Here is a 261,672-nt window from a genome sequence, read left to right on the forward strand (position 1 = left end):
CCCAACAGACCTCCTCATAGGATCCCTATCCTTTCCCTGCTCACCTCTTGTACTCACACAGCATTCTGGGACCCCAAACCAGGGCTGTGTCTTCCCGCTGTATAACTTTAGAAGTCGCAGCATGCCGAGTACAATAAACCAGTGATGAGCTTTCTGGCCTCAATTCTTTGACAATAGCTGTTGGCTCAGGAATATAAGACAGGAGGAAAGTCAGTCTCCTTCCCAGGGGTCTTGCATTCCAAGTTTGCCTGCATTCTTAGGTCTGTTTACAGATTGGGTATAGAGTAAAGCCACATCTGCCAAGGGGATCAGGTTATGTTCAGAATCAATGTCATGGGGTGAGGACAGTGAAGAGGCGAAGCACAAAGCTGGTAGAAACATCAGGGGTTGGGGTAATCTAGTTACTGTATCTTTGCTCTTTACTGGAGTGCCTCTGCTGGCTATGTAAAGCATGTTGGGAGCCTGGCTCTTAGTTCCCTGGTTCTCTTAGTTCTTAGCCACCTGAGAAAGCATCCTAGCTCAGAACAGCACACCAAGTAGCAGAGTGGCCAAAGAATCAGGAAGGAGTCCCTGATGGTGTGTTTGTTGGCCACTAGTTGTTACACCAAGTGTTACTGGATACTTGGAAGAACATTAGCTCTTGATACTCCCAGTGCCTTCTTTCCTTGGTCATGGCCTCAACAGGCCACCAAATATGTTTACATTCCTCTGTTTGGCTTGTAAGTTTATCTAGTTTTAGACAAACTGCCCTTTTCAGTTTGTTATCTGGCCACAGCGTAGAAACCAGGGCCAGAGATGCAGTTTTCTGTAGAATCCCTAAACTGACCTCTGATTCAACCTAGGGCCGAGGGGTAACTATGGTTGCAGTGACCTACCCTGTGCTGCTGTAGATTGGTTCTTCTGGGAGACAAGCCAATGTCTCTTGGGACCAGAAATCCAGGAAGCTAAGTTAACCAGCTCCCTCCTCCCCTTGTTTAATTTGATTTGATCTCCATTCAGAATGTCCCAGCACTGCCAGCTCAGTCCACATTCCGACCAGAGAGGAATCAAGTAGGTATCATGTTTCTCCCTACAGAGCCTGAGCTCACCAAGGTTCAGACAAATGCCTGATGGATAGATGTTAGATATTATCCTTGCCTTTCAGACTCCCTGTACAGGCTCATTTGTTTAGGGTCACTGTACAAATGAAAGTAAACTAGGAATTGCAAACTATAGGGGGCTGGAGAGGTGTCTAAACTGAAAAGAGCACTTGTAGCTCTCTCAGAGGATTGGAATTTGGTTCCCAGCACACACATAGTGGCTTACAAACATTTGTAATTTCAGTTCCAGGGGATCCAATGCTTTCTTCAGATGTCTGTGGGTACCGAACATACACTTGGTACATACATGTAGGCAAAATACTCATACACATAAATTTAATAGGGTCTCTCATCTCCCTGTAGGGCTTCTACTATTTGGGGGTACTTGAGTTTGGCACTTGGCTGCTGACCTGGTAAAACTATGGCATGAAAGAAGCAGTAGACAAGGGCTGCATTTAGCTCAGTGAGAGTCGGGAGTTCGGTGTGGGATACCAAGGTGTCTTTAGCCTAGCCTTGCTAACAGTTTGATACAGGGCTTGCCTGTAGCAGCCATTCTATGGTCTCTTGGAGATATGACATGCTGTAGTACTTGGCAATGTTCTGGAAGATTCTAATCTGTTTCATGAAGACCTGTAGGAACAAAGAAACACAATGACTCTGGGCTCTACCCAGACAGGAGGGAAAATGCCCCCACAGTGAGAGGCTCACCTCAGTGTGGATGGTGAGAACAAAGTCCCCTGCACAGCTGCAGTACACAGGCATATGGGTCTCTTTCATACCACGGCACTTGAGGCATACCTAAAACAAGCAAGTAGCACCACCAATCTTGGTTCAAACTGGATCCTATCTGCAGCTTTGCAGCCTTGCTGAGAAGGGATACCTACATGGAACCACTGGCAAATTTATTTCCCTGCTGCAGTCATATCAGGACTCAGTGCTTGATGAAATTCAAGGATTATTCAACTCTTGCCAGCTCCTTCTCCAAGATGCCCACCCTGCTGTGGATATCCTCAACCTGGACTACCAAGGTATGGGAAGGTCCTGTGTTCCCGTTGGCTCTGTCCTAATAGCTGCCTAGGGATAAACCCAAGGATGCTGCTCAGGTCCTCATAAACTGCTGCTGAAGCTTTTTCTGCTCTGCTCCTGCACTCTACCACTAACACCTTTAGTGTCTGTTGTCTCCCTCCACTGGACAGATGCATGTGCCCACAGAAGATATCATCAGACGATGACAGAATGAGTGGGCTAGGTCCATGGATGAGGACCGATTCCTAGGGCAGTCAGGATAATCTTGGCTTCCCTGAAATGTTGATACTGATTGAAAACTCCTGGGGAGCTCACCAGGTCCTGAAGTGTGAAGGCCATCAGTTTCCTTTGCAGGGCTTCCACCAAGGCTGACTCAATGGCAGAGGAGTCGTAGGGGGCCTGACAATTGGAGCAGAGCCACTGAGGCAGGATGGCTCCGTCCTGGAAGACAGGAGAAAGGCTGAGATGTCAGCGTGAGAGGTAGTCATTCCCCACCTGGGCAGCAGCACAGAGGGCTGGTGTAAAGGGAAGATGTCAGAGAGAAGTGCTGGGGCAAAGAGGCCATCACTGCTCTTGGCTGCATCCCATATAGCCTGAGCCTTCTGTTTGTGCTGATCAGACCTTTTCACAACAAATTTAGCATGCTGCAGTGGAGTGGCTTAGGGGTGGTCTATTTTTAATCTATAAATGAGTTACTGAGGCAATATGTTATATATTACAGGTTGGGCTACATGTCCTAACCACTTTGGACATTTAGAGGTTTTGATCATCAGCTGAGCTTACCTGAGAGAAAGAGGAATCTTTGCACAGGTCCAGATCTCTGCAGAAATTACAGCTGTGGCAAATTACCTCAGGGAGCACGTAGGAATGACAGGGGTCTCTGAACTGGGCCTCCTCAGAGAATTCACCAACATCTACCAGGCGAAGTAGGTCTCTGTTCAGCTTATTCACCTGGTTTGTGATGTTTGTATCCAGAGATAGTACCTATGGGAACCATAGACTATCATGAAGTAGCTCCTAGGCCCCTTTGCCACTCTGGCTGGACAAATACCTCTTCTTAGCTCATTTCCTAGCACTGTCTTATCCCTTCTTCCCATCTGGAAGCCCCAGAAGAGCTGATTCTCTACAGTGGCAACTCTGTTAGTGAGTGGAGTCTTCACTGATGAAGGAAACAATATTGATTCTCCACAACACCTTCCAGAAAAAGAAAGAGGATACCCTCATTTGTCCTAGGAGGTTAAATACTAATACTAAAACCAGACAAACACACAGGCTATTACCACCATAAGAATGAACAAAAAAACCCCATATAAGCACTAGCATCAATGTGCAAAAAATAGAATCCAAAAATAAAGCTCTAATGAGGCCAATTAAGTTTTTTTTTTTTTTTTTGAAAGACCAGAATCTTACTCAATAGCTTTTGAAGATATAGACTGTCCTTAAACTGGTCCTCCTACCTGCCTCAGCAGTCCCCAGGACTGCAGGTGTGAATTAATATGCCCAGTCCAATTGCACTTTGAAAGGGTGTACATGGGCTAGGGAGATGGCTCAGTGGTTAAGAGCACTGACAGCTCTTCCAGAGGTCCTGAGTTCAATTCCCAGCAACCACATGGTGGCTCACAATCATCTGTAATGAGATCCAATGCCCTCTTCTAGTGTGTCTGAAGACAGATACAGTGTACTTATAATAAATAAATCTTAAAAAAAAAAAGAAAGAAAAAAAAGAAAGGGTGTATATATTCAATGAAAACGAGCTCTGGAACTGGAAACCCTGGAAACTTGTGCATACACTGTAAAGATGAACTAAAAATGGACCACAGATCTATTTTGTAGTTCGTTACAGCTTGTTTTCTGGGAAAGATAGGTCAGTGACTGTCCAAAGTGCATCTGTGGAGAAGAGACACCCCAGCTTACCATGTTAAACTCTAAGGTGTAGTCACTTGATATTCAGCGTTCAGCTTCAGAGTGAAGCACTGGGATGCTCAGATGGCACCAAGAACAATGAATGCTTTGAGTAATGACCCCACACGGCACCGGTAATATCATCTCACCATGCTGGCCTGCCTTTCCCAGAAAACAAGCTGTCACCTCATTTGGTCTCAGAGGTCTGTTCTGACTGACCACTGGCGGCAGGTGATGCATGGACTCCTTCCACTTCCACCCAGCACTCTGCTCTCCTGCCTGGATCCAGGTCTGCAGAGTCCCTGAGTCTCTGATGGTTTACTGCCAGGCTTAGGATCTATCAGAGCCCGCCTCTTCTGTAATACCTAAGCTCAAATCCCTCAACAATGCTGCATTTGATAGGAACCCAGCAAATGCTGATGGACTTATACCTGGCCCTCACCTTGCACACATATTTGATGAACTCCAGAGCAGGATTATTGAGTAGCAAGTGTGAACCAGGGAGGACAGGGAACATCTCTGAGGGCTCAGTAGTGTTCCGAGAACCTGTGACTTTCTTCTGAATTTTCTGAGTAATGGTGAAGAAGCTCTGAGTGAGTTCATTTGCCACATAATCTTGAGAGAAAGTGATCATTCCTGGGAAAGAGAGAGTGCTAAGGGACAGACTCAGCTGGCACTGGACCTCTCCTACCCATTGCTGGTACCATCTGAAGCATATAGATCAGGTAAGCACATAGCAGTTTCCTGTGACCAGGGACTGCTCACCAGGAAGAGCTCCAGCTGCCCCTTCAGCCTCCTGGGAAAACTGGCTGGCCCCCTTCCTCTTCACAGGGGTACTGCCTGGGGCACTGTGTCTCAACTCATCCTTCATGCTTTGGTACACAGCCACGATGTATGCTGCAGAGAGAGGCAGACATAGGTCACAGAACATTGGAAAATACTCGAGAATTTGAAGGAGTCCTGTGGCTGCTTAGAAGGTCAGACAGATTTATCTGAAACATCACTGTTAGTGACAGCCCATCTGCTGACCTCTGATGAGTCCAAAGTCAAACAGAGAAATGGGTATAAGGGAACTTGCAGCAAGGTGGTGGTGGCCACACCTTTAATCCTAGTACTTGGGAGGCAGACAGGTTGAGTTTGAGGCCAGCCTGGTCTACATAGCAAATTCCAAGACAGGTCAACCAGGGATACACAGAGAAACATTGTCTCAAAAACAAAACAAAACAAAATACAACCAATATCTACCAGCCAACCAACCAAAACTACCAATCAAGAAAAGCCTACAAACAGGGGATGTGCTGCTGCCTAGGTTCATCCTTAGGACAGCGAACACATAGGACAACAAGCACTGACAAGGACAGTTATGAAAACAGATGTTAGTCATGAACCTATTAAAAACAGAACAGGGAAAAGAGCTTCAGGATTCCCTCAGGGGAGCTACTTTGGAAGCCTAGAGAGAAGACAGAAAGCCCTTTTATTAGCTGTCCTCTGGTCCTTATGCTGGGAAAAGGTAAAAACAGCAGCAGCTCCACTGAGCATGGCACTGTTCTTTCCACATCAAGGATCCAGGACCACTTTCCATAGCTCAGCTAGATGTTCAGCTTCAGCCTGGCTCACCTGAAACGATCATGAGGAAGTAGCTCTGGCAAGAAGCTGCCTGTGGCAAGAACTGTAGAATGTTCCAATTGTTCTCCAGTAAGTCCTCAACCTCAGATTCCCCCATGTCTTCTTCCTCCTCGTCCTTTTCCTTGTCCTCCTCATCCTCACTTTCCTCCCTTGCCTGGGAGTCTTGCTAAAATACAAAGAGAATCCCTATTTCCACCACAGCAGTAACATACAAACAAGACATGGGAGGCAGTACTCCTTCAGCTTGAGTTTCCTGGACTCTCACATTGTAAGACTAGTGCTCCATGGAGCATGTCTGGATCACTAGGGTGACTGGGAACTGTGATTCTCATTTACTCTTTCAGAGGGAATTTCAAAATTATCCAACTCTCCTTCTACTTAGGGCTAACCAACACGAACTTCCCAGTGACCAGCTTCTTCTGGTTCTTTAACAATCTCTTTGGCTGGGAGCAGTGCCTTTAACCTGTGGATGCTAAGGTAGGGAATCTCTCCCCTGAACTGACAGTCTGCTTTCTTTCCCTTGTGAGGTGCTGTCAGTCTTGGAGGGGGCAGTAAATGCCAGCATTTCCATTCAAATGCTGGATTCCATTCTGTGCAGTGGGCACTGCCAGCTCTCTGTGCTCAGCTGAAACGACTGTCCTGACATCCATGTGCCCGAGCTGTCCCAGATCCCAGGTGTCTTGCTCTTTTGACATGTATGGCTTTGCCAGTGTTTCCACAACTCTCTCCTCCCCCCTTTTCATGAGTTTTGCCAGGTCCTGCCTCATGGAAAGCTCTTTGCTCTCACTAGGGTTAACATTGTACACCTAACTTTTCCTGTAAGCCCAGGAAACAGGACTCACAGGGGTAAGCAGTACCTGCCACAGGGGAGAATGTCGTCCCATATATATATGTGTGTGTGTGTGTGTGTGTGTGTGTGTGTGTACCATACCTACCTCTCTCACCTGTCCACAGTGAATACTAGATGAAACTTTTCCTTTGATTCCACCATAGTTGGATGGATCCATCCAGAGCAGAAATTCCCAGCATCGAGAGAAAGAGATTGTCAGGGAATGAAAGATCTCTTTAGAATGGATGCTGCAAGAAGCCAGACAGAAACTATGAAAGCGACAGCAGCTTTCCTTGTTCCCCCTTCCCTTCTTTCCCTTTGTAGCTATATACCCATCCTTTAACTTACAAATGAAATTCAAGTGGATTCAGACTCCTAGCATACTGAAGGAGCTAACTGGAAACAACTGCCAGGTAATGAAGGTGACCAGAGGGCAGCCAGGGCCAGCCCAGGTCCACTGCCTCTGCCTTAGTCAAGTATGGGTCACTGGCAGCATTGCTTTCTGTTTCCAAGCACCACAAGTTTTCTTCATTGGTACCACTCCTAGTTAAGGTAGCCTTTATCACTTATCCCACCCTTGGTACCTACTAGGAGGGAAGGAAATTCTAAACAGATTCTTCTTCTTTTCTTCTTTTTAAAGATGCATTTATTTATTTACATCAATGTATATGAGTGTGTGCTGTTAAGAATGTTTATTGCTCTATCAGAACTTGAGTTTGGATGGGTGGCTGTAACTGTCTCCAAGACTGACACACTCTTTTGCTCTAGCACCCACATATACTTTCTCTTTCTCAAAAACAAAACAAAACAAAACAACCCCAAACCTAAAGAAAAACCCAAAGTCAAACTCTCAAGACTTCATCTTATTTACATTGGAGCCTTTGGGCTCAAACAGATTTGAGAATATGATTCATCCAGGTAGTAATCACTGCCTGAAGCCAAAGGTGCAACACAGGGTCCTGCAATTGAGAACCTGATGACCAACCATTTGGAATCAGACCACTCCCATGTGCCCAGCCTGTATCTGTGAAATGTTTATGCAGCAGCACTTTATAGAACCTTCTTGTAAGCAGAAGGTGGCATTCCTTTACTACCTCTGACCTGAACATGCTTTATATCTGAGTTGTCTACCACAGGTCTAGCACAGTGTAGCTCTTTTATGCTGCTGTGCTTAAGCCCTGGTGTAATCTCTTCATCAGCAACGGAGACACCCACAAGCATCTCTCCGAAGCTATAGCAGCTGCATCACCAGGATGTCCTTTCCACTAACCTATTCGTAATATATTCCACATAGGCAAGGGCATCCTCTATCCGGCGTTTCTTTGTGCAGAGGATGATGCGATTGAAGTTGGCATAGATGACTGACGACCCCAGGCGCTTGAACTCAGCAATGAGCCTGTGGAGTATGTTTATAATTAGGAGGAGGTGCCTTGGTGTAAAAGGAAGCCAAAATATATAAAAGGAAACCAGGAAGAAGACCATGGTGATACTGAAACAAGAAGTATCCTGGAGCTTGAGAGATGGTTTTGTAGTTAAGAACACTGGCTGCTCTTCCAGAGGTCCTCAGTTAAATTTGCAGCAACCACACGGTGGCTCAAAACCATCTGATGCCCTTTTCTGGCATGTCTGAAGACAGTTACAGTGCACTCATATACATAAAATAATTTTAAAAAAAGTATCACAACTATAGTTAGAATCAGTAAAAAGAGCAGAGATTCAAGACCCAAAAGCAATAAAGAAATTTCTTTTTCTTTTAGGATGTTGTTTGGGGGAAGAAGAGATGCCTAAAGGGTTAAGAGCTTTGGCTGGTTTCCCAGAAGACCCAGGTTTGATTCCTATCACCTATATGGATGTTCACAACCATGTATAATTCCAGTTTCAGGGGATCCACTACACTTTCCTGGATTCTTTGGATACCAAGCACACACATGGTGTGGATACACACAAAGACAAATACTCATAAACATTAAAAAACAAAACAATAACAGATGAAGTCTAGCTCCACTACCAGGCCTGACTCTGAACTTTAGGACTCAGGCAATTCTTATGTCTCAATCTCCTGAATAGCTATGGGTACAGGTACATCCATCACAGCAGAGCAAGATCCCTCCTCTGCATTCAGATGGGAGTACAGCATGGCAGAAAAATTGCAGAACAGAAGCATTAGAAAATAAAAAGGTTAAGAAAACATGGTAGGCCACTGCATAATATAATAATATTTATAATATATAAATGGCTCCTTTCCACACACAACTCATTTAGATTTTGGTTTTTGTTTTGAGATGGTTTGATTATTCTATTGTCCAGGCTGACTGAGAGATCCCTATATAACCCAGGCTTGTTCTGAACTTGACATCTTTTTCAGCTTCCTGAGCATGTTACTTGTCTAGGGAAGCATGATTAGGGTATATTTGACTTCATAGCCATAAGGAATGAGCTACTTCTCAGCGACCAAGTCTTCATATTCATCGTCATTAAACTTCAATAAGCCACATCTTTGATGTGTGGATCTTCTGGTGGTCATGGAACTTGAACTTGGCTCTGCAGAGCCTCAATCACATGTTGCTTACTCTATAGCTTGGTGAGGCTGGACATGATGACCTGGCCAATGAGAACCCTGGCCACCAAGTCCTGGGGCTTCCCAAAGGTACTATGAATACCTGTGTGAAGTCTAAACTGGGGACAGCACTGAGATGAGAAACTTGAATTGAATAACTGCCAGAGAAAACTGTCTCCAGGGTCCCTTAGGACAAGTCATATAGCTGTACACTAGGGAGGCTACTATTTACAACCACTGCACACCAGGCACGGGGAACTTCAGTTTTTTGTTTTGAGTTTTTTTTTTTTTTTTGGTTAAAGATTTATTTATTACATATGAGTACACTCTAGCTGTCTTCAGACACGCAAGAAGAGGGCATCAGATCTCATTACAGATGGTTGTGAGCCACCATGTGGCTGCTGGGAATTTGAACTCAGTACCTCTGTAAGAGCAGACAGTGTTCTTAACCACTGAGCCATCTCTCCAGCCCTTGTTTGGGTTTTTTGAGACAGGGCTTCTCTGTGCAGCTTTGGCTCTTCTCAAACTTGCTCTGTAGGCTAGGCTGGCCTTGACCTTAGAGATCCTCCTGCCTGTGCCACAATAGCAGTTAAGACTTTCCTGGGCTTTATACATCCCAAAGGCACTAATTCATGTCCCTCAGCCCATAGTGCAGGGTGAAACACTCACTGCAGGAAGAGCTTCTTCATCATATTGTGTAGTGTCCGGTGAAGGGCTGGGTCGTGGAGCAGAGAGCATGGAGCCTGGAGCCAGCGGTAGAAGTGCATTACCTGGTTGTCAGCATAGATGTTGTGGTACTGTGTGATTTCCTTTACCCAGCCAACAACCATGCTCTTCAAGATCCTAAAAGACAGATGGCAAAGGAGGATGAACCCTGCCATATGCTGCCACTGGCCCACTGGCCCTTCTCACAGTCCCTCACTGCCACTAAGTCTCATTTCTTGAGCCTGTAACTTGTGAGCCTCACCTCCTCACCACTTCCCTCCATGCAACTCCCTGACTTGCTCATCACACCAGGACAAAGAGACAAAGTTTTCAAAGCTTATGTGTAGCTGTGATGGTGTATACATTCTGGGAGCTAAACTCATGTCCTCTGCAGTAGCAGTACTCTATTATGTTTTGAAACATGGTCTCACTGCCAGCAGAGCAGGAATGAAGAGTCAGAGTTGATTGTGTACCTTCCATGTGAAGAACCAAGGGATTGGCCCAAGCTGCATTTTTTAGACACTAATAAGACCCAGGAGAGGTTCAATGTTTAGACAGAATGAACTGGACTTTGGTCATGAAGGAGCCAGAACATCCAGAGACATGACGCTGAAGTCACTTTTATGGCTTTCTGTATAAATGCCCACTTCCCTCAACTGCTGGTTGCTGCTATCTGGGTCATCCTCACCTGACGCTCAGGGTTGAAACACTTTCTGCTATAACTCTGCTCAGTTCCCTGCTCTCCTAACCTAGTTCTTATTTCATCAAATTCTTCCTTCATTTGGAGGCAACAGGGCTGAAATACATGTTCTACAACCATGCACATGGAATATCTACCTTGTACTTAGCCTCATAGCCTGTCTGACCCTGGCTTTGCTGTTTCTAGCATGAGTGAAGACTGTACCACTCTGCAGGGCTATGGGAATGCTGGCAATAAAGTGCCCTGTGTTTCTGGTGCAAAGGAACGACTCTGTAGTATACACTGTTCCATTACTAGGAGCCAGGAATGACCATAACTCTGACATAAAACTGGCTACTATGACTCATTAGGTTGGGTACCCTGGGAATTTCCCGCAGATGCATCTTCTATTACACTGAAAGCAATTATGTATCAAAAAGTTCTTTGTGAGAAAAGCCTCTGGCCTCAGAAAGGTCAGATGATAGAACCTATACTGCCTACTAGTAACTTGGAAGAGACATTGGGGTCCTTGATTACATTATGGAAGACTCAAGGGACAGACATCTCAGGAATGCTGGTTCTAAGTCTGGAGACGGCACAGTAGCTAAGAGCACATATTCCTCCTCCACAGGACTGGAGTTCCATTCCTAACACTCATGCCAGGTGTTTTACAACCTCCTGTAACTAGTTCCAGGGTGTCTGGCTCTTTTGGCCTCTTTGGACACCTATACTCATACACATGTATGTGCACATGTGTGCACAGACACATGCACACACACATATCCATGGGAACCATCCCCTTGTCTGAGAAGAAGAGAAAGGGTGGATGGAAGAAACTGGGGAGGAGAGGCGATGGATGGAAAGCTTCGATCAGGATGTAAATAAATGACTTAATAAAAATGTAACAACAAAATAATCTTTAAAAAAAAGTTGAATGTGTGGCACACACCTTTGAATCCCAGCACCTGGAAGGCAGAAGTATGTGCCTTCTATGAATTTGAGACCAGTCTAGTCTACATAGTGAGTTTTAGGCAATTCAGAGCTACAAGAGAGCCCCTGACAATATATATATTTTGCTGACTCTGGCTTTAGCATTCTAAAGTGGAGGTTACCTTCCCCATGTTGCCTTGGCTAGGATGGTAGCATATTATAGGAGGGTAGATACCTGAAGGTAGTAGAGCAGAGGGCTGTCTCATCATAGCTGGCTAGGGCACTGGCAGCTTGATTGCCTGTAACCATGTCCTCTAGGGAGGCCTGCTGGATCACATCGAAGCTGATGCCCATGCTGCCAGCCCCCTCCATGTCATTGACATGGTGGGACTGAAGAATGGTGTTGACTGCTAGATTTTGAATGTCCAGCTCCACGCACACTGCAGGGAAACACAGCTTGTCCACATACCCTGGCCAGTACTAGGATCATTTTCTAGGTCTAAGCCAGTCGTTGCCTAGCAAGGTCAGGCATGGCACATGACCCCTACCATCTAACACAATGGTACCCATTCCTTAAGACTTGCCTTTGGTCTCTGTCCGTATGGTTGAGGAGACCCTATCTTTCCCTTCTCTCACTCACCAGTAGAGTAACAGCCAGAATTATTGATCTCCACAGTGGCTCGGTCATCAAACTCCATGACAAGGCGGTTGTCATCAGCCTCCTTCCCACCCAGGTCAGGCCGAGAAGTAGGGGACAGCCAGAGTAGGTGGTTATGGCGCTGGAGGTGGCGTGCAAAAAAGAGGTCAGAGCCAAAGGTGGAGATGTCTTCTGGCAGGTTTCCAACGGGGATGTGGAAGTACCTATACAGGGTACAGGTTTAGTACCAAGAATACGAGTATCATTTAGGGACCATTCACAGGGCCACACAGTGGACACCTAGCTTATAGCCTCTCTGTTTACCTCTCTTGTGTGTGTGGTACTGGGAACTGCTCTTTCTAGCTAACTTCTACTACTAAGCTACATCCAGCTCCTCACCTGCTCATCTCAAAGGCCTGTGAAAGGTAAATGTCTAAATTGAGGTAGTGCCGGATCATTCGGCGAGCTCCATGGCGCTGCCAGTCCAGGACTGCATAGCTGATCTTATCAGTCACTCTGACAGGCACTAGTGGGAACTCCTCTAAGACTGGAATCTCACTGGTTAGCCTACACAGCTCCCAGTTAGACTGGACGGCGATAAGTGTGGGCCCCCGACGCTCTTCCTGCATTGAAAAGGTAGAAACGGTTCAGTGGACAAAGCCTCGGGATGGGAGACAGTTACCACTGGACCCCAACTTCTCTTACCTTGTAGGCAAGCAGGAAGCGCTGAATGGCTCTGCAGATGGTCTTCAGGTTGGTTTCAGCACGAACTTCAAAGGTGTGTTTTGGGGGAGGCAGGAGCTTGGGGCCCACCTTGTCCAGAAGCAGGCTGTATTCTGCTGAGTACAGGGCACTGAGCCCTGGCATTTGGTTACTTCGCACCTAAGCAGACACCAACTGTTAGGCCTTGCTGTGCAGTCATTGTGCCTTTCTATTTCTAACTGAATGGCAAGAGGAGTGTCTTTCTTCCCCATATTCTACCTGACCCACATATTGTCACATGCCCTGGGCCCAATGACTTACAGTATCCAACACAAACACAGATGCTCTTCTTTGTGAGGGGATAAAGACCCCAAAGAGTGCCTTGTGGCCCTGTGTGTGATGGTATAGGTAGATGTGGCGGATACTGCCTGTAAAAGAAAGTAAACCCATTGCCTGAGATGCAGGGGAAACAAGGCAGGTGACAGAGCTGTTGGTAAGGCCATACCTGGTTCCAAGTAGCTGAACTGGGCCAGAGAACGCATTTCAAGGTGCTCGAGGGCAAACGTTTCAGTTTCCCAGCCTGAAAGATGCCTTGCCAGCTGTTTGTTGACCACACACACACAGCCCAGCTGCACAAGGGCCCGGAATAACAATGGGACCTGTGAGAGTGGTTAGTATGTTGGCTCAAATGGGAGACTAGCACCACAGCTCTATCTGTGGCCACATACCCCAGCATAGCCTGTCTTCACCCAGAAGAGACCACCTTAGGTAGACATGCTGCTGAAAGCCATCACTATCTAATTCACCTACCCACCACTGCACCCTGCCCAGTTCCCTGTGGGATTCTCTCTGATCATCCAGCTTCATTTTCAACCAAGTGGTCAGTGGCCAGGGAGAAAAATCACCTGAGTCTCATACACGCCCTCAATGTCTGGTGCTGACAACTCAGTGTTGATCTCGTTGATGTGTTCTTGGTACATGTCCTCTGGTACTGAATACTCATAGAGATTGTAGACAATGTTGGAACGAGGAAGAGCCCGATTCACCTGGTGACAATGTGGTGATGAGCCTACCACAACCTACATAGTGGATCACTGACCAACTCCTAGGGTTTTCAGACCCAAGACGGTCAGCTCACCAGCTTCAAAGACTACAATTAAGAGAGAAAGGAATAATAAAATATCAACCTGGAATTGGATTATAAATGCTTTCCAACTGAGGCATCATCAAGTCTTATCTGAAGGATGGACTCCCAGTTAATGTTTCTCAGATCTCTTGGTTTTACTAATTGGAGGTTGTAGGTACCTAAAACCCACAGATAAACCATACTTTTGGCCAAAGAACTAGAAAAGAGATGGTGGGGCAACCAACTCTTATGTGTGTATTGGCTGCATGTATGGGGCATGAAGAGGAGACACACTGACTGTTCACTAATCTTCACAAAAACCACAGTCTCACTTCAAGCTGCAAATACACAGACGTGCTCAGAGAAACAAAAATTTAAAAATTGAGGTGACAATGAAACCTTTACACAAAGAAGGCAAGGCTAAACTTCAAGATCTAAATTAATAGGATTGGTAGCCTCAACAGTCTCTAAAAGATTAAACAATTAAAGGAAACATTTATGTGTTTGTTTACTTATTTATTGTGTGTGTGTGTTAAAACAAGGAACTGAAAGGATCAGTTCTCTGCTACCATGTGGGTTCAGCTCCCCTTTACTCACTGAGTCATTTCACCAGTGCAAGGATTTTTTTCCCATATAAATGCCCACAATATCAAATGTAGGATGTCCCACGGAATGTGTTTCTTGATGTAACAATCAGGGAAAATGAGTAATTCTCAAGAGAGAAGAGAGCACCATCAAATGCTAACCCTGTGCTGAGTCTCACATCACAACTAATGAAAGCTTTATGGCAGCTACAGCTGTACCTACCATAAGCCAGCTAGACTAGATGGTTACTAGACCTGTAATCCCAGCAGGGAGGCTGAGGAAAGAAGTTGAGAATAAGGTTGACCTATGTAATAAAATTGTTTCAATAACATGAGAAAATATGCACAAGAGGTGGCTCAGTTGATTAAGTGCTTTGCTGCATATGCAGGAGACCCTGAGTGTGGAGGTCTATCACCACGTAAGCAGCCTGGCACACACACAGTGGTGCATGTCGATCAGCAGTGCTAGAGAGGTGGACGGATGTACAAAATCCCTAGGGACTGCCAGTCACATGGTCCTGTAGAAACTGTGAGCTCTAGGTTCAGGTGCAAAGTGATTGAGATAGATGACTGATGCTGACTCTGAGCTACTTACAAGCACACACACAGGTGCACACATATGCATGCATACATACCAAGTGTTGGGATTCTGTAAACCCCACCCCTCAGGTTACCTGGCAGTAACTAGGTATGCTCCGCTCCAACGACCTGACACTATAAAAGGGACTGCTTGCCCCCTCCTCTCTCTCTTGCTCTTGCCTCTCTAGGCCTCTTGGCAGCTCTCCTCCAATCCCCGAGTGCTAATGGCCGGCCTCTTCTCTTCTATTTCCCCCCACCCCCACTACCCTCTTAACTCTCCCGTGACCTGAATAAACTCTATTCTGTACTATACCTTTGTGTGGCTGGTCCCTCAGGGAGACGGGATTCCCAACATGGACCCCTCAGAGGCATCTCCCTTGCCCCCAGGCCTCGCCGCACCTCCATGGGCCATATACTCCCACCCTCTTCATCCTTCCCTAACATTGGTGCCCCGGGGATGTCATCTTTTTACAACATTGGTGCCCCGTGACTTTTCCTTTCACCAAGAGCCAAAACCTACCACAGTATCTGAGCTCAGTAAAGGAATGAAGACAATAAAACACTGTCAGGAAATGTGAAGATAAAACCATAGAATTTATTAAGTTAAACAAACAACCCTAAAACCAGAGGAAAAGATTTACAACCAAGCAGCCACCATCTATTCTTTCCTACTAAATGCCTGAAGCAGAAGCGTGAGGCCTCAGAGTGAAAACAAGTAGTCAGGGACCAAGAGAGCTCACAGAGCACCAACCAGCAATAGTTTCTTGGCTCCCCCTCTCGGAAATTTTCCTCCATGAAAGTAGCCAGACTGAAATTTCAGAGCACAATGATTCCATAAAGGGCTTTCTAAAAAGGTTATGCTGTAAGGACAGAGGCCAGTGTCCAAGGATGGTGTAAAGAGAAACCACAACTGACAGAAATATTTTGTATCTTGAAAATCAAGGAGCCGTGGCTGCCATCACCCATGCAGTTTTATGATCAAAAGACTGTTTTACTGTATTTAAATAAACAAATAAAGCCTGGAAAAAAAATACCAAACTGATGACAGCTGTTTTTTTCAGTAGCTAACTTGAAAATGGAGAGGAAGAAAATGGAAAAGATGAAAGAGGGGATTTCTCAGTGCATTCTACAGATTTCAGATTTCTTGATGACAAGGACTTTCTATGTCTACATTGCAGATGTAGTTCTTATCTTAACACATCAGCACTAATGCAAACCATATCTGGACCAATACATAATACCATGAGCTCAGAAAGGTAATTATAACGCCTATGGAGTGACACAGTGACACGAGGCACTGGTGGATCAAGTGCATCTATAGTTACAGAGATATGAACCTCACACACGAGTAGTAAGAGGTGGGCAAGTATGCTCTGGGGAGGTGGTAATGTCTACCTGGATGGTAGGAAGAATGATTCAGGTAGCTATATTTTTCAAAACTGATGGAAGTCAACTGTAACCACATTTATGTTATTTATCTGTATTAGGGAAGGCAGGCTGTAACTGATTATAACTAAACAATAACATATCCCCATGTTCATAACAACATTATTTTTAATTGTTTGTTTTTGAAATAAGAGTGTTGCTATGTAAGCCAGACTGGCCTTGAACTTAAGATCCTCTTGCGTTGGCATCCTGAGTGCTAGGCAAGGATCATCCTACCCAGGTTTCTAAAACATATATTAAAAAGAAAGAAAGATAATAAAAGGAAAGGAAAAAAAAAAAAAAAAAAAAAAACTCAATCTACTTGCCACTAATTACTCTGGAAACAACATTAAGGGCAAAATAGTAAATCTTACTCCTTTTAAGGAAGAAACTAGCTTGCTTCTGAGCTGGGGGACATAGCTTAGGGATAGAATGTGTACCTAGCAATTCACTAGTCTTTGGGTTTGATTTCTAGCATTGAAAAAAACACAATTCATGCGCTTAGTATGGTAACACAGGCCTATAATCCTAGCATATGGGTGGCAGAGGCAGGAGGGTCAGGAATTGAAGGCCAGCCTCACTTTTATAGCAAACTCAAGGCCAGTCTACACGAGGAGATCCTGTCTCAAACAATAAACATCTCTATCCTGAAACAATTCAATTCTAAGTGATAGAGAAAGTTCTTACACAGAAAAGGAGAACCTCTATCCTAGAATCCCAGAGGATATACCGAATATCAATGCCAAGGTTAGTGATGTATAGAGATAATCAGAAAGGAAAAAGGTTCTGTAGTGCAGACACTCGCCTAGTCAGACAATCACCATCACACAGTTCTACCTGTATGAAAATCCATTAGTTCCATGTGTCCATTATCCTGATGACCCCTGCCTACTTTTTACGTTCATATTCCACTTAGCCAATGAGCTGGAATCAGGCCTCACACATCTCACCTACAGTTATGTGCCTCTCCGAAGTGTTCCTTGTATGTAGATAATGTCTACCTGTGAGTAGACAATATCATAAACTAGCTTTACCCCAAGTTACATACTAAGTTAAATGGGGTGCTCCAACTGAGATGTCACATAAAGAGACACTTCCTCAAAATCTTCTAAGTCAGGTTGGAGAGATGGCCCAGTGGTTAAGAGCACTAACTGCTCTTCTAGAGGTCCTGAGTTCAAATCCCAGCAACCACATGTTGGCTTATGACCATCTGTAATGGAATCTGATGCCCTCTTCTGGGTGTGTCTGAAGACAATTACTGAAGACAGTTACAGTGCAAAGAACCACCTACCTAGAGTATGACTCCCTGTCTGAGATGCTGTAACTAGGCCAGTCCTTCAGCAGGAATTGGGACAGTGGTTGGCTGCCTGGGGCTGCAGGGAAGGACAGGCTACCAGCTGACTAGTACAGACTTATTTTGGGGATGATGAAGTCTGAATGTGTGACTATATGTCATATTGCCACAAGTTCACTGAAAGTCATTGAATTATATTCTTCCAATGAACAGGGTATATGGTAGATGAATTTACACCCCAACGATGCTAGTAGCTACAACAGTACTTACACCAACTACTTGTAACCTCTATCCATTTCTTCCCTGCTCATCAGCTTGATGGAGAGCAGCAATACCAATGGCCTCCTTACCTTTCGATATGAAGGCCCGTCCTCTGCTTTAGCTACCTTCTGGTTTACATAGAATACTCGAGGGATATTCAGCTTGATGCAGTGCAAGTCATTGCCGATGATAGCCCATAGCCGGAACAGACCAGCCTGTCTGGTCTCACTGATCTAACACAGAATACACAGTACATAATCAAGAAGCATACTGAGTCACCTCTCACATAGTCTCCAGCCTTTGCCACATCTTCCTATGTGCAGGGCCTCTGTGATGGGTAGGAAACTAAAGGAATTTCTTAATTTCTTCCCTATACTGCATGAATGGCTGCATACTCCCCCCTCCAGGCCCATGAAGGACTGCTCTCAACATCTTGCCACTCTCATAGATGAAGAACCACACCTGTATTATCTGCCATGGAAGGTCCATGATACTGCGGGCAGTCCGTCGCAAAAAGCTCCCCAGTCCTGTCGCAGGTCCCTCTCGGATAGCCCCAAGCCTTGGCATATCTTCTGTTGACTCTAAGCGTAGCTTCTTCCTTCGGGCTAGGCGCTGCTGGGCCTGCAGCTGCCACTTTTTCTTGTGGAACCGGAGCCAGACCAACCACTCTTCCTGGGACAGATGGCAATGAACAACTGCTAACACATCCTGATATCAGTGCCTTCCTCCAACAGCCTCCTAAGCTTCAGCAGCTCTAAATGTTCTCTCACACTCAGGCACTTCTGCAACCAACTTGTTCCAGGGCAAGGATTTGCCTTAGGATCCCTGTACTATGTAGCATACCTCTAGGAGACAGAGTGCCACAGCAACTTTCTCAGAGGTCTTACCTGTGTGGTTCCAAGGGAGGGAGGCTGCCCTAAGATCTCTTGCCAGGGCACAGTTAGTGCAGTATCCTGAGACTCCTTTTGGCTCTCCCAGACTCGCTTCCTCTTAGTAGCAACTGGGACTGTAGAGTGGTATGGCTTTGTGAGTCCAAAGTCTTCCATGTCTGGAGTGCAGAGACTCAGACTATTTTCTGAAGCCTGGGCAATCACAATCTGGAAAGATAAAACCCAGCCTTATAATTCAGAATCTCAATCTAGTAAATTCTATTCTATTCATAGTATATCTCCTGAAAGGGCTGTTAATAGACTACTATAACTTAAAAAAGGATTTATGTTTAATCATGTGTATGCACATGAGAGCAGTTCTCTCAGAGGTCAGAAGGCACTGGACCACTTGAAGGTGGCGTTATAGACAGTTGTGAACCTCCTGATATAGGCACTAGGGACAAAATTCAGGTACTCTGCAAGAAGAGTATGTGCTGAACTGCTGAACCATTTTCCAGCCTGTTCTACCGTTTTTTAGAGACAGGATCTGACTGTGTAGCTCTCACTGGTCTGAAATTCTCTATGTAGACCAGACAGGTCAAAAACTTTCAGAGATGTACCTGTCTTTTCTAGAAGCACTGGAGTTAGATCATTTGTTTTAATTCTCCTAAGGAAGCTGCTCATCCTAAGTTTGCCACCTGTTTATCAGAGAATGTCAGTTCTTTCAAAAAGATGTTTCTATCTTTGAGCCTTTTTACAAGGGTGTAACCCTGAATATGAAGGGAGAAAGAAGGGGGCACTTAGGGAAAGAACAACACCCACCCAAATGTGAGTGATTCCCAAGACAGAATTGTCTTGGTTCCTGTTAAATTTTTTTTTTTTTGGATAGGATTTCACTGCACAGCCCAAATCATCTTTGAACTCCAGATCCTCTTGCCTCAGCCTCCCCAGTAGCTGTGATTACAGGTCTGGTACACTCGAACCAACTAAGAATATGTGTTGTTGTTATTATTTTTATTGTGAAAACACTTCTTACATTTTAAAGGACTGGAACATTTGCTGGACCTCACAGTCAAAGTTGATATACCTTGAGGTCAACTAAAATAAGACTGTTAGCCTACTGTGTGCTCAAAAATGTTTAACCTGCTTTTTAAGAGACCAATAGAACAACCTTACTTGCTTTGAAGTTCCTATATAATCTGCTTTTATAATTTAAGCTAGTGTATATCTGTAATCTTAAATTAGGTATAAGACAGGGGGCAGGCAGATCTCAGGACAGCCAGGACTACAGAGAAACCTGTCTGGAAAAAAACAAACAAACAAAAAACACAACACAACAATAACACCAAACAATCCAAAAAACCTAATTGCCACCCTAACCCTCTTCAACCCTCTAAAATCAAAACAATGATGTTTGTTATCTGGGTCAGATTTCTGTAAAGTACTCCATTCCTTCCCCCATGTGATGCTTTCTATGCTGCTCAATAAATACAGGAAGAAGCCCTTTGTTAGAGAGATACACAGACTGATACCATTCACACATGAACTCATACAGACACAGGAACAAACAAACTCATAAGATAAAATTTAGGCTGGCACTGATTCAGACTCATAGACAGACAGACATGATGGAGACACAGGGAGCATGAAGTACAGAATTTAAATATTAACTAGATCTTGGTTAAATTACTCCAAGAGGAAGTGCTTTTCTTTCTTCCTTAATTTAACGCCAGTGCATTATTGGTTCCTGGGAGTTAGTCACTAATGCATATAATCTGAACAAGTAGCCAAGGAGCAGCCAATGCTCTTACGTACTAAGCCATTTCTTTAGTCCCTAATTACTGAGCATAAGGTTTTATTTGTGCATTAAATATATCTATTTAAAAACATAGTTAGGGGTTAGGGAGGTGGCTCTTCTAACCTCTGTGGCACCAGGCATGCACACCATGCACACACATGTATTAAGACAAATACTTACACGTTTATTCTATACATTTTACTAATTTGTGATGTATTCATTTAACAATTGAGTTTCTTTTATTTAATATTTTTTTTTGAATTTTAGTAAAATTTTTGATTGAATTTAAGGCTACACTGTTAGAGTTAGGTATTACTAATGAATCAAATACTTTTAGAGACAAGATGGTTCAGTGGATTAGGTTACCTGCTTCGAAACCTGCCAATCTTAGTTTGATTTTCCTAGGACCCACATAGTGGAAGGAAAACTAATTCTTCTGAACTTCACATACACACAACACATATACATACAAGTAGTAAGTAATAATAATAAATAAAATAATTTAAAAGAGTCTTGCTAACGACAGGATGATTAAGATTTGTTGCCAGGCATTAATCCCAGCACCTGGGAGGTAGAGTCGAGTGAATCTCTGAGTTTGAGGCCAGTATGATCTATAGTGTGAGTTCCAGGACATACAGGGCTACACAGAAAACCCTGTCTCAAACACAAACACACACTCAATACCTCACTTTTACTTGTGTTTTGAGACAGAGATAAGTGTGCCATACTGTGCTCCAACTTGGCCTTGACCTCATATCCATCCTGTCTCAGTCTTCCAACAACCAGGATTATAGACACGAGACACTGTAACTGGTACACAACCATCTGTTAACTCTAGTTTCAGAAAACCTAACACCTTCTTCTTGCCTCCGTGGGCACTAGGCATGTAAGTACCTTACAGACATTTATGCAGGCTAAATACCCATAGACATAAAACATTTAAAAAGAATTTCCCCCTCCTCTAATTTTAGTTATGCTGGGTTTTTTTTAAAATTTTTTATTTTTAAAGATTACTTTTTATTTTTGTGTGTATATCTGTGTAAGTGTATGCCATATGTATGTAGGGGTCGGCAGAAGCCAGAAAAGGGTCTGGAGCTGGAGTTTCAGGCAGGTGTAAGCCACATGATATGGGTGCTAGAAACAGAACTTGTGTCCTGTGAAGATCAGGAAGGGTTCTGGAGAGATGAATACCTCCAGCTTTTCACCCACTTTTCATTATGTAGTCTTTGCTGTGTCTCTAGGAACAATCTTCATTTTGTTGAGAAACTGAGGTCTACAGGAGTGATCTAGGTGAGTTAACTACGTCCAAATAGCACACATGATCATTTATATGCAAATGAGTTCTTCATTCTCATCTGATGACTCACATATGCTTCTTGTCTCACAAAATGACACTGGAGGGCCCTAATGAATAAGGTACCACAGTGCACTTTTAGAGATAAAACATCTCTTTAGTATTGGAAATTGTGGGCCAAGCAGGGTGGTGCATACAGGGGCAGAAATCTTTGTGAGTTTCAGGCCAATCTAGTCTACATAGGGAGTTTTAGAATAGCCAAGGCTACATAGACAGACCATGATTTAGTTATGGATACCAGTTTGCAGACCTTGGTACCCTGGGTCCCGTGTGTTACCTGTCTCTTTCCTTCAAGCACAAAGAGCTCACTGATCTTCTTCTGCTTGTAGATATCATTCTTCTCTAGTAGTTTTTTGTGCAGCCAGTCTGGATGTTTGACACGTGGAACGGGGTTCTTCACCTAAGTAAGAATAATACACACCAGGAAGAAAGTCTTCTGTGGGTCTACTGGTCTTTGTAATCCAGGATGGCAACCATGGCTTTTGTCTCACCTGCTGCAGAGCTGCAGGGATAGTGATGATTTTCTGGATGGCACTCCCCAGCCGCTCTATGTAGTAGTCCCAGTCTAGAATCTGCATATAAGAAAAGTGAGGAGCACTGTCTACACTGTAACATGCTGAGATTACTAAATGCTTGTGCTTCACTTCATCTTCTAGAAATGGTGTGCTCATTTAAAGCTTAATGAGACTACAGGATGGTAGACTAAGAAATAGTAGATGGTTAAGGTAATACCCCAGCTTTATTCCATCCATCAAAGAGCAGCTTACGAGCTTCCTGAGGCCCTAGAGCAGTGGTTCTCAATCTTTCTAATGCTGTGACTCTTCATACAGCTCTTAATGTTGTGATAACCCTCAACCATGAAATTATCTTTATTTCTATTTCATAACTGTAATTTTGCTATTCTTAAGAATCATAATGTTAATATCTGTGTTTTCTGTCTTAGGTGATCCCTGTGAAAGGTCAGGTACATTATGATTACTTTTTTTCTAAACCTTTAATAGTATAAAAATAGCTAGCAGGTGGCAATAAGACTTAGTAGACACGGACACTACTCTCATGACCTGAGTTCGATTTCTGGCACCCACATGATGGAAGGGAACCAGTTCCTGTTAAGTTATCTAATCTCCACATGTGTGCCATCTCTGTCTCTGTCTCTCTCTGTCTCTCTCTCTCTCTCTCTCACACACACACACACACACACACTCACTCACAAACTCTCTATCTCAAAAATTGACACTCACTGTCCGAATATCAAAGTCCTGAAGTGATGAACTCTTTAGCCATTTCCGGAGAAAATGTTTCCTCATTGTCGGCTCTGCTTGGAAAATGGCAAGTGGAATGGCCCTAGGTTAGGAAAACAAACAGAATCAAATACAATGCAAATCTACTATAACTCATATCAAACGTACATGAGATAAAGACTGTTCACACTTACATCTTGTATATGTTTATAACACTCAATCATTGAGTGATACTTTATCACGTTAGGTTAGGGGATAGGAGTGTGCATCACTGGTAGAGAACTTGCTTATCCTATATAAGACTCTGGGTTCTGTTCTCAGAAATACAAAACAGAACAAAGAATAAGAAGGGAAAAGAGGAGGGGGAAGAGAAATACATGAATGGATAAAGATAATATGGCAGGGGCTGGAGAGATGGCTCAGAGGTTAAGACTGGTAAATTTGCAAAGCCAGTTTTTGTTTTTGTACTAAAGCTAGAGAATGACTATGTAGCCCAGTCCATACTCACTATATGGTCTCAAACTCACTATAGTCCAGATTAACAATGAATTTATGAAACCTTTGTTTTAGTTTCCCAAATACTGGACTTACAAGTGTATATCATCATACCTGTTACCCCAAAAACTCCTTCAGGATAGTCTCTTAAATTGCCGGGGTTGGCCTAAAACTCAAAATCTTCTGTCCTTGGCCTTTTGAGTACTGGGATTATAGGTACTCATGCATCTGCTCAAGTCTTTAAAGAAGCCTTTACCTCTCAGTGACAGGAGACCCCTCTGGCTTTCGGGAGATAATATAGCGGCAGCTCAGTCCAGCATCTTTGACCATTTGGTCTCCCAGGAACTCAGCCAGGCGCTTTGCTGTGCTGATGGATGTAGATTTCTGCTCCCCATAATCTTCTAGCTTCCGAGACATGGAGCGGTTCTCAGAAATCAGCTCAAACAATTCAGAATCGGGCATATTAGCAGCCTAGAGAAAGAAATGGCAATGCCAGGAAGATGAGACCATATTCACTTTGACTCTCTAGGTTTGTACCTATTTTTTCCCTGGAAAGCTTAAGGCAGGCTTTTGATTTCCAAAGGGCAGAGCAATGTCAAAATAAACAAAACAACAACCCTCCCAACCCCCCGCAAAAAAAAAAAAATTAAAAACTTAAAAAAAAAAAAAAAAAAAAAAAAAAAGCTACCCTAGTGCCTTTGGTTAGAGCCCTAGGGCCTTTGGTTAGTGTGTGTAGGATATAGCAATGGCCATATGGCCTAGTGGGTGAGGGTGCCTACTGCCAAGAATAACGACTGAATCTTTAACCGGAATTTGATCCTCCAGGACCCACATGATGTAAGAAAAGAATCATCTCCTACAAGTTGTCCTCTGACTTCCACATGTACAATGTGTTACTCCAATGTCCCCTACCCTTAAAATAAATGTCATTTAATAAAAGGCACCAAACTGTAACTTTCATCTTATTAGGTTGTGTACAAACTTATGGAGACATATGTATGAACAGTAAGTGCCAAAGCCACACTGTGTGGGGAATAACTATGCAGCTGGGTGTCATGGTGTGCATACTTATTCCCAGCGAGAGACAAGTGATCATTATGAATTTAAACTTAATCTAATCTACACACCAAATTCTAGGACAGCCAGGGCTACACAGGAAGATTCCAATCTCAAAAAACAAAAACAGAACAAAATTATGTGCGTATTAAAAAACTTTAAAAGATCAGGGCCAGCATGAGGGCTCAGCAGGAAAAGTACTTGCCAACAAGTCTGAAGACTACTTTCAGAAAAAAAAAAAAAAGACTACTTTCTTCTAACTTCCGCACGCACATGCATGTGTACATGTACACACACATACACACACACACACACATACACACACACACACACACTTTTTGAAACTTTTTAAAGGTGGAGGATGGAGAGACATAGCTCAACAGTTACAGTTAAGAGCATCTGATGCTGTCCTCTGAGGGCAGCAGACACACACAGTGTACTCATACATGTAGTCAAGATAAACAAATACACATAAAATACACATAAAATAAATAAAAACAAAAACCCCTGAAGTCTTCAGAAGTCAAGGAAATTGATTTGATAATTGTCAAGTTTTCCTTCGACAACTCCTTTTACTGTCATGCCGGCACTCCAAAAGCTAGGGCTCATCGAACTAATCCAGGTTCATCTGTTACCTGATTCTCCAGGAGCCTACCTAGTATGCAAGTCCGATTCCTTAAAAGATGCTCACTCCTGAGAACCAACTGAGGCGGCGGATGGAGCCTTACCTTGCTATAGAGCACATCTAGCCAGTAGTCAGCCACTTTGGCCACAGAGCCATACACCTCCTCCAGTGTGCTGCCCTTGAGGAAGGCCTCAAAAACTGAGGACTGGAAGATTTTAATCAGTTGCAACTCCCCTCGGCGTTTCACCTCAAAACCTTTCAGTTCAGCCAAGGAACCATCTTCATTGAATACAGCATATCTGAAAAGCAAGGGAAACACTACAGAGAAATGGACCTCAGATTGCTAGGTGCTTTCTGTCTTTCTGCCTTCTTGCTTCACTGCCTGAACCTCTTGTCATCTTTGAGGTAGTAAGTAGCAGTCCCCCAGCCCCTGTCCCTTAGTTTGGTGCTTTAGCAAACTGGAATGCATTGAGGGACCACTGCTCACAGAACCATAATAGAAGGCTGGCACATCAGCATCTAGCCCCCCCCCCCCCCAAACTGAGTAAATAAAAACAAACAAATAAAACAACCAACAAACAAATGAAACACCATCCAGTTTGTTCTCATTCTGGCTCCAGGTCTTTTTTTTTTTTTTTTCCTGAGTCCTTAGTTTGTCCATCTACTTCATTTCCTTTCCAAAACATAAGGCTCTGAGATTCCTACCTCTTTTTCAGCTTCTTGCCTTCTTCCTTGGAGGCTGGAAGGATCATAGCAAGGTATGGTCCATCGACTTCAAAAAAGATGCTGTTCTCAGAGCGGGTGACATAGGTGAGAGATGAAGGCTCTGTTAGCTCCTGGTACTGGTGGTTGGTAAAGCCTTCCTAAGAATCAATAACAGGAAAGGTAACCTCTCTTCTGTGGGCTCACACCCAGGATCCACCTCCTTTCCTCAGGGAATTGGTAGGTCAGCAAATAGACTCTACCACACAATGGACAGACTAGCAGAGGATTCTGACAGCAACACACTGAAACTCAAGTGTAATTAACAGGGTCTGAGTTTGCATGGTCTATGTTTTCATATATGTGACCTGGGAAAGAAAAAAAGAACATAAAAACACACTAAGAGTTACCAGGGTTTTTAGTGGATGAAAGAGACTCCTTGAAGAAATGTTTCCCTCCAGGGCTAAGATAATATAAGAAAATATAAGATAAAGATAAAGCTGGAGTAGCTCATAACATCAAGTAAGAAAATGCTCCAAACACAAGCTCTAAAAAAGGAACAGTGTGTGTCCTTGTGGCCAACTAGGAAGAAATTGAGCAAGAAAAGAAATGAGGATCAAAGTGGATTACTAAGTGTAAAAGATGCCCGAGAATCCACAATGCTGTACATCAGTCAACAGACATGCACATATAAATGAGAGAAGGGTAGCACTATCTCTTATAGACTCCAGTGAGCAAACAGAAGGAATGGGATAAACAGAAACCTGCCATGAAACTATTCCTGCACAGAAAACATGCGATGGTGCAGGTGACACTACTGATGCATGCAAACATCAGGACTTAAAAAAGGTCAAGGAACATTTCAAAACATGCCTTCATGATATGTGTTAATAACTGCAGTGGCTCTAACATAAGATGCTCTTTGACACTCATTCCTTCAGGGACGATAGTCATCCTTGGGTATGACTACTGAGGAAAGAACAGCACGTGAATAGGGACTTGGGGAACCTCACTGTGGAGACACCTGGCTGATGTGGACAACCTGGTGATGGAGCCAATGTCTCCAAAGATGAGGAAGTGATGATCGGGTATCAGCCCCATGATGTTCCTCCAAGGAAACTCAAATAACAGCCTTTAGAGAGAATTTGTATGGAAGCATCACCTGACAAAAAGGTGATGGCCTATTAGCTGAAACAGGATTAGAAGGTGGGACACCTGGCAGGAGGAGGGGGTTCTGGGAGAGTCAAGAGTAGATTTTGCTCTGGACTTGGAGGAGACAGACAAATGGAATTGCGGAGAGGTAATTAGCCATGTAGCAGACACAGACTAGAATAAAAGGGTTATATAAGTTATAAGTTAGTCGGGCAGTACGCCAAGGCCATGGCCTAGGCATTTATTCATAAATAACTAAGTCTCAGAGTCATCCTGGGAACAAAGAGGTTGGATATAAAAGCTTGTGGCTAAAACAGCCTTATAATGAGCTCTCCAAATTGACAGCAGAAAACAAAATTCCAGACCAGCAAAGACCAAGACAGTATCTAGGGTAAAGAGGACATAGTGTGGGCACCTGGAAACTGGGGAGCCCAAACAATATGTAATTTAGTTACAGGTTATATCAACATACATTTCTTCATGTTGATGACTGTATGCCTCAGGCAGATGCTAACATTAGAGGACCAGCCTGAAAGGTATAAAATTGTTTTCTGTTGGAGTATTTGTGTGTGGTACATGTGCACATGGAGGCCAGGTTGACACTGGATGCCTTCCTCCTCACTTTGTCTTTTAAAACAGGGTTTCCCATTGAACCTGAAGCTCATCAATGTGGCTAGAGTTGCTGGGTCCCTGATGTAGCACTGGGACAAAGTATGTGCTAGGGCATCCCAATTCAGGTTCCCATGTTTGTGTGACAGGCACTTTACTGAGCCATAGCCCCACCCTTCTTTAGTACTCTTTTAGACTTTTGGATAATTTAAAATTGCTTTGAAATAAAAGAACAAAAGCCGTATGGTTCTGTGAGAGTGAAATTTCTTTGCAACTGGAATCTAACATTCTTATATCATAACAGCTGAGAAAATTAGGTAAAAGAATGTTACAGATGGTGGTTTTTGTAGGGGGTCAAAGATACCAAGAGGTGAGACTTTTCCAAATATCCACACTGGGGACAGGCCAGAGGTTTGAATTATATGTGTTTACTTGTTGCAGGCCCACGCACCTTGACCATGATGTTCAACATGGCACCAGGATAGGAGATGGTCAGTTTGGGTTTCTTCACATTGGTTGTCTTGATGACAAAATTTTCAGGAAAGCTATTGGGTAGGACGCACCATATTCCGTCTGTGTCCAGTTCTAAAGGCCTCCTTCAAAGAAAGGAGTAAAATTCATGGATACAGGGCAATGGCCCCAAGTCCATAGAAGCCAGGTGTTAATAAATACCTCAAATATGATAATATCAAACTGATTTCTGTCTTCTCAGTCTTTATGATTTCCTATCATTGCCCCTCCCGTGCCCCTGTGGTTGCAAGCCCTGCAGCAAACCCCAGGCCATACTCACCCTATCTGCTCAATCAGCTCTCTTGCTTGGGTGATGATGTTGGCTCCTGTAAAGCAGACGATACCAGCCATTTCCATGGAATACCAGCGAGCTCTGGAAAGGACAGCCACAGTCTATGGTAAGCAGGACGGACAGGAGGCTCCATCCACAGGGAATCAAAGGGGGAAGAGATCCCCGGGAGAGATTTGAAGCAGGACAGAACTTAGGTGGGTTTTGGCTTTGTCCTAGGGTGAGTGTGGCTCACAAAGGATTAACATGGTGTTACTTTTTAGTTCAGTTTCAGAGTCATGGGTCTCTCAGTCCCACTCTACTCCATCCCATGCCTTCTTCATTCTTGTCATAGCTCTTCCCAAATTCTACCCTCACCCAGCTACTTCCAGAAACTCTGAGCCCATATCTGGACAGCTGTCCTCAGCCTCCTGCCAGCTCACCCTGCCGTCCACCGGATTCTCTGGACTTAGACCTCTTCCCTGTCCCCTCTTCATTCTTCCCCAGCAGCATTTAGCACATACACTCTCATTAAAAATCAAATAGAGCTAGTAAAATGGCTCAGTGAGTACATGCACTTGTTTATGATCTGAGTTTGACGTGATGCACTCACATAGTAGGAGAGGACACTAGTTTGTGTTTACATCCATATTCGATTTTTAAAAACCCCAACATATAAACACAATCAGATATGACCTCTTAACAATCAACTCCAGTCAGTTCTTTCCTTTCCTATGGAGCTACGGGTTGAAAGCACTCTTTTCTCCTATGTTCCTGAACATTCATTCTATTGATCTGTTTCCCTAGAGAACCCAACTAGGTAGAGCCCAATCCCCACTGGCCACACCATTCAAACCATGTCCTATTCTCTCTTCCTAGAACAATCTCCACCTTGGCTGTGAGACCTCAGCCCACCATTCAAGTTCTAGGCCATTCATTGATCATTCCTCTGCCCACACTTTAAATAAACTGATGCTATTAAACACCTAAAAGCCCTTTCTAGTGCAGTGAGGATTTAGTGATATAAAATGTCAAAGTAACCAAATCTTATCTCCAGCCCACTATGCTTCCATCAAGGTGTCTAGTAGAAAATAGTATCTTTTTCAACACCTAGACCCTATGTGAACCCTATTCTCATGGACCCAGTCCCAATTAAGCCTGTGTCACCAGCATTTTGTAAGCAAAAAGAAATTCCCATTCATAAATGAACTGCTCCTCTGCCCCTAACTTCTTTTTTGCTGTCATGTCTTGCTCATTCCCTCCCTGTTCATTTACTGCACGTGGCCCATACCCTTTGCGCATGACATAGCCGTAGAAGGAGTTCAGGATGCACTTGTGAGCCAGCTGCAGTGAATCATAAAGGATCTCCATGTTCTTGCAACGCTTCACCTCTGATGCATCGCCCACCTCTATAGCTGCTGAGAGTTTCTTCTTCCACACCTGGAAGTATACTGGGGAACCTAAGTACCTTACAGCTTCTCTAATTTCAGTTCACAAAAATCAACAAGCACAAATTCTCAATATTAAAAACTTTCAAATCTGGGGCTAGAGAGGTGATTTAGTGGGTCTTGGTGAAGACCTGAGTTTGTTTTCCAGTACACATATGACAGCTCACAACTATCTGTAACTCTTGTTCTAGGGAATCTGATGCCCTCTTCTGACCTCCGTGAGCATCAGATACACATACATACACGCATGAAGAACATCCAAACACATTTTAAAAAACCATAAAATGAAAAAAAAAGAACAACTTTCAAATCCAGAGAACTTGAAAAGGGATAATGAAGAGCATTCTCTCTCTAGACTGGCCATCTGTTAATACCTTAACACATCTTCATTCCATGTGTCATCTATCCCCATAAAACAAGTACTTCTAGTCTACCAGGCCTTCCATCAACACTGTCATCTTGATTTAAAATCAAAGCCAGTATAGGCCTTTAATCCCAACACTTTCAAGGCAGATGGATCTCTGAAGCAAGCCTGGTCTACAGAGCAAATTCTAGGATAGCCAGGGCTACCTAGAAAAACCCTGTCTCAAAAATAAAGCAAAACAATAAAGTCATGAGTTCAATTCCCAGCAACTACATGGTGGCTTACAACCATCTGTAATGAGATCTGATGCCCTCTTCTGATGTATCAAAGAATAGCGTGGTCATTTACATGCAATGAAAGTCTGAATAACACAGTGACAGTTGCATAACAGATGCCACCCAACTATATACATACAAATGTTAAACTTTATGGTATGACACCTCACCACCATAAAAGGGGAACCAGTAACAGTGAGGAGAGTGATAAGGACTGGCTATCAAACAGTGCAGAGTGCAAGGGACCACAAGCAGGGGTCTCACTAAGACTAGTCTTGAGGGACATGCTCTCGGAATTTAAACTAGTTGATAAAACACAAAACTTTTACTTTTTATTAGGAAAAAATTTAGGTGGCTGCTGGAAAAAGCATTTTCTTATAAAACAGAAGAAACCATTTAAGCCTCTATATAAAGAGATAAGTTCTATACCAGGAGATAAAATATATACATGAAAACATTTCCCATGGGGCAAGAGATGGTGGCTAACAGTATTGGCTGCTCTTCCACAGTACACAGGTTTAATTCCCAGCACCTATAGGGTGGCTCACAAATGTTTGTACATCCAGCTCCAGAGGATCTGACATCCTCTTCTGATCTCCACAGATACCAAGCACACAAGGGCACATAAACATACTTTCGGTCAAAACACCCATACAGATATAATAATGAAATCTGAAATTAAAATAAAAAAATCATTTCTGTAATTCTTTGAAATCAGAGATTAGCAAACCACAGGGTTAAATCCAGTGTGTATGGTGGCCTTAAGAGTCTGTACGGACTACTTACCTGCTTGTAGTGGGGAAGCAGTCAATTCAGGGCTGTATCTAGCTCAGTAAGACCATGTCAGCTCAGCTCAGGTAGTGTCTTTTGTAGGTGCAGCTCTACACAATTTCTTCTGAAACAATTACTTAGCACAGTGCCAAGGGCTCAGGCCACGACAATCTGCATCCTCTTTGGCCATTAATTCTTTAAGTTTATAGACCACTGTGCATTTATTATTCAAATGCATATGGCAGCTCACAGGATGCATATGGCAACCCACAAACTATAGCTATGTTTCCATAGAGCCAAACCAAGACCCTCTCACTTCAGACACCAGTTTATTTTGACCCACCTTATGCAGTCCTTTGAATTCATAGCGCCTGTCTCTGAAGGCCCGTACTGTGTCCACATAAAATGAGTTTTCCCGCTGGCAGATGGTAGTTAGACGTTCTTCTACCTTGGTCACATGGATCTTCTTATAGGCTTTCCGACAATAATCTAAGACAATTCAGAGTGTTGGGAATGGTAGCTGAGACCTTCCAGATAACAACAGAGCAAGCTGGGACACAAGGATGCTAAGAAGCTTACTTTCCTAAAGTAACATAAGCAAATATTAATTTTCAGACAATATTAATTATCACTGTAAAAGAGAACAGTCCAGAAGAACTAGGAACTTGATACCAAGACTGTGACAAAAGGCTTGAGCTTTGTAAAGGAGAAATAAAAAAAGGAACCCCCACAGAAAGAACACAATTTAAACTTAAAATCCTACTGCTTTGAACTGATGAGTGCCCATACCCTGACCTGAGAAGCCACTGTTTATCATGCTCACCTGCCAGCCTTCGCTTCTCGTATTTAGCCTGTTCTTCACGGGACAGCTCGTGAAAGGCCCGTGCTGGCCCCTCTGGGAACAAAGGGGGGAACTTCTCTGACTCCAGTTGATGCTGGATTCGATGGTATTCACTGCGACTGGCTGGCACTGGAAAGGAAGTGAAGAGACAGGTTCCAAGATCAGAATTTAGGTCTGTTCTGACGTGCTGGGCACCCTTTAGGGCGTGACACTCACTGAATTCTCCCCTCCATTGCCAGGCCATCTTCCTTTGACAATTTGCTCCAGGCTTATTGAAGTCACAGGCAGCACAGGTGGCCTCATCCACTATGGCAGAAGGCTATAAAAGGAGGGGAAGGTCAGAAATCAACTTGGGTCTGCAAAAAGAGATGGCTATGATATGAAAACAGAGATTCTCACCTGTAGGCGGTTTGTAAGGATAATGTTAGGATACATGGCCCCCACATCTAGATGGTAGATTAGAGGACATTCAATTCTGTTAGGAACATCTTTTAGGGAGGTAAGCTTGGTCTTAATCTGCTCACACACCTATAGAGAAAGGGAAAACAAAGGGACGTTGGTGGCCAACTAGGTGCACTGTGTGGTGGTGATGTACCCCTTTCATTCTAGCACTAGGAAGGCAGAGGCAGATGAATCTGAGTTCAAGCCCAGAGTCTAGGTTCAAAGTGAGTTCTAGAATAGGTAGGGCTATACAGAGAAATCCTGTCTTGAAAACAAAACAAAACAAAAAAACCCAAAAAACAAACAAACAAACCCCCCCCCCCAATCCAAAAGAATGAGGTACAATAAAGACAAATGAATGGTTGGAGAAATGGCTCAGCGATTAAAAGCACTGACTGCTCTTCCAGAGGTCCTGAGTTCAATTCCCAGCAACCACAAGGCGGCTCACAACCATCTGTAATAGGATCCAATGCCTTCTTCTGGTGTGTGTGAAGACAGTTACAGTGTACTTACACAAATAAAAATAAATTTAAAAAAAAGAAAAAAAGAGCCTGAGATACGCTTTAGCTATGTAAGAAAGAGGAGAGCCAAATACAGGCTAAACCCTGCTTCCTAGATGGCTACCTCTTGAAAGTTGGTGGCTTGTTCCACAGGCACCTTCTCTTCTTCTTCAATGGCATGGCGCATAGTCTTCTCAACTCGTTGTAACAGGAAATCAAAGGCTGCAGGATTCTAGTATAAGACACGAAAGGGTACAGGTCAGACAGAACTTTCAATCTGGTGCCAGTGTGACAAGTGTCAGGAGGTGCCAGAGAATGCTTTGCAAGTATGCGTGTCTTAGAAAGCACGGAATGAAAGCCCATCTTAGGTAAGGGGGGTGGGAGTGGTAATGAGCCTGAGAAATCACCACTAACAGACGTGGCCTATGGGAGAGATGAAGAAAAGACTGTTCAGGCCATGGCTTCTTGGGTTTTGCAACAGCACAAGTATGGGAAGAAGCAGAAGGACCTAGGAAGGAGGTATACCATCCTAAACCGGCAGGGGATATCACTTCGGAAGACACCAGACTCAAGTGCCTCCACATGGCCCCCAACGTAGGTCTCAGCATCGAGCACATGGCCGTCATCTGTCAGCTTGTTGAACTCTTGCTCTTGCTTATTGGGAAAGACAATGTTGGCATGGAAAGCTTGCACCATCAGCAAGGCTTCACACAATGTTCCAGAGCCTTTCCGCAGCACCTGCAGGAAGATGCAGCTCGTAGCTGGTGCATGCCTATCCCCAAATCCCAAATCTATGTCAAACCCCAGTCCTAGGCAAAGTCCACGGCCATCAGAAAGTCATCTAACCTTGACTGTAAGGTTGAAGGAAAGTTGTGCAGCCAGTAACAGAAGCCCCTGCTTCCTGTGGCTGTTCTTACATTGGTGCCCCAGACTCCACGAAGATACCAGTGATGCTGCAAGTAAGAGTTCACTATCTGTCCCAGAGACATCCCACCTTGGGCATCAGTGCACTAACCTCATCAGGTTCCATGGGGATAATGGTGCACAGGGCGAATATGAAGGGATGCACGTATTTCATGTACAGGTAGTAAGTAGCAACAGCATCTGACACTGAGTAAGTAGCCAGAGTCTGGGGAGAACATCAGAGAGCAAGACCATTAAAAACCAAAGGTCTAAGGAAATTCATGCAAAGTTCAGGAAGGAGGCAAGGCTGAGCAGGAGTGCACAGGAGAGGAAAAGCTGGTACCCATATCTCAGGTAACCTAGCCTCTCCAGTTAGAATGTCTGACTTCAGGGATACATAGGAGAGTGAATGGGCTTACGTACCTGGGGCTGTTCAGTGGCCATACGACACATGTCCTCAGGGTCCAGCTCTACAGGGTCATAGCCAAGTTTGGCCTTGGCAGCTGCCTTGAGATTATGGCTGCCCACAGGAAGGTAACTGTCTCTCTTCACCCACCTGGAAAAAGAACAGATCTAGAGATGATGGTAACACAAAGCCTGGCAAACCCAGACATAACACAAAAATGTAGGTTTTGGAGACATTCAAGGAACCAATGCCACTTGAACGTCCTCTTGATTCTCAGGAGCACTTACAAAGTACACATAAGTATCAGGGAACCCTCCACTTTCAGCAGAGAACTCAGCCTCTTGCTATGGAGAAAGAAAAAGAAAATGCAGCAAGAATCCCTGAGCTTCTTTGAGCCTCTCAGACCTTATTGCATAAACTACCTGTCCGTCTTTCCTCTTCTTACATTGTCCTTTCAGTATGAGCTCTCTCAATAGCACTCCCTTTAAAAGATGTTCTCTAGGGCTCGGAAGATCACTCAGTGTGTAAAGCACTTGCCATATGAACATAAGACCTTGAGTTCAGAGCCCCAACATTCATGTAAAGGCTAGGGACTGCACTGTGCAGTGGCCACACCTAGTCTATCACCCAGGACCTTCCCAGCCGCTGTCCACTTCCTCTGCAACTTCTCCATGGCCCCTTCCTCTGTACATTTTCAGGCCTTCTCTCATTACACTTCAAACCTTGCTAGTTTACCATCTATTAAAACTTTGACCAACCCTATGCCTCTAGTGACACCATCTAGTTTTGTGCTCCTCCAAGTACACAAAGAGATTCACAACAGCATGGCTGCAACATAATCCTACTTACCTTAAATTCATTCTTTCTCATTCCAAGTCAACTGAACACAGAGACTTTTAGGCACCTATCTACCCTAAGGCTTCAGCCCATACTAGCAAACCTGAGTGTTGATCTTTCTTTACCAACAAACCAGTCCCAACCTCTTGGCGTTCCTCTAACCCAAAAGCTAGAATATCAGAGTAAAACAAGCAACAGCCAGTCTCAGACAACCTCAGAGGCTGTTGGAATTCATGTCTTGGCCCAACTCAGATGCCACCCTCTTCAGCTAGCTCTTTGCATACCTGTCTTCCTACCTACATGGACCTATGCTCCAAAGACCAGGACTTCAATACCTGGGATACCTACTTGCTTTCAGTCAGCATGAAGCATACTGAGCTTCATGCTGACTGAAACCACACGACCCGTGGGATCAGCCTCATTTGACTTCATCTATGCAAGCATCTGAATCTTGCTCTATGTTTCTTTTTAGCTAAGCTTTTCCACCTTTCAGGCTACTGTTCAACATTCTTGTTGACTAAATGGAAGACTAGCAACACGCAGTCAGCAAATCACTATGACCCAAAGTTGTTTCTTGGAGGCCAATCACCTCTCACAATAGCTGTGTAATAGTCTGTACAAGAAGCCTTTCTGTATTACTGACAGGACCATAGTCACGAGCTACCTACTACGTGGTGCACACATACCTGAGGCAGTCCATGTGGATGCACTGCGGTGCCTTGTATTCCCCCTGGCTATCCTTCTGGAAGCCTATCTCCTGGTACATGCTTAGGCCATGAATTGCTGCCCTAGCCTCCACAAACGGCCTAACAACAAAAGAGACAGGCAATGGGGATAAAAGAGCTAGCAGCTCTTCCTTTGGTCCTTGTGTGTAGGCAGACTGCTCCCAGGAGACGCTGGTTCCACAAACTTCTCTGTGAAAATGAGAAAGCCACTGATACCAGCAGGCAGAGGTGCTCCTCTCCCACCTTCCCTGACACAATTACCCACAACAGGAAGCTGGACTCACCAGTCAAAAAAATCCCCATTGTAGGTGACCATAATGGTAGGTTTGGTCTCCTGGATATGCTCAAACCACCTCTGGATCAGATGGACCTGAGCTCAACAAACCACAGAAGTCAGTAGAACCCTTTCTCTGCTTTCAGCAACTTGCCAGTACTTCCCCAAACTGAAAAGTCAGCCTCATGTCAGCCCAGATGTCCAGGGCCTACTCTAGCCTTGGCCACAGAAAAGGAAGCTGAGCAACAAGCACCCAACTTTCCATCTTGCCACCTCATACCAAACACCAGGCAGTTTCTATAGGAAGTTTCTTTACCTCATCGGGTTCATTGAAGACACTAAAAGGCCCTTCATATTCTGGCTTGGGGGTGAACTCAAAATCTTCAATATCTTCTGAAACAATCTCCCTGTTAGTGATGAGGTAGCCCTGGTAAAATTCATAAGCAGACAATGCAAGTCAGTCACAGAAAAGATGAGACAGACTCCTAGCCCACATATAATTACAAAGAGCTCCACAAAAACATAAAGGTAACCTGCCTATAATTCTAACACTCAAAGGCTGAGGAGGCAGGAGAACCACCAAGAGTATGAGGCCAAGCTGAGCCAGAGTGAGACCCTGCCTCAAAAACAATAGTTACCCCCCCAAAGCATTTTAAGTTTCCCAAAAAGAGATTCCATTCACCTGGCCATCAATCATATAGGAAATCATCATAATCTGATCGGTCTCAGCATCAGGGAATTTGAGAGGCAGTTTGGTTGTCTCGATGTCAAATGCCAAAACCACAGGGTCCTGAAAGGACAAAATATACCACGAATTCAGGTCTGGATACAACCTTTGAACACCCACATTCAGCCTGGCAAGTGACAATATCTTCATCTTGGAAACAGGGAAACTGACAAAGATTTTCCTAAGGACTAAAAGTGATACCTAAATGAGATTCCTTCACTTATAAATCTACTTCTCATCAGTTGTTTGGCTATCAACTACCTAAATGAAAGCTCAAGGGTTCAAATCCAGCTTAACTCAAATACTACACAGTGCAAAAATATATTTAGGTTAGAGGCTGGTGGAAAAAAAACTACTCCCTAATTATCTTCAGAAAGTACTTAAAGAAGAAATAGATTTTTAAGACTGAAGAGATGTATAAACTTACAGGTCGTTCAACAAGATCATCTCGTCGGGTAATTTCCACAGGAAAAGCATTTCCTCGAAATCTAACATTGTACCAGTGGGCCTGAAGAATAATGAAGCACACATTAAACTAAAGAGTTCTCTGTCCAGAAAAGTCTATCTCTCTAACAACATTACATTCTGTAACTCAGTGAACAAACTGTAGAAGTTGGTTTTCTCTTTCCACCATCCAGGTCTTGGGGATCAAACTCAGGTGATTAGATTTGGAAGCCTTAATCCACCAACTCATTTTGCTGGCTCCAGCAAAATCAATTTTTGTGCAGATTTATCCATAGCTCCTCTTGGCTCTGAGGAACTTAACTCAAGCAACAGCCACCTTCCCCTTACCACATGGATTCTGAGGTCAATGGAGAGGCGAATGTGGTAGGGAACATCATACTCCCGCATGTCTACTATGTTGTCCAATTGGTCAGCTATCTTCTTAGAGTTTTCCTCCTCATCAGTAATTATGCTGCCTCCTTGCAGAATACTGGAAAATAAGCACAGTAAAGCCATTAACTCAATTATGATCTGCAAGGAACTGGGGAATGGAGACTAGAGTCCAAACTGAGTAACACAAAGGTGGCTGAGGAGACTGTAAGGACCAGGGTAGTCACTCAAGAAATGGCCTTGGATTACCACCCAACATGAACAGCAGCAGGTCACAGAGAAAAGAAAAACAAAGTATACTGGATACATGTACATTTTACATGATGTGAGTTAGACTTGGCACAATAGTCAGGAGGACCTCGGTGTGCTATTCCCAATGCGTCCTTTCTACCAGCAGGTTGATCTATGTGAGGGTGAAAGAGTAAAGCTGGAATCACAGAGACCGTGGAGAGTTGCAGTTAGCAAATGTGGCCTATCTTTGCAGAACATCCCTCTTATTAAAATAAGGATGATAGTGACTGCATTATTCTATAGGAGTGTAGTTTTAGTGAGATATCATAATGCATCCAGATTAACGTATAGTGAAGTGACTAGGTAATGTCAACTACTTCTGTAAAAGTCTCATATTCAAGTAGAAAACCTTACACCGAAGTAGCCACTCAGTATCCTAATAATTGAGAAGCACAGGCAGGAAACTGGTTTAAACATAAGGCCAGTTTACATGGTGTGTTCCAAGCTAAACTAAGCTATAGTGTAAGATCTTGACTTCAACCAATCAATGAACCACTGAACCAAGGAATGGACCAATTAAAGGAAAAAAGGGACAGAGGGAAAAAGCTCAGTGGCATGCATAAGGCTCTAGGTTCAATCCTCAGTCACACACACACACACACACACACACACACACACACACACACACAATTTAAATTAAAATAAAACAAAACAATATACTCTATCACTCTAAGTTTAAAACTAAATGGCTTCATAAAAGAAAAAACCCCAACCCCCCCCCCAAGGGCTCTGGGATATAACTAAGCAGTTGAGACCCCTGTTGCTCTTGCAGGAGACCTGGGTTTGATTCCCAGCATCCATATGGCAACTCATAATCATCTTTAACGAGTTCTAAGGCCCTAACCTCTTCTGTGGGGGCCGAGCATGCATACATATGCATGTATATACACAGGCAAAACACTTACCTATAAAAAAGACAAATTAATCTAAAGTAAGAGAGGAAGAAAATAGAAGTTATCAGATAGCTTACAGGTCCCTATGGTTCAGTCACTAACTGCATCTTAAAATATTCTGAAAAGAAGAGATGACTGGAGTCGGAAGGCAGACTGAGGAAGTGTCCTAAATCTCAAATTGATTTTGATGTACTTTTTAAATGTGTGTGTATGCCACAGTGCACATGTGGAAGGGGCCAACATTGGGTGTTGGTCCTTGCCTTGCTTCTTATTGAGATAAGGTCTCTTTGTTGTTGTTTTGTTGCTGCATACAATGAGCTAGATGGCTTGTGAAGTTCTAGGAATTTTCTTTCCTGTCTCTGATCTCATCATAGAAACACTGGGATTACATACACATTAGCCTTATGTGTGCTCTGGAGATTCAAAATCTACCCCTCCCCCACTTTCTTTTTGAAACAGGGTCTCTCTACATAGTCCTGCTAGTTTCAGATTCAGGGATCGTCTGCCTGTCTGGGATCAAAGGCATGCTACTACACCTGGTTCTAAATTTAATTCTTTATCAAAAGATTGTGATCAGTGTTTCTGAAGTCCTGTAAACTAATTAAGAACTTGTTTGTTCTTACCTTGCTTTTCTGTTATTAATTTGCCTAAATATTAAATAACAGTACTTGGTGTTCTGCACTTAAACTTCTCTGTACACCTCAGGTTCTCTGGAGAAGACATCTATAAAACAAAATACTTGATAACATTTGCAGACTGTACTAAAGTGGTAGGAGGAACACTCTAAAATATTCTCATTGTTATAGCAACTCAATTTTAGAGCCACAAGCCTCTCTCCTATGTAAGAGAAGCTCAAGCACAAAACAACACAATCTTGGGAAGCCAGCGCTAATTTAACAAAAAGACATCTAATGGCGAAACATCAGGGGAGCCTCTCTGAAGAGTCCCTGCCTCTACTAGCTTGTTATTCTGCAGTCACTGGCACTTTGCTCTAGAGAAGAAAAGTTACCTGGAGAGCATTGTTGTGTACTCATCACTAGCATGGTCCTGCTCTCGGTTCTTCTTCACAGCAGGAGAGATCTCCTTTCTCACTCTGACAAGGTCCTCCACAGTGTAGAAGGACAGCTTGATGTAACTCCGCTTCAAGCCCACCAAGTGATTTGGCTGTAAAGTAAAAGGACAAGCTGATGGGTTCATGAGAGGTTAATGATGGGTTAAGGAGGATAAAGACTGCTAGGTAAACACACACAAGTCAAAGCACCTAGCTTACTTTTACCTGCAATGCTACCAAAAATACTTAAAGATAACTTTGGGAATATCTACCATCCCTCATCCTCCAGGCTGCTCCACAACCCAATCTGTCTGTCTCATCGGCTCCTGGAAGGTCTGGGGATACTTACCAAGTCCAGATCTTCTTTTGGCACATTCTCTAACTTTGCAATTTTACCCTGAAACTTCTTGGATAGAAAAGATGAAACTTCTCGATCACAACCCTAAATCAGAATCATAATTAATGTATTTTCCATTAGTAAGATCTATCTCCTTATTTATCAGTTCTGAAACCCACCCAGTAGAACCAGGAACAGATAATTTGACCAGTGTCTACCAAGCACAGACTTACCTTTCTAGCTGCAATGTAGAAATATGGCTTATAGGACAAGGCCACCTATAGAAACCATCACAGGATATAAAAAAAAAGGGAGGGAAAGGGAAAAATATTTAGAGTGGCAACTAATGAGCAACATGGATACAAGGCATCTTGGACCTTGATAGCTTTTTTCTTTTAAGATCTATTTACTTATTTTTATTTTATGTGTATGGGTATTTTGCTTACATGTATGTCTATATACCAAGTACATGCCTGATACCCAGACAACGGAAGAGGACACTGGGTTTCCTGGAACTGGAGTTACAGACAGCCTTGTAAGTGTTGGAAATTGAACAAACACCCTCTAGAAGAGCAGCCAATACTCCAGCCCCTATGACAGTTCTTTAAAGATACATGAACCGAGTGGTGATAGTACACACAGGCCATTATACCTCAGCACTCAGGAGGCAGAGGCAGGGTTACACAGAGAAAACCTGGTCCCCCCAGCCCCCATCGCCAAAAGATATTGCATACATGAAATTTGGATCTGCACATCTTTCAGGGCCAAGAACCCCAGAAACAATACCAGTAGTTCAACCACTTGAGTTACCTTCCCTCAGGGTATCTTAAATGTGACTGATGAAGTTCACAGGGGCATGCTCTTGATGAGCTGCAAGCAACGGCACACTACAGCCTCCCATTTCCTCCCTGACAGAATGAATAAATACCCTTATTTTATACAACTTACTTGTCACAGATAGGTTTTAGTTTTTCGGAGTCAAGGGCTTACCTTAAACCTGCTTCCATCATCTTGAATGAAGTAGTAATCCACTGCACTGACTAAGCGTTTGTCTTCATCTAAAATCTCAGTCTATAAGAGAATCAAAGAACAGAAGCATATTAACCCTACAAAGCCTAAGCTTTCCAGAGTACTTTCTGAAAATTTGAATGTTCTAAAGACGAGATCCTTACATCCAGCCCTTTACTTTGCCCCTATACAAACACCTTGGTAAGAACTACACTATAATGGTTTCTCAGTGGGGATTCTTCTGAATTTTCTTTAATAATTCTTGAAAGCTTTCTGCTGAGAGCTAACAGATTCCTTAATACTTTGTGGCCTCCATGTTAAACCGGAAAGGAAAAACACCTCCAATACCCAGGTCTCTCAGAGATAAGGTTGATGTCTGCAGGAAGAGGTGCAGCCATCCTCTAGAAGTCAAGGATGAGCAGTGTTCTGGTACATACAGGGTGCATGTTGATAAGCCAGCCAGTCCTTTCTCCAGGCTCCTTCAGCCTTTCAAAACCAAACCGTAAGTCCATCTTATCTGTCCACTGGCTCCGCTCCAGACGCTTGAGTGCTGAGACTGAGGAAGAGGGACCATCATCCCTGAGTAAAAGAAGAGAACCAGGCTTCACCATCCAGACACCTAACTTTCATCTATGTTTTATTGTTGTTTTGCTTAGTTTTTTTTTTTTTTTTTTTTTTTGAGATAGCAGCTTATTGCAGACCAGGCTGGCCTCCAACTCACAGTAATCCACCTGCCTGTTTCTCAAGGAATTAAAGGCGTGTGCCACCACAATTGATGTCTATGTTTTTCTGATATGAATGGCATATACATTCCTGAAAAAAACATCAAGGCTGGTAGAAGGCTCAATGAAGAAAAGAAAGAAACAAACAGTATTTCTAGTAAAAACACAACAAAGGCAACCCCCTACCTCAACTGCTGACTTAACCACCAGAACACTAACAAAACCACCAGCCATACCAGGGTGCTGCTGCTGCTTGCTATACTAAAACCACACAAAGCCCAAAACGGCACTGCTGAGCTTTATGCCGAGAAATAAAAACGTTATTTCCCAAGTGCGTGAACAACGTCCAGCTTTACTTGTTTATTTATGACATAGTCTGAGACTGACCTTGAAATCATGATCTTCTTGCCTTTGCCTCCAAAGTGGTAGAACTACAGGTGTGCACCACTGCATCCTGCTTGAATTTACTCCAAATTAAAATCATAAACTGGTTTTGATTTTGCTAGAGAAACATAACTTTAGTCTGCACCCAGATCTTTTTCAAAACCAGGGCTGAATGAAGTGCTATATTTGAAGTATTACTATTTTTGGAAAATAGCAATTTTTCAGAAATTACTCCTCCTAATATGGGTTCCTCTAAGCTGTCTACCCACTTTTTATTCAGCCATAGTACAAAAATCTAAAAGATGAAAGTACCAAAGACAGCTGCCTACATATTACCTCAGACAGTGTCAAAGCGCTCTGAGCATACATTCTCAGTTCATTCTCATGATAGCACCTGTGAAGAAGACCATCTACGTCCTAACTCAATGTGGAGGTAGTTATAGCTAAAGCTCATTCTTTACCACTACCTACAGCTTCAAGGAAACACGTTTACCTTATAGGACTCTTTCAACAATTAAGTTAGCTAATCTACAGAAAGCACACAGGGCACATAAGCTAAAAGCTATCACTTGCTAAAAGTACTCAGGCAGCACAAATTGGGCTATTTAAAAAAAAAAAAAAGGTCTCTAAGTTAGAGAAGGGTATATCTGGGAAGAATTGAGAGGAGTAGGGTATGTGTGTGAATGTAACCAGATTCTTAAAAATGAATAAAAAGGCGTCCAAATATATATTTATTTATTGCAAAAATAGCTTTGCATTTGCTCAAGTACATGGCAAAGTTGAACGACTAAGGGCATGTCCTTAGCTGATGGTATGTCTTGGTGGGAGAGTATGTGAGGTTCTGTATTCCACTTCTAACTACATATAATACACATTCTGATACCCAGTCTTATGGCACACCCAGCTGTTTCTACCACTACAATATCTACATCACTTTCGTTTGTCACCAAACGCTAATATCTGTCGCTGATGCATAAGGCTTGCAGCTGTTGGTGGTGCAGGTGCCCACGAGTAACTGATGCTTCTTTATCTCAATAAATTGGTTTACTTCGTCAGAGACGGACCAGAGAGAAGCATTACTATTCTTGGAGCACAAAACTCCCTGGTCTTTTAATACCATTCCAGTAAGTTGGTAGACTTTCTTTGGTTTTCCTGTTCTCTCCTTGATTGATGAGAATGGACGTTCCCCCTAGTAAAAGTCACACAACAGCCACGAACATTTCTAGAGAAGCAGCCTGGGCCACGGAGTGAGTTAGCATCTCAATAAAACTACAGAAATACACAGGGTGAAGACAGGAGCCTGCCCTGTCCGCCGCGCCGCGCGCCGGGCCCGCCAATTCCCCGGACCCAGCGCCGGCCCAAGCTTGCTCCGGCCGCGGCTATCGCCAGCGCCTTCGCAGCAGGACACCGGCTCTCACCGGCTGCCTTCGCTGTCCGCGCCCGGCTCGGGATGCCTCCGTCCACTGTTCCTCAGGACCATCGCGTTGCGCCCGAGTTCCCTCTGACTCCGGGGAGAATTTGGCGCGCTCTCCCGTGCTCTCGCGAGGCTACAGCTCCGGCCAATGGGAAGGCGCGACCTCTGATGGACGTAGCCGGGGCCCGCCCCGCCCCGCCCCGCCCCGCCCCGCCCCGCCCCTCGGCTCTCCAATCCTCCGCGGAGCCTGGATGGTGGGTCGCAGGGACTGAGGGAAAATAGTGTGCAGTCTGGCTACGCGCTTGGCGGGACGGCCGGGCGCGCTGAGGGCCGAGGTAGGACAGGAAATGTCAGGCCGTCCCCGCCCTGTGCCCCGTATCCCGGGCCCGGTGCCCAACTGCCTGGCTGTTGAGTGGGCGCCCGGGGCGACTCAGATCCCGGACAGCGATGGCACCTGCCGCGTCAAGGCTGAGGGTGGAATCCGACCTCGGGTCGCTTCCCAAGCGAGCGCTCGCCCAATACTTGCTGCTCCTAAAGCTCTATCCTGTGGTCACCAAAGCAGTCAGCAGGTGGGTGCGTACTGGGAAGAGGAATGTTGAGGAGGGGAGGGTAAGAGGGTCAGGCCAAGCAGCTCCAATGCTGCCCGTGGAGCAGTGGTTCTCAGCCTGTAGGTAGGGACCTCCATGAAGGTTGAACGACCTTTCCACAAGGGTCGCATATCAGATATCCTGCATATCAGATATTTACTTTAAGTTTCCTAACAGCGGCACATTACAGTTTAGAAGTAGCAATGAAAGTAATTTTATGGTTGGGGGTCACCACACCATGAGGAACTTATTACAGGGTCCCCGCGTTAAGAAGGTTAAGAACCACTGCTCTGGAGGAATGTGGGTACCAAAGGCTAGAGTTCTGCATGAAGGTGCGCCCCGTTCTGCTTAGCCATTAAATGCTGTTTGTGTATCAGGTCCCAAGCCTTTGCAGTCTGAATATTGTGAAGACCCGCGAGTCAGGGACACATATCCAACCCTGAGCAACCAATGCACCGTTGCTGGTGAACTCTGCCCTTTGATCTACATCGTTCGATTTCTTAACGAGATATCCCTGTTTCTGTTAATTTTTATTAGTGGATTTTATAGGTTTGTTCTCTATTAACTTAGCCTTTCAGACGTGTGTACAGAGTGCTTCCCGTGTGCCAGGCATAGGCTTTTTCCCTCTGGGAGCTGAGAACTAGACCACCCTCCCAACCCCCACAGAAGGCAGATAAATGTATAACTTAGAGCAGTTAGGGAAATTTCTCATGTGTTGTTGACGTTGGGCAGAAGTACAGAGAAGAGAAGCAGTTACTCACAGGGCACAGTAAGTGCAAAAGTTCAGAGAGAAAAATGCAGGGCGTGTTGGAAGGGTAAAGAGAAGGACTATGGTGGAGAAGATGGAAAAGGAGAGTAGACAGAAGAAGCAACCAAGGGTCAAGTCAAGAGGGTCCTTAGGAGCCATACTGAAAGTTTTGGATTTTATAGTTTTTAGAAGACAGCTTATAGGTCTATGGTGGTTAATGCTAATTGTCAACTTGATAAAATTTAGGAATTAAGCTTACCTGAGGGGATTATCTTTTTTTTAATTGAACAACTTTATTTTAAAAAACAGATAAATGTACAGATTTTAAAAGCATTTTTTGCATAAAAGTATATGAATACATTTTTGTCAGTACTTGATTTTTTTTTTTAAAGGTTAAAATCTTACTAGTTACAATGAGCATAAAGTACCTGTAAAACAAGATGTAACCTTGAATAGTCAAAGTTTTCTTGGTGTGTAAAGATTAAGCATAATAATAATTATTATTTTTGGCCTTTGCTGAGGGGATTATCTTGATTACCTTAATTGAGCTGGGAAGACTGCCCACTAGGAGCAGCCGGTTCCTGGTTGGTGTCCTTGACTGTAGGTGGAAACCGTGAGCTAGCTGAGCAGCATACATTTTCTGTTTCTTGATTGTGGGTGTGAGGTGACGAGATGCTTCAACCTCCTGTTGCCTTGACTTCCCTGCGGTGATGGCCTTTAACCTTTAACTAGGAGCTGAAATAAGCCATTGCTCTCTTAAGTTGCCTTTTGTCAGTTTTTTTTTTTAATCACACCAACAAAAAACAAAATAAAACAAACAAACAAACAAACAAACAAAACCTAAGACAAGACTCATTCTTTTTAAGAAGCAATTGGTCCTGTCTTCTTATTGAGAATTTTACTCCAGGAATGTAAATTTATACACGATTACTATAGAAGTGTTTTTTGTTGTCTTTTTTGTTTTGTTTTTGTCTTTAAAGAGAGAGACAGAAGAAAAAGAAAGAAAAGAATCTCTGGTGACTTCTGTCCCATTTCAGATGTATATTAAAAAACGACAACACATAGTTATCAGCTTGAATACAGACCACAGTCAACTACAGAAGTGTCCCCCTGAGGACCCTTCCTATTGCCTTTTACACCCATGCCTTCAGTGGTGCAGCTGTGGGGATGCTGAATGCATGGAGCCCAGCTGGTACAAGCCTCACTGTGCTCATCTGTGGTTTTGGCTTTAGGTCATAGAGTTTCCATCTTCTGACTTCAACAAGGACTCATCTTGTGATCTACACAGCAGGATCTTACAGTAACCCTGCCATTGCCTTGCAGGGCAGGCACGCCCTTGGGTCTCTTGCCCATTTTCTATTGTCTTTTCCTCTACAGTGGCATTTTGTCAGCCCTTGGAAACCTTCTGGCCCAGATGATTGAGAAGAAGCAGAAAAAAGACTCTCAAAGTCTAGAAGTCAGTGGGCTTCTCAGATATTTAGTTTATGGGTAAGTACCACAGAGAGCTGCCTCACCTCTGTAGACTGAGCACGGCAGAGCTGCCTGCCAGCATGAAGCCTTTGGAATTCTTTGGTTTAAAAACCTAATTCTGAGGCAGGAGAGATGGCTCAGCTAGGAGTCCTGACTCCTCTTATAGAGGACCCAGGTTTGATTCCCAGCTCCCTTGTAGCAGTCCACAAACATCCATAACTCCAGTTTCAGGGGATCTGAAGACCTCTTCTGACCTCATAAAGCACCAGACACATACATGGTGCACAGATATACCTGTAAGCAAAATATCCACATATAAGAAATAGAAAACAAACAATAAAATTAAAAAACAATAAAAAACAATTCTTTAAGAAGCATCAGAGAGCAGGTGTAGTAGTGTAAGTCTTTAATTCCAGCATTCAGGAGGCATGTTGGGTCTCTGTGAGTTTGAGGCCAGCATATTCTACATAGTGAGACCCTGTCTCAAACAAAACAAAAAAAGAAATATCAGAGGCTGTGTATGATGACAAAGACTTTTAGCTTAGCCTGTTGGAGGCAGAGACAGGGACAGTAGCATTGCCACAAATTCCTGGGGGCTTGTGCTATGTACAGAGATCAGCCTTTAGAACAAAATCCTCCCTGAGTTCTTTGGCCACCACTAATGAAATGGCTAGATCAATTGGAAGTCTTTCCAATTGGAGTGATTAAGAAGAAGAAGAAAGGAAGAAAAGGAGAGAGCTGGATTGTGGTGGCACTCACGTTTAACCCCAGCGCTTGGGAGGCAGAAGCAGGGGAATCTCTGGATTTGAGACCAGCCTGGTCTACAGAGTGGGTTCTAGGACAGCCAGGACTACACAGATAAACCCCGTCTCCAAAACATAGAGATGGACTCTGTGTGGGTGTGTGGCATTAGGATTAAACTCATGGCTTCCTGTATGTTGTTGCCAATCTCACTCATCTTCATCATTTATTTTGGTGTGGTAGTGCATGCCTTCAATCCTAGTACTTGGGAAGCCAAATTGTTCTAAATAGCGTGTTTCATGCCAGCCAGAGCTGACCCTGAACCAAAATAAATAAGTAAGTAAATAATCAGAAAGACTGTTCTGTAAATAAAAGACTGAAACTCCCTCATCTATCTCTAGAACTCTGCTGACGCCCTTGTCTCCTGAGAGCTAAGATTATGGGTGTGTACTACCTTATCTTTTTTTTTTTTTTTTTGCAGTTCTGGGAATCAAACCCAGGCTTTTGTTTTTTTAATTTGTTTGTTTGTTTGTTTTGCATACTTGGGAAGTACTCTACTGGGATTCACTCGTAACCCCACAAAAGCTTCCAAGAATAATAATTCAGGCCATTTATTAAAAATGTTTATAAAGCCACATCCCCCATACTTTGACAAGTAACAAGATCAGCTAAGGTACCTTAACCCTCGTCACATGGTCTTGGCCTCCCAAAGACTTCAGTTGTCCGCCTTACTGTGGCCCACAGGAAGGTCCATTGAAAACCTAGTTTACAGATCTTAGTTGTTGGAATTGAAAAGCCCTGGCTCCTGCCCTTCTCTATATTACTGTGTTTTGTGACGCTCAGTTCAGCTGGACTTGGCTCTTTCCCAAGTGAGCCAAGTGTGGACTAGAAACACTGAAGTCAGAGTGTAGTACCAGGTTTTCTCTTGCCAGTTTCCCCTAAAGGTTTGATGAGAATCTCTGGGAGCTGACCTGTGCCTTTTTGTTTCTTGGAGCCTGTTAAGGCATGGGGGTACAGACGAGGGCAGACAGCATGATTGCCTAGAACACAGAGGAGTCAGATGGGCATATACCTCAGCCAGGGCCAGATGGGCATATACCTCAGCCAGGGCCGTCACTGTGGCTGTCCCAGCTCACCAAGCAGAAGAACTGTCAGAAGTAACTTCAGTCTTTTTGGGCAAAAAGACTGGCTGAAAGAAAATTTGTTTTTTCCTAGACTATCTTTATGAATTTGTGTGTTTAGTAAGTACTTTGGAGGAAAAAAAGAGGGCTTAGGACCTGAGGTGAATCTTGGTGTGAGGACCAGAGATGGAAATAGAGAAAGAACCACAGTGCAGCTCACACCCCTGTGGCGTCCAGGTTGTTTGTCACAGGTCCACTGAGTCACTACCTCTACCTCTTCATGGAGTACTGGGTCCCTCCTGAGGTTCCCTGGGCCAGCGTCAAGAGGCTCCTGCTGGATCGCCTGTTCTTTGCCCCAACTTTTCTGTTGCTGTTCTTCTTCGTCATGAACTTGCTGGAGGTGGGTGTTTGTCCTGGCGTATGCTATATCTCCAGTTAAAGGTGGATTAGTAGCCTGCTTCCTAGGGTGGGCCCCAGCGTCTGAACTCTCAGCTTTCTTTTTTCTTTTCTTTCCTCCTCCTTTCTTTTCCTTCTCCCTTTCTTCCTCCCTTTCCTCTTTTCTCCCTCCTTCCCCTTTCCTTCCTTTTTCCCTCTTTTTATAGTGTTTTTGAGACTCTCATACATTATCTAATGTCTCCATTCCCGTCCTCACTCTGCTTTTCTTCCTCACCTTTATGTGTTCTTTTTTTTAAAACCCACCGACTTCACATGATGCTGCATGTATGTGTGCGGGTATAGGTCTCCCAGGGGTTGCATCCCTGAAAAAACAAACAAAAAACTTTTTCCTTCCCAGAAGCTATTAATTTCCAGTAGCTTCTCAGCTGGGGGAGGACTTTATGAACCTCTCCCCATCCATACTGGAGTTTCTGTGGTTTTGTTTGGGTCTTATGCATGGAGTCAAAGCTTCTGTGATTGTGTCGATGTGTACAGTAATGCGGTCATGTTCAGCAGAGGGTGTTTCTCTGCTTTCTCTGTGTGTTTTGTTTCGGCATGCACGTACTGCAGGGTGTATGTAGAGACCAGAGCACAGCCTGTAGGAGTTGGCTCTTTCCTTCCACTTTGTGGGTCTCAGGGTCAGACTGGACAGCAAGTGCTGTTACGTGATGAACCATCTTGCTAGTCCTCAGCTTTCTGTTTTCACATTTTCCATGTAAACATGAGTGTTCATGGAGCCTGTTTGTCCTGTAGAGGTTATGAGCTACATACTCAGTGTGGTAGTTGCTGCCCTTGGGTCTCAGAACCACTTCTGCTGTCCAGGAGGCGTGTATGCCACTCTGTCATAGACTGGCTTTCAAATAATTTCATAACCTTTAGTATGGCTTTTTTTGACTTGTATTTTGTATATACTGATATGGTTCTAAGCCGAGCTTGTTGGCTTATGCCTGTAATTGCTGTACTCAGGAGGCTGAAAAAGGAAGAGTGCCACAAGTTCAAGGCCATCCTGGAGTACAAGGTGAGGTCCTGTCTCAAATAAATAAAGATATAAAAAGCAAACTAACACACGATTCCGAGAAAGGATGTCTATAGGCTTTACCAAAGAGATCTGTGCTATAAAAATTGTAAGGTTGCAAAATCCTTCACCAAAAGTTTGTAACTATCAGGTGAATATATCTTTGCTTGCTTGTTTATTTTTTATACCTTTATTTGTAAAGTCAGACATTTTTATATGCCAAATGCTGCATATTCCATGAACTTTGCTTCTTTTATATTAGTGGTTTTCACTTTTTCTTCTTTTGTGAAACGGTACGCTTTGAGATAGGGTTTCATGTAACCCAGGTTGGCCTTGAATATGCTGTGTACCCCAGACTGGCCTTAGACTCCCAATCCTACTGCCTCCCCAAGTATTGAGATCACAAGTGTGCACCACTATGTTTTTCCCCCTAGACTGACTTGTGTATTTGTATAGATTAAGAATAATAGTCCTTATTATAAATACAAATCAAATCAGTTTCCCATTTTTTAGGTGTTTCAAACTTTCACATAAAGTTAAATGTCTATATAAAGGTAATGTGTAAACTTGTATAAAAAAAGCTTTTGTGTGTGTGTGTGTGTGTGTGTGTGTGTGTGTGTGTGTGTATGTGTGTGTTTCTATACAGAAGTTTTAAAACTTTATACTTCTTTTCTCTTTGGATTTTATGATAGAAAGGTAATATAAATCTTCCTAATACTTTCTAGTGATTGTGTGGTAAATCTTTCTTTTTTCCCCCTAGTCTACATGTATGTCTGGTGCTCATAAACGTTAGAAGAGGCATTGGATCCTTTGGAAGTGGAGTTATAGACAGCTGTGAGCCTCTATATAGATGCTGGGAACAAAACTAGGATTCTCTGGGAGAGAGCCAGTGCTTTTAACCACTGGGCCATTTCTTCAGTGACCTGAACCAGCAGGTTACTCTTCAGCAACAGGGTCTGAAGTAGGAGGTATGGAGATGTGAAAGGAAGATAGAAAAATAGGGACCAGGAGATCCTTCATAAACTGATGGCTCATGCAAGTGGGTTTATTAACATTGCAGCATCTTATGTACAGGTTTCGGTGGTGTGTGTGTGTGGCAGTGTCATAAATAGAGCACATGGCAGCCTTGGGACTGAGAGCCGTAGCCCCTTAGGTGGGACAAGTTGGTTTCTCAGGATCTGCAACTCCCTCAAGGCCCCAGCCCCAGGCCAGTACTGGTTCTGTTTAGCTTATTCCTGATTTTAGAGAAAGAACTGTGTTCCTTCCCTGCACTCCAGGGCCACTGGGAAGACCACTTGGCCCGGCTCTCCACATCCTAGCCCCTGTTCAGTACTTGATAAGAGTCCAAGATAAGTAATTTACACTTTTCCCTTGTCTTTTGAGTTTTATATTTGTTTACAAGGGAAGTAGACTTCTGTTTCTATTTTTATACCTATATCAAATATTGTATACAGTAAATATTCCATTTACTGTAATCCCCAGTGTTTCAAAATAATCTTATCATGTTCTTACTTTTATAAATGCAAGCTATTATTTAGACTCAGTTCTTTTTCTGGATTTTCAGTTTCATTGCATGTTGATTTGTTTTTGTATTACTTTAATTTTTTACTATTGCTTACAGATTATTTTAATTATCATAATTTTACAATATTAAAAAAAAACTGGCAAGGCAGTTGCTTCTATCCATTATCAGTGTGGTTACTCTGCATGCATTCATTTTCTCAGGTAACTTTTACTGGGGGGTTGTCTCTTAAAAACTGGTAAGTTTTGACTGGAAAGTTGTCATCTTTGACAGTGAACATAGGAAACATTGATAACAGGCTAGCCACAGGGAAGTTGTCATCAGGTAGCTATAAGGACTGATGGGAACAGCCGCCTCCCAGGATGAGAGGCAGTGTGTCACTGAGCTGTTGTCACTGAAGATTCTCCACCTGCCTAGTTGGCTCCTTATAGCTGCAAAGCAGTACGTGTAGATGCATTTTCAAATGTAGCGCAGGTTTTATAATTCACTGTCAAGGTCAGGGTGCCACATTACAGTTGCTATTAGTGGAGGGACTGCTCACAGCTTCCTTACTTTCCCTGCAGGGAAAAGACACCAGTGTCTTTGTTGCCAAAATGAGGAGTGGCTTCTGGCCTGCACTACAAACGAACTGGAGGATGTGGACACCCTTGCAGTTCATTAACATCAACTATGTGCCCCTGCAGGTGAGGCTTGCTTGTCTCCACTGAAGGCCTTTGTCATTTTTTTTTTTTTTTTTTTTTAACAAATGGAAGTACTCTTGAGCCATGTGTTTACCTGTCTGATCCATCCCTGATCATTTTCTGTGAGCTCTAGATTCTGAGCTGCAAAGTTGCTCAGCGACTCCGAAGCAGCTGTTTCAGCCTAGTGTTTTCTAGTAAGTAAAACAGTCTGTTGCTTCAGCATCAGCTGAACAGGCAGACACAACAGTCAAGTGCAGTGGAGTAGGTAATAGAGAAGACCCTGGCATGGAGCAGGATCTTCAGAGGGCTGGCAGGCCAAAGAGAAGGCCTTGGAGGCAACTGGGAGAACTGCAGTGCTTGTAAACACAAAGATGCTGCTGAGGAGACTGCCTGCTGAAGGTTGAGTGATGCTGTTGGCTTTGAGGAGTGCAGAGCCCAGGAGAGTGGGCAGTGCCCATTGGTCAAGTGTTCTGCAGTGCAGAGCCCGGGAGAGTGGGCAGTGCCCATTGGTCAAGTGTTCTGCAGTGCAGAGCCCAGGAGAGTGGGCAGTGCCCATTGGTTCAGCATTCTGCAGTGCAGAGCCCAGGAGAGTGGGCAGTGCCCATTGGTCAAGTGTTCTGCAGTGCAGAGCACAGGAGAGTGGGCAGTGCCCATTGGTTCAGCATTCTGCAGTGCAGAGCCCAGGAGAGTGGGCAGTGCCCATTGGTCAAGTGTTCTGCAGTGCAGAGCCCGGGAGAGTGGGCAGTGCCCATTGGTCAAGTGTTCTGCAGTGCAGAGCCCAGGAGAGTGGGCAGTGCCCATTGGTCAAGTGTTCTGCAGTGTAGAGCCCAGGAGAGTGGGCAGTGCCCATTGGTCAAGTGTTCTGCAGTGCAGAGCCCAGGAGAGTGGGCAGTGCCCATTGGTTCAGCATTCTACAGAAGTTCTACAAGTTCTACAGCACTTGTGCACTGCTTCAGGCTGCTGTGTCCTAGATGTCCTTGTGCCAGGCCCATCCCCTATGTTTCCCTAAGACCTCCCTGCAACTGGAGGGGATCACAGTCCCAGTAAGTCTACAAAGAGGGTGGCAGGATCCTGCTGAACCCTAAGGGAGAAGGGCCATCAAAGATGCACACTTTCCCGTCTCTAAGGGCATTCTTCCTCTGGCTCTGGGTCTGATTATGCTCAGGGAACCAGCACAGTTCTTCCAAGAATTGGTACTAGGTACCTCTGCCAGGTTCTAAACCCAGGAGCTGTGTCTACACACTGAAGAAGGAAAAGGTGAGAGCTTTAACACTCAAGTTGCCAACCAGGCCCATTCTTTTAAACAGGTCTCTCTTAGGCAGCAGCCTTAGTCTACTCCAGGAACTTAACCCTCTTCTGTGCTCTGTTAAACATCTTGTCTATAGGGAGCTCACAGACTAAGAGCCCATTGAAGGAGGAACAGAGTAGAGTCAGCATAGGACTCCTATTGGGTAAAAGAAGAGGGAACTTGGCCAGTGTGCACACACATACAACTTATATACTATAAACACACATGTAGACTACACTCTATACACAGACCACATTATGCACACGTACACACAAGGAGGGTAAGAGGGAGAGAATGAACGATTTGAGTGAGCATATATACATATCACATACACATCATTCCATATACAAGCCTCACTTTATACCACACAATATAGTACCTATCCATATGCCTCACTTCATAAATATACAACTTAACAAGCACACACAAAGATCACCCACATTCACATGCATACATGCATCGCATAGACTACAAAGCAGGAAAAAAAAATCAGCAAACATTTAAGATTTAACAAAGGGCTGGTCAACCATAGCAGAAATAGTAAGAATTTATCCATAACCCCCCCCCCCAAAAAAAAACCCAACAGATGTCCAGCTTGAAGTAATTTTACCAGTGAACTTCCTAAGAGCCATATTGGGATGGATTAGGAGCTAAAGCTAGATTGCTTTGACTTGAGGAGTGTGTGGGAAGCACACAAATCACAGCTCAGGCAGAGCATGCTGGTGCCTGTAATTCATCACTCTAGAGGCAGAGGCAGGAGAACCAGGAATTCCAGGGTGATAGAGAGGGCTTGAGGTCAGGAAATAATATGTTTACAAAACTGTGTTGTGAAGTTGGGTGTGATGGCACATGCCTTTAATCCTAAGAGCTGGGAGGCAGAAGTAGGTGGATCTCTGTGATTTCAAGGCCAGTCTGGTCGACAGTGAGTTCCAGGACAGCCAGGGCTACACAGAGAAACCTTGCCTTCAACCAAACAAACAAACCCAAATCTATATTATGTATAGAGATGGCTGCTTCTGAAATGGGTGGACATTAAGGACTAAAACATGGGTCCCCTAGACTCATCTTCAAAGGGTGAGTGAATGGGGTTCCCTGGGTGAGTGCAGAATCATGCTTAGGTGGGTGTTCTTTCTCTGTGATTTCAGAGAGTTGATATGAATGGTCAGGCCTGCTTGGCCTTTCCCCTCTGGGTCTGAGCATAGAAGCAAGTTAGGTATTTGGAAGAAAATAAAGCTTCTGGGTTAAGAAGAAAAACCCTCTTAAATAAGGTTAAATAAGAAACCCTCTTAGTTAGGGCCTGGGCCTGTTTTGTTCATAGTACTGGAATCTAGAGTCCTAGGAGGACAGGATGACAGACCTTTGAGCCTAAGGCATCCTGGAAAGATAAGGGAGATTGGTGAGTGGAGGAATGAAGAGGCTAAAAGACGGCTTCAAAGCAGAGATGTGAGGTTAGGCTTAAGGTTTTAGTTTTAGACAGTTGCACAGGAATGCTTGAGGGACAGGGAAGTTATGTATCAAGTATTGTGAAGTACTACTTTGAGCTCCAGTACCAAAGACTCATAATTAGCAAGACAGGAACAGATACTATTACAGAAGTGTCTGTCTAGAAGAGATAGCACCTGACTAAAGGTGCTTTCAGGTGGTTTAAGTCTAGAGGATTGAGCAGGTACTGAGGCGGTGGTGGGCTAGGCTGAGGCTAAGTCATAGAGAACATTGTTAGAAAAGGGTAATTTATACTCCTACCTGTGCTGGACCCTAACAAACCTTGTTATATACTAAAGGCTCACGACATTCAATAGTGGGAAGGTAAGATAGATCAAACAGCAAACAATTGAAGGGATAGATTTCATCTTGGGTGATTAACGTGTGAGGGATGTGGTCAGGATTCCCACTCAGGGCTTAATGATTGTTCTCTTGGCAGTTCCGGGTGCTCTTTGCCAACATGGCAGCTCTGTTCTGGTATGCCTACCTGGCCTCTCTGGGGAAGTGATTTCAAATGCACCGTGGATGAGGTCTGGGGAGATTCAACCACCAGCAGGAGAGAGCAGAATCCATCATTAAGGACACCACCTGACTAAATTATGTGATTCAAGATGTCTTACAATTACAGAGGGAGGAGGAAATGTGTTAGTGTCAGAATCATGTGCTTCAGAGAGACAGCACCAGTCTCGTGGAGTTAATCTGAGTTGTCACTGAAAATAAGGTAAAGGTCAATAAACTGATGCAGCTGCTTCGGTGATGGTTGTGGTTTCTCAGAACAGTTGCTGTTGCTTGGGAAAGCATAGCCAGATCTCTTTAAATTCTTTTATGTTGTACCAGAATTCGTCGACACTTACCACTTAAGTGTACGGTTAAGAAAGTACAATCATGGCACTTTGCAAACATTATCAGCGTCCATTTCTAGGTGTTTTTTATTTTAAAGTAGAACTGTTCCTATTAAACACCAGCTCCCCATTCTTCCCCTTTGTTCCCTCCCAATAACCACCATTTCTGTGTTGTCTTGAGTGTGAGTTGGTACTGTCCTTTTAGGACTGGCTTATTTACCTTACATAATAACTGCATATTGGTTAATCTTGATCATTAGCTTGATGGCATTCAGAAACACCATGGAAACATACCTCTGGGTGTGCCTATGAGGATGTTTCTAAGAAGGTTTAACTGGGCCTGGAGATCAGTGATTGAGAGGAGAGGACCCAGGCGTGAGTTCCGGCACCCACATGGCAGTTCACAGCCATCTGTAATTCCAGGTTCACGGGATCTGATGCCTTCTTCTGGTCTCCACAGGCACAGATATGTATGCAGGCAAAACACTCATACACATAAAGATAAATAAAAAAAAAGTTTAACCAAGGAAGGGCATTCCACCCCAAATATGAGTAGTGCCATTCCCATGGGTTGGGGGTTCCAGACTGAATGAGAAGACGAACAACAGTAGCACCCACCTGCTTGGCGTGCTCATCTGTTCCTGCTACCCTGCTGTCAGTACTTCCTTTCTTAAGTCCCTTGTCAGGAATTTGGTCACAGGAATGAGGAAAGTAACTGCATTTCATCAGGGTTCAAATTTGTGTATTTTTTTAAAAAAATTTATTTATTTAACATGTGTACACTGTCACTGTCTTCAGACACACCAGAAGAAGGCATCAGACCCCATTACAGATGGTTGTGAGCCGCCTTGTGGTTGCTGGGAATTGAACTCAGGACCTCTGGAAGAGTAGCCAGTGCTCTTAACTCATGGTTTGAATTTGTGTTGAAACCTAATCTTCATTGTAGTATTGAGAGTTAGGGTCTTTATGGAAGTTATTAAATCAGACAAAAAACAAGATTAGTGCCCTTATAAAAGAAGTTTCAGAGAATTTCCTTCTTGCTCTTTGGCCACGTGAGTAGAACCTTCCTTTTCCAGGCACATATCAACACCATCTCGGAAACAGTGCTTGATCTTGGACTTTCAGCCTCCAAAACAGACATAAGTTTCTGTTGTGTGTGTTATGTGTCTGTGGTATTTTGTTATATTTAAGATTCATCTATATCATCACAGGTCAGAATTCCTTTCCTTTTTGAGGCTACACATTCCAAAGTGTATATATACCACACTGTGTTTATTCCTCTGTCAGAAGACCTCTGCATTGTTTTTAAGAGTTGGTCATTCTGATGCTGTTGTGAACATGGGTGTGTAGACATTGCTTCTACACTGGTCCTCCGCTTAGGACACTGATAAAAAATAACAGCTCATGATTGATACCATTTATACAACTTCCAGCATAGCCCTAGCCTGATGCGTCCCATGCACAGCTCTAGAGACCAGTGGCTGCAGTGCTGATGTTTGTGATCCTGACTGCTTGGGATATGGAGGTAAGAGGACAGCTGGAGCTATCAGATGCTCAGGGCCAGCCTGGGAAATGCAATAAAACCCCATTACTAGATTCCCCCCACTCAGTTCTAGAGACCAGCCATGATAACATTTGCTGAGGGAATTATGAGTCAGCAGTCTTCAGTGTCCTTCATGAGTTAGCATCACTTGACCCTATAACAACTGTTCTTTGCATTTCATGAATGGGGAACCTTCAGGTGTTCAGACGTAGTCTCTGAGGTCTGTTTCTGTTTTTTTACATTGGTGGGTTTGAAAACTTTGTCAGCCTATCTGGCATATCACATCATTTAGCTCATTTCATACATATTTGTTGGCACACCCACATGTAGAGAAGGTCTCAGTGTACTTTTATAGTCTCCTCCACTCAGACATTATCATTATACTTACAAGTGGTTAAATGAACTGGGAATAGTTACGGTAGGTAAGAGAATAATCTTTTCCTCATATTTAGCTCTGGATACTTTGACCAGCATTTCCTTTATTTAAAAGATTGTATTATTTTATGTGTCTGCTTGAGTTTATATCTGTGTACCATGTGTATCCTTAGAGACCAAAAGAGGGTTTTGGATCACCTGGAACTGGAGTCACATACTTGTGCTCTAATTAAACTTCAGACTTCAGCCAGTGCTCTTAACCATCTCTCCACCCCATCTCACCCCATCCCACCCCACAGTACAGTAACTTTGTTACAGATTTTGTTAATCCTTTATGTACTCATCCTGTTGATACTTCCTGTGAAAGATTAAAGCATTTAACAGGTCCTGCTCTGATGCCTGCCTAAGGCCCTGTCAGGAAAGCAGCCTCTTACGGACAACTAGCCCTTCTAGCGGCCAGTTTAGATATTGGGGCCCGCTGTGCAGACACCCCTGCAGCCATAGTGGACCACCAGAACCTCTGTTGAAGACTTGCTCCAGTGGTGATCAGTCCAGACAGCTTCCACTGACATTGGGAAGTAGTGTTCTGAGCAAGACAAGCATGGTGGTAAACTGATGACCTTGCAATAATCTCACCCAGGTCAGAGGGGGAGCACTTTCTTGGTGGCTGTGCAGAAAGCCTGTGCTTGGTGCAAACGTGCATGCAGGACTGCCAGGACTGAGTTAAGACCCTTGCCACACCCCCATTTTTTCTTTATATAACGCCGACTGAAACTTTCTAGTCAGTGGAAATGCAGCTTCTTGTGTCCCTTTTTTGGTAGTACAATTTTGCCTTAAAGGATTTTGTGAAAAAATTTAGTTTGTTTTTATTAGTAGTAGGGTATGCTGAGCTGGTAACCCAAAAAGGTGGAGGCTAGAGAGAATACAGAGCTGAGGTGAAAGAAGGCTGTGGGGATAAAACAGAGATACTGTTGCTAAGAGTTTTAGGGAGCTGGCCAGCCAAAAGGGCCGTCTTAGCCATTGTCAAAGACCAAGGGTACTGAGAATGTCTGAGGCTAGAGGTTCATTCAGGAGCAGTAATATTACCAAATGCCTGCTGCTCTTCACTACTTCTCAAAGCTGAAAATTCATAGTAGCTGCCAAATTCTGGGCCTGTTGGAAGTTAAAGCCCAAAGCAATAAGCCCAAGCTTGGAGCTGTAAGTCCCTGGGCCTGCTAGTCTAGTCCCTAGGCCTCAAATTCAACAGGGCCTAGAACTACCAGCACTAAGAACAGATGGACTCCCTTCCTACACAGAAGGACTGTTGATCTATAATGTGGAAGCATATAGAAGGTTCCAGGGGCTAGGGGTGGGGAATAGAGAATTGGTAGTTGAATGCAGAAGCTTTCAGTTTTTAAAAAAGTGAAAAGAATTCTGGAGGTGAAAGTTGAGAGTACGCATACACTTACGGATAATGAAAGAAAACACAAAAATTTTCAGATCTAGAGCAAGTGCCAAGCTTGAGATTTTTTTCAATTCATATAAATCTAGTGCCTGATTTCTTCCCCCTGGGAACTCACACCCACCAAAGGGCAGGCAGGCATCTGCGCCTGCTACCCTGAGGCCACCGGCAGGTGGCACCTTGAAAGGCGTTTCCTGCTTTGTCTCAGGAAAGGGGTGGAACTTCCACCAGCCGGAAGCGGAAGCGTGTCCCTGGCATCCTGTCGTCGGGTCGCTGGGTTTTGCGGCATGGCTTTCCGGCAGGCGCTTCAGCTGGCGGCCTGTGGTCTGGCGGGTGGCTCGGCCGCTGTTCTCTTCTCGGCCGTAGCAGTAGGAAAGCCACGAGGTGGCGGGGATGCAGACACGCGCGCAACCGAGCAGCCGGCCTGGACAGGAGCGCGCCCCGGACGAGGCATCTGGGACTCCAACTGGGACAGGTGCGGGGATGGGAGGGTGGGGCCCAGGCTTGCTTCCTCACATCCATCACGGGTGCCCTGAAGGGGACAGTGTGTCCTAGTATGCCTTGAGTTTATGTGAATCGGAGCGACCGGCCCTTGAGGGTCTCCGTGTCAGGAGGCTCATCTTCCAGGGGTCTTCGTGCCTAGACCATCCATCCCTCTGAGGGACCTATGTCCACCCAGACCCCATCCTCGAGGAGTCCTTGTTCAGAGACGGTCCACCCGAAGGTCTTTGTCCCAGAACCATTAACCTCTGTGGGCCTGACCTTCTAAAGGGTTAAATTGTACTTTTAGTTAGTGTCTTGATAGATAGCTCAGGTTTGCTTCACAAATTGTCCTGCTGCAGCTTGGGGAAAATTGGGACTACAAGCATGTTATTCCTTCAGAGGTCAGAGAACCTGTGCTTGAAGAAGAACCAAGGGTGAGCCAGCTATAGTGGCATACAGCTTTAATCCCAGCACTGGGAATCAGTGGCAGGCAGATCTCTGAATTCTGGGCTATATAGAAACACCCTGCCTTTAAAAATGATCAATGAAGTTACCCGATTTTAAATGTTTTATATTTGCTTGCATGTCTGTGTATGTGGATGGACCGGTACAGTGACTGGATCTTTGTTAGGTGAGGGAAGGCTGCATGACAGATAAATAAACAAGTGCAGGATGGGACTAAAATTGGCATATCCACTTGGTTTCTTTCTGGTGTGCCTTCCTCTCTAACAGTTGTCCCCAAATTTTGTGTGGTCCAGCCCCACACATTCCTGTATCTGCAACAAGACTTTGGCTTGGTTGTATATGGGACTAACACCCCAGGTTAGCCTGCTCAGACAGTGTTTAAGCCACCACCATACTCTTCAGACCTTCTCTTCCACCACTGTTGTAACCTGGGTAGGTTTGATTTGTCCTGTTTCTGCCTCCTACATTTAACTAAGTAGCTTCAGTTTCTTCAGCTCCTATATCCAGTCCACTAACTACAGTTTTTAAAATTGTGATGGACAACATGTAAAGTGTGTTTAGTATAACTTAGAAAAGAGCTCTATTTTTATTAGTTTTAACTTAATTATAGTAATCCTTCTGTATGCTGGGGTATTGGTTCCAGGATCTCTGAACATATCACATTCTGTGGAGCTCAAGATGACAGCGTATTTGCAGATAGTCTAGGCATCTACCTTATCCTCCTGTATACTGTAAATCATTCATAGGTTATTTATCACAATACAATAAAACTGCTACCTAAGTCATTGTTAAGTTATATAGCTTGAGGTAAAAGTCACATTTTAAAAAGTCCTGTTTAGTTTAGATGCAAGCTTTTGAGTATTTTTGATGCCTGGTTGATTGAATATTGAGTGTGGAATCTTGAACTACATAAGACCTAAGTATAATTCTATTTACTTATTCAACCTGGCCTTTTGTGATCCTCCTGTCTCAGCTTTCCATGTGTGAGGAATGCAGACAGTACTCTGAGACAGTACAGCCAGGGGCCCATATCTAGTGTTTCTAGTTTGTTGGGGACGTTGGTGCAGGTGCTGAAGTAGGATTGCTGAGAGAGCCTGTCTTATCACCACACCAAAAGTAGTGAATGAACAAAACAGCCCTGGGCTGGAGAGATGGCTCAGTGGTTAAGGGCACTAACTGCTCTTCCAGAGGTCTTGAGTTCAATTCTCAGCAACCACATGGTGGCTCACAACCATCTGTAACAGGGATCTGGTGCCCTCTGAAGACAGTGACAGTGTACTTAAAAAAAAAAAAAGAAAAAAGAAAAAAAAAAAAGAGTGCAACAGCTTCGTGACTACTGGAGTCACACAGACAGTCCAGTCCCAGGCTCTGCTTCAGTGCAGCTATCCATTCTCACGCCTGTCCTTGTCACTGCTTGAATTTCTGCGGCATTATTGACAGTGTCTCCTTTTTTTCTTCCCATGTGCATGTGTGAGTCTGTGTGAAAACCTGAGGTAGATATGGAAATTCTTTTTTGATGATATTTCAGGATTATTGTTTAAGGCATGGTCTCTCAAACCCAGAATTTGCTAATACAAGTAGTCTGACTGGACAGCTTCTTCTGGGGATCCTGTCTTCACGTTCTGAGGCTGGAATTATAGGTGGGTAACTATGCCTACCCAGTATTTATGTGGCTTCTGAACTCGAGTCTTCCTGCTTGTATTATGAGCACTTTAACCTCCAAGCCATCTCTCCAGCCCATCTTCACCAGGAACATGAGCCTGAGGCTTTGTGTTATATGCATGCGTCCATATCACCTAGAGTAAGCCTGGCCCTTTCAGGAAGAGTGAAGATATGCTCTGTGAGGCTAGGTCTCTGGGCTGAGCTTCCCTCCTGGCCTTTTCCCAAGCACTGAAAGGTGTCTTGGACAAGGGATCATAAGACAAGACATACTTTCACAATTAGGCGAGAGCCACTGTCGCTCATTAACCTGAAAAAAAGAAACGTGGAATCTGGAGAAGATGAACTGGCATCCAGGCTGGACCACTATAAGGCAAAGGCTACAAGGCACATATTCCTCATCCGGCATTCCCAGTACCATGTGGATGGCTCGCTGGAGAAGGACCGCACCCTGACCCCATTAGGTATGACTCATTTGTTGGTCTTGAAGTTACCAGCTGAACCTCCAGGTTCTCTCTTCTCTTTCCTTCTCCTCCCTACCCTCTTTGAGGTGATGATGGGGACAAAGTCTCATGTAGTCTGAATTCCTGATTTCCCTGCCTTGCTTCCTGAGTGGGTGGGAACATGAATACATGGTGGTGTGGCTTTTTATTTTAAAGTTTCTTGATAGGTGTTATTATTTCCCATTTGTATACATATTCAAAAGTTGGATGGTCACATGTCTCCAGAATTCTTCTTTAGCAGATTGTTTCTCCAACCTGAGGAGTTGTTCTGTGGCTTCTGACACCTGGGCATAAGCAGGAAGGATATCAGGTCACCACTGTGGTGATACAGGTTACTATATCCAGCAAAAGATTATTTTCAAAACAAAAGAAAAATTATTTCTTAAAATGTTTTCAGTTGTGCTAAATGTACATTTAAGGAAACAGCATTTACTATCAACTGTCTCCTTGTGACTCCAGAGAATCAGTTTGTAGTTTGTGTGTTTTATGAAGCAGGCCTTGAACTCATGGCAACCCTCCTGCTTCACCCTCCTGAATGTTGGGATTATAAGTTTGTATCACCAAGCCCAGTTCAGTTTTCATGTTTTTCTGCGTGTTATTTTGTATCATGGGGCAGCTGGCTGCCATTGATGCTGAGACTTGGTTTTGTTGTTCTCCCCTTATCTGTACTTAGAATTGAACCCAGGGCTTGGCGTGTTAGGCAATTATATCAGTGGGCTATATATATTCTTTCTGTTCCCAAGTGGAACTTGATTTTGAACATAGTTGACTAAAAATAGGAATAGCCAAAGGTCTGCATTCCACTGCTTTTGAGTTTACTCACGTTGCTCACTGAAACCAGTGTATTTTCTCTTGGGCTTGAGGACAACTGATTGTTTCTTTGCTCCCAGGGGCACTGACCCTGGTTAAGCCTATGAGGATAACATCAGCATTGGTACTTGATGGCACCTTACTATTTATACAGTAAGTGGAGGATCCTGGTGTATGACATTCACAGGTGTTTTTCCTTCAAGGTCGGGAGCAGGCTGAACTCACGGGACTTCGACTTGCAAGCCTAGGATTAAAGTTTAATAAAATTGTCCACTCCTCTATGACCCGTGCAGTAGAGACCACAGACATCATCAGTAAGCACCTGCCAGGTGAGTACTGGTTCTGCTATGCTGAGTGTGTAGATTAAGTCTTGGGAAGTATGGCTGAACAGGGGCCTGCTTTTTTCCAGGTGTCTCCCGAGTCAGCACAGACTTGCTACGGGAAGGTGCCCCCATTGAACCGGATCCACCTGTCTCTCACTGGAAGCCAGAGGCTGTGGTAAAAATGCCATCCCTTGTACCACTGGATTAGGGCAAGGCCTGTCCTTACCCTTGTCTGCTTTCACACTGACAACTCCTTACTCTGCTCCTAGCAGTATTATGAAGATGGAGCCCGGATTGAGGCTGCCTTCAGGAACTACATCCACCGAGCTGATGCCAAGCAGGAGGAGGACAGCTATGAGATCTTCATATGCCACGCCAATGTCATCCGCTATATTGTTTGTAGGTAAGTGCTGGTTTGTAGTGACGATGCCTTTGTCCAGTGCACTATCTTCCTTGGCCTTGGGCTTCCTCAGTATGATCAGAGGGGAATACTGGTGAAGCCTGACAAATAAGGAGCTGTGTTCTGGCCTCCACCACCTTATGAGTGGTAAATATCTAAGGTTTTCCTAGACAGGGTTTCTCTGTGTAGCCCTGGCTGTCCTAGAACTTACTCTGGCTTCAAACTCAGAGATCCAAATGCCTGCTAAGTGCTGGGATTAAAAGTGTGTGTGCTACCACCCCCCTGGCCTGCTTTTTACATACTTGTTTCAACTGCTTGTCGGTAGATGGTGCCGGTAACACTCAGACTTGCTCTGAGATTTTGTTTCCTTCAAATTTTGTTGGTATCAGAATTTCTATAAGCATTTTTCTCCATGTTTGTGTGTTTGTGAACAGTTTGGGCACATGATATTTCTGTTAGTCCTGTACATGTGATTGGGCCTGTTGTACATTATGACCTATGATTGTTGGTTTTGGATTTTTACTTTCTATACAGTAGAACGTTCCAGACTCATACTGTTTCCCTACATATCCTTGCTTTAGCCACTTTTCCATGGGTGCCATCATGGTAGCTTGCTACCTATTTTTGGACTGTTGCCCATGGCATCATGGTGTGTTCTATCACACCTGAACAGAAGCCCAGGGATAGCTGGGGAACTTCATGGTCAGTTATGCAGGCACCAATCCCAAGAAACTACAAGGTTGTTGAGGATCTGGGAATCCCTACTGGCCATTGGAGCTCCATTATCAGACTGAGAACTGGTAGTAGGAAGCAGAGTGATGTGGTGGACAAGTACTTAGTTTATACTCTCCAATAAAAGCAAGTGCTTTTAGAACGAAGATAGCCCAACTGCTTGTTAGGATCCACCCCATATATTCCTTCTAACATGAAAATCCAGGAATGTCCTGTTTGTTTTGTACTTCATTATCTTATATTCTCTAATAGTCTCTGATAACTGACATTAATGATGAAAATGCAGAGAATTAGCGTGGGAAGTTTTTAGTCCTGTTTAAGAGTCAGCATCCTGAGTTGTGAAGGGCAACACTAAGATTGCATAGTTGTCTTGGGCTAGAGTGTGGCTTAGTGATAAGTAGCTTGTTTGGCATGTTTAGGAGCCTAGGTTTGATCCTCAACACTAAGTGGGGGGGGGGGGGGCAGGGAAGGCTTTACAGTTTTTTTCCCAGTGAAGTGGTGGCTCACACCTTTGATCCCAGCACTTGTGAGGCAGAGACAGGCAAAACTCTTGAGTTCATGGCCAGCCTGGTCTACATAGTTCCAGGACAGCCAGCCAGGGCTACACAGAGAACTCCTTATGTGCCACAGAACTGGTTCTAGGGCTTGAATTCAAGTTGCCAGGCTTGCATAGCAAGGACCTTTATCCAAGTTGAACTCTCACGGGTCCACTTTATTGTTTAAAAATACACTTCATGTCAGGTGTGGTGGCGCACACCTTTAATCCCAGCATTTAGGAAGAAGCAGAGGTAGGTATATCTCTTGAGTTCCAGGCTAGCCAGGGTTACATAGTGAGACCCTGTCTCAAAGCAAAACAAAGTAAGATATACCTTATATAAAGTAGCACTTAGAAGGTAGATGGGTTTCTGTGTGTTCTAGGCCAGCTTGTTTACATAGCAAGTTCAAGGTGAGTTGGGCTGCAGAGGGAGTCTGTCTCAAATAAAATAAAATGAAAATTTGTTTATGTAAAACAAAGTAAGATATACCTTATATAAAGTAGCACTTAGAAGGTAGATGGGTTTCTGTGTGTTCTAGGCCAGCTTGTTTACATAGCAAGTTCAAGGTGAGTTGGGCTGCAGAGGGAGTCTGTCTCAAATAAAATAAAATGAAAATTTGTTTATGTAAATATCTATGCAGCCCCTTGAAGATATAAAAGCTTTTTAAGGGGGCTGGAGCCATGGCTCAGCGGTTAAGAGCACAGACTGCTCTTCCAGAGGTCCTGGCTTCAATTCCCAGCAACCACATGGTGGCTCACAACCATCTGTTATGGGATCTCTTCTGCTGTGTCTGAAGACAGCTACAGTGTACTCATATAAATAAAAAAAAAAAAAGCTTTTTAAAGCAGCAGATCACAACAGTACATAGTTTGGAACTGATTGGACAGGACATGTGGCTCCGCTGGCAGAGTACTTGCATAGCATATACAAAGACCAGGGTGTGTCTCCAGCAGCACAGGAGCCCATCGAAGTGGTGAATGCTCATAATCTCAGCACTTAAGATGGAGAGGCGGGAGGATCAGATATTCAAAGTCAGGTATAACTACGTGGTGAGTTTGAGTCCAGCCTGAGCCACATAAGCACCATCCCTAAAAATCATGTCCCCTTTTAATCTGGACACACATCACAGGGCTTTTACAGTATTTACATTTTAAAACTAAGCAACTAGTAGCAGGAATGTCACATGTTGGTAAATGAAGTTGAAGTTAAACAGAAATGACACCAAACTGCTCAGCTGGTATTCATGTGTATGTGCCTGCATGCCCTGGAGCAGGAGGGAAGAGACATTATGAGCTGCCCAACACAGGTGCTGGGAATTGAACTCTACTCCTGTAAGAGCAGCATGTCTTCCCTCTCTCCAGATCTTCTCCAGGATAGCCAGTGTTAGAGAAACCCTGTCTTAAAAAGCAGAGCATGAGCTGTGTGCACGGAAGTCATGCAGGGGTCATGTGTTTTACCCTTGTCCCAGGAGACCGACCGGCCATGTCTTGTCAGAAATACTTCTAGCACAAATTTGGATGCTTTGTGTTACAGTGAAAAACATTAAATGCCCTGATACCACTAGCCCTGAGCACATTTCTGACTTATTTGGGTTAAGCCTTTGTCCCCACAGGTTGAATGCCTTATTTAGAGCACTACCGAGACATTGCAGACCTCCAGTACTTACCTAGCTGAATGTATCATTCCAAAAGGCTGTTTCTTGAACCCAGCCTCTCTCCCTGAACAAAGCAGCACTGTATCAACCTGAACTTTCTGCTAGCATCATCTTTCTCTCCCCAGAGCGTTGCAGTTCCCTCCAGAAGGTTGGCTCCGCCTGTCCCTCAACAACGGCAGTATCACCCACCTGGTGATTCGACCTAATGGTCGTGTTGCACTCAGGACCCTTGGGGACACAGGGTTCATGCCCCCAGACAAGATTACTCGGTCCTGAGGCTGCCTGTAAGACTGCACCCTGTCCTCCGCTGGTGGCCTAGCTACAGCCTTCCCGCGTCTTCCACAGCTGTGCTGTGGCTTCATGTTGTCTCCAGAAGAGGATAATATCTCTGATGTCATACTTGGGTGCTTATTTCTGGCTCAGGCTGAAGAAGGCAACTTATGAGTTAGATGGCCTATTTGAAACCTTTCTACTTTACCATTACCACCAGCACAGTCCTATGTGGTGTGACAGGAGCCTTCCTAGGCAGGTCTGTCAAGGGTATTGTACTGGCCTGGCTGTACTGCATTATGTGATTACAGAAGATTGACTGAACAATCGGTAGCCTCTGGCGGAGACCTGTCAGGTAATATGGTGGTTGTTTACAGCTGATTATTTCATATACTGCAATCTAGGGACTTTGGCTGCTTATCAAAGATTTTCCTCATGTGGGTTCCTGTTTTGAAAACCAACTTCTCAGCCCAATTAAGAGGTCCTGTGTCTACTGCATCTGAATGAAAGACAAAGAGGCTGACTTCCTATAAGGTAGATAAAAGCCATGAAAGACATGGCACTGCAGAAAGACTGTGGCCTGTATAAGGCAAGTAAGTGACAGTTCTGAAAGTTCTTTGGAGGCAAAGAGCCCTCACTGACTGACCAGAGAAAGAGGAAGCAGCAGATACTTGTAATTCTAGCATTTGGGAGGCAGAAGCAGGATCATGAGTTTCCAGCCAGCCTGAGTTGAAAGATTCAGAAAAATATCCCTGACTGATAGTTCCATCTTAACTTGGTACTGGCTACTGTTAACCTTGGTTTTGTAGGTCATTTAGAAATGATGTGTTTATTCCAGATATTCTGATAACAAGAAAAACTTTTTTTTGTATGTGGTTTTGTTTTTGCAACTGTTGCCCAGGCTGGCTTCAAACTGGAGACCCTTCTCAGTCTTGTAAATGTTGGGATTGCAGGTATATACTACTACACCCCCCCCAAAAGCCCAGTACAGTTTCTGTGAAGTGGTATCTTCTGTAATTAATGCAATGAATTGGAATATTTGATGTATCTCTCTGTCCTCTTTGGAAAGTATGTAATAAAGTTTTACTTTTTTGTTGTTTGGGTGGTGTTTAGAAGTCCTTCTATCCCAGGGCTTATCTCAGGCATCCTGCTTGGAGGATACCTCCTACAGCCTAGAAGGCACACTGCTTCTTGTCCAGCAATGGGCCTGAGAGGTATCCCTTGGAGTTAACTCTGGCTACCCATATGCTGTTTTCTAGAACAGCAAGTAGTTGAAGCAAGCTGTCAACTTCTCACCTGTCCAGTTCAAGGAGCAGCACAGACCATCTACGGGCAAGAAAGATCAGTTTTTGTGACATGGAATCATTAGGTGTTACTAGCAGATATCAGACCCTTTACACTAGTGGGAAAATAATCCAAAGGTGGCTGCTTAAAATTTAAAGATGAACCAGCAAGTTAAACTCAATTCCAGTGACCTGAGTCGGATCCCTGAGACCTACATGGTGTAAGAACTGACCTCCAGACAATGTCAATGTCATTAAGGAATAAGATTTAAAGAAAATAAGGGCAGAACTAGAACTTCAGTTTTTATTTGAGTATGGAAAAACCCCACAGGAAAACAAGAACATATATATAATGTGTAGGTTGGTTTGAGAACAAAGATTTTTGGCTGTCTTGTACTTAGAGCTCATCTGCTTACAAGGGGGATGAAAACAAACTGAATCCAAAAATCTCAATTCTGGTATTCCTTACCACATTAAAATAAGCTTTAAAAAAAAAGACCTAAACATTTGAGCTCAGAATTCTTTATTATTATTATTATTATTGTTATTTTTTTTTTTTTTTTGAGAAACGGTCTCTAGTTCTGGCTGTTCTGGAACTATGTATACCAACCAGGCTGGCCTCAGATAACCCCCTGCTTCTGCCTAATGAGTGCTGGGGTTGAAGGCATGTCTGGTCAACATTTTCATGAACAAAAGAGAATCTAACACTCATTTAACACTAATCTCAAAAATCTAAATTTGGAAAAAATAAAAGACTCACAAAAGGCACAGAGGTTGGCAAAAACAGTGGTGTAGTTCTGTATTGGGTTTAATTAAGCACTGCAAGTGAATATATTCACTACTGGCTTTGTGCAAGCAACTTGTGTTGTACAGGACCCAGTTTCAGCAAGGTGGTTTTATCTTGGTGCCTTAGGGTGTGCAGTGCTATTTATTCTTTACACATCTCTTGGGAAAGCCAAAAGTAAATACCATGAGCCACTGAAATGAACTCAGCTCTCAAGTGCTAAACTCTAGTGTAATGGTCTTTAAATGGTTTCTAAAACATGGGCTACATCTGTCATGTAATCATGCTCAGTAAAATCTCAGGATAAATCCAGGGAACAACTGACAAGTACTGAGAAATGATTTTTGTTTTAGTTATTGCTGGTGAGCTTTCAATGATTACTAGCATGATTCTCAATGGCTTTAACTCCCTGACCCCATCTTCTGGCAGTGTTTCTGGAAGTCTGAGATAGTCAAGGCCCATCTGCTTCTCTACCACCTGCTTTCTCAAGGTTGGAGTAACTAGGATGAAGTGACAAAACAGTTTTGCCATTGTATATCAGAAACTTCTTCCAAAATATTGGACATTCAAATTATACTCAGAACATGGTATTTTCTAAAATTTTGGTACCCTCAAAGTAAGGATTAAGTTATTCAGAATACACTCTTTCGTGGAATTTTCACCAATAAGCATTAATCTTCTTTTAAAAACAAAGAAGTAAAGGAGTGAGCATACTGCTGGCTCTACAGAGCTGCAAGCCTGGCCACGTGTGCCACTCTGTGGAAGTGTCTCCTGTGTGCGGGACTGTAGCGTCCAGGGCTGTTCAGGCCAGAGGAAGAGGTGGTGTGGCCCGGGTTACTGGGGCTGCTACCAGGACTGCATCGTCCTGAGCAGCTATGAGAGCAGTCAAGATCCACCAGCTCAGCTGTGAATTTCCCTCTGAGTGCAGGACTTGGCCAACTATGGAAACCAAAAAGATGTGTTACCACAGAAAGGCATGCTACAGAATATAAAGATTTAAGAACAGAACAAAGACATAGGCATGACACTTGTCTTATGGAGGAGATACTTTTTGAAGTCTCAAATATGAAGACTTCACACACAACACCCATGTTCCAGCTGTACACTGCTTCCCCTGATGCAGTTTGCAGGAGCAAGCCAAGCCTACTTTTCCCCAGTGGACATCTCCTTTTCAACCACATCCATATGGACACAGGCCAGGCTTGCACTGGGGAGCAACCCAGTTTAGTTTGTTACTGTGAACAAGTCACTTATGTATGATGGCCCTGTCAGTCTCTGCACTCTAATGCTGTGATTAGTAGTACCTCTGTCTGTCTGAGGGCGAGTAGCACATGACGGTACTTTTCCATCTGTGGACTGCTGGGTACAGATCAGGGTCAATTTTCGCACACTCAAGAGCTGCTAAAACATCTCGATCTAGTTTTGATGGTTCCTCTCTAGAATACAGAACAGAAATATGAGAAAAAGCAGAAGCACTGGGCAATGGTGGGGAGGCATTTAAGGTATTGTATTTTTAACTCAACTAATCTGGAGGGGCTAAAGAAATGGTTTAGCATAGCAGCTAAGGGGTCTTACAGAGGACTTGAGTTTGGCTTATAGTATCTATTATAGGAGACTTACAAGCACAAAATAAATGAAAAACAACAAATAAACACACACCCCACCAATCTGGGATGAGTATATAAATCAACCTAAAGCAGTCTCAGGCGTGTGGGTAGGAGGAGCTAGTAGGCAAGGCCAGAGCTAGTCAAGGTAAGTGTTGTAGGTAATGGTAAGGTCTCTTTAAGATACTAGTTGGGTCTTCTATGCCCTTATTAACATTGACTTGGACAGATGATACCATTCTGTTGGCACTCCCTTGTTGACACTGGATTAGCATAGTCCAGACAGAAGAGCCCAAGAATATCAAAAAAGCTACACACATAGTGTTACAAGCATCTTTAACTTACCCAGACAGGAAGAGCCTCTTGGTGGAATCTAGTGTGGCAGGTGAGAACCCAGGTTCTAGACCAGTCTGAACCCCAAGTTGGGGGCTGTTGGGGCCCAAAGACATTTCAGCCATTGCCTCCAACACCTCACTGTTGGTCCCGACTTGCTTATTTTCGAGTCTTGTTATTGCAGGAGGAGATGCCAGCAAGTCACTTTCTACTACAACTTTTCCTGAAGCCAGTATCTTATCCTCTAGTTTCCCATTTTTATTTGGTGTCTCAGAAAGGCTATCTCCTAGACTTTGCAAATTCAGTTTATTGAACTCTTGAGTCAAAATAGAGACAGGTGGTGGAAGGACCTCCTCTCCACTGGTGGCTTCTAGACCCCTTCCATCTGCAGTACTGTTCAGAGGATGACAAAACCCATTTCTGCTATTATCTGGGTAAGATCCAACTGAGGCTTCTCCAGGGTCCTTCTGTCCCAAGGGAAGGGAACTACTTTTAGAGTTTTGGAATTTATCAATTGTGGGCTGGCTCTGACTTGGAATGGTATTTTGCCGATTTTTCATTTCTTCCAAGCTAATGTCATCATCGCCATCTAGAAATGCTCCCACAGAGATGGAATTGCTGTATTTCTTTCCACTGCCTGTAAGGGCAACAAAACTGCATATCAGTGCGCAGGATGAAACTGTAAAGGAGCCTTTGCTCAATGGAAACCCTACAACTCAAGTAAGAAATGACTACTTCAAAACTGGGTTAGGTTTTAAGACACGGGCCATATGGCCAGTTTCCTACAAGTTGATTTGATAAGGTTCTAGAAATACTATGTAGAAGCTTGTGAAAAACTACTTCATGGGGGCAGGTGGGATGGCTCAGTGGTTAAGAGCACCGACTGCTCTTCTAGAGGTCATGAGTTCAATTCCACATGGTGGCTCACAACCATCTCGGAATCCAATGCCCTCTTTTGGTGTGTCTGAAGACAACGACAATGTACTTACATAAAACAAATCTTTAAAAAATAAATGAAATATAAAAACTACTTCATGAAATCTAACAACTGGAGAGTAACACTGAAGTTAGTTGCTATAAGAGAACTCTTTAACATTAATTAAGTGCTTATAGTCTCATGAAACTATAGGTTCAGAGTATATAAAGATGCATCCTGGCACTGACTCCCAACCTGGTGCAGCTTCTTCCACAGCTCATGTACATAGCCTTTACTCTGGCATAGTCAAAGTTGCCTCTCAAGACTCATTTTTAATTAAGTATGATGTGTGTCTACGTATATAACGTGTGCTGTGTGTGTGTGTGTGTGCATACGCTCGTGCGCATGTACAGGTAGTGGCAGGAGACTAGAAATAAGTACTTTGTGGCATTCTCTCTCCTTCCCCCTTTGCGTGATTCTAGGGATAGGACCTGGTCTTCCACTTGCCATGCCATCGCAAGGAACCGATCTTTCTGTTTCCACAGTGCAGGCTGTATGTTCCCTCCTTCCCCATATTCTTCTAGGAAATGTCATTTGTAGGTCAGTGGTTCAATTTTAACATAGAAAGCTTATTACATTAACTTCTATTTTGGGGAAATCAAAGCTGTAGTTATATAAAGTTTCTACTTGAATTTAAAATTTTACTTGTTTTTTTCTTTTGTTTTTTTTTTTTGAGAAAGGATTTCACTGTGTAGCCCTGGCTGTTCCAGAACTCACTTTGTAGACCAGGCTGGCCTCAATCTCAGAGATCCTCCTACCTGTGCTGGGATTAAAGGTGTGCACCACCAGTGACTGACTGTTCCATTTTATTTTTGAGACAGGGTCTCTTTATTCCTGGATAGCCTCTTCTTATATAGCTTAGGTTGGCCATATTCTTTCTGCCTCTTTACTTCAGTTCTGGGTATTAACTGGCACATCCACGCATGAAAGGGCCCTATGCCACTTGCCAGCCTGGCCTCTAACTTTCTGTGTAGCTGCAGTTTGCATTGAGCTGATCATTTTCCTAGCCCCTCTTAGATGCTAACACTACTACACCCACTATCTGTATTTGATTCATAATACCACGGTTTTACTTCTGATTCAGTGAAAGCTCTGATGTAAGAATAAAGTGCTGCTAGGCCAACAGCAACCCTAAGCCTTTTCTTCAGGGAGGGCGGTACTCCATGTTAGAGGACCTACAATGAAGGCTCCTGACTCGCCAGCTGGTTTCCAGTTAGATTTACTAGTTTTTTTTTTTTTTTGTTTGTTTCATTTTAGTTTTAATTACAAAATGATATTATGTTAATTGTAAAACATTTGGAAAATGTTGAAATGAGATGCAACTCTAATGTTGCTATAATCATTTTAATATTTTGAAAATTAATATTATATAAATATACTTAAAGTTTTTCTCTACATTAATGACTGATTATTTTACATCACTCATTTTAATTGTCTACATCATTTACTACTTTTTAAAAATTTATTTATTTTATTTATGAATACACTGCAGCTGTCTTCAGACACACCAGAAGAGGTCATCAGATTCCATTACAGATGGTTGTGAGCCACCATGTGGTTGCTGGGATTTGAACTCAGGACCTCTGGAAGAGCAGTTGGTGCTCTTAACCGCTGAGCCATCTCTAGCCCCATTCACTACTTTAAAGAGTTTTAAAGCATAATTTTATTTAAAAGCAGGATTTTTCTAAGGATAGAGCTACTTACTTCCTCAGGCAATCCTTAACTGTAGGCGAAGAAACCTGTATTAAGGGTTCTACTAGTTTATGCTTTTATACCTGATTAAGCAATATATAAAATTCTGTGAGCATTCTACTTGTGTGTTATGCACATTTTATGTATACCCGATGCCAGCAGAGGTAGAAAGAGGGTGTGAGACCCTCTGGAACTGGAGTTATAGACAGTAGTCAACCACCACACATGTAGGTGCTGGGATCTGAATTTGGGTCTTCTCCAAAAGCAGCAAATATTTCTAACTGTAGAGAAATGTCTCCAGCCCTAGGTATTTCCTTCCTTTAAAGAATATTTTTCTTTTCCCATTTCACTTTAGGTGTATAATTGCAGACTGTCCTGAAGCTGTTCGTATTTTAATGTTAATTTCACTTCCCCAGGAAGTGCTGCCTAGTTACAGACTCAGGACTTCATCAAAACTTTCCTATTTTAATTAGTAAAATAAAGGTGAGAGCTGGTGAGGTCAGAGAATGGGGTTGGGGGGGGAGGTGGAGGGGTAGGGAATGGGGATGAGAGAGGAGCTCCAAGATGGACCTCGGGAAGGATGAATTAGATCCAGGTGGGCTTCACTGGCGTTAAGTAGCTATGAAAATTTAAGGATTTTATAGGTCTAATATCTCATATAGAAGGGCAGTTTCTATCTTTGTCTATTTGATATAATCTTGTTGTGTAGAAGGTTTGTAGATTGAGAATTGAATACATAAACCTGTATGAAAAGCTATCGGGCCTTAGAGTTGTGTTTGTGTTGGGATTTGGGGTAAAGAAACACCCTGGGATGGAGGCAGCAGGGCAGGCGGAGTAAACTGCCAGGGAAGGGAGTCGTGCGGACAGAGTAAGACCTTGGCAGGCAACAGAGTCTATGTGTGTGGCTCTGTACTAGAAATGGTGCCTGTGGAGAGAGACCTCGAGAAAAGCCATTCTATTTTTAAATATTTAGTGCAACATATAAAATTAAAAACTTTAATATCTCCTCCTACCCCCTAGTGCTAGAAACTGAACCTATGGCTTTGCTCATGGTAAGCACATGTTCTATTAGAATTACAACAGACTAATTTTACCTTCTTTAATGATGTTGGTGAATGAGAAACTATTTTATGTTTTTTGTACTCAGGTTAACCTTTTCCAAGAATCTCATTAATACTTGCTTTGTACGCAAGACATGTCATACCCAATTACTTTACAAAATATAATGCCCAGTTTTCTGAAACCTATGTTACTTATTCTTTTTCAGGCATTACCTATTAAAATATAAAGCATATCTAGGTCAGTAAAAGAAGCCAAAAGTACCAGACTCCTTGCAAGGATACCACATTTTTCATGTAGCATACACACACATTGCTTGTTGTGATTTTGAATTTTTATATATTATTCCATGCATAAATACAATTCATAGACTACATATACATACAAGTGCTCCAGACACACAGAGCTTGCTGTGATATCTTGCTTTTGTTTGGCTGTTTGTTATAACACAACTATATGCACATTTTCTGACTTCACTTTGAGGAAAAGATCTCATTTTATATTAAAAACATATTAAAAAAGAAAAAAACTTGCACCTACTTACCAAAATTTGAGGTTCTGTCCTGAAGGCAGCCTTCATTTTCTCCTATTTCTTGTTGAACCTTTTTGCTTAACTCTTTCTGGATAAGGTATTCTTCTAGTCTTTGCAAGCCTTCCTGGGAAGACAGATCAACAAAACATCCCAGAAATTCCCAGTATTCAACCCAGGGATACCCCAGCTCATGAGCTAGCTCCCTGTAAGAAATAAAACACAACAGTTGAGAAAACAGGAAAAGAAAAGCAAAACAAAAATCCAACTACACAGAAAATAGCATGTAATCCCTGAAGGGCCACTGCTGTTTCAGGGAAAAGAAAAAAAATTACACACAAATCCTCTTAATGTATGTCCTTGCTTTAGTAGGGATGTAAAACTTTAGGTCTGTAGCAGTTCAGACTGGGCACATCCTTTGAGAAGAGGTTCTAATTTCTTCTCAGAACTGTTACATTTCAGTATTCATAATTAATGGTTTTATGATTTATCCATGACCACACAGCACACTTTGCTCAGCCTGGCAGTCGTGGTCCTATGAATACCTTCCAACTCTCTCAATGCCTCGTTCTGGGTCAGACTTTCTGATGCCATGGAAGAAGCCTGCTTTCTTTCGAGGTGGAGTTTTCCAAAGCTTTCGAAAATCTTCTGCCTGGAAGAGAAAGTGTCAAATTAGGCTGTGCTTCATGCAGCTCACCCGAGACTTAGAACCACCAACACCTCAGACTTACTGGCTTTTTACCACCTTTTAGATTTTGCAGCCATTTCTAAAAATAGCCGAGAGAGAGCAGGACCTCACTGGATCTGGGAAAGGTGGGGTTGGTTGTATGACTTTTCCTAGGTAAATGTTTGTTTACAACTCCAGGAAAAGTGATACAAAGGAGATCTGCCTTTTTCTGCTGCCTAATGTTGAGGGTCAGATCTGTCCCAGGACAGCCTAAGTAGGAAGCCTCACCCTAAGTACAACAGGTATTGTCTCTCTGCCACCTCACTGGTTCATAGCCCCTTTGCCATTACATAAGGAAAGCTGAAATCTCTCTCTCATGAGTAATCCTTACTGGAATTTTTTTTGCAAATTATTTAGAAAGTTGTTTTGTGACAAGATCTTACTATGTGTATAGCCCAGTCTTAATTTCAAATTATGCCTTAACCTCCCACAAAACTGGAATTACAGCATCTGCCACTATCACAAGCTTATTTAGAAAGTTTTAAATAATATATCAATGATATATTTCACTGGAGAAAGCTGCCAACTGTAAATCTGGCATAAAAGCATGTAGACCCAGCAATTCTTTCATTTGTTAAGTAGAGCTCAACTAAATAGGTGTATGACAGGAACTCAGGAATGTGGGGGAAGGGGTAAGAGTTTCATGTATAGGAAGCACAGTCTGAAATTTGTGTTTGCAAATGTAGAGCTCCCTATGTTGCAACGGACAGGTAAGGAATAAAAGGAACTTGGCCAGGAAAACACTAACATGCTGGGAGGCCTGGGCTTCCAATACATCTTGCCTGGCCACATAACAAAACAAACACTTCAAGGCCTCATTAATACTTCATTAGAGGTGTTCTCAGAAAAGGTGACCATAGGCTTCCATGAGTTGGCCTCCATGACCAAAACAAAGCAACAGATTCAAGTACTGATCCCTAAAATGTTAGCCAGGACAGTTCCCAAAGCTGCTCTTTCTGGCTACTCACTTTGGATGGACTTAGAGGCCCCACGAAAGCTCGCAGTGTCATCACAGGGTCTCTGGGGCTGCTTCTACAGTGCTCAGCACTAGAGGCCTCGGCTTTCTGGTCTGAGGACCACAGCTCCCCAATGACAGGAGAAGTGTCTTCAGCTCTCAGGAGTGGCACATAGTAGTGACCTGAATAGGAGATAAATGTCAGCCATAAGCTTCTACTTAATTTGGTCTGAGTCAGGGTGTAGGAAAACATCAAGGAAAACAGTGACAGAAAGAACCAGGCAATAAGATAGGATTGGGGTCCAACACCAATCTGTGTCAACAACTACTAAGTGAGTCTCTTCTCCATTTTCTACTAAATGAGGGTTTTGTTTGTTTGCTTTTGTTTTCTGACCCCTGTATGCATAACGGAGACAATGATACACCTTGCAAGGCTTTGAGGACACAAATGAAGATGCTAATTATGGTATTCTTCAGTACATGAGCTGCCAAGAGTAATATTTGTAAAAAAAAAAAAAAAAAGGTTAACTATAAGCTAACAAACAGGTCACTAAGGTTCAATCCTATCCCATATGAACAAAGAAACAAACCTGCCCCATATTGCTTCTCCTTAATCTGCAGTTTCTGTTTTTCAATGGTTTATCAATGTTATTTCACCAAAACTTCAAATCTAGAAGGCATCATGCAATTATTCCCTGTCTTTAAAAATTATCTGATCTGTCACTACTTCTAGGCAATTCTACTTTATGGTAAAACTTCTGAAGCCAAACTACCTTTTCTTTTTCCTAGTCCGCATCATGCACACACACCCACCGTGTGCCCTCAACTGCATGTACACACGCATACATACACACACTTCTCAACTCTATCATCCATAAAAGACACATAAAATTCATGTCCTGAAATATGTTGAATATAAACAAAACAAAAAACATTAAAAAATTTTTTAAAAAGGAATGAGAGAAGAGGCAAGCAGACACTCAAGGAAGCTGTAAGACGAGTCATGAGTCTGATTAAGACAGAGAAGGAGCTCAGTACAAAAAGGTCACACTTCCTTCTTCCCTGACTCCACCCCTCATTTCTGCAGAAGAGATGTGCTAGAATATCAGCTTGTCATGCGGCTCATGATTTCCTGGTAATTTTTTACTTCAAGGGCTTATAATAGCTTTTATATCTTTCTTTTTCTACTTAGAAGAGTGTTAACATGAAACCTACCTAAAACCCACAGCACTAAAATCTTTAACATTTATTACCTGTCTAGAATGCACATGATGCCTCAGGCTTGATACTGAGAAAACTGGGTATGGGGGCTTATACCTGCAATCCCAGGAGGACAAGGGAAGAGAATCAGAAATCAAGATCATTCTGAGTTTAGTGAGTTTGAGGCCATCTTGGGCTACATGAGATTCTACATTAAACAAACAAACAAACAAACAAACAAAGGGGGTGATGGAGGTAGAGTTAAGCAGTTAAGAGAATTTGCTGCTTGGGTACCAGGATTTGGTTCCTCTAATTCTAACTACCTATTTGTAGTAGTCCAGGTGTACAGAATCCAGCACCCTCTTCTATGCTCTGTAGGTACCAGGTATGCACTTGATGTACATACATATATATATGCACACAAAACACTCATGCACATACAATAAAATAATCTTTAAAAATAGGAAAATGGTTGGGCATAGTGGCATATGCCTTTAATCCCAGCTCTTTGGAAGCAAAGGCAGACTAATCTCTGCGTTTAAGGCCAGCTTGTCTACAGACTGAGTTCCTGGGCAGCCACGAATATATAGTGTGACTCTGCCTCAAAACAAACAAATCAACCAGGGAAATGTGTTTAACATTTTAATAGCTGAGATTGTGACAGATATTACATACCTATGAGATTTGCATAAATGACAGATTTCTATCCCCTTCCCATTTCATGGATTTTGAAATAATAGTTGCTTTTTTAGAAAGTACACAACAAACCTTGTATATAACCTAGCTATTCATAAAATATGGCTTACCTTTCTTTTGAATATTCAAGCCCTTTAAAAATTTGGAGTGTGTGTATGTGTACACACATGCTGAGGATAGAACCTAGGGCTTTGCATATTACAATGTTCCAGAAATATACTTTACCACTGCAAGATGTTAAAGCTTGTATGTAAGGCTACAAGGCAGATTGAAGGTGGAGTCCAGCATGCATGAGGACCTGAGTGCAATCCCCAGCACTCTGGAGAAGACAATAATACTGCATCAAGAGAACTGGGGTCAGAGCCTCAGTGGTCTTGTCTAGCTTTTCTATCCTATTCACTTCCTTAAAATGTTGTGTGTTGGGGGCTGCAGTGATGTCTCAGCAGTTAAGAACACTGGTTGCTCTCCAAAGGACCTGGGTTCAATCCCCAGCACCCACATGGCAGTTTATCGAGTCTGTAACTCCAAGGTCTGACACCCTCACACAGCCATACATGCAGGCAACTCCAATGCACATAAAATAAAAAGAAATAATTGTATGTTCTCTCCCTCTATTTATGCAAGTCTGGGTGTCTTCTGGATGACTGAGCAGCCTGTAGCAATGTAGTCAGTTCTACAGCATGCTCCCTGAAGTATTAAGTCTAGGATGTGAAAACTGCCACAAGAAAAATACTGACACTCTTGCCTGGGTTTTAATGACCCTCAGCAAGAAACAGGGAAGGTATGCAAAATTTCACAAGGCTGAGTAATAAAAAGGAACATAGATGTAGAAATACCATACTAATCCCAGGAAAAGCTAGGTGACTAGATCTTAGCAGTAATTAAATTATATGTTTACAAATAAGAAAAGTCCCACTACAAACTGTAACTAATTACATTTTAAGGTAATTCTGGCAGTTTAGTTTGTGTTCTTTAACACAACTGGAATCTCCAACATATGACAGCTAGACCAAGAGACATCTCTGCCATCTCTACCATACACGGGGATTCATGGGTGCACAGGCAGAAAGGACTGAAAGAGATCAGAGTACAACTAAAAATCTGGATAATCTCAGATTGGGAGTTTGTGGTGGTTTGAGTATGCCTGACCCAGGCAGTGGCACTATTAGGAGGTGTGGCCTTGTTGGAGGAAATGTGTTACTCTAGGGATGAACTTTGAGGCCCTCCTCCTAACTGCCTGAAAACAGTTTTCTGTTTGCCTCAGAACAAGATGCAGAACTCTTGAGCTCCTCCTCCAGCACCATGCCTGCATGGACACTGCTATGCTTCCAAATGGACTGAACCTCAGAATCTGTAAGCCAGCTCTAATTAAATGTTTTCCTTTATAAAAGATGCCTTGGTCATAGTGTGCCTCTTTACATCACTGGAAACCCTAAGACAGCACCCAATTCTACAAAATGTCAGATATACAGGCTATAGGGACTCTGACTCGAGAAAATACCCAGAGATACTATGCTAAGCCACGATCATGGCTATATACCTTAAGAAAGAAAGAAGTCAAAACAAAGGCCAGAAAACTTCAATTTTTACTTGGCCAGCAGAAACAACAAACTGGGTCCATGGGTAGAAAAATACAAAGGGAAAAGTAGCAACACATCTTCTGAGATGTACTGAAAACAACATAGGACAGTCTTCAAACTAACATAGCCACAGACCAGACGCACAGAAGCCACAATTAGGAAGGAGCTCCTGAGCAGAAGAAAAGAAGAGATGTGGAACAGGTCCCCAGACCTTAGTACACCTCATGGAAGTACTTACTTATTCAGGCCATAAAACTTAGCATATAGACAGCACCACATGCCAAAAAGCAAAGAGCAATCCTTCCAAGTCCATAGTTCCTGGGAAGATCTCTAAACATACTAACCTTGTTTTTTTTTGGCTTTTATAGTTCCGTCCACTTCTGGCTAATTATACTTGCTAACTAAAATATGTTAACCAACGATATGGATTTTGTGCATAAGAAGGTCACCCTGAGAAAGATTCATGGATACACTGGGATCCTGAACACCTAATGAGGTTGCTGGTAGGCTAATACTTTCTGTTGGCTTAACCCATGTCTAAGCAGTTTTGAAAAAGAGAGGGATTGAGGAGAAAGAAGGGAAAAGAAAGTGTAGGAGAGAAAGAGAGGAGGGGGAAGAAAGAGATGGCAAGGAGAGAGAAAATGAACATGAATGAATACTATACCTCCACAATCCAGCAGGATAATGATCCGGATTGGGTCCTAGGTTTGAAAGGTTAAGCTGAGCTAGACAGCCTCATAGGGGCAGAAGAGGTAGACAGACCCAAAATACAACCTCTTTGAAAATAAAAGCCAAATAAACCTGTTTCAGAGATGGAGTGAGTCCCTGAGCGGCAAGCAAGTAAAAGAGAGCCTAAAATCAGAACAAGAACAGGTAGCATGAAATCAGGCAAGAAGGTGCAGTATCTAAGAAAGACAGTCATTTCAAAAGGCCCTGAGGGCATTCACAGCACTATTTTTTTAGACCCTGGGAAAGCAGATCAATCTCTGCTGTGCTGCCCCAGGTCCACTCACCCATTAAGTATTCTCTAATCCTTTCTTTTACTTCTACAGATTTGTTTTTGCTTCTTTCACAAATTACCTGTTTAAACAAAACAGACAAAGTGAGCATTCTTTTTTCTTAATTGTCTGACCCCACAAATTTCAGAGAATACATAGATAACCCCAATTTCCTGATATTCTCTGAGTGAAAAAAAAATCAATTTTAATTTATGATGACATAAAATCCTAGTGCCATGCTTATAGGCAATAGGAGGACAAAGTGAGCATTCTAAATATGACTATATTACATTCCCTAACAAATAAATGTTTTCTTAACTTTAAAGCTGGTAAAATAGACAGTATTTAAAACTTGTATTATTTATTATGTGTATGGGTATATGTTGTATATATGTGTGGATATGTATATATGTGCAGATGCCCCAGAGGTGAGAAGGTGTTGGTTTCCCTGGAGCTAAAGTTGCAGGCAGCTGTGAGTCATCCAACCTGGGAACACAGCTGCAGTCTTCTGCTAGAGCAGTAAGTGGGGTTTTTGTTTGGATGAGTTTTCAAGACAAGGTTTCTCTGTGTAGCCCCAGCTGTCCTCAAATTCAGAGGTACACTCACCTGCTTTTGTCTGAGTGCTGGGATTAAATGTGTATGGCACCTCAGCAAGTGCTCTTAACCACTGAGTTGTTTCTCCAGCCTCTAGCAACATGGTAAAACGTACCTTTTTCTCCACACAACTTTAGTTTCCCATTTTGTGAAAAACAAAACAAAACAAAAAACCTTAAAAGTATATCAGGGAGCTAGAAAGATTGCTCAGCAGTTAAGAACATTGGCTGTTCTTCCACAGCACTTGGGTTCAATTCCCAGCACCCATATGGCAATTTACAAGTGTCTGTAACTACATTTCCAGGGGATCTGACTTCCTGCACATAGACATGTGGGTAAATACCAATGCACATAAAATAAAAATAATTTAAAAAAGTGTATCAAGTATGAATACATGAAATGCTACAGTTTCTCATCTGAAGGAGTTTTACAGTCTGAAAGTATACCCTCTCTACACAACTTTTGCTGTTGGGTATCTGAGCTCAGAGTGCTACTATCTTATATAGAACATAGGTGTATTTTTGCAGCTGCTAGAATCAATTCTCTGAGCTCTTGTGTAATTACAACACTGGTAATATGTTAGAAACAACAGAACAGCAAATACTCTCAAATAAAGCCAAAACAACTTTATGTTACCATAAGTTACCACTTTATGAAACAAACTAAAACTGTTCACTTTTAGAAGGCTTATTTAGCATATGTGAGACACTAGGTGCTATGTCCAACATTGTATATATGACACACAACAGTTATATATACAATTTAAGGCTGGTTATCAAAATAATTTTATTAAAAATATAGATAAAACTATATCTCTTGGTAGAAAAATGTATTGTTTTCTCTTTTCTTCCTTCCTCCATTCCCAAATACCAAGGCCTTGTGTATGTTAGGGAAGTTTTCTATCAACTGTTACTAAATGTTGAAATAGCTAAAGAAGGGGCCTGACCCTAAGGAAGACACTCCTACTAGAAGAATGTCCTTTAGGTTTTATTTCTGATAGTAGATCTAGGTTAGCTAGCAGCATCTAATGCCTGGTCCTTAAATTAGCACTTTGGATCTTATTAGTTCCATGTCTGTCTTTGTCACAGATGCAGTATGCATCATATTCCGTTCTATTGCTAAGGAACACAAAAAGGCTTGCTTCCCTCCAATGAAGTGCAGCAGCTTGTCTGGGGCTGGCTCCCTATCTGCTTTACAGCCATCAGCTGCTTTACACATATCACCACCACTAGAGCCACCATGATAACCGCCACCATCACCACCATAGCCCTCATCATGACCATTGCCTGCCTGCCTTCTCTCGGAACTCGGTTGGCTCACGTGTGTACAAGGAACATGGTAAGAATGAGTTGTTCAGAACAACTGATGGCCAGTTTCAGAAAAATAAAGGCAGCAAGACTAGGTCAGCTCATTCCCTCCTGGCTCCACAAACACACTGGCTTTGGAGCACATCATACTGGGCAGTCAGCATTCTAAATGTGCCCAACAAAGCAAACACAACTCAGTTTCTTGTGATTTCATGAGTTACAGTCACGGAATGCATATTTTAATTTCTAACATAGTAACTACCATTAAAACGTTACTTACATCTTCAGGTGTTTTACCATATTTATTCTTTGGGTTTTTCACAATCAAAGGGTGCGAAGAAAGCACATTGACTACATCCACATTTCCAAACTTACAAGCAAAGTGCAATGGTGTATCAAAACCCTAGGAAAGTTGTAGAAGAAGCACAATTGCTTACTCAAATAATTAACATGAAACAGTAAAGTAGGTATTTACTTAAAACAGTAGTTCTCAACCTTCCTAAGCCTGCAACCCTTTAATTCAGTTCCTCATGTTGTGGTGACGCCCACCACAAAATTATTTCCGTTGCTACTTCATAACTATAATTTTGCTGCTGTTATAAATCATAATGTAAATACCTGTATTTTCCAATAATGTTACGCAACTCCTGTGAAAGGGTCATCACACCCCCAAAGGAGTTGCCACCCAGAGGTTGAGAACCAATGATCCTCCCCCTCCTCTCCTCCCAGTCCCTTTCCCTTTCCCTATGCCCACCTCCCTCTCTCCTCAGAGAAGGGGAGACCTCCCATGGATATCAACCTGCCTTGGCATATCAAGCTGTAGTAGGAGTGGGTGCATCTACAGAGGCTATACAAGGTCATCCAGTTAGTGGAAAGGGATCTGAAGGCAGACAACAAAGTCAGAGAAGGCCCAGATGCTGTTAGAGGTCACACATGAAGATCCAACTGTACCTATGTGTAGGGTGCCTAGGTCCATCCATGCATATTCTCTTGTTGGTGGAGAACCACTGATTTAAAACAAAACCAGCAGACTGTCTACCAAGCCTGACAACCTGAGTTCAATCCCTGGGTGGAACCCCCAGCACACATAATAAAAAGCATATTTTGAAGCGGGGTCTCACTATGTAGCCCTAGCTAGCTTGGAACTCCCTATGTAGACCATGGTGGCCTTAAACTCAGATCCTGCCTGCCTCTGCCACCTAAGTGCTGGAATTAAAGGTATGTGCAATCATATCTGGAAATTAAAACAAAACAAAACAAAACAAAACAAAACAGAAAATAAAGCCTCAGGCCTTAAGGGTCAGGAATTGAAGGTCACTCTTAGCTACATAGTAGGTTTGAGGCCAGCCTGGATTACTTAAGACCCCATTTCAAAGGCTGGAGAGATTGCTCAGTGGTTAAGGGCACAGACTGCTCTTCCAGAGGTCCCAGGTTCAATTCCTAGCACTCACATGATAATCTGCTAACCTAGGCCTAGTCCTGGAAGCTTCTAGCCCCTATTCTGGTCCAAAACACTCCTCCACATTAATTGATTTAACTCCACCCCCACCTTTCTTGAATTGCTCTGCTTTACCTCAAACTAATTCTAGCCATTTGTTCCAGTCTGCTGTCTCCTTCTCTGGCTCATTTTGTCATCACCTGTGTCTAGCTTGTTCTCTTTACAACCTGTCTTTGTAAAAGTCACCTGGATAAACTGCTTCTTCCTCTGTCTGGCCCTTCCTTTGGACTACCCCTTTCCCCTCTCTTCTCATGAGAGTTGAGCATATTCTATCAAAGCTTTCTTTATCACTTTGTCTGCCTCAACTAGACATCACTTTCAAACATGGGCATCCTACAAACTAACTTTACCTTCACTATTGGGATTGAAGGTATATACCAAGGGTGAGTCACACCAAACTAGAAACAGGTTTTTCCAGTAAACAACAATCTCAGGGTATGAGGTATGATCAAATATCCTGCAACAGATATACATGCAGGCAAAGCACTATTGTACATAAAAATAATTATAAAAAGACTGTCTCAAAATTGAACACCCCAAAAGAAAAAGACCTTAAAAACAGAAAGATACTGTTTTTATTGTTGGCAAAGTACATGCTAGCATATAGCCATTGCTTGTCAGGCCCTGAGTCTGGAACACTAGCATCTGTCACTCTTCATTTGGTGTTAAGTGCCCAGATCCAAGGAAACACTGACCATCAAAGGTATCCAGTCAACCTTAACTTTAATAATTTGGGACCCAGTATATAGTCAGAGAACCAGTGTTCTAAAAGTTGAGCAAGTCAGCTGGGCATGGTGGAGCTTGCCTACAACCCTGATCATTCAGATGTCAAAGGACAAACTGGGCATATGACTAGTATCTAAGGTGAGGCTCATCCTTTGTGGCTAAGCCTTGATTGGTTGGGAATCAGTATCACTGGAGCTGAGTTAGAGAACATCCAACTGGCATCCCACACACAGTTCTGATATTAGGAGTGTGTTTGAGGGTCTGGTGGGAGAAATGTGACTTTATTCCTATTTAAAAAGAAAAAAAATCTTCCTATAATTTTGCTTGGTTGACTAATTTCTCTTTAGCTTTACTTCTGTCTTAAATTATCTTTAATCTCTTTTCCTATCTACTGTTTCAGACAGGTGTGCTCTTGCAGCAGCTGGGATCAATTTCCTGAGTCCCTGGGTAATTTTAAAAGAAATATGTTAGAAACAACAGACAAGCAAATAAAAACAAATAAAACAACAATGAAACCTAAAAATCACCACTTTTTCAAAGAAACTAAAACTGTGGGCTCAGTGGTAGAAGGCTTGCCTAGCCTATTTGAGATTCTAGGCTAAGTTCCCAGCACTGGGTATACATGAGTTTTAGGCTAGCTACCTGAAATCACTGTAAAAATATTATCAAAGTATATTCTTCCTTTGTAAAATTTTACTCCTCTCTTACCATTTGAGACCAGGTTGGCCTTGAACTAACAGTCCTCCTGCCTTGTCCTCCCTAGCGCTTTCTCAAATTCTTTCCCAGTTTTCTAAACTGCCAGATTTCTGAGAGTTTAGTTCTTCGCTCTAACCTGTCATTGAGTTCTCCTTCATATAAAATAAATTCCTTTGTCTCAAACCCTTATTTAAGATGCAAACAACAACTAAAAGCTATACTTTTGAAAAGTTAGAAATCATTATTTAAAATTTTTATTTATTTATATAATACACATGTTGTGTGTGCATGTGCTTCAAGGTTAAAGGACAACTTGCAGAACTGAGCCTTTCCTTTGACCATATGGGTCCCAGGGATTAACCCAAGGTTGTAGGTCTGCAGGGACAAGCTCCTTTCCCTGTTGATCCACCTCACTAACGTTCTTTTCTTAGTGGTTGGAGAGATCAAATAGTCTTTCATATGCCAGTTACACACTTTTTTTTTTTTTAAGATTTATTTAGGGCTGGAGAGATGGCTCAGTGGCTAAGAGCACTGACTGTTCTTCCAGAGGTTCTGAGTTCAATTCCCAGCAACCACATGATGGCTCAGAACCATCTGTAAAGGGACCTGATTCCCTCTTCGGGTGTGTCTGAACACAGTGTACTCACATACATGAAATAAATAAATCTTTTTAAAAAAAAAAAAAAAAAAGATTTATTTATATGAGTATACTTGTCACTGTCTTCAGACACACCAGAAGAGGGCATCAGTTCCTGTTATAGATGGTTGCAAGCTACTATTTGATTGCTAGGACTTGAACTCAGGACCTCCGGGAGAGCAGTCTGTGCTCTTAACTGCTGAGCCCCCAGTTACACACTCTTAACAAAGTTGTGTGCTTTCTGTTTTTTGGCATTCTTTCTAGTCACATCCTAGCTGACCTTTCTTAGCAGAAAGCAAGCCACCATCTATAATAAACCATCTAGCTGTATGTCTCTTCACTACCTGTGAAATCTTTTCATCAGTGAGTGTTACTTTCATAACCACAAATTTATTTTTTGTTGTTGCTGTTATCTTTTTTTTTAGGACATTTTCTTTTGAACATCATATACTTGCTGGTCTCGTCTCTTAGTGCTTTGCTTACCCCCTGTCCACCATGATACATTCTGCTTTTCCTGTGCTTCTTTCACTTGCCCCAAGCCTTCCCTTATTTTGAGAGAGGGAGTTGTATAAATGTGTTTGTCTATGTCTCTTCCACACATGTTCATGCGTGTTGTCCTTACATCCTTTCATGAAGTATTCCTGGACTGTATGCTATACTTGTTTCAAGTCTAAAATTAAGATCTTCCCATCTCCCGAGCGCCCTAGAGCACACTGCTTTTTGGTCGTCCTTCCTCCTCCTTCTCCCTCCACTTATTCTCCAGTGGCCTGGCCTCCCTTTATTTAGCTATTCTTCGTGTATTTTTTTTTTTATTGAAAAACTTTATTTTAAGAAACAAAGATAAATGTACAAATTTTAAGCATTTTTGCATAAAAGTATACGAATACATTTTTTAAGGTTGTAATTAAGTATTTGTGCATACATATACATACACATATGTATATATGTAACAATAATATAGGAAAAGAGACTATTAATTTGAAGGGATAGGAGAGAAACTGGGAGGGGTTGGAGGGAGGAAAGGGAGTGTTGCTGTTATCTTAATTATCTCATTTAATGTGTATAGTTGTCTTGCCTGCAAGTACATCAGTGTGCAACATATGTTCCTGGTGCTCTGGGAAGTCAGAAGAGGGAGTCAGATCCCCTGGAAGCAGAGTGAGATGTTTGTGAGTGGCCATATATATGCTGGGACTTGAGTCCAGGCCAACTGGAAGAAGAGCCAGTGCTCTCAACTGCTGAGCCATGGGTTGGCTGGTTTGTCTTAACACAAAGTCTCACATAGCACAGATTTGCCTTAAACTTATTGGGTAAGCTTCTACTCCTCTTTCCTCTACCCCCCAGGTGCTGGAATGAAACGCATATACCACCACAGTTTTCTGTGCCGCTGGCAATCTAATTAGGACTAGTTGACATCTAGGCAGGCACTCTACCTACTTAGCTACATGCCCCTGCCCTCCCTGTTCTGTAAGTTTTCTCTGATATTGAAATTTTCCATCCTGCAGGGAAGCTCTTTAATTAGGAGGGAAATTAACCCAAAATAGCTTCAAGAAGTCCCTGGAATTGATCTTATATATTAGGTTCCTCCCTGCCAGAGTAAACAATAAAAGCAAATGGCACCTCTCATACTGAAGGAAGCTGAGCTGCAAAGACTCAGAGACAGACTGTGCGGTAGTTTGAATGGGAATGGCACTCAGATTTGAATGTCTGGTTACTAGGGAGTGGCACTATTAGGTATGGCAATGCTGGAGTAGGTGTGGCCTTCTTGGAGGAAGTCTGTCACCAGGGGCAGTTTCAGAAGCTCCAGCAAGCCCCAGTGGCTCTCTCTTCCTGCTGCCTGTGGACCCACATGTAGAACTCTTACGCTGCTTCTCCAGCACCATGTCTACCTACATGCTGTCACATTCCCTGCCACCAAGACAATGGACTAAAAACCTCTGAACTGGAAACAAGCCCCAATTAAATGCCTGTCTCTGTAAGAGTTGCCATGGTCACCATGCCTCTTCATAGCAATAGAACACTGAGTAAGACAGAAGCTGGTGCCAAAGACTCGAGTACTGCTGTGATGTGACTATAAACCTGACCTTTGTTTTTTTGAGACAGGTTTCTCTGTGTAGCCCTGGCTTTTGTGGAACTCAACTGTGTAGACCAAGCTAGCATCGAACTTAACAGAGATTCACTTGCCTCTGCTTCCCTAGTGCTAGGATTAAAGGTTTGCGCTACCAACCCCCTGATCATGCTTTGTTTGGAGAAATATGGAACACTTTGGGACTCTGGAATAGAAAACCAGTTGGATACTTTAAGTGTGACTTAATAGGCCATCCTACTAGGAGCACAGAAGACAGTGTTGCTGTGGGACCCAGCTCAAGAGGTTTCAAGGGAAGAATATTGATTGATATGTGTCCTATAAACCACTGTTTTGATATTTAGGGTGAAAAAAAAAAGAGGCTGCTTTTGCTCTTGTCCAAAAAATCTGCCTGATGGGAAAGTGAGTTTTGGACTAATGATCTTGGCAGAGGAGGTTCAGGCCCACCTACTACATGGCTCCGTCATGCTATTAGTGGTGACTTTTATGTAGAACCATGAAGAAAAGAAGCAAGCAGTGCAAGAAAAAATACAAAATGCATTTTGAGGAGAAAAGGAGCACCAGAAGTGTAACAGAGTTAAGTCCAGAGCTCAAGGAGATAAATAATTTAAAGAAAAGTCTGATCCTAAATAAAATAAAGGGAGTGGTGACCCTCAGAGTGTCACCTACCCAGCTAAACTTCCAACTTGTGAAAAGGAATTAAAAGTTTAATACCAGCACTCAGGAGGCAGACGCAGGCTGATCTCTTTGAGTTGGAGGCCATCCTGATCTATAGGACAAGTTTTAAAATAGCCAAGCCAGTGAGAGAAACCATCAAAATCAGAAAGCTGGCCAAGGCTACACAAAGAAAGCCTGTCTTAAAAAACCAAAACAACAAAAACAAAAACCCCAAATTAAAAAACAAAAACAAAACAAAACAAAATCTGGAAGCTGGTGGAAATGTATTTGAGGCCATGTTACAGCTACAGCAAGCAGAAAACCTTGGCAGCTTTGGCCACATGCTTCTGGCCTTACAATCAAGGACATACAGTGGCTGTGGAATCTCCCTCCACTGCTAAGCTGCTGTCATGTGGGGTGACCCTGCATGGAGGCCATTTTGTGAAACTGAAGGAAAACCCTCTGTTGCTTTGGAGCCCACAAGATGTTGGAGATGCCAGAGCAAAGGGATTCCTGTCAAGGAGAGCTGCAAACCAGGTATGGAGGAAACCCAAGAGACAGAGTGTGCTGCAGTCAACAAAGTTGAATGGAATTAAAACTCGGAAGAATGCTCTGATATCAGACATGGAGATATAGTTTGGTGTTTGCCCTGCTGATTTTTTGGTCCCACCAGTCCAGTATTTCCTTCTTACTGTGTTCCCATTCCTCCCTTTTGGGATGATAAAGTATATCTATGCCACTGTATGTTGGAAATATTCAATCTGCTTTTTGACTTTTAATTTATAGGAATTAGAGTTAAGAGATTGCCATGAGTCTAAACAGATTTTTAAAGTGTTGAGATTGTAGACTACGGAGACTTTTGAAGTTGGACTAAATAAATTTTGCTTTAGGGCCAAATGGAATGTGGTGGTTTGAATAGGAATGGTCCCCATAAGCTCATAAGTTTGATTGCTTGGTTGGAGCAAGTGGTGATATTAGAAGGTATGGTCTTCTTAGAGGAAGTGTGTCACTGGGATGAGCTTTGGGGGTTTAAAATAACTCAAGCCAGCCCCAGTGTCTCTCTTCTCTTCCTTCTGCCTGTGGAGCCAGATGTGAAGCTCTCAGCTACTCTCCAGCACCATGTCTGCCTGCATACCACTATGCTTCCCACCATGATGACAATGAACTAAACCTCTGAACAAAAAGCAAGAACTAGTTAAATGCTTCCCTTTATAAGAGCTGCTATGGTTGTGCCGTTTCTTCACAGCAATGGAACATTAAGATGGACCAGCTGCCTAGAAAAGGTTAGACCAACTGAGGCACCTGGAAAGAATACTCTATAATCTGTTGAACTGCCTGCAGGCTGTGTAGTATGTTCCAGGTTTCCAGTTCTTTGTGAACTGTTACCCATGCTAGCATGGTTCCTGGTGATCAACTGTCTTTGAGTCATTCCTGCTCCTGTAAGTAGCCCTCACCCATACTCCTGTGAGTAACACCAAGCTGGGCTCTGGTGGTAACTGTACTTTGGTCTGTCATGAGTTCCCCATATGGAGTTCCCAATGTGTGTTCTGTATCTCCCACAGATAAGTTTTGTTATATAACATCCTCAACACCCTCATAAACATCTAAGTCAATGAGTGTTCTTGTCTTCCTAGTATTCCATAAGCCTTGCACATTGATGTAGCACAGAAAAATAAATACATACCAAGAACCCAAACCTTTATCAAACTAGTGAGGAACACTTACCACTTTGTCAGGAGTATTAAGATACAGGTCGACAATGTAGAGGATGCGCTTCTGTAGCATGTCCATGTTATCGTCTGGGTACATCAGACGCATGAATTCAGGGTTCTCCAGAGTCTCTAATGTCAGCTGGCACACAGAAGCCTGATTCTCCTTAGCAGCAACATGCATGACATTGTACCTACATCCTTCCTGAAGAAGACCAAATGTTGAGCTTCATATTTGTTAAAATACTGTCACTGGTCAGGAACAAAGTGACAAGGAGTGATGTTAGAAGCATACTTACTTGTACAATGGTTGGGTTGTCCCCAGAACCAATTAGATATCGAGGATTACTCCAGATAAGATCAGAAAAGGTGTGTTCCTCCCCCTTTTCAACAGCTTTCCGCAGCTTGGCAGTAAGGTCCTGTGTACGGGGGTTTTTATAACTGTTTGCTCGTTCTTTGTTTACTGTTTCTGATTCAGCCAGGCACAAGCCATCTGCTATCAAGAAAGAATTGAAGAGCACTTAATCTCACATACATTTTCTTCTTCTACAGAGGCTGAGCAGCTCTTGGGAGTGACAGGCAGGAAGTGGCATGACACCACCATGTACTTTGAAGGATAAGTCAAGAAGATATAACCTTCAATCTATATCCTATAATAATCTTTATTAGCATAATATATACTAATGTAATAATAGAATCTGTATCCTATAATCTATAACCTATAATCCCAGTATTCAGAGGGTTCAGATAGGAGGATTTGCAAGTTTAAGGCCAGTGTGGATTAACATGATTGAGACCTTGTCTCAAAAACCCAACTGTACTACACCGTTAGAGAAAAAGAGTTCCACATATAGCTTCTAAAGGTTTAATCAAAACTTGAAAGCTTTGTAAAACAATTTCCTGCAAGGGCACTTTCCCAAGCTGAAAGGAGAGAAGCCTGAATAAAGAAAAAGAGTAGAAAGCAACAGACAGGCTCTCAACAGAAGGCCAGAGGTCCACCTCAAACAACTGAAGGGACTTTTCCTACAAAGGCTATGAATCAAAGTCAAGGCTCTCCAAACAGGCCCCCTGGTTTTAGTAACACAGAGAGTACAGTCAGATTTCTAGCTCCTATAGGGAGACTGGTTCTTGCACATCCTAGAAGTAGGTGTACCTTCAGGTGGGATTATAGATTGTCAGCATCAAAATACCCACAACTCAACCTATAGCTGGAGCCTCTTTGCTACTTCTGTGGTCCAAATGCTAAGACTTGGCTCACCTGCTTTAGGGTCTATGAGTACCAGGCTCCATCCACCCTTATGCCTTCAGACCTTCCCAGGGCACCCCCAGTCCCTTTCTCTTTGGTTGTTCTATTATAAGACACCTTAGCTCGATATCTCTTCCTACACCAGATTTATCTCATAGATGAAGAAATTGAGGTGCCGGCCATACACCAGGAAAGAGAACAAGAGAGGTAACTGAGAGTAAGGACAAGGTAAGAGGTACAGAACGCCTTACCTTTCAACACATCACTGCCACAGAGGGGTACTGCTTTCACAGGAGACAGTAAGGACATAGTTTTGCTGGGAGAAGGTAAATAATCACATATCCCTCTAGCAAATCTCTCAGCATCTTCTCTAGTTGAGAAAGCTTTGAACCGGGACCCTTTGATCAGTTTGACAGCCTGTAAAGCTTCCTTCTTATCCTCGTAAACATGGATCCTTTCTGCGTAAATGCCAAGGAAAAATTAAGATATGAGCAGATTTGTACCCAGAGTTCAGCAGTCAATTTACATTTGTTAACAAGTCTCTTGGTTCCTCTCTCCATGTTCTCAGTTCAGTTCAACCTTTTATAAAAATATTTTTATGATTAAAAAAAAAAGAGTATAAGTGTGTTTTTTATAACTATTTATACAATGTGTGTATGTGAGTACCCTTGGAGGCCTACAAAGAATCAGACCCCCGGAGCTGGAGTTATAGGTAGGTTATGAACCATGTAACACGTCAGCTGGGATATGCAAGAACATTATCAAGTACTCTTAATCACTGAGTCATCACTCCGCCCACTCACCATTTTTATCTTAAAGAAGTCCTTGGCTATCCAAAAATTCATATGAATACACTCGACAATGTGTGTATGTATATATATGCAAGCAATGATACGATATATACCATGTGTTAATTTCATATCCAAAGGTACAATAACTTACAAAACATGATAAATTCATGAGAAGTGTGATAAAAAAGTAAATAGCTTACTAAAAATGAGTTTTAAGTGGATTAAAGATATAAATAAAAAAATTCAAACTTAAATTTAAAATTGCTGGGCCAGATATAATGGCTTATTCCTATTATTTTAAACAAGAAAAAGTTGGAGGGTTGAGATTGAAGCCCACCCTAGGTCATACACCAACATCCAGACCTAAGCACACAGTATAATTCTGACTAAAATAAAGTTGCAAGTCTTTTCTTTCTTTTTTTTTTTCTTTCTTGAAGAGACAGAATTTCTACGTGCTGGCATCCACACAAGTATTGGGGTAATAGTTATATACCACCACATCAGGTTTGTATAGCTCTTGGGATTGAATAGAGGGCTCCATGCATGCTTAGAAAATGTTTTGTCAACTAGTTTTCTAGCCCAAAATGCACAGTTCTTTGTAAAAATTACAGTTGCACAATTGGTACACTTATTATTGGTACATATTACATTATTAACCAAAAAGCTAGTCAGGTTGTAATGAATTTAAAAGGAAAAAGAGATGATTAACCAGCAGTTACTAACAAATGGAAGGGAGCCAGTCATTTGCAAGTCACATCTATCTGATAGAATCCATTTTCCTAGTAATTAAAAAAAGTATTCCTTAGAGTTTTTTTTTTTAAAAAAAAAAAAAGGGCGCTAGAGAGATGGCTCACTGCTCTTCCAGAGTTCCTGAGTTCAATTCCCAGCAACCACATGGTGGCTCACAACCATCTGTAATGGGATCCGATGCCCTCTTCTAGTGTATTCAAATACATAAAAGAAATTAATAGTTTTTTTAAAAAAAGAGGAACCAGAGAATCAGAGGGTAGAAAGAATCAGAAAGATAACAAATATAAATAATAAAATTAATCTTGGGTGGTAAGATTATAGTTTCCCAGTTTGTGTAGAGACACTATACAGCATGTTACCAGATCTCACAAGGCCATCTTCATATACTGGACACACTCCATAGTACAGAAGTGGCTCCTTAGCAGCTGTCACTCCAGCCTTGTGGTTGTCATTCCTGGTAGAGTCACCGAAGGGTATTTGGTGGGCACTGGATGTTACAGCTTCCTCTTCTGGAGGGTTCAAGCCCACACTGTAACCAAAATCTCTGTCTTCAGAAAAACAGGCCTGCTGAGTTTGTTTGCTGTCCACAGATGCAGGAGTCCTTGAGATGCCCTGAATAAATGCCATGGTAGTCACCTCACTGTTCTTGGGAAGAGAAGTCAGCAATCCACCTTGTTCTAGTAAGGCCTGTGCTAATTTCTTCTCAAAAATAAATCTTGTTGTAGATGTAATGGGTCCACATTTCAATCCAACTTTCATAACTTCTTTCCTAAGGTCATCTGGACTCAAGAGCTTCAGTTGTGCCAATATGGCGTCCATCGTCACTTCACCTACATTCAGAAAGCAGACAGCATATGCTTAAGAGTGCTCAGGTTCCTCACAGGATCGTACCTTAGGATAATTATTGAAACCCCAAGCGCCATTTTCCTCACCTACAAAATGGAAATAATAATAGGTCCATTCTTGAGTTATGAGACTCAGATAAAATTATGAGCATAAATTCTGTAGCACTGGGTCTGACACTGCTATCATATCCATAAATGTCTGCGAGAGCTAGTGAACTGTTAAGGAACACAGGTTTATTCATCTTTAGAATGAGGGATCACACACTGGAAAGTTAATTAAAAACAAACAACAGCAAGAACAAAACCCTCTCAGACATTCAAGGGCAGCCACCTCTGACACACAAAGAGGCCACAGCTGGTCTCCAAAAAAGCCTCTACTAACAAAACAGGTGAGAGCAATAGCTAACCTGCTGCACTGGAACTCAAAGTATTAGCACAATCTTTTCAGTCTTAGAAAGATGGATTGGTAAGAGATAGGAGAAGGTGAATTAGGTCTGCAGACTAGACAACAGTGTTCTGTCACTGTTAATTTCCTTGCCATACTTGCGGTGTGATTATATAGTATAGAAAAATCTAGAGAATCTAAATCAATACTATATAGAATTCCTTTACCTTTTATTTTGAAATAATTTACAGACTCAAGAAATTATGAACTCTCTCTGTAGAATTCCAATTGGCCAATCATCAGCTTTCCCTAAAGGTTGACATTTTTTATAATGATAGCACATCATCAAAAACAGGAAACTGACTTCATTTAACAATTCAGTAAGCGGACTTGGACTTGCTAATCCATGTAGGTTGTTTTTTGTTTTGTTTGTTTGTTTTTGAGTTTTGATGTACAAGATTATAGCAGCACACCGCTAACACACCACCCACACATCTAGCTAACTAGTTATCCTGGGTGAGACAATAAATTTCCAAAGCCAGCATACTGTGTATTTTTGTAATCCTAGCCCTTAAGGCAGGAGTATCATGAAGCTAGCCTAAGGTGCATAACAAGAACATCAAACTAGTAAGAGTTTCATTTCTCTAGGACAGCGTATGGACGCGGGGCAGGCTTAACTTCCTTCAGACACTGCTAGACTAATCTCCAGAGGGACTGTACCATTAACAGACACACCAACAGTTGCAGGAGAGTCATCGTCTCATTGCACACTCTTGCAAACATCAGTATTTTTAAATCTTAGTCAATGTAGTAGGTTTATATACACTGATACCTCATTTTCGGTTGAACTCTTTTTTTTTTTTTTTCCCCTACCAACTGGTAGAGTATCTTACTGCATGAGTTGAACTGTTCTGTATTGTGTTTATAATCCTTTATACACCTAAAATGATTTCAAAATGAAAAACTAAAAACCGAAAAGAATATTTTAATGTAACAACATGCTGCAAACACTAGTGTCTGACTTTATACCCTATTAGCCACATGTACTGTTCTACTCCAGTATCTGGATGCTTTTAACTGTGAGCTTCCCTTGAGTTTTTGGTAGTGCTCACTGAGTAAACAAACACGATACTTATTAAGGATGTCCTTACTGCTTTGTGCTTTCCTGTACTTGTGTGTAGTGTGTGTGTGTTCCCAAGTCAGAGACTAGCCTCTTTAGGTGCCACTTCCTTTTTTTTTAAAAAAAAAAAAAAAAAAAACTCAAATATTTGTTTGACATCCTGATCACAGTTTGCCCTCCCTCTCCTCTCAGTTCCTGGCCACCCCCATCAACCAGCCATGGCACATCCAGTTAGTAAGACTATGTGCTATTTTCTTAGGGGGACAAGAGAATGTAAAATCCAAGAGACAGGGTGTGGCCCTGTTGTCACGACACAAACACGTCATCTCTCCACAGCCATGTAAATAATCAGCACGACCCTGACCTTCCTGTTTCTGTTTCTTCAGCAAAACAAACCAACCAAACAAACAAACAAACAAACAAAAAAAAACAAACAAACAAAGAAACAAACCCCAAGAAACCAATGACTACTAAGAAAGGGTTGATATGTACATCAATGGTAGAAGACTTGTCAAGACGTGCAAGGCCTTGAGTTTTATCCCCAGCCCTAAACAATTAAAAAATGGAATTGTGTTTAGCTTCATATTAGCAAACGGAGCCTCAGTTACCAGTAAGAACTTGTTGGAGTTGGGTTATCTCTAAAGTTCTAAGGTTTTGTCAACAGTTGTGTCATTTTCCTTCCAGAATATCTGGAGGGTAATTACTACTCATTTTCCCCTAAGAATTAGATTTAAGAGAAAGTGAGTGTTAGTGAGAAGTGGCTTATGCTGAAAAACACATACCTCGTAAGCATGGGATTATAGTCTAGGGAGGTGAAGGGCTGAGAAGAAAAGTACTAAGAACAGAGGTGTAGGTTCTTATCAGGAGTTCCCAAAACACCCGCCAAAGGACGCGACAGGGTCCTACTGCATCCAGTGGGCGGGAAGAGTGAGGCTTTCCTCCCACGACTCACGCTGCCTTACCTGGCTGAGCGGCCACCTCTTCAGACACGCCGGGTGGAGAGGAGAGCGTCCCGCAACGGTTCAGAACCCGCGGCCGCTTCTCTAGCCGCCGGACCAGCCAGCGCACGGCGACGAGCAGCACCGAGGCGCCCAGGAGCTCCCAGGCCAGGGCGGCCCACTCCACCACAGCCAGCCGCTGCCACAGCATCGCCAACGCCCGCGCCGAGGCCTTGAGCACGGCCGCCGCAGCCACAGCCCGCGCCGCGCTCGCCTCCGGCCCTCAGTAGGCCGCTCGCCTCGCTGCCGGAGCCGCGCCTGCCTCAGGCCTCCTCCGCCCAGCCGTGGGAAGACTAGGCGAGCTGCGCGCGCAGTGAGAGGTTTCCCGTTCCCCAACGACCAGGCCGGAACGCGGCCAGGCCCTTCAGGAGGCTTCGGAGGCAGCCGGGGTCCTCATTCACTCGAGCGCAGCCCGGCAGTGGAGCGGGCAGCACGTCGGGGTCCTGAGTCGGACGCGGCGCACTGCCTGGCGCGGCTCACCCGTCGGTGTCGTGGGCACCGCCCTGAGTTGTTTCTTGACTACTGGTCTAGCTGCTGGAGAGCGATAGCCGGCTCCTGGGCCACCCAGACTGTGTGCCACCCCGAGGCCAGCGGAGCTGGGGGCAGAGTCTTGACTGGTAGAGGCTGAAGGTGAATACGGCGGCCAAGTCCAGAAACCCTGTTCTGTAGCTCTGCCTCCTGTTAATGGAGATGTTTCTCTTGAATACAACGGACCCTCCAGGCAAAATGCCTGTGTCATTCTGACGGATAACGCGAAAGCCTGCCTTGTACTGGGATTAAAGATGTGTGCCACTATGCCAGGGTGCTAATTATAATTTTTGAGGTCCCTTTTAAATCATTTTTTGAGCCTTATATACACCCCTAAATGGCCTTGAACTCGCAGAACGTTTTGTCACCATGTTTCACTTTTGACTACATACAGATCACGAGGAGACCGAAGACTATGGAAGCCCATGATGGCGTAGAGGATTCTCTCGTGTACTTTGTGCATTCTTTAGCAAGAAGGGTGCAGGCTGCCTTTGGAGTCTTAGAAGTCAGCCTGGAGGGCAGAATCTGGGATGGAAGCCTGTTCTGTTCAAATGTGTACACCACCTTCCTGCCAGTGAGGACTTGATAAGACCAATTCTCACTGTCTGAAGAGGGTGCCTGAGGAATAGCCTAAAGAGGCCTGAGTGGAGGTCCCAACTCGTTATGTTTAGAATCAATTTACAGGCTACCAGCCAAAGCTACATATACCCTTCAGGTCAGATGTTACTTACTCCTCAAAGACTCAGGGAAGCCTGCCGAATTAGATCTAAAACAAAAGAACCAACCAGATGACTGAGAAATGCTAAGAGAAATCCCAATTATTTTTACAGCCCCTGGATTTAGAAGGCCAATTTAGATATATTTCAGTTTAGCTGGGCATAGTGATGCCCATCTTTAATCCTAGACAGATACAAGAGGATCTCTGGGTTTGAGGCCACCCTGGTCTACAGACAGAGCCTAAGGGCATCCAGGACTAAGTATCGAAACCTTGCCCTTACCCCCCAAACAAACAAACGAAAAAAACTTACTTGTAGACAGGCTGATGGGTAAAGTACTATTAATTCCTTCAAGAAGCAGGTACAGGAATATATCATAGAGCAGTGGAGAACAACTGTTAATGTTTTGTCTTTTGCTTCATAATGTGTTTATTTAAAAATACCATTGTTCATTAAGACTGAGGCCTGTGTGTAGTGACTTTAACTAAGCTAGTAAAAACAGCAGGCCAGGAATAATGGGCTAAGGGCTGTAGCTAGGCCAACAACAGGCTGGCAAGGAGGTCTGGACTTACTTTCAGAATGACAAGGTATGTAAGTGTTGAGAAAGCCCACTCTGATTCTCCTGCTGGAGATAGTGAAGTTATGCAAAAGTGGACAAAGGGTAGTGGCATGCATACAGAAATGCTAGTTTAATGTTCAGAAAACCTAATGTGGGGTGTGTAAGTCAAGGCTTCTCCATAGAATTGCACCACTCTAGGATATTCATACAGAAAGCATATTTTACTGTGAAGGTAATACTTGACCCTCAGTATGTATATGGAACGTGTACAAATCACTGGCAGATACTTACCTGAAGCGGGGTGGGACGGGGCACAGATGTATATTCATAGCGCTATCCAGATTGCTCTCCCACCCATCGTAGGAGCTTGAGGAAGAGTGAGCACTTCTTACCTGGGCTGCTACAGCTGCAGCCTAGTAGGTGCCATCTTCAACTCTAGCTCAATTATGGAAGAACACAAAAAACCTGTGAATGTAGGTGGTTGTAAGTGACTGTCCTCTGAATCAAGCAACCACTATTTTGGGGAGTTCAGTGCTCCTTGTAAAATGATTATCCCAGCCGGGTTTCCTGACTCTTTATATCCCCTCATGAGAACCTCACTTGAATATGTAGTTGCTCCCTACCATCTGCTGTATTTGGAGAAGCTATAGAGTCCAGAGTAAGAAAAACTAGGGAAGGGGTGTCTGTGCCATTACTGGAAGCAGGGTAGAGGGTTTCCAACTGCACCCACATTCCTGTAATTACCCTCTCAGCCATGCTCTCTAAAGAACCCAAATAATCATATTGGTACCCCAGAGTGAACTTAATATTGTTTACATCTCCCTGGGAAGGAAATTGAGCAGCAGGTCACCACCCAGTTTATTTTGGAAGCCAGGATCCAGCCACTGTAAGAGCCTTGGGGGTGGAAATAGAAATAGTACATAGTTATACTGGCGGTGTAGCCTTGTCAGAGGAAGTGTGTCGGGTGAGCTTTGAGGTGTCAGATGCTTAAGCCAGTGTTATTCTTTCTGCTGCCTGCAGATCTGGATGCAGAACTCTCGGCTACCTCTCTAGCACCACATCTGCCTTTGTGCTGCCATACTTCCCACCATGACAATAAAGGACTAAAGCTCTCAACTGTAAGCCAGCCCCAATTAAATGTTTTCCTTTATGAGAGTGGTAATTGCTAGGCAGTGGTGGTGTAGGCCTTTAATTCCAGCACCTGGGAAGATGAGGCAAGAGGATCTAGAGAGTGAGGTCCAGGACAGCCAGGGCTAACAAGAAACCATGTCCCAAAAAACAAAAAGAAAGAAAAAAAAAAAAAAAAAAGGAAAAAGTTCACAATTTTATCATGTTTGGAATTTACTTTTGTGTTTAGTGTTAAGGAAAGAGCAAGCTTATTTTTTTCTAAATAGGCTTTTGCCTAACTCCCATTTACACACAAGTACACACACACACACACACACACACACACACACACACACACACACACACACACACTACTGTGGTCATGGTATTTCTTCATAGCAACAGAAACCCAAACTAAGACACCCATCCTGGATGGCAGGGGTGTTAAATAACCTACTTCATAGTTTACTCATAACTTGCTTTTAATACTGCATGAACTATCAGATTTCTGAGTGCATTAGGGACTTACAAACTGAGCTTTACAAATTCTTCTCCTTTCCCATACTTGATTTAAACTGTGTAGCTTATTAATAACTTAGCTGAAATAGGCCTGGATAACTCATTGATCAAAAATAAAGGGTGAATGAAAGAGAAAATGTTGCTTGAGATATGAAAATTAACCCAGCAAAAATTAGTCAAGAGCACTGTACAGACAGGCTCCCAGCAGCCTCTGCCCATGTGCATGCTTCTGCAAGTGTGCCCCTTCTTCATGATGATGGTGGAGGCCAATGAAGAGAAACGGTTACCATGCTACTTCTGCTGGTCTAACACAACTTTGGTAGGACACAATTACCTTGGTGCAAAACAACATGAGCTACAAAAGCTACTCCCACATATGACAAAATGCTAGCACTAAGAAGGAAGCCCTCCCCAATGAATTATGAAAACCTTTGCCAAAAATAGTTTATTGCATAAAATGTAAGGAGTTCCCAAGCACACTTATATTAAAAAAAAGAAGGCAAAACAATAACAGTAACAACATGCCTTTTAAAGTTACAGTTTGTTACCAGTGATGATAGTTTCCCTGGAAAAGCCCCAACATGAAGACTAACTCCCTTGTGAGATAACTTTTTATAGAAATGAGAAACTCAGAAAGCACTGAAATGTTGGACCTTCCAAACTGGACATGGACCCAAAGACCCTGTCAGAGCCTACGACCACTACAGAGTAGATTAGGCTAGATTTCCAAACTGATGAGCAGTTAGGGTAAGATATCTCATGCCATAGCATTATTCTTATCACTGGGGTCCTCCAAGGCTCCAGGACTTTTTCTTTTCAAATATGATGATCCCTTTAAAATCCAGAATCTTCACCTGCCAATTTCTGTTTCAAAATATATGAAAAATAAATATCATGGTGACCTATAAGCCTATGGCTTTGACAGTATCCACATACTGGTTTGTTTTGAAATGCAGAATTTAACCAACTTTCTGATATATACACTAAGACTACCTTCTGAGACAGCAGGTCCTGCTCCCTGTAACCCAAGTCCATGTAAAGTCAGCCTTACATCTTCTCACAATCACTGCCTGCTACAATGGTGTAAAAATCTAAAATCACGGCATCAATTGGACATCTACCAAAAAAACAGTGATAGAAATTTCATGGTAATTTTTTTAAACATAAAAACTAATAGTATAAAGCACGGAAGCCAAGGTGTCCAGTATAGGACATGATACAGGACATATATATGATATATGCTCAAATGGTACACAATGGTGTAAGCCTGCCTGAGAAAGCAATCCTTCAGACCTGCCTGCAGTTTTTCATGAGCAAACCCAAAATTCCCAGTTTTGGCTGCAAAGGCAGCAATGATCAAGTTATATTCACTCAAAATAGGCTGAAGGAGATGAAGTACAATAGAATCCCTTAGAAATAGGAGGGAAATAGCCAAAACAAACAAACAAACAAACAAAACAGAAAACTTGAAAATTCAACTTCAAGGTGACTTAAAGAACCCTAAGAGAATGCCAGCTCCAATCTAAGAGTCCTCTTAATTGCAAATGTGAGAAAGAAACACATTGGTACACAAAGAGGGACAGAGAGGGAAGCCAAGACATGCCAGGCCTTTCAAAGAACCTAGCCAGGGACCTACAAGGCAGACTACAAAGTTTAGGAAAAGTGACATTTCTGAGGTTGTATGTGCACATGGGACAGCAAAGCAACTGAAGAAATGGGTTAAGACATGAAACCAACCTTCACTTGAATGAGTTCAGAATTAGTTTATCCTTTCCTGAACAACACAGTCAACACAACTCACTTGATCTCTTCACATAGGAGACACTAGCTCTGTTACAGAGTAAGTCCAAACCAAGTGCTATCTCTTGGTTTTGACATTAAAAGTACAAAATAAATAATGTAAATTACCATTGTTTTCTAATTTAGAGATTAAAGGGTATATTTATAATAAAGTTTTAAAGTTGTTTTAAGATTTACCCTGTACAAATAATATACACATTATATTGATTTGCTAAAGAATATTTTTCAAACACTAGACATCACTGTGGATAGTTCTACTTTAACCACATCAGTTAACCTTCTAGTAGGATATTATAAGAGAACACAGATTTTAAAATGCCATAGTGATTTTCCACAAAATAGACAAGAAACCCATTTAAAGACACCAACTAGGGGATTGCTGATGCAGCTTCCTCAGGTCTTTCTCTTTTTCCCTTCTAGCAATATTTCAGATCTTTTTTGTTGTTGTTCCAGCTTGTCTGTCTTAAGTCATGGTTTCATGAAACCTAGTGTTGCCTCAAACTTGCTATGCAGCTAAAAACTATTTTCTTGGACTGATTCTCTTCCTGATTTTACCTCCCAAGTGCTGAGATTACACTCACAAGTCAAAAAACCTACTTTATCTTATATTTTCTTCACAAGCATTCACAAAGATTATAGACCTCAACTCTTCTAATTAATCAGTATATAAAGTACTATTACAATTTGGGAAGCAGACAGCAATAAATCACACACTTAGTGCTGACTTTAAACAAGATTTTTGTCTCTTAACCCTGTCTCAGAAGACCAAAGTTGCCTACCTTCTTCCAGGTATTCCTCTGACTTCTCGTGCCACAAGTATTCAATAGAGGTCCATGGTAGTTCCTGATGACCACACAGACACTCACAGTGCTTCATAAACACTATCTTTGAGACACAGTCTCTGCAGCCTATAACCCACAAACACCAAGGCTGTCTCCTCTCCTACTCTTTGCTTCTAATGGTGTTCTACAAATGTCAGGTCAGTATGAGGAGACCTTGGAGGTCCTTTCGTCTCCTGCAAACTACAAGGCCTAGTTGGCTCTGCCTGTGGGTAAGTCAAAGTGATTAAAACCACATAAGGCCACAGACCTGAGAGGTCAGTGTTACTAATTCATGGAGGCGTTGGCAGAAAAGACTAAAACTAAACCAACTCATTCTGTGGCAAGAGTATTTGGTTTTAGAATGCATAGAAAATAAGTTATATTTCTTAAAATACATTTTTAAACTGGTATCCCTACAGCTACACGTATACTGTCTCCCAATAGCAAATTTTCAAAAGGAAATCAGTATGACAATTAGGTCCTTAAATAATATAGGGAGGTGTATGTTTCCAAAGACTTTCAATATGTGTGTGTGTGTGTGTGTGTGTGTGTACACACATCCTATTTAGGTAGAATAGTTTGAAAAGCAAATAAAATAAAAAGCAAAAGGTGTAAATAACAACTCATTTATGTAGAAAAGTAAAGGTCTTATGTGTGTCTATAGCCACAGGTAAGAGTCCTTCCTTCTGCAAGTGACACACTCAGATTTCATCAGCAGTCCAAACTGATGGGAAAAGCTAATTGTGGGTAGTTACGTTTTTAATCCTTGCCTCATTCCTTCCTTTATTTATTTATTCATTCATTCATTCACTCAATTTGAGACAGAGTCTCTCTTTGTAGCTCTGGCTGTTTAGGAACTATTGATCTGTAGACCAGGCTGGCCTCAAACCCAGAGATCATGCCTGCCATCTGCCTCCTGGGTGCTGGGATTAAAAGTGTGTGCCACCAACTCCCAGTTTTTTGTTATTTTAAAATCCTTAATGAAAAGTAAATGGAAATTTAAATCTCATTTCTTAAAAAAGGAAAAAAAGCCACCAGAGCATTTGATCAAATAAATAATATTGACAAGAGTATTCCTTCAATAGCCACAAATACTTGGTGATGAGGACAACAGTGGTCACTGGCCCAGCCCTTCCCTGGGAACACTGTTTTGATTATGTAGTTTTGTGTCTCCCCGGGGATGGGCATGCTCTGTTGGGGCAGCTTCCACCTGAGCCCACGAGGACAGGGACTCATGCACAGTGATGGTGTGCTCCTCCATCTGGCGCTGTAGACTATCCATTTCCTGCCTGGAGAGACAAGAGAAGGCAGAAGAAGAAACCCTAAATCATACAGGAATAAGACAGAACCACCAGCCACAGCTCTAACAAGCTACAGTGGATGCAATGGGCTAACCACCAGTCATTATGTGTTTCTCTCAAAGACCAAAGTATGTATCACAGACCAGCAAAATCAGCTGGATTCTGTTGTCTGTTATTAACAAAATCTTCATCACTCTATTTTACTAATGAAGACTCAGGAGACAGATGCTGGGGTGAAAGCCTGCTAGCTCTGAGAGGGAGAGAAAACTTCCAGCTGACTTTTCTCCTCAGAGACAACCCAAAGGAAAATAAAGTTCCTCTTCTCCACCCAGCCTCAAAACCCCTTAAACTCAATGTTCCACCCTTCTACATCGTTTGATCTACCCATCCTCCTGACTTCCTCTTATTTTCTCTGGTTTTTTTTTCCTATGTTCACTCCCTGACAACTGGTTAGTTGCTCCTCCTCTAGACTTATGGTTGACTTTATTTAATCCTGTTTATAATAAACAGAAAGCTCTTGGATTAAAGATGTGTGCTGGGCACAACTAGAAACAGGTTTTTCCAGAAAATAATACAATCATGGGGTTCTCAGTGTCATCAAATATTCTGTAACAGGAGCCAAAGAAGGCAAAAGCTTTTGACATTTTTTCCCCACTCTGGGCAGAAGTCAGCAAACCACATAGGTTTCTGTTTTCTGAGAGGTGCTTCCATCAGAAACATGAGAAAGACACAGACTTGAAGGCCTGATGCTAATCAAGTTGCTGTCTAGAAGCTGTCACCTGAGGCTACTGTCACATGTGATTTCCCCCAACAAGGTCACCTGCCTATCAGGGTCCCATGTGCTATATATAGCCCATGCTGCTGGCCTCTTCTGTCCTAAGCTAAGAGGCTCAGCACATAGGGGATAGGTATGACAACTGAACTTTCAAGGGTCCACCAACATTTACTTAGCTATTTTCACCTTACAACACAGACCCCAGAAGCTCTGTCAGTAAAAATCCTTTACTTCACAAGAGCTTCAAAGACAAAGGTACTCTACAAACAACAGAAGAGATGCCCCCAGAAAAAACATGTCATGTTTAAATGCTGAACAAAATGGGGTGTAGAAAACAGATCATACTTGAGCTGCTGCAAACAGCTGTTGAGATTCTTGAGGGGCTCCTTGCTCACAGCAGGTGGGGGCCTCAGCAGCTCCTCTAGCAATGAGGCTGGGACAGGGCAGTCTGGTATCTTGATGGGTGTTGCAGGACTGGATGAGTTGGACTCACCTTTTGGCTCTTTCTTCTGTTTGTAAAAGCACAGCATTAGCTCTCTTCATTTTCTACTGACCCTCCCTGCATCCCCATTCTGAGGAGAGGACTGAATTGTCAGGTCTATGAAGACAGACTGATAGTAGCTTAAGATATACTAGCTGATCCAGTAATTTTAATGCACTTAGTTAAGCACAAACCACTTGTGCATGACCCTCAAGAGAAATAACTGAATATGGCATTAGAGAGCTCTCTTATGGGAGTTTCCTGAGATATAAGCCTATACTTTGAGCTTCTCTAAGAAATTAGGCAATATTTACCTCAGTTGTGCAAAAATTATCTGCCAGCTATTTCAAACCTCCATCAGGGCTGATACTAGTGTGTTCATTAGTTTAAAATAGTATCACAGCAAGATGATAGGTCTTTGAGAAGAGAAATAAATATTCTCTTGAACGAGGCAACAAAATAAAGTTGCTTGGCCACTGTACAAGCAGAGTTCTTTATGATCATTGTGTACAAGATAGTTCAATGTTGGTTAAATGTTTTAATCTGCGAATGACTAGAAAACCTGCCTGTCCCCCAATACCCAGCCCAAATCTAAATGAGATAGACAGTCAACCTGTACGGGATGCAACCTAAATCCAACCTTAACTGCGCCACGGCGGAGATCCAGCTTGAGCTGCTGGTTCTGCTGCAGCAGAGTCTTCATGTTGTTCTTCAGCTCAGACACTTTGGCTTGAAGCATAAACTTATCCTTCTGGGTCTCAGACAGATCTTCCTGTACCATTTCCAACTCAGACTTGATAGTCTAAGGAAAATGATCAGATATTTTTTTTAAAAGATCCTAGTGAGTGGCTCATGCCTATAATCTCAGCACTGGTGAGCTCAGGAGGCAGGAGAATTAAGAGTTCAGAGGCAGAACCAATGACTGGCCCAACTTGAAACTCATTCCTTGGACAAGAACCAATCCCTGCTACTATTAATGATACGCTGTTATGCTTACAGAAAGGAGCCAAGGAAACTGTCCTCTGAGAGGCTCTCCCTAGTAGCTGACTGAAAAAGATGCAGAGACCCATAGCCAAAATATTAGATGAAGCCTCTGGAAGAGCAGTCAGTGCTCTTAACTGCTGAGCCATCTCTCCAGCCCTTGGGAAGTCTTATGAAAGAGTCGTGGGAAAGACTGAGGGCCCCAAAGGAAGAGAACTCCACAGAAGACCAACACAGTCAACTAACTTGGACCCTTGGGGGCTCCCAAAGAATGAACCACCAACCAAAAAGCATGTATGGGCTGGACCTAGGCCCCTCACACCTATGTAGATGTGCAGCTTGGTCTTCACGCCAGTCCCCCAACACGTGGAATGAGGAATGTCTCTGAATCTGTCCCCTGCCTATGGATCCTGTTTCCCTAACTGGGCTGCCTTGTCTGGCTTCAGTGGGAGAAGACATGCTTAGTCTTTCAGTGACGTGATGTGCCAGGTGGGTTAGTACTCAGGGGGGGATTCCCCCTTCTCAGAGGAGAAGGGGAGGAAGGATGGGAGGAGGGGGAGGGCTTCAATCAAGATGATAATTAATTAATTGATTAATTAATGGGAAAAAAAGAAAAAGTTCAAGGCCAGTTTTAGCTACATATCAAACTGAGGTCCTAAGAGGTAGATTACATAAGAGCCTATCTTAAAAAATAAATATCTAAAACACACTTTAAGATGCTAACTTGTTTGTCAGTTTGGGGAACATATTTTTTGCTAGGATAAGTTATTTTTAACCTAAGCAGTTTCCCAAGTTCACTGAAATCAAACCACTGACTTTTAAAGACATTTATCCTCTTTAATTATGCGTATCTGTTCATAAATATGTGCACATGGGCACAGGTGCCTGTAGAGGCCAGGAGAGAGAGAGTGAGAGAGAGAAAGAGAGAGAGAGAGAGAGAGAGAGAGGGAGGGAGGGAGGGAGGGAGAGACAGAGACAGAGACAAAGACAGACAGAGAGAGAGAGAAACAGACAGAGAGAGAGAAGAGAGCAATTTTTCTAGAGCTGGAGTTACATTTGGATGTGAGCTGCCTTACATGGTGCTGGAAACTGAACTTGAGTCCTCTGAAAGAATAACAAGAGCTTTGAATTGCTGAGCCATCTCTCCAACTCCAACCCTTAACATTATTTTTAGAGTGATTGGTTGGCTGGTTTATGTGTGAGTGCTTATGTGGGTTTTATGTGTAGCACGAATATGTGAGAGCCCTCAGGCCAAAAGAGGATGTTGACTCTCCTGGAGCTGCAATTATAGAGAAAGTTGTGAGCCACAATGGGAGTGCTGGGAACCAAACCCAGGTCCTTTGTAAGAGCAGCGAGTGCTCGTAACTGTTGAGCATCACTCCCAAAGCCCTGATAGTTAACATAGAGCCTTTTCCAAATAGCAAAATCTGCATTGCCACAGTTAGCCCCAAAGAATCTTTAAATTCCAAATTCAGCTATTAAAATAAGGTAAATCATTTCTAAGAAACAGTATAAACCAATCTAATGACTTCTGCCTTAAAAATCAAAAAGAAGTGAGGAATATTAGCAAGCTATGTTTCTGGTCCTTTCCCTGAGTAGTACAGACTACTCATTTGAGCCTTCATGGAGAAGTTGATCATAAACTAAGCACATATTGCATATTGATACTACTAACTAGAGCTAAAAAGAAAGCATGTTCCGGGTACATATATTTCATATAGCTTAACAGAGGGATAGTGCTTGAATTTGTCTCAGTTTCTCCTCCATCCAGTGTGTAACCTGAACCAGGTAACCATGCCGAGCCTCATTCTAAAATGGGACAGTGTCTTCAGATTACTGGGGTGGGGTCAGGGAGCACAGACAGTGATCCACTCCAATGAGAACTCCTGTTACATGTGTAACACTCAGCCTGGCTGAGAATGCACAATTTCAACACAGATCCAGTACCCTGAACAGGGATAGGACCAACCTGCAGTGTCTGCTGTGTACCCTCTAGTTCTTTCTTGCCCTGCTGCTCTGTCAAGTCAAGCTGCTGCTTCAGGGACTGAATCTCTCGTTCTTTCTGCTCCAATTCCCATTTGAGATCTTCCATCTAAAGAACAAAAGTACATGATTAAGATAATTTTAAAATGTGGTTTTATTCTATAAAACAGTTCTAAGGAATTTCTAATCAGCTTTTAGTATTACATTTTAAAAAGCATATACTTGTCTGAGCAGTAAGAAAACAGTGGGCCTAGCTGTCACCTCTTGGCTCCCTGTGGGTTGCTGGCTCATCTGTTCATCTAGCTTCTTCTGTAGGAGCTGGAGCTGGGTTCTAGCTTCTGCCAGCTCAGTCTGGAATTGTGCTATTTCTTGAGAATGCTTTCCCTCCTGAATCCTGGCATTTAAACAAACAAACAAACAACAGGTTAAAAATAAAATGACAAAATCCTCTCAATTTGTCCTCCAAGGCTGTCCACAGTGAGGCCCTTACCATTGGCTACAGACAGTATGGAACCTTTCCCATGTTCTACCCCTGCACTAACCCTGCTTGTACTCTGGATACTTTATCCACAAAGCTCAGATTAAGATGGTGTCAGACACTTTCATAACAAAATAAACAAAAGTCTCTGAAGCTTCTGTAGTGGTGTGTGTGCAGCCTAGGTTTATCTTGCCCTTTTCCTCATGTTTGAGTTGATATTCTGTTAGTGGATAATACAACAAATCTCAAAATATCCAGGATATCCCTTGACTGAGTATTCAAATGGGGGCTCTTTCTATTCCAGGAAGAAGTCAAGAAAGAACTGAGAAAGTAGTCAGGTAATTCTGTTCTTTTGACTTGCCCCTAAAGTATTTGGCATCCTAGGAAAAGACAGATGATCCCTGCTGTGAGATCCAAAATGAATTAAAAATGAGAGGAAACCCCAATTGTTCTGATGTGGCATTTGGGAAATGACTGAGCTCACCATGGCCAGCCCTGGGGTTTGCTTTTACAAGCATCAGTACTCACTGGAGCTCATCCACCTCAGCCTGCAGTGTCTGTACCAGGTGTTCTTTGGCCTGCAGTTCTTTCTTCACCTCACTCAGCTCCAAAGTAGCTGCCTTAAAGTGGCGGCGGTTGTGTCCAGCTTCTACTCTGGTGGCAGCCATCTAGAAGAAAGTGAAGAAGTTGATGCACACACAGGTTGTACCGTGATGGATCCAACAAGTTTGATGGAATATCAAGGAGCAGCACTGAAGCCCCTCTCAAACCCACACAGAACCGGTCTCTTCTTTTATCTTTTCCTCTCAAGACTAACTTACTGATAAAGATGAAGGTACTGGCTCTAGGTTAAGCATTCAGTGGACCAGTAACATATAGCTGACAGTCTACTGAATGAATAAAATTCAATAACAGTTTTCTTAGTTTTATATTTATAATAGGTTTTATATTCCTCAATTATACCTGTTTATTACTAGTTAAGTTAATTTCTAATTCTTTTCTTGTTTGCTTTTGAGACAGGGTTTTGCTATCCTGGAACTCTCTCTGTAGAGCAGACTGGCCTCAAATTCAGAGATCCACCTGCCTCTGCCTCCTGAATGCTGAAATTAAAGGTGTGCAGCACCATTCTCAGCTATTCCTAATTCTTATATTTCCATCTAGTTGTAATAAAGATTCATTTCTATTTACAATGTAACTGGCCTTCTGTGAACATTTGGTGATTTTCAAAGGCAACAAGAGATTCTCTCAAGATTTCCAAGTAAATTCTTGAATGCAGAAAAAAATTCCACTTTTTCTAATAACTTAGAACTGTAGAGAAACGACTTCAGCTGGTATCTGCCTGTGTAGCAACACTGTGCCTAGCACTTGAGAGGCTCAGGGTTCACTGCAGAAGAGAAAAGGCATCATTAGCACTCACTCATGTGCTCTACACTTTCATGGTCCTTCAAACTGTGTCAAGATGATTTTGGTCAAGTTGTTTCCATTCAAAACGTCTGCTTTTAAGATGAGAACCAACAGAGAGATTTAAAAATGGACAATGTGCAGAGAGTGAGAAATTTTGGAGTACTCAATCCTAAATCAGATACCTTCATCAAATCCTTCCCTTTAGGGCTCAGGGAGATAATTCAGAAAAGGGGTGGAGAACCAAAGGGGATGGATGATATCTTCCTAACATAGCAGGTTTGAAACACCTAAGAACTCACAGAACTGTGATAGCACACACAGGGTCCAAAAAGTGAGAAGGGTAAGTGCGCAGGGACTGACAGTGAGATCCACTTATAAAGAAACAATTAGTTTTATTCAATGGAATCTCACTGGGTGGATTAACCACACCTCAGGCCTAGACCCATGCTCAGGAGTAGCTGGTCAACACAAAATTAACTCAATGAACTTTTTTTTCTTTTCTTTTAGTTTGTTTCTCTTCTTTGCCTGTTTTTAGGCAAAGGGTACAGAGTTGGATGGAGGGGTGAGAGGATCTGGCAGGAATTGGAGAAGGGAAAAAGCATGATCAGAATAGATTGTATAAAAGATGTTTTAAGGGCTGGTGAAACGGCTCAGCAGTTAAGAGCACTGGCTGTTGTTCTAGAAGTCCTGAGTTAAATTCCCATAAACCACATGGTGGCTAACAACCATCTGTAATGAGATCTGATGCCCTCTTCTGGTGTGTTTGAAGAGAGTGATAAAGTACTCAGAAATTAATTAAATAAATAAATCTTTTTAAAAAAGTTTTAATAACAGAGAGAGAGAGAGAGAAAGACCCTATGTGCTCACTGTGGATTTTGGTGTTTTAGCCTTTAAAAGCTAACATTGAGAAATGTTCACTGCATAGCTTTCAGCTCTTGAGTCTGATATGTCTGTTGCTCTGATCGATCAGTCTTTATATATGTGTTCAATAAACCATCCCCGTCTCACTGAGATTGGTGTTCCTGTGGTTTGTGGGACAACTCCTAACCCATCATCAAAGTTGTCCCTAGATTTTGCCATGACACCCACACACCATGTACATATGTATACATGATAAATTTAAAAAGATTTTACAGGTACAATTATATTTTACTATCTGGGTGTCACTGAGGCATATACCTGTAATCTCCAGTACTTGGGAGGTAGAAGACGATCATGAATTCAAGGTTTCAGGCACAATGGTATACCCCTTTAATCCTAGTATTTGGGAAGCAGAGGCATGTGGAACTCTGTGAGACAAGAGGCCAGACCTAGCCAGTGCCCCAGGGTTAGACCATGAAACCCTATCTCAAAAATACAAGAGTAAAATAAGAGTCCAAGGTCATCCTCAGCCACACAGCAAGTTCAAGGTCATTCTGTGCTACAAGAGACCCTGCCTCAGAAAAAGAAAAAAAGAAAACTGTATAAGTAACACACACACACACACACACACACACACACACACACACACACACACACACACACACACACACACAGAGTGGCCCTGAGTATCTGCTCTATGCCAGGAGAGTCAGCAGGAAGTTCTCGTTCTAAAAGAGAAGTGGGTATAAAGAAGTGGTGGCACAACACTTAGGAGGTAGAGGCAGGTGGATGGATCTCTGTGAGTTTGAGGCCAGACTGGTCTACAGAGCAAGTTCCAAAACAGCCAGGTTACACAGAGAAACCCTGTCTCGGGAAGAAAAAAACAAAATCAAGAGTGGAGCATGGGATGGAATGCATACTAGCCACCACAGGCTTTGCTGTTATGATTTACAGGATGGATCAGCAAAACAGGGATGTGAAAAGGAGCCAGCCAAAAGACAGTTCTACAGACTAAGGCTGTATGCGGCCATCATTCTTGACTGTTTTAGACACAGTCTTGCTATAGAGCTTAGGCTGGCCTCAAACTCACTCCACACAGATCAAGCTGGCTTTGAAGTCAGAATCCTCCTACCTCAGTCTTTAAAATTGGAAGTGTGCACAAACAGGAAGTGTGGTTTTTAAACTTTACAGGGATGTCTTTCCTAGCAAAGACTACTGTGGGTTTGTATGGGTGGCTCAGTCTATCCTTCCTAGTCCTACACTATTAAAGCTGTTTAGTCTGATGTCATGTTCTACAAAGAAACAATGCCAGGTTCTCTGCATTCTGCATCATAACTACCAAGTCCTTAGAAAGAAAATTAACATGTGAAGGGATACACCTCTTGGAAGGCCCGAGAGCTTTGAAGCTGGCCACATACCTGTTCCTTCAGGCTGTTCACTTCCATCTTCTCTTTCTCTAATGACACTTGTAAGGCTTGGACAAGTTGCTTCATCTGGCGATCCTCCTCCTCTTTTCGCTGTAAAACTGCCTGCACCTGTGTCACATTATGAAAGGATGAATAAGGAGCAATATCAATTCCAAGACCCATACAACCTGCAATACAATCTCTGATCCTCTACAGTTAGCCATCACGTGGGGCCCTGGAGGACGGCATACATAATGATGGCATCACAGTAAAGGAAGGAACAAGGTCAGGAAGGTGAGAAACATCACTCTGGCCTGGAGTTGATAGAACGCTTTTACAGCAGGTATAAAGCCCTGGATTAGATTCCCAGCACTTATGCATAAAACAGGCATGGCTATAATCCCAGCACTAGAGGCAGAAGGAGAAGTTTATGGTCATCATCCTTAGCTACCTAGTGAGTTTAAGACCAGCCCAGGTACACGATCCCCACCTGGCGGGGGCGGGGGGTGAGATATCAACTGATGCAGATGTCTGACCTTACAGGAGTGTCACATGGCTATGTTCAAGAGCACAGCTTCGAACCCAAAAGAAAGATACAAATGTATGATGAGATGTTTACAAGGAAAGTAGACCAGCAGAAACAGGAGTTTTAGAAACTGGAGCAAAATGAAAACTGACTAAAAACTCTTCTAGTAACTACGTATTTCAAGACTTGGGTGTGACATGGCTGTACTGGCTGGTTTTCTGTCAATTTGGCACGAGCTAGAGTTATCAGAGAGGAAGGAACCTCAATTGAGGAAATGCTTCCATGAGATCCAGCTGCAAGGCATTTTTCTCAATTAGTGATCAACAGGGGAGGGTCCAGCCCATTGTGGGTGGTGCCATCCCTGGGCTGGTGGTCCTGTGTAGAAGTCAGATAGTAAACAGTACCTCCCCATGACCTCTGCATCAGCTACTGCTTCCAAGTTCCTACCCTGCTTGAGTTCCTGACTTCCTTCAGTGATGAACAATGCATCAACTGTCTCCTCAGTCTGGGAGCCCAATTCACTTTCAACTGTCTCTTATTTTCCTTCTTCAAAATATCTTCTCTTCTCTAGCCCTACTCAACCTTCTTTCTTCTTCTCTGGCCCTATTGCTCTCTTCAACTCCTTTCTCCCCCTCTCCCCCACCCCCTGCCTCTGCTGTCTTTTTATATCCATTCCTGTTCCCAGAAGTACAAGAGTCACTGAAGAGCACAGTCATTTAAAGGGCCAGGAATATAAAATATGTCATATTACAAATGTGAAATGTAAGCTGAATAAACCCTATCCCTTTCAACTTGCTTTCTGGTCATGGTGTTTCATAAAGCAATAGAAACCCTAAGACAGTAGTGGGGTACTGCTGTGACAAACTTGACCATGATGTGGAGAAGGCTGTGAAAGGGACTGGAAACTTTGACCTAGAAGAACTCGAGTTCATTAAGAACTCAGTAGGATGTTCTTTAGGGGCCTGGAAGGTTAAAAATGCTGAAACCAGTGAAGAGATGGAGGCCTGGCTCGTGACATTTCAGTGGCAAGTTTAGAAACTCTAACAGGACTGTTTGCTACTTTGAGTTAAGATTCTGTTATTGTGGTCAGCAGGGACTTAAGAGTCAGTTGTGATTAGGATTAACAAGAGACCATTGAAATGATAAATTTTCATTACTGGGACAACTGATGCTGGTTAGCTGGAGCTAAGAAATTAATAGTGATTGAGAAGAGACCACCATCATCAAGGTACAATCTGGGAAGTTCCTTGAGAACACAGAAAAGCTGTGTTCCAAAACTGGCCAAGGCTGTATCTTGTGCTGGCAGCTGAACCGGTAGTTTAAGAGTCACTCAGGTGGTACTGGCTTTGAAGGCATGAACGGTCATGGAGAGCAGCTGAGGCTTGGCACTGTGAGTTGCCATTAGTGAAGATGTAGCCTCACTGACCCTTACCTGTCATTCTGAAACTTTCCCTCAACTGTATAGCAGCCTCCAAAGCACTGCAAAACCTAAGGAGCTAAGAACAGAATTTACAATAGGATGCCAAGATGGGGTTCAAATCTCAGCTCTAAATCCTTTTGTACAGGTTCCTGTCTAGAACCAGAGGACAGCCTGACCTGTCCCACCAGGAGCCTACTACAAAAAAGGGACTAATGAACTTGGTACAATGAGCACATGCTCTTACAGCTTGGGATCCGGGTTTCTGCAATGGCCAGGTTCCTCTGAGCCAGGTGTGATGGTCCCCTAAAAGTGGCTATAACTCAGTATGGTGAGACCCTGATAATGACTATGGTCCACATAACTCTCATGCTGCTCCTGGTAAATATAGGTCTCAGCACCTGGAGATTCAGCTGCACCAGGTCAGCTTCCCTTTTGGCAAGTGCAGTCTCCAGAATGCTGTTGTGCTCCCGCAAAGCCGCGTTAGATTGTCCAAGGCCGGTGAGCTTCCCTCGCTCATGTTCTAGCTCCAGAGCCAATTTCTTATTTGATTCTTCAAGACGTTTTATCTTCCTTCTGAAGCCTCTGGACTCTTGAAGCTGAAACATATTGGTACAGGTAAACGTTCATGCTCTGGGCAGGTGTGGTGATCTATGGCCATAACCCCAGTACTTGAGAGAAAGAGGCAGAAGGATCAACTCAAAGCCATCCTGTGTACATTGTCCCGAAGCTGTTTGTATTTTAAAGTTAGTTCCACTTCCCCAAGAAGGGCTGCCTAGTCATATGACTCCAACTGAACATTCCCATTTTAATTAGTAAAATAAAGGAAAGCCAGTGACTAGGCAGGACGAAGGAGGTAGAGAGGGCTGAGAGGTCTGAGGAGGTCAGAGGATGGAGGGTGAAGGTCGTGGCAAGATGGAGGTTCCCAAGGACCAGCTAGACCCAGGTGATATTAATTGGTGTTAAATAGCTATGAACAGTAAGGAGTTTATGGGTCTAATATCTCATATAGAAGGGTAGTTTGTATCTTTGTCTATTTACTGTAATCTTGTTGTGTAGAGGGTTTGTGGATTGAGAGTTGAATATATAAACCAGTATGAAAAGCCATAGGGCTGTAGAGTTGTATTTATGTGGGATCTGGGGGCACAGAAACAACGCAGGACAGAGGCAGAGAACAGGTGGTAGAAAAAAATGCCAGGGAAGGGAATTGCATGGACAAATTGGGCTGTGGTGGCAGCTCAGACTGGGCGCCAGAGGTGCGCGCAGCTCTGTATCAGGGTCGGGCCCGAGGAGTGAGACCTCAGGGCCAGTAAAGAGATACACCGACTTAGTATTTTTTAATATTTACTGCAACTATCCTGGATATAGGAGACCCTGTATCAAAAGCAACACCTCTGCACATACAAAAATCATATTCTGCTAGATAGACAATTCAGCTGAAAATACTCAACTGAAAAAGGTAAGCAATTTTCACCAAGAGCTAATACTAAGGCACAAACTGTCCTTGACTTATTACTTGTGAGTCTGCTGCTCTTTTGGGTTCACAGGCTTCAAAGAAGCCAGTTTAGAAACTAGTTGCTCAGGTCCTTGGATAAGCTGCTCACAAATGAGCATCGAGTTGATCTGATCTCAGCAACACCCATTTGAGGACAGGATAGAGATTGCTGAGAAAACACACACCCTACAAGTTATGTAATGAGACAGGACTCAGTGACAGTGCTAAAACACTGCCTGAATAGGGCTAATAAACTGCGTTGTCGGTTCTTTGGCAGATTTAATTTGAATGTTATTTATAATAAAAGCATTCTAACTGGGAAAACACAGGGTTATCTAACCTTTAAACACCAAATTAATAACAAATCTGTTAGGATGGATTCACAGCTAACCTGGAACTCACGTGGCATGTAGGCTATAGTCTAGACGCACCTGCCTCCAAATGTCTCACTCTCAGTGTGGTAGCAGTAAAAGTGGTAACTATTAACATTCTTCCTAGAGTACTGGCAATAATGTGGTCGGACAACAGTTACAGGGTGATCCCAGAGCACAGCACAGCCACTTTGTGCTTAGCAATACAGGTATTACCTCATCTTCTAGCTCCAGCACCTTCTCCCGGGACTCTTCCAGCTCCTGGCTAGTCATTGTGATCACCTCCTGTAACTCCTTCTCCAATAGTATTTTGCTTTGGCCAACATTCTGCAGTTCTACCTCTAGAGCACGAATCTTCTCCTGAAAGCCAAAATGGGAGACATATTTAGTCACTGGCTTTTTCTTCCTTCAACTCTCATGGACACATACCTGATCACATTCTAGATTTTGTTGTTTAAAAAATTTTATTCCATGTTATTCATTTATTATCTGTGTGCATGCATGTGTGTAGGTGCTCTTATGTGAATGTACAGTTCAAAGGACAACTTCTGGGTGTCAGGTCTCTTCCTGACTCCTACAATGTGATTGGGGATCAAACCCAAGTCATCAGGCATGGTGGAATGGGCCTCTACCCATCGAGCCATTCAGCCATCCCAGTTGTTTTGGTTTTTGAAACATAGCCTCCTTACTTAACAGCTCAGGATGGCTCTGCAGTAGTGAACTCCTCTCAGCCTCACAAGTGTTGGGATTACATTACTAACCCCAACTCAGAAGGCTCCATTCTTTTGTTTGAGATAGGTCTCATGTAGCTCATGCTGGCTTAGAACTTGCCATACAGCCAAGATTAACCTTGACATCCTAATTGACCTACTTCAGCCTGCTGTGAGTTCAAGGCCACCCTGGTCTACAAAGCAAGTTCCAGTACAGCCAGGGCTGTTACACAGAAAAAATCCTGTTTTAAGAAACAAAAAACACAAGGGCTGGAGAGATGGCTCAGTGGTTAAGGGCACTGAATGCTCTTCTAGAGGTCCTAAGTTCAATTCCCAGCAACCACATGGTGGCTCACAACCATCTGTAATGAGATCTAATGCCTTCTTCTGGTGTGTCTGAAGACAGCGACAATGTACTCACATACATGAAATAAATAAATAAATAAATAAATAAATAAATAAATAAAATAAATAAATAAATATTTAAAAAACAAAACAAAAAACCAAAAAACACAACCAAAGAAAACCAAGAGTCCTAAGGTCTTCACCATGGAGAAATGTGTTTACCCACATGTAGGACAGGGTCACTGCTGCCACCTGTGCCCTGAGCTCTGAGCTGCTTCAGCTCTGCATCTGTGGCCTCTTTAGTAGCAAGAGCCTCCTGCAGGCGACGGCTGAGGATGCTCACAGCATTCTCATAAGCCTTGTGCTTAGTCTTCATCTCTTTCTGGGCACTGGTCAGATCTGAGCCTAGCCGCTTCATCTTCTGCTTCTGTTCGGTGATGGCCCTGAGACATGAGAAAGCAGAGTTAACCTTAAGTGCAACCAACCAGCTCCCTGGCCTGAAACACAAGGGGATATGTTGACATGTTCACTCTCTAGGCTAGATGGTAGGGTGTTTTTGTTTGTTTGTTTTGCTTTTGTGATACGAGGTTTGTCTGTGTAGTCCCCGTGTGTTCTGGAACTTGCTCTATATACCAGGCTGGCTTTAAACTCAAGAGATGTGCCTGCCACCACACCAGACGGAGGGCACCGACTCTTGAGAAGCCACTCAGCTTAACACCATTCTCTGTTTCCAAAACCTGGCTGACCCTCAGGAGAACTTGGGCAAGTGTGTTCTTGCTTTGGTTTGGTTACTAAAGGAGAGGATATGATATCTGTCAGGGATAAGCTACAAGGATAGGAGAATCAGAAAAAATACACTAAGCTGAATCCACCATCATCAAGATTTTCCCTCCTCTCTGAATGATTTAAAAGTGATTTTGTGATGGGTACAGTGGTATACACATGTAATTCCAGCATCTGAGAGGCTGAGACAGGAAGATAGCTGTAAGCCAGAGACTAAGCTGGACACAGGACAGCTGGGCTACAGAAAAAGACCTTTACTCAACAAAACAAATGATCTTGTAAGGGCAGAGAAACAGCATACTTCAACCAAAAATATCCCCAACATTTTCCCTGAAGGTTAAAAACAAACTCTCAGCAGATTTTCTGAAAATATTACCAGCTAATAAGACATATGCGGCACAGAATACACCATGAAGTAAAGAGGTCCCAAGTGGTCAAGAGTCAGAGCTCAGACTGTAATCCCAGCATTTGAGAAGGTGAAGTTTGAATCACCAGTTTGAGATCAGTCTCGGCTATAAAGAGAGAGTCTCAGAAACCCAAAAAGCAAAGATAGCTGGATCTAAGTTTTAGGCCAGGTAGGGGTACATAGTGCTACTCTTTCTCAAACATAAAATAAAAATAAATAACGGCCCAAAAGGGTATTTGCAAAAGTGTACATATGCATATATAAGTAGTAAGGGTGTACATATGCATATATAAGTAGTAAGGGTATACATATGCATATATAAGTAGTAAGGGTGTACATATGCATATATAAGTAGTAAGGGTGTACATATGCATATATAAGTAGTAAGGGTGTACATATGCATATATAAGTAGTAAGGGTGTACATATGCATATATAAGTAGTAAGGGTGTACATCATATGCATGTATAAGTAGTAAGGGTGTACATATGCATATATAAGTAGTAAGGGTCATGTGCTTCGATTTGTGACAGTTGAGTCTCAGTGCCAACCCTGGTGAGAGAGCAGGGACGCAAGTATGTGGCATAAAGCCAAATTAAATAAAAAGATTTTAGGACTAGGGCATGTAGCTTAATAGAGAGTTTCTATTTAGTATACTCAATGCTCTGGCTTTCCTTTCCAGCTTTGGGGCAGGAGGGAATGCTTCTGTAAAGGATGCTTGAGCAAAGCAACTTATACATTCAGATAAATAAATAAGAAAAAGGTAACTGCCGAATCATGAAGGAACATTAGAACCATGCTCGAGGCTACCTTTCCATGAGATCGAGTTTAATAAGGATATGTTGGGAACACAGTAAAACCAAGGACTATCCAAGTTCGTCCCTCTCCCAGCAGAGATGGTGCCCCTCATCGGTAGGTGTATGCTGCTCGGACTTACTTCTTGGCCTCTTGCTGCAGCTCTTCTATTTGTTTCTTTAGCGTCTCATTGGCCTCAGTGAGGGCTATCATCTGCTCTTTGTCAAACTTCAAAGACTTTATAAAGGACAACAACAAAAATGTGCAGTAAGTAAAAAGCTACCTACTCCAGACATCTATCACTGAAGACAATACTTCCGAGCTATCAAATGTATTTCTGGGGGTTGGAAAGAAATAGCTGTTCTCCTAGAGGACCCAGTTTCAATTCCCAAAACCCACATAACAGTTCATAATCATCTATAATTCCAGTTCTAAGCAACTCAATATCTTCTTTTAGCTTCTATAGTGGCACATTCATGGTACAGAGATAGACATGCACCCAAAACATCCATATACATAAAACAAACAAAACCACCACAACAAATTTCTGGCCACTATGTCCAGACCACTAAATGCCTTCCTAAAGCTGTCCTGGCAAGAAAGCTAAGCTCAGGTTTGCCCATGCCTTACCTGATGCCTCATGAAAGGAACAAGTAAGGGGCCACAACCTCTTAGGGACTTTCAGCATGTCATGTGTTTTTTGTTCTAGCACCCTTCATTATCACCTCTCCGCATTTCTCATCACAGGGAGTGTTCCTTATTTGGGATCATGATTTCTATCTCTACCCTTAAGTCATCTCTTGTCATCACCCCCTTGTCTGATTACCAAGCCAGTCAGTCACTGTACTCTTTAAGACAGCTAGATGTAGGGATGGTAGAGCTGTCCAGAGGAAAAGAGGAGGTAGCTATATGATCCAGTGACCGCATCCTACCTAAACTCAGGCTATCTGCAAAGCACTCTCTCCTTTCTCTCTGGGGCCAACTATGGACTTCTAAGCTCAAGAAAATAGCTCCCCAGACCATGTAACACATGGCATGTCCTCTGTGCTCACTGTTCTTTGTTTCTTTCATGTGGCATCACAGCCTGGATTTATCTGAACATTAGTTTCAGGAAGCCTTATCTCTATATTGTTTTAAAAGTCTTTCTTGGTCGAAGCTCCCTGTTCCACCCTGCACATAGTAAGCCTCCAGCACACTTGGCTGAACCTTTACAACTCAAAAGAACATATCTATTGCATTCCACCTGCAGGTGAATCTCCATTTCATCTCTTTCTTTCTGCACCAACTGAAGATGCCCCTCAAGTTCTGTCATCTGCTGATGAACTAGGGACATGTCCTTTTGCAGCCGTGAGTGCTCTACTTCCACAGTCTTCTTCTCGCCATGCAGCTTGATTAGCTCCTGCCTCAGTTCCTTCATCTCTGAGTCCAGCCGTTTTTTGGTGGCTTTCAGCTCATTGATGAGTTGGTCTTTAGAAGTAGCATCTCGCCTGTAGGCCTCTACCATCACCTTCAGGACAAGACACAAATAATAAACCAGTGACAGTCAGCATCTTACACAGTGAATAAGGCTGCCTTATAAAAATGTTTACCAACAATACAAGGCATAACCCTCTTCTCACCCACATTCTAGGCATGGAACCCAGGGCTTATAGGATTAGAGAAAAATGCTTTAACACTAAACTACATCTCTAGCTCTGGGATATAACTTTTTACACATAACAATACAGCTAATAAAATCTGATACTGCCCACTGAGAAACACCAATGATGATGGCATGTCTAGACTTCTGTCCCACAATGTGACTACAAACCATGACCCCATGAAGCATCCCATTATCTTCCTGGGATCCTTGTATCTTCTGGGTGATCTCACAAGGACTTATCTCCCTTTTGTTGGGTGCTTACATTCTAAAAGTTAATCCTTTGAGTATCTCAACAATAAACTGAAACAGTACTCATAAACAAGCTTTAGAGGATCTTCCTCTTTTAGAACAAAATATTCAACTGATGGCTGGCAATAAAGTAAGGAAGCAGAGCCATTCCTCCAACAGGAGTCAAGTGCCTCATAGACCTTTTTGGTACAAACTACTTTTCTTTTAATGTTGGATTATAATGTAAGCTTTGTACACTCTGTGCAGCAAACACAATGGGCACACACTGACCAAAAAACAAAACAAAAACAAACAAACAAACAAACAACAACAACAACAAAAAAAAAAAACAAAAACCAAAACCACACACAGCTCTTGGAAGTGACAATGACAGGGCATCCTCACAAGGTACCACAATGGTAGGTGCTACATTCAATTTTTGAGGATCATAGATCCTACCTCAGAGGAGAAAGGGCATGATGCCTCACTGTCTGCAATGTGGGAACAACTTAGAAGTCTGCCTTTAAAAAAGATAAGAAAGACCTAGATGCCTCCCTCTTTCTGATTTTGATCTATTTCAACAGACTACTCGGTAATATGCTCAACACTGTTTCCTATGTCTCCTTACCTTTTGCTGAAGAAACTGCTCCTTTACTTTTTGCATCTGTTTTCTGAATGTGGCTGTCTCTTGCTGCAAGTGCTCCACCTATAAGAGAGGTTTGCAGAAGAGTGGGTTGAAGTGGAAACCTCTAGTTTCTCTGGAAAGTTAGTTATGTTAAATGTTTTTCTGGGGTACACAAGTCAAAGGATGCTTGATGAAGGAGAGCATTGGTTTGATTTGTTCCGCCTTGCTATTCTTTACTAATGAAATGCATGTATTGGTTCATCTTACATAGTGTTGTTAAGCTCAACTTATGCAAACACTTCCATTGAGGGAAGTTTGCCCCCAAACTGCTCATGAGGTTCCTGCAGTCTCACCTCAGGCTGGCTGGCCTGAGGTTTCTTCAGGACTGAAGGATAGTTCCTGGTTTATACCTGGTGGGGGCCTGCTGAAAGGACTGGTCTGTAGCTGCCAGTTCATGTGTGCTGTTTGCTTGCCTAGAGACTGGTCTGCAGCTGCTGAGTTGTATTTGGTGTTTGCTATGGGACTGAACTACTGACAAAGAAGATCAAGCTGGCACCCAAATAACTACTGCTGAACAGGTCCACTTCCTCCATATCCTAATAACTTTTCTCTTCCACTACTTCTGCTGGGTGGTGGGCTAGAGGAAAGGTTGAACCCTTATTAAAAGTAGGTTGCAAAAAAATTTATGCCTACAGCGGGTAGCCTGACAGTTCTAGGTCTGTGCCCACTAGCATTTGTTAAAAGCCAGCACCATCCAGAGCACAGAAGGTGGTTTTCAATCAGACACATGTTAAAAGCCCAGAGACTGCTCAGGAAGACACATGACCAGCATCCTTCTTCCTTGTCACTTAAAAGTACAAAGACAAGGTGAAGGACAGTGGAGTGAAAGAAAGAATGAGGCAGGAGATGCTCTAGAGTAGACAGATATAAGCCCTTCCTGGAATAATCAGAAAGGAAATCTAAGTTTTGTGGGCAACACATCTGGCTACAGCTTCTCAGCTATCTCTTGTTATAGCATGAAAACAATTAGACACTACATACAGGAGTGGTTCTGATCCAATGAATCTCAACTTACAACACCTCACATCTTTGTGACTTAACCTATACCAGAGAGACTAGCCCAGCTATACTATCTGGTAGCTTGTAGAAATTGACAGACATCTCAGGCCCCAGACCACCTCAGCTACACACATGAAGAGCCCAGGGACTCAGGAATACATGATGATGATGTGAAAGGCTACAGAAACAAAAAAAAAAAAAAAAAAAAAGCTTGTTTCTGCTTTGTTACTGTGTATGAAAGAAAGAAAGATGGAGAGATTCTGGAGGTTGAATTCAGGTACATATGAGGCAAGTGTGTTACCACCAAGTTACACCTCATGCCCAACAAAAAAATGCTTTTGAACAACCTACACACCCCATTAGGACTCTTACAGCACTTTTATGGTACATGTTCGTGATATATGATAGAGATAGCCAGACATATTACATCATTTATCTAATTACTACTTTCTGAAGTGGCAGTGAAACCATGTTCACCTGATAACAGTTAAGAGCATCATCTGAGATGTAATTCAGTTGGAGCATCAATATGCACACAATGCCTCAGAGATGGGAAGACCTTGTTGAGTACCAAGGTTTTCTATATTAAAATTATTCCTCTTCAAAGACCAAAACATGTTCTATGCAAGTCCAGCGATAACTTGACATAGATAGACAGCCAGCAGTCATTTTTCCTACAATCTGGAGACTGTTCTCAGATCCTCCTTCAGGAATCCTGACAGGGACTAAGGCTCTGGTTCTTCCAGACATGAGTTCCATTTCCTCCTGCACACCAGGAGGTCATGTTTGTTACCCCAATACCAGGCCATATCATAATTCCACCAAAGGATGAACTAAGCAAAGGGGAAACTGAAGTCAGTAAACCCCAGAGCCTTGTCTGGATAGCACTTCCTTAGAGACCCTTGAGGACATGTACCCATCCTATGCAGCTATGTAGGACAGGGCAGAGGTTGAGAGACTACTTTTCCTGTAAGGGTGCCTATATGACATCCCTTCAAGTCAAGAAAGACAATTTCAGAGCCGCAGACAACATGCAGGAGAACCTCACTCCACCATGCTGTTACACTTTTAAGGAAATCATAATACAGCACAGCAAAATCAAAAACACTGTCCAGTGTCAGCTGAGGTCCCTCTTACCACACTAATAGAGAACTCTGACAATTTCCCCTAAATTTATGTCTCCAAGAGAAACAGGCTATAATCCCTAATCCTTACTCATCACAGGGCAGGATATTTAGGCAGAATCATTCCAAAACCAGTTCCACTTTCTGAGCATCTATCTTTACTAAGTTTTTATAGATCTGTTTGTTTCTAGCAGCATCACACCATTAGCACAATGGTGTTTCCCATATGTAGCTAGCCTGCTGGGCTGTACTTTTACATACCAGGACACTGTATGTTAACAGGAAGAACCTTCTATGAGTGATCTATCCCACAGTGAACACCACATCACATTGTGACTGGCTTGCCATATGTTGGGAAAAAAAGCAAAGCCAAGTATTCTGCAACTTTCCCTCTTGCTGAAAGCCCTAACCAGCAACAAAAGCTGGTCTTTCGGCAGATCCATTTAGAAACAGACACACACACACACACACACACACACACACACACACACACACACTGGTTTCCCAGTATATGGTTCCTCTACACCCAGAGGCTGATGGAGAAAAAGGGTGCAATAAAAACTACAAGTTTCTTGCTTAAGAATATTGCTGCAGATCACTCACATTTGCAACAGAAAACATCCCAAAAAGTACCAATGGATGGTCCTTCAGAAAACACCTAAGATAGTGTTACCTGGTTGGACTTAACAGCCAACTCTTGTCTCAATTGTTCCAAAAGTCCTGATGTCCCCTCAGTATCTTCTTCTAAACGCTGTGCTCCTTTGTCAAGTTCTTCCTTGTCACTCCTGGCCGAGTGCAGAGCCACTTCCAAGACAATCTTCTCATTCTGCAAGAAGTGAATTGCATCCTCCCTGGAGTCAGCCTCTTTCTGCAGCTCTTCCAGCCTCACTTGTAGCTCATCATAACGTGTATGCAGGTCATCAAGAGACTGCCCTTTGGCCTGCAGAGCCTCCTGTGTCGACGTAAGCTGCTTTATCACATCTAGATGCTCCTGCTGAAGTGCTGCAAGCTGCTGATCCCGCTGGAACAATGTCAACTTCACCTGGAAATGAGTAATGAACTTAACATGCTGCCTTCTGTCCTGGCACAAGAATTTACATATTTGTGATGTTTAGAATTTAAGTAACTTTGATGATTCATTGAAGGGTCTTTTTTATGTAAAATTTTAGAGTACAAGAACATGAACAGAAAGAAGCAAACCCATAATGGTGACTATCAAATATATTCAACAGAGAGCCCAAAACAAACCTTAAATACCAATACAGCCTGATGCCAGAGATCACACACAGAGCACTTATGAATGGCACTTGGACATGCATATCAGGCAAGATCCATATCCACAGAAATCTCTGTGAGCCTGAGGTCCAGAGAGCACCATTACTTGCCTGTTCCAATTGTTGCTCCAGAGATGCTGCTGCATCTGCCACTTTCTGCAACTGTTCCCGTTCACCTTCGAATTCTTCCAGCCTCCTTTGGAGGTCCTCCTCCACCATTGTCTTCGCTTCCCGAATCTGTACAAATGCTGCCTCCTGATCCAACATGTCAGCCTGAATAAGAAAATAGTGTTTCATTTAAAGATTTTATGTGTGTTTTTATTGCATGTATGTATGGGGACATACCACATGGTCACTCTTAGTGATCAGAAGAGGGCGCTGGATCTCCTGGAACTGGAGTCAAGATGGTTGTGAGCTGCATATGGGTGCTGGGAATTCAGCCTGGGTTTTTTGAAAGAAGAGCAATTGCTCCTAACCACTGATTCATCTCTCCAGCCCTATTTCTTAAAAAACAGAAAAACTTGATCATTGATAACAAACTTCAAGTCTCATCCTTTACAGAGAAGCCCACTTCTACGTAAGAAGTCCCTATTCATTATCTCCATCCGGTCCATGAACTGCAACCCGACAGGCTCAGAGTCAGTGGGTGGTACCCATGGGCTTACAAAAGGCAGAGGTATGGTCAGGCTACTCAGGACTCTTAACCCTGCTGATCTAGGCTGGCCCCAAGAGAGGACCAGCCAAACAACCCTCCTGGATACTTAAAAAGCTGAAGTAGAGGGAGGAGAACTTGAGAAAACTGAGCTGGAGATACAGTTCAGCTCTGAAAAGTACTTCTGCCTGACATGCATGAAGGCCTGGGAACTACTGCATAAAATTACATATGGTGACACATACTTGGGATAGCACTGCATGTTCACCATCACATCCAACTTTGGTACATTTCTTCCAGGAAATAATTTATATATCAAAACTGGTTTTAGTTCTTAACAGAATCTTTACTCATTATAGCTCTCAACATAATTCTCTCCCATTATCTGAGCCACATGGTTGTGTGCTCCATATGACAAAAGAACAGGTAGAAAGATGAGAAGATGAGAAATCAGAAAAGCCATAGGAAAGCTGAATTCCTATGTGACTAACTATGAATCATCGGGATCAAAACTGGCCCAGGCACACAATGCAAAATCATTACTGACTAGATTTTTTTTGTATAAAAACTATAGTTTATGTCTATGTGTATGTGTGCACGTGAACACATGTATGCAGGCACACATGCCATGTGCCAATGTTGAGGTAAGAGGCTAACTTGCAGAAGTCAGTTTTTTCTTCCACCATGTGAGTTGCAGGGATCAAACTTAAGTCAACAGACTTTGGCAGCAAAATTTATCATCTTCCCAGTCTTTGACTAGGTATTTTATATTTTGTTTTTTATTTTTTGCTTTTTGTAACAAGAAAAATAAGCAAGTAATACTATCTATTTTATTAAAAAATAATAAAGACTAGAGCATGGGCTAGGGATAGGATGCAGACAGTAGAGTGACTGCCTAACTCACAAAGCTCTGGTTTCGATCCCCATATCACATTAAAATGGATATTGTGGGGCATGTATACAATCACAACACTCGAGAGATAAGAGGCAGGAGGCAAGAGCTCAGGGTTATCCTAGGCTACGGAAAGTCTGAAGCCAGCCTGGGCCACACAGGCCTGTTCTGAAAAGTGAGATGAAAAGAAAGTCTCAGTGTGGTTAAGAAATCATCCAGGGCAGTGTTCTCAACCTGGAGTCTGCATGTCACATGTTTACACCATGATTCATAACAGCAGCAAAATAGTGATCAAGTAGCAAAAAAAACCCAAAACACCAAAAAAAAAAAAAAAAAAAAAAAAAAAACTTTATGGTGGGGGTCAGCACAACATAAGAGACTGTATTAAAGGGTTGTAGCATTAGGGAGGTTAAGAACCACTGACCTAGGTGTTAGAGAATAGGATTGAGATCTGAGCCAAATATAGTTCATTCCCCATCATCATCTAGAGAGGATCTGTAGAAACAGCAGGCGACAATAAAAGTGCCTCCAGAAGAGCACTGTGCACTGGAGGGCTGGGCCCAGAAATCCTATACAAACATACTTAGTCCCCTCTCTCCATTCACTCTGTGGTTAGCTCTGTCCCAAGAGTACAACAGTGCACTGGCAGGAGCTCCAAGGGAGGCTTTAAAGATGAACAACAAGGTCCCAAGGACACGCGGGTCAGACAAGAGATAGAATTCCAAGATGCTGACAGCTATACTTCATGTTGCTCAAAGGGATTACAGGTGTGTGATATGTTTTTGTGGTGCATGCACATACATGTATAGTAACAGACATTCACATATATTTATGTACAAGTCCAAGGAAAATATTGGGTGTCTGTCTCTGTTTGTTTCCACCATACTACCTTGAAGCAATGTTTCTCACTGAATCAGAAGCCTGCCATTTTGTCTAGGCTAGCTGGCCAGCAAGCTCTCAGCCCCCCACATGCCAGGGTTACAGCCACAGCTTCTTCCATGTCTGCCTTCCATGTCCTTGTGCTTACCCAGCAAGTGCTCTTACCCACTAAGCCATGTCTGTAGCCGCAAAAGAAATTTTCAAATATTAAATAATACAGAAAAGTATAAGTATTCAGAAGATACTTATGGGCATTTTGATTACGTCTGTGTATGTTTGACTCATGCCAGCAAGAACCAACGTGAGATAAAAGGATCACTCCTCTATCACCACAGCTCTCACCTCAATGCTCTGGAGCTGAACAGCTATGCGCTCCTTTTCCTTGATGGACCTGTGCTGAGTTTCTGTCAGCTGGTGTGATAGGGACACGTTCTCGAGCTTCAGGTGCTCCAAAAGGCCCGCTTGGGTCATCTGTCCAACCTTCAAAGAAAAACCCAGGAGGTAAGAAGAAACTTAAATTTAGGCATCAAGTGTGGCCCAGCTTACCCCTAGTTACTAAGATGTTCTCTCTTTTTTAACAATGGCTACTGACTGAACTTCTCAATATCACCTACTGCAGGGAAAGCTCCTGCCCTTCTTCCTGTCTTCCACCCCAGGACTCATCTACACAAACCCTTTGCCGACCTACCTTGAACTTGAGCCATGTGAGTTCTGTATGGGGCAGGGGGCTGCCCACCAAATCAGGCCTTCACACCTGAGAATGTGTAGTTTGGAAATGACCTACACTGGAGTTCCCACTTAAGGTACACCTATAAACGAATCCACTGGATCTCCACCAGTTCCAGAGACAACCAGGACCTAATTTAACTCACAGTATCTTCAAGAAAGGGAGCCCAGCATCACAGCCCTGAAAGGGGTGAGCGGCAGCAGAGAGATATAAAAACATTCAAGTACTACAGGTCTACGGCAGGATCTCCCCCACCTCATGTATAACACTAGCAGACCTTCTGACCTGACAAATTCAAGGTGGGTCTCAGAGCTAGAGAAGCTGCACAGAGCAAGGGAGGAGGTATAACAGCAGCTGAGGTTGTGTTTAAAGACAGCAAAAGAGGACTGTTCTGTGTTTTCTACCTCATTGAATGATCCTGGCAAGAGAAAGCAACATGAAGAACCCTAGTTACAGAATTTAAAAAAAAAAAAAAAAAAAAAAAGCATCAAGTTTCTTAAATTGCCACTTTCCTTGATTACTCTTATCTTCCAATTTCCCTCACTAACACATGAATCCAACTTCTTTGACTATTCCATATCTAAAGAACACAGATAGAAATTTATGTTTTTTGTTGTTTCTCCGTGTAGCCCTAGCTGTCTTAGATCTGGCTTTGCAGACTAGGTTGGCCTCAGAACTCAGATCCACCTGTGTCTGCATTCCAACTCCTGGGATTACTAATGTGTCTCCATGCCTGGCTAAGCGACATTATTTAAGGGATGACAGAAAGTGTTCTTTGTCATTTCTCATAAGCATAGCCAGTCAGAGTAAAGTACATGCCAGAAACTTGCCTATTCCTCTTGATGTTTCAAAGCCATACTGCCTAAGTAAAACTGCTGGATAGGCTTCATGCTAAAGTGTTACTAAAGGTTACATAAATCAACAGATATCTTCACATATGTAAATTCAAAAGCTGGCTTATTTAGCTTCTACTAACAAAATAGGGAAGAGGAAAATGTCCCTTACAGAACCTGAAAACAACAGTTCACATAGGAAATACATGCTGGCCAAGGCCAAGCAGCCACAGAAAAAACAAACTGAGACAGACTGCCTGCCAAATCCTTTGTCATATAAGAAAGAGATTCAGAGCACAGAGGAAAGGATGAAAGAGCCTCAAAGTCCATGAAGTGGGCGCCTGAGTGGTGGGGCCAAAGGAAGATTTACCCTTTGACAGAAGGGAAAATCTGAGAAGCTCTTGTAGAGGATGGGTGTTTGCTGGAAAGTAATCAGCAGATGCTAAACAAAAACATATCCATGATATCTAAAACCATAAACACTTTTTACCACCATTCTGCTAGCGTTGAGTGCATGATCTCGTTTTAGCCTCTGGAGTTTTAGATGCCATCACACCTTTGTAATGCAGGGAATCCCATATCCCTGAAGGAGGTTTTCAGCACTGTACCTGGATGTGGGCCATCTCTCCTTGCAGCCGGACCCTGGCCTCCTGGGCCAAAGCAAGCTGCTGCTGGTACCACTGCCGGGCATGCTGCAGAGATGTGATTTCGGCCTGTGATGCCTGTAGTTTGCTGGTCAGTGTTGTGCGCTCCAGCTGTACTTGCTGGAGCTGGCTCTGTAGCGCTGTCATCTGCTGCCGCAGGTCATGCACTGAAAGTAAGCAAGCACAGCCAACTCAGACTAACCAGCACCAGCAAAAAAGCCACAGCTGGGGTCATTTGACCTAAAGTTGAAGTCTACAGGGAGAAGCAGTACCGCTGATGCTGGTTTTGCATAGTGGCCGTGTTCTATAAAGTTACCACAAAAACAGCAGTGGTAGACAGAGAACCACTGCTCCCAGAGAGAAAGGGGGTTCCTATGAGACCCTAATCACAACAGTTCTATAACTGATGAAAATATCTATTCATTTACCTGTGATTTAAACACACCTTAATTAATATCGGCTTAATTATTAATCTATTAACTATGTATCCACCCATCTATTACCTTAATTATTATGAATAACTATAAATCTCATGGCCAGCAGCTCTATATAAGTCAGCTACGATGCCTTAGGAAAGTTTCTGTAAGGAACTGTTTTCTCTATAAACTTGCTTAGAGTCTTCTCAGATATAGAATATCAGCATTTGGAGCCATTTTAAACCACCCCCAAGACAGCCCCTAACTGGACTTGTGGCACTAGATAGATACAAAATGGATGCATATTAACAGCCTGAGCTGAGGGCAAAACTATGGGTACAAGAGATATAATTACTGCTTTCTTCTATAGCAGTCAAAGAACACACATCAAGTAATTAAAATATTTAGCTAATATCATGGCAATATCCACAAACAATCATAAAAGTGCTTCAGTAAAGCTAGAACTACAAACAATTATACTGGGAAGAAATTCCAGTTATGAAATCTACAATGACCAAAACCCAACCGTGTTTCCCAGAAACTGCCATGTCATGGTGGCTCTCATCTTTGAGTAGCCAGTGACATCAATTTGCCATAAAGAAACAGCACTAGCATAGTATGGTTGATTCTGCAGCAGCACCTGCTAATTGGTCATTTGGTTAACTCAACATGAGCAGGGTAGAAGGAAAGTAAGAAGGACAGACAAACATCATCAACAGTCATCAACAACACAAAATCAGACATCTTAAGTTTTAAATTATATCCTGAACTTGGGAAAGTTAAGTCTTGTCTTCTCAAGACATTTTCCTTCATTTCTTTGTTTTATGAGGTCACAGGGATTGTTAAGATGTCCAAGCCACAAGCTTTCCATACCTTTGTCTTAACCTTCAAAGTAGTCATATGCCACTAAACCTGGTTGAAATATTTTAAATGAAGAGGGAGAGAGAGAGAGAGAGAGAGAGAGAGAGAGAGAGAGAGAGAGAGAGAGAGAGAGAGAGAAAGAGAGAGAGAGAGAGAGAGAAAGACAGAAACAGAGACAGAGACAGAGAGGGATGACCAGTCTGCTTGATAGTTTTATGTCACTCTGACACAAGCTAAAGTCATCTGATAGGAGAGAACTTCAATTAAGAAAATGTTTCAGTAAGATCAGGTTATGGGTAAGCCTGTAGGGCATTTTCTTAATTAGTGACTGATGTGGGAGGGCCCACCATTCAAGGTAGTGCCATCCCTGAGCTAGTGGTCATGGGATGTACAAAAAAACAGATGCCAAATAAGCCAAATAAACCCTTTTCTTCCCAAGTTGCTTTGGTTGTGGTGTTTCATCACAGCAACAGTTGCCCTAACTAGGACACCCAGGTATCAGTGGCACAAGCTTGTTAGCTTACCACTTGGGAGATGGGAGGCAAAAGGATCCAATGCTCAAGGTCATCCTCAGCCACATAGCAAGTTCAAGGCCAGTCTAACCTACATAAGACCCTGTCTCAAAAAGAAATAAAAGTAAGATTGTTTAAGAGAGTTCATGATCCCTTCTTTGCAGTGCTTCAATTCCAAAGTAATGAGAACTTAGAAAGGAACAAAATGAATCCATTTAGAAATTTCCAGATTTTTCCCCTAATGAATTAAGTACCATAAAATGCTCAAAGACTGAAAAATAGCAATTTAAGGGACTATTTCGATGCTCTAGTGTTAGAAATGAGCTTCTGGGTCAGCAGCTTGTCGCTATTGTCCTTAAGGTCATCATAGCATCACAGCCCCAGCTGAAACACAAAGCCTGCAGACATGGCCCTCCACTGCACTAGACAAAAGCCTCACTTAACAAGCCTGCGTTTTTCTTTATCGTGAGGCTTTCAATCTCCCAACCCCACTCCCCTGTCCCCTTTCTGGCTTTTATTCAGATAAGACCCTTTTAATATCAGTTGGTATCAGGTTTGGCTCAGGTGAAGACTGAAAGCAAGTATCTTTACGAATGACCTGCAGGTGATCCCCAAGGGCTACAGACCAACATAATGAACAAAGGCTACTAAACAGTAACATAGGCATTGCTCTTAAAATGTTTTAGATAGTATTTGAAATTAGTAGGAATAAATGCTGTAGTGAGAATTTTGGTTTCTTTTAAAAACACAGAAATAGGAATGTGCTTTCATTTTAATCCCAGGAGTTCCCAGGAGAGGGATGTGACACTGCTTCAGACTGTCCACAGCAGCTGACTAGGATTTGCCTCATGCTCTAGCAGGAGCATGGTTTTGCCAGTTGCAGATAGTTTCTGCAATTGTGTAAATGCTTGAAATTCTGGGGATTTTTCAGAAGGTATTATAGGTGCTAGGGCCCCCAAGAAGTGGGGTTGGTTGGGTGGTGGTTGTTTTTTGTTGGTTGTGGCTTGTCAAGTAGTTATGTGCAAAGAAGAAACAAGAAGAAATTAGACATTCTAATGTCGAAGATCAACTTGCCCCAAGGATCTCAATGCCCCTAAAACCAGAAAGTAGTCTTAACGATAATGTGCCCCCTGTATCCTTTTCTCTCTCCTATCTAGTGTTAGGGGAGTGAAAGTGTGGAAGAAAAGAGACTGAGAAGGGTGGAAGAAAAAAAAACCCACAAAATGGCAAAAGACAAGCTACAAAATGTAGAATAAATGTACAGCTCAACCACCCTCAAAACAATGAATTTAGGAAGAAGGGAAAGCAGAAAGGATTACTTCTAGTGGTCAAAGTCCAAAGTCAATTTCTGAGATTATGCAAAACCATAGACTTTCAGGCATTCTGCCCAAATTGTAATTGCTTTTACTGTAACAACGCAGAGTCTCAGTATTAATACTTTTTATTAATACATGAACCTGAAGCTTTATCCACATACTACCATTACAGGATCCAGAAACCACATCTGGGCTGCAGACCTTACCTGTGTTGTCCTTGCTGAGGATATTTCTCTGCATATCCTCTACTTTGGCCATCAGCCTCTGATACTGCTCCTCTGCCACTTGTAGGTCATTGTTTGAGGATGCCAGGCTGGCATTTTTAGCTTCTAGCATGTTCTGCAGGTCAGTCATGGCCCGCTCTAGATCCCAGCAAGACTGCTTCAAAGTGTCCACTTCAGAACTAAGGGAGTCTTGCTTCTGCTGGCTGCTGTGGCTGTGTTCCACCTGTGCCTGTAGCCTCGTGCTCAGGGCAGCAAGCTGGGCCTGTAGCTCAGCCTTCTCTTGAAGTGCCTGAAAATATCCCAAAACAACCATAATGGCTTTCAGAAAAATAAGTCTCTCTCAACCACTGTTTTAACAAGACAGCTAAAACTTATTATGTTTACAATCAGTGGAACAGAGAAAAAAGAGTTTTACTTAAAAACAGTCTACCCAGAAATCAGTCACTTAAATGTGTCAGTTACCTGTTCCCCATATAAAACAAGTTAAGAGACCCTGAGAGATAAAAGCAGTCAGATTGAAATCAGTGAGAAAAATGTTGCCTTGAATATAGAAATTCAAGGGCTAAGCCATAACACCGATTTAAGAATGGCATTGAGTGACCACAGCAACAATGGCACAGGACAGAGCATAGACAGCAAACAGGCCCCAGGAGCTACAGACAAGCTCAGTGTCAGGGTGCTTGATTAGCTCGCAACAGGACCCAAATTCAATCTCTAGAACCACAAAAGGGAGTATAATAAATGAAAAACTTAAAAGACAAATGAAAGACAAAGACAAGCCCCAGCCACTAGCACATCCACTCACCGTATCTAAGTGTGTGTGTGGGAACACAACATTCAACAAGTCAAAGAGAAGCATGACAACAGACGTCCAACAAACAAAGGATAATCAGTAACACTTAACAAAACTACTTCTTTGTAGTGCTGGGGGCTGATACCAGGGATTTATGTTTCTAGGCAAATGCTCTAATTCTGAGCTATATCCCAGATCAAGAGGAGTTTAGAGTCAATGTAACTGACACCCACAGGAAACTGCCAGATATCCACACACATCCTGAGTTTAATAGGACCCATTTCACAAGTGCATTAGAAAGAAAGCAAGTTCCAAAGAAGTAAAGGTCCTCAGAGCCACCTCAGGAATGAGTATCCAGAGGAAGTGATGTGGACGTGATGAGAGAGTGACATTCTCAATTAGCACAGAAAACTGTACAATCAAAAAGTCTCTTAAAGTGACTGAAATCACCTTAGAAGATTGTTTTATGTATAACTAAATGAACTGGCTTGTGCCTAAAGATTTTTAAAGCATGAGATATGTAATTAGCAAGCAACTGAATCTTACACATGGCTTCAATCTCTGCTCTCCTCCTGTAGCATTTATTCACAACTTCTGTTCAGCCATCTTGTCTGTCTGGCTGTCTCCCTCTCTCTCTCTGTGTTCTCCATCACAAAGCCCAGCTGAAATCCTATGAACAGACTCACTCTAAACTATTGACAAAAAGGTAAAAATCTAGCTCTTATCATTGGAGAGAGAGAGAGAGAGAGAGAGAGAGAGAGAGAGAGAGAGAGAGAGAGAGAGAAGGAAGCCACCACAGGCATGGTGACAGAGGCCTGTAATCCAAGCTTTTGGGAGGTACAGGCAGGAGGATCAAGAGTTTAAGCTCATTCTTAGTTCCATAGCAAGTTCAAAGCCAGCTTGGGCTACATGAGAAACTGTCTCAAAATAAATAAATTAATTGAAGCGTTTCATATAATAGAGTATAAACTGAAAATGAAGGAATGAAGAATCACCTTTGTAGAACACTGTGACCCAACTTTGAAAGAGCTGCAGTGTTCTTAATTCTGCTCCATCTCTCCAGCTCCACCCTCCCCAATGAAAACAAGATAGAGTAAAATTAATATCAAACAGAGCACACCATGGACTAGCAAGATAGCTCAGCAGGTAAAGTCACTTGCTTCCAAGCATGAGGACCTTAGTTTGACTCCCCAAGCCCATTTGCTAGAAGAACCAACTCTAGAAGGAAAGAAACACTCCTGCAAGTTGTCTAACCTCCATATACATGTCGCATACATATCCACCCCCACCATATATATGAACTCAAATAAATAAGTATAATAATCTTTAAGAAATGAAAAAAGCTATTAAATTCAGAACCCACACAAAAAGTAGTAATAGAATAAAATGAAACTTTTAGACTTCCAGAGAATGTAAAGACACCAGGAGAAATTAACTGTCACAAATTCTCATGTATCTTTAGGACATACTCTTAGTAAATTCTGATGGAGAGGAAGGGAAAGAATGAACCAAAAATAAACTAGCACAACTTTGTTTGAGACCAATACAACTAGCAGACAAAAATAAGTAACAGGCATAGCCTGGCTGATGAATTACACTTACAAACCCACACATTCTTTCCAGAGATCCAGCTTATTGAGCAACAATCAAACATCCCTTACCTGACTGGCTTCTAATGACAAAGCCTCCACCTGTCCTTCAAGTCTCCTTTTATCTTTAAGAATCTGCAACAATTCATCCTGTGGTTCAGCAAAAGAGCTCTCCATGGACACACTAGGGGTCAGAAGGACAAAGTCAAGAGGTTAGAACATAATAACTGCTATTTCTCCTTATTGTTCATCATACTGTCCAATTTTGACATTTCCCTCTGCTTCTCCTGTTTCTTGTTTTGTTTTGGTTTTGCTTTTTAAAAAGAGAGTTCTTTTTGTGTAGAAAATGCATAGGTTCTCTATGACCTGAAGCTATGTAGTCCAGACTGACCCTGAACATATAATCCTCCTACCTCAGCCTCCTAAGTGCTTGGATCATGGGTATGCACCACCAACCTCTAGCTTCTTCCCTGAGTTTACAACATACAACTTAAGAAGTGAACTGAGGGCTGGAGAGGTGGCTCAGTGGTTAAGAGCACTGGTTGTTCCTCCAGAGGTCCTGAGTTCAATTCCCAGAAACCACATGGTGGCTCACCACCATCTGTAACAGGATCTGGTGCCCTCTTCTGGTGTGTCTGAGACAGAATCTGAGGTTCATGCCTCCTACAGAGAAGAACATGCTCTAGAAACAGGAACTTGTAAGCACCCAGAAAATCTTAACAGGTCTACAGTGCTTTTCATACCACATAAATGGTTTAGAGCTGTCTCTACTTATAAAGAAAGCAACAGAGTGTATATAGGTAAAAAGTTAATGTAAAGATTGAGTGCATTAACAAAGACACAAGGCACAGCAACAGACAGGAGCCCAGGTTCAAGGTTGCTGCCCTACCTGCTGCAGACACTGTCTCTGCGGCTCCGCACCTCCCCATTGGCTTCCTGGTTCTGATCTTGGTGCTGGGCTGCTGCAGCCTGTAGTACATCTTTAATTGAAGGAAACTGGCCCAGGGCCTCAGCAGAAATCTCATGGCCATCAACCATGTAAGCGGCTCCTGGCATGCCCACATTACCCAGGACACCACAGGCCCCTCGGGCAGAGAAGCTGCTGTGTGAGGAACTGTCACTCTCATTTCCATCAGCCTCTGACACACTGTCCCCAGTCAGCGAGGCACTCTCTACACGGTTATCAGTCTCAGATGATGGGCTAACCTCAGACACAACTGAAGCAGAGCCACTTCTGCTCTGGGTCAGGGAACTTCCAACAGCATCAGCAGCAGAACCAAGGCCACCAGAGTCACTTGGATCTTCACTTCTATAGTCAGCCAGAGACCGGATCTTGCTTGACTTGGAGTTCTTTTTCTCCTTAGAATGTGCCAGCAGCCCTAAGCTGCCTACCTTGGGCCCCCGAGGAACACTGGTACGCAGGAAGGAATATTCTTTTGTCACAGCTACAGTACTGGCTCTTGGCAAGTTTTCTGGATTTAACATGAGCTCAGGATCAAGTGTACTAAAAAGTTTCATCTTAGTTGCAGGTTGACTGGACTGAGAAACAAACAAGAACATAAAAATATGACTAAGATTAGAAGCAGCATTTTAAAACTGTCATCAAGAAAACATGTAGCAATGAACATTCTATCAACAACAGTCTGCCAGGCCCTTAGAACATTGAATGCAGCTGATCTTCTGAAAAATCATCTCTCATTCCTGGTCCTTTAAAGGCCAACACTTTAAAACATTTTAAAGTGAGTTACATAAGAAGTCCTCATTCAACTTTCCTGGCAAAATTTTCCTGGCTATTGCTCTGGTTAGTTTCTTAGATACAGAAAAAAAAAAAAAGTTCTGTTGAATTGGGTCTACTTTAGGTTTGTAATTATTCAAGAGGTAATGAGCATCTTTACTCTTATCTGCTTACACATAACTCAGCAAATACATATGGAATCCTTTCTTGTGGAGCGAGGAGGACACTGACATATGGGTCTCATGGTCCATGCTGAGAGAGGCCTCATCATCCCTTGCCTCCATCTTGGTCTAGGAATATAACTGTGCTACAGCACCCAACCATGTGGAACTCTTGCTCCACTGTTATTATCATTTTATAACACATAAACATTGTTTATTATCATTTTAATTCCTCCAGCTATTTTATCATTTTTATTGTTGCAAATTCTTTGCCAAGTGATTTTACACCTTATCATGGCAGGATTATTACTGATTTTTCCCATTAATGAACTGGAATAACAAACATAAAGTTTCCTTAAAAAAATATGTATACCTAGCAATGATATTCAGTTGATTTTTCATAATCTCCTAAGGCATTATCAACTTGTAAATAACACCGATTTTCCTGTTTGTCAGTGTTTCTATCTCTTATCTCATACTAGCTAGACATTCCCAAATGGTCTGAATGATATTTGAGATAAAGAAAAAAAACTTAAGCTATGTATATCAACATAATTTTCTTTAAAAACTATTTTTATTTATGTGCATATGTGTTTTGCCTGCATACAAATCTGTGCACCATGTGTGTGCCTGGTTCCCTTGGAGGCCAGAAGAGGGTGTCAGATGTCTTGGATCTGGAGCTACAGAAGGTTAAGAGCTGTCTTGTGGGTGCTGGGAATCAAGCCCAAGTCCTCTGGAAAAACAACAAGTGCCCTTAACCACCGAGCCATCTCTCTAGCTGCAGCATAACTTCTTCTTCTAGCAAAACATCAATCCTGTCATTCTACCAAATTAATGTAACCTCAGGTTAGGCACACAGGGGGAGGATAGCATACGTCCTAAATGCAGCAGTTAAACATGGGAGCAATACTTTCTAAAAAGAACACAAAGGGAAAGGAGATGGAGAATGGAAGGCCCAGATGTGGAGTGGACAAGTTCTATGTTGTACAACTCAGCTGCTTAGAATTTACACAGAGGAGACAGGACATCATCCTGACTCCAATCCAAGGGACTCACCCTTTCCCGATGGCGCTTAACTCGGTACTGCATCAGCTGCTCTTCCAGGCGCTTCCTGGCCTGCAGTCGGACCTGTTCCTCCTTTTCCAAGGGCAGTGAAGAAGCAGTGGAGCCTACAGGGGAAATGGCCATTGAAGGGTTAATAGGGAGCAGGGTACAGAAAACAAGTTGGTAATCACAGATTGGTTGTTTGAGATTTAATCACCAGTATGTTTTAGCTTATGAAAATCACACAGCCACCTATATTCCATGACAATTTCTAGATTGAGAGAAAGTTGAGGGCCACAGCCACTGAGCACAGCTAAGAACTGTACTTACAAGTGACAGTGCCAAGAAGAGCCTCTTCATTACAGAGACATATCTTCTTAGGAAGTTACACTCACAGATTATCTGAACTGCAGTAACAAGTCATAACACCATGTCAAAATCAAGAGCCTATTTAACCCTAGTTATTTCGACACTGTCCATTTAATCAATAAAATGACTCATTAGTGTTGCTGTAGCATTTAATGTACTTAGACGGCTCTGCTTTTGAGGGCCAAGGACAGCCTACGCCAGTTTCCTGACAAATGAGCTCAGATCCAGAACTTATACTCAAGAACAGTAAATACAAATGGGAACTCTTTTAAATAATAGATAGAATTATTTAAAATATTAAAACCCAACTTCTGTGTGTGTAGGGAGGTGGTTAATTTAAAGTCATTGTGCTTGCAAACCAGAGGCAGCTACTCTTACCAGGGCTGGATTTGTGGCTTAATCCTAATACTAGCAGATGTGAGGATGTGTCAGTGAAACATCAGCAGAGAGTGAAAAGGTCAAAAAAGAGGAAAATTGCAATAATTTAACAATTTCATATACATCTCCCTCTTCAGACACAGAATCTGAAGAATACATACATATATACGTACACATATACATACATAAATGAGATTTTCAAAAGATCTCTAAAATTAGGGCAGCTACCAAATTCATTAGGATCTTACCACTTTGGTTTACCATCTTTAGGTTAATTCCCTGCCTGTTTGTTGGCCACCTATGAAGAATGACATGGGAGGTGTGTCTGTCAAGGAGTCTGATACCACTGCTAGTACTTGATGGCAGAAAGTTCCAATATCCAGACATACTTGCACTCCTTAAAGGGAAGCTAACTCATTAAGATGCATCCCTCTGCCTCCCCCATTCAGTATGAAAACAAGACAGGGACAGTCAGAACTGCTCACACAGGAGCAGTCAGGTATTGATTCCAAGTAGATGATGATGATAGCAAGGGGTGGGAAGAATCCAGGGGGAATGGATGCTTACACAGTTGCGTTTCTTGCATGGGAAGACTGAGTCTGAGAGACTGCAAAGCTTCTTTTCTAACACTGCCCTCAGCACTAGTTCCCTGAGACTTCCTTAGGTTGTCATGGAAACCATCCACACCTGTAGAGGCATCAGGTCCCACTGGGCTTGTTGTGGGATCAAGAGACAACTGAAGGTCTGGGATCTGCCCATTCTGACAGATGGCCACCTGGCTGGATCTATCTGGGCTTCCTTCTTCCTTAAAAACTCTGTTGACCTCAACACTGGCATCTAGAAAGAGAGAGAAAGTGTGTTAGACACATTGTTTAAAAAAGTTTAAGTCATTTCCAGACATACAGCTATATGTAAGTCCCATGAGCATTGCAATTCTGTATTTTGAGTCTGTTTTCTCTGACTCTCAGAAAAACAGCCACCATACCTATCTTTTTTTTTTTCCAGAAGAGGCATTAGTTTATTTACATTTTTTCTAGTATAAGAGTTCAAGAGTTTAATCCAATTTTCAGATCACATCTCTTAAACTTTCTTCATTCAATTACCTCTTAAAGGAATGAATATCCTTATTTTTTAAGTAGCTGGTGCCGCACTATAAAGAAAGGAGCAGCAAATCCAAATCCAAAGTACATGGTCATCATGGCCAGTAACTGCCACTTGTTTTCCACTGAAAATAGCAAATTCTTTCCCGGACCCTCCTCATAGTGGCTGCAACGGACCACAGAGGTGGTGAACCTCTGGATACTCTGGCCCAATATGCTGGGGCTGGGAGTTCTGCGAGAGTCGCAGAGACGGAAGACGGAAGAAATGGCCCTACAACCTCACTCTCCTTTCTTCATGACATTGCTATCCAGAGCACAACACCATACCTATCTTAAGGCAAGGGGAGTTGGGGGCAAAGCCTCATGTCCTCACCTGTAAGTTAGCCTCATCTTCTATACTATGAGTGTGGTATTGAACTCACGTGTCACGTTTCCTTCCCACTTAAATAAGAAAAATTAAAACCAAAAAACTTTGAAAATTTATTTGTTAAGTGTTGTTGGGAAGAGCAGAGGCTGAAAACAAAGCTGATTTTCCTAATGTGTAAGTGACAGTTGGGCTAATTGAAGTCCTAGCTCACATTTTCAAGGGCTGGTTTCAAAGTAAAGTCAAAATATATTTTCCAAAGAAGTAGATGATCTAATCAAAGTGATTCTGCTGAGGTGAACAGAAATCAAATTTTGTTTTGGCTAGATGAGCAAGAGTTAGGTATTATTTTAAAAAGCCAATTTCACAAGCTAGGTGTGGCTGTTCATGCCTATAGTCTCAGTGTTTAGGAGACAGAAGCAAACAGATCCACAGTTCACGATCATCCTTTGCAGGTTTATATAAATACCTGAATTTTTTGTCATGGTCTTTAAAAATGAAATTTATATGCCTGTAATTAGCTATGTGAAAGACTGAAGCAGGAGGTGAAGGAACTGTGGTCCCAAACCATCACCCTTTATTAAAGAGTGCAGGGATTCTGCATTTTAGATACAAGTTACCAGCTGTTAGTACCACTTTCTGATGCATGGACTGATTTTAAAAAAATGAGTTATGAGCAGCATATTACAACTAAAATCTAAAAGCAACAAGATCCAATATGCATGAAGACTTTGTTTTCAAACACAACCTTAAATATAAACATCATGACAAGCAGAAGACAAAAATGGCTACATCCTCTTACTAAATGCTCACTAGGTAGTATGGACTGAACTCAGGGCTTCATACCTGTCAGGTAAACATTCTATACTGAGCTACATTCCTGCTCTTTTTACATGTTATATACATTCCTTCTTTAAACCCTCACAACTATCCTATGCATAGGTTCTATGAATCTCACTGAATGGTAGATCTAAGTGGCTATACACATTATTTCTTTTAACCCCCACAACTACCCATGATAGGTAACATAAAATCTTCCAAGTTGCTGATCTAAGATGTTGTTTTGTGCAAGAACCCACTGTCTCAGGCATAAAAACCAGTACCTGCAAGTTAACTGCTTGAACATCATTTTATAAGGCCTACAATGCAATTTCTGCTAGAGGACCAGTAGATAATTATCTTTTTACAGTTCTTATTGCATTGCTAGCTCCTGACTGCATAGGATATTGGAATCACCTTAGTTATTACTGGTGTACAAACAACAGAGAACCATGATTCAGGAATCTTAGACCACTAATCAGTCCTAGTTATTCAAAATCTGGCAACCAATCAATCAAAAAGGTAGAATTCTAAGCGCTAACAATAATTTGCCAGTGGAAATCCAATGAAAGCCTTCAGGAAGCAATTCTGCTTTCTGGCTATGGCACATCTCCTGTTCTGTTGACTAAGGACTGTCCTTGATCTAAAATTAGCACCAAATAAAAATATCTGTAAGATTACTAATGAAAAGTTCATGCCCCTCTCCAAAACACTAGCTGATCTCCTCTTCTTCAGAGTGAAGTACTAGATCACAGAATGACCTGATGACTTACCCTGAGCTGTGTCCTGTTGGTCTGGCAGTTGGGCCAGAGAGCCCACAGTTTCCAGTGAGGCTTCGGGGCAAGACGAAGTATCACTGCTGGACTTGTTTTCCCAAAGGCCATCCTGTTTGGCTGATGCTCCATCCATGGTCAGGGCAGCCCAAACTAAGAAGACTTTGAGGAGCTACAAATAACTCTGGATTAAATTTGCTTTTTGCCATCAGCAACAGCTCAGAGTTTCTAAGAAGGATCTTACTCTGTTTTCCATTTTCAGAGTAAAGTTTAATGTCTCATAAATGGCTTGAAGTCAACCCAAGCAATACCATGATTCCTGAGAGAACAAAGAGAAAAATGCATTATGAAACTTAATTTATTAGATTTCAAGTAACAGTGACAAGGCTCCCAATTTTGTATAGAAAACAAATACAGATTTCCACGCCACAAACAATCCCTGAGCACCTACAACATCCTAGGTTTTAAGGGTAAAATATTAAACCAGCAACACTTTAGTCCTTTCCAGTTTCTCCTGGTGCCAGCTATAAGAAGTTCTACCACAAATGATTCTCCAAGGTTTTTAAAAAGTGCTTGTAACCTGTTGTAGGTGTTCATGTGGCAATTAAAGAACTGAACTTTAAATTTTATTTAAGTTTAATTTGAATGTAAATAACCATTTGTGACCAGCAGCTTATGAAGTAGACAGGCCTAGATGCTCATAAAACACCTGGAGTGACCATGCCCAAGGTCAAGGAGTGAAAATTTAAAAAGTGATTACTAAAGGATGAAGTGGTAATAGTATGCTAAATGGGGATCCTGAACGAAGATCCAAGGACACACAGAAAGGCAGCTACCTTAGAAAGTAGGCAGAGAAGGCATCTCACAGCAGGTAACCATCCATTTTTCCCTATTAGCAGAACCAGAAATCACTATGGCGAATTAAGTTTAAGAAAATATAACTTCACTGTGAGTCTGATAATTAGTTTTCAACACTGAAGTGTGCTGATGGTATTACTAGCTTATTTCCTTATCAAATGGTCAGACTTAAATATAAGCTTCCAGGCACACTGTAGGAATATTCCTATCTATGTTACTTTTCAGAATAAGTTCCTTATTATTCTTTCATGACAAAATAACCTACATCCTGTTCTTATATATCACACTGAAGCTGGGTGTGGTAGCACATGCTTTTAATTCTAGCACTCAGGAAGCAGGAGTTGGTGGATCTCAGAGTTTGAAGACAATCTGGTCTACAGTGAGTTACAAACAAGCCTGGGCTACAAAGTTGAGATGCTGGCTCTCAAAAAAAAAAAAAAAATCACACTGAGAAATTACAGAAGCCTGAGAGGATGGTGCTCACTAGCAAGGTGTGATGCTGACTCAAAAGAAGGGCTAGCACACTGACACCTGTCACTGCAGACACACAGCCCAAGACTCCATCTGCCCTCTGTGACTGATGATTATCTATGAATGAAGGAACTCACCAATAATGAAGTCAGCTTAGCTTATCAACTTAGCTGATGACATCTAGGTCTAGTATAAGATAAACACAAAAGGAGAGAAGCCAAAGAGTCCCAGAGATAACATGCCTTAGACGCAGTGGCAAGGCCCATAACTTACACTGTTATTAGACAATCATTAGCCACTAATATTCAAGTTCCAGTGATTTAAATTTTGGTGATAAATGTATCAGGTTGTCACAGGGTAGAGACCACCACATATTGCCTCTTAATTCCCCTTACTTTGAGTTTGTGCTGAGCAAAACATCTGATTCCTAAGCAGTCCTTCTTCCTTTCAGAGATGGATAAAATGGTACAGCCCCCCCAGAACAGAGGACCCCCAACTATAACTGACTCTGGTTAATTCATTCAATGGCTCCTATTCAGTCAGCTAGCTTCTCCTAAAGTGGATCTACAGATGAATTCCTGTACTGTGCTAGGAGTTAGGCTTCTGACAGCAGTCCTGCCTGAAGGGCAGTAACCTGGAATTTACTGTCTAACCTCAGTCTTCTTTGAATTTGGGTAGGCATGATTCAGTCATACAGGGTCTCATTACCTCAGACTGCTGACAAGGACAACTCTCTAGACACCAAGGAAGAGGAGACAGCTGGGGTGCAGTGGGGAGATGCACGTGTGCTCACACACACACACACACACACAATTTTTGATAATATACACTACATTTGTGATTTTTTTTTTTTTAACAAAGAGGTCATTGTCATTATAGTTATCTTTTCCTTTGGTTTGGTCAGTTTGGCTTTTTTTTTTTTTTTTTTTTTTTGTGCATATGTATTTGCACATCTTTAGGTGCCATTCATCTTGGTTCTTGAGGCAGTATCTCTCACCGAGCTGGAATTCATTACTAGGAATGGGCCGGCTGGCCAGTAAGCCCCAGAGGTCTGACTGTTTCTACCTCCCTAGTGTGGGAGTTACAAGTGTACACTGCTGTGCCCAGCTCTCTTACTTGGGCTCTGGAGAAGGAACACAACCAAGTACTCATGTTTGTATAGCCAGCATGGCCCTAACTGAGCCAGCTCAGCCAGCTCAATCTGTTTGTTTTGGGTTTGGAATTTTTTTTAGACAGGCTTGATATATGGCCCAGGACAGTCTCCAACTTACAGAGCATCTCCTGCTTCCACCTTCTGAATGCTAAGCTTATGGGCATGTACTACTTCACTCAGTTTACAGATTCATGTTTAACCATTTGTAATCCCATTTCTAGATGGCAAAACAAAGCTACCACCAAGATTTCCCCAAGATATACCTAACTTTAGCAGTTCACCCAGAGTTCACATTGAGAGACTACCATCTCAGGTGCCAACAGGTTTCTAGCTTTCCCAGCCATAGAAACAATCCACAAATAATAGCTACTCCATTACTGAGGTTTTCATCAACTAGACATGAAACACAAGCAAAGATAAAACAGGATGTCCTGAAGATGTCTGGTTGATGCTGCACTATTGTAAATAAAAACCAAAGGCCAGCCTCAGGTACAGCAAAGACATAAGTGATAGGTTTTGAGGCAAAACATGTTTGCCTTAAATTCTGTTTTTCTATTTGGCTGTAAGATCTTGTTAGGTAGATGTCTGACCCACTCTTCACTTATTTCCTCATCAATACAAACAGAAAAAATAAATACAAAGTGTTTGCTAGGATTGACTACAGTAAGATATAGGATCTATTCATGCCTCTGCTAAGCAGTGTGATTATTTCTCCTTTCAACAGCTGTTCAAAAGTAATAGTAAAAGCCGATTGCAATTACATTCTCACTTGAGAAAATAACACTACTTAAAGCAACTGGCCAAAACCCGGCTATTTTAAAATCTGAGTAACTCTCATTTCTTCTGTTTCTTTTCTGAGAAGTAGGAAGGAAACAAGATTTTCCAAATCGTTGTCTGTGTTCATATACACAGAGTGTGGAGATTGGAGGACAGCTGAAGAGTGGATTCTTTCCTTCCACCACAGGGCTTCCAGGGAACTCGGGTTATCCGACTCTATAACCATTTAACCACTGAGAAGTCTCTCCAATCTGTTTCTGGATTTTTAGACAGAATCTTGCTATGTAGCCTGGGCCTCAAGCTGGTTGACTTCCCAAGAGCTAGTATTACAGACGTGTGCCACTATATCCAGCTTTTTCCTTTTCTTTCCATTCAAGGCACACTGTATCTGAGTCATTAAAGGATTATAAAAGTAAAAGTCAGGAGGATCTGTAAATGGTTTACAACGTCCTACTGACAACAAAATACAAACCTCTTAGCCTAAACTGGTGACAATATTAATGGGGTTCCTACTTATGTCTATATCCCTCACATGCTATGCCTTTTTTTCATTATCTGGCTATAGTACACATCCAGCAGTAGTACAACGGACTCTCCATAGGGTCTAAACTTGTTCACTCTTCTTGAGACATTTCTCTCCATAGTTTTACACAGACGCTTCTTGTCATGGAGGCCTGCCTTGACTCAAAAGTAAACTCTTTCGCAGGCCGCACAAAGCTAATCCTCTCAACTGTTTTCAGTTGTCAGTATACATCCACCATAAAGTGATGAAAACAGAGACCACAACACTATTGTATCCTGGGACCTTTCTTTCTATAAACATTCCGTAAGCATCTGTGGGAAGATGGTAAGCTGTTCACCTAGCTCTCTCTGACCATGTTTAACAGCACCGTGAAACACCTCTGAGCACTAGAGTCAAAACAGTAAGTTCCCCGCGCATTGAACGACTTGCCACCATGTCACGTTCGTCATCAACTGCAAAAGGAGCAGACTTCAAACACGCTGACCCATCCAAGCAGCAGTAGCACACGTCCTCAGGGCCGACCGCATCCTCTGAGGTGCAGAGGAAGCCTCTGCATGTACCAACCCGGTACTGACACCAGTCCGAGGCAGGCTTCCAGCCCCACACAGAGTAAAAGGAAAAGCTGACTAAAGCTGACTGCCGCTGACCCAAACACTTCACGACCCTCACCGTACTCTGCATCCGCTTTGCCCGCGTACACCTCTCCTGGCGTGGCCAGGGTAGCTCCAGCAGTCCCTCCACGGTCGTCCACCACAAGGTCCCGACCCTCCTCAGTACTAGCCCCACAGCCCTCACCCGTAGCGGCCCAACCCTGCGGCTCCGGTAGGACGTGGCTGTGCAAGGGGCGGGGCGCAACAGGGCACCAGTCTCGGGCAACCTTCCGGAAACAAACTGTCCGCGAGGTCTTCGTTCCGGAAGACAGGGTGGCCTCTGCGGCCAGTAGCCACTTTCAAATCAGGGTTGGTATGGGTCTCCGTACAGAACTGAGAGATCCTTCATTAAGTCGCCTTGAAATTTTGCGTGCCTTTCCTTCAGAGAAACAACTTCCAGTCTTAAGGATCAAATCAGAGCACCCACTCCCAAATAAATAAAGCTTCCGGCGGCAGTGACGTAATGAGGACTAGCCACGATCCCGCCCCTCACGGTCCTCTGACTGGTGGGTATGATGATTCTCGTGGTCACGCCCCCTAGGGCGTGGCTTTCCCGCCAGACACCGCCTCCACCACGGTACAGGAAACTTGTTCCTAAGTTCCCAACTGTTTGGAAGCCTAGTTTGTATGATGCCAGTGTTATCCACGGCTGGACGCTGTGCCACGCGACTGCATGACTAACACGAGGAAGTCTGAGGCAGAGTATCATAAGCTCGAGGTCTGGCTGGACTATAAACTGGGACTTGTGTTAAAAAGTAAAGAGATGTCTGCAATGTAGCTCAGAACTCTTGGGCTCAGTCTCTAGTATATGAAGAGATAGGGAAAGGAAGTTCTTGCAACAAACAATATTAAAATGATGCCACAGCTACATGGGAAAAATGCTACGTTTACATTTGTTTTTCAGCGCTAGAGACTGTATCCTGGGCCTTGGACAGACATGTCTATCAACCTCCTCACCTCCAAGCTACATTTCCAACACCAAATAAAAATTGCCATAGCTTTACTACAGTGTAATTTACATGCTGTAAAATTTGCTCGTCTACAATTTGATAGTTATTTCAGTAATTATCAGTAGTTGTATACCTATTTCTATAACCCAACTTTACACTTTCCTTGGAGTTCTCCTCACCCCCTTTCAGCCCCTTGTCACCACTCTGCTTCATTTCTGAGTGTCCTTGCCTGTACATTTCATACCAATATACACCATTCATGTACTATGTAGCTTTGAGTTCTTTTTCAAATTGTATCCATGTTGTACATCTTTTAGTGCTTCATTCTCATTGCTCAATACTATTCGATTGTTTGGATACTTCTCTTTTGTTTCTGTTCATCAATGAACAAAATTGAAGGGTCTTGAGGTGGACAAAAGGACTGACGGAGTTCCAGCTTTATATCTTCATGGGGAACCTGCTGTATCTACTGAGAACTGTTGTGTATAAAGGACTTAGCCAGATGCTGTCTAAAATCCCTGCTTTCAAGAAACTTACTTCTTGGGAAACAGTTGGCAACAGACATCCAGCACAGGAGATGATGTCAGAGATGAATAAAGAGATAGGTGGGCAGGTATTTTGCAATCTTATGGATTATTTAGAAAAGACCTCTGAATCTGGTAAATGGCTCAAAGTAAGGGCACTTGCAGCATAGGACTGGAGATCTGAAGCTCATTTAAAGGTGGGAGGAGTGAACCAACTCTATAAGTTGGCCTCTAATCTCAACACGTGTACCATGATACACTCACCATATGTATCACACATTTCATACACATACACAATAATAATTTTTAAAAATATTTAGAGGCCATTCATCAATCTGAGCCAGTTCCTAAACAAAACTTAACTATGGAAAGGTGCTTCAGAAGTCCAAAGTGCTCCCAGGCTCCTGTGAAGAAGTCAGTCAGCTCTGAACATGTGAAGATCTAGGAGAGTGTTAATATGAGTAGCACAGGGAGGGAGGGTCAGTGTGAGGCTAGGGAAGGCTACAGAGAGATAGAGTTCTCGCCCCGGCAAACTCTGCCTGTGGGAACAGCGCTCATTCCTGTTATGTAGAATGCAGTTGCTCTTCGAGAGAGATGAATGAGACAATACCTAGGTTTTGACCTGAGTCATAAGGTCATAATATTTTCTGAGATGCTGAAGACCATAAAGTCAGGCTCTCATGGTACGTGTGGGTGGTGAGATGCCAGAAAGACAAGTAACACACTATCCAGTCACAGGCATAAGGAAAGTACATAGTTCAGGGAGCTCAGAGAGCATCTGCTCTCTCAGAATCTATTACTCTCAGAGAGTAATAGACTGTGCAATGTACGGAAGCTTCACTTGTCAATAAAAGGTTGTTAGCCTATGAAATAGGGAGGCGGAAGTTCCTATGTAGAGAGGATTCTGGAATAGAGTCTGAGGCTTGGGAGAGAGTTGCCTGAAACTCTTGACCATTTTCTCATGAACCAAGGATAGCTAACAAGCCATGTGGCAGGACTTAGAAGAAATGGGTTACTGAGTTATGCAGTAGTTGGGAGAACAGGCCCAAGCTTATGGCCTAAGCATTTATTCACATATAATTCAGCCTCAGTTGTTATTTTGGGGAACTTGAGTGGGGATGAAAAGGCCTGTGACTACAGTAGACTAGGAAGTGCTTTAAGCCCAAGTGCTTATTCCTTTTGGTTTTAATGTAAGTTATGGGGTTCTATGATGTTTAAACTAATGTCTGTTTGACGGTATGAGGAGACAGTCCTGCTATAGATCGCCTGAGCTTATTCATGTGGCTAACTGTATCTGGTGAGTCTGTAAGCCTGGCCTCTCCTACTTTATGGGTCTCTGTTCTCATTTCTTGAGGAGAAACCCAGCCCATTTATACAGCCCTGACAGTGTATAAACATTAACTGGTATGCATACAAAACTTGAGAGGAGCCAGAGAAAAGGCAAAGTCAGAGAACACTCAGGGACAATGCCTGGGGTTCCTACACCATGCTACACTTGAAGTTAGATCCACACTGGTCTTTTGTGTTCTTTGTACTGTATCAGTTTCCTACTTCTGAACTTCTGGTGGCAAGTTTCTAGGTCTGTTACCTGAAAGAGTTGCTATAGTTTTTTAAGGCCATCCGGGCCTCCATTGCTCTTAGGCTGCCAGACCAATGCAGGGTAAGCTGTCACCAGGGTCCCTTCCATTGGCAGAAACCCACTTTGAACTCCCACCTCCACCTCTGGGTTAGCTGTGTCTTTGAGGCAAATACCAGTTCCAGGGTAGAGAAGCTTGCTGGAATCATGGTCTGATCATCCCCACCACCTCTTACCTGCAGTATAAGGTAATCAAGATGAATAAGCCAAGTAGGGGCTCCTTTGTTTTAAGCCAATTTTCTCAGTTGTAATTGGAAGTCTGGCCCAATGAAGTTGTACTAAGTACAGCTTGGTTCCTTTAGCACCCCTATGACCCTTTTCTGGCTTGAGCTTGGAACCCAATAGGGCAGGAAGGGTTCTTTCTGATAGCAAATAGAAAGATATAGCAGCTGGCAAGGCAGAGATGTAGACCAAGCTGACCACAAGTTCAGACAGAATTAACAAGGAATATGAAATGCCCCTTGCACCAGGAAGCAGAGACTCTGGATATTTGCAGGCTCCACTCTCGGTATGTTCCAAGGCTAGGCTCAAGAGCTACAGAGAAAAGAGTCTGTGGTAATTCTGTGAGGAAACTTGCCTACCCTATAAGTGATAACAGGCAAAGCAACTCCAGATTATTGGTTTTTTGGGTGGAGTGGTTCAACTTTATTATCAACTTGACTGGATTTGAGGTCACCTAGGAAACAACTCTGGGTGTATCTGTGAGGTTGTTTTCAGGAAGGTCTAACTGAGGAGAACAACTCTGAGTATAGTTTACACCATCCCATGGGCTGAGTCTTCAACATGAACAGAATGCAAAGAGAAAGGTGAGGACCTGCATTCATTTCTCTCTGCTTTCTGACTGTGGATTCAATGTGAGAAGCGTCCATCAACATGCCTTTCCCTCTACAATAAACTATACTTTCAAACTAGGAACCAACTTTCAAGCCCTTCCTTATTTCTCATACCAACAAGAAAAGTAACTAATATATAATCTCAAGAAAGGAAGTTCAGATGATCATAAAGACACTGCCTGAGTTCCACAAACCTGCGTCTAAAGGCAGCTCACTCAAATTATACCCAGGAAGGCTTGCTTAACAAGGCCCAAAGATCCCTAATGCTAGAGCCTGACAATGACATTGCTCTCTGCCATGTGCTCATCAGAAATTGTGTGGAGTCTCTTCAGCCCCTCTAAGTGACTCGTAGTTATGCTTTCTTAAAGGACTGAGGATTAAGGGATTCCCAAGGAGCTTGATGTCCTGGTGCTGATGCCCCAGGTGCTTCCCTCTGGAGTAGGATCCTGCAGACCTGAGTACGGGATCAGGGATTAAATATTGAGCACCAGAGCTCAAGGTGCAGATAACATACTCAGTGCTGCCATGTTCTAAGGTTTTGAGCTCAAACATCCTGTTTGCTCACTTCTTGACATTATATGTTAGTGAAGACACCAGATTGACTAGCAGGCAGTAAAGTAAATATTAAGAGTAGCGAACAAGCAGTGTAGTGAAGTGGTGCCTGTGTGCATTAGCATGAGACACGTGGCATCTCACATATGAATACAACACAGAAGAGAAACAAACACAGCTCATTTATTAGAATCAAAAAAAAAAAAAAAAAAAAAGAGAGAACCATCTCCCACAAACACAGAGTACTGCCTCTCAGTCTATATCAAGAGCAAGACAACAGTTGAAAATTGTATTCCTGAGAAGCAAAAAGTTACCAGTTTGCAAACAAATATAACAGGTGATTTCAATAAAAGATAAAAAAGTTTAAAAAAAAAAAACCTAAAAACAAACTTTCAAGTATTATTCCAGATGACACGGCAAACCTAATGTACCAGATCAGGGCTTGGAAAGCTAAGACCCTATCAGTCTGGAGCCATCGGGAGTTTCAGCAGGGAATTGCTCTCAGGGACTGGAGGGCTAAGGGCTTGGCCTGCTGGACAAGAGGCATTGGCTAGCCCTGTGTCAAGGACCTAGATACTCAAGACATCCTCCCCAGGGTTAGCAGTTTTGGACAGTTGATAATTTTTTTTAAATAAACGGAAACATATGCTCATTCTTCCAAATATTAGGCTATTCCTAATTTTAGTCAATTTGCAAATTATAAATTATAGCATTTGCTACAGTTCTTAGTATTTAAATCTTATTAGAAGATAAGCACCAAACTTATTAAAATAAAAAATATACAAAAGGCTGTGTCTTTCCAGACAGAAGACTATCCTATACATCCCTGGAGGCTGTAAACTTATGCTTCCTTTCCTTCCAGAGAATGCTTCTGACAGGTCTGACAGCTTTCCCATACTTTTCCATTTGAACTGTAGTCAAGGTACAAGGTAGAAAAGATACAAAAGTACAAACCTGCACTGCCACTGCCTCACCACACAGGAGGGGAGAGCTGTCTAGTGGGAGGGGGAGATCGCAGTCTGACTAGAAGGCCAGTATGGCCAGTAGGCCTCCCAGGTTACTGGAGCATATGATGTGTGTGTGTGTGTGTGTGTGTGTGTGTGAAAAGCCATATGGTGTGTTTGTGTGTGTGTGAAAAGCCATATGGTGTGTATGTGTGTGTGTGTATGTGTGTGTGTTTGTGTGTGTGAAAAGCAACAGCAGAGTATCTGACTAGAAACCCCATTGCTGCGTAGGGAAAACCACAAAAATGCCCTTAAAGTGTTTGTACTTGGTATTTTAAAAAAAACACAGTATCATTGCCTCCTGTGCTCTGTAACTGTTTCATGTGTCTCCTCCAATATTCAGTTCTTGAACCTTGTTTGCTCACAGATGTGATTGAATTTCCTGCAGAGAGAAAAAACATCAAAGACTATTCAAACTGTGAAACTGCACACTGTAATTGCCACATAAGAACACGTGTAGCTATTCCACTCCTGGACATATACCCAAAAGACACTCCAACATATAACAAGGACACATGCTCTACCATGTTTATAGCAACCTTATTTATAATAGCCAGGCGCTGGAAAGAACCCAGATGTCCTTCAGCAGAGGAATGGATACAGAAATTGTGGTACATTTACACAATGGAGTACTGCTCAGCTATTAGAAACAATGACTTTATGAAATTTTTATGAAATTCCTAGGCAAATGGATAGAACTAGAAACTATGATCCTCAGTGAGGTAACACAGTCACAAAAGAACACACATGGTATGCACTCACTGATAAGCAGATACTAGCCCCACAAAGCTCTGAATACCCAAGAAATAATTCTCAGACCTTATGAAGCTCAAAAAGAAGGAAGGCCAGAATGTGGATGCCTTAGTCCTTCTTAGAAGAGCGAAAAAAACACTTACGGAGGAAATACGGACAAATAGAGGAGAAGGGATTGAAGAAAAGATCAGAGACTGCCTCACCTGGAGAACCACCCCATATTCAGCCACCAAACCCAAGCACTATTGCTGATGCCAAGAAGTATTTACTGGCAGGAACCAGATATGAATGCCTTCTCAGAGGCTCTGCCAGAGTCATACAGATAGAGTTGAGGATGTTTGGAGATAACAACTGAACCTCAGTGAAGGAGCTAGAGAAAGGACTGAAGGAGCTGAATGGGTGTGCAACCTCATGGGAAGAACAATATTATCAACCAACCAAACTTTCAGAACTCCCATGGACTAAAACACCAATCATTGAGGACCCATGGCTCCAGCTGCATATGGAGCAGAGGATAGCATTGTCTGGCATCAATGGGAGAAAAGGCTTTGGTCCAGTGAAGACTTGTTTTCCTAGTATAGGGGAACTGAGGTGGAGAGGGTGATTGGAAGAGGGAGCACCTTCATGGAAACAAGTGGAGGGAGAGGGTGAATGTGGGGGGATAACATTTAAAATGTAAATTCAGGGTATCCAGTAAAATAATTAAAAAAAATAAAGGCAGAAAGTGATGGAAAAAGACAGGCAATAATCCTCCTCTGGACTCTGCAAATTTATGCCTGGATATACACCTACACAGGCAACTACCCAGACACAGACAGATAGGCAGACAGGCAGATACACACACACACACACACACACACACACACACACACACACACACACACACACACACACAGTAATTAGTTAGTTAGGCTTTGGTTAACCAAATGTATGAGGCCCTCAACACATATACAGCAAAGTACTCTCTGGTCTGAGTTTAGTCAGAGAAGATGTACTTAACCCTCAAGAGACTGGAGGCCCCAGGGAGTTTAGAGGTCTGACAGGGTGGGTGGGGTGGGGAAGAGGGATAAGATGTGTGTGGAACAGTCGGAGGGTGGGCCGGGAGGGGAATAAAATCTTGAGTGTATATAAAAAAAAGAATGTGTAAATCATGTGAGCCTACTAGACAATTTTTATGCTTAAAAAAAGATTATAATTTTTAATTTTAAATTTATATGTATTTATATGTGTTTGTATGAGTAAATGTCATAGAGTGTGTAGAGGTGACTAGGGTGGCCAGAAGAGGGAATCAAATCCCCTGGAGCTGGAATTATAGATGGTTGTGTGCTATTTGATATGGGTGCTGGTATCCAAACTAAGTTGTCTGGAAGAACAGCAAGTGCTTTTAACCACTGTGCCATCTTTCTAGCTCAACTAAGCATTTCTCCTTTTTAAATTTTAAAATGAAAATAAAAACACTATGATAATGTATCATAGAGCAAGAGCTGTGCCTCCTTGGTGCGTGTCTCCTTAGTATGTGCTTTTGCATGCCAGTAAGGTGGAGATAGATCCTGAGGTAACAGGGGCCACATTCCCGTCTTCACAGCCCAGGATCAACACTGAAGATACATGCAGAAAGTGGCATCTGTCTTTCTGCTGCATCCATATGGCCATGAACAAAGGTGGACAGGTGATCAAATGCCCCTCCTTTTTTTTAAGATTTATTTTTACTACTTTTAGTTGTATGTAAGTGTTTGAAGGTAAGCACACCTGCATGTGGGTTCTTGGGGAGCCTACCAATGTCTAATCCTCTGACAAGAGAAGAACAGGTTGTTACTAATGCCTAGTGTGAGTGCTGGGAACTATGTACTCTTTTGTTTGTTTGCTTGCTTACTTGTATTTTTGTTTTTCAGGACGGAGTTTCTGAGTGCTGGGATTAAAAGTATGTACCACCACTGCCAAATTACAGCATGCACTCTTAAATGCTAACCCATCTCTACAACCTAAAATTTTCTTTCTTCAAACAGATGGTGTCTGCTGTTTATGCTAAAGCACAATGCCAGGTTTTATGCCACAAAACTACACATTAAGAACCCATCTCTAGGGCTGGAGAGATGGTTCAGTGGTTAAGAGCACTGACTGATCTTCTAGAGGTGCTGAGTTCAATTCCCAGCAACCACATGGTGGCTCACAGCCATCTGTAATGGGATCTGATACCCTCTTCTGATGTGTCTGAAGACAGTGACAGTGACTCATATAAATAAAATTTTAAAATCTTAAAAAAAAAAAAACAAAACTCTAGAGCTGGATGTGGTGATGCATGTCTTTAATCCCAGCACTCAGAGACAGAAGCAAGCAGATCTCTGTGAGTTCAAGACCAGCCTGGTCTAAAAAGTGAGTCCATGACAGCCAGGGCTATTCAGAGAAACCCTGTCTAAAAAACAAACACACACCCCAAAACAACAACAGGAAAACTCAAAAAACAAAACAAACAGACGCCAGATATCTCTATTTTTATCTCTTAAACTATGGGCACCAGCTCCAATGCCTAAATCTGAACCAAAAAATAAGTACTAGCCAATGGATTGACTGGCAGAGAACCATGGATGGCATTAGTTGTTTTTTAAAAAACAGGAGCAGAAAGATTAGTTCTGGGCACTGACTCTGATTTCAGAAGGCAACAAAGATGTTGCTGTGAACAGCACTTAAGGATTATGTTGAAGATACCACAGTGGGGGTTGTGATGATTTAAATATGCTTGACACAGGGATCGGCACTATTAGGAGGTATGGCCTTGTCGGAGGAAGTGTGTCACTGTGGGCATAGGCTTGGAGACCCTCCTTCTAGCTGCTGAGGATTCGCAATCTGTTCCTGTCTTCCTTCAGATGAAGATGTAGATAGAACTCTCAGCTCTGCCTGCACCATGCCTGCCTGGATGCTGCCATGCTTTTGCCTTGATGATAATGGACAGCACCTCTGATCCTGTAAGCCAGCCCCAATTAAATGTTGCCTTGGTCATAGTGTCTGTACACAGCAGTAAAACCTTAACTAAGACAGGAGTGGTTAAGTTACAACACAACCTACACACACACACACACACACACACACACACACACATACACACACACACACACACAAATATGAAAAAAACCCAGGTGTTACCTCTATCACACAAATTGGGCCAGTAACTTGGGAGACATGTGCTTAGACCACAGCTGCTGGTCCAGTGAGAGCTAGCACTAGAATCTGCCTGTAAGTTCTGGACACTGTCAGACAAGGCATAATGTGACCCATCCATGAAAACAGATAAAAGTTAGAGGAGGACACTTGCAGAAAAGCTGTTTAGGAGACACAGCAACAAGAGCACAGTTTCTATTTGAACTCACTATTTTACATACTGCATGATTTCATAAAAGTATAGGAATTAAATTAGCATACATGTGTGTATTTGGGAGATGGAGTAGGATTCTGAGAACTGAAGCCAGAACTTTGTGCTCTATTACTGAAGTACACCTAAAGTCCCCAAGCTAGTGCATTTTTAGCATTCAATTCATGTTACTGTTGTCTTCAATTCACTCACATGGCGTGGTGAGCCTTCACCTGAGTGCGACAGTTGCGGCCCCAGTAGCAATCAGGACGGGAGGTGACAGTCACTGCAAAAGAGAAGTGCATGTCTGCATCAGATGTATCGTATACCTTTCATGTACCTACATGAACTTAACTGGACATACAAGGAAACTGTCTGAGCACAGAGTGTCTTTGTCACTCTGTGTGTGTGTGTTCATGTATGTTCTTTCACTAGCCTGAGGCTTGCCAATTAGGCTAAGCTACCTGGCCAAACTAGGAAATCTGCTTGTTTGCGCCTCCCTAGTTCTGGAATTATAAGCATGAGGTGCTACACCTGGCTTCTGGCAGCTACTGCTGCTTCTTTGAACTTGCCTTGAGACCAGGCTAGCCTTGAACTCAGAGGTCCACCTGCTTATACCTCCCAAGTACTGGTATCAAAGATGTGTACTATCACCAACCAGCCTTTTTTGTTCTTTAAGCAGGCTTATTTATTTTATGTGTACTAATGTTTTGCCTGCATGTACGTAAGTATACCGTGTATGTGCTTGGTGACCAAGGAGGCCAGAAAAAGGTGCCAGGTAAGTTGTCATGTAGATTCTGGGAACTGAACCTAGAACCTCTGTAAGACTCACATAACATTTTTTTTTCTTAAATAAAACTTGAGGACCAAACTCAGGTCTTCACACCAGCAGCACAGCAAGCCCTTTTAAGGATTTTAAGCTCTCATGCAAGCTTACATCTTCTCTCCTAATGATCAGTTTTCATAGACCATGCCAAGATTGTCAAATGCATCTGAAAATGAAGTGAAGGAAATGATTTTGCTCCAGTGGTATCTATGTCTTTATGTGTCTTGAGCAAGTCTGAAAAGCACATGCAACCTCAGCCATCCTATGTGCCTGTCTTCTGCCTACACCTTCTACTAAGTATGGAGTATAATGCCACACTACGTGCCTGTTAGAACTGAACAGAGACACCAATGCAGACAGAAATGGTTTGTGGGCTCCTTACCTGGCAACTCAGAAGCAGGAATGTTCTGACGATACTGGTAGGTCAGCTCTCGGAAGCTACGCAGGCCACAGCAATAACACAGCACAGTATTTCCAGTGATTCTGTAATCTGGGGGGAACATAGCCATGTCTGGACACAGCCATTTATCATGCAATGCCATTTTCTAACACCAAAATAGACACATATCACACTAACCCAATGGGTTAGACTTTTTGGAAAGTAATCCAATTTATCTGAATTTTTTTTTAAGGTCTACTTTTATCAGCGTTTATGTATATGAATGACTGTGCATTACTATGTGTACAGTACCTGCAAAGATCAGAAGAGGCATTGGATCCTCTGGAACCTGAGTCATGAGCCACCACGTAGGTGTTGGGAACCCTGGTCCTATCTAAGCGCAACAAGTGTTCATAAATACTAAACCATCTCTCCCGCTCCACTAGTTTAGTTTTTAATAGTAAAATAATCACCTGAGGATTAAAATTTTTAATATTTAAAAATCCCCCCAAAAGTTTTAAGATTGGAAAGAGTATTTTCTCTTGTGCTAAAGTTAAATTAATAACTCCAGAAGTATTTAATATGGTTAATTATTCCTTATCTGAAACATGTAGGTCAAAGGTATTCTGGCTTAAGACTGATTTTCCAGATTTGGACATATTTGTTTATATGTATACTCTAAACTGCTGGGTCATCTCTCCAGCTTCCCTACATGTTTTCTTAGATAGGACCAGGCTGATACTGAATTCTGCCTCTGTTTCCCCAGTACTAAAATTAAGGGTGTATGGCACCATCCCTGGTGATTTATGTATTTGTAATGAGAATTGGAGGACCCAATTCTTACCACAGAATCATTTACATTTTCTACACATCTCACACATATTGCCTGATGGTGACTTCATACAGTGACCCGTCACCACAGGTCTGGTATACTTGTGGTGTCAGGTCTTTGGCACTCTATTGGTTACAGTGTTGAAGACATTTTCAAATTTGGGATGCTAAACCTATATGTGTTCATAATAAAAATCACATATAAGAAATTATTTATAAATTTGAATACCTACAATTTAAAATTTGAAATAGAAATAGAACATAAACTGAGAAGTAGCAATGCTGCGGTAAGAACAAAGCTACAACACAAAGGGCAGTACTCCATACTTTAACAAAGATAGCATGTCAGTGCTGACCAAGGACCCCCTACCACCACCAAAGAACATACGTAAAGTCCTGGATCATAAATACGCATGTATGGATGAAAAAAGGCCTTCATTTTGTTAACAGTCACACAAAGGCATTCAAAGAATAAGTCACTGTCAGCTTCTCTCACATTCACAAAATTCAATGCCAAGTACAAAGCCAAAGAGGCAAATGATGCTTCAGACATGAAGGGGAACCTGCACAACCTTGGGAAGGTTGTGTTCACATGGCAAAGACTCAGCTGTGCATACCAGTCATAAAAAAAAAAAAATCCACGCTCTTTTTTCTAAAATAAAAACTTCCAGGTGTACATCATTGCATGCTCAACAGCTGTGGCATTACTGTAGTGGCAAACAAGAAAAACTGAAACTCATTGAGGAGCTGGCAATGCAGCTTAGTAGGTAGAATGCCTGCTTAAAGCCCTGGGTTTGGTCCTTAACACTCTATAAGACTGGGAACAGTAAGTAGTTCAGGCCGGCTTCTGTCAGCACTTGGGAAGTGACAATTAGAAGTTCAAGGTCAGCCCTGGTTATATACCAAATCTGAGCCTCGTCAGGGTCATGATCATGTTCTGTAAGCCTGTCCCATCTCAAAACTCTCTATGTAATAATAAAAGCAAGGCACGACTGGGGATTTTGTTTAGCAGTAGAGTATTCACAAGAACCCTGACCAGTTTCCACTCCCTCAAAAACAATGCCTGGAATTTTTTGGCAGAAGGGAGTGTGTGGTAGATGCTGAGTACCAATGAGACTTTCAATAATAGGGTACCATCTGCAATGTAACCTGCAAAGAGCTCTTTTTGAAGAGCCTGGATGCATGCACACAAAAACACTATTTCCATATTTGTTTTATTCTTAATTTATGATTTCCAATACTGGGGACAAAACTCAGGGCATTGCAAATGCTAGGTAAGCAGTGTGCATGTAAGCATTATCCCGGGTCACTCAGCCAGTGGTTTAGCTGTGGGATTTCAAGTGAACTTTACTTTATCCTATGTTCTTCCCAAAGATTACTTGTATCTCCTTTTTTGTTTTTGTTTTGTTTTGTTTTTTTAAAGACAGCTCTCTGGAAAGCTCTGGCTATGTAGACTAGGCTTGCCAGCTGGCCTCAAACTCACAGAGATCTTCCTGCCTCTGCCTCGAGTGCTGGGATTATAGGTGTGCACCACCATGTCCAGCCTTTTTTTCTTCACCCTCCCCCCTTCTTTCTTTTATGTGAGTACACTGTAGTGTCTTTAGACATACCAGAAGAGAGCATCAGATCCCTGTATAGATGGTTGTGAGCCATCATGTGGTTGCTGAGAACTGAACTCAGAACCTCTGGAAGAGCAGTTGTTGCTCTTAACTACTGAGTCATCTCTCCACCACCCACCTTTTCCTCTGTCTGTCTGTCTGTCGATCTCTACTTTATTTATAGTTGTGCTAGAGTGTATACCCATGGAGACCAGTAGAGGATGGCAAATCCCCTGCAGCTGGACTGAGGTGGCTGTGCATCAGTGAGTGGGTGCTGGGATTTGTCTGAGTGGACTGGAAGAACAGGAAGTCACTCATGTTTTCTGCATAAGCTACTCATATTACAATACAAAATCAAGAAATCAAAGGTGTTTGTAGGAGTTGGATGGGCTGCAACAGCAGATAAGACACACCTGAACATAATCACCAGAAAAAAATAACTCAAGAAATTTTAAGCAAATTGCTCACATTTCTCTTAATAAACATTTAAGTCTTAGAACAAAAAACCTGTTACAATTTCTATAGCCCCCCCCCACTATGTACTCCTCTGAGAGAAAGCACAATACCCGACTTATCTGCCAACTGAGTGCTGACAAGTTAAGTGACAAAGTTGTAGAGGCTCCCTTAGCCACACTCCCTTAGTCACGCTCCCTAAGCCACGCTCCCATCTTCCTCTAATAGGGAGAAAAGGTGCTGGAACATGATATACAGGTTTCAAGTGCACCAAGTTTAAAAAAAGTTTTTAAAACATCAAAAGTAATTAAGCATGGGCTGAAAAGATGGCTCAGTGGTTTAGAGCACTGACTGCTCTTCAAGAGGTCCTGAGTTCAATTCCCAGCAACCACATGGAGGCTCATAACCATCTGTAATGAGATCTGATGCCCTCTTCTGGTGTGTCTGAAGACAGCTACAGTGTACTCATATGCATAAAATAAATAAAATCTTTTTTTAAAAAGTGATTTGACAGGAATGGCAGCTCATATCTGTCATCCCAGCAATAGTAAGGAGACAGGAGTCAGAGAAGGCCTAGGTTACACTGTGGGACTCTGTCAAAACAAAACAAAGTATCTAGACCTTCCTCTACCGTCTTAGGAAGGGTCAGAGTCAAAGACATAAATCTGTAGTAAAAACAAACAAGTAATACTGCCAAGTGTGGCCTACCAAGACCTTACCACTTTATAGGAAACTGAGACACCCTTAAAAATCCATACCCATTCTGGAGGGCAGGGCTAACTAAACATTTCTTACCCGACAGTATAAATACACCCCGCTGTAGAGCCAGGAGACTCTCTGTCAACATATTTTTCCATGTCAGACCCCTGGTTGCCAGGTAATTCTGTGATAGGAAAAAGGGTGAAAAGAAATTCCAGTTTAGACGAATCACTCAACTAATAAGGGGATACTTCATAAAAGGCTCTGAAGGTAGACAAAGCCACAACACAGCTGTTCGTAAATGGCATTTGCACAGAGCCAGTGGATAAACTACAGTCAATTCCCTCATAGGTTTCACAAGCTCTTTGCCAAGAGGCTCTTTGGCTTCTGGACCTGAAGAAGAGTCACGATTCTCTCAAAAAATTCCACAAAGGCCTTCACAGCACAAGGACAGATAAGACACTGAAGGGGAGAAGGAAAATAGCAAGCTTTAACATGAAATAGGATTAAAAGGTACAGAAAAATAGAACACACACTTAGTCACAGTGTTCCTTCTAACATTTCAAACCAAATCATTAAATTGCCAACATTTGTTTTTTGTAAACAACATACCAGATCCCCCTTCCCTTATTTTCTGAAAAGGCAGACATAAGCCCTTGGGAAGGGACAGTCTCCAATGTCTGCATAGATCCTGCCTGGCCTATATAAGCTACGGATGACTGCTGCTGAAAGTGAGATCTCCTTGACCAGAAGCTAGAGATTTCAATAGCACACTCCAAAGAGAGTTTCTCCTTTTTATCTTGGAGTATTATCACGTTTCTCCCTTATATACTCCACCCCACCAAGGGTGACAAGTATAGCCAAATGGTAGGCCTTTGTTTTCGTTTGCCCTGACACTGTTCAAGGCTGTTACTAAAAGGTGTTTTTTTTTTTTTTCTTTTTTTTCCTAAAAGGTGTTTTAATGTACCCAAAAGTCAGCTGTAATGGTGCTTAGCTAAGTATATCTGGTGATATATTCAAGTAAATGAATGGTCTCAAAGGAAAGCAAAGTTCTCAGCACAAGTGCAGAGGTTAGCTTCCTCAAACACGGGAAGAAAATATTCAGAAAAAGGTGCCAGAGCAAGCCAGATTTAGAAACCCTCTTTGTAAGATGTATTAACCAACTCCTATGGTCTGACAGCATGATGGCCAACAGCAATTTCCTCATTTTGAAACACATGAAAACCTTGATATATTAGAATCATGGAACTAACTAATTGTACTGGTCAGAAAACACGGTGTGTACATTTGCAGGCAAATACTAAAAAAAAAAAAAAAAAAAAAAAACATTGTATCCTAACAGAAACCACCAAAGTCATAGGAAAGCTTCCCAGTTTTCACCGACCCCCATGACAAGTGTGGAGGTGATACCTTCAGGATATCCGATTCATAATTGTTATTGTTCAGCACTCCATCCAAGCACTTGTCCCCCAGGTTGAGCTCTGCCAGAGGAAGGAAGAATGTTACTTGTTTTATAAGGATGACATAATATCATATCAAACCACTGTTTGCCTGACAGAATAACCAAATCTCTTTCTATAATAGATTATAAAAAGCAAACAGCTGAGGAAATGGCTCAGTCAGTGGATCCTGCATGAATATAGAAAATGAAAAAGAAGAAAAGCCAAGTGTAGCAGGGCATGTCTGTAACACTAGCATTGTTGGAGGAAAGAAACAAGTGGATCCCTGGAGATTGCTGACCCAGCTAGTCTTAGCCAAGTGATGAGCATTAGGGTTCACTGAGACTCTGTCTCAAAATAAGGATGATGAAATGTAAGAAACGGAGTCAATGCCCCAACTAGACATCATATACCACCAGTACCAGAAATAGGTTACATCATTTTTACTTACTGACTAAAGGAATCCCATAGACCACTCCCAGACAGTACAGGTTATTGCCAATATTACTGGTTACACTCACAATCTGAGGTAAGATCCTATTGCTGAAATCGTCACATACTTATGTCACCAAACATGGAAAAAAAAATCAAGCTGGTACTCAAACACTTCAGCCCTACTACCTAGCATTCCAAGTGCTCAAATGCTAACAGAGGCAGAAAGTAATCACCAGTCTCACCCAGCTAAGACCCCTGTGTGCTATAATAGTGACGTCTGCAAGATATACCACTGGTGCAGTCATGGTGCAGACATAAGGGAAGTAACCAAACACTTTCTAATGTTAGCTAAGGCTCTCTCCATGAGACAGAACACATACCTGAAACTGTTAACGCTGTCAAGAACCTGCACTAGATAGGTCACGGGCACTAGGAGAAAATATTCTACTACAGGAGCATAGCAATAAAATGATTCCTAGTGACATATTATTGTTCCCATAGATCAGTGAAGTGCTCAACCCTCTTCAGAGATGCTTCTTCCTGTAGTAGTTGGTAAATTAACATAGAAACCTACAACTGGACTTTTGAATATTCAGTTCTGAATGGGATGTCTTTGTCACATGCCACAAAGGTTTTTAAGAGCACAAAGGTGGTGGGAGACTTTTCAGACACAACAGGGCTGATTCACAGTGAACTCACGCACACTGTGAGAGCAAGCATAAGACCTGAACAATTCAAGCCACACAAATTCCCAGCACTAAGAAGGTTCAAAGGCTCATTTCTAATTAAGAAGCTGTTTGCAAATGACAGCTGCTGGGAAAGGGGAAATCACTTCTCTTCAATGGAGTGATAGTCTATCAACCACAGTGGAAGGGCAGACTTCATACTCAATAGTGGATGGCTAATTCAGAATAGATTCCATTGGTTGTTTTTTTGTTGTGTTTTGTTTTGGTTTGGTTTTGTCTTTTTGTTTTGTTTCTTGACACAGAGAGAGACTCAATATGAAGTGGGGGGGGGGGTAGTGGGAGTTGAGAGAGGGGAACAGAATAAGATCAACCTATATTACATGAAAAATTTTTTTTAAATCAAAAGAATTTAAAAAACATTATCACTGACAAAAATAAAAAAACAAAAAAAAAATAAAAAAATAAAAAAATGAAAGTGGAGAACCAAGTAGATGGCTCAACAGGTAAAAGCATTTGCCTCTAGATCTGACAACCTGAGTTCAATCTCTGAGATGCATGTGGTGAGAAGAACTGACTCCCACAGACTCCTCTGACTATGTATGTGTCATGGCACGTGTGTGTACATACAAAATAAATGGGCAATTCTTTAAAAATCAGGCAGGAATCAATAGAGAACACTCAGTGTTGACCTTTGTCCTCTATCTGTACACATGCACATGCACACACATGCACTAACACACACAGCACCATCATACTCAAACTAAAATGCAATCTTAAACAGAGAACAGGTAAAATTGATCTCCATTTCACTATAGAACCAGGGTCTGCATCCACTGTAGACTAAACTTGAACCTTATAGACCTGACTGGCCTAGGCTGGCCTGGAACTCCCACCTGTCTCTGCCTCCTTGAGTGTAGGAATTAAATTATGTAATACCACACACCTGCTATTTTTGAATTTGTTATCCTCCTTCCTAAGCCTCTGGAGGGTAGTAGTGTTTTTATGTGAATAAGTAATTTCTCTTCTATAGAAAACCCAGTATTTTTCTTATTTTGTTACTGCTTCTTTTTGAAGCAACATGGGGTTGAGACTTTCAAAGTGAGAAGCCTCTGCAGTGTAGCAGAAAAGGGTAGGTAATCACTTGATGGCTCCCAGAAGCCTTTTTTCTCTGAACACAGTTCAACACCACCTACCCCAAATTCACTAAGAGAACACACAAATGTCAAAGCAACTAAGGGCTGAAGAGTTGACATTACCACAGAATGGGGCCAAACAGCCAAAGCAGCCAGTCCGAGTGCAGCCCCAATACAGGTGGCAGAAGGGCTGCAGGCACACTGCACCTGTAGACAGAAGACAACTGGTCAACTGAGACCTAGAACTGTGGCTGTTCTCATACTTGAGGATATTCAGCACCAGACTCAAGAACTCAACTCTCTTTGAAAACTATTTCTGAGGTGTTTTCATGGAACTAGGTGTGTTTACATGTCAAGTAACATCTGAAATAAGAGGTGACAGATATATGATAATTCAGTTATCTTAAAAACCATGATCTTAAACACAGCTTGGTCTCTGACTCCAGCACCCAAAAAGCCCTAGTCCATTTTCTCCCAGATCTGAATATGTGATATACTTGAAGTAACTGCACATTCATGCCTGCAAAAAACTTTTCTACAGACCCTAAATATTGTTTTTACATTGTTATTATGCTTGCCTTTATAAAAAAGGTTTTTAATGTTTAATATTCTTTACAATGCAATTTCATTGAATATGATAATAAATAAACCCTAGCTGAAATTCTTACAGGACTGAGTAAATAAATCTTTTAAAGGGAGTAATCATTTTGCAAATGCCTGTATATATAAAAGCAATCTCTATAAAATTAGCCAAAAATAAAGATTGCCCTCTTAGCAAAAATTTAAGAACATAACCTCAGCTACAACTTGAGACCTGCATTTCTCGATTAAAAAAAAAATATATAGGTATCTTCAGGACTCTTCCATGGATTCTACTCAACATGCCTAGAAGTCACCCTGGTATGCCTGGGACTTCTAAGCTGCCTATCCCAGAATGCACACCCCTGCTGAGCTATTGTTTCTTTTTCTGTGCTGTACTAAGACCAGGCTTGGCCAACAATCTCCCTAGAAGCAGTCTCTGAGCACACAGAACACACTATATCACTGAAGTGGAGAGCTTGAACTGTGTCAGACGCTGTGCCCTTGATATCCAGAAGAATGGCTCAGGTACTTTCAGGACTGGTGGATGTGACCACATGAGGTTATGACTTTCTTCATTTAACAGCAACAATATTCAAGGAACTCTCAAGTTGAGAAATGTTTTAAAAAGGCAATAGATGTAAATAAGCATTTCAGCAAGAGTAAATTAAAACAGCCACTGCATAAGCACCATGCATGCTTCTGACATTCTGCAATGCTAAGAAGGAACCCAGGAGCTTGTACATCCAAGCAACTCTTCTCCCACTCAGTGTGCCTCTATCCGAAAACCTTTTAATGGTAAGAAATATAAATTAAAAGCAAGAGATGTCACCTATTAGATTTATAAGTAACACAACATATAATGACTATAGTACGGATAAGAGAATGGATATAGATTTAGCATGTTCATGTGGGATCAAGTGATTATGACTATATACAAATGAAAAAATCCTTCCTTGTTTCACAGCTTACATAAAGTCAATTTCATCTGGAAGTCAAGCCATGGAGGATACACAAGAGTGTTCTCTTGTTCAAGGGGCACCCCAGGGAGACTGAGACACTCACACTGTTGAGGGGCAACACGGGAATCCTGCTCATGCTCAGCTCTCCGGTCAGGCATAGGCTGGAAGCAGCAGGTGCATATGGCATGGCTTCCTTGAAGAGGGCACATATAATCCGAGGCTGCTGAAGCACATACATGTTTAGGTCAGAGTATGTCTAGATATCAAGTGAAAGACAGGAGGAGTACCAGAACCCAGAAGGAATTCAAACTACTTCCCAAGTGGCCAAATGATATTCTGCTACTTGAAACACAGGAATTCAGGCTGGTATAGTTCAATGAGCATTTGTCTAGCATTTGAGAATCCCCAGCACCAAAAATACACAGTGCATACATGCATACATACACATTTATACAAATAAAATAAAAAAATTTTAAAAAGTAAATGGACTAAGGTAGTTCAAGTCAGGCATGGGTGGATACACCTATATTGGGAGGGTGAAGCAGAATATCAAATTCAAGGCTAGCTTGAGTTATAAATTAAGACCCTGTTTCACAAAAGCAAAAAGTTAGGTTATTGTGGGCTGTGGTCAAGTATCTACCTTTGGTTTCTGAGTTAACTACAATCCTCGGCTAGTGGGCTTCTAACACACTCAGGCTAAATAGCCCCTAAAGGGTCAGAGCTACTGAGGCTATCTTCAGTTTGGCAATGATCAGTGTACTAAGAACAGGCAAAGCTAGAACTAGAGTGGCCAGCCCCACTGGGATGCCACCTGCAGCCAGTTTGACCCTTAGAGCTAAGAACAGCATGCCACATGCCAGTAGGCAGCTCTCTTTTCCTTTCCCTCATCTTTTCTGTTTTCAAGTTGGAGTGAAACCCAGTGCCTTACAAACAAATGCTCAGCATGCTCTCTATTGGTGAGCTATGTAGCTCAGCCTGTCTTTTGCTTTTCTCAGTGCATCTAGGTGCCTTATCTGTTAGAAATACACAACTAATGGGCAACTCTATGAACATGCAAGGCAACCAATGGGAATTCAGCACACTGCTAGAAAGAAGCCAGTCTCTTAATTTGGGTAACAGATACAGAATGATCATTTTGGCTTTGGAAAACCCCACTTAGCAAACTCCCTGAAGTAGTAGGCTGGAGAAAGACCAAAGTTAAAACCAGAACTGTCAGTTATTAGTTATGTCCAAAAGGGGAGACCCTCAAATAAACAGATGTTCACCTAATTAATTAATTCTCTCTCTCTCTCTCCTCTGTTTCTCTCTGTTTTCTCTTTCTGAGACAGAAAGGCCTCACTGTTTAGGCCTGGCTATCCAAAACTTAACATAAAGACCAGGGAAGCCTCGAATTCACAGAGATCCTCTTATCTCTACCTGGCTCCTTAATTTCTTACCATTACTGGTTATGCCAAACAAGGGTTATGAGAGGCAAGAGGATAGCTGAAGCAAAGGAATAGAGAGCAGGAAAGACATCATAGAGGAATCACACCATAGGAAAGCAGAACAAAAATCACAAGGATGTAACACAGTGGCAGGAGAGCTCATGGTTAGATACCACTGTCTTACCTGTTGGCAAACTGGCAGATGTTGAAGGTGCTTCCCCAGCAAGGGCCTGTGTAGCTCCCAGCTCACTATCTGGGACTGGGCAAGGAAGTGACTGCACTGCTTGCCTTCTGTATTCAGGACACTGCCTGCATACAATGTATGGCTGACTGAGGAGAAGAAACAGAGTTGCAGTTACAAAGGAACAGGTTCCAGGCAAACATGCAGACATCATTGTTAATCATCTGGTCTATCTGTTGGGCTTCTACCCTTCAAGGCTCTGCTCTACCTCTGCTCATCTGAAGCACCACTTCAGCATGTGTGAAGAAGGCAGTGAACCCCACTCTTCTGCCCACCACAGGAATGACACTGCCCATAACTACCTGGAACAGGAGTCTGAACGTGAGGATAGCACCACCGTAAGATAGCTGCTCTGTGCTCAGCTACTTTCCTGCTCAAACCTTACATGCCATGCTTCAGCAAACGCTACCCTGGACCACTCAGTCCCTACTCAGTGGACGTGGACTCACAGTCTCCAAGGCCAAGGAAACCCAAGCTCACGAGAGAAACTACATTGCAAGTACTGCTAGTTCTCTCCATGCATGTATGTTCTTGTCTGGTTAGAATCAGAGTACAGCTGCGATCCCAGCACAGTCAAAACTGAGGCAGGAGGGTCTTAGCAAGCTAGGATTAAAGGTGTTAGTGGCCACACCGACTCAGTATGACAGATTGACCTTCTCACATGCTAGGCAATCACTCAGCTACAGTTCTAGACCTTTTAAAGGAGTTTGGTTTTGAGACAAGAGTCTAAGCTTCTTAGGCTAGCTTTGAACTCACTCCGTAAGACAGAGGAGGTAATTTACTGTTTATTTTTTTAAAAATATCATGCATGGGCTTGGCCCAAAATGGAGACCTGAAACCAATGTGTCAGCAAGTAAAATTAGATCTCAAAGGGCAATCTCCTCTCAGCTTGGGTATTATGCTTCTCTTGTGATACTACGAAATTATAACACATCATTTACAACCAAGGACTCATAGTCCCTAACTATTAGAATTACATGTGCCTATGTGGGTAAAACAAAATAAATGACTTTTTTGCTATAGCCAGTGAGTCAGAATTCATGATGAGAGGGCCTGAGAAAATGAAGAGTATTCTTGGGGAGGCTCAAAATCCACTTAAGAGTCTTGGAATGGTGGTGCATGCCTTTAATTTCACTGCTTAGGAGGCAGAAGTAGGCAGGCACATCTCTATGAGTTTAAGGACAGCTTGGTCTACATAGTAAGTCCAGGACAGCCAGGGCTACACAGAGAGAGAAAGACAACTAAGTGAGGAGTGGTGGCACAGGCCTTTAATCCCAGCATTCAGGAGGCTGTGGAAGGCGGGTCACTGTGAGATCAAGGCCAGCCTGGCCTAATGAGTTCTAAGATAGCAAAGGGTACCTAAAGAGGCCCTGTCTCAAAATCAATTAATTAAAAAGTCCATCAAGGCTGCCTATGGCTCTTAACTTATTCATTGCTGCTCTGAGTCCATTCAGTTCCGGTCATATTCCAATTTGAAGAAATAAGCTAAAAGCACTAAGGAAACTGACTTACTGAAGTCCTATAGCTGTACAGCCCACAGTACAGTTAAGCACAGTACTAATGTACTTCTCATCCCCAGATTCCCTCTCTGAGCCAGGCACAGATCTAACCTCATGTCTGAGGATTCACTATCAACATCAGACAGCTCTAGCAGGTCCTCTGAACTTCCCTCTTCATCAGAGAAAGACCTCCTGACTTTGGGTTGCAGCATATCTTGAGTGATTTTATTCCGTGCATCCATACTTCTCACATCTTCTTCACTGCGACTCTTATCTAGACATAAAGGGCAAAGCAACAGTCACTGGCAAGGGACAGTGTTGAGGTTTTGCCTTTTATTGTCTATTGTAATGCTATGAGCTGGCCCCTAAGATTTGGAGTCTGCACTTAGCCCCTGGGTTATTAGCTACCAAGTTAATACTGATTGGTGAATAAAGATGCTGAAGAGTCATAGGTAGGGGTTAAGTTTCACGTACTTGGAGAGAGAAGACCACGAGGAGGAAAGGCAAGAAGCTACCATGGATGAAGAACAACATACAGGAGGGAGAAAGAGAACTGCCATGAGCTAAGGGCCAAGAGAACATGGCCCAGAGGGCTAGCCAATCTGAGTTAACAGCAACTCAAGATAGAACATAGTAAATAGTAAGTGATAACTTGGGGTCAATAGAAAAGTAGATTCTAACAGCATGGAAAGTAGGTATCTGCCTAGCTGTTATGCTACATTAGGCATATTAAAATACAAAGGCTGTGTGTGTTTCATCTGGGAACATAAATGGTCTAAGGTAGGAAAGAAGTGCTGCACCAGGATTTTAATATTGTTAACTACATACAGGACAGGACTGGAGAGATGATCTAGATGGCTCAGGACGGAGCTTCAGCCCCAGGTCCCTACAAGAAAAAAGTTAGTGGAGCTGACCTGGGTGCTGGATAAGGTATGCTTCCACAAGGTTGTTCAGAATGTGGTTTTTGCAAATCCGCTCCACTGGACATCGGCAGGTAGGACACAGAGATGAACGCTCCATCCAACCAGAGTAGCAAGCTGCACAAAATGTGTGCATACAAGGCTGCAAACTGGCAGAACATGAAGGAATAAAAAACACAATCCTGACAAAGTCTTCCAAAGATTTGCCACTATGACACTCAAACAAAATCAGCTGAGGAGAATTGTATCATCTAACCTAAAAATACTTAAAGCTCAGTGTTAGAAGATACAAAATAAAAATAAAATACCCGAGCTATATGCCTGTTTTCAGGGAGACAAATCAACACCAAGTGTTTGGGGTACTGAAAGTTGATCTACTTCCTGAGTTTCCAAACAAAAACCAAGAGAAATTTCTCCCAAAGAGAATCCTGGGAACTTCATTCTGTTGTAAGTATTATGTCTTTATCCAGGAAATTTCTAAAACCCAGTATACTTCACATGATTCACCTAAAGGCAAAGACTAAGTTTGCTGGGTTACTCAAGCCTGTGTCAGTCAAAACCAAGATTGATCACATCTCAGATTCTGTGGCCCTGGTCTCCAGATTCAAGAATTTCTCCTTGTTGACACTACAAGTAAAATGGAAACCTGAGCAGATTCCAGGGCAAAGAAGATGAAAGTCTGTTTTACTTATGGTCACTTCTTCAACTTGTCAAGGGAGCCGGTACTGCTGAAGCCACCCTAGGATATGAAGCAGCACACCTCACACAATCATGCAGAAGGTCTTGACAGATGATACAGGTTAGTGTCTCCTCCATCTTGTCTGGCTTCACAGAGGCATCTCTGACATCCTCACTTGAGGTTTGGGCATTTCCACACTGGTCTGCAACTAATAACTGGAGGTTCAAGTCAAGCTCCCCATCTACAAGACAAAGGACAAGTCCCAACAGTCACAACCACTTAACCACAGAAGATCCGCACATTTCGATTGTCCACCAATAGCAGAGGAAACAAAGCCAAGTAAAAAGACCTTTTTTGTTTTTCAAACAGGATCTCACTACGTAGCCCTGGAACTCACCGTATAAACCAGCTGCCCTAGAACGCAAGACATCTGCCTGCCTCATCTTCCTGAGTGCTGAATTCAAGGTATGTGCCACCATGCCTGGCTATAAAAACTTTTTTAAAGAAGGTCCCAAATAAGTCACATGTTCCTATGTGCCTAAAGTCTGGTTTAAAAGAAGAGTTGCTGACCTAAAAGGGGGATTAAAAAAAGATGCTCAGATATATGAATAAGACATAAAGATGACACATGAAGAGAGATCAGTTGTATAATATTTTTATAAATGTGACTTTTGTTTATACAAATACAATATAACTCTACGCACAAAAGGAAGTGCTGGAAAAAAAACAAAACAAAACCTTTAAGATGTACTAGAAGCTTTAAAAATGTCCTTTTGCCAGGCAGTGGTTGGCTTTAATCCCAGCACTCAGAAGACAGAGGCAGGTGAATATCTGAGTTTGAGGTTACTACAAAGTGAGTTCCAGGACAGCCAGGGCTAAGAAACCCGGTCTTGAAAAAAAACAAAAACAAAAACAAAATCCTTTCTTCTGATACATAAGCTACTAGTGCTATTATTAATTTTTTTGTTTGTTTTTGGGATTTCCCATGCTGCCCTGATTTATCTCAAACTCATGATGTAGCTGAGTTACCTTCAAAATCTGATCCACCCGCTTCCATTTCCCCAAGACTGGAATTACAGGCATGCAATATCAAAGCCTGTTCAATTTTAATTTACTTTTAAAAGTTGGATGTATAGGCTGGGCATGATGACCAACTAGGAAGGCAGAGGCAGGGGGATCTCTGTGAGTTTGCTAACAGTCTGGTCTACTACATAACAAGTTACAGGTTAGCCAGGGCTACATACCAAAAGCCTATCTGAAAAGAAAAGAAAAAAAAAAAAAAAAAAAAAAAAAGCACGAGAAGCAAACAGCTTTAAAAGTCACACAGAAGGAAATAAATGCAGTTATTCTCTGCCTTGGCCTTTCCTTACCTAGTTTCCTCATCTGAAGAAATTATTCAGTTTTTTTTTCTATGTATCTGTATTATAATACTTCAGCTGACTTACTTTGTTTACGAAGTATTGGAATAAAATCTAGGGCCTTGGTGCTGGAGAGATGGCTCAGTGGTTAAGAGCATAGACTGCTCTCCCAGAGGTCCCGAGTTCAATTCCTAGCAACCACTCCGTGGCTCACAACCATCTGTAATGGAATCAGACACCCTCTTCTGGTATGTCTGAAAACAGCTACAGTGTACTCAAATAAAATAAATAAATATAAATCTAAAAGAAAAAAAGTCTAGGGTCTTGTACATTATTAGGCTCAACCACTGAGTTACCCTCAACCGATTTATCAATTTTAAAGGTCTTCTTAAAATTACTGAGCAAATATTGCTTGCTTAAACTACATTTTATGGCCATCATTATAAATATATTAAGTATTCACTGCTAAGCCAAGTAGTCTAACAAAGTTTCTTATCTTACATAATTTTCCATTTTTAAAAGCATTTTTATGTATGTATGAATGACTGCATGTATGTGTGTGTACCATGTACATGTCTGGTGCTTGCCAAAGCCTGACTTTACAGAGAGCATCACCTGTCATTAAAAAAGCCTATGGACAATGAGCAGGATTAGAAGGTGGGACATCCAGCACAAAGAGAATCCTGGGAGCCAGGAACATAGGAGACTCGCCTGCAACTCTGAGTAGTTCAGGCTGGCATAACCTGAGGAGAGGTAACCAGCCGTGTGGCACTTACAGAATGGAATAAACAGGATAAATAAGCAATGAGCTACTTGGGTAACAAGCACTAGCTTTTGGCCTAAGCAATTATTTATAATAATTTAGTCTCAGAGTTGTTATTTCTGGGAACTAAGTGGCCAGGAGGAAAGCCCAAGATTACATGAACTGGGTCCCTTGAAACTGGAATTTCAGGTGATTGTAAGTTATCTGGTGGGTTCTAGGATGCACACTCAGTTCCTCTGCAAGAGTAAGGGCTCTTAACCACTGAGCAATCTCTCCAGCCTCTAATTTTCCATTTTTGTTTAAGTTAAAAGTCACCTCTTAATACTTTTCCCCCCAAGGCAAGGTTTTTCTGTGTTGCCCTCGCTGTCCTAGAACTCACAGAACAATGTAGTCCAGACTGGCCTCAGACTCTAGAAATTCACCAGTCTCTGTCTTCTCCTAAATGCTGAAATTGAATGTGTGTGGCACTATGCCTCGCTTAATACGTTTTTCCTCCTAAGGAAATTACTATTATTAGAGAGAAAGAGCAAGTGTGTGTGTGTGTGTGTGTGTGTGTGTGTGTGTGTGTGTGTGTGTGGTTTATCCATCATGGCCCACATGTGGAGGTCAGAGGTCACCTCTGTAGGGCTAGTTCTCTACTTCCACCTTTATGTGGGTTCCAGAGATGGAATTCAGGTTGCCAGGTTTGCACAAATGCCTTTACTGACTGAGCCGTGTCACCAGCCCTATACTTACTTTTTTTCTATGTAATTGCTTTGAGTCATACCATGCCTTCCACAAGCCAATTAATTTAATTTACTACAAATGTTCAGATAATCTAGTTTTTCCCCAAGGACACCATTCCTAGAGCTCTTCCATCACTCTATTCCCACAGCCAGCTGGCCTTGAACTCTGACCCTCCTGCCTTTGTCTCCCAAGTACTGACACACATTATAAATTATATGTGTTACCATATCCTGTTTAAGACAACGTTTTTTTTTAGAGAAATTACTATCCTATCAAACATAGAGGACTTTGACACCCATTTGTAATTGAAAATGCACTTTTCAAAACAACAGCATGACTTAGTAGTGAACAGTTCTATTTAAACTATGCAAGCAGAAAGAATTCTAGACTTTCATACAGAAAATACAAGTTGTGGAGGCAGATCCACATACTTCTGTAAAAAGTAAGAACCTATTGCAGGCAACATCCACCACAGCACAGAGCACAAGAGGCCAAAGGATGCACAGAACAGCAGTCTAACCTCCTTTCATCTTCTTTTTGGCAGGCTCCAATTTCTCAGGATCTTCGGTTTCCAACAAAGAAAAAGATGCTTCTTTGTCTTGAAAAACTGGAGAAAGGCTCGAGAGTTCACCATTTGCAACAAGTGAACTACATTCTTTTGGGGAGATGCTTGTATGCCAAGGTCCTGTGAAAGGGGACAAATAAGAAAAATTCTCATTTATTTGCTTTAGAATAAAGTCTAAATCAAGTGCAGTTTGCAACCATAAATCTCTGCTTCAGAATGACTCATGTCTTCCATACTTTAAATGCACTAGAGCCCATTACTGTGCTAATGAAGCTAGAGGCATGCTTCACAAAGATAGCTAAGCTAGCATGCTCACGTGGAAAGACATGCAAGGAGGCCCACACGAATCCTCCCTAAACACTGGGTCTAACACATACAACTGAATATTCCTGCAATCACAAGTGCACTCTACTTGCTAAATGCATACTAAATACAAAATGCACACTACATACTAATACCCGCAAAAGGTATGAAGCTAACACTTCTGATATCAGTAAGAAGTACTGTAAAGGAACTAACAGATGGGAATTCTGACCTAAACAGGCAGAAGCTGAAGCATCACATGCAACTGGAATGAACTTGGCTAAAAAGTCAGGAAATATTTCATTATTTTATGCATAATATTATAGTACATATATGCTTTATTATATTCAAATGATAAGTACTAATATTTGAAAAAGAAGAATACTATCTAAACCAAAAAAGGGGAGGGGGGAAAGGAAATGGAATTATTTTAGGAACAAATAATACTTATATACTACATAAGAACTCATATCTAAAAATGAACAAACTTCCCAGGCTATCTCCTAGGCCTGGAACCTACTCATCCTCTCATCTTCAGTGTCTTTTCTGTTCATCTTTTTTCATTTGAGAACAAAGACTGTATAAAAGCACCTCTATGGAAGGTCCTAGAGAAGGACACTGAATACACACAACTTACACCGTCTCAATCTAGTAGACACTAAGTAGTAACTAGAATCGTGTTAGTATAACATATAGATATAGACATTTTTCATTTAAAAAATTACATGAGGTATGAATGCATTTACCCATTTCAGGAAACCTGTTTATCAGAAGGTTAATAAGCCTTGTCAGACTACATGCCATGCACATGGGTAGATGGGACAGAATACAAATGTAGGTTTTGAGTGTTTATATGTGTGTGTTGCTGGGGATCAAACCAAAAAAGAAAGAAGAATAAGCCATGGGAACTAGATAGAGCATGTAAAACTGTTCTAAGCAACAAACAGTTCTGGATAGACCTTGAAAAGATTATGATATATGAAGGAGTCAGTCATAAGACTGACCACATACTGTATGACTACAAACACAAATGTTCAGAACATGCAAATGCAAAGATACATGAGTTTCCTTTTAACTGACAGTGTTCTGTAATTAATAGTGATGGCCATATAACCTTATGAATGACACTTCAACTGAGTGATATAGGTTTGAATTACACTGAGATACAATTATAAAAATATTGTTACCATGGTCCATAATGTTTAGTCTTTCTTTTGGAAGTAAGTCAGTATACATGGCTACAGAGCACTCACTGATGAATGGATTTACTATATCTCAAGGAACAGAACTGTGACCACCACTGTGATCCCATCTCACCAGAGCTAGAGGAGTGCTCTTGCCCTGCAGAGGTCAGCTCTGGCTCCGTAGAAGAGGTAGAGGCCGTGGGGGGGAGGTCTGATGTCGATGTTGATGGCTGTGGTTCCTCTAAGCATGTCTGAGCCATGGGTGACAATAGTGGAACCTGGGGGTCATCACCCTGCCCTGGACCTGAGGAATCTTTGGTCACATGGAACATATTTTCTTTATTGGCTTCTACAGGCACAAAAACAAAGGGAGTTCACTTACAACTCAGAAAGACACTAAGGTGCTAAAGGGCCATCCTAGAACACAAAGCCCTTTACAACACCCAGGCCTCTGCCGTCTTTTCACTTACCAAGGGATTCTTGAGTTAAGCTCTGTTTGCCATTTAAAGATTCATAGAGGTATGCCACATCTAAAAGGAAATTAAATAAGTCAGGGTGCCATGGCCCTGTGGGAAGTGTGATCTCAGCTCTCCCCCTCCTATGATGACATCACAACCTGTCTTTTGATTATCTTCACTTACCATCTGGTAACAACTTTTACCAGTTTAAGTGATTCTAATAAAAGTGAATCACATTTACCAATCTAAGTATAAGGAAGCAACCAAAGGGGAAAACGGTCTCATAAGGGAGACAAAAGTGAAAAAGACACACTTCATTAATAACTGTGAAATAACCACTAGAAAGAAAAGATACAAGATTTTTCTGTTTGGCAAGAGGCTGGTTTTACTTTAAGAGGACTTATGGAATATTAGTGTTCTCTTTTTCCTCCTTGCCAAGAATGACTTTATGATGGTCTTCAAGTATTCAGGGTACCCTTCAAAGATTCTCTCAACTCTGACCATCCCACATGGAACAAGATCCAGCCTAACCTTTGCTGCCTCTTGTAAAGTGTCCAAAAGCAGCACAGCCAAAGGCTTCTGGGCTCCTATCTAGGTTTTACTCCCCCACTCAGTTTCTCTTGCCCGGCCCAGCCAGCCCAGCCCATTTATTCCTCCTTGGTTGCCACTGTGAGATGTGTGCCTCCTGATGGCTTTCTTGAGGAAAGACCCAGCTGAAGGGTCAGTACGCCATCCAAGTGCTTATACCAAGAACCCCTATAACTGTCACTTTCTATGGAGATGTCCCTTTCTACACATGTTCTTTCTGAGGGTATTTTCCAGCCTCAGCTAGATGGATTCTTGGTATAACACCTGGGAAGAGTATCAATACCAGTTAGTTTTCCTCTCTTACTGTGTTCTGGCTCATTCTTCCTGTATACCAAATAGATGATATCCCCACTCTGTAAAGGGTAAGTCTGCTTCTTAACAACTTGCAGCTTGTTGATTACTGTTCCATTGGTGCTGTAAAACAAACAAACAAACAAACAAACAAAACCAAAGTGTAAGTCACCCCTCTCAAAATAACTAAATAGGATAAACATTCTTCTACCATATTAAGAAATTTGCTCAGCATTACCATTTTGGACATACTCAGAGGGAAAAAACTATTTAACCATTTATATATGCAAACATTGCCTGACAATGATATAGACAAAAAGGTTACAGTTACTACCCTCCTACTAGCAAATTAGCAACCCAATTATCTAATACAGTGGTTCTTTTTTCTTTTTCTGTAAAGTTTACATTTTACTCCTGCCTAATTTTTTAAGTGTATGATTATTTTGTGTGCATGCATGCGTGCCTGTGTGTAGGCCAGAAGAGAGAACTGGAACTCTTGGAACTGGAATTACATGTGGTTCTAAATAGTCATGTGGGTGTTGACAATTGAACCTGGGTCATCTGCAATTCCAATGCAGGTCTTCCTTACATGCCTCAAGGTGGATCCTGAGGCAGCAAAGTGCTATCATTTCCTTCTGAGTTGTTGATAGCTCTGTCCCTTCTCTCCAACAACCAATTCATTCTCTCCCTCTCTCTCACTCTCCCCCGTCAGTTTATTCCTTAGTGAGTACTGATGCCTCCCAAAAGATGAATTCAGGACAAAAGTAAAACAAACTGTGGGCTTTCAACTGAAGGTGATATGTCTCCTGTGCTCAAAAGTAATCACATTGCTAGATGGGGATCCACAGTACATGTCCTAGGTCCAGAGTGTGGAGACAGGAGGGATTCTCTTGGGAAGAATGTTTTGGTGGTGACCTATTGGAAAGTCAGACAATGAGTACATGATGGCCAAAGAGTTCAGTACACTGAACATAAAATGAATATCAACTGAGCCAAGCTTGGCTCTGCAGCTTCATTCCTGAGGTCCAGCACTGGAAGGAATTTGTATTTCAGACTTGTACAATAATTCTCTCAGGTCGAGGAATGGCAAAATTTTTCCATAAAGCACACAGCACTGGTTCAAATTCTGTGGTCACAAAGTCTCACTCCAACTACTCAGCTTTGCCACGGCAGCATGACAGCAACCAAGGGAGGTCATAAATATGCAGGCACACCCATGTCCCAGTAACTGAAGAAACAGTATGCAGAGCTCAATCTCGGCTATCTTTCTGCAACCAGGTTTCCTCCAATTGTCCATTTTCATATTCTTTCTCAAACACATGAACCCCTGTTCTCAGGCCCAAACACCCTGCTATGATTTCTATTTATCACCTAAACTGACCCCAAATGTCCTTTTGCCTCTCCCTGACTACCTGCTTCTCCTCTAGCTCACCTCTGCCCCAGAAGGCAATACCTCTGACAGAAAAGAGATTATCCTAAGAGCATCCAGAAGTAATCAGCCTACTAAGACCCACACTGGATTTTGAACCTCTACAACTGTCAAAAGTAAGTCACTATTCTCATAAGCTTTTAAGTTTGTGGCAACAGGAAGATGGTTTTAGAACTAGCACCATTTTCTACAGTGTTAAGAGTTAAAAAAAAAAATCTACTATCCACTAAAACAGAAAAAGATCATAAGTTCTTAGAAAAACCTCTTCTCAGCTTCTATTCCCTTGCCATCATAGTGCCTAATCTCTACAAGTACACACATCTGAAATCCCAGGACTCAGGAGACTTGTGGTAGGAGGACCATGAGTTCCAGGAGGCCCTGAGTTCCACGGAACAGTGATATTGTATAAAAACAAACAAACAAACAAACACAAAACAAGGTCCCTAAAACTTATTAGTTGGTGTACAACTTTACATACTGTCAGAAGACTACTGTTTGCTTGTACCAAATTTAAAACAAGCACATTCTAAAGCAAGTGTTTCCCTTCAAAAGTTATCAAAAGTTAATCAGACATAAGTACAATTAGATTTACAATAGTGTCATTTATAGTAAGAAAAGAAATCAGAGGAGGAAAATAATAAGCTTTCAAGAATAAGTGGGATGTCTCCATCAAATCCTTCTCAAGAATCAGGGAATCCTGCAGAAGAGGAGCAAAAAGTATATAAGAGCCAGAGGAGATGGAAGACACCAAGAAACAAGGCCTTCATACAAACTCACAGAAGCTGAAGAAGCAGAAATGGACCTGCACAAGAAAGAAGTGGACACATCTCCATTCCTAACAGTGAGCTCCAATTGATAACCACTTGCAAATGAAAATTTAGTTTTCTCCAAGGAAGCCTCACTGGGGAAACAAATTACTCTCAGGGTAGACCACATGCCCAATAGCAGATGCCAGCAGAATTTTTAATGAACTCAGTATTTTGTTGGCATCCTTGAAGGCTCCTTGTCTTAAAATGTGTTAGGCCTTTAAAAAAAAAAATCAATTTTTATTTTTACCTATTTACTTTTACTCTACATGAATTTTGCACATATATATTATGGTTTCCGATTTTGTGCTTTTATGGGACTCGTGAATGTGTGAATGAGTGTGTCTCTGTGTATCTTTTCCTTGGGCTCTCTTCCTTCTATCTGTTTTGTCTTATTTGAATTTGTTTGCTTTTGGTTTATTTTATTATGTTTTATTATTATTTAGATGATTGTTTATTTTCTAATGAGACAGAATAGGTGTGGATACAGATGGGAGGGAGGTAAGGAGGAACTGGGAGAAGTACAGGGTGAGGAAACCTCAGGAGAAAAAACCCAAGCGATATATTTTAAATCTTACTGAGACAAATGAGCTGTATTACCACAATGTAACTTCACTGCCATTCCCTAACTCACAAATGGAAAGAGAAGACAAAGTGCTCACCTGGTATCTTCCAGTGTCACCTCACCAGATTTTTCATCCACTATAAGTTTGCAGTGATCTCCAGAGACCAGTTTATTGCTGGGGAAAGAGAGGTCACAGCCTAAAACAGATGGCAAGAAGACACTGGACATTACTGTGGGTTCCATGAGTACTACCACCTTGCTTTCCCAGTCTGTGAGCAATTGTGCTCATGGATACAAACAACATTTAAAAACTGAAGTCAGGATGTATGTCCCAACTTTCTTCAACCCAGTCACCTGGAAGATATCCCAGAGTATCAACAGTTTCTTCATGATGGTTTAAGACACAAACAACTCAACAGATAATAGTATCTAAATTGTAAAACAAACAAATAACTAACTGAACTAAACTAAAGGGGCCTAATTAATTTTTAAAAAAAGTTCTCAAGTTTTTCCTCTATGAAAATTTGGGTTTCATAAATCATAAAACTGAAGTAAAGACAGACATATAAAATATGATTAAGCAAGTATCATAGGGCATATATAAGAAAATATAAAACAGAATCTTTATTAAATCAAAGTAAAAAATGCTAAAAAAAAAATTAGTGCTTTCTTTATATTATGGAAGTATGTGTGCTGACAGACTGCTGCACTAGAGCTCCTCTCTTCCTATAAAGGTGAGGGACGCAACGTCCCACATGAAATCACCACCTTATTCTTTGACTTCATCACTGCCCTATGGATGTAGCTGTGTTTGGCTACTTTGTGGGTTCTTCTTCCACTCTGTCAACCCCCTAACGATGGATAAGAGAGAAACAGAAGACACAAAGGAGAGAAACAGGCATTAATTATCTTTAAACTAGTTCCTGTTGACTAGGGACATCCAGTTCCTTGAGGTGAATTTGATCTTTGCCATCAGGATAACTAATTTCCTCTTCATGTTTCTTCTTTGGGCACAACTACTTAACAAACTGCAAACAAGAGCAACCAACCAACAACCAACAACTCACCCTGCCTCTTGGGGCCCTAGCACTCATACACCCTTTGAAAAGTCCCCCAGAATTCCAACCAAATGTCACAATTGTAGAAACTATTTGCCATTGGCAGAACCATGCTTCTGCTAGAGCAAAGAAAATCCTAGTCAGTTACTGTGGACAATCTGAAGGAGCTCCATATCTCCATGCTATAGTCTTACAATATTCCTGTTCTTTAAAGAAACAAAAATTCCAAATTGCCACTGTGTAAGTGTTGGTGGATCAGAAGACTCAACATTTCCCCCCCCCCTCCTTGAACCACCAACTTTTATTGGCAGGAAAGGGAATGAGCTAAGACCAAGATCCCTCTGTAAAAAAAAAAAAAAAAAAAAAAAAAAAAAAAAAAAAAAAAGTCTAGATACCTAATAACTCAGAAAACCTGGGGATGAGTGTTTGTATAACGTATTGGACATTAACCAGGCTGCATAGTTCACTATGTCCTGCTCTAGCCACCAGCTGATGTCCACAAGCTACTGGCACTCCTGGATATCAGCATACATGGTACCTAGACAGGTTAAGACACAGCTGATCACTGCCTGGATTTGTGCCAACTGGGCTCTAAATTGGACTTTTCTGTTAGCATGCCTTCCAGGAAAGCTTTCATGTCAAGCTACAATGATAGGTGTATTTCAAGATTCTAAAGGATATGTTGTAGACCAACAACCTAATAAGACTTGCTTGTGTAGCTATTCCACATGGTGACCACCCGAGAGTCCAGCTACTCAGTTTGAATTGGCATCAGTCACTCATCTTTCCAGTTCTTCTCTGCCACAATCTCATACCGTCTTATCTCTTTTAAGCTCACATATAGGTCAATGTCCAAGACGGAAGACACGACCCCGCCAGTCTGATCTTTGTGATTCTGCAGGCATGCCAGTCTTAGCCTACATCTCCAGGTGGTTCATGGTCAGTTAACTGATGTTGGTTTTCAGGCTCAGACACGGGATCTGTTCTGATACATCTAAACATTGATTTAGAAATCACCGGCAGCTAGATGGGGACTACCCATCTTTGGATAAATCTGGAGTTGCCAATGCAGGCAGCAAGAATCTTGTTCTAAAGGTCCTCCATGGTCTTGCAGTAGCTGTGATGCTCATAGAAGGTCTTAAGCCCCTGTTACTAGTATTAGCCTTCTGCTCACTCTGGTCTGACAGTCACTGAGATTCTACATAGTGATGTTTGCATTCTCTGCCAGTAGCTCAACAGACCCAGTCAACATGCAGGGACAACTTAGCCACCAAAGAGGAAGATGAGGATATGAAAAGGTAAAAGACCCAGCATGGCCTAGCTAAGGCCCCATGAATGCTGGGTTCACAGAAGTGCTCCTACCCACAAAGGTTCTATCCAGGCCCCTGAAGGAGGAAGTAACTGACAACTAGTGGAAGCTGTAGAATGTTATGGTGAGGGCTGGAGAGATGGCTCAGTGGTTAAGAATTCAATTCCCAGCAACCACATGGTGGCTCACAACCATCTGTTATGGGATTCGATGCCCTCTTCTGGTGTGTCTGAAGACAGCGACAGTGTACTCATACATAAAATAAACAAATCTTTTAAAAAAAAAAAAAAAAGTTATGGTGAGGGTATCTGCTAGTGACGTCGGCTTAAGAATATAGAAATAGTAGGAGTTAGAAGGTTCTGTGGGGTGGTGGCAAATGCCTTTAATCCCAGCACCTGGGAGGCAGAGGCAGGCAGATCTCCATGAATTTGAGGTGAATGTGATCCACAAAGGAAATTTCAAGACAGCCAGGGCTGTTACACAGAAAAACCTTGTCTCAACAATCCAAAAGAGGGAAAGAAAAAATAAAAAAAGAAGAAAAAAAAAGACATTACTTTTTTTCTCCTCTGGCATTCAAAGCCAATTCCATTCAATTCCACTAAAACTCCTATGAAAATCAGAGGACAACCATCCAGGGGTTAGTTCTAGCCTTCCACATAGTAATACCAACAAACTAGTGCAATGACCTTTACATTGTTAGTGGAAGTAATTACTGAAAGCATTTCCATTAGAAAACAGATTTCTGTTTCTCATTTTAACATGCAATGCAGTATCTTGATTGATGTATGCTATAATAATGGACTCTAATGTATGTGTATGCGTGATCCTGTTTGCGGAGGCACATGGGGTCTCTCAATGAACCCAGAGCTCAAGAAGTCTGCTAAAGTAGTTGGCCAGCAAACCTGGATCCTTCTGTCTCTGCCTTCACAGAACTAGGATTAGTCACAAACCACCGAACTTAGCTTTTTACATAGGTGCTGGGGATCTGAATTCAGGTCCTCCAGAACTTTATCACCTAAGCTCTCTCCAGATCCAAAGCTAGGTTCCGTACAAGCAGTTCATGTAAGAGTTCGTCAATCCTCCTAGCAAAACAAGGTGGACACAAAGTTATAGAACGTATGTCACTGATTCAAAGCAAGCAATGTTGGGCTCTGTGTATGACTTTGTTCAAATTCTCAGTTTCCTACATTCATTAGATAAAAGATTCTAGTTCCTGGGACTCTGAGGTCTTTTCAGATAGAAATCCTGCCATTATAAATTGCCCTTTGAGCACTGGTTTAACAGTGTCCTAGTCTTCCAGCATATTTTTTGTTCTCATTTGTCACAAAACATTCTTCTAAAGTTCCTGTGGTTTATTTTTTCATCCATCAACTGTTTGATAGTAGTGTCAAATGTCTACATACCTTTTCAGTTTTCCTTTTGTTGCTGACTTCTAATTGCATCTCATTGAGAAAGAGACGTGAACAGTAAAAAGTACAAGGTCGTATTTTGAAATATATATTTACAGACCTATTCCATAAAGTTGTACTAAGAACTGACCGATATCCATCATCAAACATCCAGAAGAGCAACTGCACAAATAAATAATCCCATTTTATGGGGGAAAAAAGGAAAGCACAGCGCACCTGCCTCCCATTCTGTCTCGCCAGCCCTGTACTTTTCCCACTTCAAGCCCCTATTGGTTCCCCCATCTAAACCCACTCTGACTGGGTCTTCGATCCTGCTCTAGGCCTTCAGTCTCTTCTCAGTTGGGTATCCACTTTGGGTCCCTATGCTTAATCCCTGTCTAACCCTTTAGCCTTTATCCTCCTCCTCACTCCACTCTGGCTTCCGCACCTCTCCTCCTTCCGATGGTCCACTCGCGTTTCCAAAGAAGGATTTGGGGTTCGTCCTCCTCTGCGCCTATACGAAGAAGCCTCCCCCAGGCCTCCTGCGGTGGCGGCTGCTCGTCTTCCCAGTGTAGCTCCATAGGACTCACATCTACAGAGACCCAGAAACGCCGGCTCAGGGACTATTTCAAAAACTCAGCACCGCTGCTAGCCCGGCCGCCGCCTCCCTAGCAGGGACCCCACCCGCCCGCCAGCTTACCCCCCGCCCTGCGCGGATCCCGGAACCGGCCACACAGTCGCCACCACCGCTGTCAACAGACATCTCGGGCACCCCAGCTGATCCACGGGAGGCGAGGGGGAGGGGTGCAGGGCGGTACGCCCTGTGATTGGCTGGCGCCGGTGCCTACCGAGAGCGACGGCTAGAGCGGTGCCAGGAAAAGCTATGTAGAGGAGGCGGGGCGGAGCGATCTGAGCCTGCGTAGACAAGAGGCTGTGCCCCTAGTTGCCATCTTTGATACTGGCAGGTGGATTTACCCTCCTGCATAAGCACGGAAGTAGCTGTGGAGGGCGCCATGTTATGTTCAGGTTAAAAAAAAAAAAAAAAAAAAAAAAAAAAAAAGGACCGAGTAACTTCTAAATTCAATTCGAAGGTCCTTAAAACCTTGCTTGTAATACCGATACGGTTTGCCCTTTATCCTGTAGCGAGATCAGGTGCTATTTTCATATATTAGATTGCAAAATGTGGGAGTTCGGTACAGTGGGCCAGCCCTTCGCAAGGAGTATAATTAGAGTGTTAATTAGAATAGAAATTGTTAACTCGTCTCTGAGGGCAGATTTGCCATAGCTTTCCACGTTAAATTCTGTCTCTTAGAATCTTGTGTCACTCCCGAGTTGTATACCACAAACACGTTTGTGGCTTCTGGTGAAAGAGAAACACTGGCCAAAACAATACCCTGGAGGAAATCACTGAAGACAGAATCAAGTCCACCCAGTGGTACTTTAGCTGCGCAGAGTAAAGTATTAAACATCTGATGGGGGGGGGGGGGGAGAAAACACAGACATATTTGTAAATATACGTGGAAATGCGTCGTTGCCTATATCTACAAATATTTATTTAAATACATTTGAAAGGATATAAAAGGAAGTAGCATGGCTGCCTCTAGGGACATGGAGTTGTAACGATCTAAAAATCGCTGAAGGAAGACCCCAGACTCAGATTATATGCAAAGACAAAGAATGTTTATTCTGCATAAACAACCAGCATGTGGGGGTCAACCAATTTTTGAAATGGCGACCCCAGACAAAGACATTGGTATAACTTTGATTGGCTACTATGTTAGTTCTTCTATATTTAGAGAGTGAGTGGGTTAGGTAACCTAAGATTTCATTGGTGGGTGCTGGGGAGGTGCAGGGATTGGCTTCTGATTGGCTTGTGCCAGGTGGTCAGTGGTCTGCATTCCTATGTCATGAATGTTTAACTAGAGGATGAGATAAGACTGCCCAGCACAGATGACCCCTACTGGGATAAGATAGTTTCCCATTCTGTGGTTATCCCCAGGCTGTTCTTTAGGAGAAGATTTTATGACCTTGTATCTGGATTCTAAGATCTATTCCTGGGGCCATATGGCCTAGTTTCTGGGACTTATGGTCTGTTCCCAGAGCTGGTGCCTGTGGCCTTCTTTTCAAAATCAGGCCTGGGTCCTTAGATGGAGGCAAATGATATATATGTTGTCCTTTCAGAGTCAGAACAGTGATTAGACTTGCATTCAACATTTATAGCCATTCCCAGCCTTGAGATAAGTGTGTTCAAAGAAGTGCCTCACTAGATAATTTCATTGTTGAGTATTATAGATTTACAAAAGCTGGAATGGTAAAGTCTACTACATAACTAAGCTTCATGCTGTCTATTGTTCCTAGGCTACCAAACTGAATAACATGTTACTGTAAGAACATTGTGTTGGAGTTCAGGAATCGCCTCACAAACAACATGAACACTGATCTCAGACATAGGTAGTTTATTGAGCATATGCCCCAGAGCTGACCAGCCAGGGCCACTGTCTACATTTTGGAACTGAACTGTTACCCCCAGTTAAGATTTTGTAGGGGTTTTTAATCTTAAAATCCACAAACATCTGTGTCAAGTTATTCCACCAATGAGGATTTAGGGATAGGGGGTTTACTTAGGAACATATCGTTGTTGCATACTTATCCTGCTCCCATTGATTTAGGTATTCAACTGTGGCAGTGACTTGACTTGTCTAATGCCCATGTCTTAACTTGCCACAGTTACTCATGTGCATGCTTCTTTCTGCCAAGTAGGATGTCAATTCCCAAGGAGCCCTTGGGAACTTAAACTTTACTCAATCACTACTCAAAATGGAAGTCTTATTCCAAATAATTTCTTATATTGGTGCAGGTTTCTATCTTATGTTGGGGTCCGTCCCAAGGGAACTTACACTGTGAAAGTTTATATACAGGTGCAGGAAGAGCTACTGAGTGGTTGGTTCAGGTCCAAGCTTATTGTGATACAGTTCTACCGACTGCTATCATGATTGGTTCCTGAGGGTATAGAACATAACAGACTATGTAATCAACTTGGCATTAGAAAGTTTCCTAGTAACAGCAAAAACATATGAGAAAGTTTCCTTATAATGGCAAGCTAGTCAGGAAACTGTTAGTAGGCAGTTTTACCTAGGCCCTAACAATTGTAGGTACTTTTCATAAAATGGTATCTGTGCATCTAAACATAGAACAGAAACACTATTAATACTAGACAATAGGAACTTTAAAGTTTTATTACAGTCTTTCAGAGTCACTACTGGTAACATCGTTAACTAAATTGTTATGTGGTTCATAATACTATCGTCGTGTCACTGGGTTCTATCACTCAAATAAAAATAAATAGTAGATTGATGTTCCCTGCATAGCAAGACCCATGAATTCTATGTTCATGGAACCAGGGTGCACTTCATTGACTAAAATGTGTGAATTTCTTGACTAAAACCAACACCATATAGAATACAATGATGGTGGAATTTGTGAGTCTGTAGATGATAGTTTGTGTAGAAGCATTTCATATAGAATAGGCAAATCAATATCCATGTTGTCATTCCAGTAAGAAAATATTGCTTCTTTCCCAATGCAATGTTGTCAACTTGCCTCCAGGTCATTGATTGGTTGAAAAGGAGCATATCCAGAACTTTATGGCAGACTTTGGGACTAATAAATTGAATGCTCTCTAGTGGTTATGGTGGTGGAGACACATACATAGGCAAAATACCACATTTAAAAAAAAAAAAAATCTGCTGTACATGGTGGTATGTGTTCTTATTTTCTCAAAAGGAGATTATCCATTTAAAAATCTTGAGGCTTTGCTTCTAAACTGTCTATGGGGACCTGCCATAGGTTGTAAATCACATCCATGTTTGTCATTGTTATGGGAAGTTACCCCATTCGCCATTACAAGATGGTGCTCAGCTCGAAGGGAGAATGGCCAGTTTTGAGATAAACGACCTAAGTACGCATGCACATATGCCTGTTTTGCTGATTCATGCTGACTTGTGCTCTAGTCCCAAGTATGCTAATTAGGGCATACAGAATGCACCAATCAGGTAGCACATATCCCTCCTAAGCATATATAAGGAGGGTTGATTTCTGGGCTCGGGGTCTTTTGCAACTGCAATCAAACCCACAATAAATGCCTGTAGAAGGATCCTGTTGTTGCGTGTCTTCCTTGCTGTCGAGATAGGCAATCTCGACAATTGTCAAATCAAACAACATTAGTTTTGCTGGATCTTGTAGCCTATATGGCAGAGCAGTCTGTATAAAAGCAACAGCATGGACTGTTTCATTTACCTCAAAGTAACAGTTTCCTTTGCACTATACAAATGATCTGGTTTGAGTATACATCCTCCAAGTATAAGCTCAAGCTAGCCTGAATTCTTATATAGTCCAGGCTGCCTTGAATGTATGTGAATCCTCCTGATTCAACCTCCAGACTTCTGAGATTATAGGCATGAACCACCACAATCATCTGAAGGCCATGCTTCTAAAGCAGATACTTAGGAAATGGTAGGGTATGGTGCTGCCTGCATCAGGCCTCTTTGGTAGTCTATTTCAATCAGTTTATCATGTCATACCATGCCTAAAGCAACTCTGGATCAATTTTACAAGAGCTATTTTTCTTTCTGGCATAATGATGGTGATGAGATGGTTTATTGGATTCTTTGCAGACAATTTCATGGTTAGACAGTGAGAGATAAACCTACAGGGAAGGAACTATGATAATTCACCTTTAATTTTAGGATATCAATAAGCATTCCTGTTCTTAATCTTATTTGAACATTTGTATCATGATCAGAACTAAACATGCTTAAAAATGAGCCAACCTCCATGTGAAAATATGTGAAGGTTCCCTGAATGGAATCCTCTAATAGACATGACTTCTTCGTTCTTCTTAATTTAGTCATGCATAGGTAATCCCAACTTTTCTGTAGATTGCTTAGCCAGCTCACAAGCAGTACTACAAGTTGGGTCACTGCAGAGGTTTAGGTATAAGTTCCAGGTGGAAACAGATTCCAGGACCATTAATGTGTGCCTAAACTATAAAACTTTGGCATTTGTCACTTATTAAAACAAAAGTGGAAATAATATTAAAACAAAAGTGGAAACAAAATTTAATAATATTAAAACAAAAATGGAAATAAAGTATTTGGTAAGATTTTTCACAAATATCAATCTATGTTCTATGAGAACCTGTACTAGTAGCAGATGCTCACTATTAGTAAATGTTCATTTTAACAAGAGAAAACAATGACACAGTCAAAATTTTAATTTCACTACCATTTAATAGGGAGTAAAAGATGACTCAGGGGTTTAGAGCACTTGTAGCTCATGCATTGGGTCCACATTTGATTCCCAACACCCACATGGTCAAATATAACAATCTGTAATTCTCACTCCAGGGGACATGATGCCCTCTTATACTCTCCACTGGGACCAGCATAGATCTAGTACACAAATATACATGCATGCAAGCAAAACACTCGTATATATAAAACTTTAATTTAAAAAAAAAAAAGAACTATTAATAAAGGGTTTATTTATAGATGTGTGTTCAGAATTAAACCAACCCATGATGGACAAACACTCAGGGGAATTACCATCTTTAAGTCTGACAAGCAGGTGTGCTGTTGAGAGCTTCAGCCACATAAGAGAGGCTGCTAGCCACATAGAAGTACCAAGACCAAGGCCCAGTAGAGAAACAGGAATAGGACAGATATCACCTCTTATTGGTTTAAACCTAGGAAGAAGTTCCAGGGAATCTGTTTCTAGAATACAGAGACTGCATTGATAGATAGATGCAGAGGGCAATCAACACAGTAACAGTGTCACATACATTTCCCGATCTTCAGTTGCTCCAAAAGCAGTTCACTAGAGTTCTAGGGACAGATGACACAGGCTATTAAACTATACTCATTTAAGTCCTATTGAACATCTAGGTGCCTAGGAGCTTAAAATATGTTACAAGTACTTTGGTTCTAAACAGTCAATTTATTCAAACAAAGTACCTTTAACTATTTTTCATCTTCCCATATAGCATTTATTTCCAGAACTCTTCATTCACTATTCAAACTAATTCCAAATTTCCACTCTGAATTGTTTCCTGCAGCCCCAGAGCTTCCCTTGATGTGTCTTCCTTGATGCCCCTTTGTCTTCTAATTTAAATCTCTGCCCAGGAGACACAGTGCTACCCTTTGTATGTATTATCCTTCTTCCTCTTCAGGTGTTTTAAACCTGTCCAGTTCATCACTAGTTATTACAGTGTGGTGTGCATTGCTGAGGTTCTCCATGCACTTCAGCCTTGGGGTCTTGAAGGGTCCTCAAAATGCAGGGTTATTTTTTGTTTGTGTTGTTGTTGCTGTTTTAAAATCATATTTGTAACACTTAAGGTCTTCCTCAAATAATTTTTAGGTTTTTGAGACACAGTCACTATCCTCCTGGCCCACTTGACAAAAGGCTGAGACGATCTGGCTTCAAACACTTTATTTTTTCTCATTTGCAGGCAACTGAACCAGTGTTTTACTCAGGCCAGGTAAATGCTACACCAACTAGCTTACACACAAGACTTCAAAGACTTTTTAAAAATATCATTGGAATAATTGATATTTTTATTTACCAAGTTCACAGGTTTATTTACAACGTCCAAACAACTTTTAATTCCACTTAAGCATTAAAAAATTCCTTTCAGTAATGTTTTGATCTCTACTAGTTCCACTTGAACTTTTAAAGAGTTCACACACACACACACACACACACACACACACACACACACACACACACTTAAAAGCCAAACCAAAACAAAGAAAACAAGGTCTCACTATGTAGCCCAACCTGTCTTGGAACAAGCTGCAATCCTCTTGCTTAAAAAAACAGAATTACTGGGCTGAAAGGATGGCTCAGTGGTTAAGAGCACTGGCTGCTCTTCAAGAGGTCCTGAGTTCAATTCCCAACAACCACATGGTGGCTCACAGCCATCTGTAATGGGATCTGATGACCTCTTCTGGTATGTCTGACAGCTATAGTGTACTCATATAAATAAAATTTTAAAATCTTAAAAAAAAACAAAAACAGAATTACAGACAGGTATCATAGTTACATGTATCAACTATGGAAATAGGTCTTGATTCTCAGGTTTTACCAAATTTGTATTTTTTGATACTTTAATACACTTGATTTTAGCCAAAAGCCTGAGACACACATACCACACACAATATAAATATAAATAGATGTGTGTGTTGTGTATATATATTTTTTATATCTTTGAAGACCTAATCATGTTTACCTTTTCTGGGTCTGTTTCTCTTGGCAATTTTTTCTTCCAGTCATGAATAAGTTATATTTCCTTGCTTCTTCTTTGTTTTTCTCTCTTTGAGACAGAGTTTCTGTGTAACAGCCCTGGCTTTCCTGCCTCCTGAGTACTGGGATTAAAGGTGTGCAACATCATACCTGGCACTTTCTTGCTTCTTCGAAGCCTTTTGTTTTGTTTTGTTTTGTTTTGTTTTGTTTTGTTTTTTTGAAAACTCATAATGTAGACCAGGCTGGCCTGGAACTCAGAGATCTGCCTGCCTCTGTTTCCAGAGTGCTGGGATTAAAGGCACCACATAGCTTGCCAGGGGACGTTTTATGTTAGACTCTATGGACCTACTGTAGTAATAATCAGCTGTGGTTCTATCTGCTGCATACCACCCATACTTCCCATACTTCCCATGCTCTGACTGGTAAGAACCTATTTCCTTCATTCAGTGAATCATAAACCTTACTGCTTTCTGTCCTGGGCTTTCTATCTTGGCCTCAAGATGTTTCCATTATCAGACAGATGTGTAAACTTTGATTAAGCCAGAGAACTCAAGGGAAATCCTAGATGGCAATTAAAAACATTAAATAATATTTCAAATATATTGTACAGTTTCTAGCCATTTAAGGCAGAAGAGTCCAACTGGTCTATTACTCCTTCACAGTATAAAGCAGTTATCTTCACAAACACACTTGTTGGTTAAATCAACTTTTTGCAGTAATTCATATATAATGAACACAACTCCCTCACAAAAACCATTTGAGTAGTATCACACTAATTACACTCTTGAACTTTTCCTCAGAGTATCCCTTGTTAGCATTCTCTAGTGGTCAGTAGGTTGTCCCTTTCAGATAAGATCTCTTGGCTCATTTGTTATAATAACTTTCTCCTGTTTGATACTTGTAACCTCTGACTAGAGAGGTTCTAGCACTATTTCTGGAAGTACTGAAACCATTGTTACCATGATAACTTAGCTAAGGTGCACTAAGTTGTGTCTTCTGGAGAAACGACCTTTCATATGGTCTACTTCTATGGTCTCTTTTCTGCATTCTGAGTCCCAACTCCTAAAATCTTTTCACCAGTCATGGTCTTTGTAGACTCTTCTGCATATTCTCAACAAATGTTTGAGAGACCTCTGAACCTGACATCATCTATCCAAACGCCCTACATTTATATGGCCTCTATTATATGATCTTTTTGATGTCGGATAAGGTGTGACTTCTTGTTGAAGATACTACCACACTGACTACACCTATAGCACTTATCTCTTGTATGAATTGGCTCATGCCTCAGTAGATGTGATTTTCTAGTGAAAGATTTCCCACACCACAAGTATAGGGCCTCTCTCCCGTATGGATTTTCTGATGGATCATAAGCTGTGTCTTCTCAAAAAAAAAGCTTTTCCACAACCACTGCATTTATAAGTCTTCTCTCCTGTATGATGTCTCTGATGCTTAATGAGTTGCACCTTTTGGACAAATGCTTTCCCACACTCACTGCATTCAAAGGGTTTCTCCCCTGTGTGAATTCTCTGATGCCGAAGGAGCTGTGGCTTCCATGCAAAAGCTTTCCCACAGTCACTGCATTCAAAGGGCTTTTTCCCAGTGTGGGTTCTCTTGTGATGAAGGAGGCTTGACTTCTCAGTAAAGGCTTTCCCACAGTCACCGCATTGGTAGGGTTTCTCACCCGTATGTGTTCTCTGGTGAGATACGACGCTTGACCTCTGGGAGAAGGCCCTTCCACACTCATTGCATTTGTAAGGTTTTCCCCCAGTGTGAGTTCTCTGATGTGTCAGGAGCTGTGACCTTCCAGGGAATGTTTTTCCACACTCATTACACCTATATGGTCTCTCTACTAAGTGACTTTTTTGATGTATCAGGAGCTGTGATTTTTCAGGGAATGTCTTTCCACACTCAGCATACCTATGTGGTCTCTCTGCTAAGTGACTTTTTTGATGTCTCATTAGCTGTGACTTCTTAAAAAAGGCTTCTTCACAGTCATAACACTGATAGTTCTCTCCTGTATGGGTCATGTGATGTTTAGTAAGTTGTGGCTTTCTGATGAAGGCCTCATCACATTCCCTGTTTCTATGTGGTTTCTCTCCTGTGTGAATCTTTTGATGCCTAATGAGAAGTGAGTTCTTCCTGAAGGCTTTTTTACATTCACTACATACATAAGGTTTCTTCCCTCTATGGGACTTCCAATGAGTAGTAAGTTGTGAATTCCAAAAGAAAGCTTTTCTACACTCACTACATTTATAGGGTTTTTCTCCTGTATGTGTTCTTTAATGAATGATGAATTTCAATTTCGGAGAGAAAGCTTTCCCACAATCACTGCAATGATAAGGTTTATTTCTTGTGTGAATCATCACCTGCCTGTTTACTGTGGTTTCCTGCTGTAGGCTTTTCCAGTATGTACAGGGCTTCTGTCCAGTATGAGTTCTCTGCTGCTGAATGACTGGGGACTTCCCACCGAAAGCCTTCTGATGTTCATCACTAGCATCCGGTTCTTCTACTGAGTGAGTCTTTTGGTGAATAACAAGCAGGGACTTTTGTGCAAACATTTTCCCAATCAGTCAGTCAGTCAGTCAGTCAGTCAATGATGGATGAATGGAAGGTAGGAAGGAAAGAAGGAAACAATCTCAGAGACAGCAAGATGACTTAGTGAGTAAAGGCGTCTGCTGTCAAGCCTGATGGCCGAAGTTCATTCCTGAGAACCCACACAGTGGAAGAAGATTCACACACACACACACACACACACACACACACAGAGAGAGAGAGAGAGAGAGAGAGAGAGAGAGAGAGAGAGAGAGAGAGAGTGTGTGAAAAAAAAAAAAAACCTTTGAATAATCCACTTAAAATCATCAACTGAAGAGCTGGAGAGATGGCTCAGCGGTTAAGAGCACTGACTGCTCTTTCAAAGGTCCTGAGTTCAATTCCCAGCAACCACCTTGTGGCCACAACCATCTGTAATGAGATCTGATGCCCTCTTCTGGTGTGTCTGAAGATAGCTACAGTGTAGTCATAAATTTTTTTAAAAAAAAAATCAAATAAATCACTGGCATCAGTAACTTGGCCATCAGTAAAACAAGTTTTTGCCTTTAAAATATTTGTATTACTGTTTTTAATTTGCATGTGTGTGTGCACATGTTCAAGCACACATGTATGTTTGCAAATCAAAGGGCAACTTGAGGAGTCATTTCTTTCCATCTACCATGTGGGCTTCAGGGATAAAACTAAGAATGTCATGGTTGGTTGCAAGTGCCTTTATTGACTGAGCCATCTCAACACTTGCTCTGTAGGCCAGGCTGACCTTACACTTGTGGTGCTCCTTCTGTGTCAGCCTCTCAAATTTACTTTTAGCAAAGTTTGACATTTATTCCTTTCTAATTGGGCCAATAATTGAAGCTATAAACATATATATATATATACATATATATATATCCTATATAGATGCTAATAATAGATGTTATTACAAACCAAGAGAATGCTTTGTATAACTTTAGAGGGAGCAGATCAGAAGTTCAAGGTTATTCCTGATTACTTAGCAAACTTGAGACCAGCCTGGAAGACATGATTCAAAGAAAAAAATTGCATTACATTAGGATAGTATCTTTCCTTTTAAGTGCAATTACTTCTGAATTACACACGATTGCTTATTAAACTTGTTTGCTAGGTTGATTTTTCTGTAATGGGAATTGAACCAAAGGTCTTGTACAAGTTAGGCAAATCCATCCAGTCCTATCTCTTTCTCTTTTTGAGAGAAGGACTCACTATGAATTCTGGATTAAAATGTATGATAAGGTGTAGCCTGGCCTCTAATTTAATCTTCTCCTGTCTCTACTTCACACATGCTGAGATTAGAAGCATATGCCTCCTCAAGTAGCTTTGCTGAATATTTTAAGATTTGGATGGAGGGAGGGAAGGAGAGAGAGAGGAAAAAGAGAGGAAGAGAGAGAGAGAGAGAGAGAGAGAGAGAGAGAGAGAGAGAGAGAGAGAGAGAGAGGAAAAAGAGAGGGGAAAGAGGAGAGGGAAAGAGGGAAAGGGGATATCTTTTTTTTTTTTTACACAGTGCCTCTGTACATAGACCTGATTGTCTTGGAACTCTCTCTTTTGATTAGGGTAGCCTCAGACTTATTTTCTGCCTCCTGAGAGCTGGAATTAAAGGCATGTGCTACCCACCATGTCCAGATTACTGAATACTTAAAAGTGACGTGGATTACTGTCCTCTGAGTATAACAACAATAACACCTTCATTGACTCACTTGAGCTCTTTTACATGGGGCTTGATGGTATTCAATCACAGAAGACGGTCATGTTGGTCAGGTTTAGGCAACTTAATACATGCTAGAGTCATCTGATAAGAGGAAATATCAATTGAGAAAAATGTCCCATCTTATTTGCCTGTAGGCAAGGTTATGAGGCATTGTATTGTCTTGATTGATGATTGATGTGGAAGGGCCCAGCCCACTATGGGTGGTGCCATCCTTGGGTAGGTGGTCTTGGGATGTTTAAGAAAAGAAACTGAGCAAACCAGGAGGAACAGGTCAATAAGTAGCATTCCTCCATCATACTTTAGTTCCGTGATGGAAGATTTGTCAGGATTTCAATTAAAAAGCTATTACCCTTTTTCTTAGTGACAAGTTTTTTGGTGGGGCATAAATGTACTATGCAATTATCAAATATTAGAATTTGAGAGAAGGAACCAGTGCTGCTGATATGAAAGAGAATGAAATAAAGACTTGATGTTTCATGCATAGATACAAAGAAGAATAAATTCTATAGTTTTTGTTCATTTTAGTTTTGTTTTTGTTGTTGTTTGGTTTGCTTTTTTGAGACAGAATTTCTTGTGTACCCCCTGGCTGTCCTGAAATTCACTCTGTAGACCAGCCTGGCCTTGAACTCACATAAAGCTGCTTGTCTCTTCCTCCCGAGTGCTGGGATTAAAGCCATGTACCACTACCACCCGGTTTAAATCTGGTGATGAAAAACAAGAATCATAAGATAAATTCAGAGTCTACCTGTAGAATTTACAGCAAGTCATTTTATGAACTATGAGAGAAAGAAATAGTAATTTTGTGGTTTTATGAGGTTTTGGGGTTTTTTTTTTTTTTAAGTCAATATCTCACTTAGCCAATCAGACTCACTATATAGCTGGGAATAGCCTTGAACTCCTTATCCTCTTGCCTCAACTTCCTAAGTGGTAGTAATAAAGGCATGTACTACTATGCCCAGACTGTACTTTTTTTTTTACAACTTTATTAAAAAAAAAGACTGTACTTTTAAAATAAAAAATAAAGGGCTGGAGATACAGCTCAGTGGTTCAAAGCACTTGTTGCTCTTGTAAAAGATCCAGGTTTGGTTTCTAGTGTTCACTCATATGGTGGGTCACAATCATTCATAACATGAGTTCCAAGGGATATGATGCCTTCTGACCTCCTTGAGTACCAGGCACACATGGTGCATACACAGGCAAAATATTCACACATATAAAATAAGTAAATCTAAAAAGTCCAAGTAAGATTATAGAATATGTTTATCTAATCCCAGCTATTTGGGAGCCCTGCAAATTCAAATCCCATCAGGGAAACTTAGTGAGACCCTGTCTTTAATAAAACAAAGAAGAGCCAGACATGGTGGTACATGCTTTTAATCTCAGTACTTAGGAGGCAGTCTGGAGGATCACTGTGAGTTCAAAGCCGGCCTGGTCAACAAAGCAAGTTCCAGAACAGCCAGGGCTACATAGTAAAAACTCTGTCTCAAAAATAAACCAAAAAGGAGTTGGGATGTAGTTTAGTAGTAGATTACTTGCTTAGTATATGTAAAACATTGGAATCAATCCCTAGTACTGCAAACCCTGTGTGTATATAAATACTATTTAATCTAAATTAATGAATTGTAGTAAATAATAATAAAACAATTGATTTATATATTTAAAGGTTTAGTAGTAGAATTGTGCCAAAAAATAAAAACAAAACAAAACAAAAAACCCTTAAATTAGGCATAAAAGTTTCTCCCTGTAATCCCAGCAGTCTAAAGGCTAGGGAGGAAAAGGCCCACGTGTACCAGGCTAGTCCGAGCTACCCAAAGCTGCGGACTGAGAAACTATGGAAGAACACAGTAAAAACGACTTAGGCTGGTCTGACCAAATGACATGTTGCTGGTATTGTGTGGGGCACATATACATTTCTGCATTTTGTTTCTGTCATGTGCTGTCACACAGAATCCTTAATTCTACCCACTTCTCCAAAATAACAGTCCTACTTCCAGTCCGACCTCAGCACATCATCTAGTCATCTTTAAAAGTTCTGACAGATTCAAAGTTTTATCATGATTTCTAGACCTTTATAGCCATTTTTTCTCTCCTGGCCCCTCTACCACATCTCATAATATTCTGAAATATTTCATTACAAAGGTATTTTCTGCCCTGGGACTTTGCCACCATAGTTGTCTCAAGATTTAGGAACTTTAAATAAAACTTATGGACAACATTTCAAATGTACTCCTGTTCCTAAAACTTTTAAGACTAAATTTTTGCCCTTCCTAATGTTTGTGATTTCTTACCTAAAAAGTTTTGACTTGGAATTTCTTCATCCACTATCCATGACTCTTGTTGGTCTAGCTTGAAACCTACATCAGGTTTGATGGTTTGATTACCTATAAATTAGAAGTAAAGAATTTGAGCCCAATTGCTTTAGTTGAGAGACTCAAACATAAAGAAATTTTATTATAAACACCAGGAAATATAGGACTGTAGAGATGGCTCAGTGGTTCAGAGCATTTACCAGGGTTCAGTTCCCAGTGTGGTTCATAATCCTTTGTAACTCTAGTTCCATGGAATCCAACCCACCTCTTCTGACTTCTGTAGGCACCAGACATGTATGTGATGCAAATGCATACAAGCAAAACACACATGCATACAAAATAAATAAATCTAAAAACACCATTAAAAACCATAAGATAAAGCAAGTGACTGAAAAAATCATTATATATGTATATGTATATATATATATATATATATATATATATATATATATATATATATATATATATATATATATGGTATAGAAATGAGGAAATTTGAAACTAATATCAGTAAACACATCAAAGGAACGTTTACTAGCCACACACTGAATTACAGCAGAAACTCTTACCCAAGAAGACAAGGCTGCTGCAGTTCTCCAACATCACATCTCTGTATAAACTCTTTTGAGTAGGGCTAAGCATCTGCCACTCGTCCCAGGAGAAGTCTACAGCCACATCCTCAAAAGATATCTGAAAAGCACAATCTCTGTTTGATGTGAAGTGACTCTCTTTGGGTTTTGCAGGACACAGGCTTATGTCTCTGTGGCAGACAACCTCAGTGGTCTCTGACTCCTAGCACTGGTGTTAGGTGTTTAAGCATGGGCTGACCTCACTGACCACAGGACATAATGGGCTAAAGAGAAGGCATGCTCTGCCATAGATTAGGTTCTCTCCCTAGGAAAGTCTGGCAGTAACATTGTAAAATAACCTAGCACAGAGCCACATACAGCAAGAAACCAAGGCTCAAACGTTCCCAGGAGGATGTAAGAACTAGATCTTCTTAGTGTAACTTGAGATGGCCTCAATCTTTTTGAACATCTGCTGTTATGTGTTATTCAAGACTCTGTTTAAGAATTGTAGCATCCAATAAACCACAAAAAGTGTAAGATAAATGCAGTTTTTCCCTCAGTCGCTGAGCATTGGGATAGTTAGTCACTCAGACATGAATAAATACTATGACAGAGTAACATTATATTATACTTTGAAGATGAAATAAAATGTTATTCAAGTTTGTATAATTGTGAGCTGGGTGTGGCTGATTCACATCTGTAATCCCAGGTACTAGGGAGGCTTGGGCGAGGTCTTGCCTTAGCTACATAGTAAAACCTCCCTGGCTAGGAGTTGTGGACTCCACATCAAGTTCTAGGCCAAGGGTACACAGTGTCTAAGTTAGGGTGAAGAGACACCATGACCAAGGCAAGAGGACACTATTTAAGTGGGGCTGGTTTATAGTTTCAGAAGTTCAGCCCATTGTCATCATGGGAGGAAGCACAGCAGCATCCAGATAGACATGGTGCTGGAGAAGGAGCTGAGAGTTCTACATATTTATCCAAAGGCAGCCTGGAGGAGACAGTCTTGCACTAGGCAGAGCCTGAGCATAAGAGTCTTCAAAGCCCACCTACACAGTGACACACTTCCTCCAGCAACACCACACCTCCTCCATTAAGGCCACATCCCCTAACAGTGCCACTCTTTATAGCCAAGTATTCAAACACATGAATCTGTGGAGGCCAAACCTATTCACACAGTTTTGAGGCCTGTAGAGAATGCCTTCACCTGCCAACTAAAAAGGCTATGGTTTGTAGCTTAGGCAGTAATAGAGGTGAGATATCTGGGAGAGAGAAAAGATTCTGGGGAAGAGCCAGGCATGGGAAGACTCACGGGGAAAATGTGAGGGGACAGACTGATGCATGGTACCTGAGCATAGGTAACCAGTCACGTGGCAGACTGTAGGTTAAAATAACTGAGTTATCTGAGTTTTACTGGTCAATGTGGAGACCCAGAGTTGGGGTTGGATAGAATTGTTTTGTTTTTATCCAATAGAAAAATAAAAGCTATGTTTATGAGAGCTAATGGTGTAGAGCTTCATACTACTCTGAGTAGCCAGCATGTCTCCTTGGAATGTGGGGCTTCCATAGGAGAACTAATGTAAGCTCATGAGAGCTAACAAAATATAGGGTGTCATACTAGTCTGAGCAACATGGGCTCCCATGGGACAACTGGTTACAATTCACACTAGCACATGACCCATAAACAAACACAAGAAAAAAAAAACCTCTAAGCATATACAATGTTACTTGGGAGTATGCTTATACAATTCATTGAAGAGAACCTAAATGAAATTGAATATAGAGGATATTAAATTAAGAGGATAAAAAGGGCATGTTAAATACATCTATATAGTTAATAATTTCTGTTGGCATTAGGATAGCCCCCTCCCCCAGCAATGGCTCCACCCACAGGTGACAGGAACCTAGCACATCAATTGCCATGGAAACAGCCAAAGCATTCCCAGAAGACATCAGTTCTAAATCCCATCTCCACCTGGGAGCAAGTGACGTCACTACCCCTACAAAAGGCCGAAACCCTTCCTCCTCTCTCTCTTTCCTCTTCCTCTCTTCGCCCGGCCTTGACCCCTGCCCTATCCCGTTCTATTAAACCTCTCCACGTGGAACCGTGTTTGGTGTGGTCTGTCTGGGCCTAGGCGAGAAATCTAATTTACAACATTGGTGGCCCGTACGGGGAGCCAGATTTTCTCGCGACCAGTCCTTGCCGGCCACTCCAGCACACCCCGGCCCACCCCATCGGGCTCGGCATAGCGGCAGCTGCATGGCGGGCACTGTGGTTGCCTATTCCTCTTAACCGAGGCCACTGCCTCGAGTTCCCATACTGCCTCTTGTTCTGCTGACTGCCGCAGTGACCGTCTCCCGCCGCCGCTGCTGCCGCCGCCACGTGCAACCCGTCTGCCGCCACAGCTGATCTACCAACAGCTGCCCGACTCACAGACTTCCAGCACGTGAGTTGTCGCCATTACTAAAGCTCTAGACACTTGCTGGCCACTGCTCTGCCACGTGTGCCAATAGCTCCTGCCACGCGGGCTGCTGAGATAGATCAGCCACACGCCACACGGTTTCACTTTTCCTGATACCAGATCGTGGCTAAGGCTCCCGCACAAACATCGGCAAATTGGTAGGGATTGTCACTCCAGTTGGTGGAGAGAATCCCCGATTTCCCAAAAAGGCCTGGCCAGCTTTTTCGGGCAAAGAGGGTTACTTCTCTATAGCCACAGTTTTGAGACAGACATTGACCATTGAGAAGCTCGTCGGGAGTGCCCTTCACTCTTTTTCCCTTCCCCCAGGGCTCTAGCAGCCGGTTCACTCAGCCGAAGTCCAGGCCTGGCGAGGGCACTCTCTGCCAGATCCAGGATCTGGCGAAGCCACCAGGAGTCCGAGTGACGACTCGCGACCCCTGCGCATAGGCGAAACTTTTCTACCGAGTTTCATCCACTGGGACGCTGGATTGGATGGCTCCGTAGCCCCCTCCCTGTACCTTCCCAATGGGCAACTCAATGTCTCAAAACGGGTCACCAGGCTCCCCACTGGGATGTCTCCTAAAAAATTCCAAATCTCTAACACTGACACCTCAGCAAAAGACATCTAAATTGGTACACCTCTACAACAATGTTTGGACTCAGTATCCACTAGATAATGACTCAAAATGGCACCCTAGACTCATTAATTTTATGAGACCATCACTCATACTGCCAAAGATCTGGTAAATGGAAAGAGGTTCCCTATGTACAGGCATTTACCTACCTCCGTTCTAATCCTCTGTGTTCTTCCTGTAATCCCACTCACCTCCTTTTAGCAATGAAGAAAACACCAGATGACACTACAGCTCTTGACCCAGCCAATGAGCCACCCCCACTTCGCCGCAAAACCCAGACTACAGTTTCCACTCCTCCACAGCCGGTGCCAGCTAGAGGCCACTCTGCCTTGGCACCTAGTTTTACTCCTCCCATTACTCGTTCCAAGGCCATGGCCAAACTTCCACCTGACTCTTCATCACCAGAGACGCCAGGCCCAGCATCAGTCCTTCCACTAAGGGAGGTGGCTGGCGTCGACGGGCTAGTCCGTGTCCATGTTCCTTTCTCGCTAAATGAGCTCTCCCAAATAGAAAGCAGGCTGGGTTTCTATACCTCTAACCCATCTGCTTTTATTAAAGAATTCCAATACATTACCCAATCTTACAGTCTGACATTCCATGATGTACATATGATTCTTACTAATAATTTACTTCCTGAGGAACGCCGGCGAGTTTGGGAGCAGGCAAAAACGCATGCAGACGAAATCCATCAAACAGATACAACATACCCAATTGGATCTGAGGCAGTACCTGACCAAGATCCCCGATGGGATTACAATTCCACGAGTGGTATCTTGGCCAGAGACAGGTTCATAACCTGCCTCCTGGCCGGTCTCCGCAGAGCAGCCTTAAAACCGGTAAATTTTGAAAAGCTACAAGAGGTTTTCCAAGACAGACAAGAAAACCCATCCCAATTCCTAGAGCGCCTCACAAAGGCCCTGTTACAGTACACTAACTTAGATCCTGAAAACCCAGAAGGTAAACAACTGTTAATGACATATTTTTTTCCCAGAGCTACCCCGACATAAGAGACAAGCTTAAACGGCTGGAGAGGGGGCCCCTAACTCCACAGGCAGAAGTCTTGGCGCTGGCCTTTAAAGTGTACCATGGGAGAGATGGAAAGGCTCGCAAACAAAAGTACCATATGCTGGCACAGGCTGTCTGACCAGCCACTGCTACAAACTCCCGGCCTCCGAGGGCAAAGGGACCACCGGCTCCCTGCTATAAGTGTGGTCAGAAAGGTCACTGGGCAAAAGCCTGCCCTAGCCCCCGCAAACCAAAGGGGCCATGTCCTAGATGCCATCGAGAGGGACACTGGGCTGTAGACTGCCCTTATGTCGCGCAAGACAGGGGGGCATCACACCCAAATAACTCTCCAGCCAATCTCCTAGGCTTGGCTATGGACGATTGACGGAGCCTGGGCTCCCTTGACCCGACCACTACCATTACAAACAGGGAGCCACGGGTAGCTATCATGGTATGTGGGCGGCCCATCTCCTTCCTCTTGGACACTGGGGCCACTTACTCGGTCCTGACGGAGTTTTGGGGACCCACTTCTCCCTCCCGTTTTCCTATTGTCGGGGTAGGAGGACAACCCTATCTCCCTCACCAAACCCCACCACTTAATTGTACCTTCAGGGGCATACCTCTCACCCATTCCTTTTTGGTAGTGCCTACATGTCCTGTCCCCTTATTGGGAAGAGACCTTCTAGTAAAGTTGGGAGCTTCCATTTCCTTTACTCCCCCCACTCGCCTAAACCCAAGCTCGCCAGCAACCCCTCTGCTTCTCCTCCTAGCCAGCCAACCTACTGACACAAACATGCTGCTTCCTTTACCAGCTTCTCAGGTAGACCCCCAAGTCTGGGACATCCAGAACCCCTCTGTTGCTAAACATCATTCTCCTGTTGTCGTCCAATTACTGGACCCTACCAGGTACATAACCCAAGCTCAGTACCCTCTCTCCCTCCAGAGCCTTAGGGGACTTAAACCTATCATTTCTGACCTCTTAAGGAAAAAACTTCTTCGCCCTACCTCTTCTCCTTTTAACACCCCTATACTGGTAGTTAAAAAGCCCAACGGAACCTATCGTCTGGTTCAAGACCTCAGGCGCATCAACTCTGCAGTGGTTCCCCTTCATCCTGTTGTGGCTAATCCTTATACTCTTCTTTCCACTATCCCCTCAGGGACCTCCCATTTCTCAGTCCTAGATCTCAAAGATGCGTTCTTCTTCATCCCTCTAGACGCACAGTCACAGGACATATTTGCCTTTACCTGGACAGATCCAGACACCCATTTCTCTACCCAGCTTACCTGGACTGTTCTACCTCAGGGGTTCCGAGACAGCCCACACTTGTTTGGCCAGGCTCTGGCTTCTGATTTGTCATCTCTGCCTCCTCTCAGATCTAAGGTCATACTTTATGTAGATGACCTTCTTCTCTGTAGTCCTTCCTCAGAGATCAGCCAGGATGACACCTCCACTTTCCTAAACTTTCTTTCCAGTCGAGGCTACAGGGTCTCACCTTCCAAAGTCCAACTGTCCACTTCTCAGGTCACCTATCTGGGACTAACAATTACCCCAACCCACAAAGCTATTACCTTAGATAGAAAAAACCTAATTCAGTCCCTAACCGTTCCTTCTACAAAGGAAGAAATTTTATCATTCCTAGGGATAGCTAGCTTTCTACGCTCCTGGGTTCCTTCCTTTTCCCTCCTCTCTCGCCCCCTATATGAAGCAGCATCAGGTTCCATCCATGAACCTCCCCTCAAGCCTGTTACCAGGCCCTTTCGAAGGCTCCAACAGGCCCTCCTTAAGGCTCCGGCCTTACATCTCCCTGACCTGACTCGCCCCTTTTCCCTCTACGTAACTGAAAAGGAGGGATTTGCCCTTGGAGTCCTAGGTCACCAACTGGGGCCATCTTTTGCACCCGTAGCATATTTGTCAAAAAGACTAGATCTAACCGTCCAGGGATGGGCACCCTGTATTCGCACCTTAGCAGCTGCTGAACTCCTCATTAGAGAGTCAAAAAAGCTAACCTTTGGTTCGCCCATAACTGTTTTCTCTTCTCATAACCTGTCGCAGCTCCTGACTTACAAAGGCCTACAGACCCTGCCCCCTTCCAGGGTTCTTTCTCTCCAGGTAGCACTAATCGAAGACTCTACGCTCACCTTCCAATCATGTCCACCTCTTAACATTTCCAGCCTTCTTCCTCCGCCAGATACTAACTACTCCCTGTCTCACTCTTGCACTGAAACTTTAGATGAACTATTACCTCATCCCTCACACATACAGGAGGGCACACTGCCTCAGGCTACCCACACCTGGTATACAGATGGCAGCTCCTTTCTACATGAAGGGCACAGAAGAGCTGGCTATGCCATAGTGTCAGACACAGAGGTGGTAGAGGCGCAGGCCCTCCCTGCTCATACCACCAATCAACAGGCTGAATTAATAGCCCTTACCCGTGCTTTTCAACTGGCACAGGGACAATCCCTCAATGTCTACACAGATTCTAAATATGCTTTTCATATCCTCCTGTCCCACGCTGCTATCTGGAAGGAACGTGGGCTACTTACAACAAAAGGAGGATCAGTAACTAATGCAAATCAAATTATGGCCATGCTAAAGGCTTCCCATCTCCCCACGGCTATTGGGATTATTCACTGCAGATCCCACCAGACCGATGATTCCATTGCTTCCAAGGGAAATAACCGGGCCGATGAGGCAGCTAGGGCTGCAGCCCTTAGGGGCTTAGGCTCGACTCACCCTCCCCAAGACATTCTTACACTGCAGCCCACAATCCCACCTTCACCCCCGGACATTCGCCAAACTCTGTCCTATCTTCATCAACTCTTCCATCCTAACAGCCAGGCCTTGTCCTATTTTGTTAAGACCCACTTGCAGCCTACCCCTGAAGACTTAAGTTTCTTAAAATCTATCACTGCTTCTTGCAAAATCTGCCAGGCGTCAGACCCTAGCTCAAAATATCGTAGTACTCCTTTTCCTACCCATCAAGCCCGAGGTTCTCTTCCTGGAACTGACTGGCAACTTGATTTTACCCACATGCCCACTGTCAAACGAGTCAGATACCTCCTGGTCTTGGTAGATACTTTCTCAGGGTGGGTAGAGGCATTTCCCACAACCAACAAGAGGGCTCAGACAGTCTCTGATCTCCTCCTCCGAGAGATAATTTCCCGATTTGGTGTCCCAGCTTCCTTGCAATCAGACAATGGTCCTGAGTTTACCTCTCAAATCTCTCAAAACCTGTCTAAGGCTCTAGACATCCCCTGGCATTTTCATATCCCCTACCACCCTCAATCTTCAGGGAAGGTAGAGAGAACTAACCGCTCTTTAAAAACCACCCTTGTCAAGCTGTCACAGGAACTTCACCTTGATTGGGTAAAACTCCTACCTCTGGCTCTTTTCAGACTACGAGCTCTTCCCAAGCGACCTCTTCAGGTCTCACCATTTGAACTCATGTATGGGCGTCCGGTCCTAACTCCTGGCCTCTCACCTAAATGCTCTCCCCTCCCAGACCATCTACTCACCCCGTTACTTTGCCACCTTCGCTCTCTCTTGTGGAACTTCGCTGACCACCATCTACCCCGACCACACACTGAACCTTGCCCACTGCCTGTAAATACTGGAGACCAAGTTCTTCTATCTCCTCCAGACAACCGGCCCTCATCACTCTCCCCTAAATGGCAGGGCCCTTTTAAAGTGATTCTCGCGACACCTACAGCAGCCAAACTGGAGGGACTCCCTCACTGGGTCCACCTGTCCCATCTCAAACCTTTTATTCCCCCACCTAAACATTCTTCATACACATCGACCCTAACAGGACCGTGCTCTGTCAAGCTCCAGAGGACATCGAGACAACCCACCTTACCCTCGCTTCCAGAAAATGAGACCCCATCCTGCCAGCAACATTCAACACCACTGGATTAGACATGGGCTTCTTATCTTCCCTTTACTGTTTGTCTTTCTCCAGGGAAGCCCATATATCTGGAGATTTGAGGTTCAAGAGACTTCTGCAGATAACAAACAGTCCTTCCAAATAGGTTCAGGAAACTGCTCTATGGCTGGATGTCAAGAACCGATTCAAATCGCTGTCGTCCCTGTGTCGGTCATCCCATCCAAGTACTATGATCTCTTTACCTGCTTTCTCTTTGACCAGACAGCAGATGTTTGTAAGAAATGGCCAGATAAATATGGGGGTTGCCCATATTGGTCTTGCCAGATACACATGCTAGGATCACGGCCCCACCACTTCTTCTACCAACAGCACAAGAAGCTCTTTTTCTACATAGAAGATCCATGGGATCCCAGGTGGGAGACTGGAGTTGTCGGTAAGCTCTACCGTAAAAACCAACCAGGATCCCCAGTGAGTACTATCAAAATTCAGAGAAAATATGTTTCAATTGCCCAACCCCTAGATATAGAAGGGGTAGGAAAAATAATCAAACACTCCTCTGAGGTCCTTACTTCCTTAACATCCCCCCTCATAAATGGCACCAGCTTGTCCTTCCGCCTTTTGCTTCAGACTTTGACATTAGCATACAAGCTCCTTAATATCACCCAACCTGGTCGTTTTAAAGACTGCTGGCTATGTGTTCCTCCTGGAACAAACTCACAATTGCCGCTCACAGCTTCTCCGGTAATGTTGCCCAATAACCTTACCTCACCCTTCGTCAGCTGTCCCGACTCTGATGTTGCCATGACCCCTTACCTCTCCTCTATCTCTCTTCTTGGCACGGCAAACTGTTTTAAGGCATCTGGGACACATCCTGTAGGAATGTTAGGCTCCTTAGACTGCAATATGACCACAACCCTTGATACCCCATCTCTGCCACAGTGCCCAGTGATCCAAAATACATCAATCCTCTGTGGCACGCAGGCATATCATCGTTTACCTGGCAGCTGGTCAGGAAGCTGCACTTTGGTTCTCCTTTTCCCCGAACTAGGAGTAATCCAGGGAAACGAGCCCCTGCCAATCCCAGTCGTCAATATGATAGCCGCCCGACATAAGAGAGCAGTTCAGGTTGTGCCACTTTTGGTAGCTGCAGGAATAGCAGTAGGAACTAGCACTGGGATAGCAGGAATAACTACTTCCATGACCAAATATAATGAGATCACTTCCACCCTCAACAACAGGTTTCAAGAAGTGTCTGAAACTCTGCTCACCATCCAAAAACAGATAGATTCCCTGGCAGCTGTGGTTCTTCAAAACCGACGGGGGCTGGACCTTCTAACAGCTAAAGAAGGTGGCCTTTGTCTGTTCCTCCAAGAAGAATGCTGCTTCTATGTCAACCAATCCGGGATAGTGAGAGATAAGATCCAAGAGCTACAATCTGACATATAAAATTCCAGGGAACGTGAGACCTCCAGTTTCTGGACCTTCGAAAACCCTATATGGAAGTGGATACTCCCCTTTGTAACCCCTCTTCTAGTCATCTTTCTAGCATTACTATTTGCTCCCTGCCTTATCAATCTTGTCTCTACATTCCTTCAACGACAGATACAAAAAATTTCTAACCAAACCATTAATCAGTTCCTGTTGCAGGACTACAAGCCATTGCCTATAGAAAATCCTGATGTTAATGATTACCAAGTGGAACCCGATGGCGAAAACCAGCTACACCCCTACAACGCCCCAAGACAGCAGGAAGCAGTTTAAGAGACCCGACGCCCCTATTCCCTTTTCACCATCGGCTTCCCTACCCTCCCCTTTTCTCTCTTTTTATATAAGAAAAAAGGGAGGAATGTTGGCATTAGGATAGCCCCCTCCCCCAGCAATGGCTCCACCCACAGGTGACAGGAACCTAGCACATCAATTGCCATGGAAACAGCCAAAGCATTCCCAGAAGACATCAGTTCTAAATCCCATCTCCACCTGGGAGCAAGTGACGTCACTACCCCTACAAAAGGCCGAAACCCTTCCTCCTCTCTCTCTTTCCTCTTCCTCTCTTCGCCCGGCCTTGACCCCTGCCCTATCCCGTTCTATTAAACCTCTCCACGTGGAACCGTGTTTGGTGTGGTCTGTCTGGGCCTAGGCGAGAAATCTAATTTACAACAATTTCCAAAGAAGGGAGAAAGAAATAAGAATTGATACAAATGTTTTCAAGGGTATAGAGATAATAAATCAATAAATCCAAGCCTTTGATCTCAATGCATAGGAGACAAAGACAGGGACAAAAAGGTTCCTTGTAAGTTCACAGCCAGCCTAATCTACAAAACAAATCCAAGTCAGCTCAGGTTTCACAGATAAACTCTGTCTCAACAAATAATAATGCTTCCAATTGTTTTAAATTATCAAAATGGAGGTGGTTATAAGTTCAGTGGTATTACACAAGTGTTGGTATTACACACCCTCTATGAGAGAGGTCAAAATAAAACAGACCTAGATGGGAAAGGGGCTGCTAATGTGGACTAATCTATACTTTTAATGACTTCAGACTACCAGACAAAGGATATATTATGTTGAAAAAGAAGCTCTGTATTTGTGTTAACAGGAAAGAAGAAAAGGTTTGGACTCCTTCCAAAGTAATGAGGATAAGATTTGGTAGAGGGAGAGCCTCTGAAGATCTCAGCTTCAGACAAGAGAAAATCAAAAGGACCAAATGCACTGGTAATATATATTGCTAAACTATCTATTAAAATAACTCTGAAACTGACTGGGACATATATATGTTTCCAGCCAGAACTTTAGCTTATGTGGCCAATAAATCTTGTTGGCTATAAAATTCTCATGACTTATATTATTACATACCATCTTTCAAAGACTTATATTACAGTTTGATTACATGATCAAACTAATTTCTAATGATAGTTGTCTTACAGAAAGAGCAGTAAATCATCCTTAATTGATCTGTACACCATGCACATTCCATACAAATGTCTTTATAGACTTATATGTTGTTTACAAAGTTTGTATATTGCATAATGGAAGGCCAAAACAGCAGCCCTGGCTAAATCCACCCTTGAGGATGCTGGAATGCCTGTTTCCTGCTGTTTCTTCAAGAGACCTACTTCCAGAACAGCTTCAGGAAAGGCTGCTGATCCCAAATGACTTAGGTTGGTCCAACTGGTCCAGTCAAGACTTTATTTAAGCCTGCATTTTCTCAACACAGAGAAACCTGAAGACAAATCCTACAGCCATCTTTCTTAAGACGAACAGGAATTCTTCACCCCAATTCAGCAGGAAGCAATTCTAAAAAGACCATCATTCCAGTCCCTTAAATTGAGGTGGATGGTTTCGGTTATTTTATGAATTATACATATGTGATCATTTTAAGGGATGTTTTACAATAGGTATGGTCTTGAATAGGGAGAAAATGTACTAGAGAAGTTAGATTCAGGGATTTGTTTTCTTTCCCCCTTTGTAAGGAGATTGAAAAGAAAAAAGGGTGAGGGATATTGAAATATTATAAGAAATTAGACAAGTATGGGTAGATTATTGAATCTACTCTTAAACTAAAAAACATTTTATAGCCACAATCTTACATTGGGAGAGATCTTTATATTTTGTTACACTGGTATAAAATTTTATATATTGATCCAAGGTCAAGGTTTCCACGGGTATAAATCTTTGTATGTTGATGCAAATTTTAAGATTAATTTGTTACAACATAATATTTGTATGTTTCAGCTCTTGTACAGGTATTATGCCTATGCAACTCATTTAATAATACAAGGTTTGTCCCGCGCAACCGTCTCGCCTACAAGAACGACGCGGCACACAAAATAGAATCCTTCTGCGGTAAACTTTATTAATCTGGAAAAACCGGTACTCGCTTCACGTGATGAAAAAGACGGAGAAAACCAAGAAATCCAAGGAGACGAACAGGACGAACAAGCTCCACGAGACGGCCGAAAACCAACGGGAGAAAGAGAGGAAGAAGAGAGGAAGAGAGAGAGAGAAGAAGAGAGAGGAAGAGAGAGAGGAGCTATCCAGCCCGTCCCCTATAAAGGGATCAGTCCTTGCCTTGGACGCGGAGCCCCCTGATTGGTTGAAACTCACCAGGCCCTATGACGCCACGGGAAGAGGCGGAACTCATGAAGCGGAAGTTACCCAGCCTGTGCGCACATGGCTTGTTTACTGCTAACTCCAGCCAGATATCAGCGCCATCTTGTAATGGAGAATGCGTGGGAATGTGTGGGCGGCGCCCCACAAAGGTTTAGTCCCAGTCCTTTCAATAGCTGCTATTACAGACTTTAAGATAAGTAATACAAGCTAATAGTCAATCAGTCGAACCTATGGTCATATTAGATTGTAGTAACAATTGTCCCAAAACTATACATCCTGTTGCTTGGTCAAATATGCTATAAATAGATAGAAGATGGTCTATCAGAGATCCACAGAAATGGCATTTAAAATTCTTTCATTATTGAAAGATGTAGTGAGTTGGCCTGATGTCTAACATTAATACTGCTTCCTCAGGAGGGGTTGCCCCTGGCAAGCGGTCCATTGTGTACTCAAGTGATCTCATATGAACCTTCTCCCCATTTCCACAGGTCAATAAAAGATGAGAGCCTGTGATTAGGGAGTGGAGGGAAAAGGCGGGACAGGAGGTTCGAGAGTGGGAGGTTGGCAGGAGAGGAGGAAGGTGAGTGGAAAAGAGAGGATGAAGGAAAAGGAGAAGCCACAATGAACCAGACCATGTAGCGGGGACAAACTGCAAGTAGCAAGGGGTCTTACAGCTGGGAAACAAGTTATTGTACTGTTAGATCTGCCCAATATAGGCACATAACTTATAATATCTGGATCATGTTTTTTGTACGGGCTTAATAGGATTAGGAATTCTAACAAAAAGATCTTTGACTATGAGACAAGTCTGCTCCTGACAGTACTCACATTCTACTTCAAGGGAGAATCAATTCTTCCATATGGAGTTGCTTCAGTTGTGGCAAGCTAGCCACTTGTAAAGAAAATGTCCATGCTTCAACTACAGATGTGCTGTCTAGAAAGGACAAACAGACACAGCGAAGTAGACTGCCAAGCTCTCTGCTAAGACAGGGTAAACAAGTCCTTCATAAGTCCTGCTTCAGAAAAGTGTGGAATATTCTGGACCATAAGGCTGAAGATAGTTCCTCCAATAGAGGAACAATATTGGGGACTGTCCAGGCAGCTACCTGTTTCTGTCATTTCTATAATTTACGGAAGCTGCATCTCTGAGCTCCCTGTATACTCAGGTAATATTTATTTCTTCTCAGGTCTCTGATGGGGTTGAAGAGCGGATAGTCATAGTCTTACTACAAGCTTAAGTTGTTTAAGATTTGAGAAGATAGGCTGGAGAGATGGCTCAGCAGTTAAGAGCACTGACAGCTTTTCCAGAGGTCCTGAGTTCAATTCCCAGTAACCACATGGTGGCTCACAACCATCTGTAATGGGATTCGATGCCCTCTTCTGGTGTGTCTGAAGACAACAACAGTGTACCCACATATATAAAATAAATAAATAAATCTTTTTAAAAAAGATTTGAGTAGATGTTCTAGGTCTAAGACTATGTTTTTAGGATAAAATACAAATTAGGATAGAAACTGAGTTAAGTACAAAATTTGAATATACCAAAATAGGATAGATAATGTTTTCTGAAGTTTCCAAATACCATGGACTGGCCATTGTAAATCTGTATCATAATTGTTATGATTGTATTCAACTTATATTTGAAAGGAGCCTTTTATATGACTAAAAAGGGAAACTGTAGAGAGTATCTTGTATATTGTGGAGGCATTACTTGTCAATTAAAAAGCCTATGGCTCATGGCTTAGGCAGGAAATAGAGGTGGGATATCTGAGAGAGAGAGAGAAAGGATTCTGGGAGAGATCCAGGCTTGGAGAGATTCACTGGGAAGGTGTGAGGAGACAGACTGATGCATGGTACATGAGCATAGGTAATCAGCCATGTGGCAGAATGTAGGATAAAATAATTGGGTTATCTGCATTTTTATCTTATCAGAGTAGAACCCAGCTATATGACCAAGGTATTTGTAAACATATTTTGAGCCTGAGTTTTATTTCTGGGAGCAAGGGGCTGGAAGGAAGAACTAGCCATAATTTCTACATTCTCTCTTTTTTTCCCTATTCCCCTCAATTCTTGGTTTGTTTGTTTGTTTTTTCTTTCTACTCCTCTTCTTCCTCCTCTTCTTGCTCTTCCTCATCTTCCTTTTTTGGTTTTTCAAGACAGAGTTTCTCTGTGTAGCCTTGCCCATCCTGGAACTAGGTCTTCAAACGAGGGTAGTTTTGATCTCAGAGATCAGTCTGTCTCTGCCTCCTAAGTACTGAGATTAAAGGCATGAGCTCCCACTCCCAGCAAAGTAGGTAGATTTCATGTGAGTGTATGAGCTAAATTCTCAGGTATATTTTATAAAAAAATCAAACCACACCAATTATTTTTGTTTTCTCTCCCACCCACTTTGAAACAGAATCTCACTATGTAACCCAGGTTGGCAGGAACTCATAATGCTGCCCATGCCAGCCTCAAACTCTTGGTCCTCTTGAGCTAGCCTTTCAAGTATACTCTCAAAACAGAAGAACCCAGGGATTAAGGCTACATGAAGATACAAGGGTTATCCTTTTACTAGAGATGATAGTAATGGTCTTTTGTCTAAAAAAGACCCTCTCTCAAACAAAGAAAAACAGACATAAAATTCATATGAAACAAATGACCTAGACCAGATTAGGAACTCCGGAGCAGGATCCCTGTTAGTGTAACTGCACATCATTCTTGCACTGTATGTTCCCATCTCCATCTGGGACTAGGTTCTGTAGACAGTCTCATCTTACTGACACTGTTCCCACCTGAAGACCTTTAAATCACTCCAGCTTGCTGGCCACATTCTGGAGTCAGAACCTGGTGCTAGGGGAAAGGTATTCAAACAGAACTTGAAAGCTGCCTGGCTCTCCAATGGGTTGAGCAATCTTTTCCTGGTAAGGCAACTGCTAAGACTCATTCAAGTTATAAAACTCAGGAACTCTTGCTATTCCAGATTTCTGAATGCAGGGACTGTATGGATCAACTGTGTCCATCTCCAGGTCATGGTTGCATTCCTAGCAGAGAGAGTTTCTTTGAGGTTTTGGGGTGCTTCTATCCAGACCTCCCAAGGACACTTGTCTTCATTCTGACTCCGGACCCAGTACTTCTCCATCCCGCCCTTCTCCAGTTCTCACTCTCTATACTCAGAGATATTTTGTTCAGACCTCCTTCAGCAGTAAGTAGTGAGATATCCCCTCATTTGTGCTAATGGTCAGACCATTTACAAGGGAGGTTGGGAAATACTTGTTGCATTTTGGGTTCTTCTTTATCCCATTGCAGAAGTGATACAAGATCAATGCATTATTCTTTGTGCTTTGCTGCTTTAACTTTAGCTAACCACTTGGCACCTAAACTCAGCTTGGTCAGTCCATCTATCCATGAGTACTAGGTGAAGGGCTATGACCACTCTGCTACATGACTTAGTTCTTCCTAAAACCATAATCTAAACTAATGTGCATTTAAGGCTCCTATATTAGTTTCTAAAATAGTGGTCCAAGTTCTTTAAATTCCCATTCTAAGCTCATATCAAGGAATTATGTACAAACCAGTCTCAGGAAATATAGTAATTATAGGATTTCTATTTGGGAATTTGTTCTCTAGAACATCGAGTTAAATAGCTATTAAACCATTTTATATTTTCACTTATTATAATTCTAATCTATTGAGAGTCTAAATTTTAGACCTTGTTGTAGATTCATGTAAGCCTCATCACCTCCAAGTGGAGTGGAAAAATACCATGCTGTAGAATATTAACAAATAACTCACCTTTGACTCTGTCATCTTCAGCAATATTTAAGCATGACTCAATATGTCATGACATTTTTCTGTCCTGATTCCAGAGAGAAATCTTTGGAACCTAAGAACATGTTCTTGCTCTTGAGTCCCCCTTTTGTTTGTCTCACAAGAACTTTATTATTCCTGAGAGATGTGCCTGTGGAGATACCAGATACATTATGTTAGTAAATATCATTACATTGGTGAGGTATGAATCTTGGTTTTCTTTTGAAGAGAACTCAGATAATTTAAAGCCTTACAACAGAATCTTGTAAATCATCCTCTCCAGACCCCATACTTCACTGATATCCAAATGACTGATCAACGCCATCTTCACCAACAAAAATTCATGTTCTAAGCTCATATCAAGGAATTCTGTACAAACCAGTCTTGGGAAATATAGTAATTACAGGTTGCTGCTTAGGAATTTGTTCACTAACCATCCATTTAAATAGCTATTAAGGCTTTATATTTCTTCTTATGATAATTCACATCTACATAGAATCTAAATTTTAAGTCTTTCTGGTTGTAGATTCATATATGCCTCATCAATTCTATGTGGGAAAAAAACTGCCTTAAGATATAAACAAATAACTCACCTTTGACTCAATCTTTGTCTTAGGGTTTTACTGCTGTGAACAGACACATGCCACAACCATGGCAACTCTTATAAGGACATTTAATTGGGGATGGCTTACAGGATCTGAGGTTCAGTCCATTATCATCAAGGTGGCAACATGGCAGTGTCCAGGCAAGCATGGTGCAGGAGGAGCTGAGAGTTCTACATCTTTCTCTGAAGGGTGCTAGGCTAATACTAGCTTCCAGGCACCTAGGATGAGTGTCTTAAAGCCCATGCCCACAATGATACACCTACTTCAAGACCGCACCCACTCCAACAAGGCCACAGCTCCAAATACTGCCACACTCTGGGCCAAGGATATGCAAACCATAACATTCTACTCTCTGGCTTTTTTTAACACAGGAGTCTATGGGGCCACACTCAAACACATCATGATGGAAAATATATTTAGTTCATCTTCAATCTATCACAATCTCAACAGTATTTAAAAACCTAAAGTTCTAGGTTTCTTCTGAGATTCATTCAATCACTAAACTATAATCCCCTAAAGTCAAAATCAAAAAGCAAATCACATATCTTAAACACAGGATATATACCACCATTCCAAAATCTCATGGTGAGTAAAAACTGGACCAAATAGACCAAAACCAGCTGGGCAAATTCCAAACTCTGCATCTCCATGTCTAATGTCAGAGTAGTCTTCAGATCTCCAACTCCTTTTATCTTTTTAACTGCAACAAACTTCTTTCTCCTGAGCTGGTTCCACTCCCTGTAAGCAGCTTTCCTCAGAAGATATCTCATAGCTCTGGCATCTCTACCGTCTTGGGGTTTCTGAGGTAATTTCAACGTTACAGCTTCTTGTTTCAATGTCTAAGATCCACACATGATCTTCTGGGCTCCTCCAAAGGGCTTGTGTCACTTCTACAGCTCTGCCCTCTGTAGAACTCTAGGCTTAGGTTGATCTACTCCACTGCTACTGCTGTTCTTGGTGGTCATCCCATGGTACTGGGATAAATAAAATTTCACCAATAGCTTTTCATAGGCTCTCTTCATGGTGCCAAGCCTCAAATTCTTTGCATGACCCCTGCAGTCCTGGACTATCAATTGCAACTGAAGCTGCACCTTCACCAATGCCCTTCCCTAGTCTCTCACAGTGCCAAGCTTCAGCTGTTCTTCAAGACACGTTCAGGTCTTCAGAACCAGTATCACCTGAGTGATTCTTACATATTACCAAGTCCAGCTAAAGCACAGGGTACAACTTTGGCTATCTTTGGAACAGACCTTTTTTATTCTCTCAGAAAACACTTTCCAGAAGATTTCACCTCACAGATGTTGGTCTCTTTTTAATCACCACTAATTTCTTGGCTCCAGCCAAGCAGCTGGTTTACAGGATCAGAGGTTCAGTTCTTTATCATCAAGATGGGAGCACTGTAGCATCCAGGCAGGCGTGGTGCAAGAGGAGCTGAGAGTTCTACATCTTCATCTGAAGGCTACTAGAAGACTGACTTCCAGGCAGCGAGGATGAAGGTCTTAAAGCTCACACTCACAGTGACACACCTGCTCCAAGGACACAACCCCAAATAGTGCCACTTCCTGAGTCAAACATATTCAAACTACTATAATCATCTTCATGCCAGAGAGAAATCTTTGGAACTTAAGAACACATTCTCAATCTTGAATCCCTCTTTTGTCTCACAGGAATTGTTTTATTTCTGAAAGCACTGGTCTGTGGAGATACCAGATACATTCTCTTGATGGGAACTCTCATCATTTAAAGCCTCAGGCTAGATGTTACAAACAGTGGGTATGAAAGAAAACAGAGTATGACATTGTGGCATGTCTACTTGATCCTGGCCACATCTGGGCTAGGCCTGGATCACACTCCATCCTTAAGAACCATGGCTCTGTGTTGGAGAGATGGCTCATTGGTTAAGAAGAGTTAGTGCTTCTCTTCCAAAGATCCAAGGTTAGTTCTCAGCAGCCATACTAGGCAGTTTACAACTGCCTATAACCCCAGCTGTACCTCCCATACAATATACACTTACACATATTCACATAAGTAAAAAATAAATATTAAAGAAAAGAAAAACCCTGGCTCAACTTGCAAATTGCAGACTGAAGCAAGTCACCTTACCAGGTCAAATAAACATAAACAACACTTAAAGTAAGTATAACAAACTCCCCCATGGGCATGGGTCATCCTGTGGAATTTTCTTCCTAAGAATACACCTCAAGGAAATGTCAAGACAAAAACAAACAAACAACAAAAAACCCTCCTACCGTACAAACTTGTGGATAAGAAAAACAAAACTTCTACCTTATATAACAATATTGGCACGTGTAACATGTTCTGACTTATAAACTATAAGCTGTAGAGAGTGCTCAGTTGTTCTAGTATGATGGCAGACTACCTATCAAACTACCAGTGTCAAAGCAGGTCACAGTAAAGCCCTGACCTCAATTTCTGCAGACTAGACACTAAGAGTCTAGCTAAGAAGACACAGTGTGGGTGGCAATGTCAGAAAGTTGCTCAGTAGACTGAGCAAGATCAAAGCAAGAGGCTTCTGACTTGTCTTTGTGTCTCAATATAGAAGAGACTGTAACTGAAATCTCATCTCCATGAGGCTGGAGCAGTGGCTCAGGAGTTTAGAGGACGGTTCTAGCAGAGGACCTGGGTTGGGTCCTCAGCATCCACATGGTAGTCAAAATCATCCACACCTCCAGTTTCAGGGGACCTGATGCCCTCTTCACAATCTGTAGGTACATACAGGCAAATACTGACATAAAATTTTTTTAAATGGGCAAATCTATTAGGGTTTAAAGGGGAAAAAAAAAAAGAGAAATCTCTACATATGTGGCTCAAAAGAGGCAGCTTGTAGAAATAAGGCCATGAGAAGATTACAGTCACCAAGAGAGGCCTCTAGAGGGCTGGGGTTGGACATGCTTAGGGATAAACTTGACAATGGGGAACCTGTAGAAGTGATGACCTAGAGGTCAATGTGGTCCTAGATTAATTTTTAGATTTTTTTTCCTTTTCTGATACAGAGTCTCCAGTAGCCTATGGTGGCTTTAAACTATATAGACAAAGATAACCTTGAACTGGAATAGAAGGTGTGGGTCACCATGCCCAGCTAGATTTTCTTTACTCTTTATTTCCTTCCTTCCTTTTCTTCTATCTTCCTGTCTTCCTCCCTCTATTTTTCCTTCTTTCTTTTGGTTTATTGAAACAGGATTAGGGGCTGGAGAGATGGTTCAGCAGTTAAGAACACTGACTGCTCTTCCAGAGGTCCTGAGTTCAATTCCCAGCAACCACATGGTGGCTCAAAAAATGAGATCTGATGCCCTCTTCCGGTGTATCTGAGGACAGCTATCGTGTACTTATATATAATTAATACATTTAGAAAACAAAAAAGGAAACAGAACTAGTTCTGTGTATCCCAGGGTGTCCTGGAACTCACTCTGTAGACCAGGCTGGCCACAAGCTCAGAGATCTAATTAACTCGCCTCCCAAGATCAGGGATTAAAAGTATGCACCAACACCAGCTTAGATTTTCTTTTCAGAGAACTAAAACTTGTATAAAGAACTAAATATAGCCAAGTGTGATTAAAGTATGTGATGGAGAACAAATAGAAATATTCTGTGCTTAGGGAAAATTTGTGTACAGCACAAGATTCAAAGAACTGGGGGAAGAAAAGAAACTTAACCAGTTTGTTTTAAAACCTTTTTGTTGGGACTGATTGGTGGGTAGTGAAGTTAATCTTCTGAGGCAAGAATGAAAATGGAGAGACTACTTTCAGGTTTGTTATTGCTACCAATGGAGTACAACCAGACCTAAGTACTATTGTACTGAGATAATAATTCTTTATAGTGAACCTCTCCTAGGATCCAAAAGGTGAAAGATTTCATAATTTCTGCTGTTTCTTCGAAGACAGGGTCCTGATGTCCTCACAACTGCATGCTTTCCAGTTAAGGAAATCCAAAACACAACTGAATCTTGTAAATCAACATCCCCAAACCCCATACTTCACTGACATCCAAATGGCTGATCATCACCATCTTCACCAACAAAAAGAGCACACATACATGCCGCCCAGGACTCATTGGTTTACAAACATACAAAGTACCTCACACACACACCTCCAAAGACTTGTCTGAGGAATTCCACTAGTCCTTCATGTAACTGGCATCGACACCTACTCTCTCAGGCCAGAATGTTTCTGATGTTCAGATGCTCCACCATCTAATCCTGGAGCCTAGAATCAATGAATCAAGTTACTCTCCCCGACAGGGTGCAGCATCATTGACGACACACCCACCTTCCTCCATCCCCCACCAGCATTCCCAGTCTCAATCCCTACTCTCACCCTCAGCCAACTCCCTTCGCCCCAACCTCCTACAAGGTTTTTGGCCACAATCCCTCAGAATGTCCTGAGCTAAACCTCACCTTAATCCTCAACAAAACCAGGACTACGAGACGCCGTTCTGCGCATGTGCACTGAACCTATCCAAGGGCTCCGCGCTGGCTCCTATCAGATCCTGAACGCTCTTTGAGTGTGCCAAAGATCAGGATAGACACAGACTTATCTCCCCGTCATCTGTCACTCCTCTCACTAGCGCTTACTGCAGACAAGTCAGCTGCAGATTCGATGTGGCCCAGTAGAGGAAGTGTATATGTAGGACTACATTTCCCAGAGATCCACTGGAGCAAATGTGCCTTGGACTGAAAGTGGGCTTCTCTTCTGAAACTCACCCCACAGTCCACCCTACCCCGGTAACACAGTCTACTTGTTTCCTTAAGATGATGTCATCAGCATTGTCCTTTACCATTGTATTGTCTTGCTGGCCTGAAGTATATTATTTTCTTTAACTTTTTTTATTTTACATTTTGTTTATTTCATGTTATTAGTGTTCTGCCTCATACGCTTGTTCACCATGTACATGCTTAGTGCCTACAGAGGCCAGGAGGATGTTGGATCCTCCTAAGACTGTTGTGAGCTCCCCTGTGGGTGCTGGGAATTAAACTTGTGTCCTCTGGGAACACATCACTGAGCCATCTTTCCAGCACCCAAAGGAGATCATTTTAAGGAAGGATTCATTAACTTTAAAGTATCTCAAGGATGGAAAAAGATGAAGCAACCCACAACCAAACATTTGACAGAGCTCAGGGCTTCTTGTGGAAGAGGTGGGGACAGAATTGAAGCCTTGGATAGACTCAATGCGCATGTGCAGAATGGCGTTTCGAAGTACTGGTTTTGGTGAGGCTTAACTTAGGACATTCTGAGGGGTTGTGACCAAAAGTCTTTTAGGAGGTTGGGGCAAGGGGAGGTGACTGAGAGTGAGAGTAGGGGTTGAGGCTGGGAATGCTGGTGGGGGATGGACTTATAGGGTCAACTAACCTGGGTCCATGGGAGCTCTCAGAGCCAATCAGAAAGCATGCAGGAGCTGGATTAACACATTTGTAGCAGGTGTGCAGCTTGGTTTTCATTTAGTTTCCCTAACAATTGGAGGGGGTTGAGGGTTGTCTCTGACTGTTTTCTGCCAGTGGATTCCCCTTCCCTTAGCTGAAATGCCTGGTTGGGAACTCACTGAGAGAGGATGTGTGTACTGGCTTGACACAAGCTGGAGTTATCACAGAGAATTGAAGCCTCAGTTGAAGAAATGCCTCCATGAGATCCAGCTGTAAGGTATTTTCTCAACTAGTGATCAAGGGGGAGGGCCTAACCCATTGTGGGTGGTGCCATCCCTGGGCTGGTAGACCTGGGTTCTTTAAGAAACCAAGCTGAAGCAAGCCAGTAACATCCCTCCATGGCCTCTGAATCAGCTCCTGCTTCCTGACCTGCTTAAGTTCCAGTCCTGACTTCCTTTGATGATAAACAGCGATGTGGAAGTATAAGCTGAATAAACCCTTTCCTCCCCAACTTGCCTCTTGGTCATGAATGTTTTGTGCAGGAATACAAAGCCTGACTGTTGGGAAAAAAGATAATGTTCCAGGTTTCAGCACCAATGTTAGAAAAAAAATGAAGAAAGTAGGGGGAGATATGGTCCATGGAGGTGCGGTGAGGCATGGGGGTAAGGGGGATTCCTCTGGGGGACCTATGTTGGGAATCCCTTCCCCCTGAGGGACCAGTCACACAATGGTATAGTGCAGAATAATGTTTATTCAGGGAATTGGGAGGGGAGTTAAGAGGGTGGTAGGGGCAGAGAGAGAGAAGACAGGAGTACAGAAGCAGAGGCTGGCTATAAGCACATGGAAAGAGAGAGGGGAAGGGAATGGGGAGAGGAGGGCAGGTGAGAGAGAACAAGAGGACAAGAGAGTAAGAGAGAGAGGAGGGGACAAGTAGTCCCTTTTATAGTGCCAGGTAACTGTGGGGTGGGGTTTACAGAATCCCAACACTGACACCAACAATGTGTTTAACCTTGCTGCAACTTGATGTCCCAGGGCTGGGTGATACCCAAGGAGAACTTCTCCTCAAGAAGGGAAGAGGGTAATGGGTGGAGGGGTTTGTGAGACTGGAACATTGAGGAGAGGAGAGGGGGCTGTGATTGGTATGTAAAATACATAAGTAAATCCACTAATTAAGAAAAAAAAAGAATATAAAGAGACTGGGTTAGAACTAGGGGCTCAGTGTTTTCTTATAGTGCTATGATAGTAACTATTTATATAGACTAAGAGATATACATCAAAGAAGCCCAGCCCAGTAATTAAGGACCTCCTACTAGGCCCAACTTATAAGTTGCACAGCACCCATACCAACTTACTAAGATTGAAGCCTCCAATCACAATGGACCTTGAGAAACTCAAATTGTATCTAAACTATAGGAATCCTAAAATGTGTACATAAAAATAGTGTAAGATCGGGCTGGAAATATGGCTCAGCAGTTAAGAGCACTGACTGCTCTTCCAGAGGTCCTGAGTTCAGTTCCCAGCAACCACATGGCAGCTTACAACCATCTGTAATGAGATCTGATGCCCTCTTCTGGTCTGTCTGAGGATAACTACAGTGTACTTATACATAAAATAAATAGAGACATATTTTTTTTTAAACAATAGTGTAAGACCAAAAAAATGGCTCAGAGGCCACTTGCCACAAGGCCTGATGAACTCATTTATGGTGGAAGAAGAAAGCCAACTCCCAAAAGCTGTTCTCTGTCCTTCACATGCACACTGTGACACGTGTGTGCACAAGCATGCACATATAGTAAATAAATAATAAAAATAAGAAGCTGATGGTCAGGGATGGAGAGAGATCTCAGTGGTCAAGAGCATAGGCTGTTCTTCCACAGGACCCAGGTTAGGGTCCCAGCATGCTTAAGTGGCTAATAGCTGTCTAGCCACACTCTTGGCCCCCAAGGGCACCAGGTGTTCAAATGGTGCCCCATATACCGTACTCATAAAATAAAATTAAATATGGCTCCTGTTTACATAACAAGGGAGAAATCATGTGGGATCACAAGATAAAAGAAGGCCACTCACCTTAGAGTCAGAGCAAGATATAGCTCCAAGGCCATACATACCTCTGAAGGTTTCAACTATTTTAAAAATTTTTTAAATTAGTTTATTCATTTGGACAGGGTCTTAATGTCTAGGCTAACTTTGAACTCTTTATCCTTTTCCTTAGACTCTTGAATTCTGAGATTATAGCCACATATTCTTAGGTAATAGCCTCAGGTAATAAGGAATTGAGACAGGCTGTACTGAGCAATAGCCAGTCCCTTAACATAAAAAATCTCTTGGGCCCCATTCCACCTGTAGAAACAATATTCCTATGTATCAAAACAACCCACCCTCCTTCCAGTCAAACCACAAAAAATGTGTTCAACTTTCATCCTCTGAAAAGGTTGGGGGCCCTTTGCTGTTCCAATAACATCAGCTCACTCTGCCGGTATCAAGCCTGTTTGCCTCAGTCTGTCTGCCTCTCTACCGCATTTTAAAAATATACATCATCACACCTTATTGTGTGTGTGGGGGGGGTTAGGGATTTAATGATAAAGACACAGAGACATCTGCATAATATAGTGCTGTTAATTAATTATTTATTTATTTGCTGGAAGCAGTCTCCTGAGCTCACCATCCAGACTTCTCTGCCACTAAGACTCTTAAGTCTGCCTCCCTGCTCTGTTCCATCCCCAGCTTCAGCCTCTAGCACTCTATTCATCAAAGGCCACTCCCTCTACCTAATACAAAAGGTGTAGTAGGAGAGGTTTTAAAGTAAATTCACTCTGAACCAATCAGCAACAGGACTACACCATACACTAGTATATTGGGTAGGTCTCACAGCGTATTCTGATCCAATCAGCAACAGGAGTATACTATACCCTTATCTCTCAGTGTTGCCTTTTAAGTAGCTAAGGAGCCCACAAACATTTACATATAGAAAGGTCTTGTGGGCTATAGAAATGACAATATCTGGGGGGCTGAAGACAGGGCCCTTCCAGTGGTCCTGAGTTCAAATCCCATCAATGAAGAACACAGGGGCATACATTTATAGCCAGTTGATACAAGATGTGTGGGGGTAGGTTATCCCAACAATACCTGACTTTAAAAAAAATTGTTTTTGAGACAGAGCCTAACTATGTAGTCTATGGTATCAAATGCATCATCTTCCTGCCTCAGTGTCCTAAGAGCTGAGATTATTGTCATGTGTTACCAAACCCAGCATTACTTCCTACCAACGGCTAACAGTGCCATCACATTATGGATTGACCAAGGTGAGACAGATGGATAGGGAACTCACTTCTCCCCGAACAGAATATAAGTGTTGTTAAAATGCTATTAAGAGGGGCTGGGGAGATGGCTCAGCGGTTAAGAGCACTGACTGTTTTTCCAGAGGTCCTGAGTTCAATTCCCAGCAACCACATGGTGGTTCACAACCATCTGTAATGGGATCTGATGCCCTCTTCTGGTGTGTCTGAAGACAGCGACAGTGTACTTACATATAATAAAAATGAGACCAGCTAAAAGATATTGAAACAAAACTGCACAAAGATATAATAAAAATTTCCTTCTCTAAAGATTGACATGTGTCCCAATAAGGACAATGAAAAACCACACTGCTGGATAACACTGGTACAGACATCCTCAGATGGGAATCAAAAGCGTCTCTTTACTCTGAAATATATATGTGTGTGTGTGTGAGAGAGAGAGAGAGAGAGAGAGAGAGAGAGAGAGAGAGAGAGAGAGATAGATATCTCTTATTTCCAATGCTACTGCCACAAAAGAAAAAATATAAATAAATCTTTATGCTTTTCAGTGAGGATACAGAAATGGAGACAACATAAAAAACAAGGGACTGAATTCTCCAGAACAACCTCTAAAGAATAAAAGAACCACTGGCAAACCCATCCATCCAAAGTGTGCATGGAGGAAGCAGGGCAGCTCTTGCCTAGTGTTTCATCTCTAAGTACTCTGCCACTGATACACAGTGAGATGAAGACGAGAGATGAAGAAAAACCAGCTGAGGGGCAGGCTGTGAGGGAAGACGTGGCGTGGCGGATCCTCGCACTGCGCTGTAGGCCAGGGACTGCGACTAATTTCCACAGCAGACACGGTGGTCCTGCTGTTCTCCGCCTTGGTTTGCGGCTTCGCAGTCTGAGTGAGGATGCGCTAGGAACTGAGCCAAGGTTCTGTGGTGCAACCATTACTAGGCCGGCACCCGGGCGGTTCTCAGGGGGGAGTCGGTACGGTTTGTGTGGTTTCCTTCGGCGGGAATGTATTCTCCCTAACTGGGGGTTTCGTGACCACAAATAAAATGATTTTTTTAATTAAAAAAAAAAAAAAAGAAAAACCAGCTGAACCTTTGATAATCACTTATCCTGTCAGGTTAGAGTAATTTCCTCAGAGCTGAAAATTTCTCTTTTACATGGAAGATGGAGAATCCTAAGACTCAGGAACTGAGCAAGATTTACACATTCAAGTGTTCCCTGAAACTCGAAAGATTGACAGGCTCTTTCTCAGTATAGATAAACTCTTAACAATTTTGGGTGTGAGGAGAATCTGATTCATGGTCCAGGTATGTGTGCATCATGAAATGATCAGATCAGTGTGGCTGTGACATGTGAAAACTAGCTTTCTCCTTCCTACATCAAGAGAGAGTCGCTTGGATAAATGCAGAGAAATAATTTCCCCAAAAACCTAGTAGAAGTATGGGCCTCTTTAATTTTATATATTTGTGGGGTTGAATGTGAAGTTGCATTTTAGACTTGTCTGTAAATAGTTACTGGAAAATGCAAAGCAACTATTTGAATGAGAACCATACTGTTGTATTAATAGCTGCATTACAACGATATGTACAACAAAATCAATATTTTCTAAATCACAAAACCTTCTTTGTTTTTTTAATTTTAAAGTCTAGAAAACAGAATAATGATATTTTTATTCAATTAAATTTTCTTATCAGGGGAGGTATGTATACCCGGGAAAATATGCCTGTAGAGGTCTGAAACAAATTACAAGAGTTGGCCTTCTCCCTCAAAAATGTAGGTCCCCGGGTTTGAACACAAATTTTGAGTCTTGGTGGGAGGAACCTTGACCAACTGGACCATTTTGTTGGCTCAAGAATAGGGAAAACCATTTCCTCAGAAGCTTCATCCGTCGATTTTGGAATTTACCGTCGTCCGCGATTACATAGAAGAAGGAACAGAGCAAGGACAGTGGTTTCATGAGATCTATAAGTAAACGTTGGGATAAAATCAGCTTTAGCTCAGTATCTCTTGCTCCAAGATTGGGGGTGAGCACTGGGCCTGTGGAGAAGGCTGAGAAGGCTGAGAGGCAGGGAGGGTTGAGGGGCGGGAGACCCGGGCACCCACACTGACTCGATCACGACACTCTCTCCAGCCCTGTAGGAGGGCGCCGGAGCAGGGTCATGTGATCTCGTGGACACTGGAAATGGGGCATCACACAGAGTCAGGTGCTCGTGGGTAATAGTGGGCTGCTCACAGTCAGGGTCTCATGTGTGAAATACAGTTGGCAGCACAAAGTCTGGGGTTCGATGGTGAGGTCAAAGCTAAGAGACTCCGCCTTTCCCCACTCCTGGGTCTACGGTGCAGATCGTGTCTGTGTCCTCCTCAAGCCAGTGCCAGAGCTCGGGGGTGACGTCATAGCTCCGGCCTATCCGAGTCCCGCTCGCCAGTGACAATATGGGGCTCCGCCATCAGGAGCCAACCTCAGAAGCCGCCAAGCCGTTCTTTCGCTCTGACCCCGCCCCTAGCCAAGTTCTTCACTGCGCGCACGCCCCATACTGTCGGTCTGCCTAGGCCTCGTTCTTGACTGCGTGCACACGCTACGCTGTCCGTCCGCCTGGAGCCTCTTTTGCTGCATGCGCATGCGCCATGTTGCTGTTTCCTGTCCATTACTGCCCACTTCAACGCTGCGCGCGCACGCGCCATGCTGTTCCGGCGCGTCGCCGCGCTCCCGGGGATATGGCTTCTGCGTGTGCGCCGAGTCCAACAAGCTCTGAGCACAGCGTGGACTCTGCCGAGTCCCGCCTGCGCTGTCAGCACCGGGAGCCGGGTCTGGGGGAGCGCCTGGACGGGGAACGGGCCCTTGCGTGGTGGAGGCGGGGAGGATCCACGTGAGGACGAAAAGGAAGAGGATGAACTGCTCCGCGCACCGCCTCTCCTGCCCTTCGACGCACAGCGTGTGTGCGTCCTGCATCCTGACGTCAGACGCCAGGCTGGAAAAAGGCCTCGTAGCTCAGGTAACCCTTTAGGGCGAGAGTGGTGATAAAGCAGGGAAGCCGGAAGGGGTGGGGACTTGAAGGCGGAAGCGTTCGAGTGCTACGGGCGGGGGGCACGGGACTGAGGGCTGACGGGAAGGAACCGGGGCAGCGGTGACGCATGAGAACGGGGCCGGAAACGATGGAGGCATCAGCGCGGCCGCTAGAAGAAAATGTAAAGAGGACGGAAGTGGGTTCTGATGACGGAAGGGCGGTGCTGGCCTGAATGACGTAGGCTGGTGGAGGTCTGGAAGGAGCGGAGTCAGAAAGGAAGGACGAGCCGAGGGAGGAGCACTGCGGGCGGAGAACTGTGATAGACATTGGCGTGGGGTGGGTAGTGTGGGTAGTCTGGGATGGGCTGCGGTTCGTGGCTACTCTGATCGTGGAGTTGGAGTCTGGGGAGTATGGGTGCTGGGGGCGTGATCTGGCTGAGAGGGAGTGGGATGGTACCTGGGGCTGCTCTTTGCTTGTGCTCTTTGTGGGGTGCGGGCAATGTGGGCGTGTGGTCTTGGGGCGGAGCTTTTGTAAATTTGTAGGCGGAGTCTACATTGGGCGGTGGGGGCGTGTCCTTGAGCTTTGGATCTTGGTCTGGCGAGCTGTTTGGGGTTGTGGTGTGAGCTGCCTGGTTGGAGCGTAGTGTGGGCGGAGGCGAGCCCTGGATTGGCGAGGTTCAGTCCCAGAGATAACCCTGTCCCCGCCCCCTTGCTCCCCGCCCCCCTTCCCCGCCTTGCTCTAGGGTCTCCCTGCTAGGCCCTTGATGGACCTATCTGCGTGTCCTCACAGCGGAGTGGCAGGTGGCGGAGGCAGCCGCTCTTGTGCGCGCGCTTCCAGGATGGTCAGTCTCGCAGACCATGGTGGTGCCCAGTGCAGCGCCCGGCAGCAGGCTGGTGTTCGGCAAGGGCACCTTTCGGGATCTAACAGGTGAGCAATACTACCCCTGCTGGGCGTGCGCGCACAGGGGTGCGTCCCTCTCTGTGTGTTCTCTACCCACTCGGGTGTAGGATTTTGCATCAGAGGACAGACTGCCTCCTGTCCTTCTCCTAACCCCCTGATGAGCCACTCCCTGTTCTCCAGAGAAGATCAGGGGATGCCAGGACATCACGTCTGTGTTCCTGAACGTGGAGAGGATGGCGCCACTGACCAAGGTTCCCGTGTGTCCCCTGATCCCCACGTGACTCATGACACCATGTGGCCCCCTGACTGATCCTCCTGTGACTCATCTCCTTAGAAGGAGCTGGAGACCGCGTGGGGCTTGCGGGTGTTCGACAGATTCACCATAGTCCTTCACATCTTCCGCTGTAACGCGAGCACGAAGGAGGCCCGAATGCAGCTGGCGCTGGCAGAGATCCCACTCCTCAGGTTTGCGAGTGGTGCTTCCAGCATGTCCTTCCCTTATGTTTTCACCACTGCCCTCCCATCGCGTCTGTGGGTGCTGCAGCAAGTAGTGCTCCCCGCATGTTCTCCCCACATGTCCTTGGATGTTGTCATGGGGTACTCCCCGCATGTCCTCTCTTCGAATCCTCCCACATGTATTTGGATGCTGCAGCAGGTGGTGCTCTTCACATTTCCTCTCCGAGTTCCCTCTGCACATATGCCAGGGCGCTGTGACAGGGGTGTTTCCTGCATGTTCTCCCCTTATGGTCTTCCTACCTGTCTCCCTTCAGGTCCTCTGCGAGCAGCGACATTGCGCAGCAGGACCAGCAAGGTTGGGGCTCCCGGTACATCATGGGATCAGGTAAGGGCTGGAAGTGGAGAGTGGGGATATTAGGGAGAAGGGGGACGTGGAGAGGAACACGAACCACAGCCACACAGTCACAGCTGTGACTGGGGTCTGATGTGGTGCTTGAGCCCTAAGATCCTAGCAGAAGGGACTGCATGGTATGGAAAATTCACGTGATCCCTGATCCTTCCATAACCCCTCCCGACCCCTGAGTCTGTTGATGTACAGAGGATCTGCTCTGGTCCATGGATTTGTGGCAGACTGACTGGCCACTTGTGTGTCGTTCTGTAAACAGCTGATGTGACCCTCTATGGGAGGAGCCGCTGATGCACTGCCTATCTGGGGGGAGGTCTGGCGGGATCCCCCGCAAGAACATGATGCTCGTACCCCAAAGAAGACTCCAAGTCCTGCACCAGGCTCCTCCCCACATCCCCCACACCGAGTCACTTTTCCTCCCAGGGGAGTCACCCACAGAGCTGCGGGCCCGCGCACTCAGGGACCGGGAACTGCGTCTCCGCCGTGTTCTCGAGAAGCTGCGAGATAAACGGAGGCTGATGCGGAGGGAGCGGGTTCGGCGCGAGTTTCCTGTGGTGTCAGTGGTGGGATACACCAACTGTGGTGAGGAGGGAGGAGCACATAAGAGGCTGGGGTGCATGAGGGTAGGTGTGGCACATGCTTGGGTGGATGACAGTGCTTCGGTCTCACCTGTGTCCCCCCAGGGAAGACCACACTCATCCAGGCTCTGACGGGTGAGACTGCTTTGCAGCCGCGGGACCAGCCATTTGCGACTCTTGATGTCACAGTACACGAGGGGTTGCTACCCTCACGCCTGCGCATCTTGTACGTAGACACCATTGGCTTCCTGTCCCAGTTGCCGCACAGCCTGATCCATGCGTTCTCTGCCACGCTGGAGGATGTGGCTTACTCGGTGGGTGTCAAGGACCCAGTGGGTAAAGCCCATTCTCTATGCGGTCCTCTGAGGGTGTCAGGTCCCTCTGAGGCCTGAGTGTGACCTGGTACTCCCCCCAGTTTCTGTCTGTTGACCACTTCTGTCCTTTGGCCACACTCCTATCTCTTGACCACACCCCTCCCAACCACGCTCTATCCAGGATGTCCTGGTGCATGTGACTGATGTGAGCCACCCTGATGCAGAACTGCAGAAAGCCACAGTCCTGTCCACACTGCAGGGCTTGCGTCTGCGCCCTGAACTGCTGGAGTCAGCCTTGGAGGTTCACAGCAAAGTGGACCTGGTGCCAGGGTGAGCATGGTGCGATGGATAGGGTAGTGACCCACACCACCTCCTTCCTGGCCCACCCTACACGTGACGCCCTAACCCCCCACTCCCGTAGGTACACTCCTCCACGCCCTGGGGCCCTGGCCGTGTCTGCAATCTCAGGGTGTGGACTAGATGAGCTGAAGGCGGCACTGGAGGCATCAGTGCTGCGTGCCACAGGCAGACAGGTCCTCACGCTACGTGTGCGCCTTGGGGGACCCCAGCTTGGGTGAGTCTTGCGTGGGAGTGCCCACCCGTGCCTGCGCCGCTTCCCAGCATACCTGGCACTGATTTTCATGTTCTCACAGTTGGCTCTATAAGGAGGCGGTGGTACAGCAAGTACAGGAGCTGCCTGAAGTTGGTGCGGCCCACGTGACCGTCGTCATTACCCAGGCTGCCTATGGCCGGTTCAAGAAGCTGTTCCCCATTGATGACGCTTCTGTTCTCCCACACTGACTGACAGTAGCTTATTAAAGTAGGATTTGCACTGTCTGTTGCCCTCACCAGCCTGGCTTTGTGTAGGTAACTGGGAAGTGTCCCCATCACATGGGAAAAGGTGATTGTGTTTAGTGGTGGGAGGCAGAGCTTCCCATGGAAGCTGAAACATAGGGGTAGTTGGGGGGAGGGTCCCAGACTGTTCTAAGACCTGGGTCTAGCCTGGGCTATCAGAGACCACAAAAACATCTGCACGTGTATGTTATTTTGAAATCCCTTAATCAATGGAGGCCTGAACACCTGGTGATGGGTACAGGCATTACATAGCTTCAGAAGTGGCCACTGTGTGTTCTGCAACACAGCAGCGTGACAGCAGAACATTCTGGATCCCTGGCCTGCTGGGTCTGCGGATGTCTGGGCTGCACAAAGGAGCTAGAAGTGGTGACCCTCGTCTTGGGGGTGTGGCAGTTGGGGAGACAGTAGTTTTCGGTTCAGGCTGATAACCTCACTCACGAAGCCATCCGCACCCACGAAGTCGCCTGCGATGATATTGGTGCATTGAGGGCTCTGCCCCGGTTGCTGTGCGCGCACCCACTTGGTCATAAGCGGGAGGCTGCGCCTCGTCATCTCCTCCAGGGAGTCTACTGGGTGCAAGAGGATGTAGCACAGGCTCTCAGTGATGTTGATGCCAGCAACGAACAGACCACCTAGGGAGTGACGCCATGTTACATGCCTGATAGAGTGATGCCACATGGAAGCTCACACCACATAGCCACATAACCACTGTAGCACCAGAGACACTCTCATTCCCTTCTCCATGATGGGAGACATCCCGACTGATGACGTCACCAGGAAGGTAGTTTTGGGTGTCATGATGATGTCACTCACACCTGTCAGTGCGACTGACAGGGTAACCTCCCAATCCCCAGAGGCACCATCTACACCGGTGCTGACATCCTGCCCAGTGCATAGTGATTGGCAGGACGGTGTCACACAGATGTCTGCCCTCATTCCCCTTGACAGATGCCCACCTTGTCCCATGATATGTCATCACTGCACTGCCCAGTGTTGTCATATCCCTGTCCTATATCCACCCATGCCATCACTACTGTCCCACATGATGTCACACTGACCCATGCCCCATGTGTCACTGGTCCCTGTGACATCGCCGCCATACCAGTAATGTCACTGTCATTCCCATACCCCATTCACTGTTGTCCCTGATGCCCATGATGTCACTACTGAAGTCTCCGTTTCTGAGTGATGTCACTCAGTCCCTGAGCCATCGCCACTATCCCCAATAACATCACCTGGGCGGCCTTGGCTCTTCATGGTCTCCAGGAACCGCAGCAGCACATCAGTCTTTACTGCATTCCCCCACCAGTATGGAATCGCAGGCCACAGCTGATCATAGTGGCTCACTGTGGCCTCATCCTCGTAGGATACGATGACCTGCTGCCCACGTGCCCACAGCTGCCCCAGTGTAGGGACTTCCTGGGTGGGGAGGGACATGGGGGTGAGGGTCACTCACCCCGCCACACAGGGACACGTTCATTCTTGACCCTCCCCACCCTATGTGACAGACCATGCTTCCTTACTCCGCTCGGACATAGGGTGTCTCCGAAAATGTTCATGATGCAGCCCACAAGATAGTCGTGCAGCTCACGTGTCATCCCCTCGAAGTTCCTACAGGCCAAGATGACCACCTCTTGAGGGTGCGATTGCAGCCACTCGGCTATCTCAGTAAGGGTGTCCTAGGGGCGGGGCGCGTCATAGGTTGTGTCACGGCTCGCCTCGCTGAACACATCACGGCTTGGATCATACTAAGTGAGCCTGGCGGGACCTGTGTTCTCGATTCCGCCCCCTCCCATTTCCCTCCCACACTTCCTCTCTGCTCCATTTCCCAATTCCCCTCTCATTCTCCTTCCTCCCTATTCCCCGTGTCCACACCTCCACCAGCGCTGTCGTGTACATCGTGTGCACAAAGCATAGGTTCCGTGAGGATCCTCCCGGCGCATGCGCGATCCGCAGGTCCAGGTACCGCACGCCTGCATCCAGCTGCTGCGTCACGTCCAGGGTCTGCCGGGTGGGGTGGACACCCAGGGCAGGTCCGAGCTCAGGAGTGGGGATCACCAGGACCCCTAGCCTCGTCCTTAGAGCTACATCACTAGGGCCTTAACCCCGCCCCCACTATATCACCAGGTTCCCCTAACTTGGCCCACCTGGTTCCTGACCCCCTGTCCCCGGGCTGACCTGGCCCCTCAGGCTATGTCACTAAGACCCCCTAACCCCACCTTCGGACTATCCCCCCTACGCATGACTGGGCTCCCGCGCTCTCACCTGAGTTACCGACCATTTCATCACCACAGGCCCTGTTATGAATGGCACAACCCGACCCAGCAGGTGCAGAAGCCGCGAGCATGTACGGGAGATCGGAGACTTACGGTTCAGGCAGTATGTCATCGTGTTGTGGCTTCCTGGGGACAAGTATATCATCGGCCATGTCCCGCTCCTGACTCGCTGCGGAGCCCCAAGAGGGCCAGGGTCCCCTGTGACTGACAAGTTAAAGCCCCTGTTTCCAGCCCGTCACCCCCAACACGGCCCCCTCAGTCAGTGGGGACGTTTTTCCAGCACTTCAGCCTAAAAGAGTCACTGACAATGATTGACAGCATCCCCACAGAAGCCCCATCCCAGCCTGGCCCTGAGACCCTTGAGCAATGTCAGCCAGTCGTGAGGTGGACCCCGTACTCACCTGGGATGGACAGGTGGTGCAGGGGGACGTCCCATAGCCGCGGGCACAGCTGTGACATCCAGTCGGCCAGGTCTCCCATGGGGGCTGCAGCTATGGCGGGGTGGGGATGGGGAGAGTGCAGGGCACAGTGAATGGGGAGCAAGGCGCCATGAGGGGACGGGGCCACGGGTGGACATGGCAAGACTGTTCAAGATAGAGCTAGAGAGGAAACTGAGGCAAGAGGCCTGTGACTGTGTGGGCAGGCTGAGCTGAGCTGTGCTGTGGACCAAGGCTCCCCATCCCTTGTGCCTCGGGGACCAGCATTTTCATTCCTGAGTGACCCCTGACCCCTGGACCCACACATCTGTATGACTCCAGGACTCAGGTTCCCAACCCACACTCTCCCCACCAATCCCCACCGCCGGGTGACTCCTGGACCCATGCTCTACCCCTCACCCCTGTGACCCCAGGACCCTCGCTCCCACCCCTCGTGAACCACACTTCCCTTGTGTGACTTCAGGACCCACGCTCCCACCCCACGACCCACATTCCCCTTCCTGTGTGTCCCCTGGGTCCGCATTCTCACTCCTAAGTGACCCCTAGACCCAAGCACCACGCCCCGCGGTGTGACCCTGGGACCCTCGCTCTCTTTCCCCAGTGACCCGCTCTCCTCCCACCCCGTGTGACTCTGGGACCCACGTTCCCACCCTGTGACCCACACTTCGTTCCCTCTGACCCGCTTGCTACCACATATGACCCAGGCCTCCCGTCCCCCGCCCCCCCCCCCCCGCTCCCGCGTGTGATCCTCAAATTGGGGACGGCCTCACCCACCCCTATTCTCGCCCATGTCCCCTGTGATCCTCAAATTTGTTCTCTGCTCATGTGATCTCGGGACCCGCCCCCTCCCGCATGATACCTGGACCCATACTCTCCCCCCCACCCCGTGTGACCCCGTGACCCTGCTCAGCACTGACCTGCCATCCCCGCCCCTCCGCGGGTGTCTATGCAAGACGGAGGAGGGGGAGCAAGCTGTCCAAGCTGTCAGACTAGCAAGTCTGTGTGTGTGGCCCGAGCTCCCTCCCCCAAATGACTTTGTCCTCCGTGGGGGCGTGGCCGCCGTGATGTCACGCAGTCAGGACACTGGCGTGCATACCTTTGGTGCCTACTGTGTGCGCTGGGACAGTCAAAGCGTTCTTATGCACTGAGCAGCAGACTGCACTCACTCCTCCTGTCCTGCTTGACTCTAGTCCTTGGATCAGAGCGGGTGGGGACCAGCTCTGACCAGCTCATTCTTCAGTTATAACCCTGGCAGGCCGGCCAGGCTAGCATCTGAGATACAGAGGGGGAAACTGAGACAGTTGAAAGGGGAGGGGCACCAACCACGGCAGCTGATGGTGAGGGGAAACTGAGGCACTGTGTCCAAGGACTCCCTCCCTCGCCCCCTTTCCTTCCTCACCACAGGTACCTGATCAGATTTTACTGCCAGCACTGTGTCACAGTAAGTCCTTAGAGCCATGGGTGTGTAGCCTAAGTGTTTTGAAACCTACTTTTAATAACTGATCTACTTCTCTTCTAGCCCACCCCAAAGAGCTGCTCTTCCTTCCCAAAGGCTCTGTGATGGGTCTTATCTTCCAGGTGCTGCATTCCTCTGTCCTGGCTCCAGGGCCAAACTGCTGGCTACATTTTCATCCCAACCAGCCATGGCCCAGCAAGGTTCTTCCTCCTCTTCCTCCTCTTTCAGGAATCTGAGCCTGGGGAGGGAAGGGAGTCCTGGGGGGGAGGGGTATAGATTTGAGCCTGGGGAGAGACAGGGACTGGGGAAGGATGGGGCTCCGAGACGCTGAGGAGTGGGGGGCACAAGGTGGGTGGGAGATCTGAGCCTGGCGAGGACCAGAAAGGGGGTTACGAGAAGTGCTCAGGAGTTCCTTCCACGTTCTGAAGGTTAACAGCCTTTTCTATTAGCCCACCAAGGTTTTCTAGCTATCCCCGAACACCCCAGGCTCCACAGGACTCCCCCCCCCCACGCCAGGCCTAGGGCTACATTGGGTAGTTGTCACAGCACCCCGCGCTTCCTCCCTCAGCTCCTCCCTTCTGCCTTGCCAAGGTCTGTGCAGGGCTTGAGAGCTCTGCTAATGGTAACCCAGGAGCTGCCTGGCAAGATCAGCAAGATCAGCACATGACCCCTGTCCGGGGCAGCAGACCCCTGTACATACAAGGAAACCTCTGAGTGCTGCCCGAGACCTATGTGTCCTGTGCCCTCAGCAGGTGTCCTGTGCACCCAGGAGGTGTCCTGTGCCCCCAGCAGGTGTCCTGTGCCCTCAGCAGGTGTCCTGTGCCCTTAGCAGGTGTCCTGTGCCCCCAGCAGGTGTCCTGTGCCCTCAGCAGGTGTCCTGTGCCCCCAGCAGGTGTTCTCTGACTTCAGCAGATGTCCTGTACCCTGAGCAGGTATTCTGTGCCCTCAACTGTCCTCTTAAGCTTTCAGGAGAGTTAGGGTTTGGGTTAGCCAGCTGTTCCATGTCCAGCCTGGGAAGGGTACTTTGAAGCCAGATACCAGCAGCCATTTGAAGACTTCCACATCTCCCAGGAGTATCTTTCAGACCATTTTGACAGTCAGGGATGAAGGTCCCCAAGAAGGAGACCTTGTCAATGGAGACAACCGTTGGAGGCATCTAGTCACGCCCCATGGACTGTGTTCTCTGGAAGTACTCCGTAATAAAGCTCTCCTGGTCTCACAGCCTGAATAGCAGCAGTAAAGGCTAGACAAAACCAAGCTATTAATGATATATATTGTTTTGGGTCTCCATGCTCAGCTCTCAGTGAAGCAAAAAACTATACTGTGTCTTGCATTTAGCATAAACATCTGGCCCAGAATGTGGAGGTGGGTCCTTCTGTCTTGAGCCAGGACCAGGGCTAAAGCCCCTTGGAAAGAGAAGTTGCCTCAGTTGGTGGTATAGGAGACTTTAAGGAGCTGCTGATGCGTTCCTGAAGCCAGAGGAGCCTCTACCCTTTTGTTGCTAAATGAATTAAACCCAAGTTTGTAAGAAGAAAGCTTTGTTCCTCTTAATAACACTAAGCCCACCTTGTTATTAAGAAAGGACCCGTCTGTCCCGTGGTGAGGAGAAGCCTGCCTGCTCCTTCTGCTCCCTGCAGCTTCTTTTCCTCTTTTCTTCTGCATTCTGCACATTGCTCTCTTAGTATTTTATGACACCTTATACTTTGTAAGTTATTCCACTGTGCATTCTCCTAATTGTGCTCTCTCCACCTACTCAGATGTCACAATAATGTTCTTACTCCCAATTCCTTTTCTCCCAGTGCTGCGACTTTACTTCTAAGTTCTTCTTGAGTTCAGTTCTGTCTAAAAAGTTCTGTTCAGATCTGACCAAAAAAGTGTTTTAGATAGATCTAAAGAGTTCTCTTTGGATCAGTTATGTTTCTTCTCTTTGTCCTCAGCATGATACATCTTTCAGAACACATGATCAGATGGCAAAAAGTTCACAAGTTTATGCATAATTCAAGTCATAAATTGAGATAGAAGTTTACCACAGAGAATGTTTACATCATATCAATTAGGAGCAATTATCTGGCCAAACATCCATCACCTGTCACAGCTCCACAGGTTCATGGAGAGTAAAAAACCATAACTAAGTTATTAGTGAAGTTTTGTATAGATAAACCCAGTCAGAATTTTATCATCTGTCCTAGCATCTATAATAAATCATTAGTTCCATTTTTATGACATTTGGTTTTACAACCTCTTGGTATGTGCTCTGAGTAGTAGAAAGCCTGGTTCCTATCAGAAGCAGTTAACTGGTGACAGAGACTGGCAAAGTTCTCATTGCAGTTTTGACTATTGGAAAGGAACTAATAGCAGTCCCATTATAAAAGAGCTTAATAAATGCTGATATAATTTTAGGAATTCTTATAGGATCAATGTTGGGATTCTGTAAACCCCACCCCTCAATTACCCAGCAGTAGCCAGGTATGCTCCGCCCCAGTAACCTGACACTATAAAAGGAGCTGCTTAACCCCTCCTCTCTCTCTTGCTCTTGTGCTCTTGCAGCCTTGCTCTCCCACCCCTACCCCTCCTCTTCCTCCAGGTGCTCATAGCTGGCCTCTACTCCTCTACTCTCTCTCTCTCTCTCTCTCTCTCTCTCTCTCTCTCTCTCTCTCTCCTTCTGCCTCTACCACCCTCTTAACTCTCCCATGACCTGAATAAACTCTATTCTGTACTATACCATTGTGTGGCTAGTCCCTCAGGGAGAAGGGATTCCCAACATGCCCCCCACAGAGGCATCTCCCTTGGGGGCAGCGAGCAGGAGGGTGGTGACTGGGTTTCTGCAGGGACCCTGGCCCTGCTCTCAGTCCCTAGAAAAACCATGAAAGCAGGCCTTCTGGTAAGCAGCGGCCTAGCCGATCACATGTTTTCCCCCCAACCATGGGGGCAGCACAGGTACTCCCCCACCCACCGAGGGGCGGGGTAGCATTCCCCCTGGCTGGAATGACTTGTTCAGGACTTCCGCCTGCCTTAGCCTTGCCCTGCCGCCACAGAACCACACCCCTTCCCTGTATGTGAGTGCCTCCAGTGCATCAATTGCATTCTCTCACCTGTGTGCAATAGTGCCTGTCTCAAACAACATGTTTTATTTCCCTTTATTATTTTCAATCTTATTCTGCCTGGTAGATTAAAGTTTTACTTATTTTGAGCCAGATTTCTTACTGCATTGACAGCTAAGGTAACTGCAGTTTAACAACTAAAAGAAACAAATTTCTATTTTCCAACAAGTAATTCAGATAAAGGCTTCTACAGATATGACTGGTTACTTTCTTATGTAAATTCGGGTTCCATTAATGCTTCATGTTTCCTTTTGCTACTTCCTTTTCCACTACATATAATTCTTGCTCCTTCTGCTCCATAAAGGCTCATCTTTAAAATGTTTATGTTGTTAACTCATGTTGTTATCTCTTTTATAAACTTATAAGCTATAGGAAACCCAATCAGATCTACCTCCAATGGACCAAATAAGACTCCACCCAGATAAGTACATCTGCCTAAAGCTCACTACCTATTCTAAAAGGTGGGAGTCCTCTAGATTTCAAACGTGGGTTTCAAATGTACACTACTCTCGAAGTGTAGGCTACTGAGATAGTTAAGCCAAATGCCACAGGGTTTCACTTTTCCTGATACCAGATCATGGCTAAGATTCCCGCACAAACATTGGCAAATTGGTAGAGATTATCACTCCAGTTGGCAGAGAGAATCCCCTATTTCCCAAACAAGGCCTGGCCAGCCTTTGCGGGCAAAGAGGGCTAATTCTCTATAGCCACAGTTTTGAGACAGACATTGACTATTGAGAAGGTCCCTTCAGGAGTGCCCTTCACTTTATCCCTTTCCCCAGGGCTCTAGTAGCCAGTTCACTCAGCTGAAGACCAGGCCTGGCGAGGGCACTCTCTGCCAGATCCGGGAGCTGGTGAAGCCACCAGGAGTCCGAGTGATGACTTGCGACCCCTGTGCATAGGCGAAACTTTCCTACCGAGTTTTATCCACTGGGACGCTGGTTTGAGACAGCTTGGTAGCCCCTCCCTGTACCTTACCAATGGACAACTCAATGTCTCAAAACATGTCACCAGGCTCCCCATTGGGATGTCTCCTGGAAATTTTCAAATCTAACACTGACACCTCAGCTAAAGACATCTAAATTGATATACCTCCGCAACAATGTTTGGACTCAGTATCCACTAGATAATGACTCAAAATGGCACCCTAGACTCATTAATTTTATGAGACCTTCACTCATACTGCCAACAATCTGGTAAATGAAAAGAGTTTCCCTATGTACAGGCATTTATCTATCTCTGCTCTAATCCTTCTCTGTGTTCTTGTAACCCCACCCACCTCCTTTTAGCAATGAGGCAATAAGGCAGATGACACTACAGCTCTCTATCCAGCCAATGAGTCATCTTCTCTCTGCCGCAAAATCCAAACCTCTACCTCAGCTTCTACTCATGCTACTCTAAGCTTTTCAAAACCCTCCCCTCCACAGCCAGACACCTGGCCTCAAGCACCACTGCCGATGCCCCTTACCTCCCTATCTTGTCCTCTTCTGTGCCGCAATCTTATAGTCTGATGTTCTACTGCAATCTTATAGTCTAATATTCCATGCTTTACATGTGATTCTCACTAATAATTTACTTCCTGAGGAAAGTCAGCGAGTTTGGGAGCAGAAAAAAATGCATGTAGACGAGATCCATCACACAGATAGATACTAACTTAGACCCTGAAAACCCAGAAGGTAAACAACTTTTAATGACCTACTTCTTTTCCCAGAGCTGCCCCGACATAAGAGACTAGCTTAAAAGCTAGAGAGGAGACTCCTAACTCCACAGGCTTGGTGCTAGCCTTTAAAGTGTACCATGGGAAAGGTAAAAAGGCTCACAAACAAATACCATATGCTGGTAAAGGCTTCCCGACCAGCCCCAGCCACTGCTATACCACCGGGCCCCTGCTACAGATGTGGTCAATAGGTCATTGGGTGAAAGCTTGCTCCAGCCCTCACAAGCCAAGGGGTCATGTCCTAAGTACGATCCAGAGGAACATTGGGCCGTTGATTGCCCTGTGTCATGCAGGACAGAGGGACATCACGCCCAAATAACTCTCCAGCCTTCTAGGCTTGGCTATGGACAACTGAAGAGGCCCAGGCTCCCTTGACCTGACCACTGCCAGCACAAACAGGGAGCCACAGGTAGCTATCATGGTATGTGAGCAGCCCATCTCCTTCCTCTAGGACACTGGGGCCACTTACTCGGTCCTGACAGAGTTTTGAGGACCTACTTCTCCCTCCCATTTTCCTATTGTTGGGTTAAGAGGACACCTTACCTTCCTCACCAGATTCCAGCACTCACTTACATTTTTAGGGGTGTACCTCTCAGTCATTCCTTTTTGGTAGTGCCAACATGTCCTGTCCCCTTATTGGGAAAGATATATTCTAGCTAAGTTGGGAGCCTCCTATTTCCTTTGCCCTCCCCCCATTTACCTGAACCCAAGCTCGCTAGCAACCCCTCTGCTTCTTCTAGCCAGTCAACCTACTAACACAAACATGTTTCCTTTAGCAGCTTCTCAGGTAAACCCCCAAGTCTGTTGCTAAGCATCATTCTTCTGTTGTCATCCAATTACTAGACCCTACCAGGACCCTTTTAAGGTGATTCTCAAGACGCCTACAGCTCTTTTTCCACATACAAGATCCATGGGATCCCAGGTGGGAGACAGAAGTTGTTGGTAAGCTCTACTGTAAAAAATCAACCAGGGTCCCCAGTAAGTACTGTCAACATTCAGCTGCCCTGACTCTGACATTGCCATGACTCCACACCTTTCGTCTATCCCTCTTCATGGCATGGCAAACTGACCTAAGACATCAGGACATATTCTGTAAAAATTTGCTCCAAACCTTATCAATCTTGTTTCTACATTCCTTCAATGATAGATACAAAAAGTTTCTAACCAAACTATTAGTTCCTGTTACAGGACTACCAGCCACTGTTCACAGAGGAGCCTGATGTGAACATTTGCCAAGTGGACCCCGATGGTGAAAGTCAGCTGCACTCCCTACGATGCCCCAAGCCAGCAGGAAGTAGCCAATGAGATTCACACTGCCTCTATTCCCCTTTCACCATCTGCCTCCCCCTCCTCCTTTTCTCCTTTTTATGATAAGAAAGGGGGAAGAATGGCAGCATTAGGACTGCTCCTAAAAAATCTTTCTTTCTCTCAAACCAAATGTACTTAATCTCTATCTATAATGTATACACATGTGTGTTCCAGCATCTTGTCAAGTCCAGGAGCTTATTACATCTAGAACAGCTCCAGAGAAGCAACCTACAGATGCTTCAGCCTTCTCTCACAGACACAGACGCTTTCACTGGACCTGTTCCTTCTGACCTATCCTCAGATGGTTCCACAGACCCTGGACAACAAGGAAACAGCCAACTCTAAGACTGGACAAACATCCCTACCCCCACTTTTCTGGACTCTCTAGAAATGTCACCCCAAACAAGCGTGAAGCAGTCAAGAGATCACAATGACCCTATTCCTGGTCCACCATCGCCTCTAATTTTTCTTTTTTAATTAAACAAAAATGGAGGAATGTTGGGATTCTGTAAACCCCACCCCTCAGTTACCTAGCAACAGCTAGGTATTTCCCACCCCTCAATTACCCAGCATTAGCCAGGTATGCTCCGCCCCAGTAACCTGACACTATAAAAGGAGCTGCTTGACTCCTCCTCTCTCCCTTGCTCTTGTGCTCTTGCAGCCTTGCTCTCCCACCCCTACCCCTCCTCTTCCTCCACGTGCTCATAGCTGGCCTCTACTCCTCTACTCTCTCTCTCTCTCTCTCTCTCTCTCTCTCTCTCTGCCTCTACCACCCTCTTAACTCTCCCATGACCTGAATAAACTCTATTCTGTACTATACCGTTGTGTGGCTGGTCCCTCAGGGGGAAGGGATTCCCAACATGTACCCACAGAGGCATCTCCCTTGCCTCCCACTCTCTTCTTCCTTCCCCTAAAAATCATCAATAAGAATTAAGTCATCTATTTGTCTGTATAGTATCACTACAAGATAGTACATCTTTGTAGATCTGCAGAGATCTGCTCAAAAGGGTGGGCTAATACCTAGTGATTATGCATGTAATGATAACAGGAAAAGTATATTAATAACAGGAATCTACTTTGGATTCTGGTATATACTGAAGATCAGCTGAGACACAACAACACGATCTAAACCACTATTAGAGAGCCATTGCTGGACTAGCTGGACCCCAGCCTGTGAAATATTCTAATAAATCCACTTTGTACATACATAGATTCACCCTATCATGTCTGAGAATCCTTACTAATAATAGCTTTGTGTGTGGATGTGTGTTACCTTCCCACTGCTTCCTGTTTTTCTCCCAGGGTTCTTATACCTACTACGTGAAAACTAGGTGCAGTTTACCTAAGCCCAGCATGAAGGATTCAACCCAAGCCAAATTAGAGTATTTGTGGGGTTTTGGGGGGTCAGATCTCTAGTGACTTCACTGATCACAAGGAACCAGAGGGTTCACTAATCCCGAGGGTATCAGAGAAGTCGCTATGGGGAGGGATAATGAGGAGAGGGTTGGGGAGAAAGAAAAAGTAAGCAAGGCAAGCAGGACGAGAAAAACGCAGAGGTGGGGCAGGGAGAGAGAGGGATAGGGAGGGAAGAGAAAGGGTGAGGGAGGGAGAGACACAGAGACAGAGGAAACAGAGAGCACAAAATGTCTGGATTATACGGGAAGCACTTCTGGGGAAGGGAAAGCCCAGCCCCTGGGCTGGAAAGTTCAGGGTACAAGGCAGCACATGCCAGCCATGACCTGTAACAGGTAGGGACTGAGGAGTGCTGGGAGAACCTGGAGGCTCGGAGAGCTTTGGTGTGTTCAAAGTGCATGATAGCCATTTGTCTCAGGTCTGAATCCCAACAGCCACAAAACAAAGCTTTTGTTTCCCCAAATCTCTCTTTAATTGTTAATATCCTGGGGGCACCCTTCCACTCGTGGGACAGATTGATAACTCCACTGCAGGTCAAGTAATGGGCCATGTAAGCTATCTACCCTGATTCCTGGAGAAAGAAGGGAAAGAGCCTACTGAGTGCTATAAGGGAAACTCTTTTGAAAGTCAAGACCTGGTTAGCACGGGGTCACTGCCCACAAAGGGGGGAGAAGCAGGTGCTGAGCAGTGGTAGGTGGAGGTGGTCCTCTCTGGGGCTGGGCGGGGAGACAGATGGGTAGGCTATTGGAGAACAGGCACAAGTGATACCGGAATGCAAACCTGTGCAGATCTGGTTCTGAACTGGAAGCCTGGGCTGAGAACCTCAACACTGTGTCTCTTTGGCACACTCTACCACTAAGGGAGAGGTACTCATGTCATTCAAGTCTCACTGGCCAATCAAAAAGCCTTCAGGCGTGCCAGTCAGAAGAGGAGGCGGGTTCTTCTGTGTGCCATGCAGCAAGTTCCTCTTAGTAGCTGAACAGGCTTGAATGGTCCTCTGTTCTGCCGCTGGATGCTGTGAGACGCGCTCAGGCAAGCTCTAAAGTTGCGGCATGGTGAGCACACAGGGTCACTACCAACAACCGGGAGGAGCAGAGGACTGGGCAGTGGGAGGTGATGTGTTTTTTTCCCCCGGGGCTGGGTGGGAACCAGCAGCCAGATGTGGCCACCTATGAGGTCCCTTGTGGTCCTAGCCACTTGCTGGACTCAGTGGTAGCCTCTGAATAACTTCACTGTGGGGGCTGCGTATTCGGAAGAGAGACTTGTGTGTAGAAACATCCTTGGCATGATGCCAGCCTCAGGGAGCCCCAGTTTCTACAAGTTCTGTTCTTAGCATTTAACATTAAGGTGTTCGATCCATTTGGAGTTAATTTTGTGTAAAAGACATCTCATGTGTTTACATATCAAACTGGGATGCAAAAGAGTAGAATTGATGATGTAAAGGATTTACTAAGATAGTAAGTCACACCAAGCAGAATTTAGCTGAAAGAGGACTGCCTCTAAAACACCCCGCAGGTAAGTAGTATGCTAACCAGGCCTGTTAGAGATTAGAATGCTAGGATACACATGTTCACCAGGATTGTCCAAAAATATGGCTCCAAGCCATAACAAAGGAAACAACCCTGATTTACAACCAGGCACTAAGCCCATCCCCATATCAAAGAGCAGGCCTCTAACAAGCTGCTTAATGGGGCATTACAGGATCATAATCAACATTAGGATCTGGTGTGTCACAAAGGTTCAGTTTTCTTCTTGAGAAATGCATAGTTCTGCTACATGGGCAAGATGACACCTGGTGACAACCATTTGAAAAGTTAAAAAGCTATGGTTGTGTTGAGTGCTGGCCTGATCAAGCAAGGCTTTCTTACCCTGAGGTCCCCATGGATGGGAATGACATAGCTCCTTCTGAAACTCAGGAACATACTCGGCAGAGCCAGTAACAGTCTGAAGTCTAAATAAAGCCCTACTAGCTATTAACAAGCCACAACCAACCTTCCTAAAAAAAAAACCAACAACCCCCCCACCCTGACTCTTAGGGTCCTCGAATTTATGGACCCTCCAAAAAGTTCCCAGAATTCCAGATGTCACACCAACACAAAAATCTGTAGCTGGGAAAATCATGCTTTCTTAGAGCACTAGGCAAACCATGGTTAGCAGCTGCAGACCGTCAGAAGCAGCCTCACATCCTTACACCTGGGATCAAAATGAAAGCACACTCTTATATTTCTGTGGTTTTTTTAAAAACAAAACAAAAATTCCAGAATTCTCATAGATGTCATTATAACCAGAACTTGATACAAGCTATTACTAAAGAGATTTTTTAAAAATTAATCTTTTAATTGTGTGTGGAGTGATTTGTCCCTGGGAAGGCATACTATTTCTAGAACAGCTGCATCTTCAGCTTTTCAGAAAAATGTTTCTGAGACAAGCTATATTGACTCAGGTCAGCTTGATCCCAATCTCTTGCTCCCCAAGGCAAAGTCCTTGCTTTCCTCTTGATTAAACTTTCTAAGTCCTTAAATCAAAGGGATATATCATAACAGAGATTTAAAATTATTCATTTTAATCTTGTAATTAACTGTCCATTGCAGCAACAGGAAAAGATTTGCATATGGAGCATGGCTTCTGCCTTCACATCAGAACAGGAGGAAGTTTACTGTGTGCACTGCAGGGTGAAATAGGGTAAGCAATAGCTAGATCACAGACTAAAATTTAAGGGAGTCAATCGCCAGGTTCACCATTATGAAGAAGGACCTGATTCAGGCAGGGTGGTGATTTTGTAATTTCATAGCATGTATTATGGATATTAGTTAAAATAGACCAGATTGGTGGGTGTACAATTTGGAGAGCTTGTGTTGAGCCAATGAATATTGAATTCCAATTAGGGGACTGTCCTATGGAGTTATTTACAATCTTTGTTTCCATAGTTAAATCAGCTCAGAGGGTTGAGACACAGGCCTTTGGCTGTAGCTGTGGGTGTCAGGTTATAGATCTCAAAGGGTAACATAGAACAAGGGGGTCAAGATCAAACAGTATCTTATTAGTGCTGTGGACCTGGCTGTCAAGTTCTCCCAGCATCCCTCAATCCTTACCTGTCGCAGGGTATGGCTGGCATACCCACCCTCTAGCTTAGGGATTGGTGTGCCCTTCTCTCAGCTGCCCTTCCTTATGTATTCCAACCATTTTGGGTACCTGGTCTTTTCCATCATTATCCTCCTGGCCTCTCAATCTGGTTCTCCCCTCTCCCTTTCATCCTCTCGTGACGTGGCTCAGGGCCATGTCCACTCTGGACTACCCAGATGTTCCTGCTGGCTGTGTTCTCCCTTTAGTCTATAATAAATTTTTCTACTCCACCATACCTAGGAGCAGGCATATCCTTTTCTTTTTTATTTATTTTTCATCCACCTCCCATTCACTGTTCCTTGAAAATTCATAGCCACTGTTTGCTTGAGTTGTTGTTACTGTTTGAGATGAACTGGAGTTTGGCTGCAGGGCTTCCCAGCTGGGAAGCAAAGGGATGGCTGCACTGCATGTTGAGTTGTGATGGAATCTGCACACACAGGACCTTGGAAGATGAACAGGTGCCCTGGGAGAGTGGAAGATTCTACTAAAATACAAATTTACCAGACTAAGGTTCTGTCTACTCCTAGGGTGGAAGGGTAGGAAGGCCTGTCTTGTCTGAGTGATTTAATCTCCAATCCTATTTTAGGGGAACTGCTATTGTCCTGAGGCCCAGCTTGGTGGTCAAAGTTAATGAGGGACTCTGGGCAGGCTAGCAATCAGGAGGAACACAAGTGGGAGGTATTGTGCAGATTCTTACCATATTCTCCTCTGATGCAGTTCACCAGAGGGCTGTGAGGGAGCCCATATGTCATGCCATGGTGATCGTGGTAGCCATAGGGAAGAGCAGGTTGGCCAAGCAGTCAGAGTCCAATCTGATGGGACTGGGGTGGACTGTGAGCCAGCCTGTAGTTCTGTTGGTACGTGTTGTGAACTGAGCAGAGGGCCTTGGCCTCTGAGCCTACCTGAGTGCAGATTCCCTGGGGAGGAGGATGCTCTGCAGCTCTGGCCATAGGAAACTGTGTTACTTACAATATCACTGCCCAGCACACACACACAAGCATTGCTTTTGGTGTGCAGTAGGAAGATAGATTTTTAAAACTGAAGATCAGGTTCTTAGAAGTTCTGAACATTGCATTGCACATTCAGTTTTGTGTGGTACATTTTACAAATAGTTTAGAAACTGGTAGAGGGGAGGCCATGGGGATATCCTTCAGCAATATTTGTTTACCCATCCATAACCACCAACCACAATGGTGTGATCTAGGGAAACTCAGTTCCAGGGTACAAAAAGGAATGTCCAAGATGCAGAGGTTTCTCAGGTGTGCATGTGGGTAGGGCAGATTCCACATCATGTGCCATAATCCACGTGTCAGGAAGCAGACATTAAATTATTCTTCAGCCTTGGTTGTCTGCAGGCTCAGTGGGGCTGGGTTTGTGTGAGACCACAAGGGGGCATTCGCTGCTGCTGAGCCATAGCTCACCTCTCTGATCACCTCCAGACAGAGAGAGTTCTAGAGCATGGGGCCTCTCTGTTTGAGAACAGTAGTGGCTGGGGGGTCAGAAATATAACAGTTTAGGGGTCACTTTGAGTTATTTTTGTGGGAGTTGTGAAGTCTGTCTTTATTTAATTTGTATACACATGCAAGCATAGGTTATATCGGTCAACTTCACATTTTTCCTGGCTGAGTTTCCATAGGTATTTTGATTAAAAGTTGACTCTAATTTGGGGACTTAGGTTCTTGGCTTTTTCTCTGCATGCCCTTATTCTCCCACAAATGTTGTAAACCTTCTGATTGTTGTAGCTTCATGTTAAGTATGAATGGAATTCACATTGTGCCAGAATGTGTACTATTTCTTCACAATTCTATTGACAATTCTGAGGCTTTTCACATGGCAAATAGCTTTGGAATCAACTTTCCTGTTATAGATTGTTGGGAGTTTTCTCTAGATTGTTTTGAATTCATGCTGCAAATTGAACATACTCAACATTCTTTTATGTTTGTTTGTTTGAAAAGATCACTTTAATGGTGTTGTTTAGAGTTGTATAAATGGGTAAAAGATGTTCTACATAATCATTTATTTAGCAAACTAAGTAAGTGTGTGAAACTGAAACTGATGTGAAATAATGTACAAAGCCATAGAAAGAAAACTGTAGTAGAGACTGTAGTGACACAGAATACATTGTTAGGGTCACATAAATGATACCTACTAAATATGACTTAACTGAGAAAACAAAGAAATATGAATATAAAATGAAAAATGAAAATAAAACACGGTCCAGAATTGGACAACAAATCTGGATGTGACATGGGATTGTGTATTAGCAATAAACTCTGATAGCAGTAGGTTGGAAGTTTCCACAGTTATCAGCTAAAATCAGTTAAATCATGTTGTGTTATAGTGGATGTAAACTTGCACATATTTAATGTATGTATTCCAATACATTTGACATAGTGCCTACACCCAAGCAACCCCATTCTACCGAGTTCTCATGAAAATGACAGAGTTGCCCTGGACCCCAAGCAGTCTTCCCAGTGTAGTTCCCATGCACCTGAAGTTACTTTTAAGAAGCACCAGAATTCTAATGTTCATTGCAGTTGAATGCATGGTGGTCTCATCATGAGAATAACCTCAATGCTCATTGTTGAGGACAAGCTGGGTGCCTCAGGACACTGTGCTAAAGGAATAAAGACAATAGCAGTAGCTAAAGGATTAAGTACTGTAAAGACTCTCACATCAGTGCTGCATTGGTCACAAAACAGTGTAATTACAACTTAAGCAGTGTCAGCTTCTTTCTCCCAGCTGAATCCAATCCTTAGTGCACTCTTATTTGTCAGATGGATGTGAGAGCTGTAGCCATCTTGTCTACATTACAAATGGCAATAGGAAAATGAAGAGCAGAAAGCACAGAGTCTAGCTGAAGCAATCTCCTTCATAGAGATTTTCTAATGTCTATTTAGAGCATTATGTGGAGAAGAGAAATATCAAGCTTCCTGTAGCAAGAGTTGTTATAGATGAGAAGCAGATGTGCTATTATAATATACTGTAAACTGCAGAAAGTGGCTCTATGTGGATGGTAGGAGAGCTTTCTGCCAACAAGTCATACTGCATGAAAAAGTAAAAATGAGGTTAAGAACAGTCTGACCGTTTTGTTTGAATTTAAATAATGACTGTAAATTATAGTTGAACAGTTTCTCTTAAAAACAAGCAAGAGAATTCGTTGGGAATGAAACAAGAAGAAAGCTCTGTAATTCCACATTCCATACTAGTGAAAGCTAGCACAAGTAAATGACTACTTTTGTTTCCTTCATGATATATATTTCACATTGATGAGAGCAAAATGTCTGATTTCACAGATAAAGACTGGGCCCAAGATGAATTTTTCATGAACTCCTGTGTTGCAGGGATTAGATCACATTGTGAACCCCCAACTGTATAAATTACTATGAAAAAAAAAAGCACTGTTTCTAACTGTGGTGTGGCTCAGCCTTTAGTACACACCTTTAATTTCAAACAATGAAGGTAAAGTTAGTTTTAGAAGGAAGCATCTGTGTTTGAAAGTGATGTCTAGGGCTGGAGAGATGGCCCAGTGGTTAAGAACACTGACTGTTCTTCCAGAGGTCCTGAGTTCAGTTTGCAGCAACCACATGGTGGCTCACAACCATCTGTAATGAGATCTGATGCCCTCTTCTGGTGTGTCTGGAGACAGCTGCAGTATATTCATATACACTAAATAAATAAGCAGTACAAAAAAAGTGATGTCTAATTGAATGACTGACAAAATGATGAATCAGAGAAAGATCTGACAGAATAAGATATGCCCAACTCTCACAAGAACAGAGAGGAAAGAGAGGCAGCGTAAGAGGTAGCAGTGCGGGGGTGAGAGGCAGTTTTACTTAGAGAGTTTTACAGAGACAGGCTTAAGGGAGAACAAGCTTGACACAGGTGAAGATAGAACAAGCCCGAGAATGAGAAGGAGCCAGAATAAGAAGAGAACAGATTGCTAGAGTTTATTTGAGGCCAAGCAGAGCAATTCAGTCAGAAGTGAAAGAAGCCAGTTTGAATCAGTTAGCATGAAGAGTTTTAGCTGGGAGACCTGAGTTGACCAGCTTACCATAGTTCAGAAAGAAAAAAACAGGGTGAGTTTATTCAGCAGTTAAGTCTCAGATGCCAAAAACCGTTCTAGACCTAGATAAGAGTGTATGGAGGCTAGGAGCTTCCAGGACTAGGTCTAGGTTATCAGAAGGAGGACGTAAGCCTCCAAGATGATATTTTTACACTCCTATGGAATGAACACCATCTACAAAAGCAGAACGAGAACTGTATATGTCAATCATACTGTCCCAGTCTTCACTATTCTTTGTTCATTATTGCTTGCTTTCTTTGGATTTTTACTTAAGTAATATTGAATTAATGTTTTAATTGAAGATAGATTCTTCTCTCATACAATATATCTTGACAACTGTCCTTCCCGTTCTCCTTCCAGCCATCTCCACTTCTCTTATCCAACCCCTGCCTCGTTTCCTCTTTAGAAAGGAACAGACCTCCAAGAGAGGACAGCCCAACAGAACAAAACAAGATAGAAAAAGACAGGGTGAAAGCCTTTATATTGAGGCTGGACAACACAACCTGATAGGAAAAGAGTCCCACAAAAACACCAAGCTGATAGCCATAGCATATCAGCAGAGGACCTGGCATAGACCCATGCTGGCTCCATGCCTGCCATTTAAGTCTCTAAGATACCTGGAAATCCAGGCAGTGTTAGTCATGGATCCTCTTCATGTCTTGGGCCTCAAATTAAACCAAACTTTGGTTGGCCCCTCAAACAAGTTTGTTACCATCATGCCCCAGCACATCTTGTAGGAAGGACCAGTTGTAGAGGGGAGGGAGGATTATGTAGGGGTTGGGGTCCAGGTCTTTCTGTAGCCTGTAGAGTAACTTTTCTCCTCAAAAAGATTAGAACTTAGGGTGAAGTCTCCAAGCCTACACTCACTTGACCTCTACATTCAGTGGAGCTGTGTAGAATTTGTCCTCAGTGATGGGGCTCTGCTGTCAGTTATCTGAGAGCAAAGTTTTGTCCTAGCATCAGCACAGGTTGTTTAAGGATCTCCAAGGGACCTCCTTGGCCAACAACTCAACCAAATATAACCCATTCCCACCATTGAAACCCTGGCTGGCTACAAAGGATGGTTAGTTCAGACTCCATATCCTCCATTTCTAGAAGTCCTCATTAGGGTCACCCTCATAGATTTTAGGAAGTTATCATTACACTGGGTTTCTACACTAACCCCCCCAAATGTCCCCTAATTCCAGCTGTTTCTCCCTGCACTGTACTTTCTCCCTCCATCTTCCCCCTCCAGCTGATCCCTCCCACTTCTGTTCCCATCAAACCCCAATCTACTCACAGAAATGATTCTATTTCCCCTTTAAAAAGAGATCCATGCTTCCCCCAAAATGGCCCTCCTCTTTCCTTAACCTCTCTGTGTTTGTGGAGTATATCTCAATTATTATTTACCTAATAGGTAATATCCACTTATAAGTGAATGAATACTGTGTCATTCTGGGTGTGGGTTACCTCACTTAGGGTGTTTTGGTTTTATTCACTTGCTTGTAAATTCATGATATCATTTTTTAAAAAACAGTTGAGTGATACTGCACTGTGAAAATGTACCTCATTTTTTGGTTTTTCTGTTCTTTAGTTGAAGTACCTCTAGGTTGTTTCTAGTTTCTGGCTAGTATGAATAAATATGCTATGAACATAGTTGAGCAAATGTCCTTGTGGTAGGATGGAGCACCTTTTGGATAGATGCCCAAGAGTGGTATAGCTGGGTTTTGAGGTAGATGGATTCTCAGTGTTCTGAGGAAGCATGATTCTGAGGAAATACTGATTCCTATAGTAGCTGTATTAGTTTGTACCCCCATGAGCAGTGGAGAGTTGTTCCCCAATGAGGGAGGATAATGTGAGTGTGCATTGCATGAACCTGTGAGGATGAAGCCTGAGTTGCATTTTGAGACCACAAGATAATTGAGATACCTGAGCTATGATATACCTGTCATGGAGAGCTGCATATAGGAAGTGCAAGGAACTAAATCGAGAGATGTATGAGAAGATGGAGGGATAGGGCCATCTAAGCCTTTTGAAACTGAGGCCCCATGTGTCTGAGACAGAGCTGCAGGATTTAGTGTTTGCCCTGCTGGGTTTCTTGCATTGGTCCAATCTTCCTTCACTGTGTACACACATGCCTCTTTATTGGAATGGGAAGGATTATTCTGTGCCATTCTGTGTTGGAAAGGTATAACATGCTTTCTGATTTTACAAGATGTGGCAATCAAGAGTATCAGGAGAGACTTTGGACACTTGAACAATGTATGGGTTGCTGCAGACTATTAGGATCACTGAAGTTAAACTAAATGCATTTCCATCATGGATGACCATGAGTCTATAGTGACCAGGGTCAGAATGTAGTTGATTGAGTCAAAAAGCCCAGATAGGGTGATGCCTTTGAACATGTGTCTCTCCTTTGTAGCTTTCTTTGGGGGAGCTTATAATGTTAGTGTCCAAGCATCACTGAAGGAAGACCCCATACTCAAACAGTATGCAAAAACAAAGAGTGTTTTATTCTTCAAAATTCTATCATGCAGAGGTCTACCATTCACTAGGATGGAGACAGACATGTGGACCTTGCAAGCTCATTTTAAACCCAATTAGGGGAATTCCAGGGAGGAGTAGATGACCTTTATCCTGATTGTTTGGCTCAATTTCCAGGGGGCATTGGTGTCTCAGAAACAGAACAACAGAACGTAATAAAGAAGAGAATATGCAAAAAAAAAAAAAAAAAAAAAAAAAAAAATTAAAAGAGGTAGTCTCCGAGAGACATGTTCAAAACAAGTCAGAAACGGAGAGATGGCAGAAAAAATTAAAAGAGATAGTCTCCGAGAGACATGTTCAAAACAAGTCAGAAAAGGAGAGATGGCGGAAAAACCGCCGAGAAAAGAGAGGATTACGCCCAGGGAAATAGAGTGCAAGTTTCCCGGAGAGAATGCTTTGTATCCGTTAAAGGAACAAAAGGCCTTAGAGCTGGCAGAACAAGGGTCACAGACTAAATTTCAATCTGAAGAGGAAATTTTAGAAAAACTAGAGACAAAAGAATTTGGGGCAGAGCAGTTTCAGGGGAGACAAAAACTTTAACAAAACAAAAGGCAGTCTCTGCTTTTCCACCTCATGCAGAGAGGAAGTGTGAATTCTCCTTTTGTCCGCCAGAGACATGCCATGCCCTCAGGCAAGTGTTTCCTGTGTTTGAGGAGAATAACAACATCCGCAGTTATCACCCTCTAGAACATAAACAAGTCAAAGAGTTGGCGGAGTCAGTCAGAGTTTATAGAGTCACTGCTAATTATTCAAAAAACCTAGATAGGCTAATGCCACCTAGATTGCCTAGATTGCCGGTTGCTGGCCTATTTCCCAGCCAAAGGGTAATTTGTTTATTCCAGCCCAACCTAAGTGGTCACATTTTTGTATAAGAAAAAGAGATTCAGCCCTGCATCCTTAGACTGGCTGTCAATCTCGGGGAGTACGTTGGGCAGTTAATGGCCTCTTTAATTTTTCTCCTAATATAAAAGCTGTTTATAATAATTCCTTAGAAAATTGATCTGGTTCAAGAACAGATAGATATATTGTGGCAGGTTGCCCAGCTGGGCTGCCAGTAAAAATTCTCAAGATTATGTGTGACCAATATTCAATATAAAAATTTTACTAAAGCTACAAATTATTTTAAACAATTATCTCAATATTTTTTACATGTGTCCATTGACACTTGCTCAAGAGTTATTTTTGCTTCTCCTTTATCAGGAGAAAAGGCTTCTCATGTTATTACTCATTGTCTTAAAGCGTGGAGTGCATGGAGCATTCCTAAAGTGTTATAAACGGACAATGGTCCTACATATACCTCAGCAAAATTCAAGCAATTTTGCCATCACATGGGAGTTTCACTCCTGACAGGATTGCCTTATAATCCTCAGGGTCAAGGCATCATTGAACGTGCTCATCGAACCCTAAAGGTTTATTTAAACAAACAATAAGGGGGAATTGAAGAGATACCCCCTACACCTAAAATGGCCATTTCTACTATACTTCTTACCTTAAATTTTTAAAATTTGGACGCTCATGGCCATTCAGCTGCGGAGCGCCATGGACAATGGCCTGTGCCACCTAAAGAGCTAGTGAAATGGAAAGATGTCCTCACTGGTAATTGGAAAGGCCCGGATCCTATTTTAATATGATCCAGGGGAGCTATTTGTGTTTTTCCACAGGGAGAAGAAAGTCCAATTTGGATCCCAGAACGTCTAACACATCGAGTGCTACCAGAACAAGAAGCTGTTCCACCTGCTTCAGATGAGCCTGTTCTGCATGACGATTCAAGCGGAACCGAGTTGGAAGATTCTGTCGGTGTTCCCAAAACCGATGCCCATATGCCTTAATGCATAATTATTTTCTTGTTTGTTTGACACCATAAAACCTTTGATGTACTGTACTTGCCCTTAGACACAGAGATAGCAGGGTTATGGGGATTATAGAACTCTTGCCTTATCAAGTAATTTTTGGCATGCTTTTGTGCAGAGAGACTGTGTTTCTGCTCTAGATGGTGTGCAAACTCCGTAGCTCATTCACGTGCCCCGAGATTGGGCTATGACTTATGTGGTTGCCAAGCAACACGAGGGGAAAGGTTTTTGTAGGCTGAATAATGGGCGGGAAGCTGGCGCTATCTATTGGCGCCAATGGCTTCCTACAAGATTGGTCAAGGATTTGGGGAAGTTAGGGGTCTCTCTGGAACCATTGCTGATTAACAATTCTTGGCTCAGGCTTGGCTCAGTACTGGTGGCAGGGGCAGCTCCTAGCAGCTCCTGATTGGCTGCCTGCGAGGGGTGGTTTTCCTGGAATTGACTTGTTTTGGACTTTTCCAGATCTGGGAAACAGAAAATTAGGCCATTTTTTTCAGACTGTCAGTTTTCAGACTGTCATGGAGTCAGCCTGGCTCTGGCCAACTAGTCCTCTCAAAAGAAGCATTTGTAGAAACCTTTCTAGATTCTTTATTGTGGATAAAATTTGAGTGTCTATAGACTCAACCCGTGTGTGTGTGTGTGTGTGTGTGTGTGTGTGTGTGTGTGTGTGTGTGTTGCGCGCCCACGCTTCCCGCCGATAGGAACAGGCGTGCAACAAACAAACAGATTCTTCTGCGGACAACCTTTATTGTACAGCACTCTGAGCAGGGGACTTCTTGAGCAGGAAACTTTTCTCTGAGCCGGGGACTCCCTACCGGGGTCTACTGTATAGGCAACCTCTCATGCGCAGTCCCCCACGTGCGATCTCTCTGTCCAGTCTCTCTCCACGTGGGATCTCCCGCAATCTCTCCTATCGGGTCTCTCTCCACGTGGTATCTCTCTGCCATTTCTCCATGTTGGGTCTCCCACAATCTCTCCACTATCTCCCTCGATCTCCTCACGTGGGGGAGAAATGCACTGCTTATAAATGCCTAAGAGACTTGTGTTGCTACCTGATTGGTGCATCCTCCTGGAGCTCAATCACGTGCCCCGAGATTGGGCTGTGACTTATGTGGTTGCCAAGCAACATGAGGGGAAAGGTTTTTGCAGGCTGAACAATGGGCGGGAAGCTGGCGCCATCTATTGGTGCCAACGGCTTCCTACGTGTGTGTGTGTGTGTGTGTGTGTGTGTGTGTGCGCGCGCGCGAGAGTGTGTGTTGTGGTTGAACCTGATCAGTCAGCTTTATTCTCATATTGTCTTGCCTTCACCATTACAGACTATCTTTAAATCACATGAGATGCAGTTGAAGCAATTGTTACTCAATGCTAAGTCTGGTGTTTTTATTTTTTTTAATTTTGTTGTATGGTTTTTACAGACAAAGTTTCTCTGTGTAGCCCTGGCTGTCCTTAAAGTTGGTGTCTAAGAACAAGCAAGCCTTAAATTTAAAAGTCCACCTGACTCTGGCTCTAGAGTGTTGGGATTAAATATGGACCAACATACCTGACTTTTTGTTTGTTTGTTTGTTTTTATGTTATTGGCTGATGGGCCTGGAATATAGGTTTTGGTACATGTCAAGCATATGCTGTTATGTTGATCTTCATTCATGTTTGTATTTTGAAATTTGGCAGAGAGAATATTCTATTTCTCAGTGTGGCATGTGTTTATGACTTTAATACTGCCTGAGCTTTCTGAGTCATTGAATTGCAGGTGTGTGACATTCTTCCTGTTGTGTTTGTTTTGTTTCTTTGAATGAATACAAGTATTTTGCCTGTGTGCATGAATATTCACATCACGTATGTCTGGTCCTTATAATAGTCAGAAGATGGCTTCAGAATTTCTGAACTTGAAGTAATGAATAATTGTGAGCCCTCTTGTAAGTATTGGCAACTGAGCACAATTGTTTGCAAGACCAGCAAGAGCTCTTTACTGCTGAGCCATCTCTCTTGCCCTGCGTTGCTTATTTATGATCAACATTTACATTGCCAGTATTTTTATCTGTCCATATTTAATGGTTTAAAAACACATACCCTTTTAGTAAGATCATGTTACTGTTACAGTTTAAACTAGGGGCACTTCAGGATTCTGGAAGATGAATACAAAGCTGGAGTGAATGTATAATTTTTTTTGTAGGAACTCCAGTAAAAACCTCTGAGTCCTTTCTATCTTTCTTGTTTGTTTGATTGATTTTTACAGAGGAGACAGGATCTTAATATGTACCTCTGGATGTTCTGGACAGACCAGACTGGCATCAGACTCAATGAGCTATACCTGTCTCTGCCTCCTGAATGCTGGGATTAAAGGAATTGATGAGGCAATACACTCAGTTTGTCCATCATTTTAGCAATTATTCACATAATTTTCTGATGTGTTCAGTACTGTTTGACCGCTCCCATTAATTAGCATGTCTCTTGCAAGGCTATATCCCATTCAAAGAGTAAAGAAATGACAGAGGTGAACCTTATTATTCAGTTTCCTTCTAAGATGACTTGGTCATTACATTAGAACATCTGGGTCAAGAACTAAGTGGGGGAAGCACCAGAAGTATAAGAATATATTATTATTGAAGCATATATTTATAGTGATGTTGGTATCATGGTTTCTGTTTTACACATGTGTAGGACATTTTAGGATGTAGTGACCTATGATGATGTGCATGTGAACTTCACTCAAGAAGAATGATTTTGCTGTATTCGTCACAGAAGAATCTCTACAAAGGTGTGATGCTAGAGACATACAAGAACCTCACAGCTATAGGTAAGATAGTGAATTTTCTTTCTTTCTTTTTTTAAATAAGGGAAAAACTGTTTCTTTGTTACTGATGCTTTTTTTGTAATTTCAATTGAGAATGAGAAAGAATGAGGCAAATAAATCAGGTTCACTAAAGATAGTAACGTAAATTTTGCCTAATTTCCAATAATATATTTATATATTTTCTGGTACTATAGTTTTAGGCTACAGTTGAGAAGACTGTTATATTGGAGAACACTGTCAAAGTTCCAAAAGATATGAAAGGTAATTTTCATGTGTAAGTTGCTATGAATATGCCTCTGAAGAAATGTTAATGTGTCCTGTTTTAAAGAAAAGCAACAGTGTAAAATAAAGCACTTCTTTAAGTATATCGATGATTATTAAATTCTCACAAATCGATGAGCCTCGGTGTCAGGTGTCCATTTTCTTTTTGCAAGACATTCCTCAGAGAAAGAAGACAAGCAAACAATGCCTTATCAGACATTACCATTTGAATCATAGCCACATTGCAGCTACTCTGTAGACCTGCCAATCTACTTAGACTATTACCACTCACATATTGCAAAAAGTATTTATTTATATCCATCTAGATATATCGACTAGGTGATGAGTATATGCTTCTAATAAGCAAATATCCCATAGTAAAGCTGATTACTCATATAGTAACATTGCTAAGTTTAAGTGAGGGGGCAGTTTATGAGAGTCAAGAATGTTGTTGGAGAGAAACTTTAATCTCTATACCACTGTCTTTGATGAACAAAACTTCAAACTGTGCAAATGCAATGTGGCACTATTTCATTTGTTATTCTTTTAATAGGTATGTCATGTGTAACAATGGATACAAACCATGTGAGCCTAGGGATATTGAAAGAAGCAATGTACCTCTCTCTCCCAGAACAATTAGAATATATGTAGTAGTCCCCAATTGAGTAGACTTTTTCAGTTTGATAAAAGCTTACAATTAGTTGGTTTTCCAACTTAATTGAAAATATATCCATAAACTCAGACTGCAGAAAATCCCTATGAGTACTAGGAATGTGGAAATTCTTTTCTGTTTGTCCTGGTTTACTTTGACAATGTACTATGCAAATGTAGTATATTTCACAATATAGGAAAATTTACAAATGTACTCATTGTGGTAAAGCCTTGGGCTCTTCCATTTCTCTTCAAATATGTGAAAAATCTCATAGAGAAAACAGATGCTACAAATGTGAGCCATGTAATAACACTCTTACCATTACAGGTATGCTCAAAGATGCAAAACAACCCATACTGAAGAGAAAACCATGATTGTAAACAGAGTGATAAAACCTTAAGATGTGATTCCTTTTTCACAATTAGACTAAATTATAAAATTAATTCTTACAGATAAAAATATTCATTGGTAAATAGAATGTGGTAAAGCTTCACATGTGCCAATTATCTTTGCAGGCATGGAAGAAGTCCCACTGGCGAGAAACCCTCTGAATATACTCAGTGTGGTAAAGCCTTTGCATATCACCTTTGCATATTTCATCCTCAAAGGTATGAAATAATTCATACTGGAGAGAAACACTATGAAGGTATTCAATATGGTGAATCCTTTGCACATCACAGTAGTCTCCAAATGTATAATATAATACATACTGGAGAGAAACCCTACAAATGCAATCAATGTGGTAAAGCCTTTGCATGACACAGTCATCTCCAAATGCATAAAATAACACACAATGGAGAGAAAACTTACAAATTTAATCAATGTGGTAAGGCTTTTGCATATCCTGGTTATCTCCAAGAACATAAAAGAACACATACTGGCTAGAAACCCTATGAGTGTAATCAGCGTGGCAAAGCCTTTGTATATTCTGGTCATCTTCAAAGACATTAAAGAATTCATACTGGAGAGGAACCTTACAAATGTAATCAATGTGATAAAGCCTTTGCATATCATAGTTATCTCCAAGTACATAAAAGAACACATACTGGAGAGAAGCTTTATGAATGTAATCAATGTGGCAAAGCCTTTGTATGTCCTGGTCATCTTCAAAGACATAAAAGAACACATACTGAAGAGAAACCCTGTGAATGTAATCAGTGTAGTAAAGCCTTTGCATATCCTGGTTATCTTCAAGTGCATAGAAGAACACATACTGGAGAGAAACCCTATCATTATAAGCAATGTGGTAAAGCCTTTTCAGGTTGGAATGTTCTTAAAAGACATGAAAGAATACATACTGTAGAGAAACCTTACAAATGTAATGAATGTGGTAAAGTTTTTGCATTTAACACTAAGCTCCAAATACATTAAACAACACATACTGGAGTAAAATCTTATGAATGTAAGCAATGTAGTAAATCCTTTGCTTTTTATGTTCAACGTCAAAATCATGAAAGAATTCATACTGGAGAGAAACCCTACAAATGTAATCAATGTGGTAAAGCCCATTCACAATCAAGTCACCTTCAAGTACATACAAGAACACATACTAAATAGTAACCCTTTGAATGTAAGCAATGTGGTTAAAGCCTTTACAGGTCAGAATAATCTTCAAAGATGTGGTGGTTTGAATATGCTTGACCCATACCTAGTGTCACTCTTAGGAGTTGTGGCCTTCTTTAAGGAAGTGTGTCACTGTTGGGATGGTCTTTGAGATTGTATTCTTAAGCTCCAACCAGGGCAGAAGAGTCTTCTGGCTGCCTTTTGATCAAGGCGTAGAACTCTTGGCTCCTCCATTACCATGTTTGCTTGGACACTGCCATTCTTTTCATCTTGATGATAATAGACTAAATCTGTATACACCCACCAATTAAAGGCATATAAAATTCTTTATAAGATTTGCTTTGGTCATGGTACCTTTTTACAGAATAAAACCCAAATTAAGACAAAAGGCATAAAAGATTTCACATTGGAAAGAAACCTGATTAATGTATTGAATATGGTGAAGCCTTTGCACATTTCTATAGCCCTCATTAGAACAAAGTTATTCGTATTTCCACTCACTGAAACCTTGTGAATGAAGCAATATCCAACCTTTGCCCTTCACAGTTAGCTTTGAATGCACAAAAGAACCCATACTGGAGAAAAACCTTATGAATATGTTCAGTGTGGTAAAGGCTCTGTGTTTTGAAATCTGCATGGATCAATAACAATTCAAACATCTGATCAAAGTAAATGCCAAGTGTTTATTGTAATCAAGCTGTTTGGCTTAGAAGGTTAGGGTTTAAGGTGGTTGGGGTTACGGTTAGTATTACAAAGTTAAGGGTTAGGATTAGAAGGTTAGGGGGATAGGGTTAGATGGTTAGGACTGAGACTGAGCTTAGGGATAGATTAGGGTTGGGAGGTTAAGGGTTACAGTTAGGGTTAGGGGTTTAGGGTTAGGATTGGAGGGTGGTGGCTAGGGGTTAGTGTTAGGTTAGTGTCAGGAGCCAACAAACTAATAAGTAGCAGGTGATCTTTCTGGGATGGTCTGCCTCGGATTATAATAATCTATTTTAGATTTGCTCTTATAGGCAAGGTCTAGGAGAAAATCATTTTAGGAAAGATTACTGCTATTAATGTGTTTCTTGTTATTAAACATATATGACAATCACTAAGTATTAGCCTACCGCTTTGAGCAGATCTCTGAAGATATATGAAGATGTACTATCTTATAGTGAAGCTATGTAGACAATAGATTTCATAATTCTTAATGATGATCCTATAAGAATTCCTAAAATTATATCAGTATTCATTAAGATCTTTTATAGCAGAACTGCTATTTGGTCCTTTTCTGACAGTCAAAACAGCAATGAGAACTCTGCCAGTCTCCCATGTGTTAACAGTTAATTGCTTCTAGATAGGATTCAGATTTTCTACTACTCAGAGCACATTCCAAGAGGTTGTAAAACCAATAACCAAAGGTCATAAAAAGGGAACTAATGATTTATTATAGGACAAAAGATAAAATATTGACTGGGTTTATCTACACAAAACTTAGTTATATGGTTTTTAACTCTTGATGAACCTGTGGAGCTGTGATAGGTGCTGAATGTTTAGTAATGGATATGCATGTAAACATTCACTGATGTAAACTTTTTATTCAATTTATGATTTAAATTTATGTGCAAACTTGTGATGAACTTTTTAACATGTGTTCATGTATTCTGAAAGATGTATAAGTGCTAAGGACAAAGAGAGAACGAAATTTTTCCTTTATCTCCCTTTTTCATTCATTCTGTTTCCCCCTTTTTCTTAGAGAGTTTTCATAGAAAACTTTTTACAGCTTAAAAATAAATGCTAAAATGTTTTTCAAAGTGTCCCTTTTTCTTTCTGCAACTTTGACTAGCAGGCTTAAAGTTAGAGTCCTGCAGTTCTGCTGAAATAAAACAAAGACTACATTACTGTCTTGGTTAGGGTTTGTATTCCTGCACAAAACACCATGATCAAGAAGCAAGTGGGGAAGAAAGAATTTATTCAGCTTACACTTCCACATTGCTATTCATCACCAAATGAAGTCAGGACAGGAACTCACACAGGGCAGGAACAACTTAGAGGCAGGAGTTGATGCAGAGGCCATGGAGGAGTATTGCTTACTGGTTTGCTTCCTCTGGCTTACTCAGCTTGCTTTCTTATACAACACAGGACTACCAGTTCAGAGATGGCCCCACCAACA

At 43.0% G+C, this 261,672-nt stretch overlaps 9 protein-coding genes across 24 annotated transcripts; 3 read left to right on the plus strand and 6 right to left on the minus strand.

The window, feature by feature from the left end:
* Window positions 1-1,464: 1,464 nt before the first annotated feature.
* POLE (DNA polymerase epsilon, catalytic subunit) lies at window positions 1,465-44,146 on the minus strand. 2 transcript variants are annotated; one of them, XM_080940394.1, is made up of 49 exons: window positions 44,071-44,146; window positions 41,984-42,125; window positions 41,529-41,609; window positions 40,772-40,816; window positions 40,551-40,643; window positions 40,160-40,314; window positions 37,925-38,066; window positions 37,560-37,640; window positions 37,088-37,195; window positions 36,722-36,832; window positions 36,416-36,501; window positions 36,093-36,212; window positions 34,587-34,719; window positions 34,276-34,389; window positions 33,786-33,998; window positions 33,385-33,492; window positions 32,719-32,847; window positions 32,536-32,638; window positions 32,302-32,448; window positions 31,822-31,967; window positions 29,912-30,060; window positions 28,633-28,725; window positions 28,294-28,438; window positions 26,085-26,242; window positions 25,483-25,678; window positions 23,955-24,169; window positions 23,204-23,306; window positions 22,454-22,534; window positions 22,240-22,362; window positions 18,829-19,038; window positions 18,404-18,613; window positions 18,031-18,174; window positions 13,578-13,718; window positions 13,178-13,331; window positions 12,994-13,100; window positions 12,676-12,852; window positions 12,370-12,593; window positions 11,974-12,194; window positions 11,569-11,773; window positions 9,689-9,862; window positions 7,733-7,858; window positions 6,578-6,710; window positions 5,625-5,799; window positions 4,773-4,904; window positions 4,450-4,643; window positions 2,889-3,089; window positions 2,421-2,546; window positions 1,788-1,877; window positions 1,465-1,709 (listed from the first exon to the last, which is right to left on the minus strand). In XM_080940394.1, the coding sequence occupies exons 1-49, from the start codon at window positions 44,130-44,132 to the stop codon at window positions 1,596-1,598; spliced, it is 6,840 nt and encodes a 2,279-aa protein (XP_080796520.1). In that variant the 5' UTR covers window positions 44,133-44,146; the 3' UTR covers window positions 1,465-1,595. The 2 variants fall into 2 exon arrangements, with proteins under 2 accessions (XP_080796520.1, XP_080796519.1); XM_080940393.1 differs by having other exon boundaries at window positions 6,569-6,710.
* Window positions 44,147-44,418: 272 nt separating this feature from the next.
* PXMP2 (peroxisomal membrane protein 2) lies at window positions 44,419-55,895 on the plus strand. Of its 2 annotated transcripts, XM_080940789.1 has the most exons (6): window positions 44,419-44,635; window positions 46,779-46,889; window positions 48,971-49,133; window positions 50,135-50,186; window positions 52,269-52,388; window positions 55,595-55,895. In XM_080940789.1, the coding sequence occupies exons 1-5, from the start codon at window positions 44,514-44,516 to the stop codon at window positions 52,364-52,366; spliced, it is 546 nt and encodes a 181-aa protein (XP_080796915.1). In that variant the 5' UTR covers window positions 44,419-44,513; the 3' UTR covers window positions 52,367-52,388; window positions 55,595-55,895. The 2 variants fall into 2 exon arrangements, with proteins under 2 accessions (XP_080796915.1, XP_080796914.1); XM_080940788.1 differs by lacking the exon at window positions 50,135-50,186 and having other exon boundaries at window positions 44,436-44,635.
* Window positions 55,896-59,631: 3,736 nt separating this feature from the next.
* Window positions 59,632-68,290, plus strand: PGAM5 (PGAM family member 5, mitochondrial serine/threonine protein phosphatase). Of its 2 annotated transcripts, none has more exons than XM_080940841.1 (6): window positions 59,632-59,831; window positions 62,249-62,427; window positions 63,480-63,605; window positions 63,686-63,774; window positions 63,869-64,002; window positions 67,047-68,290. In XM_080940841.1, exons 1-6 carry the CDS (start codon window positions 59,644-59,646, stop codon window positions 67,195-67,197), a joined length of 867 nt encoding a protein of 288 aa, XP_080796967.1. In that variant the 5' UTR covers window positions 59,632-59,643; the 3' UTR covers window positions 67,198-68,290. The 2 variants fall into 2 exon arrangements, with proteins under 2 accessions (XP_080796967.1, XP_080796968.1); XM_080940842.1 differs by having other exon boundaries at window positions 63,872-64,002.
* Window positions 68,291-68,764: 474 nt separating this feature from the next.
* Window positions 68,765-98,030, minus strand: ANKLE2 (ankyrin repeat and LEM domain containing 2). Of its 2 annotated transcripts, none has more exons than XM_080940455.1 (13): window positions 97,614-98,030; window positions 94,661-95,131; window positions 93,012-93,218; window positions 91,814-92,007; window positions 91,531-91,719; window positions 83,789-83,911; window positions 81,623-81,689; window positions 77,147-77,316; window positions 75,997-76,103; window positions 75,467-75,657; window positions 71,208-71,832; window positions 70,563-70,694; window positions 68,765-70,197 (listed from the first exon to the last, which is right to left on the minus strand). In XM_080940455.1, exons 1-13 carry the CDS (start codon window positions 97,798-97,800, stop codon window positions 69,981-69,983), a joined length of 2,880 nt encoding a protein of 959 aa, XP_080796581.1. In that variant the 5' UTR covers window positions 97,801-98,030; the 3' UTR covers window positions 68,765-69,980. The 2 variants fall into 2 exon arrangements, with proteins under 2 accessions (XP_080796581.1, XP_080796580.1); XM_080940454.1 differs by having other exon boundaries at window positions 91,814-92,010.
* Window positions 98,031-101,553: 3,523 nt separating this feature from the next.
* On the minus strand, window positions 101,554-148,099 carry GOLGA3 (golgin A3). 5 transcript variants are annotated; one of them, XM_080941168.1, is made up of 25 exons: window positions 147,827-148,099; window positions 144,086-144,138; window positions 143,250-143,568; window positions 140,761-141,030; window positions 139,459-139,571; window positions 137,396-138,045; window positions 136,579-136,690; window positions 134,107-134,413; window positions 130,760-130,962; window positions 128,934-129,071; window positions 126,280-126,441; window positions 125,568-125,936; window positions 122,715-122,792; window positions 121,460-121,723; window positions 120,359-120,453; window positions 118,460-118,676; window positions 117,395-117,538; window positions 115,714-115,911; window positions 113,382-113,498; window positions 110,227-110,366; window positions 109,482-109,614; window positions 109,207-109,329; window positions 106,897-107,058; window positions 106,121-106,284; window positions 101,554-104,988 (listed from the first exon to the last, which is right to left on the minus strand). In XM_080941168.1, exons 3-25 carry the CDS (start codon window positions 143,383-143,385, stop codon window positions 104,817-104,819), a joined length of 4,467 nt encoding a protein of 1,488 aa, XP_080797294.1. In that variant the 5' UTR covers window positions 143,386-143,568; window positions 144,086-144,138; window positions 147,827-148,099; the 3' UTR covers window positions 101,554-104,816. The 5 variants fall into 5 exon arrangements, with proteins under 5 accessions (XP_080797294.1, XP_080797293.1, XP_080797292.1 ...); XM_080941167.1 differs by lacking the exon at window positions 144,086-144,138; XM_080941166.1 differs by lacking the exon at window positions 144,086-144,138 and having other exon boundaries at window positions 147,706-148,099.
* On the minus strand, window positions 141,318-141,683 carry LOC308439253 (cytochrome c oxidase subunit 7C, mitochondrial-like; the record flags this gene model as incomplete). The annotated part of the gene is made up of 2 exons (XM_080940996.1): window positions 141,318-141,525; window positions 141,667-141,683. The coding sequence occupies 2 exons, from the start codon at window positions 141,681-141,683 to the stop codon at window positions 141,318-141,320; spliced, it is 225 nt and encodes a 74-aa protein (XP_080797122.1).
* Window positions 148,100-152,426: 4,327 nt separating the features above from the next.
* Window positions 152,427-185,639, minus strand: CHFR (checkpoint with forkhead and ring finger domains). 7 transcript variants are annotated; one of them, XM_080941440.1, is made up of 18 exons: window positions 185,554-185,639; window positions 185,302-185,445; window positions 181,196-181,295; window positions 178,312-178,421; window positions 177,432-177,491; window positions 177,095-177,310; window positions 175,430-175,594; window positions 172,144-172,303; window positions 171,378-171,532; window positions 170,575-170,737; window positions 168,908-169,053; window positions 167,403-167,519; window positions 165,882-165,965; window positions 163,476-163,546; window positions 162,162-162,249; window positions 158,488-158,595; window positions 157,493-157,565; window positions 152,427-153,562 (listed from the first exon to the last, which is right to left on the minus strand). In XM_080941440.1, exons 2-18 carry the CDS (start codon window positions 185,432-185,434, stop codon window positions 153,520-153,522), a joined length of 1,992 nt encoding a protein of 663 aa, XP_080797566.1. In that variant the 5' UTR covers window positions 185,435-185,445; window positions 185,554-185,639; the 3' UTR covers window positions 152,427-153,519. The 7 variants fall into 7 exon arrangements, with proteins under 7 accessions (XP_080797566.1, XP_080797565.1, XP_080797564.1 ...); XM_080941439.1 differs by having other exon boundaries at window positions 167,403-167,522; XM_080941438.1 differs by having other exon boundaries at window positions 178,291-178,421.
* Window positions 185,640-226,170: 40,531 nt separating this feature from the next.
* Window positions 226,171-230,929, plus strand: GTPBP6 (GTP binding protein 6 (putative); the record flags this gene model as incomplete). Of its 2 annotated transcripts, XM_080940736.1 has the most annotated exons (11): window positions 226,171-227,462; window positions 228,264-228,401; window positions 228,555-228,625; window positions 228,709-228,839; window positions 229,145-229,215; window positions 229,660-229,818; window positions 229,920-229,949; window positions 230,049-230,128; window positions 230,310-230,458; window positions 230,550-230,702; window positions 230,782-230,929. In XM_080940736.1, the coding sequence occupies exons 1-11, from the start codon at window positions 227,150-227,152 to the stop codon at window positions 230,927-230,929; spliced, it is 1,443 nt and encodes a 480-aa protein (XP_080796862.1). In that variant the 5' UTR covers window positions 226,171-227,149. The 2 variants fall into 2 exon arrangements, with proteins under 2 accessions (XP_080796862.1, XP_080796861.1); XM_080940735.1 differs by having other exon boundaries at window positions 229,920-230,128.
* A 411-nt stretch (window positions 230,930-231,340) lies between these two features.
* On the minus strand, window positions 231,341-234,929 carry PLCXD1 (phosphatidylinositol specific phospholipase C X domain containing 1; the record flags this gene model as incomplete). Its single annotated transcript, XM_080941345.1, is given in 8 exon segments — window positions 231,341-231,615; window positions 232,219-232,402; window positions 232,507-232,662; window positions 232,859-232,987; window positions 233,249-233,385; window positions 233,661-233,750; window positions 234,793-234,905; window positions 234,907-234,929. Coding segments are annotated over 8 exon segments (1,107 nt in total).
* Window positions 234,930-261,672: the final 26,743 nt, after the last annotated feature.

This window comes from Micromys minutus (genome assembly GCF_963924665.1).
Source record: "Micromys minutus genome assembly, chromosome: 29".
Classification (NCBI taxonomy): domain Eukaryota; kingdom Metazoa; phylum Chordata; class Mammalia; order Rodentia; family Muridae; genus Micromys; species Micromys minutus.

Coding starts and splice junctions, on each gene's coding strand:
- GOLGA3 (XM_080941167.1), bottom strand. CDS start 143,385: ATGGATGGAGCATCAGCCAAACAGGATGGCCTTTGGGAAAACAAGTCC. Junction 117,539..118,459: donor GCAGTGACCCTGTCCTACAT/GTGGGTAAACAC, acceptor TTTGGCTTTCAG/GAGAAGATTCGTGCTCTAGA. Junction 106,285..106,896: donor TCCGCCGTGGCGCAGTTAAG/GTTGGATTTAGG, acceptor TTTTACAAACAG/AAGAAAGAGCCAAAAGGTGA.
- ANKLE2 (XM_080940454.1), bottom strand. CDS start 97,800: ATGCTGTGGCAGCGGCTGGCTGTGGTGGAGTGGGCCGCCCTGGCCTGG. Junction 92,011..93,011: donor TGGCAGTGATGTGTTGAAAG/GTAAGGCGTTCT, acceptor CTTTCTTGATAG/CAGATGGCTTGTGCCTGGCT. Junction 70,695..71,207: donor AAGAGGCTCTTCCTGTCTGG/GTAAGTTAAAGA, acceptor TCTGTATTCTAG/AGAGGAACCATCAAAACTAG.
- CHFR (XM_080941437.1), bottom strand. CDS start 185,434: ATGGAGCTACACTGGGAAGACGAGCAGCCGCCACCGCAGGAGGCCTGG. Junction 170,738..171,377: donor ATACCTTATCCAGCACCCAG/GTCAGCTCCACT, acceptor CTTTATGTCTAG/ATAAGAGTCGCAGTGAAGAA. Junction 167,523..168,907: donor ATCTGCCAGTTTGCCAACAG/GTAAGACAGTGG, acceptor TATGTGCTTCAG/CAGCCTCGGATTATATGTGC.
- PXMP2 (XM_080940788.1), top strand. CDS start 44,514: ATGGCACCTGCCGCGTCAAGGCTGAGGGTGGAATCCGACCTCGGGTCG. Junction 44,636..46,778: donor GTCACCAAAGCAGTCAGCAG/GTGGGTGCGTAC, acceptor TTTCCTCTACAG/TGGCATTTTGTCAGCCCTTG. Junction 52,389..55,594: donor TCAACTATGTGCCCCTGCAG/GTGAGGCTTGCT, acceptor TTCTCTTGGCAG/TTCCGGGTGCTCTTTGCCAA.
- POLE (XM_080940393.1), bottom strand. CDS start 44,132: ATGGTCCTGAGGAACAGTGGACGGAGGCATCCCGAGCCGGGCGCGGAC. Junction 36,502..36,721: donor TCTTCAATGAACCCGATGAG/GTAAAGAAACTT, acceptor TGTTGAGCTCAG/GTCCATCTGATCCAGAGGTG. Junction 11,774..11,973: donor TTCTGGCTGTTACTCTACTG/GTGAGTGAGAGA, acceptor GTTTCCCTGCAG/TGTGCGTGGAGCTGGACATT.
- PGAM5 (XM_080940841.1), top strand. CDS start 59,644: ATGGCTTTCCGGCAGGCGCTTCAGCTGGCGGCCTGTGGTCTGGCGGGT. Junction 63,606..63,685: donor CATCAGTAAGCACCTGCCAG/GTGAGTACTGGT, acceptor GCTTTTTTCCAG/GTGTCTCCCGAGTCAGCACA. Junction 64,003..67,046: donor ATCCGCTATATTGTTTGTAG/GTAAGTGCTGGT, acceptor TTCTCTCCCCAG/AGCGTTGCAGTTCCCTCCAG.